Below are 286,375 nucleotides of genomic sequence, written 5' to 3' on the forward strand. Positions count from 1 at the left end.
CTGAGGATATGTTCACTGATGAGAAAAGAGGAGAGAGACATCGATGTGAGAAACATTGATTGGTAACCTCCCCTAGTCGCCCCTACAGGGGATTGAACCTAAAATCTAGGTATGTTCCCTGACTAGGAATTGAACCCATAACATTTTGGTGTACCAGATGGCGCTCCAACCAACTTAGCCACCCAGCCAGGGCAGAACTATTTTTTTTCTTTTTTTTTTTAAAGATTTTATTTATTTAGTAAAGATTTTATTTATTTATTTTTAGAGAGAGGGGAAAGGAGGGAGAAAGAGAGGGAGAGAAACATCAATGTGTGATGGGATGCCTCTCGCACCCCCTCAACTGGGGACTTGGCCTGTAACACGGGTATGTGCCCTTACCGGGAATCAAACCAGCAACCTTTTGGTTCTCAGGCTGGCACTCAATCCACTAAGCTGGATGGACCGTTTTGTTTTTTATTTCCTTTTTTTCAATTCATTCATCTGTCCATGGTCATCTGGGTTATTTCCACCTTTTGCTGATTGTGAATAGGGCTGCTATTAACATTTGTGTACAAGTTTTTGTTTAAGACCCTATTTTCAATTCCATTGGGTATATAGCCAGGAAACCCCTTGCTATTTTTACCTCTGAGACCCTGAGCACCTTCTTTGTGCCTTAGTTTTCTCACCTATAAAGAAGATTCATGACAGTTTATTTCACAGGGTTGTTGGGAGAAAATAAATGAGTTAATATAAAGCCTTTGGAACGTGTTTGGCACAAGGAAGCACTCAATAAACATTAGCAGTTACCATTGCTCTTACTGGTTGTGAAGATTTAAGTAAAATACCCACAATAGAGCATGTTATCTGGCTCTATGAGTAGTTACTTATTATTTGGCTACAATTCCTGCTGATAAAATTCTGTCAAGAATGTATGTGGCCCTGGCTGGTGTGGCTCAGTGGATTGAGCGCCGGCCTGCGAACCAAAGTGTCGCGTGTTCAGTTTCCAGTCAGGGCACATGCCTGGGTTGTGGGCCAGGTCCTCAGATGGGGGTGCGCGAGAAAAAACCACACATTGATGTTTCTCTCCCTCTCTTCCCCTCTCTCTAAAAATAAATAAATAAAATCTTAAAAAAAGAAAAAAGAATGTACGCGATTAGCAAATTTCTAGGCTAATATTGGCCAATTAAAAATACTGAGCAGATGCCTTTTAAGAAAAGGATAGTTCCTGAAGATGATTTTGCATGATTTGAGAGCAATGCTGCTGAAAGATGGCCTGTGTCTGTTTTCCAGCTAATGTAGATAGAAAAAGAGTGTAAAGACAGATGTGAAATTATGGGATTCCTGATTCATGCTTCTAATAGGGGAGAGGCATTTCACATTTGGGGTATAAAGCGGATATAAAGTCTCATTACTATACTATTGTGATATATGGACCCAGACTGCATGGATTCAAATTTGAGCCTCTTTTTTTACTACCTGTGTGATCTTGAGGTAGTTATTTAACCTGGAGACTGCCTCAGTGACCTCATCCATAAAATGGGGATAATAGCACTTACCTCATAGTGTTGTGAGAATTAAATGAGTTAATATGCAAATTGCTTCAAAAAGCCCCAGGCTCACCATCAGCTCTGTTTCACTGAGTAATACAATTTAAAAAAATCACATTAATTAAAAAGATCCCCACTGTTCCATATTCCTACCCTTTTAAGAATGTCTGACCAAGAGGAGTGGGTAATAGTTTGACTAATTTTCCTAAATGCCCCCCCCAAAAAGGTAAAGAAGGCACTGTTGTCTGCTCATGTTCTCAACACCTCTCATTACTGCATCTTTGTTTTTAAACTTCGAGTCAACCCACACACTACCAAAGCATTTTTTGTGAGATTTTAAAGTTTTTAAAAATTGACTTTGTAGAGAGAGGAAGGGAGGGAGAGACAGGGAAGGAGACAGAGAGAAAGAGAGAGACATGGACAGACAGAGGAAAACATCAATTTGTTGTTCCACTTATTTATGCATTCATTGGTTGATTCTTATATGTGCCCTGACCAGGGATTGAACCCTCAACGTTGATGTACCAGAACAACGCTCGAACCAACTGAACTATCAGGCCAAGGCTTTTTTGAGCTTTTTTAAATAAATAAGAACCCAGCATCTGCACACACACCTGGCCAACCATGAACATTCATTCACTCTAGCAAAAAGCTTGCATTAACATTTTGCTATCTCACCACAGAGAAGAATGTTGGTCATGATTTTAATTAGCCACCCTGTGCTCATTTTTGCCATTCATCTAACATCAGGCAGCCCAGTCCCTGACACATAGCTATTCCACCTATAAACAATTTTGACTGAAAAGATGGTGGGTCAGGAACTGGGGCCTGTGGTCTCATTTCTTTCTGCCCTTGCTCTTATAATAATCATTTTATAACCTCTGGATTGTCAAGTGTTTCAATAAAGTTTTAGTATTTCATATGATTTCCATAATAGTCCCTTTAGGTAGAAACTTTCCTCCCCATTTCCCTGATAGGAAAGTTAAGTTTGGTAAGAGGTTAAATCAACTTCCCAAGTTCAAGTTTGCAGAACCCCAACCTGGATCATCTGGTTCTGAATCCTGTGGCTGCTTACTCTCCTAAACTGCTTCTGGCTGCATGACCTTGGCAAATACCTTATCTCCTCTAAACCCAAATCCTTTTGACTAACCTTGTGGTTGGGGGTTTAGGTCATCTTTCCAGGTATGGATTACCTGATAACTTAAATATCCTCGGGGGGTGGGGGGAGCCTGCTAATTCCCATTTCTTCTCTGACGCTTCCATTTACTTATTTCAGACCCTGACTAATGTAACTTCCAGGTAGACAAATATTTTAGTTCTCAAGAAGAAAAACCAACCCTCTGTTTATGCCAAGTCATGGCATGGGCCCTGGGAGCAGCAAAATATGTTTTGCTCTGAGAGTAATGATAGGGTAGCCCCTCCCTACACTTGACTGACTCTATACTTAATGACAAGTCAGCTACTCCAGTGGTTCCTGTCTCCCTGGTTTTCCCTCTTGTTCGTAGGTCCTTGGTTTCTGAACCAGGGGAGTGGGTACAAAATTATAAAAACACTGGCAATGACCAGAAATGGTGCCCTCAGTCCTCTCCCCTTTTTGGAACTCTCCAGGTCCTTTGAGGCATCTTGGCATTAAGCCTCCCAGGAAGCCAGCATTACTCAGCTGATTCGAATCTCAATACACACCCCTTCTGCGTGCAAATGAGCTTTATGGCTAATGTGGACATAATTCCATCAGGGGAGGAGGAAAACAGGCCTACGCATCTCTCTAGAATAATTTGAGTCTAGGCTTTCTTGGTAGATCTTAAAGGGCACTTGTATTGGTTTTCTAGTAGCTGTGGTAGCCTGGAAATGAACTCTATGCTCAAGCCAAAAATCGGAGAGTGATGCTTGATTTTTTAAAAAAAGATTTTCTTTATTTTTAGAGAGAGGGGAAGAAGGGGAGAAAAAGAGGGAGAAAGACATCAATCAGTTGCCTCTCTTACACATCCTGACCAGGGGACCCAACCCACAACCCAGGCGTGTGCCCTGACCAAGAATTGAACTGGCAACTTTTCACTTTGCAGAACAATGCCAACCAGTTGAGCCACACTGATCAGGGCACGATGCTTGATTCTTCTTTTTCCCTTCCACCGAACTCCAGTGTATCTGTAAGTCCATCCAGATCGATCTTCCAATATACCTACACCTGTCCTCGTCATCTCTACCACCCTAGTCCAATCCACCTTCATCTCTTGTCTAGACTATAAACAGCCTCCATTCTCTTCTTCACTCATTCTTCTCCTTTGCAAGATATCCTTTTAAAAAGCTTTATTGCTATATGATTCACGTACCGTACAATTCATCCATTTAAAATGTACAATTCAATAGTTTTCAGTATAGTCACAGAGGTGTGCAACCATTACCAGAATTAAATTTCAGGAAATTTTCATTACCCACAAAAGAAATCCTATATCAAACTCTTAGCTCCCCAATCCTCAATCTACTTTCTTTCTCTATAGGTTGACTTACCTGCTCTGCACATTTTATATAATTGGAATCAAACACTACATGGTATTTTTGCTTCTAGCTTCTTTCATTCAGCATTGTTTTCAAGGCTCATCAGTTGTAGCCTCTGTCAGTGCCTCATTCTTTTTTTATTGCCAAATAGTATTTCTTTGTATTGGGTATACAACATGTAATTATCTACCATGCGAGGTATCCTTTTTACTTCTCGAAATTCCCTGGTTGGTTTTGAACCCAGTGATGAAGATCAGGTGGGCCAGCCTGGAACTCAATAGGCATGTATTCTTCTCCCTGCCACCACTTCCTCTGCCAAAGTCCTTTCTGCCCTCCACCAAGTCTCTAGAGAGCTAAAGAGAAGGATTTCTGTGAATCTGAGGAGTGTTTATTAGCATATGAGAGAATCTGTGTGAATAACAATACCTCTTCAGAATCTGGGGGTGACCCGGGGCCTAGGATTGAACCCCAGTGAAGTAACTGTTGCTTCCTTTTGTTAGCTCATGTCTTTCCTCCAGGATGAATTTCACTAGTGGGTAACCTTTAAGTGAAATACTCGAGTGTATCCAGTCACATTCCACAAACATTAACTGAGTATGCGCTGTGGCCCAGGCATTGGGATAACCCAGTATTCCAAACATCTTTTGTGGGTGGGGATATGGACAATAAATCGTCGTTGGCAGCCGTCCGTCTCGAGAGACGATGGTGTAGCTTCTTAAGAGTCTATCTGCACCGCCGAGAATGGCTGTGCAGTCCGACTCGGGAGTGACACGGTATCTGTCTCCTCCCGTGTTGGATCGACATCTTGCGATGACGCTGGAGCGTCCTCTCCAGTGAAGCTGAAGCTACAGAGCCTGGGCAGGGTGATATGGAGGGTCTGCTGTTGCCCATGCAGCAGACCCCCCCTCTCTTCGCAGCTGAAGGGTCCAAGGGAAAGACGGAGTCAATACAGCTTGGCTTCAGGTGCGCCGCAGGAGTTGCCGGTGTTGACTACAACGTCGAACCGCCTTAGGGACTCCGGCTCCGGATTTTCTGTCGGGGTTTACTCCCTTAGCCTTTCCCCTGAAGAGGTATGCCGCAAGGCAGCGGAGGTTTTTTGGAGTCAGAGTTTTCCTTCTCTGATGTGCCCTGACTGGAAGATCGAACCAGCGACACTTAGCTCGCAGGCCGACGCTCAATCCACTGAGCCAAACCAGCCAGGGCTTGGACAATAAATAAACTGAAGAAAAGTGCAGAAAAAAAGATACAAAGTTGGCAAGTGGGACAGGAATAATGACAATCTTCTGGCCTTTTAGTGTAAAATTACATCTTAACTTGAGACAGTCACTTAGACGTACAGGTGTGTAGAGATATATAGCCTTTTCCTGAATTCTCTTATTCACCCACACTGTCTTGGTTACCATGGAAAAGTTGAGACACTAATCACCAGTCTCTCCAGGATCGCAGGAGATAGCACGGAAGATGTTTGCCGAGTATCTCCAGAAAGGAGGGAGGTTCTAGATGAATCATAGCCAGACTGGGCTGATGGAAAGGGAATCAGCTAATGCCAAATAAAAAGCTATTTGAGCTGGTTCTGAGGGACTGAAGTTTCCTTGTTTGAACTATAGTGAAAAAAATAAGTTCTCGCAAGTTAGGTATTGGGTGAATAAATCACATATCAGTTTAGGGGTGCTAAATAATAACACTAACTGCTAGTAGGGCGTTGACTCCTCGCTCTGCTCAGAGCCCTCCTCTAAGCAGCGTAGGGCAATATTAGCTACTTGCCCAAGGTCACACGGCTGGGAGCAGGTTTTCGGCCCCTGCCTCTGACCGCCACTCTGGATCTTTCTTTCTGGGTGACCAAATCTCCGGGATGGGACAGATTCCGGGGCACTCGCCCTCCTAAGGTTGGGGGGGCTGGGTTACCCCGCCTCGGAGCGTTCCAGGGCCCAAACGGACTTCGGGGATCAGAAGCAAGCACCGAAGGCGGGGGCTGCGCGGGGGGCGTGACGCTGCACACCGCAGACCCAGGCGGCACTGTGGTGGTGGGCGGGCCACTCCGGGCTCCACCTCCCCTGCTCCGCCTCCCGCTCCCGCTCCGCCCCCAGCCGGCGTCCGCCCGCCCGCCCGTCCGCTCTTCTCGCTCGCTAGCTTGCTCTCGGCCCCCCATGCGGATGTGACATTTCAGGCCGCCGCCATTTTGAGAACGAGCCGAGCCGCCGGGCGCCGCGTCCCCTGCAGAAGCTCCGACGACGACGCCGAGGACGCTGAGGCCGCAGCGCCCCGAGCGCGTCCGGTCCGTCGCCCACTCGCGCCGCCGTCGCCGCCGCTCCCGCCGGCTCCAGGCCTCGCAGGCCCGCCGCGCCAGACCAGGCCTCCCGCCCGCCGCGCCCGGCCTGAGGCGGGGCTGACTCCTCGGCCCCCGCCCGGCCGCCCTCCGCCCCCGGCCGGCCCGCAGCCCCGTAGCCCCGGCCCCGGCGGCGGGAGGCGGGCCCCGCGGCTGCCGCGGGAGCGGCGGCGGCGGCGGCGGCGGCCGCAGCCAGCGACGAGGCCACCCAGCCCGGCCGGCCGGCCGTCCGCCCGCCTCGGCGCCGAGATTGGGCGAATCGCGAGCAAGTACGTGCGCGTCTCCCTGCCGCCGCCGCCCGCCGCCGGCCGCCCCGGGGCCACCGCCGACGACGCGCGGGAGGAGGAGGAGGAGGCCGCCCCGCCGCCGCCGCCGCCGCCGCCGCCGCCCCGGCTAGCCGCCTGCCACCCGCCGGGCCCGCTTCCCCGACCCCCGGCCGTAGGCGAGGCCCAGGCCGCGGCCGACATGAACCACCAGCAACAGCAGCAGCAACAGAAAGCGGGCGAGCAGCAGCTGAGCGAGCCCGAGGACATGGAGATGGAAGGTGAGACCCGCGGGCGGCGGCGGGGCCGGGAGCGCCTTCCATTGTGGCCGGGGGGAGCCGCGGGAGCCACGCGGGGGGCTCGCCATCTTTGAAGCAGGCCCAGGCGGCTGGCCCGACCGGCGCGGCTGCAGCGTCATGCCGGGCCCGCGGGCAGGGGCGGCCCCTGGTCCCCGGCTCCCGGTCCCCAGCCTCCAGCCCGGTTCATTGTCCGGACTCTGGGTGGCCTCCCAGGCACAAAGCGCTCGGAGTTGTAAATTAGGGCGCTCCGGCCGCGGAGGGACGCAGGCGCTTTCCCGCTGCTGGCGGCCGCCCGCCGCCCGGGTGGGGATCCAGGCTCCCCCAACCGTCTCGCTTGTCGGGCGTCTCTGGGGCTCGCTGGTCTGGTCTGGTTCTGTCCGGTACGCGCGGAAACTCGATCTCCGTGGACGCGGGGGCTCGCCGGCACCTGCTGTTCCGGAGAGCCCACCGGGCTTAGTGATGGCCCCCCAGATCGCCTTGTAGCACTTGCCATCGTCGGGCTTCATTTTGAAACAGCTGCCAGGGATGCAGATGTTCTGGGCCTTTGGACTGGCCCAGAGTTGTGAGCCAGGCGCTCGTGGTTTCTAAGTTAACTGCATTTCGGGGAGTTTGGTCCCAGATAGTGTACGGTGCCGTCAGCATCCGGCCAGGTGCGTGTTTGAAACTACGCGAAAGCCGCGCCACACATGGCTGCCTACATCCACATCAAACCTGACTCCGAAGGTAACTTAATTTTCTGCCCATGTGGCAGCAGTTTTCCAGGGTATGTACTTTGAGATGTAAGGTCTTGGTTAGAAGGTTTGTAAAGGCACCGGAGGGGAGAGGGTCTTTGACTTACACAGCTCAAGCAGAGTTGGTCATTGGAAGGCATTTTTCATTTCGTAGGGCGCCAAGTACTTAAGAGGGTAAAGTCAAAGTTGTCTCAAAAGATGATTTCTTTACACCTTTAAAAGTCAGACTGGCAGGAGTCAAAAGGGGGCACTTAAATGAGTCTGTCATGAAATGTTTCGTTATTGTTTTGCTTTTAGCAAGGGCTCTTCGGTTGCATAAATAAATGAAGGCACTAAGGAAGCTGGGGAAAGAAGCATTCGCCCAGTGGGGTGAACTGCACCTGTCGGGAGCTGTGCATTGGTTCGTGGGAATACTTACCTGATTGGTATTCGCCTGTGAATAACTTACAGTTACTGCCAATAATTGGATGTTGACCGAAAAACTGGCTTGCCAAATTGCAGGCGGCCAAGTGGCAGAGGTGCCTGCAGAAAGCATTTCCTAGTGCCACTTACAATGGCAATAAGGGGGGACAGGAGAGTGGAGCCCATGCCAAGGACTGGGCTATCTATTTCACTTGGCCCCAGCAAGGCATCACTTTGGAGAGCTTTTGGCAAGTGTGATTCAGCGAGCTAGCTGGAGGTATACATTGCTGAGAGAATTTTGTATATTTTTTTGATGCTACATAACAAAAAGGATTGCTTTTCAGTTTCTTGTTTGACTGTTACCCAGTCAGGACAAATCCAATAGTGCTAGCGTATCAATTTTCCACCTGTATTGCCTTACCTCTTTTTAGGTGTTTTTGAATACTAATGAGAATTAATAATAAGCACAGACATCACTGAAGAGTCTATTTGTGGTACAGAACTTTGTCTTTGGGGGAAATGTTTATGTCCACAAGTTTCAAGGACTTTTCTCTAACACTAGAGAGTGTTGAAGAGGAATGGAAGAACTTTCATAAGTTTGTGCATGCTTTCAAGACTACATTTTTTTCTTGTGGAGTTTTATTTTCATATCAGGGTTGGCATTAGAAAGGTCACCCCCTGAAATTCTGAAAATTTACTAGAATCTCAAATTGAATGGCAAAGTTCGCTGTTATTAATACTAAGTTCTTAAACGTAAGAAACTTGGTTCTTTTGAGTGGACCTCTGTTCCAGATTCATCACCCAGAAGGTACCTTGTCTTTGTCAGGCTGTGGTTTTTGACACTGGGAGCACACAGGTGTGTGGTTTAAAAACCTGCCTATGTATTAGGCAGTCTATTTCTGCCTTTCTTAGCCTTCCCACTCCTAAAATGTGGTGCAAGGTTTAGATACAGGGTGGGGCAAAAGTAGGTTTATTCTTGTGAATATGCAAAAGCACAATTTATTCTTATGTTGTTATTTATTATTATATTATTTTCCATAGAAACAACTGTAAACCTAATTTTGCCCCACCCTGTATTGTAGGTAAGGATCAGGAAGGTCCTATTAAAAAGCCAGCAGGGTGGGATTTAGTTCTTACCAAGTCTGGTTGGCTTCATATGCCAGCCAGGCTATGATAGTTACTTGCACCTGTTTAGTGTCTTTGCCTTGGTTCTAATAGAATCAGCAGCTGGAATCTCAGGGGTCTGATCAGCTTGAGGAAGGGAAGGCTTTGTAAATGATCATCCTCCTAGGCAGGGTGATTTCAAAGGAGTCTGGGAGACTGGTTTGGTTGGTGGTTTTTTCCTATCAATAGGTCAGTGTTAGTTTGCTCTCCTTCTGCTCCACTTTATTGGGGTTGCATTTGCTCTTGACTGAACCCTGCACAGTCCTTGCATATCTGCTGGAGAATAACTGCTCAGGATTAGTTATGTTAAAAATTCCTTGCTCTGAGCAGTAAAGAGAGTTGTGAAGGGTGAAAGGCACAGAGGGAAAAGATGGGGAACACAGCATTTAGTTGGGGTCAGGACCACATGCTTCCTGTAAGGCCTGAAGGAACCAATCTCACATTTCAAGTTGCAGGCCTTATGAAACTATGGAGGTGGTGGCATTATTAGGTCTGGCCAGGAATGAATGTGCTTAGCTGTTTATTATTCACTAACTCAGAGGCAGTGCAGGCTGTTGAAAGAATGACTTGCACAGGCCTCTGCCTTGTGAGGAATACTTTGGTGTGAGTACTTTGGGAAGGTGATAATCCTGTCTCTGTTATGCCCTGTCAACAGGAAGTTTTCCCAAGGCCTTCCTTCTGCTGCTTAGACTGGCTAGCACAGATGTAAATATCCTCATGTTTGTTCCCTGGTGTGTGTCTTCTGCCCTTGTGAGCAGTCTGTTTCTGAGTGTAATCTCTGAGACTAATAGGGACAGACAGTTTTGTCTTTTGTATAGCACTCAGACCAGGCTATCAGGGACACCAAGCTAGGAATGAATCAATGAGTCAGTCATCTGCAGTTTCTGAAAAGAAGTGACCACTTTTTTTTTTCTGTTTTTGTGGGGCAACAGTGGTAGGTTTCTTTTTCTTTCAAACTTGTGTGGGTAGATGGGGTTTTAAGGTACTTTTCTGTTAATGCAGGTTTGGGAGTGGAAAGTAGTTCTCTTGCACACATGTACCCAGATAAACCAAACTTGTGCATTTTATTATATCTAAAATATTTCCTTTTCAAATAACATCATAATAAGACAAATCAAATAATATTGGGTTGGCTAAAAAGTCCGTTTAGTTTTTTCCATAAAATAAAAGAGTTTATTTTCATCAATAACTTCATTGATTTGGACATTTTGAGTATGTCAGCTCTCTCCTGCTATTGGCTTCTAGTGGGTAGAGGCCAGAGATACTGCTGAACATCTTCCAATGCATAAGTACAGCCCCACAGCAAAGAATTATTTGGCCAAAATGTCAGTAGTGCAAGAAACTTTGCAAACAACTTTTTACATGTTCAATCAGTCACAGCACCTTTACCATACACTGCACAAGTCCTTTTTTTTCACTTCAGTTGTGTTTTTACTTTTCTTGAAATAATAAAGCATATGCCAAAAAGTTACGTATTTTACTTTATCTTCAATATTAAAATGGATGCACAAAAAATAAAAAATTTTGCTTTTTTTAAATGCATGCTGATATGACAGCTATCACAATACAGTCTTGTTTTGAATGAAGTTAAAGATAACTAAGCACTACTAGAGCCATCGTACAGAAAAAAACAAATGAACTTTTTGGCCAACGCAATATGAGAATATTGATTTTATTCTCACATTAGCTTGAATTGGTAAAAGAACTCTGTGAAGTTACAAAGTGAACTTCAACTCAGAGGACTCAGAAGAAATAGAGAAGAAATTAGGCCAAACCTAGAAACATAATCTGAAGTGAACCTGTCAGGTTTTAAACCAATTGGAAGCTACTCCCACAGACACCAACCTTCCTCATTTCAGGCTGCTGATTTTGATTATCTGTAAACAAATAAAAGATTGATATAGCAGCAAATATGGGAAGAAAGTATATACTTTCCTTCCTTGTTTTTTATTCTTTTGGAATTGGTTTGTGGGAAGAGGCCATTGAAAAATTATAGTGGGGGAGTGTGGTGACTGAGAGTATAGGTTTAGGGCCAGGCCTGAGTTTGAATGTGGACTTCATTATTTAATTGTTGTGTGACCTCATGTACATTGGTTAAGCTCTTGGTGACTCAATTTCTTCATCCATGAAAAGGAGGTCAATTCTATCTTGCAAGGTTGTGAGGGTGAAGACAGCATGTGTAAATACCAGGTACAGAGTTGGGAGCATGGGAGATGTGCAGTTAATAGTATTACTGTGATGGTCAAACCACTGCACCTGAGGAAGGATAAAGCTTACCAGGTAATTACATCCTAATATGGATTAGGAAGGAAACATAACCAGCTTTAAACTGATCAATACTATTTATGAAATTTTGGGCTTGATGTGCCTAAATAGGTATTTAAGGCCAGTGGTTTAAGTATTTTTAAAAAGATTAAGTGGATAATAGAGGAGATGAGTGGATTTGATGTGTTGTGACCTTGGTACTGAAGTTTGGTCAACTTCATAGCCTTCTAGAGTATTCTTGCTCTTGTACTAGTGTTAGATCATCTAATGATGAATTTGAGATTGAGCATCAGGTTGAAGCAGGGTAGCCAGGTCACCAAGCCTCTAGACTTTTGGAGTTGGCCTTGAATTCTTTCTGGATCCCACTATCCTATTACCAAGCCCTTTGGTTTTCCAGCTGCTACCCTAAAGCAAGGCCCCTGTTGCCTCATGCCAGAACTTTGCAGTAGCCTTCTTAATGGTCCCTCCTTCCACCCGACATGATTCCCACAGAGCTATGAAAACAGACTGGCCACAGGACTGCTTGGCCCTGTCACTGCCCTGCTTAAAGGGACTCCGATGTGCTGCTTGCTGCCTTCCCTGTAGAGGGGTAGTCGCACAACCTGATCTCGGCCCTCTGGGTCCTCAGAGGGGCTCGACCTCCTTTGTGCGTCAGGCACCCAGCAGGCACACACTGTGTTGCATAGGGTACAGCAGCTCCAGGTTCTGGGCCCCGTGATGGTGTAGGTGGGATGTGTTGGCTTCTCTTTCTGGAGTGCATAGGACAGATAACCCAGGAAGGAGGTTCAAAACCCATTCAGATGCCACCTTTTCCCTAAACCTTTCTGGTCACCTCAACTAGTTTCCTTGCTTAAGAGCCATGACTACCTTTTATCCCAGGTGCTACCTGTGAAGTTGCCACTTGTTTACCCATCTTACTCACTGTTGGATTGTTTGTGCTGAAGGTGACCATCTTATGTTTCTTTTTTGTTAAATGTACTTGTGGAAGATACTCTTCAGGAAGCAGTGAGTCTAAGGCTAAAGGGTGGTACAAGAGCTGGCTGGCTGGCTGGCTGGCTGGCAAGGTGGTGTGTGAAAGAGAGTGCCGAAGCCATAAACCAGTATTGCTCTGATAGCTGCTAATTCAGTTTTATTGCTTTTAACGAAATTTGCTTTAAATGACATTTTCGATAATTTTGGAAGAAAAAGCTTGTTTTCCAGATAAGGACATTGACAGACTTTCATAAGTTACTAAAGGTTTCTTTTGAGTATTTTCAATTTTTTAAATTCTTTTTTAATGTTTCTGGTTTTGGAGGAGCATTTACAGCCTGGGTTCTTCTGCTTGATTTCTGAGGCAAAGAAATTTTACTGGAGACCAAGAGTTGTAACAAGGTATTTCTTGATATGTATTGTGATATAGTTTAATCTTAAATGTCACTTGCTTCATAAACTTCTTGTTCTGAACTAATTTGGACTTGAGAAAGTTGGAGGAAGTGGGATTGTAAGTGTCATGTGTAGCAAAGAAAGTTATGCCATTTTTTCTAGTGAGTTAATACATGCCTTGACTAATGAGAAGTCACATGTGTTGAAATTCTCTTGAAGAGAAGCAGGCTTACTTCTGAGGGTTGGTGATTTAAGCTTGGAAATTGGGAATGGAGCTAATTAGAAAGTTTCTCATGTAGGGAAATATACTAACTTGGGCAAGAGCCGAATGCTTCCAGAATTGATGACAACATTGAGTGAGACTAGCAAGGAAGAGGGAGGGCCCTTTGGGAAAACACACTCTGAGAAATAGCATCATTGTCTACATTGTTGGGTAGACAAAGGTTAGGAGTAGAAGACCACAGTAGGGTTACAATGATGCTGGCTGGGCCGAGCCCTCAGTAGGCTGTGCAGATGCCACGTTGTAGCCAGTTTAGTTCTTGGCCAGTCATTGAAGTGTGGGGACCACTGTTGTGAGCTCACAGCTGTTAATATTCACAGACATGCCTAGGTGTCATTTCAGGGGTCCCAAGTTATTTGATTGACAGGAGTTTTATCTTACTAGATGTTTGAAATGTGAGTGAATAGTGTCTGAATCTCAAGGTGGTGGTTTTTTTTTTCTTTTTGGGTCATTGAGAATTTAAATGCTATGGAGAAGGAGGTTCCCTTAGGTGACCACAGCAGTTCTACCTGATTTTCCTGCCTGGCATAAAATATTCGAAACTGGCCCTCCCTCTGTTTTGATTTCATGCCAGTGACTAAATTGGTCTTCCTGACATCCTAATACTGGGAGAGCAGTGTCCTGTCTTATGTACCAGCCTCCAGAATATTGACCAGGGGAAGGTCTAGTTCTTGCAATAAGTTGTTCAACTGGCCTCTGGTTTGGAAAGCATTGTATGTGTTTGTTAGGGTGACCTGTATTGCAGAGTGAGCTCACACCTTAGGGTGTAGCCACAGGTGTCTGGGCAGTAATCCTACTTCTCTTGGCTGTTCCTCTTGCCACCCCACTAATGGGTCTTTCAGAAAGAGTTGGAGAGAGCACTGTGAAGGGAAACCACGTGCATTACTCTACTGTGGCAGCTGAGCAGACCCTACCACTCTACGGCTCCTTGTAAAAAGGCTATGGGCCAATTACCTATAGTTACAAGTACATTTCATAAATGTGAGTTTGGGGAATAAATTATATTTCAAGGCTCTTAACCCTGTGCAGTTGCTGTTTTATTTTTTAATTTATTTTTGAAATTTTATAAAAGTTTATTTGAGCTAAACTGATGACATTTTGGGGAAGCAAGATCTCAGATATTCCCTGTAATTGCTGTTTTAAAACAGGCACATGTTAATACTCCTTAACATGTTTACATGGTCCAGCTCCTTTTGAAATGGAGGGTAGGTAATTTTCAAATGTTTGTTTCTTACAATTATTCAATCAAGTAAACTGTGAAGTCATTGAAAACATTCCATAGCCCAGATCACTGTTTTATAAGCATTAGAGATAGTATTTCCTGGAATTCTTCCCAAGAATCTCAGCCTTTTTCTATTATGTCTTCAGCTTGTAAGGTCTAAGGGTGAACAGGTAATACCTGACTTGCAGAACGTCCTCAGATGTAGTTAGTGGAGTGAGGGTTCTGTGGCCTCTTTGTGAGCCCCCAGCCTTTGGGCTGTCCCTTCTATCAAGACTGGGAGCAGTGGCTTGTGGCTGCTTCTCCAGGGTGTGGTATCTTGTCTGCCCTAGCCAGGAGTCTTCATTTCTCTGGACTCCAGATCACCTGCTCCTGGTACTGATGGGCACAAACTGAGGTGGTTTTTCTACTTGAGACCCATCTTTCTCCAGAAAGCCACTTGTTTTCGTATGGGGCATGCGGAGATGACATGTAGGGGGAGGTAAGAAGACTCTTAAGGGTTTATTGTGCTGTGCAATATGGTAGCCACTGGCCATATGGTAGTGTTTTTAAGTTTAAAGTTTAAAATCCCATTCCTCAACCGACTGGCTGCATTTTAAGTGTTCAGTAATCACACATGCTGGTGGACAGTTGCAGGTGAAGCTGTTTATCAATGCAGAATGTGTTAATGGCCAGCGCTGGTCTGTTTGGATCTTGGGCTAGAAGGTGTTTCTGGTAGCATTAGTGTAACGTTGAATGTTGGAAAGTGTTCCAGTATGTCCTGGGAAAGTAAAATTAAGATGAGTAGAAACATTGAAACATAGACAAGTAGTTCTTGAGCAAATTTTTAGAGCTCAGCACTAGTTATATGTGGTATGGAACCAGGTTTTTTTCTTTTAATTTTCAGTCCATTGTGGACAGAACATTTTTCAACTGTTTTGTAGAAATGCATTCAGTGCAAATTATTTAAGAAATGAAATAAAATAGACATACAATACAAGCCCCAGGTTATTATTAAATTCAACAAAGGTAAAGTTCCATTTCAACAGTTATATTGAGAACCAACATACATAGGAAGAAAGTATTGCACGAACTGCACATATTTGTTGAAAGTATGTGTATAGGCCATTAATAGAAAGAAACGCTATTCCAATTCCCTATATTAGAAGCCTGCATGCAAACTTTGAAGAATGCAGCTTACATGAATAGTTTGATTGTATTCATTTTTCGAGAGAAACATCAATGTGAGAAACATCTATCAGCTGTCTCTCCAACATGAGGAACCTGCAAACCCAGGCATGTGCCCTGACCTGGAATTGAACTGGAGGCCCTTTGCCTTGCAGGATAACACCCAACCAATTGAGCCACACCAGTCAGGGCACACAAATAGGTTTCTTTATTTTCTTCTTTCCTTCCTTCCTTCCTTCCTTCCTTCCTTCCTTCCTTCCTTCCTTCCTTCCTTCCCTTTCCTTTCCTTCCTTTCCGTTCTTTCTCTTCCTTCCTTCCTTTCTCTTTTTCTTTCTTTTTTTAAGATTTTATTTAGTTTTAGAAAGAGGAGAAGGGAGGGAGACATGGATGTGCGAAATAATCTGCTTCATCTCTCGTGTCCCCACTGGGGACCTGGCCCACAACCCAGGCATGTGCCCTGACTGGAAATCAAACTAGCAACCTTTTGGTTCACAGGCCAGTGCTCAGTCCACTGATCCACACCAACCAGGGCCACAAATAGTTTTTGAAGTAACAAATGATCTTGCTTCCTTCTTGGATGGACAGCTTCCCTGCACCTCAGAGAGGATGATGTTTATGCGAACCACTTCTTTGTTTTGTTGATACGTACTCCTGTGAATCCTGTGAACCCAGTGCTTCAGAGGTAGCAGTGAGAATGAGAGAGAACTTTAAAGCGATTTTCCAAAATTTATCTGTGGACAGCTTCAGTTGTAGTTTATAAACTTACAGCTAAATGATCTTCCATTGAAAGAAATAGGTTTTGGGTTATATCTTCTTTTGGGTTGCAATTAACAAATTAACCCTAAAGTCTACCAACTGTAATGTCCTATGTGACATATGCTACAAAAGTTCTTTAACACCCCAACTAACCCCAACTGGGCCACACTTGGATGTTGCAGGAAAGTCAGATTGCTAAAGTGTTCTTCATTTTGGCAGGTCCACAGAGGGACACCTGTGCAGACTCCATCCAGAGTATCTTTGTTTTTAGCCTCACCCCTTTTGCATTCTGGTTTTCCTTGTGGAATGATGTAGAGGAGGTGGCTACGCCACAGGAGTGGCCTACACTGGGGAAAGGATGGGTCAGTTAAAGATTCACAGCTGAGTTTAAAAAGAGAGAGGGTCTGGAGAGGTCAGAGGCTGGAGGTATAGAATAGCAGAGTGGAATACGGATCTGCAAGTCTCTGACTAGAGGTTTATGATCTGTGGTCAGCTGAAAAATGTCCCCCAAAGGTGTCTGTGTCCTAATCCTCAGAAGCTGTAACTGTCACCTATATGGGAAAGGGACTTTGCAGATGTGATTAAGGACCCCTAGATAAGGAGATTGTTCAGCAGTATCCAGGTGAGCCCACTGTAATCATAAGGGTCCTTACACATGAAATAAGGAGGTTGGAGTGGCAGAGTGGTGTGGTGTGGTGTGTGAGAAAGCCATTGCTGGCTTTAAAGAAGAAAGGGGAGCCAAGGAGTGCAGATGGCCTCTAGAAGCTGGAAAAAGCGATGAAACAGATTCTCCCCTTGAGCCTGCAAAAGAGTCACAGCCTTTCTTTCACCTCAAATGTAGTCCAGTGAGCTTCATTTTCAGACGTCTGATCTCTAGAACTGTAAAGGAGTGTGTTATTTAAGCCACTAAATTTGTGGTAATTTGTTTCAGTAGTGATCGGAAACTAATAATAGGATTTAAGGAGGTGGGTAGGAAGCAGCAGGTGCCCAATAAATAGCAAGCCTTGAACTTGAGAGACTGCAGAGGCTAGGTGAGTATGAAGCAACTAACCCTCACTCCGCCAGAACATGTGATGTGCAGGTTGTACCTGTACTATTTTGCTCCTTACTACAACATTGAAATAGATGCAGCAGCATCCCTCTTTTGTAGCAGAGCAAACAAGGCATTGAGCAAGTTACATTTTTCGGGCAATGATGGGATTTGAACTCAGACACTCTGGCTTCACAGCCATTTGCAATTCATCACCACCAGTAGACACCATTGGTCAATAAAGGTTGTGGTCCCTGCTTTTTTTTCTTTCTTTTTTTCTCCTTTCCTTTCTTTTAAAGATTTTATTTTTAGGGAGAGAGGAAGAGGGAGAGAGAAACATCGAATGGTTGCCTCTTGCACATTCCTAACCCGGGACCTGGTTCACAATTTAGGCATGTGCCCTGACCAGGAATTAAACCCGGTGACCTTTTGGTTTGTGGGATGACGTTCAACCCACTGAGCCACATCAGTCAGGGCACTCCTTTTTAGCTTAAACACTGCTGCTGCCTTCTGTGTTTCTTCCCCCGTACTGGTAAGCTGTAGTTGGGCTTCCTAGTCTGAACATTTTTGTGTGGTTCACCACATGATTTGAATATAGAAGGTAGCTCACTGCCAAAACTGACTGGGGCCAGCCACCCCTACAGTTCAGGTAGTGAAATAAGGTGTCAGAAGACATAGAACAAAATATTGTATGAGTTTTTAAAGGTACATGACTCCTCCCTCCTTTAAGAACTGAAGTAACCAAATCAGATACTCGATAACACGTTATAAGATCCTGAGCTGAAATGAAGCATCCCTAAAGCAAACCAGCCAGGGTTCTACGTGTATGGAGGAGGACCAAGTCTTGTCAGCTGGGGCTCAGGGCATAAGAGGGCTGCATTTGAGAATACCCAATTCTGTGGATCTGCAGGGTTAGCCTAGTGAGGCTCCTTAATCCAAGGTGATACAGACCTTGTCTCCTCAGGTCCTCCTTTTCCCACAACAGCATCACGGGTGAGCAAGCCCACACAGATGGCATGAGCCTGGCTGCTCCCCTTTCTCCCTGGGTTTTGACCAGCTCGGTTTTCCTCCTCTCTTCTAAATCATCTAGTTTCTTCCTTAGGACAGCAACGTTCACAAGGTAGAAGGAATACTGGGTCAGAGATACCAGAGCTCTGGGATTCCTTAACTGGGCAGGGGTCGAAAGGAATGAGGTAACTTCAGAGGCCTAGTGTTCTTGCCTCTCTGACTTCCAGCTAACTGTGTGGTATTATTCTTTTAGTGGTATATATTTTAAAATATTTGTTTATTTATTATTATTTAGAGAGAGGGGAAGGGAGGGAGAAAGGGAGAGAAACATCAGTCGGCTGCCTCTCGTTGCCTCTTGCATGCCCCCAACTGGGGACTGGGCCCGCAACCTAGGCATGTGTCCTGACTGGGAATCGAACTGGTGACCTTTTGATTCACAAGCCAGTGCTCAATCTACTGAATGAACCACACCAGTGAGGGCTGTTTTTATGGTGTATTTTGAGTGTTTTCTTTTGGGGCTTCTTTTCCTGACAGGGAAATTAAAATAGGATCTTTATCTTCACAGGTAACTTTGGGAAGCACTTTTATTTTGTAAAGTGATTGCAGCAGTCAAAAACTGCAGCAGACCAGTTTAAAATATACAGAAAGCCTCACTTGACTTGATGTCAGTCTTTGCCTATTAGGTTACTGATTGAAGAAAGCTTAAATAAGTGTGGTTTTTTGCTCTTAGTTTTCTTGAATGTTCCTTCTTCTCTCACAGTGCAATGTAAGACCCATCTCCCATGCATATGTGAGCAGAGGGGTCTACGTTTCTGTGATTTCCTCTGAAAGCATACCTTTTCTGGACATTGCATCAGATCCGTGATTTTAGTCACTGAGCAGATAGTAGATTTAGGATATTTATTGGCCATCAGTTGTGTATGAGTTTCTGCAGGATAAAATAGGGAAATGGGAGACAAATTCTGTCCTGAAGGAACTTGATCAGGAGTGAAGATGTCCACAGAATGAACAATAACACCAAATGATAATTTCCATTGTATTGAGCAGTGAGTTGGCAAAGCCTAGACCTTCAAGTGAATTGGTTTTGGGGGGTGTCTGGAGAGGAGGCAAATAAGTGAGGTGACCCGTGTGCCTCCTAGTGGGGAATGGAATTGCAGATGATCCCTGGGGTGACTAGTTCAGCTTCAAGACACATAGCAGCCAGCTGAACAGCTTCTGTATGTTTACACAGCAGTACAAGTCAGTGACAGGTGGTTGTCGCTCCTTCACTACCCTTAGGTCACCAGGATTGTGATGTTAAAAGTGTGGTTCCTGCTGATTTTTTTTTTTAAGTTTGCAGGATTATTCTAAAATTGGTTATTAATTGCATTGGGGGATGGGGTTATGAGGAGACAAAGAGTTAACTACTGCAGATCTAAATGCTTTATTTGATACCAGTATTTAAAATCTAATTTCTCATGATGAAGTTTAGTCCTGATTTTTTTTTTTTAATAAACTTTATTTTTCTTAAAATACTGTTTTCATTTTGGGTCTGTTGCTATCAGAGGGCACTTGGTTGTATAATTTTGTTAGAGGGCAGAAAGTGTCTATTCTGCCCCCAACGCTACAGGTGAAGAAACTTAGGCTCAGAAGGATAAAGTAATTTCTAGTCCTGCACTGTCCAGTATTGTGGCCTCTAGCCACTCCTGGCTGATTAGGTTTATATTAATAAAAGTTAATTAAAATTAAACAGTTCCTCTGTCTCAGTAGTGATATTTCAGGGGCTTAGTAACCACACGTGACCCGTGGCTTCTACATTGGTGAGCACAGCTATAGAGCATCTGCATGGTCACACAAAGTTCTATGGCCAGCGCTGCTCTAGACCCAGCCTGTGAACTGGGTTTTAACTTTGCCCTTCTAGTGGGCTTTTTGCCTGGAGCAGGAATGTTTAGAATAACAGAAAACCAAGCATTTTCTTCTGTAATAAGCTAGAAAGAAGGTTTCCAAAACAGGCTCATCATAGTGCATACTTGCTGGTAATCTGGCCACCACGGAATCTCTCTGCTTCAGGCTCTGGGATGGGGTGGTTCAAAGATGAAGAAATGATGTCTCTGCTTAAGGAAAGTCAGGATATAGATGGATCATGTGCGTGCTTATTTAATGCAAAATGAGAAGTGAGTTTGTTGTCATTTAATGTTCATAGTTTTGATCCTCTTGTTTCTTAAATAAGCCCCTTTAACATTTCATATAATAAGGGCTTAGTGGTGATGAACTCCTTTAGCTTTACCTTGTCTGGGAAGCACTTTATCCGCCCTTCCATTCTAAATGATAGCTTTGCTGGATAGAGTAATCTTGGTTGTAGGTCTTTGCTTTTCATCACTTTGAGCACTTCTTGCCAGTCCCTGCAAAGTCTTTTGAGAAATCAGCTAGTAGTCTTATAGGAACCCCTTTGTAACTTTCTGCTTTTCTCTTCCTGCTTTTAAGATTCTCCCTTTATCTTGAACCTTTGGCATTTTAATTATGATGTGTCTTGGTGTGGTCCTCTTTGGGTCTAGCTTGTTTGGGGCTCTCTGTGCATCCTGGGCTTGTATTTCTTTTTACTCTACCAAATTCGGGAAGTTTTCCTTCATTATTTTTTCACATAAGTTTTCTATTTCTTGCTCTTCCTCTTCTCCTTTTATATCCCTGTGATTTGGATGTTGGCACATTTAAAGTTGTTCCAAAGAGCTTCATAAGCCTCTCTTTGTTTTTTAAAATTCTTGTTTCCTCATTCTGTAGTGGTTGACTGTTTATTTCTTCCTTATGTTCCAAATCGATTTGATTCCTTCCCTTCACCATTGGTTTTGTGTGGATTTTCCTTCGTTTCACTTAGCATAGCCTTCACTTCTTCCCTTATATGTTTGCTGTACTCAAGCATATCTGTCAAGTCTGTGAGCATCTTTATCACCAGTGTTTTGAACTCTTATGTCTGTTAGGTTGGCCATCTCTCCGTCGCTTAGTTCTCCCACCAGAACCTCGGTCTGTTCTCTCTTTTGGGCCGTACTTCTCTTGTCTCCTCAACTTGACAAGTTCCTGTGTTTGCCTCTGTGTGTTAGGTAGAGCTGTTGCTCCTGTTACGTTGGAAGGGATAGAGTCTTAGGTATTCATCAGTGTGGGGTGACCCATTTCACCACGTTGTGGCGCTGTATGGGAAGGAGGGGTCTGGGAGGGAACAATTCTACCTCCTTAGCATTTGTTCCTTTTCCAGGCACTTCTCCCACTTCCCGTATGGGACTGGTGCCCCTCTAGCTGTTGCCCTAGCAGTGGTTCCCAGGGTGGGTGGGTCTATGGATGTTCTAGGACCATGGGGACCCTTTATACAAGCAGACTCGGCTGAGAGACCGGCAGTTTCTTCTGCCCAGCCCCCTCTGTTTTTCACAGTCAGAAGCAATGAGGCTTCATTTTTCCTATCTCTAGAACCATGAGTTGGAACCACAAGCATCGTGGTCTTGTCTGGTGCTGGGAGTGCACCCCAGGTGTCTCTCCCTACTTTTTTTTTTTTTTTTTTTTTTAAATGTGTGACTCTTTTCTGCTGATTGGCCACCACGTCCTCTCTGCCCCTGCTCTTCCCCTCCTGCCTGTCTGGATGAGTATTTCTTGTTTGTATCTTTGTTTGTTGGACTTCCATGCAGCTGGATTTTCCTGTATTTTTGATTGTTGTTTTAGTTTTTACATAGGTATTCCTTCTTAGTTGTGGAGGGAGACATACGCCTCCATCTTGGCAGGAAGTTCCAGTAGCTGAATTTAGATGTTAGTTACAAAACAGCACACCTTGTTTATGTACTTGAATTTCCTGGAGCTAAACAATTGTTTCAGTTGATATTTTCTTTCAGTCCTATTTTGACCAGTTTTCTGTGTTCTTTTAACATTTACAACTCCTCCCCCAAAAGAAAATGAATTTTAAGGCAAACATCTGCACTCTTGTATAAGACTACCTCAAGTTCTTGAGACAGAAAGATTCAGACCCTGCATCTTTTATAATCTTTTAGTTTTCTTTTTTCCCAAAGAGTGAAAAGATCTGAAAGCATATACCAAGAAGGTATTTATTTAGAGTTAATATATCATTTCTTACTCTCCTTGCCCTTCAGGTGGTTTCTTTTTTCCATTTGTTTCTTAAATTACTGTGCAGTAGAGTAGACTTTGGAGAGAGAGGTATGGGTCTGTGAATTTTAACACATGTATAGATTTGTAACTACCACCACCATCAGGACACTGAACAGTTCCCTCATCCTCCAAACCTCCCTCACTCTGTTCTTGTGTAGGCACATCTTCCCTCCAACACTAATGCCTATCAACTGCTGATGTGTTCTTCATCCTTTACAGGTCTCTTATTTTGTAAATGTTATGTAAATGCACCCATACAACATGTAATCTTTTTAGAATGCCTTATTTCATTCAGAGCGTGCCTTTGAGAGTCATCCAAGTAAGGTGTATCAATAGTTTGTTCCTTTTTACTGTTGAGCAGTATTCCTTTGAATGAACATACCAGTTATTTATTCCTTCAGCCAATGAAGGACATCTGGGTTTTTCTAGTTTTTTTTCAGTTATATATAAAGCCACTATAAATATTCACATACAGGATTTTGTGTGTACATGAGTTTTCCTAGAGTAAGGTATGTTTAACTTTCTAAGAAACTCTCAAGCTATTTTCATGATTCCTGTACAATCTTGCATTTCTACCATCAGTGTACAAGCGATCCAGATGATCCACGTCCTTGCCAGCAATTGAAATTATCAGTATTTTTAATTTTAGATATCCTCATAGGTTTGGTATCTTAGTGTGGTTTTAATTTGCATGTATCTAATAGCTGATGGTTAAACGGGGCGGGGGGGTTGTGTTTTTTCTTCTTAATTTGCTAGCCCTCTTTGAAATATCTGTTCAAGTAGTGGGTTTTTTGTTTTTTGTTTTTTTTTTAATTACTAAGTTTTGAGACCTCTATATATTTGGGATACAAGTTATTTGTGAGATGGGTGAATGGCAATTATTTTCTCCAAATCTGTACTTTGTCTTTCTGTTCTCTTAACTGTGTCTTTCTGGAGCAAAACTTTTCATTTTTAATGAAGTTCATTGTATCAGTTTTTTTTATGGGTCTTGCTTTTATTGTTATGTCTAAGAATAATTTACCCCACCCTATTTATTTTCTTGTAAAGGTTTAGTTTTAAATTTTATATTTGCATCTGTGGTCCATTATGATTTAATATTTGTGTAAGGTATGAGAGTCTTTGTTTTGGTATGAATGTCCAATTTTCTTTTTCCACTGAATTGCTTATATCTTTGTCAAAAATCAAATAGTCACATTTATGTGGGTCTGTTTTTGGACTCTACTATTTCATTGGCTTTGTTATCTCTGCTAATGGAACACTGTCTTGATTACTGAAGCTTTATATAGTGCATTTTAAAATCAGGTAGTGAAATTCCTCAAACTGTCCTTAGTTTTCAAAGTTGTTAAACTTACTGCATTACCTTTACTTTTCCATATAAGTTTTTTTTTTTTTTTAATTTATTTATTTTTAGAGAGGGGAAAGGAGAAAGGGAGAGAAACATCACTGTATGGTTGCCTCTCTTGCGCCCCCAACTGGGGACCTGACGTGCAACCTAGTCATGTGCCCTGACTGGGAATCAAACCAACAACACTTGGTTCACAGGTCGACACTCAATCCACTGAGCCACAGCAGCCAGGTATATAAGTTTTAGATCAGCTTGTCTATAGGTATAAGGATTTCTGCTGGGATTTGATTGGGACTGTGTTCAGACATACAGGTTAACTTGAAGAGAATTGGCATCTTTCCTTTGAGTTTCCCAGTCCGTGAACATGGTATGTCTCCTGTACCAATGACTTTACCTCTTGATGTCCAGTTCTCACAGGGGACATTGCTAGTGCACCAAAGATGTTCAAGGTCTCTTACCGGTTTTTAGACTGAATGGTCCTCTCCTCCTCTAAAAAAAAAGAAAACTTTTTTTTTTTGCTACATCTGGGAAACTAGTCTTTCTCCCAGGAATTTTTAAATGATTTATTTGGCCACTAGTTTTTCATAATGTCTTGAATGGGGATGTTCCTTTAAAACCCAGGGTGAGTACCCTCAAAAGAAGGGTAAAACCTGAGCGGTAGTCTGCCTGCACCAACATGTTTAAAAAACAAACCAAAAACAACTTAGTTCTTTGTTCTAGGTTATTCTGTTTGCAGTTTTATTTAAATAAAGGAATTAATTTGAAATGGTTGTGTTTGACTAACTGTTAAAAGAGTTTTAATTAGCACAAGAGCTTGTTTAAAATCTTTCTACCTCTGACCTCACCTCCAGCCCCCAACTGCCTTGTTTTTAAAAATAGTTTTTAAGGAAAATCCAGGCATTTGAGAGAGGATGCTGTCTTTTGCCAAGGAGTAAACTGACCTTCCAGGTGATAAATTGTTTAGGTAATCCCTTTGTTCTGGGTTCTGTTCCAGCATTCCCATTCCCCTCCTAACTCCAAATAGACAGCTGGTGCACCCTCTTTTCCCTTCTCTGGTACAACTTCTAAGGGCTATTAAGGTGGTGTCATGCTTGGGTAATATTTTGGTTGCACCATGATTTGCTTTGCTTGTATGTGTGTATTTTTACTTTCAGACATTCACTGAAATATTCAAACAATATAACATGGAAGCTAGAAAGAAAGGCTCCATTCCTCAGAAGAGTAGACATCGTATCCTTAATGTATTATGGGTATTGCTCCAGTTCCATAACATGCAGGTTCATTCATTCTGTGAGGACATCCTTGTAATTTATTCAGTGGTTTCTTTATTGGTGGACATACCTCCTTATTACATATTTTTTGCTTTATTTAAAATACCTGAATTTAGAGTAAATAATTACACATAAGTCAGCATCATAGATGATTGAATTTTTAAAACACTAAATGTTCAATATTACTTTTAAAGAAATGCTGCAGAAAATGGACCATTTATAGATGACTGCTGCCTAATATGCACACCATTCACTATGTGGAGCTCTCAGAAATTTGTAATTCGTAGAACTATTTGTCCTCAGGAGAAATAGCCTGTTTCTGTTATGTTCTTGTGTCCTTTTTTTTTTTTTTTTCTTCCCCCAATAGGGCTTTATTGAGAGATAATTCATATACCTTGCAGTTCACTCATTTAAAGTGTATAGTTCAGTGGTTTTTAGTATTGTCCCAGAGTTGTGCAACCATCACCCCAATCAATTTTAGAAGATTTCTTATCACAGCAAAAAAGAAACTCCTGCACCACTTATCCGTCACCTCTCCAATCTCCCCATTCCCTGTCTACCTACTCCCCTTCAACTCTAGGCAACCACTGGTCAGCATTCCATCTCTTAAAGATTTGCTTCTTTTGGACATTTCCTATAAGTGGAATTATATGAGCCATAGATTGTGTGGCCCTTGGTATTAATGGGCACTTATGTTTTTAATTTTCCTCTGTAGAAAAGTACTTCAGTGTAAGAAATTTGCTTGTATCTTTGGGCATGTATGCTAATTTTCTTTGGAATAAATTTCTAGAAGTGACTTGTCTGAAGATACTTTTGGTTTTATTGAATACTGCCTTTGGGGGTGGGATAATTTGATTGTAAATTTACACTCTAACTAGCCATTTGACACCACCCATTTTGCAAGACCCTCAGTATCAATGGGCGTTTCCAGTATTTTTCACTGCTCATATGGTAGATGAAAAATGGTATCGTGTTAATTAGGGAAGTTGAGCTTATTATTAATCTTTTAGAATTTCTTATGAGTTTCTCTTCTTGTAGTTGGGTTGTTTCTCCTTAATTTTTAGGAACTCTGTATCTTCTGGGTTTTGATCTTTTGGCTATTATGTGTTACAAACATTTTCTACCTTCATCCTGTAGCTTCTGTGAAGATCTGTCTCTACCAGTTATACTGGGACTTCCTTTTCCACAGATGTCCTGCCCTCCACAGCTTAGCAGATAATGCTAGTTCTCTTTTTCTGTGGAACAAGGCCGGATGTGTTAAGAAAGCAATACAGGCATATTGTACTTAGAGTAAGCTCCACAGTTGTGCAGGATTGCACATCCCTCTCACTGCCCAGCCAGCATGATTGGCAGTTAGAGGATGACCCTTCAGGGAGCAGATGGTTTTTACATAATCAAGCCACACAGAAAGCCCCGAACAGTTTTATTTAAGGAACACAAATTTATACGTGGCATTCTTTGTGGCTTTATTTTCATACAACTAATTTAAATTGGGATTATTTTAGAATATAGAGCTGATGGTCAGGTTTCAATACGGAGGGTTTACTTTGGACCTTCAGGCTCTACTGCTTAGTATCTGGGCAGGCACTGACTTCAGGCCCTTTGGTGGTAGAACAGGACTGCCACCTGGAAGTGGGCTCCCAGCTAGTTTAATGGGAGATGCTACAAACCAAATCATGTAAAAATTATAAAAGTAACAAAGCCAGAACTTTAGTTGTGGCACTGAATAAGCCATAATTCATTGCTAATATGACCAAAGGAGTTCATAGAGCTACTGGAAGCTGCCTGACTACCTGGCAAGCTAGCTCTGAGGGACACCCACATCCTCTGCATAACAGCAAGGTTTTTTAATCATCCTGTGGTGATTAGGACAGGCTTGACCAGATAGGTGTATGGGGTTGACAGCCACAGTCCAAACACTGGGACCATCTTAGCCCTGACCAACCACAGAGCTGTTTTTTGAGCAGTGCTTTCAAGCCCATAGTGGTTTTCTTTTTCTTTTAAAATTTTTATGGAATTTAGTGGTTAATACAATTGTAAGAGTTTCAGGAGGTTCAATTCTATAACACATCATTTATATTTTATATTGTGTGTTCACCACCCAAAGTCAAGTCTCCTTTCGCCACATTTTATCACCCCGTTACCATTTTCTACCTCCTCAGTGGTGGCTTTCTGTTCATTTGGTGGGAGGCACACGCCCAGAAGGGACATTTGGAAATTATATTTAGAGTACTTAACATGGCCTTCAAGGCCCTTTGCAGCCTTGGTCCTGCCCACCTTTTGTGTAAACCTCATCTCCCATCTTCTCTCTTGCCACTCTATCTAGAATGTGCTTCTCTAGGATCTCTGCCTAGCTGGCTCCTTTTCATTTGTGGTTTAGACCTGGATGTTGCCTTCTTCTATCATGGCTGATGGTTTGCCTCCAAGCCCTGTCGCTCTGTCAGTACTGGTTTCCCCATTGCAATTGTCCCCTCTTGTCTTCTCCCATAAGAAAGTAAGCTCCAGGAAACCTGGGAGCTTATCTGTCTGTTCCCTCCTGGGCCCCAGGACCAACCCAGCTCTTGGCCCACACCAGGCGCTTTATAAGCAGGTTGACTAACTTCTGAGAGAAGAGTGTGGGCTTTGCTCAGCTCTGGCCAGAAATGAGTGACTTTACCTCCCAAGTTATTCCTGTCTGAGAAAGACATGTTAGAACTGATTAGAATACCTTCATTGTTGTTACTGTAATTGCAGGCAAGTCAGGCATGTCTACTATTTAGGGGGATGCTTGAAGTGCTGAAATGGAATGATAATGGATTAGAAATGATCTTTTTGAAGTTAGGACCACATTCAGATGTTGACTGCTTCTGGAACGTTTCGCTTTACTAGTCAGGCATGGAGGGAGTGAGGGCTGGAAAGCATTTTTGTTTCCTCAGGGCTACTGGACAGTGTGGTGTTTGTGATTGGGAGGGTGAGCTTGTTGGCCAACAGGGACCATGGTGCCTAATTGGCTCCTCCTCCTCCCCACTTGCCGTGAGGGTGGTAGACTTTGGGAGCCACTGAGTCTTGGAAGGGAGAAAAGACTGATTGTCAGACCTGGGGTGAGAACAGAGTAATTCAGACCTGTCAGTCATCAACCATGTTTGTATCCTTGTAAGAACTTCAGTCTCTGGTTACCTCCAGGTTCTGTCCAAGGACTGACTATTCCATGGTCTAGTCTGATGCCCAGCGTTGCTGTAGTTGACCCAACAGTTACTGAGTTTTCCCACAGAACTGTATGTTTTCTTTGAGTGTCAGGAAGTCATTTCTCTGTCCTCAGGAGGCTCTGGTTTCTTTGGGAGTGTGGCAGTTCCCAGCCTCATGTCTCTCATGACTGCCCATCTCCCTGGTTGCTCTGTCCCTGATGTGCCCTGTCTCTTTCAGATGCCCTCCCTTTATAACTGGCTCAAAGGCTGCACCCTGCTTCTCAGTGATACTGAGTACACACCTTCTGTCTCGGTGGTTTGTCAGCTGCCTTTTCACTCCTTGGTGAGTTTGGAACTAGGTACCATACATTGAGGATTCGTTCTGGGCCAAAAGTCAGGAAATTGATTGTATTTGAATGCCTTCAAATAATAGTAATGGAACTGTGCATCAGAGCTGGAAGCATTCTCTTGAATAATATGTGAACTTTGAAGGTGGCTTTTGTGATTTAGCTGTTCAGAGCCATTTGGTAGTGTTCTGGTTCTTAAGTGCATTGTTGATAAATGCTATTGGAAAGAGCACGGCAAACTACTTGTGAGGACCAGACCTGTTTGAGAAAGAAGGACCTGGTTACAAATGGTGCAGCATAGCAAAAATCGTAGTACCGAGCTGTTTGCTGTGCATCATGCAAGTGGCACCTCCCCCCATCCCCCCAAGACAAACAAACTGGAAATAGTCTTTCTGTAAGGGAATGGTTGAGTAAATCATGACAGTGTTATGGTGCTATTCAAAATTAAATCCATGTACAAATTTATGCATGTGTGTATGTAAACTCGTTCAAGATAGCTGTAATTTATCCATGTAGTGTGTGATTAGTGAAACCATTTTTCTGTTTCTGAAAAAAAATTGCAGGCACCTTGTGCATATATGTCTGTTTGTGAACATTGAGAAAGCCTGGCGCGGTTCAGTGGATTGAGCACCGGCCTGCGGGCCAAAAGGTTGCCAGTTCAATTCCCAGTCAGGGCACAAGCCTGGGTTTTGGGCCAGGTCCCCAGTTGGGGGCGTGTGAGAAGCAACCAATCGCTGTTTCTCTCACACATCATGTTTCTCTCCCTCTCTTTCTCCCTCCTTTCCTCTCTCTCTACAAATAAATAAATAAAATCTTAACAATAAAAAACTAAAAAAAAAAAAAAAAGAAAGCCTGGAAGGTGACACATCAAACAGTGTCTTCCTACACATTAGACTCAGAGTGGGGAAGGTCATTCCCTGATGCATCTCTGTACCTCTTGCCTTGCTACTATGAGCATTTCATTCTTTAAAATCCAAAGGTAAAACGTAAGTATGAAACCAGGACCTCTACAGAAATATTTATAGCAGCTTTACTCATACCATTCCCAAATTGGAAACAGCCCAGATGTTCGCAATGTAAGTCTCAAGGGAGTTATACTGAGTGTCAAAGACCTTTCAAAAGGTTACATACCTATGTTTTTTTCTGCAATTCATTGATGTGACAAATTATGGGTATGGAGATAAGTCATTGCCAGGGGTTATTGGGGGATATGGCGCACACAAGGGACATGGGTGTGACTATGACATTGCACTCTGAGTGTCCTTGTGTTGGGACTGTTGAGTATTGACTGTGATGGACACACAAACCTACACAAGTCATAAAATGAGAGCAAGTGAATAGGAAATAGGATTAGTATATTGATTGTGTCAACATCAATATCCTGGTTGTGATATATTGTACTATATTTTGCAAAATTGTGCTCTTGGGGAAAATTGGGTAAAGGAAAAGGGATCTCTCTCTCTCTCTTTTTTTTTTCACTAAGGCAGAAATGTTTTTTTAAAGATCTTATTTACTTTTTAGAGAAGGGAGGGAGAAAGAGAGGGAGAGAAACATTGATGTGCGATAAATACATCGATAGGTTGCCTCTTCTTACACATCACCAACTGGGGACCAGGCCCACAGCCCAGGCATGTGCCCTGACTGGGAATTGAACCAGCAACCTTTTGTTTCACAAGCCAGCACTCAATCCACTGATCCACACCAGTCAGGGCTCTGTTATTTTTCTATATTAATTGTGAATCTGCAGCTATCACAATGAGTGATAATCTCATTGTGGGGAGGATATAGTAGAACTTGTACAGGACTACAGGTTATACTGAGAGTAGACATTTATCCATAGAATTAAGAACCTCAGCCTTCTCACAGCATCATGCCTCTGTGCTTAGGACTTTTCTCATTTTTATTTTTTCTGATTCATGCCTCTGGAAACATTTGGCTGACCCATCTAACTTGTACTATATAAGGAGTGAGCATGCCTCCTTGAGGAAAGGGCTGAAAGGGCCAAATGGGTAGATAGTATCATAATGAGTTACGCAGAGAAAGAGCAGAAGCCCCATAGCCTTATAGTCCTGGGTTTCTTCTGTGGCATTGCCCTCATCCCAGCTGTGACCCTGATCTGGTGACATAATCTCTTTTAAGCCCAAGGGTCCATCTAGAAATGGGAAAGCATCCCACTCTGCCTCACCCCAGTGCTGCTCCTGCACAGGCACAGACACAGGCTCTCCTCCCCAGCAGCCCCCCTGAAGAGCTCTGCTCTGTGCCCCTGCCTAGGCATCTGTGTGGAAAGCTTTTCATGTCTCAGCTCTGATGCTTCCCTTTTTATTCATTTATTCATTCGAATTTATTGGGGTAACATTGGTTAATGAAACCATACAGGTTTCAAGTGTATAGTCCCATAAGACATCATCTGCATACTGCATCATGTGCTCACCATCCAAAGTCAAGTCTCTTTCTGTTTTTTTCCTCCTTTTAATTTTGAGAATTTCAGTCATGCTTATGTGGATGAGTCATGTTGAAGTTTTTCACATATAAATTTAATATTATGTTTCTTCTTGGGCTTGAGGGTTTGCTCTCTTGTCTTTTAAAAATAAACACTAGCTATGCCTGGGTAGTTCAGTTGGTTGGGGCATCTTGATGTGCCAGGGTTGCGGGTTGCATGCCTGGTCAGGGCACATGAAAGAATCAGCCAGTGAGCCCTGGCTGGTGGTGGCTCAGTGGGTTGGAGCATTGTCCTTTAGACTTAAGGGACATGGGTTCGATTCCCAGTCAGGACACATATCCAGTTTGCCAGTTCCATCCCCAGGCCAGGCATGGCCCAGGCACATAAAAGAAGGCAACCAATTGGAAACCCTTGGGTGAGGGGTTTTTTTTGTTTGTTTGTTTTTAAAGAAGCAATGAATGCATAAATAAGTGGAACAACAAATGGATGTTTTTCTGTCTCTCTCTAAATCAGTAAAAAAAATTTTTTTAAGTAAACTTTGACTTAATTGTGGATTCACTTTAGATTTATAGGAATGTTTGAAAGCTAGTGTGGCTTGTTCCCATGTGCCCCTTGCTAGGTTTCTCATTGTTAAAAACTTAAATCAGCTAAAGAACTAGTAACCAGGTTTCCCCCTGCCCCCTTAACATTCTCTTTCTGCTTTTGGACTATTTTTCCTCTTTAAAAAACTGTTATTGGACAATGATTTATTTAAAATATCCTAAATACTTAGAAAAATAAATCAGGTATCATTTCTGTTTTTCAAGTGTCAAACTCTTTGCCATAGAAAATAAAAAGAACTTTTATAAATAAATGTTACAGTTAAGCTACATCAAGTTTGATAACTGCACACCATTTTCTTTTGTGGTTGTGTTTTAGTGCTTTACATAAATTTCCAAGACTACTTCTTTGAAATGTACAGGTTCATAATAATATATGCATGAACCATATACACATTTTACATAGGAATGGTCTTGTTAAATACACATATAAAGAACCCAACATAGCGTTGTGCCCTAAAGGCCACCCCATAGAACCGGATACTTGGCCTTTTGAAGGTATTTAAATTATTGAAGTTGCTTGAATCTGTTTCTGATCCTAATTTTGTGGGAGCTTTAAAAAAGGAATGTTGAGGTATAGAGTTCTTAGAGATTCTATGCAGTCACTCTGATGTGGATGAGAGAACCTCCCCTCCCCCAATCCCAGCAGATTCTGCTGCAGAGCCATGCAGACATGGCCGGGTACCATAGGCTTGGACAAGAACGTGACTCAGGAGGTATATTGGGGTCTTTATGCTGCTTGATGGGTTTCCAGAACCAATACTATTTCTCAACTGTTTTCCTGAAATATATTTGGGATTGCCTGTTAAGACAGGAATATGCAGAAAAATACCAGTGTTCTATTTTACTTTGATAACCTGTTTTATGTGCTGGGAGAGAGATGAAAGGAGGAAGACCATGCAGAAGTGTGGAGGAGGGGAGCGACATGGGTGAGGTGTTTGACTTGGAATTCAGGGTGAACTGGTAGAGTTGAGATTAAGCTGTCCAGTTAAAGACTCGGCTTGACCAATTCAGGGACTATAAATTGGTAATCTGTATTTTGTCATGTTGGTTTTGCTCCCTGGGTTGTGTCAGTGGTTAGGAAATTTGAGGACTCTAGGGGGATGAGTGGAGAGTTAATCTGAGACATGGCCAGTTCTTTGTGTACCAGGATCTTTGTGGAGGGCTGTGAAGTTTTATTATGGTTTTTGGTTTCCGCAACCCAAGACTTTTTGAGAGAAGTTTGAGAAAGAAATCTTTATGAAGTGAAAGAAAATGTTAAAGCCACAAATTGGAATAATCTTTTATCTGTTAGCTCATGCAGGAGTGAGATTCAGGTGCTTGCTTAGTGTTGCATCATTTCCATATCAATTGGCCATGTTCTTTGGGTTAGTATTTCTGTTATGACATCACAAATGAGTCAGCGGGAAAGGAAAGCTGGACAGAAGCATAGGCATCTTAACTAAGAGAGGAGGTATAGAGGATTAGTAATTAGCCAACATAGTCTTTTGTGTGTTTCTAAAGTCACTCTTTATAAAAAGGTATTTGTACCTTTTTACATACATATTAAAATTATTATTCTGATACTTACCACAAGGTCTCTTGTCAAAAAGGCTTACCAGTCATGAATAATGGAAATGAACTTCTGTTGTTTTTCTGAGTGTCGTGTACATAGTTTATAGTTTGCATTGATAATTGCTTTTTTTTCACCCTGCAGATATTTGACCTATTGACATTTTGTCCTCTTTTTTTTTTTTTTTTTTTCTTTTGAGGCATTCCATATTGTCAGACATTTGCCAAATATGTCTTCAGTCTTATCTGAGATTATTTTGTATCAGAAAATTAGCATTGTTTATATTAGCCAAAGGAGAGTTGACACACCTGGGAAAATTCCAGCTAGATGGTACATAAAATTCAGGAACAGGATTACTGTATACTGCGACAATGTATGTACACACCAACTTTGTACTCTTCGATAATAAAGAAGGTGGTGGTCTGTTTTTGTTTTTTTGTTTGAGAGAGGGGAAGGGAGGAAGAAAGAGAGGGAGAGAAGAAACATCCGTATGCAAGAAATACATCAATCAGTTGCTTCTTGCACGCCCGGAACCAGGGACCTGGCCAGCAGCCCAGGCATGTGACTTGACTGGGAATTGAACCGGTGACCCTTCGGTTCTCAGGCCAGCATTCAATCCACTGAGCCACACCAAACAGGGCAGAAGGCACTGTTATTTATGCTTTACGATATTTCTGGAAGCCTAAGACAGACTTTTTGTAGGTATTGGGAACTTTCATCATTTAATTCTGGTCCAGGGATTTACTGTCTTAATTAAAATTTTAATCCTCTTGTTGAACTAACTCATTTATGAGGAGCTTTTTAAAACTGGATATTCAGTCCCTCAGGAGCTAGACTTAAGTTGCCAAATTTTCCTAAAGGTCCCATGGTACTTGTTCAGGAGCTTCATGGAGCCTGTTTTTGGCCTGGTTTTTCATGTAGTTAGTTGATGGTCCAACCAGGGACATTGTGCCATTTCACAGCCATTGGTCTTGACCACCCTCTCCATGCTTACGAAGGGTGGAAAAGAGCAAAGTGGACAATCCCAGTAGCAATGTGTACCTTGCTGTGTAAAAGATGGGGTTTTGCTCAGGAGAACCCTGTTCAGCCATAGAACTCTACCTGCATTGCCTTCTGGGGCCAATTGCAGAGAAATCTTCATTAACATTAGAACCGGATCTTTCATTTCATAAAATAATAGGTTTTCTTCATTCACCACATTTAAGTTAATTCTGCTGAAAACCTGTGGTCCAATTTATTCATTTTTCCATTCTACACAATAAGGTGTTGTGGGTGGTGATCCATAAGATCTCTTGAATTGATTTTGACGTTTATTACTACTGTAATTTGTGGTGAAAAAGTAGTCTGTACCTCAGATCACCAAAACAAACCTTTAAAGATTCTTGCAGCAATAGTCTGAGTTCACTTGGATCTCAGAATCTTTAGAATTATGGATCAGGCAAGTTATGACTTGACACAATTTAGACTGCTTACATTTACATAACATCCTAATTTTAGGAGCAGTGCTTTTGTTTTGTGCACAGAAAATTATTTATTTGTCATTTTTGCATTTGTGCATTATAAGCCCTATTTTAAAGGAATTACAGTATGACAGATTTAAACCAAGGAACTAAATTAAAGTACCAGGCATGCATCGAGCAAATTACTTTTAAGATTTAGAGTACATTCTCATGCTGTGAATGTGTATATATGGTGAATAGTCTTCTGCTTTTATAGAACCTCTTTAATAGGTCCTGTGTATCCTCTCAGTATTTGTTTATTCATATAATATAAAGGAAAATAACAATTTATATATTCTTATTTTAGCATACTTTATCTCTTATAACAAAGGTTGCATTTATTGCTTGGTGTCCTAATTTTTTCAACTTAACATGACTTAGAAATTATCCCATTTGGTGCATTAAAAAAAAAACTGCTGCATAATAGTCCATATGGACTGTTTGCCACTTATTTCATAGGCCTTCCCAGGGATTTTCTTTTATCATAATTTATGAGGGTAGATGTGGATGAAACAAATTTCAGTCAAGCATGGTACCTGGTTCTTCATTGCCTTTTAAACACATATAGTTTAGAGTTTGATCTATTTAAGCAATGGTAAAAAGAATTTCTCCTTGCCATATTTTCCTCCCCCAATTTATCTGTCAGGGTGTGGGGGTTGAGGGGCCAGTTTAGGAAATATATATGATTATTTTTAAAAATAACTTAACACATTGTTAAGTGTATATATTGATATTTAATAAAAGTAGTATTAAGATCAGAAATGGTCTGTCTAAACGTAGGTGGTAATAGTGGTTTTGTTTTGTGTTTTTGTTTTGGCTTCCAAGGATTTCTAAGGTGTCTGTGTGAAAGATGCTTAAAAAGGACAAAGTGCAGTTTATATTCACAAATTATGTGAGAGATGTAACCTGATGATTTGGGGTTTGGCGGTATGGAGGGTGCTATCCGTGGTGCTGAAACCGACTGAACACTGGAAAGGCTCTGAAATGTTGTAGGTCAGGGGCACACCTATGTAGCTATTTTTAAAACCACATCTACTGTTTGTAGCTGAGACTCTTTTAATTGCTACCGAAGAGTCTGATGCCCCAGGGAAAGCTGTGTAGTGCTCAGGCACCACAGGGGCCAGCATTAGCTACAGTGAGCTGTTCTGATACCTGGAAGAAGGAAAGGATCTAAGAATGTGAAGCATGGCTCTCTTGGCCAGTAGAGACTATTTAAATCCTGTCTTGCCAGTTTTTTTGTTTGTTTGTTTTTGTTTTTAAATCACGGACCTATGCCAGTGTAAGAAGATTGTTTTTAAATTAATGAGTGAAATAGTGATGAGAATGTTACAGTTGGAATTTACACCTTATGTTTGCCAGTCATTGCCTAAAAGTTTTCTTTGAAGATTTTATTTATTTATTTTTAGTAAATCCTCAATATTTTCTCTAGGATTGACTGAGTTTGAATGAGTAGGAAACCTACTTCAAAATAAATATCATTGCATGTGGAGCGGATTGTTGTGTTAAGTGTTCAAGTACACATAACATTTTGGTATCAGCCCAAGTTTATATTTAGTAAATATACTAGAAGTACCTTTTGGGTTAGAGTGCATTTGTTTTAGCACAGTTGGAACTTATTAATGCCTAGAAATAATCAAAAGTACTGAATATTTTTGTTTATTTACTCCAAGCCGTGAAGGTAAAAACCATGGAATTTCTTTGTTTTCTTTAAAGCTGGAGATACAGATGACCCACCAAGAATTATTCAAAATCCTGTTATCAATGGGAATGTAGCCATGAGTGATGGGCACAACAACACAGAAGAAGATATGGAGGATGGTAAGTATGTGTGGCTTACTTACTTTCATGGGGCAGAAAACTTTCAGAAATACAAAGTGATGTGATGAGTATTTCTTCCTCAAGTACTTCTGAGTTTCTTAAGAGCAGCTAGTTTTTTAGGAGGTTGTATTTGAAGAAAAATTAGCCTGTTTTGTTGTTGAATTTCAAGACTACTTAAAATTTCAAGGTAAGTTGATTCTCCCCAGCCTAGGTGAGAAGGTTTAAATACAGAAGTTTATAATAGATGGGTATTTACTCAGGTCTGCAATTTTCCAGCCACTTTTAGTATTCAGAATAAGTTACATGTTACTCTCCTTTTCTTCTTGTTTGCAGCAAGATACCTCTAGACATTGGAACTTGGCTTTCCATTGCATTCTTATCGTAGTGTGTATATCAGTTGTCTGTATCCCACTTCTGTTAGGTATGAAATCAGACCGAGCTTTGGGCTTCACTCTCCCACACTAATTTTTGGTCTTTACCTTCTATGCAAAAAACATATGCATATGTACATGCATGGCCATTTTGTGCCTAGGGAATCACTTTCTCTTGAGGCAGCTTCTTCCTTGTAATTTATTAGATTATGTGACCTGTACATTTGCAAGGTCAAAATCATGAGCAGGTAGCAGCCAGTAATCGCTTTATGCAGCCCCTGGAATCTTGCAGTATAATATGAAACCATGTTCTGTCAAAAGCATGTCCATCAATCCTCATGAGGGTTGTGTCCTTCCCAGGGGTGTAACGGGGCAGTTGAAAGAAACCTCATCAGCCACGGGCTGCACCACCAGAAGGACTGCTGTTCAGACCTCCTGCCAAAAGTTCAGCCTCCATGAGAAACTGCAGCCGTAGTTGAGAGTTCTCTCACAGTGCGGTTTACCCCCTGGCAGCTGGCTGAGGCAATATCTGAGGAAGGTAAAGAGGCGTGGTTTAAACCCCGCTGCTTTGTTACCTGTGGAGTGTGCTTTCCACTCTAGACCAAGGGCAACGGTGTGGGTGTGTGGTCTTTTTGGTTGTTGGGCTCTTGGTTTTATTTTAGACACCGAAGATGCCAAAAGTGATTCAGAGAATGTAGTGGGAAGGCACAGTCAGGTCTCGTGTGCCAGGTTTGAGTTAAGGATCAATTCTAACTACTTATGGAGCAGTAGCTGTCCCAACCCAGTTGCAGTCTTCTCAGTCTAGTTCCTACAGAGCAATTTCATACTGATATTTCCCTTTGTGTTTTTAGGGGGGAGGGCTTGGGAGAAGGCACAAGTGCAGATAAAAGGGCAGGCTGTCTCATCCTCGGCTGTTGCTTTTTCGGGTGGGTCATTCTTTGTTGTAGGGAGCTGTCCCATGCATTATAGGATGCCAGTGTTATCCCACCCTTATCCCCTCCCCGCCACCCCCCCAGTTGTGACAGCCAAATACCTAGACACTGCCTGATGTCTGTCTCTTGGGAGCCGGAATTGCCTCCTTTGTGAACCACTGTTATAAGATCATAATGCATATAAAATCCCTTTTCTCTCGAGGCAGTTCTGCTAAATTATTAGTAGTAAATAATGGTGCTGAACCACAGAACCTAAAAGTGGAAATGTTCCTGTTGTGAATCACCAAATGGAAAAAGCATCTTATAGGAGAAAGTAGAGTGGTGTTCAATAGCACTTTCTTCCTGGTTTGGATTTTAGGTGCCTTTTGAAAGGCCCAGGATTAAGAGAGTAAAAAGGTCATTTTCGTTTGCTGGCAGAGGGGGTGGGAGGGAGGTGGTTCTGGTTCTAGGAGTAGAAGTCTTCCTTACTTTAGGGCAGCATTATTGCAGCCGTGATGTGTATTTCAAAAACTCTTGCAGGACTTAAGTGTGTTTCGAATCTAGGAAATTTGAGGAGTGCTAGGTTAAACAAGTTTCTGTATTATAGTATTTCTCTGAGCCACCAGTTTCTGAACATCTTTCTCCAAAAGACTTTTTGTTAATGACCCCCCCAAGACTCTGAATTTTAGAACTCCCCTTTTCCTCAATCTCCTTTTAACATCTTATTCTGGAAAACACTGGATTATAATGATCAGTGCCCTAACTGCAGAGAGGCCTTAATAGGGTATGTTTCCTCTAGAACAATTAAATAGCTAAATAGCTAAATAGCTAATAGCACAGATTAGAAAGATGTTTGTGAGTTAGAGAGCATTACAAATTCTGTTAAAATAGAATTATGGGCAAGTATTCAAAATCATTTTCTAGTTGTGCCTACTTACTCTACTTTGATTTTAATTTCTTACTGTTTTTCTTGGGGTGACCATGAAAAGTTTTAGAGCAGATGCAGCCTCTGCAGATCTCTAGATGGATCTAGATTGAGATTGTTGGTACCCAAGAAACAAAAATAGTTTCTGGGAATTAACTAGGACTTGTGAAGACTTGTATTCAAATGAACAATTGAGGTTTGATAAAATTAATTGCAAGGGTGCCTTTTGGGAAAACTTCAGGCCAACCTTTCTGATTCAGAAAACCAAAGTATTATATCTTCCTATGCTTCATGCAGCTGAACCCCAATCTAGTACGTTGGCCTTTGCCATGTGAAGATAAGATTGTTGTAAGAATGGGCGCAGGTAGCTGTGGACTATTATTAGAAGCTGCTGCTTCTCTTTGGGTACAGGATGGGAAGGTAGTGGGTTGTCCAGGTTTCTGACTGAGAAGGTATGATGACAGCAATTAACACAGGCTCCGTCATCCTATTGTTTACAATAAAAAGATGCATGGAGTAATGAAATAGGTGCTCTGTGGTATCGTGGCAGGTTAGAGTTTCTGTTTGGTTGAAATGCTAATACTGAAGGATATGGAGTATCCTTCATAATCCCATGTACACTCCTTTTTAAGACATTTTTAATTTTGAAGTAATTACAGACACAGGAAGTTGCAAAAATAGTACATAGGATCCTGGGTATCTTTCACCTATTTTCTTGGACAAAGACTTATTATATTAGCCTCTTGTAATTCCTCATAGGGGGATATCGGGCCATCCTTATTTGCCATAGATGGGTTTCAAGTCAGCGTCTCTTTTTTTGTAGACTCTTCTATTTTGACCTTTTTGTATTTAATATAATTTTTAATTATTCAATTAATATAAAGAATTTCCAGCCATAGGGTGAGATTTCTATTTACATGAAATCTCATGGTAAATTGCCTGATAGCGTGTTTCATGCTATAAGTCTGTTATAGGATGTGCCTTCAATGTGAGGCAGAATCTCACATCTAGTGTATAATTCAACGAGTGTGAACTGAGTACTGTGGGCCAGAGTGACACCAGACTCAGGGCATTGAGCTTCTGCCTCTGCTTCTGCCTGCCATCTTGTGGACCCAGTGCCACACTGACTTCACCATTGTTTGGTCCTATTTAATATTTAAAGATTAATTTAGAAATTTGACTAAAGTTTGGCGTGGAAGAACAGCAAAGCATTTATAATATGTATCAAACATTTTTTTTAAAAGATTTTATTTATTTCTAGAGAGAGGGGCAAGGGAGGGAGAAAGAGAGGGAGAGGAATGTGGGCCAGTTGCCTCTCTTACACCCCCAACCAGCACCTGGCTCGCAACCCAGGCATATGCTGTGACTGGGAATCCTTCCGGTTTATAAGCTGGTGCTTCACGGAGCCACATCAGTTGGGCCTTTTTTCTTTTTTCTTTTTAGAGATTTTACTTATTTACTTTAAGAGGTGAAGGAAGGGGGAATTATCCATTTTTATCTATATAAAATTAATCCTGTGAAGAGCTGAATTGTATCTGAAAACAAAATAGAATTAGAAGAGAGGCAGGACCCTGCAACTCTGTATTCTTTAGATCCCAGGAGTTAGAGTCCTGGGGTGATTTTCACTTGGTTCCTTTCAGTTCTTCGATCACTGTGGAGCAAGCCAGTTTTATTGGGGACTGTGTTTGGCAGAGTGTTAAAATGGCATTCTCCAAATTAGAGGCAGAGTCATTGTGCTTAGTGTTCACAAATCTTGGGTATTGAAACCCCAGTGGTCACTTTGTAAAACACGTTAGATAAGATGAGCCACTTAACTTCAGTTTCCTCGTTTATAAATTGAGAATTAAGTAATAGCTTCCTTTGCCTACCTTGCAGGATTTAAATGCCACTCAGATGTGATCTGTGTGTCTATGAAAAAGTGGCATACTTTTCTCCTAAGCCTTTCTAGATATCATTCTCTTAAGTTTCTTGCCTTTTCGGTGGACTTTTATTTTCCCTTACCGGGATTAGGGTTGCCTGCCACCGGGATAGGCTAAAATATAGAATGCACATCTTAGATGTGACTCACCCCGGCTCAGTTAATCTCCTTTCAAATGGCTTCTCTGTAAACTGCCGAGCAGTGTTACATGTAGGGAAAAAAAATTAGGGATTTAAGAAAATGTTTAAAAGAAGGTATAAACACTGTCACACATACTTTGGGTTTTTCTTTCTTTGGTGAAGAATATTGCCCTCTCATGAGGACTGATGGACATGTTTTACTAAGAACAAATTCAGTTAGTCACAAATTAAGCAGTTTGTATATGCTGAGAAGTCGGCATCCTGAGCACTCTGCTGTCTCCACAGTTTGGAAACTGAAGGATGAAGGAAGGGAGTGTGCTCTTAACATGTTATTCTTCCCCTAAGCCTCCAGCCTCATTGGGTATCTCAGGAGCCTGGGGGACAGGATGTCAAAAAAGCACCTGATTCTTAAAAAACCTTCCAGGCTCCTTCTATTCTGTAGACCAAATTGTGGCTCTTCAAGGTGTGGCCCTTGGTCCCCTGCCTGTCTGTGAACTGTTCCCAGTCTGCAAAGAGATAGATACAGAAAGCAAGAGAAAGCATTTAGAAATGTGTACCTTGCTGTGGCAGTTTTATGATGTTTTATTATGAAGTCCTGGCAGTGACCAGTGGGTGGGGTGGCCTTGGGAGGACCACTTCATCTCATGAGGAGTCTGACAAGCATCAGTATGGACACTGCTGGGTTTGTAAAAGCTAATCCGGACCTGTGTCACTTGTAAATGAATACCCACCATCAGTAAAAGGTGGAATTCTGAAGTACGAGACATTAGTTGAAAGTCTTCTAAAAGGCATTATATCAGCAGGTTCCTTTTTATTGGAGAAAACCGTAATTCTTAAATTGGCCTTCAGTCTCATTGAGTAATAAAGAATACCAGTTTCTTTTTGTATTTTAAAAGTTTTTCTCCCTAAGGAGTCCAGTCTGGTGTTCCACAATAATTGTGAACTAATGAAGTTAACCTTTTTTTTTAGGCTAACTTCATAGCACTCTTTTTGTGTCTAAACAGTGCTGCGCTTCTTTGGGAATGGTCGTTTCCCACTCCTCACTGAAAGGCCTCCTGTGTTTTTGCAGTTTCGGTGACCCCTTCATTTTTTTTCTTCTCAGCTCAGCCCAAGTCTCAGACCTTTCTCTTTTCATCTACAAGTCCTGTCCTTGAACAAATGTTACATGTTTCATCCCTTTTCTCCAAAGCCCCGTCATGCACTAGGGATTATGTGGGAATTAAGATAGAGTAGAACAGATGTTCTTACCACACTAACTTCTTTTACATCTAGGAGGGAAGGCAGGTGTGTGTGTTCTGTGGGGTTTCATTCACACAGAAACTGTATATCATTGTGCAGCTTTAGGTACTTTAGTAACTTGGAACTGATACTGTCATTTTCCCAGAGAGCTGGGTTTTAGCAGCTAGGTGGCGGTTGTGTGGGATAGTCGATCCCTGTTTGTTGGTGCTTTCAGGGCTCTTTCATAGTGCACAGGCTCTGATCAACAACGTGTTTTCTTGCAGACACGAGTTGGCGCTCCGAGGCAACCTTTCAGTTCACTGTCGAGCGCTTCAGCAGACTGAGTGAGTCGGTCCTTAGCCCTCCGTGTTTTGTGCGAAATCTGCCATGGAAGATTATGGTGATGCCACGCTTTTATCCAGACAGACCACACCAAAAAAGCGTAGGATTCTTTCTCCAGTGCAATGCTGAATCTGATTCCACGTAAGACAGTTTAAATGATGCAATTACAAATCCATAGATAGTCTAATACATTGGAAGCCAAATTTGATTGGCCTCTTTTTGAATATTGAATTTTTTTTGGAAATTTCTTGCTGCGTGTACATAGCCCGTTGATTTTATATTAGACTAAGTACATTTCCCTCTTTAAAACTCATCGGTAGGTACTATATCCAAACTAGAAAAGGTAGATATTTTTTCTTGCAAATAAAAAACTAAAGTTCATATGAGCATGGAATCAGGGTCCGGTAGACGAGCGGACTACTGGTTTACCAGCTTAATTCTTATTCACCAGTAACTCTACAAGAAAATTATAGTTAAGGAAAATTATTTAGGCTGACGTCCTTCTCATTGTGTTAATCAGTTCCTATAGGTTATTCAGAAAATTCAAAATTAAACAGAGAGTTTTACAACATGGGCCTGACTTATTTTAGAAAAAAAACTTTTATTCATGTAAGTTATAAAAAGAGGTACATTATAAAATGTTCTTAAAGTTAAGAAGTTTCTTCATGAGCCTTCTATTCAGATGAAACCAGTAGTGTTTGACTCTCCTTCCCTTTAATTAAAAACTGTCACTGTTAAATGTTTATCAGAACCCCCAGTTGACATCGTTTGAAGGGATTCCAGACCACTTTTGCCCTCAAGCCACTTCCCTGGACACGTCTTCCCAGTCTTCCTGCCACCCCCAGATTGGCCCTTTGGTACTCTCAGGGAAGGTTGTTCCCAGAACAATGTGGCTGTAGCTATTCTGTCAAGCTCCAGGGAATACAACTCATTTTATTTTTCTTTTTAGTAGAGTTTTTAAGAAGTGCCAAACCCATTTTATGGTGCAGTCAGGGCTGTATGTAGGTTAAGATTTTTCTTCTATGTTCAAATTATGGTCTGATCTGATGAGTATTTGGGCTAGTTTGGAAACACAGGGAGTCGTCCACATCCAGCATAAGGATCCTGAGCACATGGAAGTGCCGACGTCACAGCACTGCTCTTCTAGGTGTTCCAGTGAGTTTGCAGCCCGTTCAAAGTTGATTTGTAACATTCCTTTATAAGCTCTGCTTTCATTGTAACCTTTTGTTGGACCTTTAAAGTGGCATATCTTTTGGTTTTTAAACATTGATCCAGAGGCCCTTTGTGGTCTGCCCCAAATGTGACAGACTGCATCTATGGTCACGTCTCTTGTGGTTGTGATTCAGTACCCATGCTCAGAGTTCCTCAGGAGCCTGCTGGTACAGCCCCTTCCAGAGTCCTACGTCACAGGTGCTCTTGAGAACTTGACAGCCACAGTACCTATAAGCTACCAGGGGCAGGAGTGACACTTAGAAGTGACACCTTTATTAGTAGGACCTAGAGCCTTAAGTCTCTTTGTCCAAAAACAGCATTATCATCCTTCTTTTTTTCCTGCTCTTTTAAAATAATATTCATAGAACTATAATTTGACCTAAAAGCTGTAGTCTCTTCTAAAATCTCAACATGGATTTTAAAGATAGCAATAAAAAAACTTGACTTAAACTTTTGAAAAATTAAAAAAATTAAGCCATGAGTTAAATTCATTCATAGGGGCACCCCCACAAACCTTTTTTAGCTTTTTTCTCCACTAAAGGTAAAAATGTCCTTCTCAACTAGCCCCCGACTCCGCAAAAAATGATTTTTAAAAATGTGAGAATTTCTGTGTGCTGTTTTTAAAAAAATGTATAAACACCAATGAAATATGTCATCTAAGGCTTAGATTATTTTCTTTAAACAGGTCGTGGTCTTGTCACGCACAAGCAGTGCTGAAGATAATAAATTACAGAGATGACGAGAAGTCATTCAGTCGTCGTATTAGTCATTTATTCTTCCATAAAGAAAATGATTGGGGATTTTCCAATTTTATGGCCTGGAGTGTAAGTAACAGTGGATTTAGACTGAATAATAATCTGAACATTCTGTGTCCCCCTAAATCTTTTATTGTTCATAGTCTTCAATTAATTAATTGATTGATTTTGGAGAGAACGGAAGGGGGAGAGAGAGAGAGCTCAACTTATTCCAGTTATTTATGCATTCATTGGTTGATTTTTATATGTGTCCTAACTAGATATTGAACTTGCAATCTTGGTATATTGAGATGACACTCTTAAGCAACTGAGCTACCCAGCCAGAGCGCCTTCTATTCATTTTAGAATCAAAGTGTTTGTTTTATAAGTTGGACAGGTATCTGTATGTTTCTTTATTTTTTTCCTAGCTAAGCTTTTGTCTCAAGTCTCAACATTTTGTAAAACATGTAAGCTAGTCAGTAGCACTCCTGATAGGTAAATTTTCTTTAAAAGAAATAATATCAATTGCGGTTCTTCCCTAAGTCAGACATAGCGTGGGGTGGTTTCATGAACCTTCATGAATTCTTGAGTCAGTCCATTTTGGCTTTTTTTTTTTGCAGAGGTGGAAACATGCTTAGGAGTGTTCTGCTCAGCCTTCTACCATGGGTTTTATGGAACCTCCCCATCCCTGTTATGATTGAGTAGACAGACACTCAACCCTCAATTTCCATGCTATGGCATTGTACCCGCCCAGCCCCCCCTCCCCCAAATGCCTCTGGGATGCCTCCTTTTGTTCAGAGATTACTGTTTAAAATAAACTAAAACACTGCAAAACTAGAAGCATTATTTCGGTGTTTGAAAAGTATTTTAATATATTACATACAGGACACTAGGATAATTGTCTCTTTGGAATGAAGAGCATTCGTGTGATCTTATGCAAGTTGGATATTTTTATTTTTTTATAGGAAGTGACTGATCCTGAGAAAGGATTTATAGATGATGACAAAGTGACTTTTGAAGTCCTTGTACAGGCGGATGCTCCCCATGGAGTTGCGTAAGTTTTTCCTTATTTGGGTGCTATTAAGAAATGTGTTTTGTGCTGTAGTAAGAGCAACATTTGCATATTATCAGAAATGCATGATTCCACAGATAAGCACCTTCTCTGTGCTTGCCCCTTGGCACACATGGAACATAGAGCTTCACATTCACTGCTTTGTTTAGTGGATTTATTGAACAGTTTCTGTATGCCAGACCCTGCTGTGCACTACTGTATAATTATATGATCAGTATGACAGCTTTGGGTTTCTGTTCTCAAAGAATGTATACAGGCTGGTCAGATAAAGGAGTAAGACCAGTACTTAAATAACTACAGCAGGCGGTGCTCTCTTTTTATTTTGAAGAGGTCAGGGATGTCATCGTGCTGAGTGGGTGAGGTATTGAGTGGGGCACCATAGAGCTTAGAGGAGGGCCTGTGAGGAGATGCTTCTGCTTCTGTCACTCGGTCCAGGAAGGTCTGTGTGCAAGAATAAGTTTTGGCCTTAAAGAATATATTGGGTTATTGGTTGATAAGGTGGGACAATGGAATTCAGGATAGGGAGAACAACATAAGTAAAGACGCCAATAAGAAAGTTTGGGATTGGTAAGAATATCAGGAAAGTTGAAGAGTGGAATTGAAGGCTGAGATGGTAAATTGGGAGCAGGTTATAGGAGACCAGACTTTTAAGGGCCAGAGTGAAACAATAACATTCTATCTGGGAAAGTGACAGGCACCAATCTCTTGGTTTTGGCCTTACTCTTGGACAAGAGTGCATTGGTTGACCCTGATAGGATGGGACCTGGAGCAGTGGGGTGGCCATGAAGGAGCTATCACTTAGTCCAGGTCCTGGCTAACATGGCCTGAGGGTGGCTCTGGGAACCTTTTTTTTTTTTTTAAAGCAAATAACATTTATTAGCTTCACGTTAATTGGGCTGATACATGAGGAATCGGGCTTCTCTTGAGTAGCCTTTTCAAAACATATACTTATGATGTTATATCAAATACCAGAAGTAGGAGGTGAACACAGAAGAGTTCTAATTGAAATTTTTGTGGGTTTCCCCCCTTCATTTTAAAAACTTTTTCCTTTATCTCTTGACTTAAAAATGTAGATTGGGTTTTTAGTGTTACCAATCAAAATAAATTAATTGGTTCAGCCACACTTGTTAAAACTTATTCAACAATTATCTTCTAAATCTTTATGATTATATTTTTAAAAATAACCATCTGTAATTCAGGATTCTTACATTTTCTTGACAATTAAATTTTTTAATTGTAATTTTTATTGTATTTTTTACATTTACCATTTATTAAAATTTTTTTACACACATTAATTTTACCTGGGGTCATTTGATGCACCTGAACATGTTTGCAAGGCCTAACCCCTGGAATCAGAGTACTGCTGACCCTGACCTCAAAATAAATGCCTCCTCTAGGATTGGTGACACTTCGTGGTGGTCACATTTGTTTATGCCTTTGCATTGTATATACACGGTGGGAGATGGGGATTTGGGGGTGGGGGGGGGGTGTCCTGCTTTCAAGTGGCATTCTCTTCAGCTTCCTGTTATTCCGTGGTGGGAGACACAGTGGGGACTAATAACTAAGAATATTTACCTTCTCTGAACCAGCTACTAAATAGAAGAGTAAAAAGAAAAAGCTGTAGATGTTTGAAAGTCTGCATTAAAACTTGTCAATATACATGTTTGTCTTTTCCTGTGTATATGACTACAAAAAGAGGTGTCTCACATATTTCATTTCTTGCTGACTACATGTGACCTAATACGAATGTAATAGAACTATGCTGGGAGTCAGTTTGATACAAGTATATATAATTTAATTCGTATCTGTGAGTGCTGACCTTGGTAAATGATGACGATGCTTCTCTCAGCAGATAGTGTTTTAAGCTGCTTCTTGAATGCTGGGGTTGAATAAGCACTAGTCCATCCACTGGGGTGGACAGAATCAATGACCATTAACGGGATCCCTGTGATAAGAACTCTTGGCCTTGGTATCCTTAGTGCCCTGGGCCTGATGATGAGTTATTAACTTGGAGAGGTGCTCTGCCTTCATTCCTGTGTCAGGATGGTGGGAAATAGCAGTGAAATGTCAGCCACCACGCTATCATCTAGTTGAATCACTCCACACACGTTGCAGAAGCAAGGAGGTGTCCTGTGCGGTTTTCCCTCAACCTCAAACTGATCTTGTAGGTGGGATTCAAAGAAGCACACGGGCTATGTCGGTTTAAAGAATCAGGGAGCGACTTGTTACATGAACAGCCTGCTGCAGACTTTATTTTTCACAAATCAACTACGAAAGGTAAATGGATGGCATTTCTCTACTCAACCTTCCACCCACCCTTTTCTGTCAAGTATTACGGGACAAGCAAAGCCCTCTTGCCAAACTTTTCCTTGTCTTCTCATACTACAGTGCTGTCTCCAGAGGGCCCCTGTTTTATGCTTGCACATATTTTTAGTCCTTTTAAGACTATTAAACCAGAATAGACTTCCCTAGAATCTAATGTAGGCGAGAGAATCATTAGTACTTCAGGAAAGTCATGTGAGCAGCAGGGAGCAGTGCAGGCAGCACAGACTCCTGGTTCTGGAGGTGCCACTGGCTGGTCTGCTGGCTTTCCTTTTATGTTTGCGCTATTCTTCAGGTTAATTACCATGGCAGGATCACATCCTGGGGGTAGCTGAATGTAGATAATTTCAGTAGCTATTGTTTCATTTAATCTTTTGTTTATAAGTAATGTTAAGTTTTAAAATGTTGCTCTGAAGTATGAAATAAAAATGGTTTTCTTTCGATGGTGAGCTACAGGTACTTTAAAAAAAATTTTTATTTTGTCTTATGCTTTCTAGATGGTCTCTAAAAACTTTCATGCTTTAAAATAAAAAACTTTCTGACCTATTTAGGGTATAATTAAAAGCCTTAATTAAACTGCCGTAGCCATTGTGATATTAGAAGTGATACTTTCACATCAAATTTCATTTTTATTTCTTAATTCTTTTAGGCCGTTTACATGATGCCAACAGAGGGTGATGATTCATCCAAAAGTGTCCCTTTAGCATTACAGAGAGTGTTCTACGAACTACAGCACAGCGATAAGCCCGTAGGAACAAAAAAGCTAACAAAATCATTTGGGTATGTATTGGAAATCTACCTTTCCATTCTGCTTTCTTTAAGAATGAATGAGTTGATAGAAGAATTGCAAGCACCATGTAGACATTTAATTATGTCACAGTATATTTATCGTTGTATTTTATTTGACCACTTTGGAAATAGCAGCTTGGTTTTAGAATTTTGCTTGAGAAATAATTTACCACTTAAAGCTTTACCTGTCAAGAAAAAGACATGTATAGTTTTTAAACAAATGTATGAGGGGGGGCCCCCCCCAAAAAAACCCCGGAATTATCTTCTGGAGGGTGGGTACCTTGTGATACAGGCTTCCTCTGTTAGGTGAGTGTTCTGGGTACCCATCTGTATTAGTATACCAGCTGGCGTTTTGAGAGGTTGTGTTAGGCCTCAGAAATTTTTTTTTCTTTTGGAAGACTTTCAGTGTGTTTGTCTGTTTCATGATGGGATGTACAAATGCACCTGCCCGCACCTCTTTGAAAGTTCAGCAGTTTTGGGCCAAAAATGTCCTAATGCTTGTACCCTATATTCCCCATTTACTCAATCTTTCCCCAAGCCACGTTTTTTTTTGTTTGTTTGTTTCCCTGGATGAACAAAGTCCTCAAAAAGAAAAGTTTTGCCAATGTGGAAGAGGTGAAACAAAAAACAGCAGAAAGCACTAAAAGGCATCAAAACAAACAGGTTCAAAAACTGCTCTGAGCAGTGGAAAAACCTCTCAATAGGTGTATTTCATCAAATGGACAACACTTTGAAGGTGACTGGAGAATAAATACACAATTTTTTATAAATAAATTCCGGTTTCGTTGGGTCCCCCCCCTCAACATGCCCTCCCCTTGCAGTAAGTTGTTTAGAACAAGATGAAGTTGTGAGCATTTGGGCGTCCTGATAAAATTCAATTTATCTTCAGATTATAACCCTCAAAATAATCTCAGAAAATGAATTTAAGAATAATGGCCGATTATACAGTGTAATTTTTTTAAGCTGCTTGTTAATTTACTCTTATTTGAAATTTGGGAAGTTTCGATATAAATGTTCATTTTTATCTTTCCAAGGTGGGAAACTTTAGATAGCTTCATGCAACATGATGTTCAAGAGCTATGCCGAGTGGTAAGTTTTCAGCTATAATTATATACTACTGACATTTAATATTTTGAAGCACTGTCAGAGAAGTTGTTACCAAGTAAAACCTCAGACCTACTTCACGTCACCATAATTTAGGTATGCCCATCTTTGTTCAGGGTCAGAACTAGGCTAGAAGTAAAAAAGCAGCATTTATATAGTTTAAAAGCCAGAAAGAATGGAAAAAAATTATTTGAGACGGTAGTTTAAGGGGAAACTTGAATTTAAATAGGAGTAGGCAATATACATTTAATGTATTAAATTGGAATATCTACTTGAGTTGTTACTGGCTTAAGTTGCTGCCCTTACTTCAGTTTGCAAGAGTGACTTCTGTTATTACTCTGCAGCACCCAGACCCCCTTCTTCACACAGAAGTTCTGGTTGAGGCAGACCTCTGTGTGAGTGATTCTCCCCAAAACCAGCTTTAGTCACTAGCAGATTCCCGTTCTTTTAAGTTGTGATGAAAGCAACACAAACACAAATACACACACAACATGAAATGGCTATTCAAGGTGATTGGCTGGGCAAGGTGTGTTTTCTTTTTTGCAGCACTAGCTGGATTGAATCCAGTTCATTAAATATCCATGGACAAACCAGTCAATCCTGTTGACAGGCTCAACCTCATTAATCTCTTGGTGTGGACCAATACGAGTTAAGTTTAGTGCTCAATTTACATGCTTTTCCACAGAGGTAAAATGAATATAAAAAAAATGCTTCTAAAGGCACTACAGATTACTAATTCATTCCGAAGGCTGTATAGAGGGTTAATCTCAACTGTTGCATGTAGATATTTCTGTAAATATCCAACCAAGAAAGAAGATTTTGTATGTTTTTGATAATTGCATGCCAAAGGCCATAATATTTATAGTCTTAGAGTTTCTTTGACCGTTGAAATTTCCTAGTCACATTGCAAATTACTGTATAATAATTAAGCATAACATTTTCTTAAGCAAAAACTTTCTCTTCCAGTTGCTTGATAATGTGGAAAATAAGATGAAAGGCACATGTGTAGAAGGCACCATACCTAAATTATTCAGAGGCAAAATGGTGGTATGTGATTATCACTTTTAGAGAATGATTTTAAAAGATTGTAAAATGCAAACATTTTGCTGATTAATAATACTTGTGCCATCTTTCCCTTGTTTGCAGTCCTATATCCAGTGTAAAGAGGTGGACTATCGATCTGATAGAAGAGAAGATTATTATGATATCCAGCTGAGCATAAAAGGAAAGAAAAACAGTGAGTTCTGTGCACACAGTGGCCTGCTGACCTAATAACTTCTGTCATGCTTTCCTGCTTTACTCAACACAAGTGCTTTCTGTTAAACTTCAGCATAGACAGGAAACTGCCGAGTGATGAGTGTATGGCTGATGGAGTGAAGAGCCAGATCAAGAAACAGAATGTTGCTGGCACCCCCCACCCCGCTTCTGTCCTTACCAGTCACTGCCTCCTCCTCAGAGGAAACCACTATTTGGGTTTCTAACATCCTATTATAGGTTATATTTGCATGTTGAAAATATTTACATAGGATGTAGTATCTTTCTCATTTATTTTGCTCAGCATTATGTGCTGTTCACCTATATTTTGAGTAACAATAATTTGGTCAATTTCATTAACTTACAGAACTCCACTTTGGGGATATACTGAAAGAGTTTTGGAATCAGCTTTTCTTGAGAGATACCTGAATTGTTTTTAGTGTGAGGCTATTAGGCATAAGCTCCTTTTGACCATGGTTATTTCTGTTTCTGTTGCACATATATTTGCATTTATGGTGAGTAGGATTGCTGGCTCAAAGGTACACATATGTTCAACTTAATAAAGTCAGCAAGTTTCCCAAAGTGGTTTATCAATTTCACACACCCCTTCTCCCCCAGCAGTGTCAATTATCAGACTGAACGTTTTGGTGGGAGTAATGGCACTATCTTGGTTTTAGTTTATGTTTTCCTGATCACGAGGTGGTCACATTTTCATATGGTTATTGGCAGTTTGGGTATCTTTCCAACATAATGGAATATAGTTAATAATAACTTAACGTCCATGTCTACAGATTCTGTCACCTTTGTGATTTCTGGGTCTGTTTCTGTTGAGTCACCGTTTTCTTTGTCATGGGCTGTATTTTCCAGCTTTGTTATATGTCTGGTAATGTTTTATTGGATACCAGCCATTGTGATTTTGATCTTGTTGGGTGTTGAATATTATTAACCTTTGTTCTGGGGCATGGTTAAGTTACTTGGCAATAGTTTGGTTTTTGTTCAAGGTTTGCTTTGTAAGTTTTGTCAGGTGGGAGCATAACAGTTTTTAGTTCAGGGCTAATTTGTCCCCATATTTGAGGCAACACCTTTCTGAGTTTGCAGCCTGAAGTCGCATGACTTATGAGGCTTTTCCATTATGTCAGGAGGGAACACAGACTAGTCCCAGGCTGGTGTGAGTTCTGGGGACCATCCGTGCTGTTGTCGCCACCCCGCACCCCGCCCTTGTGGTTCTTTCACCAGCCCCAGAGAATTTCCTCACTCAACTGAATATAGGGATTAACACTCACTGAAAATTCCAGGAGAATCCTCTGCAAGTCACTGTAGCTGTCTTCCTGTGCAGCTTTCCTTACTTGGGCACTCTGTCCTACAGATTCCAGCTGTCTTGGGCCCCTTGGTCTCTCTGGTACACTGGGCTGTGTTTGGTTTCTCTTTGCTGCGCTGTGGCCTGGAAAATATGCAGTAGCTGCGATACTTGACAGGCTTTCTCTGGGATCACTGCTTTCACTGCCTGTTGTCCAGAGCTTGAACCCTGTTGTTTTCTGTAGAGTACAGTGTTTCACTTGTTCAGTGCGGGAGAATAAGGCCTGTTCCTGTTTCTCTATCACCACTACAGCAGGAGTTCTTCCTGTAGTCTGGACGCTAGTGCTGGGTGCAGTGGCTGCAATCATTACCCCAGAGTGGGGCTTGCCTTTTCGCTCTTGTTATGTTGCCATTTGTTTAACAGAATTTCATAATTTTAGTTACCTCCAGTGTATCAGTCTTTGCTTTTTGTGTCCTAAGAACACCTGCCCTAGGATCATGGTACTCTCTTACCTGTTATTTTTTTTTACCTATTCCATTTGGAATAGTTTGGTTTGGTTTTTTTGTTTTTCTTGTTTTGCATAGGGTGTCAAGGTTGATTTCTACCCCAAACCCTGATATCAAGTGGACCCATCACATTTTCCTCATTGCTCTGCAGTACAGTTTAATGGACAATTATAAGATATTTAAAGTGCTCACTGTGATTATTTGATATATGAACACCTTGTGAAAGGAAGGATTACTTTAATCTAATTAATGAACACACTCATCACCTCACATATCTTTTTGTTGTTGTTTTTTTTTTAATAGCAGAGAGCAATATGGTGTTAACAGCTATACGCACCATTTTTTACATATGCTCCTCAGACCTTATTCATGTTATAGCTGGAAGTCTGTGCCCTTTTACTACCCTCTCCCTACTTCTGTCACCACCAGCCCTCGTGTTCCTTCTCACGTTTTACACTGTCTTAATAATTATAGTTTTATAATAAGTGTTTTGGTCACAATTTGTTACTTGATTTTGTTAAAGTTCTTAGAATATTTACTTCCTGTTATCATTTGTAAGACCGTTAGGAAACCATATCAATGTCCTTAGAGTTCATGCCTTCACCATGTTAATGAAGGTGGTAATGGCACATTTAACTGATCTCTGTTGGAGGTTGAGAGTTTCCGTCCTTGGCCAGCTATTTACATTTCCTTCCCTGGCATTCCTAAATGTACTTGAGTTGGCTTTATTATAATCAAAGCTTTATGGATAACTTCAGCTGACTTTTCTCTTTCTCTCTTTAAGTATTTGAATCATTTGTGGATTATGTGGCAGTAGAACAACTAGACGGTGACAACAAATATGACGCCGGGGAGCATGGCTTACAGGTAATTTGGAAATACTGTGCCAGTGTCCTGGGGTAGCTTTTTACTTTCACCCCCAATTTTTTGCTTTATTGTGAACTAACAATGTACTCATATCTTTTCATATTCTGCTGGTATTTAAAACTCAAAAGGATTTTATTTCTTAGTCGACATTCTATTTTAGAGAGCTTTAAGTGTGTCACTGGTATGATTGACTGGGAAGGGAGTAAGGAAATTGAAGTAGAGCTTGTTTATCAGAGGTAGAACTGTCACCTAGCACATCTGAGTCTCTGTCCCTGTGTTTGAAGACTTTTTTCCATTTCACTCATTCTGCTTCTCCCCTTACTATGGTCAGTGCACGGGGTTCTCCTCAGTTCCTGCTAGTCATAAAGAGAATTTGTTAGTCACGTGGAATCTGGTTTTGGCTGTGATAGTGTTTTTGCTTTTCTGTGTGATGGAGTTAACAGTTTTCTGAAGATCATGACTTCTAGAATGCGCAGTGTATTTTCTGTTATTTGTTCCATGATAATTGGTATCCCTGCTTGTTTCCGTGTTGCCCTTTAGGAACTCTGGGCTTTTGGCAGAGCAGCGAGCTGGTCCATGGTCAGATAGAGAGGCCCAGGCTATGTCTGGGTCCTGACTGTTGGTTGGGCTGTTGGTTGTGTCAGCAGCACCCTCACTGGGCTAGCCCTCTAGGGTCTGTGTTGCAGCCTCATAACCTTGACTCACTGGCTCAACTGACTTACAGATTTTCAGATCATCCCGTGTTTACCAAGCCTGCTAATTTATAATTCATGGTACCATTTTACAGTGGGCTATAGCTCTGCTTTTCTGCTTGGTCAGGCCACTAAGGGCACCAAGTTGCATGTCAGAAAGTCACTTCGTGAACATGCATTTGGGTGTGCCAGAAGACACTTTTGTTTACTGAGAAGAATTGCCTTTATCCACACTGGATATTTGGGGCCTGGGCAAGCAATACCTATTTCAGAATCATAGTCTCTGTGGACAGTGGTGGAGAAAGAGAATTCTTCTATTATTCTTTCAGGTTGTATTGAAACCATGCCATTCCTTTGTGTAGTAGTAGGTTCCAGGGATTTGTGCTTTTCCTGCCAGAGACCCCGTCCTCTTAAATGTGCCAGTGTACATTGTAGGACATTGCCAAGTAGGTTTGCTTTGCCACAGCCACCAGTTTCTCTAGGTGGACATTCTCTAGCAGGTGTTGGAAAAAGGTTTATGGTGCAGAGGGAAGGTCTGGATTGGAAATATACCTGATCAGGGTCACTGATGGCCTGGTAGTGGTTGGATTTGGCAGAGGCTTATTTTAGTGAGGAAGAAAGAGTAGGCTGAGGTGGAGCAGAGATGGAGAGAGGTGTGAGAGCTATAGAGTCACAGGTCACTCCAGAGAAGCCAAGTTTGGAAGTTGGGGGTGTCCTGTTACACAGAGTCTGGCAATAACTGGGGAAAGGCCGTGTTGGGGGTATAAAAGAGTCTTGTTGATGCTGACTCAGGACAGTCTTTAGAAGTGGGTGTGAATGCTAAGCACTGAGTGTGTACTCCACAATGTGTATTCTTAAGTAAACATAAACGTCCAGAGAAAGGAAGCTGGCTACTTAAGAGTCCTCCCGATCATGACTGTTCATCTGTACTTGATTCTGTCTAGGTGTTCCACAGCACACCTAAGTTTACATAATTGTAATCAGTCTTCTGTTTTTCCATTTAGTGTTTTTTTTCTGTGTTCCTCATATTTTCCCCTCTTTAATGACAATATAATACGTCAGAAAGTGACTAAGCTTTAATTTACTTAACTATTCCCCTATTGCTGAATAGCAAAATAGAATATAATCCAAAAGGGCAGTCTTTTACAAGCTGTTACAGCATTATTTTAATAGCAAATAAATATAGATTAAACAACATTTTATTTTACTTTATTTTATTTTTAAATTGTGTTTATTTAAAGAGAGGGGAAGGGAGGGAGAGAGAGAGAAACATTAAATGTTTGGTTGCCTCTCACACACCCCCAACTGGGGACCTGGCTTGCAACCCAATTGAACCAGTGGCCCTTTGGTTTGCAGGCTGGCACTCAGTCCACCGAGTCACACCAGCCAGAGCTAAACGACATTTTAAAGCACCTTAGATGGATACCTAAATACTGCCTCTTCCCACTAGAAATCCCCAACATGCTCCAGTCTTACTGAAACACTGTTGTTTTCATTGCTTCAGGAAATAAGCAGTGGTGAACTAAATTTGCATTTCTTTTTCAATGTTCAGGAAGCAGAGAAAGGTGTGAAATTCCTAACATTGCCACCAGTGTTACATCTACAACTGATGAGATTTATGTATGACCCTCAGACGGACCAAAATATCAAGATCAATGATAGGTAATCTGGAGTGGGGCATAGACGTTAAGATTTAATCATCACTTGCATTTTTAGGGGGTTAATGTTAGTGCTTCGTTTAGTCTTTACACACACACACACACACACACTCTCATATCTGATTTATTTAGGTTTTCCTTTTACCTTGGTGTCCAAGAACTATAATTTTAAAGGGATAATTTTACTCTAATTTTGGGGCTGCTCCTTTTTAATCTTTTTCTCAAGGAACCCCAGCCCCTCTATACCGTGGCACACTGAAATCTGTGAGGAGAGGCTTTCAGTTTTTGCAGTCATCAGAATGTAGATGCTACTTTAGAATTGCAAATTGATTTTATTGTCATTGTTTAAAAAAGATTCTCCAATATTTTGTAATGTCTCAGTGGTATTGACTTGTAGAACATAATAGAGTTTAGGAGTGCTGAAGGTGTATGTGTGCCCCATTCCAAGTGTTTTCTAGATTCTTAAAATACAAAATACAAGGATGGTACTATATACTGCTTTATCTGGTTTAGGATACAGAGTTTTTATCATGATTAGTTTGAACACCAACTTTATACAGGATAGAGGTTGGTCAATCACCCTTCAGACTCGAAGGGGAATATAACCTAATCAAAATACTTGTCACCAGCTGGGTTTTTGCTCAACCCTTGTTGCCCTTTACTGTGGACTGTAAGAAGTCATCTCCACCAGACCCCACAGACCCGTCCTGCAGACTAATTCCAGCCTGCTGGTGTGTTTAGTTGGGTCCTTACCCTGGTTTTGTTTGTATTTTTATCGCAACTAGTTGTCAACATTTAAAAATTACACCATTTCACATAAAAATCCAACTATCTGACATCCTTTAGGAATTCAGAACATTTGGTGACACTGAGCCAGAAGTCCCGTAGTAGAGGGGCTGGCATGCTCAGAGGCTACCCCTTCAGGGTCAGTGCACATGCTCTCCTTTGGTCCCCACCTGCCCACCTTACTTCCTGCCTTCCTCTGACAGCGCTCCTGGTTACCATGTAATTAAAATGTTTATGGAGCCAATAATTTAAAAATAAGTGGAGTCCAGGCTATCTTTAGAAATCACAGGGTAAGGGTTCATTTTTTAGATGTCCTCCTTCTCCAAATTTGTTTTTTGTTTTTTCCACATTTCTCAAACCTCAGGATATCCTTGGTGGTCTCAGTCCTGCACTATGAGAATCATTCATTAACACGTGTGGAATTATTTACATCCTAGGAAAGTTGCAGTGTACATTTGTCACAAGACTGATTGTTGTGTCAGATCTTTGAATTTAAAATTCTATTTGGTATTTCAGTGCTTTATAGGCATTTTTCTCATGTCTAGCTTCAAATTTTGTACTGGCATATGAACAATTTATTCTAATGGGGAGGAGTTGCCCCAGAAGTTGTTCATAGGGCCTTCCAAGTCAAATTCATACTTCCCTTTCCGAATAAAGATAAACTAGTAAATTAGAAGGTCTAGCAATAAATAAAGCCTAAAGATGAGATATTTTATGTGTAAATGAAACCTGGATTTCTTTAAAAATTTTTTTAATAGGTTTGAGTTTCCTGAACAGTTACCACTTGATGAATTTTTGCAAAAAACAGATCCTAAGGACCCTGCAAATTATATTCTTCACGCAGTCCTGGTTCATAGTGGAGATAATCACGGTGGACATTATGTGGTTTATCTAAACCCCAAAGGGGATGGCAAAGTAAGTACTGGGCAGGGGGCGGAGTAGGGTGTCATGCTCTCGGGGATTTACACTGATACTCAGCCTCAGCTTTTTTCCTGATTCTGCCTAATGGCCTTGTTAGCAAAGGGTTCCTTCTTGGCCTCTGATTTATCTGTATGTTCTGATATTTATTAAGTGCTGATACTTTAAAGGTGAACAGTAAATTAGTGACTATCTCTCTGTTAGCATTAAATGTTGGACCCCACAGAATCCCTTCACATCTAATATGAGGCACTTATTTTCCACTTAACGAATAACAGCAGAATAATAATTCATGGTCCAGGCAAGAGAGACAGCATTGGTTGCCTGATATTTCCCATGTCCCATTGTGCACATAGTAATGCTCCATCTTTTCCTGGTTCATGTGGATCTCATCACATAATCTTCACCAAGGAGGAGCAGATGGGGTTGTCCGGGTCTGCGCCTGGCAACATAGGGCCAGTGAGGAGCACAGCAAAGGTGGTGCCTGCCTAGCTCATGCTAAGAGAACCCCATAGCAGCAGACCTGAGTGAACCTTTTACTGCTAGGTTGAGTACCTAAAGGACTGCATCCACAACAAAGAGATTAGAGAATTACTACATGAAACTTCTGAGTTTTTTCCCTTTTTTTAGTCAGGCTCTTACTTGCTGTGATAATGTCATGAGATAGGATAAAGTGTCCCATTTGATTTTATTAACCACACCATAAAAATTTCAGTCTCACTTGCTGAGTTAGGTGCATTCTGTATGGCTTTCTCAGTTCTGTAAAGGGTTTGTAGTGTCAGTAGATTGAACCTAGGTATCAGATGGACTGAGTAAATTATAAAATTACCAGTGACTTCAGTGTTAGCAGTTCCCCAGACTATGGAACAGGAATGGCAGAGGGACTGTTGAGTTTTCTCAGAGGGAAGCCTGAGGCACAGTCGGGTTCATGGCAGCTTTAGACATGTTCTAGGAAAACACTGCCTGAGTGTTTGTGTGCTTCTCAAAGTGCTTCCTCTCTGCTGACGTCTGGTTGCTTTCCTGTACAGTGGTGTAAATTTGACGACGATGTTGTGTCAAGGTGTACGAAAGAAGAAGCAATCGAGCACAATTACGGGGGCCACGATGACGACCTCTCTGTCCGGCACTGCACGAACGCGTACATGTTGGTTTATATCAGGGAGTCCAAGCTGAGTGAGTAGAGGTGTCTGTTGTACTCTGCACTATGGTGCACTCTGTAGTCGTACCATGAATCACTGCTATGGTGTTTAAGCCACGTTACAGTGGACCTATGGTGTTTGCTGTCCAAACACATTTTCTACTATTTTGCCTTACTTACAACATGTAGAAGCAGGACGGGTTGGGCTTTTGTGAACTTTGATGTGGACTCATGGCACCAACTAATTTCACTTTACTAGATTGCTATAGTAGTGATGATGTAAAATTGGGACCTAAAGAAGGGGAAAGTAGAACCTGATAGAAGTGAATGAAGATGCATTTGTCCTGCAGGTGAGGTGTTACAAGCAGTCACCGACCACGATATTCCTCAGCAGCTGGTGGAACGATTACAAGAGGAGAAAAGGATCGAGGCTCAGAAGCGGAAGGAACGGCAGGAAGCCCATCTCTACATGCAAGTGCAGGTCAGCCTCCGTCTCCTGTGACCCTGTGGTGGTTGGGGCTCTGAGGGCTGGCATGAACTTAGATTACTGCTGAGGGGTCAGGGATTGCTCTGGTCGGCTGCTTGAGCATTTTTAACTGAGTGACTACACAGCCAGTTCCCTGACCATTTGGAATATACACTCCGGTTCAGGGTGAGAACTTAGATATGAGAAGTACTCAGGCCACCCCAGAGCAACACTACATTAGAGTATTTATAAAAAGTACAGAGAGGTTTAGAGGGGTGAAAGCCTCAATGAAGGTGTGCACAAGAAGGAAGAGCTCCCTTTGGGAGGCGAAGCACAGCACAACCCAGCCGGGGCGTGTGCAGGTGGCACACCGGGCTGTGGAGAAGCCTGACACACAGGATGAACAGGGCAGGAGAACTCCAGCAGGAAGGTGAATTTCCAGATGGTCTTGGGTCATGATCCACTTGGGATATTAGGAAACAGGAACACCGTTTTAACAAATTAATTACCTAGGAAAAGGTACATTGTGTATGCATCCTATCTTTATAGGATTTGCTGATCACCATACAGATGGATTTCTAGCTAATGCTTATAGATGAGTTAAGAACAGCTACATGAAAATGGAGGTTTGTCTTCTTTAAATACATGCCTTCATTTAGTTAGTTCTTAAGTCATTTTGAAACTTCTCTCCTTGGGTCTCCTGAGGAAGGTTCATGGAAGCACGACATGTTTTTAGTATTTTATTTTTTGAACTTTTTTCTTGATTAGCGCAGTCTTATTTTATTTTGTATATCAGTTCTGTATTTGTGCATATTTTCAGATAGTTGCAGAGGACCAGTTTTGTGGCCACCAAGGCAATGATATGTACGATGAAGAAAAAGTGAAGTACACTGTGTTCAAAGTTTTGAAAAACTCTTCGCTTGCTGAATTTGTCCAGAACCTCTCTCAGACCATGGTGAGTGCTAGTTGCTCTGCTCATGGTTTATTTTGACTTCCAAGTTCCATCCTCCTCCTTTATAACTGAACTATATAGTACCTTTTGGGGTAGGTGCTATTCCTAGTCAGTCACTGCCTGAGAAGTGAGGTAAGTGATCTGAGCTCAATTCTTTGTGGGTCATGCCTGTGTCTGCCCTTTGATCTAATTGTTCAACTGAATATGCAGTGAAGGAAATTGAATGTGAAGGCGAATCTTCTCTTTAGCACCCTCTCCCTTTTTCTTTCTTTTTTTTCTTTTTTCTTTTTAATATAAAATGGACACTTGAGTCCTGAAATATTAGTGATCCTGAAGACAGGCAACTGTTGCCCAAATCAGCAGGCAGAGCTGTAATAAGATTTTTTTCTTATAATCATAGAATGATTACATTGATACAGAATTAAAATATGAACTGATTTTGTTTTAATTAATGTTTTCTCCCCAGGGATTTCCACAAGATCAGATTCGGTTATGGCCAATGCAAGCCAGGAGCAATGGAACCAAACGACCAGCAATGCTAGATAACGAGGCAGATGGCAATAAAACAGTGAGTGTTCTAGACAGCGCACATCTCAGTGTGCTCTGCGGCTGGCACGGCAGCGGGTCTCCCCTTTGGTCCCCTTAGATACGTTTTCTTCATACACGAGTATAGTTTTTCACTCTTCACTTCACCATTAAAATTTTTCTAAAATTGACATCTCTTTTGGAACTAGATGATTGAACTCAGTGATAATGAAAACCCTTGGACAATATTCCTGGAAACAGTTGATCCAGAGCTGGCTGCTAGTGGAGCAACATTACCCAAGTTTGATAAAGATCGTAAGTGCTCACCAAACACTTAACCACCTTCCTAACACTAGAGTTGGATTCCTGGGCCATCATTTTTAACACAGAGGCCTAAGCGTTATTCCCTTGAAGAAACATCTTGTTAATCCCAAAAATGCTCATTAAACCCCTGCTGTGGTCAAGGCTTCTTCATGAAGTGAAGCATGACTGACCATGGGTTGTAGTGTCCTGGGAAAAGAGAAGGTAGCAGTGTTGAGTTTGTCACATTCCATCTTTAGCCTTGACTCTCGTATTTTGCTGATCATATTGGTTATTTATATATTGGACAGCTTATATAGAGCAAGGGTTCCAAATGTTTTCTGTCAAGGGCCAGATAGTAAATACAGTTGACTTTTAAATAACATGCTCTTGAACTGCAGGGGCCTGCTTACACATGGAGTTGTTAAAATAAGTACTGCATTTTTTCTTCTTATGATTTCCTTAATAATCTTTTCTCTGGCTTTATTGGAAGAATATAGTATACAGTATATATAACATAGAAAATATGTACCAACAAATTACGTTATCTGTCAAGCTTCTGGTCAGTGGTAGACTATTAAGTTTTGGGGGAGTCAAAAATTAACACAGATTTTTGACTGCTTGGGGGTGTTCCCCAAATCCCCGAGTTGTTAAGGATGGAATGTATTTCATTTATTATGGGTTATATGGTTTCTGCCTGCCATTGTAGCATGAAAGAAGGTGTGTAAATGAACAGTCTGGCTGTATTCCAGCAGTACTTTACATACAAAACAGATGGGTTAGCCCTGGCTGGTGTGGCTCAGTGGTTGAGCGCTGCCTGCTGCCTGGACTGCAAACTGAAAGGTCACTGGTTCAATTCTGGTCAGGGTTGTGGGCCACGTCCCCACTTGGGGGCGTGCGAGAGGAACCTGATCAATGTTTCTCGTCTCCCCTCCCTTCCCCTCTCCAAAAATAAATAAAATCCTTAAAAAAAAACAAACCACAGTTGGGTCAGAGTTTGCTATAAGATTCCGTTTTTGTTAATCTAAGTGGTCACTTCTCTGGCAAAAAATACGATCATTAACATACATTCCTATGACAACATTCAGCCACTTAGTTAGAACCAGGTCTTAAAACTAGGATTCCTAAATTCACTGCCCTGATCTCATCCTCACTGCATCCGTTACATGGAGTGTTTTCCAGGGGTTTGATGTTTGGAGTGATGCTGCAGTCACAGGCCTCGTGTGACACAGTAACTTTTAGGTGCAGTTAAGCTGTCATTTCAGTGGTTTACTAAGTTTACTATTACTGTTTCTTTAACAGTGTACTCAGTGTTAAGATCCTAACAAAACCTGTTTATGAACCTTATAGATGATGTGATGTTATTTTTGAAGATGTATGATCCCAAAACACGGAGCTTGAATTACTGCGGGCACATCTACACACCAATATCCTGTAAAATACGTAAGTTTTACTATACTCACCTTCTGTGTTGATTTTGCTAAAATCTTGGTGTGTTACAGCTTTGGATTCTTTACTTTTCTTTCTCCTAGGTGACTTGCTCCCAGTTATGTGTGACAGAGCAGGATTTGCCCAAGATACTAGCCTTATCCTCTATGAGGTTTGGATGTTTTATTTTTCCATAATCAGCGTATTGTTAGTGGTTAGGAGAGGGTTTTTGTTGCTTGTTTTGCTAGCCCTGAATTTGTTATGTGTCATGTCTACAGCTAAGCTGACCTCGAGTTGAGTATAACAATTGTAGATTTGTGATTTTCACCAGTTAAGGATCAATCAGTGATTATTACATCTTTATGGGTATTAATACATGTGGCCGTATTAAACATTAGACAAATGTTGCATTGTAACTATTTCATTTCTTTCCTTTAGGAAGTTAAACCGAATTTAACAGAGAGAATTCAGGACTATGATGTATCTCTTGATAAAGCCCTTGATGAACTAATGGATGGTGATATTATAGTGTTTCAGAAGTACGTACTTTTTGAAGGATATAATCACTTTATAGTAATATCAGAACTTTTTTCCTGAGTCCTATAACAGGAAACAAAATTGTGTCTAGACCCTAAGTCATGTTTTGTTTGAAGTGCCTCACAGTGCTGACAGAAGTTGGCTGTTTCTGGGTTTTGGAGTTAGGGGTAGTGAGCATTTTCTTCATTTAATGCTCTGATACCCTAGAAATGTCTACAGTGAGCATGATAACTGTTAGCAGAGTGGCAAAAGTCTTTATGAAATAGCAAGATTGTATTCCTTCCCTTAAAATGTAGGACATTTCTTAGCATGCACCTACTTAGGTAATTGATTTAAACTTGCATGTAGAACCAGCAGGTCTGCGGCCTTAGTCTAAAGCAGCTTGGTGTCCCTTTTTCCTTGCTCTCGAAGCGTCTGACCAGGGTGGTCCTGGCATAGGTTGTGGGCACTCTGAGGAATGCAGTGGCCCAGCGCAGGGCCTGGCACGCTTTGGGGGCCAGGCAATTAGTATTTTAGGCTTAGCAACTACTCGATCCTGCTGCGTTGGCCTAAAAGTGCCACCTGCCCACTCCTGGTCAAACAGCAGGTTGTGCCACGAGCCAGCTCTGTGGGCCCACATTTTACCCGAGTCCTTCCCCTTGTCTGTGGGGGAGAGGGCATTGGATTTTGTATTGAGACCCAGAACAGGAAGCAGTTAGCACTGTGTGTGGCTCTGAGCACACCTTCTGTACGTGATTGCCTCTCTTCATTGTCCCTGGCTTACAAAGGTGGCTGGGAGTACACCTAGCATCCTAAAAGATGACCCTGCGCTTATATCCACACCTGTTGGTGTCAGTGTTGCTTGAGAGATGAAGACCCTTAGCCTGGGCTTTCATTCAGTCTACAAATTGTTTTTTTTTCCCCCAGGGATGACCCTGAAAATGATAACAGTGAATTACCCACTGCAAAGGAATATTTCAGAGACCTCTACCACCGTGTTGATGTCATTTTCTGTGATAAGACAATCCCTAATGATCCTGGATTTGTGGTCACATTATCAAATAGAATGAATTACTTTCAGGTATTTAATAAGTGCTCTTTTCCCTCTAGATTCCACACCAGAAAGACCAAGTTCTTTTTAAAAATGCTTGCTGATGAGGTTGATGGATTTGGTTCAGGAGAAGGGGTAGTCCCATTATCTGAGGAAATTCCTGACTGAAGTGGGTTGGTGCTGAAATCACCACGGGGACCAAAGCTGTTCTTTTCTCATCTTCCTCTTCCTCATCCACTACCATGTCCATCTGCCCTCTTGTCCTTCAAAATCTTCTCCACTCTGGCATAGTTTGGTTTCAGAGAGAACAGTGGTAACTAACAGCTCCTTTGCTTCAGTTATACCAAGTATAAAGCTTTAAACAAGTCAGAAAATTTAAAAATCTTGTAGACTTCACCAATAAAGTAAAAAATCCTTTATAAGTTATCTTCCTTAGATATGCTACTCCCATGGTGCTACTTTCTTCCTGTTAGACAGTAAATTTCTAGGGCATTTAAATTCAGGCTGCTGGTACTACATTTCTTTAAGAACACGAGGCAGCTAATTAATGATGAGGTTTATAAGCGCATTTCAGTTCATTCCTCCAGATGTGAACCTTTCTGATTTCTGGCCCAACCCTTGTCTCAGGTTGCAAAGACAGTCGCACAGAGGCTCAACACCGACCCCATGTTGCTCCAATTTTTCAAGTCTCAAGGGTAAGCCACGGTCACGGGCGCTCAGTGTTCGGCTGTCACCGCATGCAGACGTCTTGGAACTAATTGTAATAAGTAGTGGCCACATCCCCTGACATGCCATTTCTTGCTTAGTTTCAGATATAGTATTGTCACCACTCATATCTTGACCACACTACTCCAAGATGTCAAACTAACTGGCAGCCTCATGTAAAGTCAGGCTTACTTTAGATAATGTCATCAATAAATACATCCCCCATGTGCCCACCTGGGGTTGGGATGGGCAGAGGGATGTCGGACTTGGGAACTAGGAGCATTAGAGTGGGACCCTGTGCCAGGTCCCAATTTCAAGTATAGGTGCGAGGCCAGTGGTTTGCTTTTCTGCTCACTCACCAGGTATTTGTTTTAGGCAAATAAACAAGTCATTTATTTATATGCTGTTTTCTTGTGTAGTTATAGGGATGGCCCAGGTAATCCTCTTAGACATAATTATGAAGGTACTTTAAGAGATCTTCTACAATTCTTCAAGCCTAGACAACCTAAGAAACTTTACTATCAGCAGGTATGAGTCCAAATTAATGTAACCATGGGTAATAAAGAGAAGCCTCGGGTCTTTGTGGAAGCATATCTAAAATAAGTCTCTTTTCTTAATAGCTTAAGATGAAAATCACAGACTTTGAAAACAGGCGAAGTTTCAAGTGTATATGGTTAAACAACCAGTTTAGGGAAGAGGTAAGGTTTTTGTTTGTTTGTTTGTTTTTTTAAATGCCTATGGTTCCTGCCTCCCTAGGCCTTGAAAACTAAAATGGCAAATAAAAGCACAATGGGTGTCAGCATGTTACAGGGCCCCAGGCTGCAGATTCGAGGCCCCTCCGGCCACTGCCTCTGAGCCCTGGGGGACAAATAACAATGTCATCTGCCTGAACCCTCCGGGACTCTTTCTTACCGGTTTGGACGTCTTAAGTTAGTGGACTGCTGCTTGGCCCAGGGCAGCATTTTTCTCAAACCATTTCAGGCCTCTGAGTGCAGCCGGCCTTCAAATGGAGGGGACAGACTGCTGGGCGCTCACTTCAGAAGTTACTACTGCAGGCCGTTCCCGTGGCTCATGCTTATGGCACACACGTGACATGCCCAGCCACATGTTAGGTGGTTCTTCTAGAAAGTCTGTACTGCTGGGATCCTGAGTTTTTTCACCTTTCTTGCTCTGCCAGTTTTGAGGGATAATTTGAGCCAGGCGCCATAGACGTTCACACCTGTGTGGAGTTGATCAGACTGACGTAAAGCCCACCTCTGGTTATGGTCTGGATCAATTAGCCTTCTTTCTCAGTGTGCTGAGAACTGGGAAGACTTGAAGATGATCTCTCATGGAGATTGTTTTCTGAGAAGCTGTCCTGGAAATGGCAAACTTTTTGCATTAAAGTGGCATTTCTTTCTTGTTTGTTTTTTATTGAATTTATTGGGGTGGCATTGGTTAATAACATTATATAGGTTTCAGATATACAGAAAGTGGCATTTCTTAAAAATCCCCTCAGTACTTTGTTGGTCCTAGGTTGGGCAGTTAGTCTGAGTGAGCTCAGGCATCAGGGTCCATCCTCACAGAAATATAAATGAGGAAGCGCTGGGGAGCTACAGACAGTTGAGGATGTCTTATTGCCATTTCTTTTTCTCTTTAAACAAAATTGATTTGCTATATAGCAGACCCTTTGTGTTTTCTTAAAGCATCTATTTCGTCTTGTCATTCCTTAGGAAATAACACTATATCCAGACAAGCATGGGTGTGTCCGGGACCTGTTAGAAGAATGTAAAAAGGCTGTAGAGCTTGGAGAGAAGACATCAGGGAAACTTAGGCAAGTATTTCCTGGAGCCCAGGAGGGAGGAGCGGTGGTACCAGCCCCAAACATGCAGTTGTGTTAGTGAAAATTGAACACAGCCAGAACCCTTGTGCATTGTGGCCAGACTCATCTTTTAGCCTGTCTCTGGCAGCAGTTTTTTAATATTTTACTCCTTCTCTTCCAGTCTTTTTTCTCTCTTTTTTTTAAAAGATTTTATTTATTTCAGAGAGAGGGGAAGGGAAGGAGAAAGGGGGGAGGGAGAAACATCAGTGTGCAGTTGCCTCTCATGCACCCCCAGCTGGGGATGGGACCTGGCCCCGCAACCCAGGCATGTGCCCTGACTGGGAATAGGACCAGCAACCTTTTGGTTCACAGGCCAGCACTCAATCCACTGAGCCACACCAGCCAGGGCTCTCCCAGTCTCTTGATATTAATTACCTATTGTAAAAATGTGCGATTCAGGCACAAAAGCCAAGCAGAGGAAGGATATGATTCCAGTAGAATGATAAATGAAACTGGAAAAAGCTGCTGTGGTGGCATTTGAGAAATGGGGCTATGACTGATCCGTGTAGCCAGTAGACAGGCTGTAGGAAGAAGCCACAGGTGATGCACAGTTTTTGTTTCTGAGAGGTGGGGGCTTTCCTTAGCATGCTGTCACCTTATAGTCAGCTTTGGGACAAAACAGCCTAGAATGTTTTCTCTTTCATATTATTAAAAGAAAGAGACTTTTTATTCCCTAAAGGGTAAGTGAGGAAAATAACACAAGTCCCACCTAGTGTGGGACTATTGGAGGGAAGATTCACAGTTTCAGGAGACTTGGCTTAACTGAGTCCTGCTGGTCTGGATGGGAGGGTCCCCTTTACTCCCTTTGAATCACATGCTTTGAGGGGGTCACCTGACCAGTGTTGTGTCTGCTCCCCTGGATGCCTGCTTTTGACGTTTCAGATCTTTAAATGGAAAGAACACAAGCATATCTTGATAGCTTTATAATAAAACTGTCTTTTATTCACATGAATTTATATCTTTCATACCCACCCTGTTTGGTACAGGCTGCTAGAAATTGTAAGCTACAAAATTATTGGTGTGCACCAAGAAGATGAACTATTAGAATGTTTATCCCCTGCGACAAGTAGAACGTTTCGAATAGAGGTGAGTGCCCCTTTCTTGGCACTGGGAAGAGTTCTGAGCCCTTGGTGGGTGGTGCAGCTGTCAGCCACTTGTTCAGTTGTCGTACTAAGTTAAAATGTACATAACGTAAGATTTACTAGTTCAGGTGTACAGTTCGGTGGCATTAAGGGCATTCACATTGTTGAGCACTCGTCACCTCCATCCATTGCCACAGTCTTCATCTTTCCCATACCTGTTAACACCCCAGCCCCTGGCAGCCACCATTCTGCTTCTCTGAATTTGACTACACTGCCTACCTCATATAAATAGAATCGAATCATACAATATTTGTAGTTAGAAAATAATTGTAAATGTGAGCCACTGGACAGATCTATTCAGAAACTGGGTCTCTGTTTCTAGAGTTGCTTAGATTTCCACAGTAATTGGAAAAATCCATTATTTTGTGTCTTAAAATTTAGATATGTTCTTAAGAACTTATATATATTTTGGCTCTGAACTCTTATCATTTTAACAAGAGCCAAACATGGCATTTTGGCAAAAATATGACCTAATCTCCTCATTGGAGGAACAAGACAGTTAAAACATGGCCTTTTGTCTGCATCGAGTGCTTTACTCACCTGTATTTAAAATGTTTCTCCAGGAAATACCTTTGGACCAGGTAGACATAGATAAGGAAAATGAGATGCTGATCACAGTGGCACATTTCCATAAAGAAGTGTTTGGAACGTTTGGCATCCCATTTTTGCTGAGGATACACCAGGTGAGGTTTTCTGGGGAACAGGTTGAGCATCCATGTCAAATGTGAAGCCTTGTACCCCTTTTGGATTAGCGTTGCTAAATCTGGTTTCCTGCCTTGGTGGGCAGACAATGGGCTTTGTTGGTGGGCCGTGGGCCGTGAGAGCCTGTCACAGTGCAGCACAGGTGCGTGAGCACTCCTGTCCTCTCCTGTTCATAGGGCGAGCATTTCAGAGAAGTCATGAAGCGGATTCAGAGTCTACTAGACATCCAGGAGAAGGAGTTTGAAAAGGTACGCACTTCCTGGACACTTGAGGCATTCAGCGAGCAGCATTCTGGAATCTTAACTAGAAAAGAGGCCTAGGCTTTGCCAGAGGTGAGTTCTGCTGACATCCAGAATTGATGGAGAAGTTTTCATTTATATTTTTTAGTTTAAATTTGCCATTGTGATGATGGGCCGGCACCAGTACATAAACGAAGATGAGTACGAAGTAAACTTGAAAGACTTTGAACCTCAGCCTGGTAAGACCCCTTTCACAGTTTTGCTTCCGTGTGGGGTTGGATCTAAGAAGCAAGTGGTAAGTGGCTGGAGGTGGAGAGCCCTGGGTCTAGTGCTACCTCTTCCATTTCCACAATGGGGCGACCTGGGCTGCCTTACCTCATCTGTAAAGGAGGAATAGCAGTAACCCATGAATTCTAAGGATCAGAGCATTGTGTAGTGGCTAAAAGAACTGAGGTCCAAGGCCAAGGTGTGGATGGCTCTGTGAGACTGGCAGGCTGACAGTGCTGCTCATAGAAGCCACCGAGATATGCGGTCAGGGCGTGGGTGCCCTTGGCTATATGCACATCAGGAGCTCCAGCCTCACTGAACCCATACCTGGGCATCAGCTCTGCATGTGTGGTCTCCTTGGCTGCTCCTGGCATGGAGGTCCCAGTATTTGCTCTGTGGTCTCATTGCCCCTCTCTCCCCACCAGGTAACATGTCTCACCCTCGGCCGTGGCTAGGGCTCGACCACTTCAACAAAGCCCCAAAGAGAAGTCGCTACACTTACCTTGAAAAGGCCATTAAAATACATAACTGACTTCCTCACCCCATGTGTGCAAGGCAAGGACTGCACGTGGGTGTGTGCCCCTTTTTAACAGCGAGAACTTTGGTACACGTGCTCTGGCCGAAGTCTTCAGCAAGAGGATTTGCTGCTGGTGTTAATTTTATTTTGTTGAGGCTGTTCAGTTTGGCTTCTCTGTATCTATTGACTGCCCTTTTTGAGCAAAATGAAGGTGTTTTTATAAAGCTTGGATGCCAATGAGAGTTATTTTATGGTAACCACAATGCAAAGCAACTGCCAGCCTAATGGGGGAAGAGGTTAGTGGAACATGTGGCACTGGCGGAAGGTCTCTAGTCTGTGTCTAGTTGGCATAAGCTGCCTGGCTGCCTCTGGGGGTCCCGGGCACCACCCTGCCCGCAGCTAGTAGGTCTTATGTTTAGGCCTGTCCGACGTTACTTCCTCCAGTTATACTTTCGGTGACCTTTTGTGCATCTGTAAAGGCAAAACAGAGAAACTCACAAGCTAATAAATAGCGCTCTTTCCTTCACTGCGTGTCCTGTCGCCCCTTCCTCGGTTCTCTCCCCAGCTGCCTGGGTCTTTTTAATAAACTTGTCTCACTTCCGTCAGCCACTACTGTTCTGCAACCCATCTGCAAAGTGGATGCACTGAATCCAGTCTTGACAGACATTCTGGGGTGTTTTTATTAAATAGAAAGCACTGTTAAATACAATTAAAGTGTACTATGCTGCCTGTTGGCAAACTTAATGATCTCAAGAGTTCATACAAGCAGGTGAAAAAGATTATAAATAGAACTTTCTTAAAATGGAACAGATGGAATAAAAAAGAAGCCTTTTAGCAAAGAGGGCATGCTCACTAGTGGCTAGTAAGCTGTTGACTTTGTAAAAAAGTTAAAATTAAAAAAAACAGCAGGAAAAATGAAATTGTATATTTAATGAATGGACATGTACAATTTACCGCTGGGAGGAGGTGACTTTTTGTTGGGTGAATCTACAAGTGACTCACTGATGTTGATATTCATTGTGTGTAGTTTTATTTCAGTCCCGACCTTTTATTTCAGAGCTAATGCCAGCTGCGTGTCTAGTTTTTGAGTGCAGTAAAATAGAATCAGCAAATCACACTTATTTTTCATCCTTTTCCAGTATTTTTGTTTGTTTCTGTAGCAGCAGTGTACACCGACTCTTCCTGTATATTGCCTTTTTGCTGGAAAATGTTGTATGTTGAATAAAATTTTCTATAAAAAAATTATAACTCAGTGAATGACGTGGAAGTTGAGGAAGATGTTGCCTCCCCCAGAGAGAGGCTTGGGAAACCTTTTCATTTATAACAAAATTTTATTGAGATATTTTCCCCCTAACTTCACTATCGCTGATGTATAATTCTGGCTTCTTTCTTTCGCCTTTTTTTGGTTGCTTCTGACTAGTCTCATTTAAGCTTAAGAAATAAAAAGTTTTCCAGGTGGGAACCATGTACAAATAAGATGACTGGAAGTAATTACTAAAATGGTGGAAGGCATAGGGAACAGACCTTGGCGTTTGAGTGGCCATGGCCCTTCACATGACTCACCCCAGTGGCCTTGTGCACTGTTTCTGGTGTCTGGGCTGGTCTGTGCCCTGTGGTGACTCCTTCCAGATTTCCACTGTGACGTGTGTGCTTTACTCCCCTAGAGCTGCCCTTGGCCAGTGCATGGATGGCACCGTCCCTCTGTCTTTCAGTGAACGTGTTGATTTTGTTTGACAGTTTTAGGTTTTCGTTGAAGATAGGATATAGTCTTGGTAACGGAGACAGAATTCTCCCTGAAGTTATTAAATGACTTTTTACAAAAACTTTTTTACAGTGTGGATGATATGTACTGCATTTTCTTTTCCATCCACTCCCAGTTATGATATTAGGAGTTGGAGTTCACAAAACTGATTTGGGGGGACAGGGATGGAGACAAACTGCCTTTTAAACAGCTCACTCTGAACTCCCGAGGATGCTCCATCCTCTCCCTCTTAAGATGTCAGTGTCTGAGTCCTGGAATGATGGGTCCCTGTCAACCATAGTGTAGCAGGAAGGAAAGGAGCCCATCCCATGTGTACCTTGAAGCAGTATACTGGAAGACATGGTCATATGTTAAAATTGAAAGAGCATACTAGGTAGGGAACAGGGCTTGCCATTGTCATCTTGTAAACAGCAGTTCGCAGAGCTACCTTTCCAAACATCCCTGCTAGTCCAATGTGGAGACCACCTTTGAAGTGAATTGCTAGCCTTTCTTTAAGAGCTTCAAGTCAGCTGCGTTGGGACTTCCACATTCAGCAAGAAGTGAGGCACATGTCTCCAGTAGTGTTTGTGAATATTACCATATTATGTTTCAAAAGCCAGAGTCTGTGTACCACACTGGAAGGTGTGGCTTTGGCCTATGACGAAGCATGAGGGAGAAAGAAGCATTAGCAGTGGAGGCCCCTGTTGAGGCAGACCCCTCAGGGTGACCCCTGGCCTGAGTTCCATTACTAGTGAGAATAAGCTGTGTCCAGAAACCATCTCTTCCTAACAAGGCCTTAACCGGGGCTTTCCTCATGCAGACCTGTGTGCACCTTGTTTTGAGGCACATGTTTGTGGTGTGGGTGGTGTGTGGGAATGAGATTTCCAGCAGCTCACCAAAGGCCCCGGTGTGAAACTGCCTGTGCAGTTGAGTGTACGACGAGCTTTTGGCTTTGGGGGCCTTACTGTGGTCTTCGTGGGACTACAGCTTTGTTGCTGGAGCCTGAATGCAGCTGCAGGCCACAAGTGGATGGGTGAGGCCGAGCTTGGTAGCACTTCATTTATAAAAACAGGCAGAAGTCACAAAGTTCGTGACCCCTGGACTAGAGGGAACAGGAGCACCTTTGGGGGATTCCTGGTTAGCTGGTACTGTCTGATTAGGATGGCCCACCAGGGAGAATGTGCATTAGAATGGTTGTGGACCTCGGCCTTGCCCCTCACTAAAAGCATTTACAAGTACTGTCAAGTTAGACCCATATATCCCATGTCTGTTTTGTGGATAATTATGCAGCATTTCTGTCCAGTGTTGATGATTTTGTTTTGACCTGGCACGCTCCATTATAATCTGCCATGCTGATTTTCCATTTGCGCTGCTCCATGCAGTAGCCACAAGCCACCTGTGGTTAACATAACCATACTGGATAAAGCCATTCTAACCAGATTTTTCTCACTTTGTGGTTTGTTTTATAAAACACTAGAGCATAGGGGCTCTAGTTTTCCTGACCTTTTTATTAGTGAGGCCACAAAGGTGTTCATGTACTGGAAGGGAACAAAATTAGATTAAGGGCCACATCCCCCAAGTCTCTGTACCTTGCCACTCACTGGGGGCTTGTGTTGACTCAGCCTTCCCACCTCAAGAGTGTGGCCTTGGAGCTGGGTCCAGAGGGACCTTTAGGGGAGAAGTCAGAGCCAAGCTGTGCCTGTGTGGGCTCCAGAGGAAGGGTGCATGCATGTCAGAGCTCCAAGGGGCCAGTGACCCACATGTGAGGCCAAGAACCATCAGCGATGGATCCAGAGTGAGCACATGGGTGCTGACCCCAAAGGTTCTGCCAAAATGGATGTCAACAATGTAATGTTGGGGGAGAAAAACCTACACCCTGAGCCCCTGTGAAGCCTAACTCAGTGGGAGTAATGTTGGCCTGCCCCCTTCCCCATTAGTGAAAAGTGACACCCTCAGCCCCCAGTTCCCTTCTGCAAAGTTGGCATTGCGGTGGGGGTGGCAGTTCAGTATCAGCACTGGAAACTGGCAGGAGGTATCCCAGGCTGACAGGCTCACCAGCTACTGTTTGCAGCATTGAGTTGGGAGACCAGTGCCACACCCTCCTGTGTGCTCTTGTGATAAGGAGGTAGGGACATGTCCTGTTTTGGGTCTGGCCACAAGTCAGCAGTCCTCAACTCATCACTGAGCATTCTGCATCTCGGTTTCCAGTGAGGCATCTAGGCAGTCCAGCGTGACCAGGACACAGACTTGGAGGCTGAGCTTGCTAAGTGCAAGAGCCGACCTTGAAACAACATCCCCACCATCACTGCAGGCACTCCAGCCAGCCCTCACTGAGAGGAAGGAGGGGTTGTCCCCCTTCTAGATGGGAGCTGCAGGAGCTCAGGCTAGGGCAATGTCTCCCTCAGCCCTGGGCCCTCCTGGACGCACCATCCTGGCATCTCCTAGTTGATAACAGAGACAAACCTTGGGCAGCAGAAGCCAAGTCAACCTATAGGGAAAATGTGCAAGGACTGGCTGCAACCTCCATGTGTCCGGGCTGGTTCTACAGTGAGATCCTGAGACCAGGCCTCAGACATTAAAAGGCTAAGAAATAGAAATGATGGTTTTAAGTCTAATGTCCAAGGGAGAGGGTAAGTTGCCCATGGATGGTGGGGACTAACAATGGGACTGGTGGGGCTGTGCCAAGGGGACAGATATTGTTCAGTCTGATGGCTGCTGAACAAGTGTCCTGTACATACGGACCTTCAGAACTTTTAGCTGAAAATCTGGATTCTCAATGTGACTCCCAGTTTTTAAAAGTTGAGAAATGACATGCTCTTAACACTAGGCAGTCTACATCAGAAAGGCCTGGGGATTGGTTCATGGCTCACAGAGGGGTCCTGCCCAGAGGTGGGCAGGACCTTGAAGGTGCAGTGGTGGCTGAGCCAGGCCAGTGAAGGAAGACCTGGGACATCACCCACACAGCTGACAGAGCACTGATGGGATGTGATGATGGCCCTGCAAGTGCCATGAGGTTGCTGTCATGGGACTGGAGATCCTAGTCAAAACCAGCAAGTTGCCTGGTGGGCGTGGGATCAGAACATCAGACTTGAGGCAAGCTTTTTGGATGGATCGGTTCCAGCCATAGGCTGGCCTTGGCCTCTCTAGCAGAGCCAAGCTTGCCCTGTGACTGTCACCACAAATCCTGGGTACCTCTGTAGAGGTGTGGACTTCTTCCCAATCAACAGTTGGCCAAGTCCCAAGTCAAGACTTCTAACTCTGGTTAGTGGTAGCCCGTGGGCCCATCCTGGCCTCTGGTTCTCCCTTCCGGTAATAACCCTTGCCCTGTTTGAGATAGTGTGGTCTCGCCTTTAATAAACACGGAACCAGATGGTGGCCAGCCACCTGTCTCACTGACCTGAGGCTTTTCTGTCTCTGGGTTCCTTTGGCACTACTCTCTCCTGGTATATTATCAATGAGAGATTGGTTCCCAGGACCTGGGGGCCTAGTTTTTCAGACTCTCGCCTTCTGTAATTCTAAAATCTTGTTAAAATGGGTCTCTGTTTGGATGTGGAAATCGGGACTCAGTCCCACAGCTAATGCTTGCTTGGAAGTTGGTTCTCCAGGGCACCTGGGAGTGCAGGAGATGGCAGAGGAGCAGCTGCTTGGGCATCTCTGCGGGCCTGACATTCAGATACGGAGAAATCTGTCATTCTCCCCCCGGCTGGTGCAACACAGGACTTGCCAGCTCTGTTAGCGCCATCCCAGCAGGTGTGGGCAGAGGAGCTCTCCCCTGACCTGGTCAGGCTTCCAGGAACCCGTCTGCTGATGTCGACTTGATAAAGGGCCAGCATGATGCTTCAGTGCCTGCAGGACTTCAGCTCTACACGCACTGACACACACACACGCCTTCCTGCCACTGGACCTTTTCTCGTTGCTCATTCATCTTGGGTAGACAGGCTGAGTTTCCAGTTACTGGACCTGGACAAGATGTCTCTGGGCCCCAGCATCCCCGTATGTGCAGGGTCGGGGAGCGCTGCTCTCCCGGGACAGTGGTCAGCATTGCAGCCAACCACCTGCCACACTTGAATGAATGAAATGACTGTCACAGGCCCTTCCTATTACTCTTTTGCCCCTTAATTCTCTCACTTCCCCTCTCCCTTCTCTATGAAAATTCATTTTAATTGAAAAAATGGGTGAGATATTTTTTATATTTTGCCAAATAAAAAGGCCCGTAGTTGTGTTCTGGGTTTTCCTTTAGCCCATACCCGCACCTTACCTCATCCCCATGCAGACCCCATTTTACCCACAGGGTATCCTGCTCCAAAGTCAACTTGGGGCCTTTTAACATTCTAAGCTTCTGCCAAGTTCCTGCGTGGCCATGAAGGAATTTTCAGGATTAAAACCCATTCTTGGGGGGTGGGGCAGAGATTTGGAAGATTTGTTTCCCTCTCCACTTCCATAAACCCACCTGTCTTCTGGGGGCACAAGGGTCTGGGAAGTGACAGAGACTGGGGAGTGAGTGATGGCACTGCTGGGCCAGACTAGAAGGACTAGGTGGAAGGAAGGCAGGAGAGCACTTGCGGTGGCAAAGGGAGGGCGTGGGGTTGGGAGAGGCAGTCACCAGCCAGCTCACAGTGACCTCAGGGGACCCATGTGGAAAGTCTGGACTTTGTTCCAAGGGTGGCAAGTTCTAGGCAGGTGCCTGGCATAATCAGACTTGAAGTTACTAATTCTCGCCCTTGTTCATTGAGCTTACTGTGCCTGTCACCATTTGCTGGTGGCAAGACTTGGGACTGGGAAGCCTGTCAGGAGCTGTTGTCTCCTTCAAGGAAGACCAGGGTGGAGTATCAGGGAGGGAAAGAAACTATGGTGGGGCAAAAAGGACAGGACCAGTGCTGAGGGTCTGGAAGGGTCTGGAATCGGAGGAGGGGCTGCAAGGAGGTGGCCATGCCACTCCCAGCCACCAGGGCCACATGAGTTGGGAAGAGGGAATCATCTTGAGGCCTGCTGGGTTTGCAGGATCCCTCAGAGACCCAAGGGAAGGACTGTGGGAGGCAGGTGAGGGTGAAAGCCTCAGGAGTGGTGTGAGAAGAGACCTAACGCAGGACCATGGGGTCATCGACAGGCCAGGGCATCCTGAGAGGGTGGCCGGGAACTGCTGCGGTACAGGTAGGCGGCAGAGTGATGGTCAGGTGCTGCAGAGAGGCCAGGTAGGTAGGCAAGAGAGAAGTGTCCAGTGGATGTTGGGTTTAGCAATAGAAAGTCACTGCAGGTGTGGGCCTGGATGTGGGTCCCAGAGTGGGTGGCAGGGGAGGTGGTATCAATAGATGCTGGGAAGTGCAGGTCCCCCCTGGCTGGAGTTGCAGACATTGACAAGAGGATGTAGAAGCCCGAGGTGATAGCAAGCAGGGGGGAAAGATGGGAGCTGATCAATGGATTGTGGTTCTTAAGGGGTCAGAAGAGCATGGACCCTGAGAAGAAAGGGCGAGACACAATTCATTCACACAGCACTAACTGAGCACCTACTACGTGCAGGTGCCAGTCTGAGCGCCAGCCTGACCTTGCATGGGGACAGGAGGGCAGGGGAAGGGCAGGTGGCTACTGCCTCAGTCCCTTCACACCCTTCTGGACAGGGGTTGGGGCCGGGGAGCCCCAGCAGGACAGACTATGGGCAGGTAAAGGTCCCTTAATCGACATTTATTTAATGGAGGTTCACAGGCGACGGTAGCGGAAGAGTTCGTGCAGGCACACAGGGCACGTGTGCTTCACGTCCATGAAGCTGTCCATGCAGAAGGGGAAGAGACAGCAACCCAGGAAACATCTGCAGCTCGGGAGAAGTGGGTCATGGGCTGGGGTCAAGGCCAGAGGGCTCTGGACTCGCCCCAGGGCCAAGTCAAGGCTCCACAACCCCCATCCTTTGTCCTGCCCTGCCCCCTCTGTTGGGAGTCCTCCCCACCCAGAAAGCCCTCCCCTACCATTGGTTGGGCCCCACTCACCCAAACACAAAGAGGCTCGTACACAGCATCCAGGTGAGGACCCCTGGGACTGGGGTGGTCACCGTGAGGATGTAGTTCCCACAGTAGGGACAAGGGTACTGCATGGGCATGGCAGACGCCATTGTAGGCACACCGCTGAACATAGCTTGGGGGACGGGAAGAAGAAAGCTCAGACCTCGCACCCACTCCTCCCTCTCCCCAGTGCCCACCACTGGGCAGACCTGGCATGGCCTGCACCCCTCTGCAGGGGCTCTGCTCCCCTGAGCAGCCCAGGCTCTCCACATGGCCTCCCTCATCCCCTTGCAGTCCCTTTCCTACCAACTACCAGCTGTCAGGGCTCAGGGGTCTTCCTCAGTTGACACTTCGGCTTTCCTGACCAAGGGACCCAGGGAATTGGGAAGTGGCTCTGGGTCTGAACTCAGACTTCAATTCGGTGTGTTCCCCAGGACATCCTGTCCGTACATTCCCTTTTGGGTTTTTGTTTAAGTCAGCCAGAGCTGGTTTCTAACCCTGCAGTTAAAAGGCTTCAGCTGACACCCTTGGTAAAGCAGTTGCATTAAAAAAAAAATCCACCACCACCAACAAAAACCCAGAAACCTTCCTGGTGCCATTCTTGTCTCTTTCTCTTGCATTTGTACAAGGAGACCACAAAAAAGTGTGTTTAGCTCTTCTAAACATTGCAGCCGTGTCTACAATCTTGGGTGTGCAGAGAAGGATGGGCTTTGAATTTACTGGCTGAACTTATTGTCAGGAAAACCCAGTTCCAGGGAGCTCTGATGTTCTGAACTGAAGGCTCAGGACCTCGTCTGGGTGGACTGTTCAGAGTCCTGAGGAGAGCTTATGACCACGACAAGACTGGTTTCCTCTGGGGTCCTGGGTGAGGGGGTGCTGGATTGGCAGAGCTGAAGCCTCGTGTGTTGGGGTGTAGACTCCTCAGTTTGTCAGAGAACTCAGGAGAGAACTCCCTATGGCTAGAAGGGGGTGACCGCGGGCTCTAATGGCCTTTCCAACAGCGAGGATGCCATCCTCACTCTGCCCACGTGAATTTATAGCCCAGCCCAGCAGCTCTCAGCCTTCAGAGTGTTCCCAAGTTGCTTGAAAAGTGTGTTTAACAATCCAAAAGCCCAGGCCCCCACCCTGGGGGTCTGCATTCCCCTCATCTGTGGTTGGAGGTTAGTACCTTTGCAGAGTAGAGAACAGGATTTTACTCCACGCATATTTCCTGAGCACCTACTCTGTACCAGCCCACTGCACAAGTGATTTCACATTGGAGGGAAGTGCTCATGGCCTTGGGCAAAGTGGACACTGGTGGCTGTGGGGGCTGGGAAGGAGGGCTTCCCAGAGGAGGTGCTGTTGGGCAGAGTCTTGCTGAGTGGTCAGGGAAAGAAGAGGAGGCAAGCAGGATCACTCACCTGCGTGAACAACTCGGGGTCCTTGGGAGTACATTGGAGGAGGTGACTGACTTCCTGGAGGTGGAAGAGGAGGTGGTGGAGGAGGAAGAGGAGGTGCAGGAAATGGAGGAGGTGGTGGTGGTGGTGATGTCTCTTTGGGAGAGAGAAAGGAAAAACACTCTCAGATATGAAGGCCCACTATGTGCCAGGCACTGAGCAGAAAACTTGGTCAGCCTGAGGGAAAAACTCATTTTACAGGAGAGGAAGCTGAGGCCTAGAGGAATGAGTCAAGTTGCCTGCAGGTGGAAGGCTGTTTGGACAAGAAGTTCTGGAATCCTGGATCCCCCGAGTGTGATCTGAGAGAGGGGAGGATGAGAGCTCCACGATTTTAATGACAGTTTGGGCCATGGATGAGGATCCCCTTGTGTTTCATTGGGAACACATGGGTGCTTTGCACAGAACCTGACCCAGGAAAGGAGCCTCATAACTTGAGGGGTACTCCTGGCTTCTCCCCACCCAATGCCTGTCCTGAGAGTAGGAGCAACTAGAAAACAGGAACCTTTGCCCCTGCTTTTCACCACAGTTTAGATCCTTGGGACAGGAAGAGGATTCATACCCACCCAATGCCCACAGCAGCCCCACCAGGGGATGGTTTTTATACCCATTTTACAGATGTCAAAACTGAAGTTCAGAAATTAAGTACTTAGCCTAGAGCTGCCAGGTAGAAAGTTGTTCTGACCTCTCACTGAGTTAGCAACTGCCCAGCCCTATGACAATCATCTCATTTCAGCCTCTCAACCATTTTTTCAGATGAGAAAACAGATTCAGAGGGATTTGGTGACTTATTCAAGCTCAGCTCAGCATGGCCAGAACCCCCACTGCAGCCCCTCCCCCACCCCATCAGTCTAAGTGTCTCTGGAGTTAGAGGAGGTCAAGTCATACCAGACATAGGGTAGTCATCAGCTTTGTTCCATGATTTTCTTGTGACACTTTAAGAAAGGGCATAGGATATTGAAGACCTCCCTTGGTCCCCATTGGGTCACATCGTCCCAGGTTTGTGGGGGACAGCAGGACTTGGGGGAGGTGAGGACTGGCATCAGCCCCCAGCTCAGCAAGGGGACACATAGTCTTCTCTCCTGCTTTCTGAGGACCCTACCTTCAGCCTGTCTCTGGCCTCCCCCTGCCCCTGCCCCCGAGGGGCACCCTCACCCTGGGGCCGATTCCATCTTGGTCCACTGGAGGTTCTTTGTTGCAGCAACGGTGTCCAAGCACCATCGGGTTCCAAGTTCTGAGTGGCTGAGCGCTTGTCTCCAGGAGTCCTCATTGCAGCCTGGTTGCCCACAGTCAGGAGCGAGGGCCCCCTCTAGCACCTCTTGCTGGTCCTGGCTCAGGCGGAACAGCCATTGTGATTATGAGTCCTCACAATGACAGAGGGCTGAGTGTCATTCCCATTCTCTGCAGAGGGGGCAGGGCCTCCCAGCAGCCCAGCTTGAGGAACCTCTGAAGATGGCCCTTCACTACTTGTCCACTGCCCCACACTCCGCACATAGTGGAAGCTGGCACCGTGGTCCACAGGGCAGGGTGGCAGAACCAATCCGGAGCCTTAAGGTTATGAATCTGATTAGAGCTAGTGATTCTACTTTGAGAAATGAGAAATTTTATCCTGCTCTATACAAAGATCTAGCTGTGAGGATGTTCATGTTTTCCTATTTGTAGGTAGTTGTTTATACATACATACATGTATATATGTATGAGGTCTGTCTGAAAGAAGTCCAGCCATTGTTAATATATCGAGAATGGTTTGCGTGACATCAGTGTAACCTGGTAGCCAGGGAGAGTGGACCACAATGCATGTGCGTGAACAGTGACTTCACTGCACTAGTCAGTGGGGGGCAGTAGACGCTGTTGCCTGAGCATGTGTACTGTGTGGCCATTTCATTCGAAATGAGTGAGCGAGTAGAGCAATGAATCTGCATCAAATTTTGCATTACACTTGAACTTACCTCCGCGGAAACTACTTGGGTGATTCAGAAGGCTTTGGAGAACGATGCAATGAGTGCAATGTAAATAAAAGTGTGGCATCAATGCTTTGAAGGTGTTCAAGATCTGTTGAAAGTGATCCAAGTTCTGGAAGGCCCACAACAAGCAGAACAACTGAGAATGTTGAATGTGTATGGACTGCAATCAACAAAGATCTAGTTCTAGTGCAAGAACTAGAAAATGATCTGGGGATTCCAAAAACTACTGTGTCTGAGATTTATGTAGGGTCTTAGCATGAAATGTGTTGTTGCAAAATTTGTTTCATGGCTTCTGCTACCAGAGCAGAAGGAACATTGTGCTTCAGTTGCTAATGACTTGATTCAAATTGCTACCAGTGACCTTCGTCAAGAAGGTCATAACCTGAGATGAACTGTGGATCTACAGCTCTGACCCAGAAACGAGGGCCCAGTTGTCCCAATGGAAATCGCATGTTCTCCACGCCTGAAGAAGTTGCGGCAAAGTCACAGCGGGATCCATACCATGTTAACTGTTTTTTTGATTGGGAAAGTATTGTCCATCATGGGTATGCCCCTCCAGGCCAAACAGTTAATAAGCAGCACTACCTCAATGTTCTTTGTTGGTTGAGAGATGCAATACAATGAAAGTGGCCACAGCTCTGGGCAACCAGTGATTGGCAGCTTTATCACAACAACACAGCTGCTCGTGCATCACATGCAGAATTTTTTGATGAAACACTAAATCACCCAGGTGACTCAGCCCCCCTACAACCCAGATTTGGCCCCCTGCGACTTCTGGCTTTTCCCAAAACTAAAACCACCTTGGAAAGGGAAGAGATTTCAGACCATTGATGAGATTCAGGAAAATATGATGGGGCAGTTGACGGATATTCTCACAGGATTTTGCAGAGTGTTTTGAATAGTGGAGAAGACGCTGGGAGAACTATATGAGGTCCCAAGGTACCTACTTTGAAGGGGATGCCTACTTTGACGCGTCATTGTCCTGTGTACAATGTTTCTTGTATCTTCTTCAGTAAATGTTTCTATTTTTCATATTACATGGCTGGATACTTTATGGACAGATCGTATATGCATACATTATATATGTACACACATGTCTATGTAGATATTGCAAACATGGATATATGCAAACACATAAGTATATACACACATATGTACACATGTGCTACAGGTACATACACATTTTTGTGTGTGTGTATCACAAGTTCAATTGCCTCTCCTGCTTATTTAGCTGTGTGAGTTTGGGCAAGATCCTCGCTTTCTCTAATCCTCCATCCTCTCGCTTACTCACCTGTAAAATGGGGATAATAACGGCTACCTTATAGGGTTGTTATGAGGTCAAATGACATAATCCAGGTAATGGGTTCAGTCAAGTACAGCAAATGAAGCCAGCATTGTCACTGTGAAGTGATTAGTGACCTAAATAGCCCAGAGTAGATGCTCCCAATTGCAAAAGGCAGCCTCTGTGCACGGGCTGGTTCAGTGCCTTAGCTGGGTCATAGCCAGGAAAGGCACAGCCAGGATCTGTGCATACAAAGCACACACCTGGCCAGTATACTATATGGCTTCTCATGATGACACAAAATTGAGGCTAACATCTATCAATCCGGCAACAACCAGAAGTTTTGGAGAGTCTGGGGAGAAATGGGATTTTGTGGTATCTAGCCAAGTTACAGATGTGGGACCCATGGACCCAGCACTACTCTTTCTAGAAATCCATCGCCAAGATAGACTAGCAAAAATATCAAATGATGTAGGCACAAGGCTATTCAATGCAGCAGCAAAAACTAGACATAACCCTAAAGTCTATCCACCTAGCTACTCTTCAGCTACCAAAAACACAGGGAGGCAGGGGAGTGAGGAAGGGAGAAAGAGATGGGGATTAGGGAGAAGAAGAAGGAAAAAGAAAAAGAGATAAAAGACAAAAGAGGAAAATCTTGGACTTCTGGCCAAGATAGAGACCTAGACAGACATGCTGCATCTCCCTCCACAACTAAGAAGGAATACAACTACCTCAAAACTAGAGACAACCAGAAGTTCCAGAAAATCAGGCAGCATGAAAGTCCAACAAACAAAGATATGAAGAAGAAATACTCATCCAGACAGGTAGGAGGGGAGGAGCCGGGGTGGAGAAGACGCGGTGTGGTGGTGGCGGCAGTGGCGACAGCAGCAGGACAGCGGAAAGCAGAGTGACACATTTTAAAAAGTAAGAAGGGACAACTGGGGAGCGCCCCTAGCACCAGACCAGATAGCACAGCTCATGATTCCAGTGACAGGGAAAATAAAGCCCCATTCTTTCTGACTGTGAAAACCAGTGGGGGTTGGGGCAGAGGAAGAAACTGTCAGTCTCTCCCCAGAGTCTGCTTGTTTAAAGGGCCCCCATGGTCCTAGAACATCCTCAGACCCTCCCACTCTGGGAATGATGACCAGGGCAACAGCTAGAGGGGCGCCAGTTACATATGGAAGTGGGAGAGGTGCCTGGAAAAGGGGCGAGTGTTGAGCAAGCGGCATTGTTCCCTCTCAGACCCCTCCCCCACATACAGCATTACAACGTGGTGAAACAGGTTGCTCTGTACTGATGAATACCTAAAGCTCCCCCCTTATAATGAAACAGGTGTGACAGCTCTACCTAAGACACAGAGGCAAACAAACACAGGAGCCTGTCAAGATGAGCAGACAGAGAAGTATAGTCCAAAGAGGGAATAGATCAAGGTTCCAGTGGGAGAACTAAGTGACCAGGAGATAGCCAACCTCACAGACATATAGTTTAAAACACTGGTGATAAAAATGCTCACAGGCAAATGCATAAGGGAAGAAGTGGAAACTATGCTAAATGAAACAAAGGAAAATCCACACAAAACCAATGGTGAAGGGAAGGAAACCAGGGTTCAAATCAATGATTTGGAACATAAGGAAGAAAAAAGCAGTCAACCAGTACAGAATGAGGAAACAAGAATTGAAAAAAAAAATGAGGAAAGGCTTAGGGACCTCTTGGACAACTTTAAATGAGCCAACATCCAAATCATAGGGGTGCCAGAAGGACAAAAGGAAGGGCAAGAAATGGAAAGCTTATGTGAAAAAATAATGATGGAAAACTTCCCAAATTTGGTGAAGGAAATAGACATATAAGTCCACGAAGCACAGAAAATCCCAAACAAGCTAGACCCAAAGAGGACCACACCAAGGCACATCATAATTAAAATGACAAAGGTTCAAGTTAAAGAGAGAATCTTAAAAGCAGCAAGAGAAAAGCAGAGAGTTACCTACAAAGGGATGCCTCTAAGACTATCAACTGATTTCTCAAAAGAAACTTTGCAGGCAAGAAGTATTCAATGTGATGAAAGGAAGGACCTACAACCAAGATTACTCTATCCAGCAAAGCTATCATTTAGAATGGGAGGGCAGATGAAGTGCTTCCCAGACAAGCTAAAGCTAAAGAAGTTCATCATCACCAAGCCCTTATTACATGAAATGTTAAAGGGACTTATTTAAGAAAAATAAGATCAAAACTATGACTAAAAATGACAGTACCTAGGAATAAACTTAACCAAGGAGGTAAAAGACCTGTACTCAGAAAACTACATAACACTGAAGAAAGAAATTAAGGAAGATACAAATAAATGGGAGCATATACCATGTTCATGGATGGGAAGAATCAACATCATTAAAATGTCCATACTACCCAAAGCAACTTATATATTCAATGCAATCCCTATTAAAATACCAATGACATTTTTCACAGACCTAGAACCCGAATAGCCACAGCAATTTTGAGGAAGAAGAACACAGTAGGAGGAATCACAATACCTGATATCAGACTATACTACAAGGCCACGGTAATTAAAACAGTCTGGTACTGGCATAAGAACAGACACATAGATCAGTGGAACAGAATAGAGAGCCCAGAAATAAACCCAGGTCTATATGGTCAAGTAATATTTGACAAAGGGGGAAGGAACATCAAATGAAGTGAAAAGAGCCTCTTCAACAAATGGTGTTGGGGGAACTGAACAGGGACATGCAAAAAAATGAAAATAGACCACCAACTTACACCATACACCAGAATAAACTCAAGATGGATCAAAGACTTAAATGTAAGCCATGGCACCATAAAAGTCTTAGAGGAAAACATAGGCAGGAAAATTTCAGATATCCCACATAGCAATATTTTCATGGATACATCGCCTAAGACAAGGGAAATAAAGGAAAGAATAAACAAGTGGGACTACATCAAACTAAAGAGTTTCTGCTCAGCAAAAGAAAACATCAGCAATATGAAAAGGGAACCAACCATATGGGATAATATATTTGTCAATGATATCTCAGACAAGGGATTGATCTCCAAAATATATGAAGAACTTATATGACTCAACACCAAGAAGACAGACAACCCAATAAAAAATGGGCAAAGGACCTGAACAAACACTTCTCCAAAGAGGGCATACAGAGGGTCCATAGACATATGAAAGTATGCTCAACATCACTAGCCATCAGAGAGATGCAAATAAAAACCACAATGAGATACCATTTCACACCAGTCAGAATGGCCATCATCAACAAATCAGCAAACAACTTTTGCTGGCGAGGATGCAGAGAAATGGGAACCCTGGTGCATTGCTGGTGGGAATGCAGACTGGTGCAGACACTATGGAAAACAGTTTGGAATTTCCTCAAAAAACTAAAAATGGAACTGTCTTTTGAACCAGCAATACCATTGCTAGGATTATATCCAAAAAATCCTGAAACACCAATTCAAAAGAACCTATGCACTCCAATGTCCATAGCATCACTATTTACAATAGCCAAGTGCTGGGAACAACCTAAATGCCCATCTGTAGATGAGTGGATCAAAAAACTGTGGTACATTTACACAATGGAGTACTATGTAGCAGAAAGAAAGAATGAACTTCTACCATCATCAACAACATGGATGGCACTAGAGAGAATTATGCTTAGCGAAATAAGCCAGGCAACAAAAGAAAAATACCTTATGCTATCACCTATTACAGGAAACTAATGAACAACACAAAAAAATGAGCAAAATTAAACCAGAGGTATGTAAACAAGAAATAAACTAACAGTAACAAGGGGGGAGGCGGGAGGGAGAAAAGGAGGTAAGAGGGGGAAGGGTCTAGTCAAAGAACATGTATAAATGACCCATGGACATGGACAACTGGGTGGGGACTGAATGTGAGAGAAGGGGGGGTGGTGCAGGGTGCAGGGAAGCAAAAGGGGGAAAAACGTGGGACAACTGTAATGGAAAAACGAACAAAAAAATTTTTAATGGAAAAAAAATGACAACAAACTTACAACTATCAACAACTGAATCTAAAAAATAAAAACAAAAACAACTAAGCAAACCAGAACAGGAACAGAATCATAGGTATGGGGATCATTTGGAAGGTTATCAGCTGGAAGAGGGCAGGGGGGAGAGATGGGGAAATGGTGCAGGGATTAAGAAGCATAATTGGTTGGTACAAAATAGACAGGGGGAATTTAAGAGTCATATAGGAAAGGGTGAAGCCAAAGAACTTGTATGCAGGACCCATGGACATGAACTAAGGGTTTGTGGGATTGCTGGAGGGAAAGTGGGTACTGGGAAGAGGGGAGCAAAGGGGAAAGAAATGGGACTACTGTAACAACATAATCCATAAAATATACTGAAAAAAAAAAACCCTAAATAAATAAAAAAAAGAAAAACCTCCATATGTTACTATAACATAGTTTCTCTAGGATATACATATGTACACAGTTTAGAAAAACAAATTTTATACACATACACACACACTTACATATCACTGTTTTCTGTATGGAGCTATATAATTTCCAAGAAGAAATAATGGAAGGATTAATTTAAAGAACTATAGTGGGTGATATTGAGGGATACAAGGGTGAAAGCAGACCCTCTCTGAACATACTTTGCTTTATTGCTTTGACTTTGGAACCATATCATTATTTTTTTCTAATTACAAAGAAAGTAAAAACCAAAAAAAAGCAATGCTGGAAAATGGAAAGCAGCCTAAAACAAACAAATGTGATTATATATATCAAAGTTTCTTACAGGAGACACAAAGCACAAGCCATAAAAGAAGAACTTGAAAAATGACTTTATCAGAGCTGAGAGTGCCAGCTCTTTAAAAGACACCATGGATTAAACAAAAGGCAAGCCATGGCTGAAGGAACATATTTGCAGTCCATATGTGTGACAAAGCATTGGTATACAGAATATAAAAGAACTCCTTCCACTCAATAAGTTATTTTAAAAATACAATATTAAAGTGGGTAAAAGAACAGATAATTCACAAAAGAAAACATAAGAATGACCAATTACAAAAACAAACAAAAAGCCACAGGTACCACTGGTTAAAATCCAGAAAACAGACCATCCCAAGTATTGACAAGCATATGGAGCAACTACCACCTCATTCACTGCTGGTGTGAGAGTACATGGCATATTACCTTGGAAAACCAGCAGTTTCTTATAATGGCAAACATATACTCCCCTGTGACCACAAATTTCACTCCCAGGTTTTTACCCAGGAGAAATAAAAACATATGTTCAAAAACAGACTCATATGAAAAAATTTGTAATAGCCAAAATTTAGCAACAACCCCCAAATTTGTCAACAGGTGAGTGAATAAACAGATTGTATATGTTTATACCAGAGAGTACTGTGCAGAAATAAAAAGAATGAATTATTGAGATAGCAAGATGAATAGATCTCAAAAAGTGATTTTGACCAGAAGAAACCTGGCTTAAAAGACTACATTTTCTATGCTTCTATTTATTTGAAGTTCTAACACAGGCTAAGCTGTGCGGTGTAATGTAAGTGAAGGGGCCACTTGCGAAGGAAGAGAATCAGCTTGCAGGCAGGTGTGTCTGATGCAGCAAGTGCCACTTATGTCACGGCTGCTGTGGATCTGTGCACTGTTACAACTGTTTTTCAGCTGAAGGGGACAAAAGTGTCTTGAGGAAGCTCTTTCCTAATTCCCACGAAGGCGTCGTCTCCCTGGAAGGATGAAGTACCTGGCTCTAGCTGCACCCTTCTCTCAGCTGACATTCAAACCTCCTCTCCAACTCCTTACCAATACCCACGGTGTCCACACCCTACATGTATCGGTGTCTGGGATTTAGTGCCTACTACATCCTCCAGCACCGGCACGGAAGCGGTGCTCAATAAATATAGGTTCAATGTGTGAATGAATGAATGAGCTGTATGACTCACACTCATCACAGCACACCCCATTTAGCTTAAAATCCCCTGGGTATCACACCCCAGCACCCAAGGTTCTTCTGTAGACTTGAGGTTACGCACATTGGGATGGGGTTGGAGACTGCCTTCTTTGGGGATTTCGAGGACGGCGATCCTTCTAACCGAGGATTGGGATCCTGGCTAACATGTCTGAATGAGACACTCAGAGGGAGAGTAAATAAAGGGACTGTTGAGCGATGCGCTCGGGCGCCGACCATACCGCACATGGCCACCAGGGGGCAGCACCATGCCGTGCGAGTCAGCTTTGCCTCATCCCTTTGGGCTGTGCTGGGTTGAGATGTCCTCATCTTGGGTAGGGACCCAGGAAGCAGGGCAGCCCCTGCCATCCTCTCTTTAAGGTGTCCCCCACTCTGTCCTGAGGCGAAGAACTTCTGTCCTGCCCTGTTTCCTTTAGGCCAGACTGGAAGGAGCTAGGAGTCATAAGAGAGGGCTTGAGGCCAGCACAATGCCACACAGCAGAGCTGTAGGGGAGCCAGATAAAACCCAGTCTCCCTGCACCCAGACACAGGGCGCTTCGGGGAGCCGTGAGACCTGACTGGGCTCTTCCTGGGCCTCTTCTGTGAGGATGAGTTCTCTGGGAAGCTCAAGGCTCCTGGAGGACTGTTTTGCTGTTGTTTGTTTTAAACCTTTGCATCGCCAAAATAAGGTCTGGCATAGAGGAGAAAGAAGATTGTCAAAGCATGGGCTTTGTCACTCCAACTGTGTGACCCCAGACAGACCTCAGTTTCCTCCTCTGTAAAGTGGATTTAATAATATTAATAATCCTTTCTGCTGAGAATGTTATGAAAATTCAATGAGACAGTTTTACCTTGCTGGCTGATCCTTCACACATGTCTCTTCTCTCTTCATTCCATCCTGCCCCTGGGCATTTGCACTTGCTGTTTCTGTACCAGAAATTCTCTTTCCCAAGATATCTCATTTCATTTTCATCGTCAAACTCTCAGCTCATGTGCCACTCCTCGTGGAGGGCTGCTGTCGGTCCCTTGGCAAGAGGAGCCAGCCACACTCTACCTGGTTCAATTTTGAGAACAGTTACCTCTGTCTGGAATCAACTGGTTCATGTATTAGCTTACTTTGTCATTATCCATTGCCCTTAAAATGTCAGCACCTTGAGGACAGAATCCTTATCAGTTTTGTTCACAGCTCTCTCCTCAGTACCTAGCACAGTGCCTGGGCCAGAGTAGATGCACAATAAATATTTGCTGAGTGAATGATGAATGAAAGAAACCCATGTGAAGCACTTAGCCCTGTGCCTGGCATGTAGAAAGCTTGCAATGAGTTAGCAATTAGTAATAGTAATAACCATGACAATAATAAATTAAATAAGCAGAGTCATGAAACCAGGGCAGGGGGCAGGCTATCCTGGGAATGGAATGAACCTAGAGTTTGGCAGGTCCCCCTGGTTCTTTCCTGCTGTTTGGCCCTGGGCATTTCACTCACCCTTTCTGGGCTATGCTTTTTTCCTTGAGAAATAAGAAAGACTCTGAAGCCGGGGCTGCTTAAGGGAAAAATGAGAGGGGACATTTTTTTCCTTCCTGCACAACCTCTCTTCCCAGAAGGACCCAGCTCCCAGGGAGGCAATATGATAAGGAGGAAGGAATCCAGAGAAATGAATTGTAACAGAAATTTTTTGGCAAGTGTGTGGGGAGGGAGGCTGGGTTGCTGAGGGTCCTGGGCTTTCCCAAGAGCCATCCCTTCCTTCTCCCCTGCCCATCAATGAGGTTCCATCTGCTCCAGGTGTGCGGTGAGCCTGGATCCCTGTGTGGGGAACTGCTGGGTCATAATGGGACGTCCCTTAACCTCTCTGGGTGGTTTCCAGCTCTGCCAACCACCCTGTCTGCTTTCTCTTCTCCCTTTGTGGTGAACTGGGGGTGGGAGGTGTCTGAGGCATGTGGGCTGCTGTAGGACCTCCCACCCAAACCCCACTGCTTACTTAGGGAGAGTGAGTAAAGGGAGCAGTTCTGATTTCCTGGCACCAGTGGAGGCCCTCTTCCTGAAGAGCAGGCACCCCGGATGGGAGACATTGACAGAGTTACCTCTTCCCTGCCATCACTGTCCATCTCCTGCCCTCAGAACTCTCGGACAGTGCCCCTGAGGCCTGCCTGGAGGAAAAGGGGGGACTGTTTCTAGACTGAGAAAGCTCTTGGGGTTTGGGGGTAACCCAGGACAAGTGTGATGGGAGGGTATATGGTTATGCATGTTGCCATGTGTGGTGTTTGTACGGGGTGGGTACTTGTGTGGGGAGATGCTGTGTATATGTCTTGTCTGTTCAGGGGTGTGTGTGTCCATGAACATTCTCTGCATGGGGTGTTCATGTGCAACACAGATATGTATGTGGAGGGGTGTGTGTGTGTGTGTGTGCAACTTGGTGGGCTGTGTGTCTGTCTGTGTCCATGGGGGAGGGATGTGCAGATGGGGTATCTGGGTGTGGGGTGAGTCCACACAGAGGGCTCCTGGGTCCATCTTTCCCCCACTTTATCCAGCTGCCCTTGGACTTCACCCTGAGCAGGTTCCAGCTTCAAGAGCTTCCCAGAGCAGGTCAGCCAGGTAGAACAGGGCAGAGGGCAGGACCCCCCCTCCCCTAGCCTCCCCACAGGGCCTGGGGTGAAGTTTCCAGCTCCCTCTCAACTGTAGGCTCTTCCAGCACCATTTTACAGAAGGGGAAACTGAGTCACTCACCTGGTCCCTCATTGATGATAGACACTTGTTTCTTCAACATGTATTTATTGAGCACCTACTATGTGTCGGGCATAGAAAACCAAGGCAGATGAGTTGCCTGCCCTGGGGAGCTCACATTTTAGTTGGGGAGGGAGACACCAGACAAGATCATATGGGGAGAAGGGTATAATGACAATGACAGGGCATGGATGGGACAGACTGATTAGAGGGGCACCATCTTTGGTTCAGGGTCGGCAGAGGGTCTCCTAATTTGGTGTAATGACCAGAAACAGGCATCCTGGGAAGAGTTCCCCCAGATCTGGATGTCAGCAGAATCTAGTCACTCACCGTCTGTCCCCAGAGTCTGCATACCTAGCTCAACACAGCTGGATGGGGCCCCTCCTTACCCCACTCACCAAAATATGTTTCAGAAGTTATACGTTGGCTTCTCAAAAATGGTGAAAGAATTAGAAGGAAACAGGAAATGCCGCATAATATTTGTCTGACCTTAGCAGCAGGGCAAAAACCCCAGAAGCTGAACAGGAACAGATGGAGCAGGTGAGTTTGCCATGGGCACTGGGTGATCATGATGTGTCAGTGTGGGTTCATCCACCGTAACACATGTTCCTGTCTGGTGGTGATGTTTGATTGTGAGGGGGCCTGTGTTTGCACGGGGGCAAGGGGGCAATTCCAGGAAGTGTTCCACTGACAAGTGTAGGAAGGGGTACTGGAAGCTGTTTATATGTGGGGCATTCTTTGTTAAGTAAGACTGCCCTGAACTGCATCACCTGCATCACCTCCATAACCCTGGCCTCTTGTTCTCCATGCAAGGAGAATCCTTGAGTCATTTGGCTGGCTCTGGAGACCCTACCAAATTCCCAAAACACCTCCTTGGGGGTGGCTATAGGGAGGGAGGGAGGATGAGTGGCCTTCAGTGAGACTGATCCCCTGCCTGGAATGCTCTTCCCATCTGACAAGACTCCATTTGGCATTTCTGACAGGAAGTCCTTCTGAAAGGAGGACTAAGAAAGAGATTTCTTATATTCAGTTAAGCCAAATCTGAAGTGCTACAGGCAGGAGAGTTGGGATTGTATTTAAAGAGCAATAAGGAGTAAATAAAGGGTTTTGAGCAGGGGAGGGATGTGGTGACAAAGATTCTTTGCTTTTTGAGCAAACTTTAGGCAGCCTCATCTGAGTCCTCTGCTTGACCTTGGGCTCCTGTCTTTGTCCTTGTTGAGTACAGTTTTAGCAAGAATCCTGTCAATTTGGTTTGGTCAGAATTCCTCACCCTCAATATCTGATCACCCTCGATATTTGACCAAAGTCCTCATCTCCCACCAACCCCCAGGTGATGTCTGATCACTCTGGCCTGCCTTCTGCAAGAATCCTTCTAGGCCAATTTAGCCAGCATCTTCCCTGACCACTCATGTTTCCTCTTAGTAATCCTCCACCCTGCTCCTTGGGTATAAAGTCCCACTTTCCCTTGTATTTGGAGATGAATACAATCTCTTTCCCTTACTGCAAAACCCCATGGTAATAGACCCGAATAAAGTCTGCCTTATGTTTTAACAAGTATCGTGAGTAATTTCTTCTTTAAAAATGGTTGCATTTTGCCCTGGCTGGTGTGACTCAGTGGATTGAGCAAGGGCTTGCAAACTGAAGTGTTGCCTATTGGATTTCCAGTGAGGGCACTTGCCTGGGTTGCGGGCTAGGTCCCCAGTTGGGGGCGTGCGAGAGGCAACTGATCAGTGTTTCTCTCAATGTTTCTCTCGCACATCAATGTTTCTCCCCCCCACTTCCCCTCTCTCTAAAAATAAACAAATAAATAAAATCTTTTAAAAATGGTTGTACTTTGAAAGATCATTCTGGCTGCTGCATAGAAAATTGGAGCATGGGCATGAAATTAGGCAGAGGCAGAGGGGATGGGTGGAGGCTACTGTTCCTGGTGACAGCAGAGGCCCAAGTCCCGATGAGAAGAAATGGGGACAGGAAGTTGACAGGAGTTACACTTTGAAGGAAAGAGTCGCCATTTCATCCCTGCTTTAAGCCCTTACCTGGCTGCCATCACTTTTTTTTTTTTTTTTTACTCCTTACCCGAGGATATGTTTATATGGTTTTTATTGATTTTAGAGAGAGAGAACATCGATGTGAGAAACATCGATCAGTTGCCTCTTGTATGCTCCCTGACTGGAGATTGAACCTGAAACCTAACTATGTGCCCTAAATGGGAACTGAGCCTGCAAACTTTTAGTGTATGGGATGATGCCCTAACCAACTGATCCACCCCACTAGGGCCTGGCTGCCATCACTCTTAAAGATGAAACTCTCTAATTGAGACCCATACACTTAGCCCATTCTGGCAACTACCATCTCATCTCACATGCCCTCTCACCTCAGGGCCTTTGCACATGCTCTGTGTAACTTCTCTTGAGAATGTCCTTTCTTTTGTTTAGTTCCTGATCTTCTGGAAGATCTCAGGTCAATTAGCACTTTCCTGAGAAGTCTCTCCAGCAAGGTGATTGTCCCTGCTGTAGGTACCGTGGGATTTAATAACATTATGTGATTACTAACTTAACATCTGCCTCCCCTAAGTGTATAATTCTCTTAAGGCACAGGACCAATATGAGCTTTGTTTAGTCCAGGGCTTGGAACAGAGCTCATGGGCAATAAATATTTGTCAGGTGGCTCGCTGGCTGGCTGGCTGACTGGTCTTTATTGGGCCGAGAATTTAGGCCTGTTGGCTCAAAGTCTTGCCACTAGGTCAGTGCTATCAGATGGGGCCAACATGGTGAGCTGATGGTGCTGGCTGCAGGAGGCTTAAGCCTTGGTAATTTGGGAGAAAACTCCTCCCTGAGACCAGCCTTGTCTGATGGGCTTGAGGGTGTGACACTCACTGAGCCACGCAGGCTTATCCAGCCTACCACATGACATCCTGGTCATTGGTTATCGACCTCTTTGCAACTCCCCTAGGGTGGGGAGACTGGGCAGGCACTTTTTATTTCTGGGTGCTCAGTCCCTGCCCAACAAAAGCCTGGCATGGACAATACACCCAGCAAACCACAACTGCACCAAACTAGGGTGTGAAATTCTAAGAGGCTTCAATTAGTTGAGAAGTTGAAAGAGGATATGAGGGGAGAAGGAAGACAAAGGGACAGCCTTAGCCTCTTTTGACTTCCACGACAAACTACCAGACTGCAGCTTAAACAACAAACATGAATTGCTCTCAGTTCTGGAGGCTGCAAGTCCAAGATCAAGATGCTGGCCAACTTGGTTCCTGGTGGAGGGCCCTCTTCCTGGCTTGTAGACAGCTGTCTCCTCAGCTGTCTTCAAGGGTCTGTGTGCTCCTGAGGTGGCATGAGAGGGAGGAGGAGGGAGATGAGTGGCAGGCAGAGACCTCGCTGCGACCCCTACTCCTGGCCCTGGCGGTCCCGGGGCAGTTACAGGATACCGCCCCACTTCCCTGCCCTTCATTTACCAACCTGGGTCTAGGCCCAGGGCTGACTCGCGTGTGCCTGGGGGTAGGTCACCTCTCAGTTTCCACTCCCGTAAAATGAGAGTAACGTCATTTACCTCCAGAGACACAGGAGTCAAGGAGAGAATGGAAATTAAGAACAAAATGAAACAAAAACAACCATAAAAGAAAACAAAATCAACAGCTTTCCCTCGTTTCATTCGTTGCACTTTCTTTTTGTTTTCCTTTCCTCCTCTCCTTCACTTGCTTCGGTTATTTGCTTGCTTCCCTTCTGCTCTGTCTTCATTCCTCCGGGTCATGCCTTGATCTTTTTCCGAGAGCGTCCCAGGCCCATCCGGATTCTGGAGGGAAGGTCAGGTGGGGGCTGGACCGACCCGGTGGGTTAGGGGAGGGACCTGCACAGGCTCGAAGACCGGAATCTCCCACTTTTCAGGGGAGCTCTCTGACCGTGGGTGCAGCACAGGCGGCCACTGCCCCCGCGCCACAGCGCGGGGATAGGCGCCGTGCTCCCCTCTGGCCGAGCGTCCCGCGCTCCCGCCGGCTCTGCGCGCGCGGACACAAAGGTCCTCCGGCCCTGCCAGTCCCGTCCCACCCCCGCCGTCCGGGGCTCCTGCCCCGGCTCCATTGGCTGGAAGCTCCTGGGGGCAGGTCCTCGGCGGGCCCGCCCCGGGGGCCACGCCCCCTCCCCAGTTAAGCTTTAGCAGTCGGAGCCAAGCAGCTGGCGGAGCGGAGCAGAGCGGATCGCCGGGTAGGCACCTTCTCGGGGGACCCAAGGAGGGAATGTGGCGGGGTCCCCCTGATTGGAGGCGTGGAAGCTGCCGGGTTGGGCCATCGGCCTTCTCTGTGCCGCTGCCCCGGCTAACCCCCTGGTGCAGGGTCTTCCAGCTCGCCGGCAGGGGGCTCCGGGCTGGGACTCTCTAGGCCCCTAGGAAACGTCCCTGTCGCCGGGGCCTGTTTGGGGAGAGCGAGTTACTCATCCCCGGGGGAGGGTGGGTGTGGCAGCAGCTGTAGGGGTTGGGAGCGGTCGTCGGTAGCACTTCCCGCCAGGCCACCTGTTTTTCGCGTGCAGGGAAGCCTCCCCTTGCTTTAGTCCGTGAGCTGGAGCGTGGATGGAGTGACTCCTGGTGCGATGGGGCGAGACGCGGGGGCCGGGGGGGCGCGCTCCGGGAGGTGGAGCCGGCCTCTCCAGCTGTGGTTTCGGCGGCGGGACCGCGGCCAGGCCCGGCGGGCGAGGTGGGGGAGCCGGCCTGGCGCCGAGCGATTGGCTGCTTCTGGGGGAGGAGGAATCGTCGGGCGCTCGCCGAGTGTGTTTGTGCCGGGATGGGGGTGCCTCTAGGCGGAGCCGAAAACTTCACCCGCGTCCGTAGCCTCCCTCCCCACTGGCCCTGCAGGCAGTCCGTTTGCAGGCCGGAAATAAACTGTTCTTTTTCAATTTTTAAAAAGGAAGCTCCTGACCCCCACCGCCTCTCTGGGGTTGGACTGGATGTGTGTTTTGGGGTGCGAGGGAGCGCAGATCAGCCCGCTCCCGCACGGCCTCCGTTCCAATAGGCGGTGGTGTCTCTTTGCAAACTGAGAGAGAGGCCTCTCGGAGCCTCAGTTTCCATCTTCCGTAGACTGGGGATATAACTTTTTGTTTTTTGTTGTTACAGCTGTGATTAAGATTTTTTTTAAATTATATTTTACTGATTATGGTATTACAGTAGTCCCAAGTTTTTCCCCTTTGCTCCCCTCCACCCAGCCCCCCCCCCCCCACTTCCTCAGGCAATCCCCACACCATTGTTCGTGTCCGTAGGTCATGCGTAGGTTCTTTGGCTGCTCCCTTTCTTACACTGTCCATCCCCATGACTATTCTGTGACTACCTATTTGTACTTCGTATTGGGGATGTTTGTAACTTTTCCTAATGAGATGTGTGAGAATAAAAGGAGATGGTTAACCCAGTGCCAGGAGAAAGGTTAGCGACTGTTCCATTTTTTACTTGCCATTTTGAAACTTCTCGGTCTCTTAGCCCAGTCTTGCCCCTCTAATCGCTTCGCCAGGGGAAACTTGTAAAAACAGTCGTTTCAAATCGACCCCTGGCTTAAAACCGTCCACTGATGTCCCCTTTGTCGTATAAGTGCCAGACTTCTCAACAGAGCTCTCTGTTGTCTTCCTCTTGGATCTTCCCCACTTCTCTCTGTTGCCTGAACCCCTCCCCCTGGGCCTTTGCCCCTGCAGGCCCCTCTGCCAGGAATGACTTCTCACTCCTGAAGTAATCCTGCCCCCTTTTCCAGGCGGGAGGCCTCCCCACCTCTGCTGTTCCCCTACTGCCTGGGGCCCTTGATGACCTCCGGTTCTCAGTGCTGATCTGTCTGTCCTCTTCCCACCCCCAAATGGCCCAGACAGGGTCATGGAACCAGGGCAGCGTAAGTGCTGGGGGTCCCAGTGAGCTGACCTGGGTCCAGGTTGGGCGCTGGGGTGTGGGCATGGGGTTGAGAGTAGGTTCCCTTGGGAGGGGACCGGTTTTACTTTGTCCTGCTGAATGGCCAAGCCAGGGTATTTTGTTTGTGTCCCATCAGCAGCGACAGGAATGGGAGGAATCATCCTAGGTGGCCCCATGCCTGATAGCTCCACCGTGAGCGGCTGAACTGTTGTTGACCCAGCGCATTGTAGTTGGCACCATCAGGTCTGTGCAATGTCCCTGGGCCTGGGAGGCTGCCACTATTACTGTCCCATTTGACAGATGAGGAAGCTGAGGCGTGAAGCAGTGAGGTCACTTGCCAGGGGTCACAGAGGGAGTGAAGAGCAGGTCAGGCCTGAAACTCAGGTCTGTTACCAGGGCCAAGGAGGCAAGGATGGAATACCTGGGTGCATGCAGTGGCGGTGCTGGGGGTGCATAGTCTGCTTCTAGTTACCGGCAGGGGCTGGGGTTCTCCTAGCAGGGGCTGTCGGGGCTGCATGGGGTGACCATCTCTGGGAGGAGCTGGGCAGGAGTGCTGGAGGGCCCGCAGCTTGTTCCCTTGTTCCCGAACACAGGTTCTGGGGTCTTGGACTCTTCCAGCACTCGGGGCCCAGGGGGCAGGCAGGGGGCTGGCCAGCAGTTTTCAGCGGTTTCCGGCTGGGCTTGGCCTGGGCTGGGGCTCAGCTGCTGTCAGCCGCCCCCAGACGCTGTTGCCAGGGCTGCCCCCTCCTGTCAGGTTCCTCTATCTCCCTGTTGCCACACCCCTCACACTCCCGGCCCCTCCCCTTGACTCCCCCACCCTCCTTTACTCTTCGAGCTTGCCTTCTCCACCCACTCCTCCTTCTGGGGCTAAGCTCTTTCCGGAACAATGGAGGGGAGTGGGGTGCCTCGTGGGCCTCTCTGGCTTCCTTGGGCCCCTTCTGTCTTCCTCAGCCGACCCCCCCCCCCCCCCCAGGCTTGCAAGCCCTCGGTTCTGCCCGGCTGGGGCTCAGCTGTGCTGGAGGCAGGAGGAGAGGGGAGAGGGAGGGCGTCTCTGCCTTAATTTACAGACCAGGATCCCGGGTACAACAGGGTAAATTTGTGACTCATTTGGAGTCTCAACCCCTACCCCTAACTCCACTCCCAGTTCCTTCCACCCTCTTACACCGGCTGACAAGTGGGCAAGTCCCTTCTACACTCCCACTTTTCGGAATGGGAAGCTTAGAAATAAAAAGTTGACTTGGAGAGACTTGGCTCTGATGAGAACCACGCTGAGAACGAAGCTCCCAACTTGAACCCAGCTCTTGTTCCCCTATCTTTGTCCCCTCAAGGGTCTGAAAGCTCCCAAGAGTGGAGCCTTGTGAAATGAACTGCAGGCTTCCTCGCACTGAAGTGTAAATGGCTGACAGCACTACTGCCAAGGCTCTGCTCCCCAGAGGAAGCACTTGGCTCTTTGGCTCAAGATAGACTTTTCCTTGACAGGGCAGGTGGCTTCTGGGCTGGGGCAGGTGGGGGAGGGGGAGTTGGTTAACAAGAGATCTTCAGGATAGGATCTCCAGTCCCAGATATGTGGGTGGGCTGAGGAGGGGTCAGGAAAGCCCGGAGCCTGGTGCCTCGTGGAACTCTCAGAACCTTCCAGGAGGACTTGCAGGGCCTGTGGAAAATTCCCAGGCTATTTTGGGCTGAGGACCCCTTCTCCCCCATTTCCCAGGGTAAAGGCGCTGCTGAGACACCCTTCCCTTGGGACAGACCGGGTGGGAGTGGCTTCCTGGCTTCCCATCTCTAGGTCCAGGCTTCCCTGCCTTGCTGGGGGGTGCTGACTGGGGAAGGAGGAATATGGCCAGCTGCTCACCTGGGACCACTGCTGTAAAACTACAGCCCCTTACACTCTCCTCCCCTGCTTGCTTTTTCTCCATAGTTTTTCCATTATTGGACATACTGTGTATTTCACCAGGTTATTTATTAGATGTGGGACCCTGGCAAGTTACTTGACACTTTGTGCCTCAGTTTTCCCATCAGTGAGATGGGGATGAAATGAGCTGAGCTGTGTGCAGTGCTGAGAACACTGCCTAGCCCCAGGCTGCGCCTCTTGTCCTGGTGGTAGTGGGTCTCCCCCTCCCCAAACATAAGCTACTCGAGGGCAGGAATTTTACTGTCCTGCATTCCATTCTTGTATGTGGTGGGTGGCCCAGTAACTCTTTAGTTGAATTAGAGGCAACATTCTTCAAGGTCCTCTGGTGCCAGTGCAGGCACCCAGTGTGCTCGGGGGCAGGGTGCAGCCCCACCTAGCTCACTGCTGTGAACAGGCTGGCAGTGACAAGCCTGGGCCACAAGCCAATGCATGCACACTTGTACAGATGTGTTTACATGCACAGAGGGCTCCAGAGAGCCATGTGTGAGCACACATATCTGTGTACACCACACACATGCACAGGCACAAGCATGTGTGCACACAGCGCAGCAACTATGACATGCCTTGGGTATGATATTTGGTCTGAGTTTGTTGTAGGCCAGAGGGCCATCCCAGGTGTGGCCTAGAGCCTCTGGCCAGCCCCTGCTTCCTGCATCTGCAAACTCCTCCCAGCTTGTTTTTACTCCATAGCTTTTCCACTACCGGATACACTGCATATTTCACCAGTTTATTTATTAGATGTGGGACCCAGGCAAGTCACGAAGGACAGGACTGCAGGAATCCCACAGATTCCTCCAAGGCCACCCACCCCTGATGCTGCTGGGGGAACAGTTGCCCAGTGGGAAGCCTGGACTATGCCAGTGGGTGGGGCAGGGGCTGCTGCACGTACCCCCCATCTGTGTGTGTATTGTGGGAGCAGCAACAGGGCCCCAGAGCTGGCTCTTGGGTGACTGGCTAACCCCTCTCCCAGCTGTTTTTCCTATAGTTGGGACTTCAGCCTTGATGGAGTGCCCCTGCCCCACTCACACAGAGGCCATTCTCCCCTCTTCCTTCTCCCCACCAGGCCCATAAGGGCCAGGCCTGCTCCAGCTGCCCCAGCTGCTCTCCAGCTCACATGGGCCATGAGAGGCAGGCAGGGAGGTGGTTAAGGCTCCTGGGTCTCCCAGGCCAGCACCTTCTCCCCTGCCCTTCCAAGTCACCTGTGCCGAGTTTCAGTGCCTTGGTTTCTTCCATTACCAGGTGAACATGAATGAGCCACCTTCTGCATACTGTGCAAGGTGCTAAGCGCACCTCAAGTGCACAGTAAGCGCCAGCCTGGGCTTGGGAGTCTGATGTTGGTTAAGGAGTCTTTGGATCATTCCCTGGACTGTGTCTAAAACCCTGCTCTGTGGCAGCCCCAGTGCTGGGCCCTAGGGACCTAGAGGGACCTGGTGCTGCCCTCAGGTGGCTTACTGCCTGCCCCCTGAAGGTCATGGGTTTCTATTGGCAGCTCTGAGGGATTGAGTGTATTGGAGGAGTTGAGGGGCCTGGGTTGGAGAAAGAAGGGGGCCCTCAGTTTGGGCCTGCTTCATTAACCCATGGGGAGTTGGGCAGGGCAAGGGGAATGGAGACAGACAATTGTGGGAAGAAAGGAAGATGCACATGCTAATGATGCTGATGCTGATGCCCTGTTCTTCCTGGGCTGGCCCTGCTCTCCTTTCCCCCTCACCTGTCTCCTAACCCTCCACCCCCAGCACCACCACATGGTCTCTGGCTGGCCTCAGTCACACCTGACCCTTGTCAACCTCAGGGCCTTTGCACAGGCATTTCCCACCTACCCGGAAGAGGTTCCTTTTGTTTTTCAGGTGGTTGACTTTTTAAAAATTATTTTGTTTATTTATTTTTAGAGAGAGAGGAAAGGAAATAGAAAAACATCGATTTGTGAGAGAAACATTGATTGGTTGCCTCTCGCACGCCCCCAGCTGAGGACCTGGCCAGCAACCCAGGCAAGTGTCCTGACTGGGAATCGAACCAGCAACCTTTCAGTTCACAAGATGGTGCTCAATCCATTGAGCCACACCAGCCAAGACCAAATGGTTGACTCTTGTTATTCAGTGCCCATCTTGTACCCTACCCTCATTAGGGAAGCACCACCACCCTGTTATTTTTTATCTTCTGTGTATTTCTTACTAGTCCTTTGGGAAATCTGTAATGATCTTGTTCATATATTGATTTACCTGCCTATTTTCTGGCTCCAAATTTAACCCTGTGTTTCTAGTGCCATGACCAGGGCCTGGCACTGGGCATGCGTTTGTTGATTTCATGATGACAGTTATACAACAATTATACTGACACTTACTGCTCACTTGTTCTGGGTGGAAAGTGTGCCGAGTGCTCAGTGTCTTCTTGTTTCATTTCAACTTCATTATCATGGTGTGAAATCAGGACTATTATAATCTACATTTCTCAGATGTGGAAAGTGAGGTACAGAGAGGTTAAGTAACTTGCCCAAGATCACACAGCTGGCAAGTGGTGGGATCTGAAGTCAGATGTGCCTTACTCCAGAGGAAAGGAGGGAGATTATGGGTAGAAGTGGGGAGGGTAGTTTTCCACCTCACCTTGTTGTCACTGAGCCACTACCGTCCAGTCCTGGGAGACCTTGAGGGGGGCGGGGGGGCAGGGCCCTCCACCCCCTCCTCTGCCCTCCCCCTTCTCTGGGCTGGCCGCCTTCCCAGAACCCCATTCTTCAGAACATTCCAGGACTCTATGACCTGTACTGGTGGGTCATGCTGGAGCCCTGGACCCCAGCTGAGCAGCCAGGGCCTTTTCGAGGTCGGGGCTCCCCGGACTTGCGGTCCTCCTTGGCTGCAGTTGAGAGAAGGGTCAGGAGGAAGCTATGTCACTCCTTTCGTAGCCAGACAGAACTGAGACCTGACAGGACTGCTGGGTGGGGTAGGGGTGGGTAGAGGAGAGAGATTTTGTTTTCTAGGGTCAGGCCTGGTCCTTGGGTGGTTTGGGTTGGGGACTGAGGGGACATTGCTGGGTGATTTAGATGGAAAACATGGCACCCCAGTGCCACATAATTACTATAAATGAGGGAAGCAGGATGGCGAGCTGGGGGTTCAGGATTGTCAAGTGTTGCTAGTTTTTTTCATGAGGTGGAAACCTGGATTTTGAGGCAAACTCCTGGGGTGTTTAAAAGATAGCTCACATTTCGAATTTGAAAACCCTGTGTGCGACAGGTAAAGTCCATTGGTGCTGCTTTCTGTCCCACCTCACTGTAAACTTGGGTGAGGTCTGAGTTCCTGCTCCTCGTGTCCCTATCAGAAGCCCTGAGCAGGTGCTAAGTGATGCTACCCTGCTGCCCCCCGCAGATGGGGAAATTGATCCCAGAAGAGGGGAAAGGGCTTCCCCCAAGGCCCTCTGGCTCCTAGGCTTTGCTCCTTCCTCTTGACCTTGAGCCAAGGCCGAGCTTGAGAGGGTGCCTTTGTAGTCACAGTAATGTGTTCCTTGGGTACAACGGCCACATCCTGATCTTGGCAAAACTTCCAGAGCAAGGCAGCCACTGTGGAGTCCCCTCCCCTCAGCTCTCTGGCTGGCTCTGACACCCCACCCCCACCCCCCCATGCATGTTAGGGGATCACTGAGGTAATTTGATACCATAGTGGCCTGGTGATCCAGAATGGATGGAAATTCACTCCTGGGACTCTTTGTAAGGAGCCTGGTGGAGATGCTGCCTTGAAATGCCCCTTGATACAGACTTGTGACAGCCCCTGGGGATCAGACTTGGTGCCTGAGCCTGTCTTTGGTTTGTGTCCCAAGAGTTTCCTCCATGCCTCCCTCTTCCCCTACCCCTGGCGCTTAGCAGGGGTCAGGAAATGTTTCGTGAGTGGCTGGAGTCCTGATCTGGGTCGTTGGCATTAAAGCAGACACCTGCCTGCCCTGTCTGTCTCCCTCCCTCCCTCCCTGGCTCCCTCCCTCTCTTCCTCCCACAAGTAGTTACTAAGTGCCCCCAGGTCTGTGCTGGGCACTGGGGACATACAGGGGACCAATGGCATCCTTGTCACGGGTACAAGCTGGCATTTCTGAGCACAGGCGTGATAGAGGGAGGCCCACGGCTGCTGCAGGGCCTTGCGAGGTGCATGACCCAGCTGGGCAAGCTTGCGTGTTTGTGGAGACTGACTGTGGCCCCCACACTGAGTGAGGGCGGGAGGAATGAGTCTCGGGTGGCAGGCTGTCCGATGTGGGGGTGGGGATGCACCTGGGGGCCCGCCTTGCCAGGCGTGAGCCCCCTGAGGACCCCCTGTCTCTCTTCAGCGCAGCCATGTCATCTGAACCTCCTGCGCCCCCACAGCCTCCCACCCACCAGGCCTCAGTCAGGCTGCTGGACACCCAAAGGGCCCGCAATCGTTCACCATCCCCTCTCCGGGGCAACCTGGTCCCCAGCCCACTGCCCACTCGCCGGACGAGGACCTACTCTGCGTGAGTCTCAGGCTGGCTATGGTGGTGGTGGTGGTGGTGTGGCTTCCAGAGACTGGCCATCTCTGTGCCTCAGTGTCGCTGTCTGTCAAATGGGGAGACTTGGGGTTGGGGTAAGGCCGAGAAACTGGGAACGTGCCTTGTGCACTCTGGAGGGCACTGGCCAGGCCCACCAGAGCCTGTCACGAGTTGGGGGTGAGGGACAGAGGTCACAACAGGTGGGAAATCGCTGGGGTCTTAAATCATTGACTTTTAACTGCACACAAGTCATTTCTCTTGTGAGACCCCAATGTCCTCAGCTGCAAAATGGGGACAGTAGCAGGCTTGCACAGCACTGCAGAGGACCCACACGGTGCCTGGCGGATGCAGGCCTCAGGCCCAATGAGTGCAGGCTGCTGCTCTTATTAATAATTTGTCGTCAGAGAGATGCTCAGAGAGCTTTTAGTCTAGTACCCTCTTTTCAAGTGGGGAAATTGAGTCTTGAGAAAATTTGCCAAGGCCATCTTACTGGATTCTGTGTGAATGGCTCCCAGAGTTGGGCGTGCACACCCTGCTTGGCTGTACGTGGTACCCTGGCCAGGGGCCCGGCACAGCTGGGGACAGAGGCTTGGATGAGCTGGGCATGCCCCACCAGAGTGGGTGGCTATCCTGGAGGGCTGCTGGGGGCCTCTCACGCTTTCCCCGTCTGTCAGGACGGTGAGGGCCTCGCAGGGCCCCATCTACAAAGGAGTCTGCAAATGCTTCTGTCGATCCAAGGGCCACGGCTTCATCACCCCGGCTGATGGCGGCCCCGATATCTTCCTGCACATCTCTGAGTGAGTCAGTGGCTGGCCTGCGGGGTCTGGGGCTGGGGTGGGCACTGTCTTGGTTCCTCAGTGGCAGAGAGAGCCTTTGACTTTGATGTGTGCTGGTGTGACGGTGGGAGGCCAGGTGTGTGTGACCTGGCGTGCCTGTGTTCAGAGCGGGGGCTGTGAGACTGCCCTTGGTGGTGGTGCTGCTGTGTGTGATGCTGTAGCAGTGTGTGTGTGTGTGTGTGTGTGTGTGTGTGTGAAAGAGAGAGAGAGAGAGAGAGTTGGGAACCACTGGAGTGGGGCTGAGCACCCCGGTGGATGGGGAGGGAATGCCCCTCTGTGAGCTGGGGAATCTGTTTGCCCTCTGGGTGGTTTCCTGCCCCACCTCGGGGAAGTGGCCTGATGAGGCTGGGTGCTGCCCGTCTCCTCTGATCCAGGAAGTTTGGAGCTAGACCCTTTCTCTAGTCACTTGCTCACTGACGTCCTTCCTTCCTGAGTGTCTGGAAGCCCTTGGAGGCCCCGGGGTGGGGCCCACACATTGTAGGCTCTGGCGTCCTGCAGTCTGTGTTTCTCTTCCGGGCTTCTAGGTAGCATTCAGATATGTGGGGACCTGACATGGCACCCCTACCCCCTCCTCTGGCCTCAGCATCCCCTGATTTTTTATTTCCGTTTGTGGGACCATCCTGTTCTGCACCGCAGACCTGGAGCATAGAGTGGGGGAAAAGTAGGTTTACAATTATGAGTCTGTGGAACACAGTTTATCTTTGTATTATTACGTATTAATTACTGTACTGTTTTCCATGTGAACAACTATAAACCTACTTTTACCTCACCCTGTATGTATATAGGAACCATGTTTTGAAAATAGGGTCCTATTGCAAATGTCTGCCATGATGGGAGAATTATCCTTTTTTTAACCCTCCCTTCCACATTCTTACACATCAGATCTTAAGTAGGCCCCTGTACAGGGTAGACCTAAGAGGCTAGCTAAAGCAGTGCATTTTATATATGCCTGAGTGCATACGTAGATGTGCATTGCCTCTTTCCAGACAGGATTTGGAGTAGTTTACAAAGATATACACAGCGTAACATGAAAAGTAAGTCGGTAAGGAGACCTGGGGGTCGGGGGTGGCAAATAAGAAAGACGGAGATACTGTGATGCCTCGCGCTGCTGCTGGAAGTGGCTGAGCCTCTTGGAGGCCCAAGTCAAAGAGGAAAAGTCCGTTTCTTTGTGAGTCTTCAATCAAGGAAAACCAGTTCTGGGGGAGCTGGCTGGCCCTGGTGCTCAGGACCTGAAAGGGATTTTGGGGTCTCATCAAGGGGGTATGAAGAAGGGTACCTCACCATCACAGGTGGGATGGTGACTCACATCCCATAGAAAGTAAGGGAATTTTCCGGCAGGGTCCCAAGGGAGAGGGCCCTTCCTGGAACTAGCTTTAAGCACAAGTCTTTGTTGAAGGCTCACCAGGTTTCTGGGGAGTGAAGAGCAGGGGTGCATCCTGTTTCTGGGGTCCTGGACCAGGGTGGGGTGCTGCAGGTGCTCAGGAAACCCTCGCCCAGGTCATCTTTCAGCTCCCACATGACTGCAGCATTTTCTGTCTCTGGCTCAGACTGGCTCCCCCTGCTCCTCTGTCCACAAGACCTGCGGCATCCATGCTTGACGTGAAGTGTGAGCAGCCCCCAGGCCGACCTCTGACTGTCTCAGCAGCTGAGGTCCCGGGAAGCAGCTCATTGGGTTGGGGGGCTCCTCAGGCACGATCGGAAGTCGAGGCGCAGCGTCGCCCCATGAAGCACGGCTGCTCCCTGTGGTGGCGGGGCAGGAGGGCGCTTCCTCTGAAAGGGGTTGCCCTCTGATCAGGGCTCTTCAGAGTGCTGGGTACTGAGTGCTTTTCCCCCTCCCCCCCGCAGCGTGGAAGGGGAGTACGTCCCGGTGGAAGGTGACGAGGTCACCTATAAGATGTGCTCCATCCCGCCCAAGAACGAGAAGCTGCAGGCTGTGGAGGTGGTCATTACTCACTTGGCACCGGGCACCAAGCATGAGACCTGGTCCGGTCATGTCATCAGCTCCTAGGAGGGGCCAGAAGCACCCCTTCTCCTGGGCCTACGCGAGACTGGGGGGAGGAGAGGGCAGGACCAGACGGGACACGACATTCTACTGCCCAAGATGCGGCCTCAGAGTTGGGGAGCATGGTCCCCTTCAAGTACTCCTGGAGGAGGGTGTTGCGGCCGGCGCAGGGGTGTCTTGGCCACCAGCACAGTCTCTGATCATCACAACAACTTCACCATCTGAAAAGTATTAAAAGCATTGAACAAGGAGAGGCGCTGGCTGGTGGCTGAGTAGAGGGTCCAACCCTCGCCCAGGGGGTGGCTCAGTCGGTTGGTATTTCTCCAGCCCCCAGAGTCCCTCATCCCTGTCCCCTGGGGGTGGAGGCTCAGATTTCCACCTGGTGGTGATACGGATCCTGTGGGTTTCCCCAGCATGAATTCCTACACAAGTGCCCTCTTCTTGTGTCTCCTTGGTTGTGGGCAGAGCAGGCTGTTTTGATTCTGGGCTTGGTTGGTTCCAGGGGAGCTGGCTTCAGGGGGTGGGGCTGAGGTCTTAGGTGCCTTCGTAGCCTGAAGTGTCACAGCTGGGTGTCTGGAAAAGTTCTTCCAAGAGTCCTTTGCTCTCTGCCTGGGAATGCCATTCCGAGAGCTGAATTCTAACCCTTAGAAGCCTGTTTTTTTCCTTTGTCTCCAAGTTGAGTGATTATGGCTCAGCAGCATTTCACATCCCCTGTCATTTAGGTGGTGGGTGGGTGGGTGGGGGTGGGAGAAAGGAGTGGAAAGGGAGGGTGTTTGTTTAAAAACAGACCTTTTTCCCATCCAGAAGAGTAGGTAGTTGCTTTCTGACAGCCTGGTAAAGTCAAACGTTGGAGAACTACACCTTTAGTGAAGGGGTTTTCTTGAAGAAAGCTGTGAAGAAATGCTTAAGAGTTTTTGTTTGTAAAGAACGGAAGCTGTCACCCAGAGCCAGCTCTGTTTACGTTTTGCTGCTGACATTGCGAACTTTTGTAGATAGTTCCAGTAAACAAATCTCGATTTTATTTGGTGTGGTGTGGTTTGGCTTTAGTTGTGATTTAAAAATAGAAATAGCTGGATAACATGTTTTGAAATATGTGGCTTATATGTAGTCAAGAATCCATTTATGAACGCAGGGACATGCATCCTTCAAAGCTGGCTGTTGGGCAGATGAGGACGTTCCAGACAAAAGACAGGGCTTTGGATGCAGGAAGCAGTGCCAGCTTCATCAGGTGTCTCCGTTCTGGGGACGGCCTTGTCTTTCAGCCTGGGGATGGCTTCATTCGAAGGGGGTGGGAGGCTGGAATGGTTTTGCTGATGGCTGGTGCAGTTGTTTTAAAACAGACAAATACGTGTGTTGATGATGTGTGCAGTGAAACATCATAGCTAGGTAACTTGATCTGCCTTTCCCTGGCCCTCATGTCCCTTGGAGGGCCTTTTGCCTGCTGTCACTGCCTTCTGGGTCTAAGGTGGCCCTTCCCCACTGGCCTGTCGGCTGGGTACAGACCACACTTCCAGAGCTACTTCTGCCAAGAGCCTGCACCTTTTATGTGACTCCACCATTTTCGCCTGCCAGTGAGTTGGGGGTTGGACCTACTGTTCAGAGGTGACCTCTGCGTGGACAGGAGAATCCTTTGTAAACAGCTCTTGCAGTCCTTCCTGTCAGTTGCTAAGTTCTAACTGCAGGGTGTGAGAACTGAAAGGGCCGCCCTCCCCCCTCAGAGTCTCAATATACAGAAACTCCCCCAGGCTCTGGGAGGACTTGGGTATGGTGTTAGTGACCCAGCTGGGAGCAGCAGGCAGGATTCCTAAATCCAGATCTTTTCTCCCATCTGCCACCTTCCTCTCAATAAAGTCTGTTTTGTTCAAGGCTGTGTGTTGTTTGTTAAGTGGGGGTGCTGGGGGAGGGGGCGGGAGACTGGCTGTGAGGAAGCTTCTTGAAGCCAGCAGGTAAGGTAAGGGTATCTCCCCAAACCAGGCTACCTGTCATTCCACTTCCCAGTCTGGTGGTTTTGTAGGATGGGTAAGAAAAATGGGATCATCCCTTTTTTCTTAATCGTCATTCTCAATGTAGAAAAGCTCAGAGGTAGAATGTGGCTTTGTGACAACAGAAAATACCACTTGGTCACTTGTGGATAGATCCCCTGCTGATGCATTTATACTTGGATTGTGTGAGGATGAGCCGCGAGAACAAGGCAATCCATACAGGAGATTCAGAAGTGGCAGAAGTGGGGGGTGCGGAAGCCCAAGTTCTTGGTTTCCAGGAGGGCAGAGGGGGAGGAGGAGGCTGGGCTGGGATGACAGGCAGGGCTGCTCTGGGGGGGGGGGGGGCTTTGTGTGTGTCCCTGGCTGGGAAGTGGTCCTGGGCCAGTGTTTTCCAGAGGACGTAGATAATAATGAGTTTTGGCGGTGCAGAGGCGAACGTTTTTATTGTTAAGAATACATTGATTTTTCAAATTGTATTAGGAAAAACTGGAAATAGTGCATTGAACCTTTTTAAGGAGAAGCCAAAGTAGGCATTTGGTTCAAAACTATGAGGTGCATGGAGTTTTACACTTAAGTGAATGCCACACGGGTGAAAGTGTGAGAAACACTCACAATAAAACACCAGGACACAGGAATTCAGCAGCAAAGCGAGGTGTTTATTCACGAGTCTGCAGAGTTGGGCGCACAAACAGCCAGGGGCATGTGCAGGAAGTAGACAAAACTGGTTTTATACTAACGGGAATAGCTCCCCCTCCCCTCTCATTCTCCCCCATTTCTGGTTAATCCAGGTTCACAATCTAATGTGATTAACTACTTAACTCAGGGATTGAGCGTCGGCCTGCGAGCTAAGTGTCGCTGGTTCGATCTTCCAGTCAGGGCACATCAGAGAAGGAAACTCTGACTCCAAAAAACCTCCGCTGCCTTGCGGCATACCTCTTCAGGGGAAAGGCTAAGGGAGTAAACCCCGACAGAAAATCCGGAGCCGGAGTCCCTAAGGCGGTTTGACGTTGTAGTCAACACCGGCAACTCCTGCGGCGCACCTGAAGCCAAGCTGTATCGACTCCGTCTTTCCCTTGGACCCTTCAGCTGCGAAGAGAGGGGGGGTCTGCTGCATGGGCAACAGCAGACCCTCCATATCACCCTGCCCAGGCTCTGTAGCTTCAGCTTCACTGGAGAGGACGCTCCAGCGTCATCGCAAGATGTCGATCCAACACGGGAGGAGACAGATACCGTGTCACTCCCGAGTCGGACTGCACAGCCATTCTCGGCGGTGCAGATAGACTCTTAAGAAGCTACACCATCGTCTCTCCAGACGGACGGCTGCCGACGACGACGACGACTTAACTCAGGGTGTGATTAGCTAAGGGTAATCTAGTTATGGGTCTGTCTCCAGCTTCTGTGTTTGGTGATGACAATCTTCCTCCTTTTGATCCCAGAGATATGTGTGAGGAGCTGCAGAATGTCATTTCCTCACCCCTTTTCCATGATTCATCTGTTAATTATCTCCTGGTTTGAGAGTCGCTGACTTCTTTATCCCTTAAAAAAGGGAGGCCTTGGCAACAAAATGCAGGTGATGCTGGAAACCAGCTGCAAGTGAGGGGGGTGGAATGAGTTCCAGAACGTGATGGGGTGCTGTGGAGGGCATAGAGGTGCAAGGGGGTCAGAGGCCTGGCTGCCCTACCCAGGTGCCTGCCAGGGCTGAGACCAAGGATCACTTGGGGGAAGAGGAAGAGGAAACAGTTCTTGGAAAGGAATTGATTCAAGGCCATCTAGCCCCACACTTCCTGCTCCACTGCCCAGCCTTCACTCCCCACTCAGTTGTCATGCAGGTCTTGAGCCCCCAGTTCCTCCCTCAGGGTCAAGTTCAGGAGCCACACAGGTTCAGAAGGGCCTTCCTGGTGGCCTCTGCCTCCAGTAGCCACCTGGTGTGCCCTCTACACAGGCCTTTCCCGAGGCTGCTTAAGCCCAAGTGACCTCGAGTCCAGGGCTTCTGTACTGCTAGGATGGGACTTGCTTTCTTACCCACTCCAGGCTGCTCAGGGTGAAACCTCTATGCTTCCCTCCCGCTCAACACTTAGTGGCCACCTTTACAATTCTAATGATGGTGTCTTTATCTTGCCAACTCCCCAAGGCTGAGGGACATCCTCCTCTGAAAGTAGGCCTAAGGGTCCTGCTTGTAGGGTTCCTGGGGGGTTACTGAGTTAGTAGTTCAGAGAAGGAAAACTCTGACTCCAAAAAACCTCCGCTGCCTTGCGGCATACCTCTTCTGGGGAAAGGCTAAGGGAGTAAACCCCGACAGAAAATCCGGAGCCGGAGTCCCTAAGGCGGTTTGACGTTGTAGTCAACACCGGCAACTCCTGCGGCGCACCTGAACCCAAGCTGTATCGACTCCGTCTTTCCCTTGGACCCTTCAGCTGCGAAGAGAGGGGGGGTCTGCTGCATGGGCAACAGCAGACCCTCCATATCACCCTGCCCAGGCTCTGTAGCTTCAGCTCCACTGGAGAGGACACTCCAGCGTCATCGCAAGATGTCGATTCAACACGGGAGGAGATAGATGTCGTGTCACTCCCGAGTTGGACTGCACAGCCATTCTCGGCGGTGCAGATAGACACTTAAGAAGCTACACCATCGTCTCTCGAGACGGATGGCTGCCGACGACGACTGAGTTAGTAATAGCTCACACCATTCAAAGGGCTTTACTGAAATTATCTATGTGGTAGGGACTCTATCCCATATGACAGAAGAGCAAACAGGTTAACGTAAAAAATTAATCAGCACCCTAACTGCTGTGGCTCAGTGGATTGAGCACTGGCTTGCAAACCAAAGGGTTACCGGTTTGATTCCCAGTCAGGGCACATGCCTGGGTTGCAGGCCAGGTCCCCAGTTGGGGGCACGCAAGAAGCAACCACACATCAATGTTTCTTTCTCCCTTCCTTCCCCTCCTTCTAAAAATAAGTAAAAATCAAATCTTAAAAAAAAAGATAATAATCAGCATGAGAAATAGGAAACAATAAAATCATTTTAATTTGCTACTTTTCATTTTGAAAGGTCATTACAGTATCGTTTGCAAAACACTTCAACAAGAAAAGATGCCACCAGAGGGCATGGCCTGGAAACCGATGCGGGAACCACTGAGGAACATCACCCGTGTGTTACAGGGGACGGGCGGGTGGGCAGGCATACCGATCCAGAACTGACAAGCCAGGGCTGGGTTTGGGGGAAACCAGGTTCCTCTGCGCTGAAAGCACCTGGTGGGAGCACAGAAGTGGGGGTGCAAAACACATGGATTCGGGTTGTTGGGGCCCCCAGCAGAGGCCACGCTGTGGACTGAAGCTGGCCCCAGCATCACCCTGTGGAGGGCTTGTGGGTCCTGACATGTCCAGATGCTAAAGTGACATGTTAACCGTTGCCTTGGAAAGCTGTCTTCCACCCTATTCTGGACCAGGCCCTGCAGATGCCTTCCAGTTTCATGAGGAACTTGCAGAACCTGGAAGGGAGTGTCCTAGGCCCCACCACAGCTGCTCCCAGCCCTGACGTCAAAGTCTGGGTGAGGGCCGGCGTCAACACTTATTTTTTAAAAGATCTGCAAGGAAATAGTGCAGCTTCAGCTCTGTTAATGATCACAGCTTTTACTGGGTCCCTGAGAAACCTGAGATAAGTAAGGCCCAGGGAAGCCCAGCCAGGTTTGGTAAGAAGGTTCTTTTGGTGAAGTGTGATACCCCGGGTTAGTCTGTGAACCTGGGCTTAGAGCCGGCATCCAGGGAAGGGCCAGTTCTCCGCAGGCCTGTTGGTACCGGTCTCCTCCCATCTCGATGGTTAGAGAACCAGCTCCTCAGTGTGTAGTGAATACTGAGCTGAGCTAACCTGTGTACCAGGCCAGCTGAGGGGCATGCTCCTTCGGCGCGGCTGTCACTTGGCCAGCCAGCTAACCACAGGCCATGCTGAGGTCTGTGGCTCTCAAACAGGAAGTGAAGTGGGGAAACAGCGCACACGGTCACTTAGCTTACCACCACCTGATGACCATAATGCCCTTGGTTTCAAAACTGCCACCAAGCTGACACTCAGCAGGTGGTTCATTTCAGGAAGTGTTTTAAAATTTCTGTCCTGGGAATGGAAGGTTGTAAGTGTCCTGTGGGCATGTGAGGGAGGGATGGGGTTTGGCCACCAAATGACCCTTTCAGCTTGTCAGCTGGGCCTCCGTCCCCTCCCACAGGAAGGGATGCTAGGAAAAAATCTCTTCGCAGATCCTGCGTGTGTCCTCGGGTGCCGTTACCGTGTAGCCCATGGTCCTCGGGTCTGTGAAGATCTCGTGGTCGTTTCCACCCTGTAAAGACACGAAGCAGAACTTGCCATTTTACTGGCAGGAGGGGTTTATCACCTTCTCTTGAACTGCAGTTCAGCTGGGAACACATAATTATGCCGATAAAAGACCTCACGATGTTCTTGGGAAGATCTGTCTAAGGCTTATTTTTCTATAAAGCAAGCAAGTCAGAGCCACCCTTTGCTTGCACTGGGCCAGACTTCTAACGAGTCACAGGGAGCGGGCAGGCCAGGCGTTCCAGCGCAGCTCAGCTCTCCGAACTTCCTGAGCTGACAGAGGCCACTCCTCACACGTGACTGAGGGGCCCTTGCCATGCGGCTAGTGTCTGAGCCAGGTGGCCTGTGTTTAGATCCTGGTTCTACCACTGACTGGGGGGTGCTTTGGGCAACTGGCCACCTGTAAAACGGGGAGTGGTGGGACCTTGCCATGGCTCTGTGGGGATTAGTTGATGAGACCATGGGATCTGGGTGAGGCCCCTTGAAAGCAACCTGTGTCGGCAGTAGCAGCAATTCAGCTTTCTGGGTGTCTTTACACACTTATGTGCTGCGCCTCCAGGAGCGGGGCGAGGGCATGGATATGGAAGGACCTGCGCATACTGCTGGGCGGAGGGAGGTCCCATGACCATGGGTTCCTAGTCCCGCTGGTCTCAGGTGAGTGAATTGGGCCTCTTGCCAAGATCCGGGGGGTGGAGGGGAGCCCCTACTTTTCTTCTCATACAATTTCCTATATTTTTCTCATAAGACTGGATAAGCAGTCTAACTCATGGTCTTGAAAAAAATCAACTAGTTTATCATACAATGAAAATAACCACTGAGAAAACGGGTTTTTCTCAAAAGCTTCTGTAGGAAAACCTGACATCCTTTTAAAGGGTTGGCTGACACCTGAAATCCCTAATGCTCTCGTAACCCATCCCCAGCAGAAGGCTTTCTCAGGTGGAAGCAAAATCCAAGATTTCTGGATGGATTGCTGCTGGGGCCCAAGGTGTGCTGGGTGGAGGAGTCACATTAGGAAGCCATGACCTTGGAGCCATGAATGCCCTTTCTCAGTGCCGACTCGGGAGCCTGCTGTCCTCTGGTCACTCAGAGGCCCTCAGTTCCATGGCCAGTACCTGCTACTCAAGCAAGTAAACACGGAACCACATCTAGTTATTCCTATGATTAAAAAAAACAACCACCAGATTTCTCTTAGAAATGGCATGGTATAGGTAAACAGCTCTACAGAGAACTATGTTCAAAGGAAAAACTGTCGGGGACACGCTCACTCCCTGTCACTCACAGACTTAGGAGGGAGGAGTATCACCTATTAACCCAATAAACCTGGTGGAGCAGCTCCCTGCATGGCACGGTTTCTGGAACTGGTGTTGCAGCAGGGGCAAACAAAATGACAAAAGGGCTGCTTTCCAGCTTGGCTGGCCATGGGAAAGTACCGTAAAGAATAGAGGGGAAGGGAGGCCCTGGCCAGGTAGCTCAGTTGGTTGGAGCATCATCCCAATATGCCAAGTTTGAGGGTTTGATCTCTGGTCAGGGCACATAACAAGAATCAACCAATGAATGCATAAATAAGTGGAGCAACAAATTGATGTTCCTATCTCTAAACCAATTAAAAAAAAGAAGAAGAATGGAGCGGAAGGGAACCCAGAGACAAGGGAGGGGCCTTTGAGCACAGACCTGAAGGAAGTGAGGGGACAGCCATGCAACTGGCTCCATGGGAAAGGCAGCTCCGCTCTCAGAACCTGCTGATCGGGCTGGAAGGGCCAGGACTCAGAGGGTATGGAAGATCTTGGTAAGGATCTGGGACTTTCTGTGAAGCCACCAGAAGGCTGCAGCCCAAGACGCAATGAGATTCACCTACAGCAGGACCTCTCTGGAGAACGGGTAGGGGATGAGGTTGCAAAGGCAGAAGCAGAGCTGAGCGAGGAGGCTTCTGCAGCCAGCCAGGCTGAAATGCGAGGACAGAAGCCAGTCACTGGGGAGAGTGACCTCTGAAACAAGGAGGGTTCACTGCTGCTACACCTGCCTCTCCCTGGAGAGGATGTCACATTCGGGGACAGATGTGTACCTGACAGATGCCTAATTTGGCATGAGTCTCCCATGGTCCTGTTGTGGTGGGGCTGGGAGTTACTGTGGAACTCACCCATTCAAGGAAGCTGGTCCAGAGAACCCAAACACCCCCAACTGGGCTGCGCTGCCAGGTCCCTTTCCAGCTCCACTTGCTTTCACAGGGCAGCTACGCGTCTGCTTCACAAAGCCTGCCAACCTCTACTACCCCTTCCCTCCCGCTGTCGGCCTGGCCTTTTCCTCTGCTCCTCTGCTCTGGTGGATGCACAGAGCTTGCAAACCAATCAGAGGGAGGTCCGGAGAAGCAGAGCCAAGTGCCGCCCTCTAGAATAATGAGGCCTCAGACAACCAGAAACTTCAAACACTGGATTTGCAGTGAACCAAAGGTTACTTGCCTTGGGCTGGGGCAACTCAGCTTCCAAGATCAAAAAGAAAACCCGGTTCCCGAGAGAAATAAAGGGAGTGAAGGAGCAAAGGGATGAATAACTGATCATATTCTTGTTAGTGTATGTGATGGGCCCAAAGGAGGGGCCACAGCCCACAAATATTTAAATCCCACCAGGCCCAGGCCTGGCGATGACAACGGAGGGGGTTGCTGAGGGAAGTGCCCAATCCCCAGTTCTGCACACTGTCACAGAAGCGAACCCCGAGTATCCTGATGTTGGGAGACAAAGAGGAAGCAGACCGAGCTTGTTGGACTTCCAGGGGTCTCTGCTGACCCACCTGCAGCACAGGTTCCCTGTGGCCGGAGCTGAGACTTGTGCTGCCCTTGGATGCTGACCTCCGGTCAGTTCAACCAGCATTTATTAAATCTCTAGGTATGATGAAGAGCACGGAACAGGAGTTCTCCCCGGGCTGCAGGTGAGTCCCTGCGGGAGCATTACAAGTACCTCAATAAAGTTGGGGAAAGACTAAAAGGTACTGGGTCTAGAGGCCCTGGATGTCCTAAGAGCTCCTGAGAGATGGCAGCAAGCGCTGCAAGGTGCGCCATCTCGCCTGGGCCACTGCAGGGCGGTCCACTAGGGCACGTGGACAAAGTGGGGGATTCGGGGACATGCTGCTCGATGGCAGCATGTGGCTGCGTTCTCGATGAGGGACACTTAACTGTGGATGATATAGTCACAAACAACTTTAATGTATATTTACAAATGCATGGCTTTTATTTATTCTCATTCTCTAATAGAGCCATCAGTGAGATTTAACTTAACCAACCTGTGCTAGCAACAGTTTGAAATTCTTTCACAGGAGGCAGCCCTTTGGGAAATCTGGCTCTACCTAATCAACATTCCTTTTTCTTGGTGACATTTGTGATTTTCAGTCTGAGTTTCTGATGGCCTTTTAATTTTTTTTATCCTCACCTGAGGGCTTTTTAAAAAAATTAATTTATTTTTTTTTTTTATTTCATTGCTTTTAGAGAGAGTAAGGAAAAGAAAGAAACATTGATGCAAGAGAGAAGCATTGATTGGTTGCCTCCCATACTGCCCTGACTGGTGATCAAACTTGCAACCTTTTGGTGCAGAGAAAGATGCTCTAATCAACTGAGTCACCTGCCCAGGGCAAGGCTTTCTTTTTTTTCTTTTCTTTTTTACCCCTCCCCTGGGCAAGTCTTTCCTGATTTTATTTTTAGCACCTGGTTTATATTAATATGAGTGAGGATAACATACGAATATCCAGAGGCCCCTGACTTAATGAGGAGAGAGCCGCAGCTATAACTATAGCTTTGTCCTGCCCCTTCCTCACTATCTCCACTACACTTTCTCCCACTCTCTTGTCTTCCTACCACAATTTGCTAACATTTTAAAAATTCTTCTGTCCCCAAAATTTCATGTTCCATAGGATCCTCTGAGGATATTCTCAATTTTCAAAATGAAGAATGTTCAGCTGTGTAGTTAATTAAATTTAAGTTCTTGCAGAGTGACTACTCAAACTACTAGATATATTTATCTGAGAAGGTCTCTGAGAGCACCTTATACCTGATTCAGTTTATAAAAAGTCCCTGAGAATGATCTAGAGCTAGATCAAATTCATTTATAGTGGCTTCTATTAACAAATAAAAGTACCTATGATTTTTCCCCATTTTTTTTTTTGCGCAGGGATAATGAGTATTTTCTTTACCTTCTGAGACAGGATTTTTTTAAAAATGGGAGAATAGTACTTTAAAATATAGTCACAAGGGTCTGCAATGTAACTTATAACTCCTGCATATACTGCAAATATCTCTTTAAATTGTACAGGAAAATGAGCCAATTTCTTACTTCTTAACATCTTTTGAAAGAACGTTAACCAGTGAGCAACTTTATAATTCCATGAGATCATCAAAGCTACTGCCCTGATCCTTGATAAACAATAATTCTATGTTTTGCCCTGGGTGGTGTGGCTCAGTGGGCTGAGCCCCAGCCTGTGAACCAAAGGGTTACTGGTTCGATTCCTGGTCAGGACACATGCCTGGGTTGCGGGCCAGATCCCCAATTAGGGGCACATGAGAGGCAACCACACATTGATTGATGTTTCCCTCTCTTTCTCCCTCCTTTCCCCTCTCCCTAAAAATAATAAGTAAAATCTTTAAAAAATTCTGTGTCTTTATTTACAAGGCAAGGAGAAAAGTTTATTTTACTCCTGATAATTTACAAAATTATAATAGAAATTTTTCCATTTTGGACCCAAATCTGCCAATTGGTGTTTTGTACATGAAATATGAAGTTACTTTTTATAGTGAATAAATGCTTTTAATTCCCTAAAAGGCTTTCCTTGGGTAATGATGTTGGTAATAAAAGCCTTTCGGGGGCTGAAAAGCTAAGTAGTGGTACCACAGCACTTGCTGCTTCCATAGGAGTGGAGAGTGGCAGCTTCTTGAGAGTTGCATGCTGTAACCAAGTGGCAGCAGTGAAGTAAATACTTCTAGAATGTTAAAAAAAAAAAAAAAAAAAAAAGCATGCCCTTAGACAACTGTACTAAATTTTCCTTAAAAGAAAAAAATACTTATGCTTAAAAAAAAAATTTAAAAAGGCCTGGCTCCAGAGTCATACTGTTTTGAAGGCGATCAGGTGACTCTAATGGACTTCGGGGCTAAGGACCCGTGGCTTAGAATTTAGTGATGAAGAAGCTTGACAGGTGATGGGAAGTGAGCTGGTTGCTGGGCTCATGTCCCTGGGGTGACAGTCAGTATCTGCTGATGGCCTTAGCACTACCCCCTTATGCATAAACGGGGCTTAGAGCTTCGTGAGGGGTGGGGTGTGGGAGGGTCCTCAGGAAATGCTAATTCTGTGGGCACAGGGATTGTACCAGGGGACTCTGGAAGGCCAACCATACTCCAGGGGGCCTGAGGTCTGTATCTCCCTGAACAGAAGAGCGATGGCAGGGGAGGCTCCTTTCTCAGGACTTGTCCCCTCAGCCAGCGTCCTGGTCTCAGGACCAATGAGGCCATGGATTCTGTGTCAGAAGGCGTGCAGGCCAGCAGGGCCCCGGTGAACACCAGCAGCCTGTGGTCCCCTGCACACACGCTGCTTCCCAACCTCCCACAGGCAGCCAGCAGCGTCTCCTCGGCTGGGCTGCAAACCTCTGATCTGGTCCAACCCAAAGTGGAATCGCTGAGTCAAAGAGTCAACAGGTGGAGCACAAAGTGCTAAGAATGTTCTCATGCTGCCACTACCTTAAAGCCAAGATGTTTTTTACAAAAAGCATGGACAAGCAGAAGTTGTCTTGCCTGAGAATTCAGAAAGGCTGGCGGGTAACTGGGCTGGTGCAGCCGCTGGAAAACCAGGCAGAGCAGTTTGGGGCATGTCTTTGTAGGCCTTAACCATCTCCTTCCCTGCAGCAAACCAAGTCCCCCACCTTTAAGCTGAACTCCGAGCTGGGTTTTAACAGACCCTGATTCTTGTGTCTGATGGGAAGGATGGGGGGTGGGGGTGTTTCCAGGGCTGACTGGCATTTAGAAAAGCAAGGACCAAGCTCTCCTTTGTTCTGCTCTCTGGAAATGCTCACAGCCCGCGGCACCCTTTGTGTTAACATCAGATCCCATCAGATGGAGGCTGTGTGTCAAGGAGAGAGAAGGGGGTCAGGCAGGCCTCTGAGCCTGGAGTGCTTGGCAGGGAAATGGCTTCTGACTGACAGCTCTTAGCTCAGGTGCCATTTCGCTGGAAGCCAGCAAAAACATTTGCCTTGATACACGGAGTGGAAACAGCTTTCAAAAGGTCTATCCCCAGATATGAAAAAAAAGTTTAAAGATAGTATTGGAATAGCTCTGTGCCTAAAGTTTCAAGAACTGATATGTGGTTAAAAGGTTTAGAAGGCTGGACTGTTCACTCCCACTTTCAGGAAACCGCTGACAAAAAGGATCAGAGATGAGGGCAAAGAATGATTCAAGAATGTGTATCAGTGGTAGTTACAACAGCAAAAAACCACAATCCACAAGTGCCTCTACTAGGGAAATGGGTAAATGAACTATGCCTAAATGACAAGATGTATACAGCCATTAAAATCTTGTTTTCAAAGAAGACTCTCTAATGTGGGGGAAATAAAATATGTTATGAAAACAAAAGCAGAAAATAAGACAATGAACATGCAGGGGTCCCACATTTGGGATCATAGCTGTACAGAGAAAAGCCTGGGAGGCAAATCAGCTGTGATTACAAGTGACATACTTCCATCTTCATGCTTCTTCTGACTTCCTACGGTAAATGCATATTACTTAAGAATAGAGTGAGGGAACCTCCCCTGAATAGTATCCATTTTTTAAAAGCAGGTAAGATTTAGAAAAACAGAATTGATGTGTGGTAATGTAGTAAACAGAATAGAGAATAAATTCCCAAAAGGACTCATTTCCTGATTTTCTCAAGAACTATGCTCTGCCCAGAGCAGTATGGCTCAGAGGGTTCGGCGTTGTCCTGCAAAGCACAAGGTCACTTGTTTGGTTCTCAGTCAGGGCACATAGGAGAGGCAACTGATCGATGTTTCTCTCTCACATCAATGTTTCTCTCCCTCTCTTTCTCCCTCTCCCTAAAAATAATTAAATAAAATCTAAAAAGAAAAAGAACTACACTCCGCTGTGCAAAGTCCCACCTGAGGCTTCAGGTGGCTATTTACACACAGCAAGAACATAATCTTTATAGAAAATTTTATCCTGTCTGATAGCTCTCTTCTCAGCCTGTATGAAATGGCACCAATTTGGAAGGACTGAAGAAGCTTCTGTCTGTTCCTTTACATCTTGGGTGTAATTTCATTAGCTTACTTTTCCTAAAGACATCAAGTTTTTCAAAGCCTGCACTCCAGAGCACTGCAAAAGGATGTGATTATAAACCATTTCTCCCTGTCATTAAGAAAAAGGCCCACTAATACACCTGAAAAGCACCACATTTGTTTGGGAATTAGAATCTTTCCTACCCACTGGAGAGAGGGTTTATTGACTGGAAAGTGAGCTCATTTAAAGAGCAGGTAGTTTGTTCTGGTGCCACTGGCTCTTTCATTAGCCATGTGACCTTGGGCATGTCACCCTTTCAGCACTCCAGTTAAATAATTTTGAAGGGAGGACACTCGACTACATATCCAGAAGTCCCTTTCATGCAGAAAAAGCAAGTATTCTGGAGTGGACCAGAGTGAGGGGATAAACTCTCTACAGGCAGCATTTATGAGGCATCCGATGGGTACAGAACAGCCCAGGATGCCTGGTGGTGAAAAAAGGGAGACGCTGAGCTTGAGGCTAGGCGGTGGACACAGGACCCTGAGCCTGCTCTCGGGCCTCTGGGGGGGGCCCCCTGTCCTAAGGAGAGCCTCGTGCTGCTGCCCTGTTGGGTCTACGTCAACTCCTCCTAGGGATTCCTCCTGCTGGCGCTGGCCTTGAACACCAGGCTGTGCTCTCAGTTCCAGTTTAGATTCAGTCCTGGACTGACCCCTCACCTCCCAAGCGTCTCCTGTGCTGGCTCCTGAATTCCAGACTCCTTGTCCTATCATTTAGGACTTCCAGCGCCCAGCCTCAGTGAATGTCCCTGGGAAATAAAATACTACGGAAAAGGAAAATAATGGCAAAGACTCTGAAATGCAAAGAGGATTTGCCAGCAGCTCTGGGTTGCGTGTAGTGGAAGGCACTTGAGGAGGGCAATATTTAATTCAAAGGCCACACCCAAAGGCTCAGTTCCAGCCTCCACTGAGGTGTCAGGTGTCTGAGCACGGAGGGGAGGGGGCTTAATCACCTTGTAGGACAGAGGGGGTGGGTAAAGTGGGAGTAAGAGGAAAAAAGCCCATTTGTCCATTTCTTCCTTTCAAGCCCAAACCGAACAATGAAATTGCAAAAAACACTTCCACACTCACTGGCATGGTTTTGTCTCCAAAGAAGTAAATGGTCTTATAGCCGTCATTTTCCACATGTCCCAGGCAATACCTCTTGTCCCATCCTTCAGGAAAGACATCAATGCTGATCTGGCCTCCTGCCAAGTGGGGAGGGGAACACAGAAGGTAAAGGTGAAAAGGAGGCTAATGACATGTCACTGGGAAATGCGCAATTTACTCTCGTCAGCAACTGGATCGCCACGGCTGATTTTTAACACTCTAGTTTGTACTTGCACTACTTTAGGGTTAGGTTCAAGGAGTTCATGCCACCTCATGTGTTTTCCCAACATTACTTCATCTAAAACCTAAAAATGAGGCCCGGAGTATCAGCTCAGAAGGAGGAATGCATTTGCATTTAGGTGCTCCGTCAAGCGAGTGGGAGTAAGCGAAGCGGGGATTGGATAAGGTTCAGCTGTGCCCATCTCCAGCTTCAACGCACCCCCAGTGGAGGATGCCTGGAAGTGGGCTGCATCCAGCTCATCTTGCAGGAAAAATGAAAACCACATGAGAGGTGATTTACAGGCAGCTTTCACCGGCAAAAACCCTTTCACAGCTTTGTCAGAAAGATGTGCCTCTCACAGTTCAAGAACACTTAAAGACCCACCCATTCATCTATTATACATAATCCCTCCGCAATTCCCGTTTCCCCACACCCGCACATTTATTAGAGCTACTGAAGTGAAAGGGCTTTAAGGAGTGACTCACAGGAACTGACAGGAGACATCAGCTTGCTTAAAGCACTCGACAGGCGTGATCTACCAGAAAACAAGCCTGAGACATCAGTGTTGAGGGAAGAAGTCTGTATTGCCACCAGCAACGGGTGCTGGTCTATCATAGTTAATAAAAGTCTGGTGAGCCTAGACAAGTCCCTTGTTCCTTCCTGGGACTCAGTTTCTTGATTTGTGGAACCCACTGAGCTGACTTCTAAGATTCTTTGACTTTTCCAAACAGTATGTGATTCCAGAACATATTCAGTCTAATTTATCTAAGGAGGCTCTCATCCCGTCTCTCTGCTATCACTAATGTGCCTGTCTTCTGCCCAAAGGTGTGAGGAGGATAGGTTCTTACTCGGCATTAAGCAAGAGGCTCTTAATTTTGACCAGGAGGAGAAATGCAAGGAGGGAGACTCCTGCTGGTTAAGAGCTTAGAACCAAGTCCAGCAGTCCAGAGGTCATTTCCTAGTTGGGCAAGTCTCTGCCGTGGCCCATTACACAGGAGAGTGGTTTTCCCTACAGAATGACTTCTCAAATCTTCCTGCCTGCCTTAAAGGTGGGCACCATCCAATTTCAAGCACCCACCAGCCCACCACAAACCAATGGCAAAGCTTGAAACCCATTTGAATATACAATACCTATGGAAAAGGTGAGGCCTTTTCCTGCAAACTCTTTCCGCAGATCTGCTACAAATTTTTGTCTTATATTTTCTTTCTGAGAAAAACAAACAGATACTGATTGTCTATTGTGTTGCACACTTCCTATGGCCACGAAGTGGCCCCTTTCATATTCACAAACCCAGGATGTTTCAGAAAAACTCACTTTATCAAGTTCACAGAACTCAGTGCGTTCTTCTTGACTGCAGCTTCTTCCAATAGGGGACACGTTTAACATTCCATTTCGGAATTCAATGAAAGTACCCCTGGAGAGAAAAAGGGGACAAAGGTTCCAGAAGTACGTTATTTATTTGGGCAAAATTATCGATAGAAAAACAGGCTAAGAAGTTGGGCGATTCCAAAAGGCAGAGGCTGGTGTGATCCACATCTCAGAGCTGTGCTGGGCCACCCGGCAGCCCTGAGCCCCATGAGGCTACTGAGCCTTGAAATGCAGCTAATCTGCATTGAGATTAGATTTCAAAGACTTAGTAGGAAAAATGAATACAATCATCATTTTATGTTTTATATTGACTATTAAAATAATTATCTTTTGACTACATGGGGCTAAATGAAACACATTAAAATTAATTTTCCATTTTTAAAAATTTAATCTTTTTTGTATATTTTTTTCCCAATTAGAGTCCTTATACCTCCCTCCCCCAGCAATCACCATCTTTTCTTTTTTTAAACATGGCTACAGAAAACATAAAATTGCATTGTGACCCTGACTGGTGTGGCTCAGTGGGTTAGGTGTCGTCACGTAGACAAAAAAGGTCTCGGCTGGACTCCTGGTCGGGATACACGCCTGGGTTGCAGGCCAGGTCTCTGGCTGGGCGTGTGCGAGAGGCAACTGATTAGTGTTTCTCTCGCACATTGATGTTTCTCCCCTTTCTAAAAATAAATAAAATCTTTTAAAAATGGCATGTGTGGCTCACATTATATCTCTGTTGGACTCTGCTGTCACTGGGCAGAGAATTTTATAGTTAATACAAAGTTATGAAAATGATGACCAGATCTTCAAGTTCCCTGAGGAGTTTGAAAATATGTCTCAGACAACTTTGATAGTGACCTCTTGAAGACATTGATTTTACCAAGCAACCTGACACAGGAAAAGGTCCTTAGAATCACCCTATAAGTCTCTCTAATAACTGAGGAAATGCAAGTTACCCATTGGCAGGCTCTTCTTAAAGGGTGGATTTGACCACAGAAAATGAGAACGGCCTGACACTTTTTTGGTTACCTTAAATATTTTTTTAAAAAACACTCTTCCCCACCATACTTTCAGTTTGAGCCTCAAAAAGTTTTTTAAAAACTCAGATAACTTGTACGCTATTTATTCTGACAAATGCAACTGAAGTGTTTTGTGACAATGTACTTAGAAGTGCCTTCCAGTTCAAAACACTGATGTCTATGAGGCTCTAAAACATTTTCCCTGGACTCTTTCTGCTATTTCTGTCACACCGCCCTGATGTCCAGCCACCAGTCATTTGTAAATACTGAGAGGGCACAGGCTGAGTGTGGAGCCAAGGACCCAATTCAAAGCCAACGCCGCCTCTTACTAGGCTGTGTGACTCTGGGGCCCTCTCTGAGCCTCAGAAAGGGGCTATGAGCACTCACTCTGGTTACCTCAAAAGGGTCTTGTGAAAATCAAAGGTACCAGTTTATGTAAGAGTAATTTGTGTACTGGGCAACAGTGAATACTCACCAAGTAAAGTAAAAACAGTAAAATTGCAATCACCAGATCCTTTCCCCTGCTATGCTTAACTTGCAGAGATGGAAGCAAGTGATATAACACGTGAACCTATGATACTTTCTCATCATCTGGGTGATCCCGGAGTTGGTACAGACCAGCCCTGTCCCCTACACCTCCTACATGTACACTGGGTGACGAGGGGACTGGAGATCATTACCAGGGTGATCCCAGGGCTGCAGGCCCTAAACAGTCAGTAAGAGTTCAATTATTTTTCTCCAACTCAAGAATACAGTATTACTCTCATTCACATAGTACTAAGGGAGGCAGATGCATCTTAAGACAGCCCTCTGTTCTGAAAATCAGAATTAAGGCAGCTTCCCAAGCAGTCAACTCCTCCCTGAAGTTTCACTGCACCTGCCTGGCATATAGCTAGTACTGCTGAGAAATGAGGGCAAATGCTGATCAAGGTGGGTCTCAGTTCTGCCTCCCGAATTCACCAGACATGTGCTAATTCGGAATCACAGCTCCACTCATGGGTCTCCCTCATTAGATGATACCTGTCTGAGGACAGCAGTCTCCCTTATCTGTTTAAATCCTTCCTTAACGTTTAGTCTAAAGTAGACTAAGCTGACCTGGGATATGATAGTTTCACTTTTTACCATGGAAAAGTTCTAATATATACAAAAGTAGACGAAGTAGGATAATGAACCCCCAGGTGCCCTCACCCAGCTGCAAGCTGGGTCCAGCCTGTCTCATCACATGGGGCCAATTCGAGGAGGAAAGCCCTTTGCCTTCTGATTGGAGGTGTTGAGCAGGGGCACTTGTTCCATTATTTTTGATAGTCTTGAGAGTACAGCATAGTCCTGAAGTTTGCCATTTAAAAAGTGTTTCTCCCTTTGACCATAGGTGTTACATATAAAAGGGCAGAACACTGACAAGAAAATGAAAAGTATTTCAAAGAAACCACCTGTACCGTCACCACCAAGAAACAGCTGCTATTAACATGTGCCTGTTTCTTGCCAACCCTTTTTCCTTTAGTCCTTGCCTGAGGATATGTTTATTGATTTTCAAGAAAGAGGGAGAGGGAAAGGGAGAAACATTGATTGGTTGCCTCCCATATGTGCCCCCAAAAGGGATCAAACCCACAGCCTCTGGTGCACGGGATGATGCTCCAAACAGCTGAGCCACCTGGCCAGGGCTCCTGCCAATCTTTTAATTGTGGGCATGTATGTACATTGTTATTATTTAAGAAAGGGAATTGAGATGACAGAATCCAAGAAGTAGGCTCCCAAATCAAATGCCTATAAACATCAGAAAAATGAGCGAAGTGGCCTGTGAGAGACTGGAGGTGGGGGTGGTGCTGCCAGTGGAAATGGGCATCCATTTGTCAGGTCTTCAGAGGCAACAGAAGCCAGAAATCCAGGTATTTCAAATGTGAAGTCAGACTTTTAAATGACAGCAGTTAATTCAGACATGATTTAATGCTGTGAGACAACTAAACTTGGCTTCGTGTGGGATTTGGTCTGTGGCCTCCAGTTCAAGATTTCCAGGTGTGGGCTTTATGTTGCTTTTTTCACATTGCTGATTCACAGGCATTTCCCTTAACCGGTAGCCTTTGAAAGCGTATAGTTTTCGATTTCCATCAAGTGGACACGCCATCCTTTATATAATCATTCTTTTACCACTGGCTTTTCCGGTGATTCTTTATTAAGCGCTGGGCTTTGGACTTAAATGAGCACCAACCCACCAAATGACATCACTCCATATTCCATTGGAGCTTCTTTGCTAAAAGCAAACCCACCTCTTCTTCGGGAGCTTAATTTTCGCAAGGTAGCTCAGACAGTAGTTGATTAAGTCTTGGATTAGGACCTCACCCAAGTGACCTTGAATATTCTAGGATAAAGAAAATACTTGAGTTACGTGATTCAGTGGGAGGCATTTAAAAAGTGGTCTTCAGCCACTATCAGTCAGGGTCACCAGGCGAAGGCAGCAGTGAGGGTTGCCCGCCCCATCGCCTTTTTCCTTCTTTCCCTTTGTTCTCTAGTTGAAAACATTAGACAAACCGGTAAGAGCTTATCAAAAGCATTTTCAGCTTCATTAGTCAAGATTTTTGTATTCATTATCTTTCAACTGCTTAATGGAAAGCATAAAGAGCTTATTGTTGCTGCTTTTATTCAATCAAAATCAACTGATTCTGACAGAAAATTTGTATGTTCCCCTTTGGCTTTCTAATTATGTGACAGAATGATCTTAATACTAATAAGAGCTACACAGTATTTCTTAATATGCTTGTAGTGAGGCAGCTTGCCCTGGTCTCTTATCATAATAGAAATATTAGATTATGTATCCTTAAAAAACAGTTATGAAATTATAGTTAGTAATTTGGAATATGTAACAGTCCTATGGTTCAACAATCAAAATGTAAAAAAAATACAGGGTAAACACTCATTCCCACCCCTGTTCTTCAGCTCCCAAATATAGTTCCCCAGAGGCAGTCAGTGTCAAATGTCTTTTTAGAAAACATTTTACTACTAGTAGACAGTAGTCTGAATAATTAAGACCTTACCTGTTTACACAAGAATTTCCCATCTTTGTATGCTACCAAGCCATTTTCTGGAAACACATAATCATATTTTTCAACCACTGCAACCAAAACAAAACCCAGAATGCAATGAATTGAAACTTGTTTCGATTTCTTGATTAATGCTTATCACCAATAAAACCGCTAAACTCCAGTAAGGGCTCTGAAAGAATACTTCATCTTCACAGACTCGGAGAGTTGCTAAAATACGTTTCCCAACCCCTGTAGACTTATTGAGTTAGAATCTGCAGTGAAAGGCCCATGAAAATCTCTGGCTTCCTGGGGTCCTGCGCTGGTGCTTGTGGTTCAGTAAGTGAGGGAGGAGCCTGCGTGACATGCCTAAGGGAACTCTGGAAAACACTGTTAGTGCAGGAGGCTGCTAGTCTCAGAGGGCTCTCAATGCCTGGGTGAGGACCGTCAGGAGACAGGGCCTGAGCTTAAGGCTAGGACAGTGGATGAAAACAAGAAGTGTTACAGGCAAGTATAAGACAACTCACCTTTCTAGGTGAATCTGCTCATGTATCAGCAACTCTAGAACTTTATTCATAAGATTAAAAACAGAAGAAAATAGCCCTGGCTGGTATGGCTCAGTGGATTGAGCACCAGCCTGCCAACCAAAGAGTCACCAGTTTGGTTCCTGGTCAGGGCACATGTCTGGGTTGGGGGCCTGTGAGAGGCAGTCAATTGATATTTATTGCCCTCTCTCCCTTCCTTCCCCTCTCTCTAAAAAAAAAAAAAAAAAAAAAAAACCAGAAGAAAATAAAGACAGTGAAAATGATTCCCCAAACAAGGAAGCAGGGATGAGGGTTCAGGGCTGCTTATGATACTTCAGGGCTACAGTTCTCAATATCCTCCTAAGAAGTTAATCTTTTACCAAAATGTAATTAGCAGTGTATAGTTTACCATCATTTCCCAGTTGCTCCTGCACTTTCTCAAAGTCCGAGCCACCTACTACTCCGATTTTGACCTTCTGCCTCAATTTTTGTAGAAAGTCATCCATTTCTTTGGTAATTTTCTACATTCCAAAATAGAAAATACAACAGTTATGAGCCATAAAGTAATCAGGAGTCCAAAACTGCAGAAATAGAACACTTACTTTCATATATACCAGTCCCATTTCTAGGTCCATAGATAACTCCAACTATTTTAGCCATAATTTTGGGACATCTACTTCTTATCAGAAAAACTTAAATTTTACTTATTTTTTACCTCATTTAAAACACATGCTGTATTAACAGTTGTGTACCATTCCAGCTATTTTTCTATGCATTTACATACTTGGCTATAAGCACATACGTGTATCAATTGTCTTATTTCTTAAAACACAAGTGGACTCAACCCATGACTTGTGCAGTGATTTGATTTTTCATGTGGTGATCATTCCATGCCACACACACACACACACACACACACACACACACACACACCTAGTGCTGCCTTTCAAATACTCCATTTTACTCCACTTATGGATTTAAGTTGTTGACTTTAAAACAAAATAACATAATCAAATTAAAAAGAAAGTTCAGAATTGATTTATTATAATTATATTTTTAAAAGCCTAAAAGATCACTAGACTTTTAGTATTTCCTAAAAGAAATGCTCTTTTCTATAAACAGTGGTTTCAGTGGTATAATTTTATGCTCATTAAATTCCAAACTGTGTGCTAATTCAAAAGAAATTATAAACTAAGATGAAAAGATATCCCTGTATTAACACAAATCACAATGAATTCTAAGTCTTATTTCATTACTTTTAGCAATCTTAATGTATACTTAACATGGAATATCTTTACAAATAAAGTTATCAGAAATTAAAAACAAAAGCAAAAAAGCAAAACAAAACCCATTTAGGTCAACTTGAATATAAAAACATCTAGAGTTCAATCCTCTCTTTTTCTTAAAAAATTTTTTATAGTAGTACATACATACAATTAATAAAATGAAACTGTACAGAAGGGCTTAAATAGAATGCAATCTTTTTATCAGCTTCAGTGGAATCTTGACCTAGTAGACAAAATCTGGAACTGCATTAGCAGCCTCTATGAGTCAATGACCATGAAAAGGAGTCCCTGAGTCCCCCAAGTGGTTTACTCAGTCTTGACATCAGAATGGGAGGAAGTAGGGAAGACTCCTTTGATTGCAAAATATTAAAAATGGAATACTAACAATAACAGCAGCATCAATACTTCCATCTTCAAAGAGAAGCCTAAGGGGAAAAATTTATCTTACCCTTGTGCATGCTGATAAGCCATCAGACCTGTTCTGCAATGTGAATGGGTTGTGTAGGTGTCTTTTCACTTCTAAGTGGCAGCAAATATATTTTAACAGGAAATATGACCCAGATGCTTGTGACCACAAGAGAACCTCTAAACTACATCCCACTGTAAGACAAATCTTTAGAGCAAAATTGTTGTGATGTTCCCAAATAATTCTTGTGTTAATGATTACAAGGAACTCTTTATCAATCACTCTCGACAAAATACAACAGAGCAAGATCCAAAAGCTTGAACTTCAGGTGAAAAAATGTTAAAATTCACCTTCTAGGAAAATAAAAATCAAAGAAGACTCTTGGGACAATTAAGGAAAACTGAATGGAACACGAGAAGAGTCAATCAAATAGGATCTGTGGGCCAGAATTGGCCGCTGCGTGCTCTTCTATAAAGTATGACTGGAACACAGCCACATCCACTTACGTCATGTCTATAGCAACAACAGAAGAGTAGTTGGGACAGAGATGACATGGCCTGCAAAGCCTTAACTATTTACTACCTGGCCTTTTAAAGAGAAAAAAATTGCCAACCCTTGGACTAGGGTACTTAATAATACTAGGGAACTGGTGAGTTTTCTTAGGTGTGATGATGACGCTGTGGTCATGATAATGTCCTGTCCTCAAGAGAAGCAGGCTCAAATTTTAGCAGTGAAGTACTTTGATGCCAGTGGCTTAGGAAACGGTACAGCAAAGATTAAAAAATAAAAAAGATAAGTTACTGTAAATCCTTTTTGAATTTAAGTGGAGGGGATATGACTGTTCTGTGTACTATTTTTTTAGTGGTTTGGTATGTTTTAAAGTTTTCATGACAGAAAATTGGAAAACAATTCACCCAGGTTTAAACCCCCTCCCCCTTCTTTTTGCAGGCTTTTGTTCTAAGTCTCCACTGTTTAGATGAAGTGGCATTTCTTAGGAAAGTACTCAGTACAACAAAATGCAACTAGAACAGTGAAATGCGCAAAGCCTGGTTAGGTCATATCCTGTTTCATTCGCTTCAAGAAAAGATAACCCACTGTACTTCCACATTGTATGGCACTTATCAATGTTTGAGAATACATTTATGAGGAAGGGAGAGGTTGGATAATGAATAGATTTGTTGCTAAAATCTTCATTTTTTACCTAGAGCACCCACCACATAGATACAATTCTAAGTTGCAGATTTCTTTGAGTGTTAAAATGATTTATGTTCATTGCAAAGGATATCATGCGTCCAATGTTTCAAGGGACTATATACATTGTGGGTTGCCTGGTTTCACTGTTATTTCATATTTGATGCTTATATAACCTAATTCCTTCTGGGAATCAGAAGCACTTTCCTGAATGGTATACCCAGCAACCAGCACAGCTTCCACCTTAGAACAATAACAAAAAATGGTAAACTTAGCAAATACAATGCCCTGAGGCCCAGAGACTGGTATCAGATCTGCTGTGTGAAATCAAGAGGATCTTGAGTCTCAGTTTTCTTATATTTAAAGGGATAGTAACAACTATACTACCTGAGATGAAAGGTTGCAAAGGTCAACCAATGATAGTGTGTAAAAAGGCTTGGAATGTAAGCCCTAGACCATTATGACTATTGGGCCAAATTGAGCAGCTGTGTGTTTTTGTATTAAAGTTTCTACTGGAACACAGCCATGCTGTGTCTACATATGGCCTATGGGTACTTTTGCATTAAAGTTGAGCAGTTGCTACAAACCATATGGTGAGGGAAGACAAGAGTATTTGCTATCTGACTCTTTACAAACAATGAATTGCTGGCCTTGGCTCTAGATCACCATGGGCTTTCAACAACCCACAAGTGTGTGCCAGTCACTGAATCTCAAGAGTCAAAGGGGCCTTTGGAGAACTTGCAGTTGAGTATCTTCACTAGACACATCAAACACATGGCTCAGAAAGGTAAAATAACATGTCTAAGGTCACACACATTTGATGTGGAATTCTGAAGCGCACCACTGCGACCACCGGGCCAAAATTAAGGTGGGTAGAGAATGAACTTGAAGATACTAAGGCCAACTGGGCCTCAAGTGTGATTGGCTGGTGGTTGGCGATCAGTTTGTACGAGGAGGAGGTCAGAGTGAGCTTCATCCCAAGTGCTGATCATAACTGAAACCGATCTGTGCCTGTAGCAGTAAAATCTGGGAGTGGGAAGGAAGTTTCCAGGAGTACAAGCAGGCTCTAACAAGCAGCCTGTAACAATCTAGGTCTCCTCGGTCATCCAAGACCCACTGCAGCGGCTGGAGAAGCAGGTGATAGTGGTGGCTAGTATTTATTGACTGTTACTGCACAGAGCCTACTGTAAGCCAAGATACTTCCATGAACTTGTTTGATTTCATTTTACCCTCACAAACCCCATATGGAACAGGTAAAAACATAAGATGCTGAGGCTCAGAGGTTCAGTGACTTGCCCCAAGTCACAAAGCTGAGATTCTCCTAGACCTGCTCGACCTGGAAGCCTATGTTTTTCATATCAGGGTACAAGGCACATCCCATAGGTGACAGAACTGAGGAGGGCACATGGCTGGAAAGCGGGCTGAGCAGCGGTTCAAACCCAGGGCTTGTGGTGAGAGTCCAGAACCGCATTTCACAACCCAATAGCAGTTTCCTACTTTCAAGGGTTTTTCGGCCCGTAGCAACTCCAAGCACCGTGAGGTCTTCCGGCTCATCTCTCCAGGACACCCAGGGGAGGCAGCCGCCCCTCGGTGCCCACCCTGAGTGATCGTTAGCCCCGTCTGGGGACAGCAAGAGATTCGGCACCCGCTGCCTCCAGCCCGCCAGGCACCGCCTACCTGCCGCGGGGCAGTCAGCGTCCCGTCCACGTCGAAGAGACAGAGCGCAGGGCCGGGCGCAGCCATGTCTCCAGATCCCATGCCGCACCTGACGTGACCCGTTGGCAGCTGGAATTCAGCCTGGGACTTCCGGGTTCAGCCCCCGTGCTGCATTGCACGTCGGGAGGAGGAGAATCCCCTCCCACAGGGCCTGGGACTAGGGTCTGCAGGTCTCTCTGGACCACAAATCCCAGAATGCAATGTGCCCCACGCAAGCCTATTACGGCTGAGCATGCGCTCTTAGAAATCCCGATTGCCGGTGAGTTCCGGTCGCTGATATCCCGGCTATGGTAAGAAGGTGTGTGGTGAGGACTGAGGGAGGTGACGCGCTTTTCGGGTCGGGGTCAGGCCTGGGGTTGTGATTCGGAGACTGCGCGGAGGTCCTCCAGGGTGGGTCACGATCTGTTATTCCCAGGCTTCCTGTGCATTCAGGTCACGTGCATAACAACAGCGATACAAAAAATTAACAGAGCACCCACCGTGCATCGGGTCCATTAAGTGCTCTTGAGGGCTTTAAAACCATCATCTCATTCAGTATATTCTGAACCCCCATTTGAAAGATGAAGAAACTGAGGCCTAGAGAGGGACTAACTTGCTCAGAGATCCACAGCTAGTGACTAGGAGTCGGGATTTGATCCCAGACGTGTTCCAAAGCCCAAGGCGACTTCTGCTGCACCACTCAAGGTGTGAAACTGTGCATCTAATAAAACCCTGTGCTTCCATTTAGCTCCTTCATCCCTCTCCTCCATTCCTGCTCCTCCCCCTAACTAGGCTAAGAAAACACCTGTTCCTTTCAGCACCCAGATGACACTCTAACCTGACAGATTCCGGAAAGTGTGCACTAAATACCTAACGGATTTGTTCTCCCCTGGGACAGTTTCCTGCTCGGGGAAGTGTTCACCCAGCCTTATGGATCCAGTGTCCAGCTCAGAGTTGGCTCTCCCTAGATATTTTTTAATGAATGAAGGTTGTGCCTCCTTCCTATACCTACTTGAACTGCCTGGAGGAAAAACCAGTTTGAGAGTCAGACGCTGTCCTGTTCACTGGCTGTGTGTCCCTGGGTAAATTTCTTACCTTTTCTGGGCTTAGATTTTTACTATTTCACACAGCTTTTGTGAAGATGATGTGAGGTAAAGCATCTGGGTTTCCCTTTCACTCTGTCTTTGGCGATAATGGTGACTCACAAGATTGTCAGGAGCCTCCATGTGAGATGCTTTGCGGATGTTCCTTGTGTGATGAGCATGGTTGAGTTCTTTGAGAGAAATGGTCTCTTGCCTCCCTTCCAGGCTGCTCTCCTCCGAGCTCTGCTGCGGTTGCCAGTGCCGGCTGTGCAGGGAAGGCCTCTCTACGGACTGCGGTGCTGCAATGGGCGGGATTTTAGGAGATGGGTGGGAAGTAGGTCACCCACCTTGAAGGAGAAACCACCAGGCGCAGAGACAGAGAAATTCCAGATGATCTACCGGTTTGATGCCATCAAAATCTTTGGATACTTGTCTCAGCTGAAGGTGGCACAGACGGCCCTGACGATGGTGGCCCTGCCGCCTGGCTTTTACTTGTACTCCCAGGGCCTTATGACTTTAAACTCCCTGTGCCTTGGGGGTGGGATAGCTGGCTTCGCCCTGGCCATGCTGTGCTGGATGAGCTATTTCTTCCGGAGGCTAGTGGGTATCCTATATGTGAATGAGTCAGGCACCGTGCTGCGGGTGGCCCACCTGACCTTCTGGGGCTGGCGGCAGGACACATACTGCCCAGTGACCGACGTGATCCCTATGACGGAAACCCAGGACCGGCCTCACGATGTTTTCATACGGATCCAGCAGTACAGTGGGAAGCAGACCTTCTACCTCACCCTGCGCTATGGACGCATCCTGGACAGAGAGCGCTTTACACAGGTGTTTGGAATGCTGAATGCACTCAAATGAACAGCTGGACACTGGGCTTCCAGATAGCCTTGAGCCACCTGGATTTCTGACAGAAAGCTGACGGTGTGGGTGAGGCTAAAAAGAAGGGGGTCTGTCAGCTGGAGACTTTGCCAGGGCTCTGGGAAACTCGTCTTTTGGGATGAAGAAAGTCATGAGGCAGACGCTAGTAACCGAGTTTAGGAGAGACCTTAGTGCAAATTCTTACTGCATTTGTATATAACATTCAATTAGGTAATGGCCAGAAGTGTCTAGTAAGAGCCAGCCCAGTTCACTCAAACAGGACAGTGCTATGAAGTAGGAAGACGGGTGTGGCTGGGGGAACGTAGGATTGGGAGTTGGAAGCCTTGGGTTTTGTTCGTCCTTAACCTCCTGTGCTGGGGCAGGTAACTGAGTCTCTCTGAACCTTCTTTTTCACATTTATAAAATGGAAAATCCTGCCTGTCTCATGGGATGGGTGTGAGAATAAATAAATGTCAAGTGCTTTTCAAACTCAACAGGCAAGAGCAAACATTAAGAGTTAGTTCAGAGATGATGGAGTGGTAGAGTCCCAGCAGCAGATGGGACAGGGATGAAACCTAGAAGTGGGTCGTTTCGTTCTGCCAGATGGTAACTATGCGATGGGCAGGAGCATCATCCAAGCAAGCACAGCACCCCTGCCACGACAGTGCTCATTACCCAGAGATCTAGGGGCTCTCCCATCTGATGTCTCTGTGGACTGCATGTTCCCGGGGCCAACTTTTTGCCTAAAGAGTATGTTCTCAAACCCTGGCTCCAGGTGCGGAATCACCTGGAGAGCTTTTTAAAAATATTGTTACCCAGGCCCATGACCATCCCCCCCCAGGTGGTTCTCATGTGTAGCCTGGGTCGACAATCATTGCATAGAAGTCACCACACTGGGAGGTGAGAGCCCGGATTCTCACCAGCCTTGGCATGAAAGAGCTTCCGCTCCGATGCGTGGTCTGTTCCATAGTACCAGCAGAGGGCACACAGAGCAAATGCATTATCCATCCCTTTAGTCCTGAGCTAAAAAATCACAGATCTCCATATGACAATGGGAATTGGGATAGGGCTTCTACAACGTGTGTAGGGCAGCACCTGTGAGCTATGCAAAAAAAAATCCCAAATCAACAAAGACAGCAAAACTCGCTTGTGTTCAATCCCTATAGACTCTGGTAGAAACTGGACATCTGTATTCTTAGGCTTCCCGGGTTATTCCAAGGGATCCCAAGTTTTGAAAATCACTGTGGGGTTTACCCTTCCCCAAAGCCAAGCAGCAGCTTCTCAGAAAAATGGAAGTGGTTTTTAGATTCAGGTGGTGGATGTACTGATGAGTACCTTTGACAACAGTTCTAAAATAGTAATCTAATAGAAATACGCAAGCATACATATGAGGATGTTCGTTGAACGTTTCTGATAGCAAAACAAACAATAGCACCAACAAAAGTGGAAGTAAACTAAGTCTCCATTAGTAGGAACACGGTTAAATAAATGTTGGTAAACTAATTGAAAAATAAAACGGTAGATCCATACTATGGGATATTACATGGCCCTTAACAAGTGTTAAATTGAACTGTATTTGCTGATCCGGAAAGGTAAGCATGGGTCAGTGTTATGTAGAAAAAACAAGCCACAGAACAATATAGTTTTGTGTGATCTTGTTTTTAAAAATGCACACCTTCCAAATTGTTAACAGTAATTAACCTCTGGGGAGAGGTCTGGGGGTGGAAGGGAGTTGACGAGATGAAGGGAAGACTTCCAGTTTCAACTTTGTAAACTAGTATATACAATTTTCATAATGAGTTCTTAACATGAAACAAAATGCTGTAATAAACAGTCTCTTCCATCCTTTCCCCCTCACGTTGGCTTTCTAGGTAAAGTTTCTCAACCATGAATTTTCACTTTGGACTTGGAAACCGTGCTAACAGTAGGAAACGTTCAGTCATTGAAAGTGTCAGTGGGACATAACTGTGTCCCTTGTAGACTGGTTTTCCTTCCTGTCTGCTGAGAACCGTGTCAGCTTTGCACCCCCCGTACCACCCCTTGGCTATGTATAATTTAGACGCAGGGAATGGTGGTCTGTAGCATGTCAGTTTTCATATGGTAGTTGCTATGGACTGAATTGTCCTCTCTAAAATCACATGTTGAAACCGTAACCCCTAATGTGATGGCGTTTGGAGGTGGGGCATTTGGGAGGTGATTAGTGTTAGATGAGGTCCTGAGGGTGGGGCCCTCATGCTGGGATTCATGTTCTTATATGAAGCAGACAAGACTGGATGCTCTAAGGAAGGCCATGTGAGCACAGCCAGGAAGAGGTCTTTAACAGGAATCTAACCATGGACTTCTACCCTTCAGAACTGTGAGCAGTAACTGTTTGCTGTTTAGGCCATCCAGTCTACTGTATTCTGTTAACAGCAGCCTGAGCTGACTAAGGCAGGGGCCTCCAGACCGGGGTGAGGTCAGCTCTCACTGGGGACATTCATATTGCGCACAGCTGAGAGCTGCTGTCCTTCCTATGTTGGTTACCAAGAATGAGACCTTGTCATAGGGCCAGAAACCCCACCCCAGCCCATTATTAAATGACCATGTTTAATGCACTCCCCAGAGCAGATCTGGTGTGCTTAGCTGCTCAGGGGGCCAGCCTGGGGTGAATTGTCCAAATAACTAGGGTTGGTGCTTTCTTTTTGCTGCTTTATGATTTCAGGACTTGTGAGTCTCCAGATGGAAAGCAAAGTCCCCTTTGACCCCCAGGAAAAGTCCAACTTTTATGGCCTTGTTTTGATCCTGCAGCATTCAACTATAAAATCTTGGCTGATTAGAATTAGTCAAGCAGGGCTGATACCATCTGGCCCTGTTTGTACCAACTCTGGTGACAAAACATCCGTTTTACTTATTAACAGTTGAAATATATTCCAGGATTTGGCTGAATTTACCTGTGTTGGGAAGTAGATTTAATATTTGCAAGTGGGAACTTAACTGATAGAAATATGTTGTTCAGAACCACACGTGCAACACTATTCAGAGATGAAGTGGCAAAAGGAAGTATCATGTATTATGCACCTACTATATGCCAGGTGATTATTACATGATTTTATTTAAACCTTCCAGCAACTGTTGAAGTTGGAGAGCCAGAGAGAGGCAGTTATATGTAGGGCGAAGCACATGGCTTTGAAGCAAGACTTCCTGTTTGATTCCCAGCCCTGGCACTTCCTAGCTGTGACCTTGGACATTATACAGCCTTTCTTCACCTGTGAAGCAATGATAATAAAAGTACCCACTTAGGGTTGTTGAGCGGACTGGCTTACTACATGAAAAGCACTTAAAATAGTTCTTGGTCCACGGGAGCACTCGATGTTAGCTAGCATTACTGTTACTAACCTCATTTTGCAGATGAAGCTCTGAGAGGTAAAATGACTTGCTCAGGGTCATCCAGTTAGAAAGTAGCTGAATATGGTCATTCTACTGCCTTGTCCTGCCTCCTCAGCAGAGAAGTACAGAAAACAGAAAACAGCAGAAGTTTTTAACAAATAGTATTTGACCATGAGGTTCTGGCACCTTCCACCCACCTGCCTTAGGCCTGTATATTTAGGATCTCGCACTAACACTGACCAGTTCAAGTCCATGTACCAAGGCCAGTGGCCAGGCTGGCTGTGAGAAAGGTCATTGGTAGCCTCTATCCTTAACCAATCCCACACTGACTGTATGTGCACATGCAAACACACATTTGGTTACACACATGCCATTTTTCATACATCTGTGTGTATCCTGGCTTCCAAGCTGTGTGATTTTGAGCTTTAGTTTCCTCATATTAAAAACAAGCATAAACACATAGCTCATAGGTTTGCTGTGAAAACTATAAAGCACCAGGAGAATGTGCTTGCACATTACAGATGCTCAGCAAATGAGAATTGCTACTATGTGTGATTTAAAAAATACATTAAAAAATATTTTATTTGTTTTTAGAGAGAGGGGAAGAGAGGGAGAAAAATAGGGAGAGAAACATCAATGTGGGAGAGAGAAAGTGACTGGCTGCCTCTCACGTGCCCCCAGCTGAGGACCTGGCCTGCAATCCAGGCATGTGCCCTGACTGGGAATTGAACCGGTGACCTTCTTTCTGGTTTGCAGGCCAGCACTCAATCCCCTGAGGCATACCAACCAGGGCCAAAAAGTACATTTAATGGTAGATATTGCCTTCCAAGTCAATTCTTTCATAGATGCGTCAGATGTCCAAGCTGGGAGATACCTTGGAAATCATGTGGTCCGAACCATAGATTTTATAGGTGAGAAAAATAAAGGAGATGGAAGGCCATGGAGACAGCTGGGAGCAGAAGTGAGAAAACCCACCATCCCTGCTTCCAGGTCACGACACCAGGAGGATGAAGATCCAACTCACTTCCACAGGTTCTTACTAAGCATCTGTTCTGAGCCTCCCTGTTGATTTCAATCAGTCATCAACTTATCACCTTAATAGGCCATGGAGAGAATCTGAATTAATTGGTTTGGGGTAGGGCCCTAGCATTAGAATTGTTTAAAAAGCTCTTTAGGATGACTCTAAAGTGCATCCAGTGTTGAAAATCACTGTCCTGTATGGTTTGGATTCTGTGTTTTTCTTTCCCTCTCCATCCCATTCCATTATTGTCCTAGTTAGGCTACCAGGTCATTTTTTTTGATAGTGGCAGTCTCCCCCACCTCCCTGTTTGTCACGGTGAACATGCAAGACAATATCTAAAATGCATGTTGGAATATCCCTCTGCTCCAAACCTTTAGTTGCTCCAGCACTGCATGGAAGGCCCATGTCCTTCAGCACAGCACAGAAGGCCCTCGGGATTGGAGCCCTGCCCATTTCTTTGGCCTCGTCTCCCGGCGGTTCTGGAATTGCTCTCGTTGTGACCTAGTAATGCCGAACAACGCAGAAATGCCTTCTGCCTCACCCTACCTTTGTACCTTCAGTTAGCTGTTCTCTTGGTCTGGATGCTTTCTCTCCCTCCTCTGAGTCCCTGGGGCAGTTCCTACTCAACCCTGAGGAGGAAACTCAGGGGCCCAACTTCCACCCCAACTTAGGGCCTGTTCTTAGTGCATGTACAGCATCCAGGGTCTTCCTGTATCCTGGTCCTTACACTGGGTTGATGTGACCTTTGTTCTACTAGGAGGTGAACTGAGAGTAAGGACCACACTTTGTCCATCCCTATCGCTTGGTATGTCTTTGATGAGCCCTGGAGAAATTAATGGCTCACACTCAATGCAGGTAGAATGTTCCCCAAAGACATCCCTAAGAGGTATGTATAATAGGTGCTTAATAAGTACTTGCCAAATAATTATTTAAAACCGTTTCCAACCAAAAAGGCCACATTCACTCTGATGTTTCCATTACAAATATATTTTTTTAAATTTAACAATACTGATTAACACAAGAAATATTTAATTCATGGAATTGTGCATATGGTCATCAGTTACATTGTCACATGTTAATTTATCATTTATTGGCACTGTCAACAGAATACTGTAAACAAGATCACTTTGTATGCATAAGTCAGCGATGATCCCTAGCTGTGGTTTTTCTACTATGAGCTAATATATATATATACACACTATATAGATAGGTATAGATATATTAATGTGCACAATTTTGCATGGTTACTGAGTGTCAGTAAAAATTATAAAAAAACACCCATTTATAATAAAAGGGAGGATGTGCTAAGACTTGCTATTACTGGACCTTATTTTCTGTAAAAGTGACGAGATTTGCTAGAGATGTTTACTAAACTCTATGGCACTGATGTATGATGGATCCATTTCTAGTCCCTCAGCCACAGAAGCGCTTCTCCCTGGGCTCTGCCTTACATGGTAACCAGTCCACTGCCCCACAGCCACCCCGAGTATTCACCAACCTCTTTCAAGTTCCTATGATCTTGAGCTCTGCTCAGAATTCTTTTCCTTGACATTTTCCCATACAGACCCCTACCCCAAAAGCAGATGTCTCAGGAACTCTTTATGCTTCAAGCCAGCAAGAACTTGATACATGGCTTAAAAAGTTTTACAAGAACATCTTCTCTTGGTAAGGAGTGAATAAGTCTGGAAATGATTTTCTAGATAAAGTGGTTTCATTTTTCTGTCAATGCTCTCTGGGGAGAGAACAAAATATTAGAGCCACTTTCCACCGAAGAGAGCCAAGCTTCTGGTTGTGCCTTAGTTTAAAAACCTTCTGGATGTCAGGAATCTTTATTGTATGTTTGCATCCAGTGCTAAAGTTCTCAGGAGATATCGTACTCACGCCAATAAATGAATTATGGTTTGGTTTGCATTTTGCTTGTTTGTTAAATAAGGCCCCTTGACTCCTGGGCTATTGCCTATGGAATGTGGACCCCAGTGAAAGGTGTGAGACCATGAACTGGTAGACCTTTGCACATGCTGTTTGTTCCTTTTCTGCAACACCCTTCCTTGCCTTGTCTGTTTGATGGCCTCTTTCTCATTCTGCAAAACCCTGCTCAAGTGTCACTTTCTTCTTGAAACCTCCTCTGGTCCTTAGGTGGATTGGGGCACTCCCCCTGATTTCCTCATGCTTCTGTGCATACCTTTGTTACAGCACTTGTCGCTCAGCTTTAATTACTGATTTAAGAATCTGTTGTCCACAATGGGATGTGAATCCCTTGAGAACAGGGACCATGTTTTATTTCAGGTTTGTAATCCTAGTGCTTAGCACTAGGTCTGGGACAGAGCAGGTATTCAATGCAAGTTTCATGAATGAATGATTTAATAAATGTAGAAACGAGTGAAATGTCACAGAAATGGGGAGGCATACATCTCCACTTGAGTAAATGGCCTTAAACACAGCAGAACTCCTTTACAGCAATGGCTTAGCACTGACTGCAAGAATGCAAAGTGCACTGGAACTCACAGGTCTATCCGTGTCTGTTAGACATGTTAGTTCCTTTCGTTCTCAACAAAAACAGGTCAAAGACCAAGTCTGCTGCAGAGTGCAAGATGAAAAAAAACACTTTGAGGTCTTTGGGTGATTATTAAAAGAGCAAAGTGCTGAATGGAGAATCTTGATATGTCCATCTTCCCAAATGGGCAACCAAAGCATTGGGAGATGAAGTGGCTTCCTTTTGGAGAGAGAGTACAACAGGCCAGACTTTCTTTTTCTCCCCACAAAACAGTCCTCAATGCTGTAGGACTACCAGCTGCTCCTTTTAGGAGCCTATGAACTTAAATCAGTTCCAAGAAAGTCTAGCTTTCAGCAGAGAACCCTTAGCCTCAGCCATCATGCAGTTAAGCCTTTAAGTACCATGTGCCTGGTAATCTCCACACCGGCTCAAGTTAGAAAAACCTCTAATATGGAGTGGCATGGACAAGGAAACCACCTTGAACCAACAGCCCCCCCCCTTTTTTTTTACCCTGCGTGGAGCTCTGGTGCCTTTAATTCATGATGCTTCCCTCAAGAAGAAATCTAGTTTAGAATTGACTGCCTTTGATGGAATAGCAAAGCTATTCCTCTGGCTGCTCATAAGTGGAGCAAAGAAGGGTGAGCCCAACTTAGAGAAAGCCTCCTGGGTGAGGAGTCCAAGAGGCAAAGCCCAGATGATTCGGAGACAGGAGGAAGTGACTATTGCCCCAGGCCCTGGGCTCATACTCCAGGGAGCCTGGCTTGTGCTTCTGACACTGCGGTTCACGTGTGTCCCTGTGTTTCCCCTGCTCAGGCTGCATTTTTGTTTCCAGAGGCCTCAGTTGATATTTAACAGTGGGAGAGAGCTTGGGGGAATGGAAGATGACAAGTGAGAACCATCCATGATGCCGCCTGGAGAGTCCACAAAGCCCCATAAAGAACAGAAGTCACAGTTCAGAGAAATCCCCAGATGCACTGGGAGGATGGCCCAATTCTTGAGAAGACCCTCTGGCTCAATCCTAATGCCCCTACAATCCTGCCTTCATGTGATCTGCCCTCCACTGAACTGTGCTTGGGACATGCTTGGAGTTCCAGGGACTGGGTGAGGGGCGAGCATATTTGTTTGCATAGGGCAAGGGAGCCAGCGTTCTTGATCACAGAATACGGCACTTGAGAGGGACCGGAACCCAGGAGTCCCAGTTACCAGTTCCATGAGCAGGGATCATTCCCTTGACTGGCTTCCAAAGAAATTGTTGGGGTTAAGGGTGGGCAGATATATGGCCAGGACCCTCATGGCCCATCCTAAGACTGTCCAGGGCTCAAGCAGAGTTTCTGAGCTTAGACCAATGGGCACTATTGGCTCTGCGGGGAGGAAAACCAAAACCAGTCCCCTCATCCTCTCCCCTCCCTGCAAGCCACCAAAAAACATCGCCTCCCCACACACCACCCGTCAGTTTTTGCATTCACCTCTGATACTTTAAGTGAAAACATGAACTAGGCAAACTAATCAATTTGACAACTGTTGAGATCAGGGCTTTTTCAGTGTAGTGGTAATGGCTTCTTTACTTGAAGTCAGCTAAGATGTCGCTGAAAATATTGAGGAACAGGTGTGCATGGTGATCTCTGAAGACCAGAGTGGGACGGAAACGAATGGATTTGTCTCCACAGCCCCCCAACACCACGCCTGAAAGAAATGGCAGGAGGTCGGTTAGGAGCTTGGGCTCAGAGTCACAGGCTGTGAGAGCCAGGAGGGCGGCTACATACAGGGCTACCCCCACCCACCCATGTCATGTTTTCCATCCGGGCTTCCAGATGTCCTTCCTTCCTTCCTTCCTTCCTTCCATCTGTATTCCCTTTCTCTCTTCCTTCATCCATCTCATCCATCATTCTTTTCCCTTCCTTTCTTTTTCCAACTTTGAATGCCTGCTCTGCTCCCCTGAACTAGGTCTGGTGATAAGAGAAATCCTGAAACAAAGTCCTTGCCTTTCAAAAACTCATGGTGTGGTAGAGAAAGAAAATGAGTAAACAAGTAAATTAGAAAAAGTAACGAAGGTCAGAAACATGCATGTGGGGCACAGCTGTCACTCAAGAGGGGCAGACCCCTTATTTTAAAGGGTGACTTTATCACTGACTTGCTGGGTGTCCTTGTCTTGGTTATTTAGCATCTCTGAAACTCAGTTTTCTCTTTTAAGGAGGAGGTGAATCATCCCTGCCCTTCAGGGCTAGTACACGGGTTCCATAAGATGGTACAAGTGAAAGGCACCATGCTTGACACATAGTAGGTGCTTTCACCTCATCACTATAAACTTTCACCTCACCCCACTTAAAACTCTCCCATGGCCTCCCATAGCTCTTAGGAAAAAGTCCAAGAATCTTGAATCTGATCCACAGACCCACACAATGTAGGCCTGAGAGACCCTCTCCCGCTTCATTCCCTCTAGCCCATTGGTTCCTAATCACACCCCATTCTTTGGGCTTCTCCAGCTCCATCCTGCTTCAGCTAATTGTACATGTCCCTACCTCTGCCTGGAATGCTCTTCCTGACCTTCTTCACTGAACCAACCCCTGTCTATCCATCAAAGCATAAGGTAAAATGCCACTTCCTCAAGGAAGCCTGCTCTGATTTCCTGGACATTTCCCCCAGCTATTCATTCTCTTAGGCCTTTTTCCTCTTTCCTAGGACTTATAATGCAACCAGTTGTTTATGAAATATTCTTTTTAATGTCTCTTCTTCTTGCTACACTGTAAGCCCCTTGAAGGAAGGAACCCTTATGGTTTTGTTCATCATTATGACTCCATTGTTGGTGGCAGTCATCTTGGTGAATATTTGGTGAATGAATAAACACATACGGAAATCCCCTAGTACCTTTCTTTTCTTTTGAGAGAGAACATCTAGAGTATCTTCAGTCCTGTGTACCATCTGCCCTGCCCCCCCCGCCCCCCCCGCCAGGGTAACATGGGGCACCGATTAGGCCCACCTTCCCCTTCTGGTCACCTTACCTTTGTTTCTGGCTATTAAAATGAGTTTATTCCGGATGGATTCATCTGGAGTGTCGAACGAGCAGAAGGTGCCTCGTCCTCTTACTCTGCTGATGAACTGTGGGTACCGGCTCTGCAACAGGGGAAACGGGTCTGGCATCAAAGCCTATTACCTGTGTACCAGCCAGCTCAGTGGCTGGGGTTCCTCAGATGCCCGCCAGGGTCCAGCCTTTGGGCCTCTGCATGGACTAGCAGGACCACTGTGGGGATTGGAGCTCTGTCTCTAGAGACATTCAGTCCTGGATTCAAAACCCTGGCCCCTCTCTCCATGCAACCTTGGGCAAATCATTTAAGTGGCCTGTGTCTCAGTCTCCTCTTCTGTAAACTGAAGGATATAAATGCAATTCATCCCAATGTGCTGTGGTAAGAATTTAGTGAGGTGAAGTCCTAAGCCCAAGGCCTGGCACTTGGCAGGCACTCAACAGCCATCTTTATTTATTAGCAATTCTAGAAAAGTGGTGATTGATTCTTCTAAGAAAAGAAAGTTCATACTCAATCAAGGCTTTAAGGTTGGGGGTTGTAATGGGATGAATAGTGGCCCCTCCCCAAATTTATGTTGACTTAGAACTTGTGAATGTGACCTTGTTTGGAAATAGGGTCTTTGCTGATGTAATTAGGTTAAGATGAGGTCACACTGGAGTAGGGTGGGCCCTAAATCCAACTACTGGCGTCCTTATAAGAAAAGGGAAATTTGATCACAGACACATACAGAGAGAGAACAGCCACGTGACAGCAGAAGCAGAGATGACAGCTATAAGCCAGAGAATAGCAGGGATTGCCAGCAATCGCGAGAAGCTAGCAGATTGGCCTGGGAAGGATTCTCCCTCAGAACCTCCAGAGAGAATCAACGCTGATGATGACTTCTTGCTTCCAGAATGATGAAAACAAATTCTTATTTTAAGCCATCCAGTTTGTAGTAATTTGTTATAGCAGCTCCAGGAAGCAAATACAGTCACCCAGAGAAAGGATCTTGGTTCCTCTGCACTCTCCATCGTCCGTGTGAAGGATAACAAACGGGCTTGGATAACCCAAAATAATTTCAGGCACTGGGGGCAGAGATGGGGACAAGTGTCATTTTGTTACAGCCCCTTAGTAGGAATTGAGGTGATGATAAAGGCCCCACATATATGCTAGGCACTCTGCTAGGCACTTATATACATGATCTTGAACCCCTACACCACTAGTGAAGGGCCCATTTTGGTCTCCACAGGTGAGGAAACGAAGCACAGAAGTCACTCCAGCACTCATGCTATTCATCCTTGCACTTGCTAATCGACTGGGAACCAGTGATATGAACACACTCCTGTCTCCCATCAGAGTGTGGAGGCCAGGAACAAGGCCTCATCCCTTTGGACACCCCTTTGAGGCCTTTGTGGCCTTTGTGACACACATACATGTGTACACACACAGTAACCGTTGGATTAGTTAATGGAAATTCCCATCTGCTCCTCACTGAATGGCTTTGATATTGCCTCTAGGCTTTTATATCTACAGGCATCCTTATATCTCACCCATCTGTCTAGTTCATTGTTTTAGGGCATTCCTGCAATCTTACCTCCTTATTCCTATAGCTTTGTAAGGCCCTGATAAGGATGCCTAACTGCTTCCATCCCTTTAAATGAGACATCTCAGGGCTTCTAAGAGCAAGATGTCAGTCTTGGCTCTAGGATGTTTCCATGGAAACCTTTTTTGTGGCATCGTCCTGCGTACGGAACCCACTGTGGACCCTGAGAAAGAAGACACCTACTAAGAAAGGCTCCTCGTGGCTAACTTGACTCAAATAAAACAAACAAACAAACAAAAAACCCGCAACAAAAAACAGAGCCTAGCAGCCTCTCATGCAAACCACTTCAGGGAGAAGCCTGCACTCAACTATCTGCCTGTGTGCTGAATTGCCTGCCTGCACTCCATTTCTGCCATCTGAGCCAGCCCTGATAAAGTTCCTGGAATCCTATTTCAACCAATGGGATTGAGGCTTTCTCCATCCAGTCAGAGCTGCATAGTTTCAATCAACCAGAGCAACTTGATTCTGACCAACTAGGACAGTGCCTTTGGACCAATCAAACTGTGAGGATTTGGAGTCCTTATTTGCATTAGGACAGACCAATTAGGGACCAGGGATGGGGTCTTCTGTCTATATAAGCCGGCTTCCCTCTGGTTCTGGGAGTGCACTTTTCCTTTCCACCTATGATTCTCCACTGAACAGAGCAAGTAGAACAGAGCTGTGTAGCTGGAGAGGGGCCTGGCCCCAGGGCTGATTCACAGCCATGCTGTATCACAATTGAGCTATTTTGCACTGAATGAAGTTTTCTTTTTCACCTTACCTCAAATTGAGGATTCTTCTTGGCAGCTGGATTGGCGCCAAGGACCATCAGTGGACACCACTTTGGGAAACACTGTCCTCAGATCAGGACAGGGAGCAGCCATGTTTGTGATGGCCCAGAACAACCAGATCCCCACCAAGCTGGGCCCTGGTTGCATCAACATCTGTAGGCAGGGCCCAGACATCAACCAGGGAAATAAAGGACACCTATCACTTCTGCCCCACTGGAGGACAGTGAAGGAGCACCGCAGCAGGAAGGAAGGGCCTGACCCATTGCAGAGGCTTTTTCTAGTGCCTGCTCCTGCCCAACCTCAATTTAAATGTAAAGCCAGCTACTTCCGGTCAAGATGGAGGCCTAGACTGACACACTCTGTCTGCCTCCACAACTAAGAAGGAATATAACTACCTCAAAACCAGAAAAAACCAGAAGTTCCAGAAAATAAAGCTACATGGAAGTCCAATGTATGAAGTTATAAACAAGTGGTGCTCATCCAGACGGGTAGGAGGGGCAAAGCCGGGGCGGAGAGGTCAAGCTATGCTAGTGGCGGCAGCTGCGGCGATGGCGGCAGGACAGCAGTAAGCACAGACACCCGTATTTAAGGGGAGGTGAGAAGTGCCTGGGGAGCACCCCCGGCTGCAGACCAAACCCGTCAGCTTGTGATTCCAAAGCCGGGGAAGACAGACCCCCATTGCCTCGGACTGTGAGGGCTGGAGGGAGTGAAGATGGAGAAGGAGGCTCCCGGTCTCTCAGCAGACAGTGCATGGCAGGAATCCATCTTGGACCCCCACCCCCGCAGAAAATGCCACAGTGTGGTGAGATGGGTCGCCCTGTTGTGATGAGTGCACAGGGCTCCGCCCCCTATAGCATAGGAGGTGTGACAGCCCTGCCCAGGAAGCAAAGGTAAACATAAAACTGTCAGGATGGCACAGATCATGATAGAGATCCCAGTGACGCAGCTGACCAGCCAGCAAATATTTAATCTAATGGACCAGCAGATAGGAAATCTTTCTGAGGCACAGTTCAGAGCTTTGGTTATACGAATGCTTACAGACCTAACAGCAGATCTTAAACAAGACAGGGAAGGAAAGAAGGCTAGTCCTGCTGAAATGAACAAAAACACATACGAAACTAGTGGTGAGGGAAAGAAAACCAGGGATCAAATCAACAAATCAGAACATAGGGAAGGAACAGTCAACCAGTGCAGAAAGAGAAAATGAAAAGTGAGGAAAATGAGGAGAGGATCAGAAACCTATGGGACAGCTTTAAGCGGGCCAACCTCCAAATCATAGGGTTCCCAGAAGGTGAAGAAGAACTAGAAATTGAAAAATTATGTGAAAAAATAATGAACCAGAACTTCCCTAACTTGGGGGAGAAAATAGAATTACAGGTCCAGAGAGTTCTATAAAAACTGAATCCAGGGAGAACCACACCAAGACACGTTATAATCAAAATATCAAAAATTAAGGATAAAGAGAGAATCTTAAAAGCAGCAAGAGAGAAGAGGAGACTTACATACAATGGGGTCCCAGTAAGACTCTCAGCTGATTTCTCAAAAGAAATTCTACAGGCAAGAAGGGACTGGCAAGAAATATTCAAAGTAATGAAAAGCAAAAACCTACAACCATGATTACTCTATCCAGCGAAGCTGTCATTCAGAATAGAAGGGCAGAGAAAGTGCTTCCAGGACAAAGTAAAACTGAAGGAGTTCATTAGATCCAAACCACAGTTATATGAGATGTTGAAGGGACTTGTTTAGGAGAAAGAGGATCAAAACTATGAACATTAAAATGAAAACTGCATCACAATAACCAACAACAGAAGCTAGGGAATCGAAACAAAAGCAAACTAAGTAGACAACGAGAGTGGGATAAGAATTATAGGTATGGGGAACATTTTTGGGGAAGGTCAGTGGGGACAGGGAAGGGGGAAAAGGGAGGGAGATGGTGCAGGAATTAAGAAGCATAGTAGGAGGGAGTAGAGTAGACAGGAAGATGTTGAGAAGAACTATATGCACAACCAATGGGCATGGACTGAGGGGTGGGGCAATTGGAGGGAGGGGGGTCACTGGGTGGAGGGGAGCAGAGGGAAAAGAAACTGGGACAACTGTAACAGCATAATCAATACAGCATATAAACAAAAAATGTAAATCCACCTCAAGAAAAGAAAAAGAAATTTTATCTAGGTCTAAATTGTCTTAACAGCCACATTTAGCCCCTTCATAGTCTTTGCAATCAGGCACATTTGGGTTTAAAGTCTATCTCCCTTGCTGCTGCTCACCTTACCAACCCTCCCTTTACTCATCTAGAAAATGAGAATAATTACATTTTCCTAAGTTCAAACTGTTCTGAGTTAGGGTTGCCATGTAAAATACAGGATGCCCAGTTAAATCTGAATTTCAGATAAACAACTTATAGCTTTATAGTATATGTCCCAAATGTTGCATGGGGTATACTTTTATACTAAAAAAAAAGCTGCTGTTTTTCAAATTAAACTGGCATCCCATGTTGTAATTTCCTAAATCTGGCATTCTGCCTAGGGGCAGGGAGCGGTCCCTGGAGCTCCTGCCTCTGCACCTGCTGCAGGGGTAGGTGCGCCACCATGCTGAAGGGGTCTGATGTTGCCCTGGGGACCGTGGGAGCTGTGGGTGGGGGACTGGGGGAGCTGAGGTGTGGCTGGGCGGGGTGGGTACCTGGAGGTCCAGCAGCCCCGTGAGCAGGGCCTTCCCAGCATGTGCTGCGTTATTCAGCAGGTCCTCCCGCTTGATGACATTGATGACCTCAGCCAGCAGCAGGTTCTTGGATGGGTCTCCCAGCCAGGTGTTAAAGATCCGGTATGGCTGGAACAAGGCATGGGGTGTTGGGAAGGCTTACACATGGGCACACCCTTCAGGGACCCACGCCCCCCAGGCACACTCTGTTCCGCATTTAACCCAGTGAGCATCTACTAAGGGTTGGGGAGGATTACACATACTATCTCATTAAATTCTTTCCATAACAACAACCCTATAGGGGGTATGATTATTAGCATGACTGTTAGGGAGACCAACTCCTCCCATGCTGGGAAATCCCTCAATCCTGGGGAAATTAAGATAGTTGACCCATAACTCTAATCATCATTTTATAAAGGAGGAAGTTGAGGTTCTGAGAGGTTAAGTGATTTTTCCAGAAAAAAATACAGCTCATAGGTGGTGGACTCAGGAGTGGATTGATGGCAGTCCGGCCCTCAAAGACAACCCAATTTATTCTTCCATGAATTATTCATGGTGTCAATGCAGCCAATGAAAATATAATTCCCAGCTTCTCTTGCAGTTAGGAGTGGCCATGTGACCAGATCTGAGTCAGTTTTCGAAATAGAAGAGTTGTGGGATTTCTGGGAAAGCCACTAAAGGTAAAGAGAGGGTCACTTTGTGCTTCCCTCCTTTTTCCTTCCTATTGTTTAGAGTGGGGATGTGATGGTTGGAGCTCCAGTAGCCATTTTGGACCACAAAGCATCCTCGAGGGTGGAACCTACATGTAGGAGTGGTGGAAGGAAGGATCCTAAGTCCCTGATAACTCTGTGTGTGTGTGTGTGTGTGTGTGTGTGTGTGTGTTTATGAGACTCCATATGTACACATGATAGTACAGTGTAATAGCTAAGGGCAGGGATCTGGGTTTGAATTCTAGCTTTATCATTTAATGGGCTATGTGATCTTGGACAACTTACTTAATCAATCTGAGATTGATTCCTCATTAGTAAAATGGGAGAGAAAAATAACACCTACTTGGTTAGATTGTTGTAAAGATTAAAAGTACACAAAGAGTACTTAGAACTGGGCCAGGCTCAGAGTAAATGCTCAGTTTACAGCAGCAGTTATTAACACACAGAAAAATTAGAAGACTGACAATGGACTGATATGAAGTCAGCCCTGCAGAGAGCAGGGGTGATTGTAATCATTGGCTAATTAAGATGATAAGAATCAGGCCTTAGAAAACTTCTGTGACACATTAAGTGTCCACTCAGTTCCTCGTCTGTGAGAAAGGCAAAGTTATGAGAAAGCAATGCTTCTTCACCCTTCTCCCTCCCTGTCCTGGAAAGGAAAGAAGGGTGGAGTTGGCACTCACGGCATTGGGCCTGAACTCCTCCTTGTGGAAGAAGCCTCCGGTCATCATCTTCTTGCTGAAGGACATCACATCTGCAGGATCATCCAAGCCCCAGTGCTCGTGGGCCCAGAACTTGCCAGTGCAGCCGCCTCCTGTCTGGACCTCATCCACCAAGAAGGCACAGCCATGCTGGAGAGAGAGGAGGGAGAAATACACACCCACCATAATCGACCAACCTCTGACCCAGTCACCCAGCCGGAGTCCTTGCTTTCTAAACTGCGAGCCAAGTCCATGTTTCTGGGCAAAACTAAACAAATGCTTAAGCAGGCGGTCCCACCAGAGCTGTGTCTGAACATTTTCTCCAGACACAGAATGTCGAGCTGAGCTGGAGCCAAACCAGAATGTTGAACACCCCCTGATCCAAAGCACAGCAGCATTCCTTGGCTTCAGTTCCTGAGCAAGCTGACCTGCTCAGGAGGAAACGTGGCCCTGCAGTGAGGCCTGGCACTGTTTCCCGAACATCTGCCATCAAGTTTGCCAGTCCTGCTCATCACCAGAACTGTTATTTACTTAGTATTTGTGTTTAAATCAAGTCATGTCATATAACCTTCATCTGTGAACTTGCTGGTTGGATGTGCCACTTGCACATGAAGGACATTAAAATAAACACGATATTAACATGAAGTCTGTTCATTTTGCCTCTGCTGAATGTGGGCCACACTGGACTAAAAGGTGAGGTGTGGTCTCTAGAAAGGAAAGGGTGGAGGCTGAGGCCTTCCCAGGAATGTCTTGATTATGAAAGCCTCTGACTAAGACGGCAGGCTGGATGGAGGCTGGTTTTGCAATAGGATTTCAGGAAAGAATTCTCTGTCCCTACCCCCAACTTCTCTTCCCATGAGGCCAATAGGCAGCCTCTGAACATCTGGAAGTTTTACAAGGATCCCAAAGCTAACCCTTTGTTCTGGGAAACCAGCTGGAAATGGCCTGTGGCCCTGTCCAGCCTTTGGCTGGTGCACTGACCTTCCTGGAGATGTCTCTCAGCTTCCGGAAGAAATCATCAGATGCGTGGTTGTCTCCACCCTCAGACTGGATGGGCTCCACAATGATCCCGGCCACTGTCTTCTTCTTCTTCCGATATTTCACAATCAGATCCTCCACCTGGGTTCCAAAGCGAGAAATGACAACGGCTTGTGGAGGTTCCTTGAGCAACACCCATGGATGGGCATGTGGAGTCCCATGACCCGCTGGAAGTTATGTTGCAAATGTGTTTGCGTGCACTTCCTGTGAAGACTGTGATTTCCACTCCAAGCCCCACGTGTGGATGGGAATGTGTCCTACTTAGGATTTGTGCTAGCCCCTGCGGGGATAGAGACTGCCTACTTGGAGCTAAGTATTTAACTTTTTGGAGCCTCACTTTCCTGATCTGTATAATGGGCATGCTGACAGACTCTGTGGTTGTTATTGTTATATTATTATTGGTAGGAGAGTCCTTTCTGTGCAGAATCCGGGATGAATATTTGTTTAAAAAGCGGAGGCCAAACTCATGTATAGTGAGAGAAATCCAAGTAGCGGTTACACAGAGTGGGGTCGGGGTTGGGGTCCTAGGTTGATTTCTCCGATGAATCCAAGGAAATATTCCAGGCTAATAAGATGCCCTTGATTGGAGCAATGGTTACATGAGTATATTTACTTGTCAAAACTTACTGAACTAGGCATTTAAATGACTATTTTATGGCATGTAAATTATGCTAATAAAATTGAAATTGATTAAAAAAAAATCTATTAACAGTGACAGGGTTGTAAGAAAAGCACCTGATTGTCTCTAAGTGGTTATTGTTCTTGAACTCTTGTTCCAATATGGGCATCATCTTATACATAATTAAAGAGCAGGAATTGTGATACTTTATTAATAATTTAATAATTATACATAATTAAAAAACCCCAAACCATACACTTAGATAGAATAACAAAGGGCAATCTTTCTGTTATGCAGAACTAAGGAAAAACCTTGTGTTTGGAGGATACGATTAGGCCTCAGTCTCCACCAGTCACCCCACGGGAGCTCTGAGGTGCTTTCCTTGGTTTTCAGAGAATCATTTGCAAGTTGTCACTCTGTGCTCATTTTCTCATTTGTTCAGTGCTGTTTCCCACTACTCTGCACTCTCTAAGGTGGCCATGAGCCACACACACTACTTAGCACTTGCAGTGTAGCTGGTCCACCTGGGACATGTTTGAGGGCAACACACACACAAGATTCCAAAGATTTAACACATGGAAAAAAGAATATAAAAATATCTTATCAATAATGTTTAAGTATTAATTACATGTTGACTTGATACTGTTTTGAATGTATTGGGTTCCATAAAATGTTATTAAAATTAATTTCACCCATTCCTTCTTGCTTTTAAAAGATGTGATTAATAGAAAAGCTATAGTGACATATGTGGCTTGCCTTATCTTTCTATTGGACAGGCTGTGCTAGTCTCCATTATCTTGTCTCTTTCCTTTACCACAAAATATCCAGCACCTAGTACCTGCTTCACACCTGGTAGCTATAAACTGTTACTTGAAATAAATGATGTGCCTAAGAGGCAAACCAGCCTCAAATTAGCCATATTTGAGCTCAAATCGCCTTATTTGAGCTCAAATCCCAACCTGAAGAGTGAAAGCCATTTCCCCCAGCAACAGAATCCTTCCAGTGTCTTACATGGAACCCCAATATATGGAACAGACTACAGGGGGGCTCTTCTGGTTGAAGTGGAGGCATGGTGACAGGGGCTACAACATCCTCAGTCCCTCTCCTGCCCCTTTTGCACCCCTAGGCTCCCAAAGCAGCCCCAGGATTCAGGAGAAGGTTGAAAACCAGTTGTCTAGAGGATTTTGTGCAACTTTTTCTATGAATTGCTCCATATTCTTCCCATAAATTCATTTTCTCTTATTCTAGAGTCACTGATGCTTGTCTCTGAAGAAACTTGAATGATAGTGCAATTGGTACCAGAAGTGGGTGATGGACACTGGGTAGCAAAATCAATGTGTCATTACCTTTCCTAGGATGGAACATAGGGATAGGGGGCCTCCCTGTCCCTGTGTCCCTCCCAGGGAGTGCCATGCAGGCCCGAGATAAACTCTTGGGTCGTCTTCTCCAGGATGAAGTCATGGAGTGGTGAGGGTAAGGGAATGGGGTTGTAGGAACGGTCTGGAAGGTCCAGTTGTTACCTCTTCTAGGCAGCGGGCCTCTTCTTGTTGGTTCTCCTTCACAAACTCCTCCAGAGGATATTTCAGCCGTGGGAACGGTGCAATGGGCCAGTCAAAGGAAGGAATGTCGATCTTGTGAATAGCTTTGGAGTGCGTGGTCGCTAGGCAACCTAGACCCCCCCCCCAAAAAAAAAAAAACAGAAGAGCAAATGGCTGGCTTAGGGGAACACAGTGAGCAGTCTTCAAAAAGGAAATGACAGGCATTTCAAGCCAAGACCTCAAATGTCCAAGGAGTTCCTATAACATCCTGAAGCTGAAGCAGAACCTGTGATCGTGTGTGTGCGCGCGCGCGCGCGCGCGTGTGTGTGTGTGTGTTTTGCTTTCTTATTCATCACGTGTGTGTGGGTGTGTGTGTGTGTGTGTGTGTGTTTTGCTTTCTTATTCATCACAGATTAATCACAGGCTTTGAAGGCAGGGAGACAAAGATTCAAATACTGGCTCTGCCACTGTATGGTCCTGGAATGTTTCCCTTTTTGATGAGCCTTGATTTCCCTAACTGCAAAGTGGCAATAATGACCCTGCTCTGCAGAGTGGTGTGGAGTCCATGAGGCAGGTGGGGAAAGTGAGATCAAAGGCAGCCTTCCAGGCTGTTGCTGCTATTGTCACTCTGTCACCTGGGGATCCCAGGGGCCCCTCCTTACCCATGGTCCTTCCGTGGAACGCCCCCATAAAGGAGAGGATGCTGTAGTCAGGACAGCCAGGGGCCTAGAAACAAGAAATAGCAGTCATCAGTCATGGTTGTGAGAAGTGGGGAACTCTGTGCTTCCCCAAAGAGTGTGAAGTCTATCAGAAGAACCAGGTATCCCTTCTCAGGCCGAAGTTACAAAGTGAACCCTGACTTCTATAGCCTGTCAACAGATGCTTTGACCACATGGACTGCCAAAATATTCCACCACCCACCCCAAAATATTTTTAATCAAGAGACTTCACATAAATGTCTGAAATATCTTCTCTCAAGTTCTGCACCATTTGGGTGCGTTTTTGTCACCCAAGCCCAAAGTCTGGGCAAGTGTGCAGCTCCATGGCTCACTGCCCACCTTTCTCCTTTACATCACCAGCCATCACCTGCTGGGCTGCTTGGGGCTTTTGAATTTTCAGCCACTGTCTGCTGGTTCTTCCAACTCCTACAGCTCTCCCCCACTGCTTCAGGCTGGTCTGGCTAACACAGCAACCAGGTGGGCCAGGTGGGCTGACCAGGACGCCTCACAGAGAATGAATGCCCCAGGCCTTTGGACCAGGGCTGCTGCCCCAGAGCGGGAGGCTGGGCAGGGAGGACCCCCATCTTTCTGTCTTCCCAGACAGAAGGGACACCTGAACTCCCAGTTCCCAGTGGATGGTATGGTTGCATTGTTTCTGGACCGTCCACCGGGCAAGGAATCAGACCTGTTTCAAGCTGACTCAGGGAAAACCACTGATGATGCCGCAGAGGCAGCCACGGGACCCCTCGTCTCTGGAAATTTGACACAGCATGCTCTTAGGCTGGCTGATCTCCACCGGGTGTCTGAGGCCCCTGGGAGAAGCTCTAATACCTCCCACGAACTCCAGTATAATATCTGTCATTTCCTTTTGTCAAGGAGAGGAAACATTTCCTTTATTCCCTTGTATAAATGTATTGCAATATACACACATCATTGCACATCTTTGGCTGCAGACATTAAACAGGAGGAATGAGATCTAAAAATATTGGACTAGGAGGTCCGCAGATATCCAATGAGAAAGAGATCGGGCATGATCCATTTATTTAAAAAAACATAGCCAGAAGAAAAAAGAAAAAGCTTAACTATATGTAGGTTTGTATGAATATGGAGAAAGGTATAGCTTTATTGATAGCAAGAGGCAAGATCAGGAATAAAAAGTTAAGAAAGCACCAAAGGAAAAAGTGAAATAAAACAATCTCACCACCCATTAGCATCCCATTATAAACATGTTAGCAGAATTTCTTGTAGTTATTTCCTGTTTGTTTATTTATAGTGTCCATACCTTGTAAATTATAATTTCACTAACTGATAGTACACGTGTCTCCAGGCAAAGAGTAACCCTTTCTAACTATTTTTGCTGCAGGATATTGTGGATATTCACAGTGCATAATTGAGTTCAGTGGCTCTTGATTCTTGTTTTTAAAATCAGCAGACGTTTCTGTCTAAATCATAATGGGACCCCATACATGAAAGGGGGAAGGGTAGGTGTGCTCTGGTTGAAGCTGGCTGCAGAGCTTAGATCTACCTACTTGGTTTTCCCTGTGGTCCCCACAACCGCTGTGCCCTCCACCACCACTGTGCCTCAACAGTGGCCTCCTTGGTGCCTCTGGAAACCCCTACACTTACTTCCTGTTTCCCTATTAGGTGGTTTCCAATCTTTCTGGTTATTGTTACTCTAAACACCAATGGGGTGAACACCCTTGTTGCAGACATTTGTGTTGACATTTTGGATTATTCTAGAGACTACATTAAAGGTCTCCTTAGATGGGTTAAATTCAGGCAGTTGTCCTGGGAAACTGTTGTCCTGAGTCAGGAAGAGCTCCACTTTGCCTAGATACTGAGGGAATGAAGTAGGGAGACAGAACGTGTGGGGACGCCTTTTATGGACTGAATGTTTATGTCCCCCCAAATTGATATGTTGAAGCCCTAACCTCAGTGTGATAGTATTTGGACATGGGGTCTTGGGAAGGTGATTAGGGTTGAATGAGCCCATGATGGGATTAGTGTCTTTAGAAAAAGAGGCACAAGAGAGCTTGCTAACTCTCTCCCTGACTTGGGAGGACTCAGTGAGAAAGCAGCTGTCTGCAAGCCAGAAAGAGAGCCTGCCTTGGGGAACCACATCGGCCAGTGCCTTGGACTTGCAGCCCTCATAACTGTGAGAAAATACACGGCTGTTGTTTAAGCCCCCCCAACCCCCACCCAGTCTATGGCATTTGTTATGGGAGTCTGTGCTGACTATTTGAGAAGGACAGGGTACATTAAGTAGCGTCAGCCTGAGGGGGGCTATGGCAGCTCCCTCTTGGAGGAGGAGAAAGGGCCCACTCCACTTACCTGGTTGACCATGCATGTCTCGAGCTCCTCTTTGGAGAAACCCGTTTGACCCCTTTCCTTGTTCTAACAAAAAAAGAACAGAACAGTCTCAGAGATGCTCTAGGGTAGGAGGGGCTCCCACTTTCCAATCAAACCCATAGTTAGTCCAGACAATTAAGAGAATGCTCTACTCTCTCAAGAATTGATCTTATGTGTTGATCAAGGAGTGAAGAAATAAAATGGAGTCACTGTGGTCAAGCTGCCACATTATTAACTTCAAGTGGGCTGAGGCATAAGGAAATGATTATTCTTATTTTAACTGACTCTGGGAACTTAAACTTTCGAATTCTCCAGTCCCGTGCAATACCTGGGTGTACATCAGCGCATTCATTGTGTGTCGATGCCTGGACATACATCAAACCTTCAGAATGACCTCAAGAAGAAAATGGTGCATTGTCTAGACTGCCCGACATCTAATAATTACCATCTTGGACCAATCCAGGGGCTAAGAATGCAGAACTCATTCTTCTCAAGAATATACTTTTTACTCTAAAAGTCCCAGACTTTTCTTTCGTCTTTAGAACACTCTGGGTATTGCTGAGTAGTGTTTCTGATTTGCAGAACTTAAGGCCCCTGAATAAATTTTTGTTATTTTATTTTTAGTCTGAGTCTCCTCTTTCTGTGTATGTTCAACACGATCATTACCCTTATGTACTGAAGCATGAGATTGTCAATTGTGCTTGTGGTGAAATAAATAGGTGACTACATAAGGTGCATTACTCTTCTATTAGCAACAACTAAGATCTCTGAGATAGTATATGTTATTCCAGTAAAGCAGTGTAATTAGATAGGGTAAGTCTGGTGCCAAAGCCTTGGCTCTTTGCACCGTTCTCCGCTGGGATGTTTGGAATGCCCTTTCAGGCAGTGGCTCCCTCTGAATTTTGAGCATGGTCACTGTGTCCAGTAGTCCAGCCAGTTGGGATAAACAGTAGGACTTGGGGGTGAGTGTGTGGCTGGGTGCTGGAGAGCCTATGTGTGGGTGTGTGTCTGTGGGTGTGTGTTTGTGCCTCAAACCTTACCCGATACCACATGAAGATGGTCTTGAAGGCATTTTCATTGGAGCAGGAGCCGCAGGCCATGGTAACAAGCTGGGACATCCCTTTGGGAGCCACCTGCAGGCAATAGAGACAGCTTTGGGCTCAGCTCCATCTCGCTTCCCCCTCCTCCAGCTGGAGCCGTGGGAGGCAGAGGGAGGCTAGGAGGGAACTGGGGACATCTCAGAAGCAGTCAGCCTAGCAGAGTGAACCTGGGCTCTTCTGGGATGGGGGAGCAGCCTAGTCTGGAGGGCAGAGTGGAAAAAGGGGCAAAGCAAAGCCCAGTCTACCCCTCCTGGTGCAACTGCCACCCCTTGAGATGCCCACATTTTGTAGATGAAAAGTTGAGGTTCTGAATGGTTTTAATCATTGTAACAACTGAAACAGAAACATTGAAGCAGGCTGAATAACACACAAACCTCCTGTCATGGAACAAATTATTAATTTTTCCTGAGTTCCATATTTCCTGCACACAAGGTATTCTTTCTTTTCTTCAAAAGGAAAAGTAAACATACTTTTTGTGAAAGAAGCAGCACAAAGAGCAAGACTAAAGGAGAAATACCCCATCCAAATTGTTCCAGATCTCAGTCCTTTCCTTCTCCTGCGGTGCCACCTCTGAGAAGTCAGAACTGCCTTTCCGGCGTGGCTGGGCAGGGGGTGGACGGGGGGCCTGGGGCAGAAGGCGGAGGTGAGTCCTAGCAGCAGAGGGTCGTTCCCACGGACTCACCACTCACCGAGAGCAAGGACTCCCGCAGCTTCTCCACAAAGTTCTCCGGAGGCAGGATTCCCAGGGCAGGTCTGTTGATGAACGTGCTCTGCAAAGAGATCGAGAGACAGACAGTGACTTCTCAGGCCTGACCCAGCTCCCTGACCACCAACCACGCTGATCACAGGGACGGGGTCCAACAGGTTGATGGTGTAGGGTCCCTGTTGAAATGATGGATTTCCCCACACTCTTATAGAAATCCACTAGATTTGCTCTGGGTTTTAAGAAGAAACACCAATTTCTTGTTTGTGATATACCAGTATAATCAGAAATCCACTAGAATTGCTCTGGGTTTTAAGAAGTGCCAGTTTCTTGGCTGTGATAGACCACTGTAATTATACGAGATGCTGCCTTTAGGAGAATCTGGGTGAAGGTACATGGGACCTCTTTGTACTGTTCTTTGCAGTTTCCTGTAAATCTGTAATTTAGAAAGGGACAATAGGAAGTGCTGATGAGAATGCAGAGCAACCAGAGCTCTCATCACAGCTGGTGGGAAGGTAACAGGTACAGCCACTCTGGGAGGCGGTCTGGCAGTTTCTTATAATGTTAAACATACATGCACCCTATGACCCAGCAATGCCACACCTAGGAGTTTACCTAAGTGAAATGAAAGCGTTTGTCCACACAAAGACATGAATAGACATGAATGTTTACAGAGGCTTTTAAAAAAATTTGCCCAAACCTGCAAACAACCCAAACGTCCCTCTGCTGGGGAAAGGATAAATAAACTGTGGTGCACGCACACCATGGGATGCTACCCAGCAGTCAAAAGGAACAGTGTACTGACACACGTGAGGACAGGAAGAACACGGTAGAATCTCAGGGTCTCGGTGCTGAGTGACAGAAGCCGGAATCAACAGGTTACACACAGCATGGTTCCTTTATGTGACATGCTGGAAAAGGAGAAACTACAGGGACAGAAAACAGCTCACGGTTGCCAGGGGATGGGGTGGGACTGACCACAGATAGGCTCAGGAGAATGTATGGGGTGAATTGTACCATGTCTTGATATTTAAAAAAACATGATAAAAAACACATAAGATTTACCATCTTAACCATTTCTAAACATACAGTTCAGTGGTGTTAAGTATATTCACGCTGTAGGTAGCCAACACTATCACCCATCTCCAGAACTGTTTTCTCTTGCAAAACTGAAACCCTGTATCCATAAGACACTAACTCCCCATCATCCCGCCCCCAGCCCCCAGCACCCACCATTCTACTTTCTGTCTCTGTGAATTTTGCTACTCTAGGGACCTCACAGAAGTAGAGTTATACAGTATTTATACTTTTGTGACTGGCTTATTTCCTTAGCATCACGTCCTCCAGGTTCATCCATGTTGTACATGTGATAGAATTTCCTTCCTTTTAAAGGCTGCACAGATTGCATTGTATGGATAAGCCACTTTCTGTTTATTCATTCATCTGTCAGTGGACACTAGGCTGATTCCACTCTTTGGATCTTGTAAGTAGTGCTGCTATGAATGTGGGTGTGCAAATGTGTCTGGATTTTGGCAGTGGGCGTATGACTACGCATTTGGCAAAACTCACACAACTGTCCACTACAAAGAATGGGTTTTACTGCATGTAAATTATACTTTAATTAAATAAACATGGAAAACACACACAGGCAGCCACAGTTCTACAATTTCTAAGTGGAGCAGGGCTTAGGAGAGCAATCTGATGAGGGAGCTGGCTGAAGAAACAGGACAGGCTGAGCATGAGGAAAGCAATGTTAGAAAAATTGCTTGACTCTTTTTGTTGATTTCCCCTCCTAATTTTGCTAGATGTGGGTCCAGAGGAGTATCTCCCTCTGCAAGGAAACTAACAGTGTAGCCTTCTGCTGAACAGACTCGCTTCTCATACTCAGGAGGGGGCACGGTGCTTACTAAGAACAACTTGTTTGTCCAAGGGTCAGTCAGCTTGCCCGGTGGCTACAGAGCAGGCACACAGGCCGAGGGAACCAGAGCCTCCAACTTTCAAAGGAAAAGGGAAATGCAGATTTTAATGGGAAATCACCCCATTTTAAAATGCTGGCCAAACTTCTTCTAAACCAACCTCTGGCCGAGGGACAGCCCCACACTCATGTAGCCGCATTCTTGAACAAAAGCAGTCCCTGCCTCCCTGGCTTCAAAACACAGGCATCGTTTCTAGCTGTTCATGGGACAGGGTGAGCTACACACACAGGGCCAATGGTCTGAAATCTCCACACCAGTCAGGCCTCAAATACTTCCCTAAAGCGAAGAAAAAGATAACGTCCAATTCTGGAAGGACACCAATCAGTGCTGAAGTTTCAACCACGAGACACGTTAATGTGTGTTAAGAGCCTTACAATATTTTACACTGACCTGGTAATCTCATTTCTAGCCCTCCTCTAAAGATACAATTTCAAATGTGGACAGAGGCTATATATTTAATTAGCCATGTAGCATTATTTTTTAACAACAAAAAGGAGAAACTCTAAATGCCAACAATAGGTTATATAGATTGAGTCACTTTAACTCGCGGTGTTTCGTGGCTAGTAAAATAGTGTTTACAAAGGTTACAGTTTTACATCAGGGTTCACACTTGGTGCTGTACATTTTATGGGTTGTGACAAATGTATAATGACACATGTCCACCATTATAGAGAAGAAACAGATGGAATGCAGATGGAATAAGAGCAGAGCCATCTCTTCCCTTGAGGTCCAGCCAGTGCCCCGGCAGGACTGGGAGGAGTCTGGGAGGGGCTGCACCAGGATGAAGTGAGATCACCTGGAACTGGGTCTGGGTTATAAAAAGGGATTGTAGTAAATGCAATGTGGCGTCCTGGACTGGAACAAAACAAAACAAAACAAAAAGGCATTAGTGGGAAAACTGGGGAAATCTGAATAAAGTCTGTGGTATGCCATATACCAAGGTTAATTTCTTAGTTTTGATAAGGGTACCATGGAGAGGTGAGGCGTTAACACTGGGGGGAACTGGGTGAGAGGTACATAGAAACTGTCTTCACAACTTGTCTATAAATTAGAAATTAGTCTAAAATAAAAATATTTAATTAAAAAGGGGGAAGGAATGACTGAAGCTGGGATCCGGAGACTTCTCGGGTACCTCTCTCTCAGGCACAGTTGGTGCAATTAACTCAATGTAAATCCAAATAGTGGCACCACTGCATAAGAGGAGAGGGCCCCAGGACTCAGCCTCCTGGCTGTTGGGGAATTTGGCTCTGAACGCTAGACACTGTGGGAGGTTCACCCTCCAGACTAGGATAGGTAGTGGGGGAAGTTAAGGCTTCTCATTATAGAGCTGGGGAAACTGAGGAGCAACTTGCCCCAAGTCACGCAGCCCGGAAGGGGCAGAACCACGACTTTAATCCAGGTTTGCTGACTTCAGATTCCATCCCTTGCCAGATTGCAGGCAGCCTCTGCCTGATAATGTTAATGATGGATACAAGTTTGCGTGGTGCAACCAGGGACCTTGGCTGGCCTGTAGGGGCTTCAGAGGGCATTTCTTTTGGCTCTGATCTGAGAAATCAAGCCCATCATGAGAGAAGGGTAGAGACGAATTGCCATCATTGGCAGAAGTGGCAGCGGCTCACTTGGGGATGGCCAGGATGGCTGGCAGCTTGACTGCTTGTGTGGGCTGAGGGAAGATGTGTTGGTGATGTTCTTGTTTAGCAAAGCATGACATTAAGAACAGGAGCTATCTGGGATATTGGGTAACAGAATCAAATGAGGACAGGTTTCTAGAACCCTTGCCATCACACTCAGCAGCCCTAAAGTGCAGTGTGAGGAGAACGGAATTTGGTTTAAGTGGCTGTACTGAACCTCTCTGGACTGCAGGGTCTTCATCTGCCAGAATAGGGATCCCTCCCTGGGTGCTTGTGAGGAGCCAGTGAGATGACACAGCACCCAGATGAGGCAGGAGCCCAGTCTTGAAGGACAGAGCCACACAGATGGAAAGGCCTGGAGGCCACTGTGATGGCACATGTCCTACTTGACTCGGCCGGCTGTCCTATGTGCGTGCCAGGTGCCACGGATGTCAGATTGCACTCATCATTGCATTACTTGTGGACATTGTCATGAGGTGGCCTGGGCGATGTAATAAATGGTAACTGGAACCCAGATATTGGATCCAGAAGACATGGCTTCATTTTCCCCACCTACCTGAAGTAATGATGTGGGATTTTCAGGGTGCTGTGATTGGGATCAAAGGATTGATAAGCCGTTCCTCAGGACTTGAGTGGCTTGGCAGGGATCTGCCTAGGAGAGGTAAAATACCAAAACCACCACCTGAGCACATGTCCAGCCAAGAATCTGGGTGGAAGACCACAGAGGTCAATCAGTGATGCTCAGCTTATGGAAGTCGGCTGCCAGTCACCCCACCCAAACCCAGTGCTCTGCAGAGCAAGGTCAACACTGTGATCCAGTCTGTAAGCTAGACCGTTCTAGACTGTAAGCTAGACTATGACCCTACCATCCAAACCAGAACAGTGTCCAGCACATAGCAGGTATTCAATCAATAGTTGGCAAATACACAAACGTCCAGAAATGAGGCTAAAGGAGCAGGAGGCAGATGACGAAGGGCTTTGTACTTAAAGTAGAATGTGTCCAAAGGCGGTGGGTACCCAGAAAGGGCTCCACGCACAGGGCAGTTTGGAGGATATGAGAACGGATATGGGGAAAAGGGCAGCTGGAGAGGAGAAAAAGCCATAAGTGGAAGATGCAGAGCTACGACGGGTTCTGACTGGCTGAGAGGTAACAGGTGAGAGGTGAAAGGGTAAGGGAGGATGAAGTGTGGCCTCCAGGTTCTAGGCAGGGGCAGGTGGAGGTGGGGCATCCCCCCAAATCAGAATCCCTGGCCCTTGAAGTCACGTGTTGTTGGGGATGATTCTGCCTCCTGAGGCAGCTGACACTGCAAATGTGTGTGACATGTTTGTTGACACATTTTTTCCAGCACCAACTGCTGAGGCATCTGGGATCTGCACAACGTTTCAAAACAAAGTCGGGCTTTGAATGTAAACACCCGCTGAGCCTGCACACCCGATACGCCCCCCAGGAGTGCTCTGCTGCAGCCCCTGAACTTGTCAACTATAATCGGAGAGAAGAAGTGTCCTCAAGTCCCTCCCAGGCAGGGTACAGCCATTAGTAAGGAGGTAAGTGTCCTTGTTTTCTCTTATCTCCCACTGTGCCGGTTAAAAGGGGATAAAGGTTAAGGCCCGGAGTCGGTTCCTAATGAGGTTGGGCTCTCAGTCCTCCCCTGCCTTCCTTAGGTTTTTGAAGGGATTTCATGCTCCTCGTCATGTATGGATACGTGTGGCACTCTCTGAGCCAAATGAAAGCCCCCCCACCAAATGACACTTGATGTTGGTGAGGATGTGGAGGGACCACAACTCACACCACTGCTGGGGGGAGTGGAAATTCACAAGCAGTTTGGAAAACTGTCTGCCACTGTGAGGCCTCGCCTCGTACCCACTGAAGACCATGGCTGTGGGCACTGGAAGACACGTACTCAGATGTAGGAATGACCCAAATGCCCGTCAGCAGTGGGAGGGACACATTAATTGCAGTGTGCTCACACACTGGGAGGCTCTGCAGCCAGGGGAATAGATGGTGTGTGGCTCTGCGCAACCAGGGTGAACCACGCAGACGGATTTTGAGTGAATGAGCAAGACATGATGAAGAGTCCATACTGTGTGTGATTCCATTTATGTGCCAAGAAAGAATGGAAGAAACACACCTGTGCTGTCAGAATAATGGAAATGGTCTGGGGGAACAGTAACGAGGTGGGGGCATGTTGTGGGGACTGCCTATAACTCATGAATTCTCACTGGGGGTGAAAAGCATCCTACTCTGTGACCCAGAGAGCATAGACAGCTCTATGGTATTACCATAGCACATGCCATACCTGATATACCATATCGTATATACGTATACCATATCCTATAGGTGTGTTGTCAACACAATATGGTCACCAAGAAGATGCCAAACCCTGGGACCATGAATATGTTATAGGGTAAAAAGGACTATGCAGAGGTAACGAAGGTTCCCAATTGGTAGGGAGATTACTCTGGATTTTCCGGGTGGGCCTAGGGCAACCACATGAGCCCTTTGCTAGGAGCAGAAACAGTGGTGGAAGACAGAGCAGAGGACTGGATGGGGGTTGCTGGCGTGAACATGGTGGGGTCACATGGAAACCGTGAAAATGAAATGAATTCTGCTAACAGCCTGAATGAGCCCCTAAGTAGATTCTCCCCCATAGCCTCCAGTTAAGAGATGATTTCAGCTTTCCAAGACCCTAAGCAGAGCGCTTGGCTGAGCCCACCAGGCCCCTGATCACAAAATCAATGAGACCGTCAATGGGTATTGTTTTAAACCATGAGGCTGGTGGTAATTTGTGATGACACCAATAGGAAACTGACACATGGAGGTATTACAATTTCATAAAGAGGGGAACAATTAGGAAAATATTGATAAAGAAACACTGGGTTACATGGGAAGATTCATTGAGTGGTGCACGTGGGATGTACCCATGAGTCCACGTGTGTGCTATACCCAGTGTAACCGTTCAAGGCTTTCCACTACTCTCAGGATAGACGGAGGTCTTTGGCCGCAGGAGCCCTCTGCTGGGGGTGTGGGGCTCTGTTCCCAGGGGACATTTGGCAATGTCAAAGACAATTGCAGTTTTCACAGTTTGGGGGGATGGGTGCTAGTGGCATCGAGTGGGCAGAGATGAGGGAGGCTGCTAACCATCCTGCAGCTCCCACCACAGGGAGTGATCTGGCTCCCACTGTCACAAGTGTCGAGGCCAAGAAACCCTGGTCTATCCTGTTCCCCAAACCATGCACACTTGGGCCAGCTTGGATCCCTCCTGGCTCACTCTGCTCCGGCCGTTCGGCCACGCTGTCCCCTTTGGTTTCTCAGTCTCGCTGCTACTCTGCATTCCCTCTCTCCTCCTTGCTCCCTCTTCCCTTAGCGCCTCCTCCTCCTTCAGAACTCAGCTCAGACGTCACCCCCTTGGGCTCTCCCCTGACCCCCAGCCCCTCCATCCCAGATAGCGCAGCTCCTGTGGGTTTTATTCCTAGCTTCCTCTTACTGTGCGGCCTTGGACAAATACTTAACCTCTCTGTGCCTCAGTTTCCTCATCTGTAAAATGGGCATTACAGCAGCACCTCTCATAGACTTGTCAGTATTAGAGCTGTGAAGTGCCAAAACACAGTGTTTACACAGCAATGCCCTCTTATCTGCAGGGTATACGGTCCAAGATCCCCAGTGATGCCTGAGACCAACACAGCATAGAACCCTATCCATGTTTTTCCCTATACACACATACCTATTATAAAATTTAATCTGCAAATTAGACACAGTAAGAGACTGACAACAGCCAATAATAAAATAGAACAATTACAACAACATACTGTAATAAGAGTCATGCTCACGTGACATTATTAAATAAAATAAAGGTTACTTGAACATGCACTGGATACCTAGACAGTTGATCTGATAACCAAGGCGGCTAAGTGATTAACAGGCAGCTAGCGTCTACACCGGGGACATGGTGGACAAAGGGATGATTCACGTCCTGGTACAAGATTTCATTACACTACACTGAACAGTGCACATTTTAAAACTTAGGAATTGTTTATTTCTGGAATTTTCCATTTAGTATATTTGGACCATGGATGACCATGGGTAACTGAAACTGTAAAAAGTGAAACTGTGGCTAAGGGGGGGGGGTTACTATACTAATTACACTCTTCGTTATTGTTCCTCATTCTTAGCATCATCATTGTTTTATGCCCACACAGCACTGCTTATCTCACTCCGAGCACTTAACATGGCTGCGAGCGGGTGCTGTGCTTTTGCTCACCGAGTTATTCCAAGTGCCTAGAGCACAGTATGTGCTCAATAGATATTTATGAATGAATGAATGGACTATTTCCAATCATCCTCTGAATTGTTACAAACACATTTGGGCTTCACTCTGTACAACCCCGGGACCTACCGCATTTTGAGGCTGTTGGACGAGTTTCATGAGCGCAGGATGGCTGTAACCTGCAGAGGGGGGATATGGTTAGAGACCAACATCACAGCTGAGGGTCCCCATGCCCCACCCCCATTGCCTGCCTCACCCCTCCTTTCCAGCCTTTTCTTACGCCAAGGAGTCTTTTTAGTCTTTGCAGACAAAGAACCCTTTCCTGGGCCCACCCATATCCCCTGACTCAGAATCTCTCAGGGTGCGGCTCAGAAATCTTCAACAAGTTTTCTAGGTAATTCTGGGGTTCAGGTTTGAGACCTAAAGAACTAGACAGACACAAGAGGAGGTGAGTGCAAGTGAAAGCATTCTTTAAGGGCTGGGGGTGGTTCCCTAGGCCCATGTGATGGATCACAAATGTGGTCCTTGTTTTCTCCCCCAGTACCTATAGATGGATTCAAATTGCAAAAATGCTTGCTCAGGAACCAGGTGAGTAAGTGGTACGGCCTGCAGTCTGTGACCAGCATATCTGGTTCTGCCTTCACACATTCGATTATTCTCAGAGTCCCCCTGTATTTCTGTCCAGCTTGGGCCTGACATTCTATGACAAGTTTTAAGACACCCTTTCATTCAGCAATTACTCTTCTATGAATTTATCCTACACGTGTGTATATAAAGACCAATGTACACATATCTTAATTGTGCCACTCCAATATCTCTAGGCTTGAAAGCAACCTAAAGTTGCCAGAGTTAGCAATAATGAAGAAAAAGCCCCCTGCACATAGTAGATGCTAAATAAGTGGGAGCTTTTATTGAAAAGGAGGAAGGTGTAAGATAGGACTGCACAGCACCGGAGCCAGATACCCTGAGTTCGAAGACTTTACTTCCATTAATCGAGTATCTTTCTATGTTCAAGGGGCTTTCTGTTCATTATTGTGAATCCCAGCAACAACTCCCATGGGATGGTCAAGTTTGTAAGAGACTCCAAAGTCAGGAGATCAGATTGTAAGACTCTTAAAGGCAGGGGCGAGTGTGCCACTCAATAGACATTAGTTGAATTAATGAATAATGCAGAGATCCAGTGATATGGCAAGATCCCACAACTGTCACATATGAGAAAAGACGGACTCATCTATGAATCTTGGAGCAGGAAGTAGAACTTAGAAAAACGCAGTACTGTATCACAATTTTTATCACACATACCTTGTACTTATTTTCTTTTAATCAATTCACTATTTAAATAAATTTATTTTGAAAGGAGACTTTACAGCACTATGGGGAGAGGCCGGCCCATGGCTCTGAGCTTGGGGTCGGGTGCCCCCAGAATAAGAGATTAGCAAGTTTGGAAGTTAGAAGTCCTCCACGAAACCAAAGGGTGAACAGACATGAACAGCATGTTGTTTCACTCTGCCTGCTGCAGGCAGCATGGACTAGGGGAGTAATGGTGGGGACTGAGGGGAGAAGGTTGTTGACAGTCTTTCTCTCCTCTCCCCGCCCCTCCCCCCACCAATCCAAGGTGAGCTGGGCCCAAGGCTGGAAAGCATTTATTGCTCAAGGCAGGAACACTGTGGGTTTTTGCCAACTGTTTTCTGGCTAGAGGTCTTTCAGCTCTGGCTCTTTATCATGCTGCCTGGGTGTTTATGACTCTTCTGCCTCAGTAGATAAGCAGGTTCAGGGAAATCTCATTAAGCCACAGATTCAGCTTGTCTGTTGGCTTCAGAAGGACAGATGAAGGCAGGGCCCGTCCCTCTGATCAGGGAAGCCATACCTCTGGGCTTTCAAAGCTGTGGACTGGCCCCCACAGCAGGGCAGGGCAGGGCAGGGCAGGGCGGGGGGTGGGGGCTGTCCGGGAGGCTGCAATCACAGGAGTAAGCTTAGGAGGCAGAGAGTCACTGGTTCAAATCCTTTGACTTCCTGGACACTCTGGCAAACCCTGTACCTTCTCAAAAGCTGACTCCCTATCCGTAAGCTGGGGGTAATGTTAAAAGACTTGATGCTATAGGACTGTTTAGGGATTTAATAAGATAACATGTAAGGCACTTAGCAATATCCCAGGCATATAGCAATTTCTCAGTAATTATTAGTTAAAAAAATATCATCTCAAAGGACACAGATATGGGAGACAAAGTGGCCAGAGAGAGAAACTTCTCGTCTTTTAACAACTGCTGCCGGCCTGATCCCCACACCCCCACACAGACACAGGCTGCCTGGGGATTGCAACTGAGGGAGCCCTGGTGGGGGGGAGAGGGGGGCTGGAGGAGTCATCTGGGAAGACACTGGCCCACAGTCCCATGGCTGATGTTTGGTGGAGCCAGGACTCAAATCCATGGCAACTCGAGAGCTAATCCCTTTCACCCAAACAAAGAAGGAGATAGGGGCTTGTAAATTTTGGCATTCAAAACGGCCTCAACGGCCAAGGCATCTCTGAACCATGGGACTTTCCAAAAAGAATGAGTCACCCACTTACTGTCTAATTGCATCTTAATGGGAAATAAACAGGTCTGAGGGACTGTGATAGGAGGAGGAGAGGAGACCTAATTCAGGGTCTCAGGGGAACAGCCCCAGGCTGCTGGGCGTGGGGAGCTGTTGATGCAGAGCTAGGATAGTCCAGCATCATCCACGAAGGAACAGGCTTTACTGGACACAGCCTACAGACCAGTGAATCCAAGAGGAATCCACACACCAAAGAAACATCAACCATCCAGGCTGCCAACAGCAGTTACTGCATGTCCAAATCCGCCCTGTCCATCCTGTCATCTGTGTGCCTTCCTACAGCAGCAAGTCAGGCTCTGTGTGACCAGAAGGGGAGCCTGGTGAGGCAGATGCTGCTGGTGCCCCACCAGGGCACCTTTGCGGCTCAGGTCTCCCCTCTCCCAGCTGCTGTGCATGCGGCTGATAATGGCTCCAGCTGCCTCCTCCTCTGGAAAATTGCCCTTGGTGAGTGGAAGCCACTCTACCCCAGAGATGATGTGTCCTCCCCCCTGCAGCTGACGGCAATGACTGACTGGCACAGAGGAACAAAAAGGCAAGTCTCTTTGCCTCAGGCTGGGACCAACTCTGAGGCACAATGCATGCTCAAGAGCCCCCTGGGGACCAGGCAGTGGCTGATCTCTAGCTGATAGCTCCTCCCTCTTAGCTTTGCTCCTGCCCTGTGCCATTTCCTTCCTTCCCCTTTTGCCCAGAGCTCTCCCGCAATAAACTATGAGCATAGAATACCTGTTGTGGGCTCTTCTAGGAAACCCAATCAAAGTCACTGCACATCAAACGCTGTGGTCACACAGTCCTGGGTTTGCATCCCTACTGAGCTTCCCCGGTAAGCTGCTAAACTTTACCTTCTCTGTCTATAAAACTGAATGCTAATGCATACTTACCTGGTGAGATGGAGGTGCCTCCAAAGCCCTAGGCTCAGTTGGAAACTACTCTGTCCAGCAGAGGTTTCATGACCACTGCGTAACGAATCCATCCAGGACACTATATTATGTCTTGGGGGTAGGAAGGTGGCTACTCTCTCTAATGGAGAATAGCAGCCAGAACTCCGTTCCTCATGCTTTTTATTGAGAAGGATACACACGGGAGATACAAGGTCAAAATTCATAAATCATCAATAGCTTTTAGGCGCCTGGATTACAGTTGACAATAACAGATTACAAGTACCAATACAAGAGGGCACAGTGGCCAGTCTGCGTCAGGGTCTATCAAACATCTTTTTTTTTTTTTTTTTTTTTCAGATTTAATGTGTTTTATTGATTAAAATATTGTATCAAACATCTTGATGCCACACTGGCATTAGGTGCAAGGTTTCATACATTCCTTGCTAGAGATTGTTTATGTTACATTAATGATAAAGAAAGCAGAGCAAGTTCTAAAGCATAATAAGCATTCTTTAAATCCAATTCCCATGGAAACCCTCTGAATGGTTTTCGGTTATGTCTCCCGTGCAGCCTTCTGTTGAGACTTAAAGACAAGGCAGGGGAGGGCGGGGGGGGATGCACAAGTCAGGCTCAAGGCCGGGGTTACACTTCTCTAAACCAGAAGGAGTGGTTCCCCACAACCCGGTAGGTTTCTGGGGAGGAGTAAATGAGAGAGAAGACATGTAAAGTCCCTAGTAAAACTGTCTCTGTGGAGTACATTTTCCTTTTCTCTGCCCTTGAGAGAAGTGTCTGGTAACAGGCAGGGATGTGCCTGCTGGAAGGGACTGAAGTCAGGATGGCCACAACTGAGAGACAGAGGAAGTTGCATTCACGGACTGACTTTCCAGCTCTTACCTATGGGCACAGAGGAGATCTGGGAATAAAGATCCAGCATCCGGTTGCCATCCACGTCGACTAAGTAGTTGCCTCGGCTCTCTTCATAATTGCAGAAGAAATGCACAGCCTCTGCATTCTTTGGGGAAAAAGCAGACCGAATCAGGCTCACTGCAACTCCCTAGATTCTCAGTCTTTAGGATTAAGCTTGAATTAGTGAAAAAACCCATGAGCTGACCATTCTATGGACACACGGGAGGCGTCTGCGGGTGCTGGCAGTGCCACATTTCTTGCCCTGGGCGTAATTATACAGCTGATTTGCTTTGTAACAGTTTATTAAGCTGCAAATTTGTATTGTTTGAAGTTTTCTGTATGTGTTTTATATATCACAATGAAAAGGTTGATGCATAACTCTGAAGGCAATTCTGATAAGATGTATATGGTAAGCCTTAGAGTATCTAAGAAAACTATAGTAGTTATGAAAGAAATAAAAATGTTACACTAGAAGTTACTTAATGCAAAAAATAAAAATAAAAAATAAAAAGAGGAACAGAGGAACAAAAAGGATACGACAAGGAAAAATATGTAAAATGAAAGATGTAAATACAACTATCTTAATGATAACATTAACTGTGAATGAATTAAACAATTTAATCAAAAGTCAGAAACTGTCAGACTGCATTAAAAAGATTCAACTATAAGCTATTGACATGTGACATTACTTTAGTTTCGAGAATACAAAGAGTTTGAAAGGATGAAAAAATACATGATTCTCACAGTAGTCATAAGAAAACTGGAATGTTTTATACTAATATCAGACAAAATTGAATGTAAAACAAACAAAAAAACAGTTACTAGAAGAGACATTTTATGAAGATGAAAGGTCAGTCCACTAAGAAAATATAACAATTACAAACATAGAAACACTTCCTAACAGAGCCCCAAAATATAAGCAGCAAAAACTGACAGAATTGAAGGGAAAAATAGTTCTATAAGAAAATTCTCTGTGTATTGGAGACTTCAATATATGGCTTTCAATAATGGATAGGATAACTAGGCAGAACATTAACAGGGAAATAGAATTGAACAATGCTCTAACCCAATAAATCTCACAAACATCTACAGAACACCCCACCCAACCCCAGGAGTACACATTCTTCACAAGTACATGTAGAACATTTTCCAGGATAGGCCATGTGCTAGGCCATAAAAAGGCTCAATACATTTAAGAGGTTTGAAGCCACACAAAATGTATTTTCTAGCCATGATGCAATAAAATTAGAAATCAATAACAGAAAAAAGGTTGAGAAGTTCACTAAAATGTGAGAAATAAACAACACACAAATAACCAATGAGTCAAAGAAGAAATCACAAGGAAAATTAGAAAAAAAGGTTCAGAGGAAAAGCCAGCTGCATTTCTATTTTTTTTTAAAAAAGAGCCAACACAGAGTAAGCATGAGTGTCCCTCAGCTAAGTTGTAATAGAGAAGCAAAGGAAGAAATGCTACCTCATCCCCACTTACCTGAATGATATTCAGCTGTTTCATTAACTCCTATGGGCAAGAAAAGCAAGAGCATTAAGGCAAGGACACCACAGTCTTCCAAAGTAGCTTACAGTCTTTCATGTCTTCCCAAGTTTGGGGGCTTCTTTCCTCTTCATGCTAATAACTTAATAGTTAATTAGTCAACAATATTATCAATATTTAAAAATTGCTTAATATAAAAAGTTTGTGGGAAACTACTCTTGACAGTTAAATTACCAGTACAACAGAGAGACTGGAGATTTAGACGCTTGGAAGATAATCAAGCTAAAATATTTAACAAAAAAGTTTAAGCTGAAGGCGTTTACCTAGTGTCTATAAAAGCACGGGTTCCTTTTTTATTTAGAAAAACAAAAAGGCTTTTACACCGTGTTAGGAAAGTAAAATCAACTGAAAATATAAATTTGCACACAAAGACCCATTTATAATTATAATCTGAACAGTTTCTAAACCTCTGTGCAATTATATATAGAAACTGGGAATTATACACCAGTTGCTTTAATATTATAAAGATTTAATCTCTAAAAAAGAATTTAATATAAAATTTGGCAATTAGTGTTATAAAATTATATATTTCCACATCAAAAAAGAAAATATTAATGGCAAAATATCAAAAATTATTCCAAAAGTATTTCACTATTATTAAATTAAAATCCCTGCATCCCAATACATTAAAAAGTTTCTCCTTTTGTTAGCAGACACTCTCCATAAAATTATAAGCACTTATTAGTACAAAAACTTCTGAATTTATAAATAGTTGCAGTGACGAAAGGGGTATATTTTGACACTAAAGTGACACTGGATAAAATCTGTAAAATATGCAAAGAAAAAATTTTAATTTATATTAAAAATGTTTGCACTGTTTTTTTTTAATGTGCAAACCTTAGAAACAGTATTGCATGTCACTTCACAGAATCAAGGTCAGTCAGCCTTCAAAAATGTGCTGTATGCAGATTTTGTAGCACCTCTGAGTAGAATCTCCAGTCTCCCTCATCACTCAACTTGTGTCTCTTCCATCTCACACATTGACATTTACTCCAGGATTCAGAGCTATCCAATGCCTCTCCTATGCCACGTACTGTCACCATACACTGAAAGTGACCAAGTCAAGCCTAACCTAGACCAACCGATGGCCAGTCATTCCCCAGGCATGTAGATGGGCCCGACAGAGCTGCCTGCCAACTCCCAGTTAACCCTAGACGCATGAGCAATCTGTCTGCTACTGAGATTTTGTGATCGTTACGCAGCATTATTGTGGCAGTAAGTACTGACACAGCTCCACTGAGAAGCCTTCTCTGACTTCTTATGGTAGAATGCCCTTCTTAATGCCCCAGATCTCTGGTGGCCAAATCTCTGAGAGCCGCTATGAATTCAGCTCCGAAGCTCAGCTGTGTTCTGGCTTCATTGACCATGTCTGTTCTTCTCCAAAACTCCCACTCAGGTGTGCTCCACTCACCCGAGATCTAGGTCCTGGGACTTCAGTCTTCATCAGAGGCCGGTCATAATCAAATTCGACGTCGACTTTGGCTGCAGCCTGACTGATACGTCTGGATCCTGCAGTACATAAAGATAATGAGAACCCCTGGTGACAGCAGACATAGTGAGAATTCTGCCCTAACAGACACCCAGTGTTTCTAACAGAGGCGGTCCCAGGACCTAACCCCATTCCAGCCACACTACCTGAGAACACTGAGTCTGGCGAGACCTGGGCACCACAAAAACACTGAGGATTTTTTAAAAGTTGGAAAGCCCAGTGCCAACGATGTTGTAGGCAAACAGGCATGCTTGAGTGCTACTGGTGTGAGTCTAAGCTGATGCCAGCTTCCTATTCCTTTTGACTGAACAATCTCATATATATGATTCATCCTAAGGAAATAATGGGACCAGTGCACAAAGATGTAGCTTAAAATATTCATAATTGCATTGTCTCAAACAACAAAGAGAAAATGACCTAAATGCCTAACAATGAAGGGTAGCTCAATAGAATACATATAACATATTCCACTATTTATGGACAATGGAATACTGTGCATACATTAATAGGTTCAAGATAGACATATTGAATATTTATGGATACGAAAAGGTGGCCATGATGTTAGCACGTGAAAGACCAGATTATAAAATCATCCAAATTTTGTAAAAATTTAATCTATGTCCAAATGTATTAATGTTACAGACCAGAATTTCTCAGTCTTGGCACTATTGACATTTTGGGCTTGGAATTCTATGTTGTGGGGGTTGTTCTGTGCACTGCAGATGTTGGGCAGCATCCTGGCCTCTACCCACTAGATGCCATAGCACTCCCACCCCGAGTTGTGTCCCTAATTGTGACAATCAAAAACCACGTGGGAGAAAACAATCAAATGTCTAAATCCAGGTGGCCTCCACTTACAGATTTTGTTTGTTGTTGTTAAAAAAATGTTTTGGGCACAAGTCATTTGCTTGAAACTCATTTCACCTTTTTTGTATAGTGATAAAATTATAGAAGGTGTCTGAGTTCCCCAGTTAACCCCACGAAGCTTTTCAGCTCAGTGTTCTGCTGAGGCACAGAGGACAGCCTCAACCCCCAGTCTCGTCGACCCCTGAGTGAAAGGCAGCATGGTGAGTCCAGGAGAAGTGGAAAATGACTTACAATTTATAATCAGTAACCCCTAGAAATCCCTATAATGTCTCTGGTCATCTTTTATCTTCCTGGTACATTTTTGGAGGTTGGGAAGTGTTAGTTCCTCTTACTTGGGTTGCCATAATTGCATCAAATTAGGGAATCTCTAGTGACTTTATGCAACTCAGATACATGATCTCATTTCATCTGTAGACAACCCTGAGGGGAGCTGTTACTGCTTCCATTACATAGGAGAGAAAACTAAAAGTCAGAGGTGAAGAAACATGCTAGTAACTTCCTCTCCCTCCTCTCTCTCTCTCTCTCTCTCTCTCTCTCTCTCTCTCACACACACACACACACACAGCTGGCCAAACCATACAAAGCCATGATATTAGAAAACACATTTAAATTCATTCTTAATTTTTCACAATTGCTTTGGATATCTGAATTAATTATGTAATGTAATTAATTATGTTGCCCTTTGAATGTAAAGTCCAGTTAAAATACAACACTACCCTTATTTTAAACCACAAAGAAACCAGCTTTTATTTGCTTCTGTTTGATCTTAAAATGAAAAGGGAATTCCTAAAGAGTTGATTCTATTAGCAGAGAGTTAAAGGTCCTAGGACATATTGATACATTTTTTTGTATATACTCAACTGTTTATCTCTTCCTTGGCCAGAACTCTGCATTATTGGTCAAGGCTGATTTCAACTAGACCTGCAGAAAACAAAGATGCACAACTAGATAAAAATAACCCTTAACAGGTACTGATCTTGCTTTGTTTCAGTGAAGGAGTAGCCAGCCATCCTCCAAATGAGAATGTGCAAGTCCTCCCTTTCTTTCTCCAGAAAAATATCTTGATAGCACATTGTTGCAGATTTCTTGGGAATTGGAAAGTGGGAATACTGGGAATGGAGGCAGTTAGCAGTGGGAGCTGCGGCTATGGTGAGGCCAAGACCCTGAGTGAAACCCTGGGTTGGGAGGGGCAGTGGGGAGAGGGCAAGAACCTGTTCATTGAGAGCAGGGATTGATGGGGCACAGGACGGGGATGCCGAGGGCCAGGTGCAAGGCAGATGGGTCTGTTTCAAGAACTTCATCAGTTCCTACCATGTGCCAAGTCTTAGTGGGTGTGGATGGAAAAGGGCCAGATACACTGGCAGAGATCCTGAAAATGAGAGCCTAGTAAGTTTGTTGGCAACAGTGGTATCAGAAAAGGAGAGATGGGGAAGCTAACATGTGAGCTAGGCAGGTCTTACCTAGTCAAACTCTCAGCTATTGTTTTAAGTAATATACAACACATTTGTGAGATGATATTGTTGTTCCCATTTTTTGGATGAGAATCAGAGAGGGTAAGTGTCTTTCCCAAGGGCACATAGCTAGTGAGTTGCAAAGGCAGGATTTGAACCCAGATCTAATACTTCTGCTTTTCCTACTATATCTCAGTTTTCAATCCTATAAAGAAAAATAATCAAATACCAATACAATCAAATACCAAATACCAATACAATACCAATGATAATATGTAACATCTTCTTACTTCTCCTAATGATGGTATATAATGTCATAAGCCACAAGAGAAAAGAACAAGATTTGAATGGTCAAGGACGGAAGCCTTTTCTGGGCTCTATTATATCAAGTCCACTCAAGCAGATATCCATTTATCAGGCATTTATGGTGAACGTACCAAGCATTATCCTGAGCACTCTACAGTGATTACCTCACTTAATCCTCACAAACCTCTAGGAGGTTAATGTCAGTCACATGTTACAGAAGAGGACACTAAAGCTCAGAAAGGTCAATTAATTTGCCCAAAGTCAGAGAGCTGGTAAGTGTCTAAACTAGAAATTTGTCCACCTGATCTCTCCTTTCCTAGATAATTTGAATGTAACTGATGCAATCTTTGATCTCATCTAGTGTAAATCTTTGAAGTAAAATACTTGCAGCAAAACAACTTGCTTACCCCAGAGGCAAATTACTAGCAGAAACACAAGGAAGTAAAAAAAAAAAAAAAAAAAACGTATGACTTAATATTGAATAATCCAGCACTTCCATTATAAATAAAGCAGAAACCAGAAGGCAGGGGCTTGACTTGACACATAAGACCAGGCACAGCGGGTAAATCCAGCCTAGCCCTCGGGGTCCAACAGTGATGCTTACCACCCTCAGTTTCCACGCCAATCACAGTAATTTTTTTTTAATTCTCACCCGAGGACATGCTAATTGATTTTAAAGAGAGAGGAAGGCAGAGAGATTGATGTGAGCGAGAATCATTGATAGGTTGTCTCTTACACATGCCCAACTGGGGACTGAACCCATAACCTGGATATATGCTCTGACTGAGAATCCAACCCACAGCCTTTTGGTTTATAAGACGATCCCTCAACCAGCTGAACCACAGTGGCCAGGGCCACAGAGTCAATTTTTAACTTCAAACTATAAAAACAGCCTTCAAACGCTTTAAAAGTCCTCTTGATCTCTATACTAAGAGTAATAAATGAATGTCATTTTCCGAAACAGTTAAGGGTGTGAGCCTGATCAAACTCAAGGTCAAGTTCACCTGGGATTGTTTGCTCTGCTTCTCTTTTAAATAAACTTATCTCCCTCCCCACAACTGTCCATCCCACTAATTTTTTGATAACATGTTCATGGAGGAAATATCAATGAGCAACAATGAAAAAAATCCGCATCTAATTTCACCACCCAGGGATAATCATTTTGTAGTCAAGTCTCCCAGTCTCTGTATTCTATTTGTCAATATAATATTATAAACTTTTGGGGAGGTGGCATGAAATGATGCCATTGAGAACACTGTCTCAGGCTATGAACTAGCCTCACGTTTAATGGCTTTCTTTTTCTTTTCTTTTTTTGTAAGTTTTATTGATTACGCTGTTACAGTTGTCCCCAATTTTTTCCCCTTTGCTCCCCTCCACCAAGCAACCCCCCTCCCTCCAGCAGTTCCCCCCATCTTAGTCCATGTCCATGGGTCATGCATATAAGCTCTTCTCAACATCCCCCTGTCCATTCTGCACCCTTCTACTATGCTTCTTAATTTCTGTACCATTTCCCTCATTCCCCCTCCCAGATGACCTCCCCAACATGCTCCCCATACCTATGATTCTGTTCCCACTCTGGTTGTCAGCTTAGTTTGCCTTTGTTTCCATTCCCTAGCTTCTGTTGTTGATAGTTGTGATACTGTTTCCATTTTAATGTTCATAATTTTGACCTTTTTCTTAAGTCGCTTTAATATTTCATATAATAATGGCTTGGTGATGATGAACTCCTTCAGCTTTACCTTGTCTGGAAAGCACTTTCTCTGCCCTTCCATTCTAAATGATAGCTTTGCTGGATAGAGTAATCTTGGTTGTAGGTCCTTGCTTTCCATCACTTTGAATATTTCCTGCCAGTCCCTTCTTGCCTGCTAAGTTTCTTTTGAGAAATCAGCTGATAGTCTTATAGGTACCCCTTTGTAGGTCATTCTCCTCTTCTCCTTTGCTGCTTTTAAGATTCTCTTTATCCTTAACCTTTAGCATTTTGATTATGATGTATCTTGGTGTGGTTCTCCCTGGGTCTAGTTTGTTTGGGACTCTCTGTGCTTCCTGGACCCGTATGTCCATTTCCTTTCCCAAATTAGAAAAGTTTTCCTTCATTATTTTTTCAAAGAAGTTTTCAATTTCTTGCTCTTCCTCATCTCCTTCTGGCACCGCTGTGTTTCAGATGTTGGCATGTTTAACGCTATCCCAGATGTTTCTAAGCCTCTTCTCATTTTTCTCAATTCTCATTTCCTCCTTCTGTACTGGTGGACTTTCATTTCTTCCTTATGTTCCAAATGGTTGATTTGAACCCTGTTTCCCTTTCCTTCACCACTTGTTTTGTGTGGATTTTCCTTCATTTCACCCAGGGCAGCCTTCATTCTTTCCCCATCCTGTTTAACCTTTCCTGTCAAGTCTGTGAGCATCTTCATCACCAATGCCTTAAACTGTGCATCTGTGAAGTTTGCTATCTCCTCATCTGTTAGGTTCACTATCTGCTCATTGCTTAGTTGTGTCACTGAAACCTTGATCTGCCCTGCACCCCCTTCTGGGCTGTACTTCTCTATCTCCTCATCTTGACAGCTTTCTGTGTTTGCCTCTGTCGCACCTTTTACATTATAGGGGGCAGACTTGTTTTATCGTGTTTTGGCGCTGTATGTGGGGGAGGGGTCTGAGAGGGAAAAGTGCTGGTTGCTACAGCTTTTCCAGGCACTTCTCCCCCTTCCTGTACTAAGCAGGTTGCCTCCTTTTCGAGACTGGTAGCTTCTTCCTCCGTCCCAACCTTCACTGGCTTTCACAGTCAGAAGCAACGCAGCTCTATTTTTCCTGGCGCTGGGACCACAAACTACACAGTCTGGTCTGGGGCTGGGATCCATCTGATTTGGGGCTCGGATCGCTTCTCGGATTTAAGCTGTATGACTGTTTTTTTTTTGCCATGGTTACTACAGTGCTGCTAGCCCCGCCCGCCAGCTGCTCACCCACCAGCCAGGTGCCCACCAAGCACCACCCCTGCAGCTGCTGCTCCACTCCTTTTTCTCTCCATCCCAGCTCTGCCCCTCCTACTTTTCTGGCTGATCATTTCTTCTTTATTTCTTTGCTGAACTTCCCTGCAGTTCCTATTTTCTGTTTTTTTTTTGTTTGTTTGTTTGTTTTTTAGTTTTGAAGTAATTGTAAATTCCTTCTTAGTTGTGAGGAGACACAGTGTGAGTACTTACTCCTCCATCTTGGCCAGAAGTTCACATTTAATGACTTTATGGAGATCAGAGGGTAGAGACACATGCAGAAGCATCTGCACACAGTGGGTATGGCACCAGGCTGTGGCTTCGGACTTAGGTGCTCTCCTGCGCTCTCTCACTCAAGAGGAAGCAGCCGCCATGCGGTGAGCTGCTCTAGGAAGAAGCCCACTGGGTCCTGAATCCAGCACAATCACATGAGTGAGCTTGGAAGGGGCCCCACAGCTCTGATGGTGAGCCTCAGCTAACAGCTCAGCTGCACCCTTGTGAGACACCTGGAGCCAGAAGATTCAGACAAACTAGCCCTGGATGCCCAATCCACACACAGTATGAGATAATAAACATGTATGATTTTAATTAGCCAAGTTTTGGGGTATTTGTTACAAGGCAATAGATAACTAATACATTGGTTAAGGGTCCTGGGGCCACACCGGTTCAGGTTAAAGCCTGGTTCAGTCCCGTGCTAGCCCCGGGCAAGTTACTTAATTTATCTGAGTCTCAGTTTCCTCTGTTTTATGGAGTTGTGGCAAGGACTAAGTGGGTTAAGGATAACTATTATTCCTATAATTTTAAAACTATTTTCCTATTATTACTTGCCCATAAGCAGTGTATGAGAGTGCACACATTCTGCTAAATTTGTCAACACTGTATTTTAATTTAAAAAACTCTATCTATCCATCCATCCATCATCTATCAATCCTACTAGATATGCCAAATTAATAGGCCAAAAGAGAAGAAAAAATCTCAAGGTATGATTTTCTAAATCTTGCACAAGTGTGCCAAAGATTCAACTCCAGCCAAGAAAATGCAGAGCTGAGTGACTCTAATTTAGCCACTTCTGTTTTTTTCTTGTTTGTTTGTTTGCATCGTGTCTCCGTATCCATGCTTGTAAAATGGGAATTAGGATGCTTCTTGTCTTTTCGTAAACATAAATGAAGTGCTTGCACAGGAACTACTTCTCTTCATACAACTTGCGAAGCAGGGAGGATATCATCATTATCGCCATTTTCCTGATGGGAAAATGGAAGCTTTGGAGTTCTGCCTGTTGGTTAGGCTCACTGGGCTGAAAGGTGGTGGATGAAGCCAGTAGCCCAGTCTTATGAGTCTTAACCCATTGCTCTTTCCTTGATGTCTCCTTGGGAAGGCTCAGATGTCCTTGAGAATAACATTCAAAGGCTGAGCCACATGTGCCACGAGGCTGGAGCTCCTCAGGGGCCGTGCTCTCCTTTTTCTGTTGTACCTGCAGCCCCCAGTACAGGCCTCCATACCCAGTAGGTGGCTCAACAACATAGTTATGGAATGAATGCTTTTCATGCCCACAACCCTCCCTCTTACCTGGTGCACACTAGCCTAGATTATTCTGGTTGCAGTTTATTTGTAACATAATAATGAGTAAGCATTTATATGCTTCTCTTATACTTAAAACAAAACAAAACAAAACCTCAAAATCTACTAATAACCCTTCAAGGCAATCAAGGTTGAGAACAAGAAAAGACTGAGAAATTGTCACAGAGCAAGGAGACGGGGGAGATGTGACAACATGCAATGTGGAAACTTGGACTGGATTCTGAGACAAAAAGGCATTCAGGGAAAAACTCGTGAAATCCAAAGAGAAGCCTGGAGTCTGGTTAGTAGTGATGTACCGAGGTTGGTTTCTCAGTTTGGACAAGAGTATCCTTGTGATGCTGATGTTAACAAGGCGGGAAAGTGGGTGAAGGGCATATGAGATCTCTCTGTGCTCTCTCTGTAACTTCTCTATATATCTAAAATCATCCCCAAATAAAACATTTATTTTAAAATTAAGCCAGCTAATACTCTCGGGAGAGGAGCGAACATTCCTGCTTTTTATCTCTCCCAGGATGCAAACATGCAAACCACGGATGCGGCCAGCAATTTGTCTTCAGAATGCAGACATGACTGACAACAATAAGAGGACACCATGATGACAAGCACAGGGCTCTTAAGAGAACTGCGGACAGACCAGAGACACAAGGTGTCCCAAGGGAGGTTAGTGCTGGCCTGTCCCTCTCCCAGTGCCTCTGGAGGCTCACAGAGAAGGGGTGATAACTAACATTCATGTGGCTGTGTGACCTTAGGCAAATGGCTGTGCTTCTCTGCGCCACAGTTTTCTCACTTGTAAAATGGGATTCACTCCTGTCTTCCTCATAGGACCATGGGGAGTGAGGTCTCAGGGGATCCTACAAGCTGGGTGCTAACTGATGAAGCTCACTTGGCTAAGCTGCCTGCACTCAGTGAGGTAGAGAGAAAACAGAGCATCTGAGAGAGACTGAGGGGCAGAAGAGCTGGAGGTGCTGCTGGCAGGTTGGGTGTCGGGTGTGAGGAGGTGAGGGAGAGGGTAGTGGGTATGGGACATTCTAGGGAGGCCACCTCCTGTCCAGGGCCCAGGAAGCACAGCTAGCCTTTACATCAATTCCAAGGACTTTTGTTGCTTTCCTTGTTTCTTAAGAGCAGCTTGTACTGTGTGTGTTGCCTGATGGTCCCTGTGGGGACAGCCTGGACCCTTCTAGCTGTTGGGGCCACCACCTCCGTGCAAGCAGCTAGTGGATCAGCTCCCTGCCCAGTGCAGAGCTGTCTGCCGGGGGACAGAAGCATGTGGCAGAAATGGGGAAATGGGAGGGGTGGTGCTGGAGACTGTTTCATGAGGGATGGGGCAGTCCCAGAAGCACTGGCTGACCAGTGCCTTTGTCCCCAAGGACTCTTCCAGCCCAGAATCCCTAGTCTTGATAGTGTCTTCTGCAAAGACCAGTTAGTTTTTGCCAAGACACCAGGGCTTACCGGACACAAGCAGGTGGCAGTTGTGCTGGAAGCTGCAGGCCAGTCGCCGGGTGAGCAACATGGAGGCCATGATCCCCTCTTTCGGGAACAGAGACCCCCTTCACACGGTCCCACCCTAAAAGAAGGGGAAACACAAAATTAGGCCAGTGAAGATTACTCCCACTCCGGCCAAATATTCCACCCCCTACATTTCCCCACATAGTGGAGAAGGTTCTTCTGACATCAGATTGTTTGCTTTTATACTGAATATACACTTTTAATCAAAAAGTGTATATTTTAAATCACATGCATTTTCATTTGACCTTGACCATACCCCAGTGTCAAAAATATAGTAAATGGAGCCACTTTAAAAATGGAGCTGGGGAGGCCATGCCAGAGAAACTGCCTTGCATGCCTTATGCCTCAAATCCTGAAATGGTAAAACAAGGCAAAATAACTTTTAAACTGAGACTGAAGAGGCCATGTTTCCCAAAAAACTGCTTGCAAGAAAGCAGACATAAGTATGGGACTGATGACTACTGAACTGAGAATTAAAAACATTCTTTAGAATAAACATCACAATGTTATGTTATCTGCGCCACTAGAAACGCCTCCCTTCTGTTGATGTAGCTGTTCCCCTTGCCCTCTCACAGAGGTCCGTTGCCTTTGTCTCCTAACTGGAACAGTATTTGGACTTCTTCCTGAATCGGTATGTGTGTTGCGAAGAGGTATTCTTACTGATTTTAAATACGTGCTTGTTTGCCTCTCACTTGGGAAGGCCTTTTCATTTTTAAGTTCACATCAGGTAGATGATTACACCCATTTTTTAGATGGAAAACCAGAGGGAGGAGATAGAGTTGGCTTGAGATGCCCCTGTCGACAAGCTCAATGCATTATCCACCTGAGACAAGCTAAGCAAGAAGGAAGGACCAAGATGGAATAAACTTCAGAGCAGGTGCCAATGTGGGGAGCTGAGAGCTCCTTCTGCCTTGTTCTCACACAGGCGTATTGGTCGTTGGGCTGTTTGGGAATCCTGCAGACCCTGGGAAGTATCTGGTGGCCCACTTGGGTGGGGGAGGTGTACACATCTCTAGCATGAGCAACCATCCTGAGTCTGCTTGAGACTGACAGGGTTCCTGGGGTGGGGGATTTTCCTATTTGAAACTGGAACAGCCTTGGCAAACTGGATAGTTACCCTACACAGCACCAGGAAGCCAGGGTTCTCAGCTCCTGCTTCACAGGAGTGTTGGTTGATTCTCTCCAGACTGCTCCTGGATCCTGTCTCCACATCACTGAGCTTAGCTTTGCTGGATGACTTTTGCACCATGGCCAGGAGCAACACCCCCTCCCCCACCTCCACTGTCTGTTTCCTTTCTTCACCTCTTCCCACTCCCCTCCCCCTTTCTCCAACTTGCCATTCAAACTTGCTCTCTGTGCACCTTTTTGTTTGCCGGTCTTCTTGCTAAATATCTGCTTTGTTGTTTGGCACGTGTACTTTCAGTTGTATTGTGTTGTGTCTCAGAACAATGATGGAAGCGTTCATTTCTCACTATCACCGCTGGGCCCTGCTTCCTGAGTCCTTTCTGTGTGCCGCATATTGTGCTAAGTACATTACATGCAGTGCTATTAATATTTGTCATCATTATTTACACCCACAACAATGCTAAGTGTCCCCTTTTTACAGCTGAGGAAACTGAGGCACAGAAAAGGTAAGTGGTGGATTTGAAAACAGAACTCAGGTCCGTCTGACCCCCAAGTCAACAAACTTTATCATTAAGCAATAGAGTCCACCCACTCATTCTGCAACACAGTATTCCATTCAGTGCTAACTTGATGACAGCATGAAGGAAGCGTCAGCTAGAGGTGATGGACAGAGATCCAGAGAGATCCCACAGTGCAGAATGGAACAAGGATTATGGGTTGGTTTCAGAAAGCCAAGTGTACATGGGCTTAGCAGCACAGGTGAGGAAATGTGTGGGTGTCTGGCACTGAGCTCTGGAAATAAGGTTTGCAGGACCTCCAACTCAGTGCCCTCACAGCTCATGGGATGTCGGGCTGTATTATTAGTAGCAAAGAGTGAAGGAGGGAAGTGGCTGGCATCGATTTGAAGATTTACTTATTCTGTGAATGTTCATGCTGCACCTACCATGTGCTGGTCCATCTCTGGCATTGGGTACAGGGATCAATCAGATGCCGTCCTTGTGCTCTGACCATTACTATGTACTGAGCACTTCCTGTGTGTAGGCTGGTGCTACAGCTACCAGCCCATTTCATCCTCAGAGCCTTAGGAAGGAGCTGCCGTCATTAACCTGTCTTCACAGATGAGGCAGCTGAGGGTTCCCGGGGGAGTAGGTGCAGGAGACACCTTTTGGGGTGTCAGCTCAGCATGCCACACCTCCCCACTCTCACAAACTTACCCTGGCAGCCATCTCTGTTCTGTGTGACCCGCTTGCCCAGGTGGACTGGATGGGGCTGGGCCATAGTCCTGGGAGCTGAGGGTCAGCTATGCTCTACCCAATGAGAGGAGCCAGCTTCCAAACAGGGTCTTTGGATAGAGAAGAATGCGGCCTATGCAGAGAGAAGCGGCCCAAGAGAAAGAGAGTGGGTCCTGGATACGGAGGCTGTTTGGTTTCATCTCAAGCCTGTAGCCCACCTTGGCATTGGATGCAACACTCACTCCTGAACCTAGTGGGATGAACCTGAGTCCCCCTCCCCCTGGGGGTGAGTGGGTGAGAGTCGGGGGGAGCCAGGAGTATTAGGCTCACAGATGCGCCTCCACATGGAAGGAAACATCAGGAGCCAGGGAAAAGAGTTCCCATCCTAATAGTGCCTTGGTAAGAAAGTTCCAAAAGCATCCCCCCTCCCTTTTTGGCTTGCTTGTATTACCTCAAGTGGATTTCTGCTGCTTACAAACAGTCTCAGCTAATAGCATGGTTAGAGTATCAGAGTGACTGATAAGCTCCAAATCTTGGGAATGCACAGGTAGTAATAACGTCTCTTCCACTCAGCGCTGCAGGTGGAGTAAGGTCCTGCAGGGTAGTTAAGGACAAAGGCTTCAGGGCCAGCAAATCTTCCTCTCTCCTGCTGGGGGATCCAGGATTTCTCCTGGGTGCAAGGAACTGTGGTGTGCAGTCGCTGGGTGAGAGTGGGGTATCTCCCCATTTCCAATATGAGGATATGGAAGTTTGGAGGGGTTATGGTATTGGCCTTGGTCAGAAGATTGCGTGGGACTGTGTGACCCCAAAGCCCTTTCATTATAATGTATCAATTAATTCAGCAAATAATAAAACATCTAATGGTAATAGATATAGGGCTTGATGAATACTAATGATCTAGTTCAGAGAGAAGATTATATTGCTCTTCACCAGAGGGAATATTATTGAGAAAAGCACAGGCTTGGAAAGTATGACCATAAATTAACAGAAAAACCATATTCTTTCCTTGATAACTCAATACATTAAAAAAAAAAATCTCTTCCAGAATATTCAACTCAAGGCAAGCCTGTTAATTTAGCAGCCTGGTAACTATATAGAAAGAGCAGTTGATGGCTCTCATATAGAACCATTTGTCTCAAGCGGGAGCACTTAAGACTCCACACAAATCTGTTTCCATTAACACTGTTTTAAAAAATTTGAGAGTCTCAGAGAACTCAAATATTCACATGTGAATGCTCTGCAAAAGGGGGAGTCACACCTGCATACTTTCAATTACAAAATGACATTTTGGTGGCCCACACTTGAAACTGACCTTGTAACAAAACCTGATCTCTATCAGACACCAATTCTTGGCACAATACACTTCCAATAATCAGAAGAGTTAACGTCTCTTGTTCTCTAGCCCATTAATTCAATCAACAAAATTAATTAGCTGCTGTTACAGGCAAGACACTGCATTATATAGGCATGGGAGAAACTAAGATGAATAAAATGTTTCTCTCTCTCTCTGAAGCTCATAATTTAGTGGCAGAGGAGTGGGGGGGGGAATGGGAGAATTTAATGTACTAGGTTGCTTTACCCATCATGTCAATAAATTCTTAAAACAACCTGGCAGGATATGTACAGTATATAAAAAATTTTCAGTTCACTGTTAACAACTAATTCTGCTTAAGACAGACTAGAATAATGGGATCATGACTGTTTGCTGGTATGAGCAAGGTGCCACGGGAACACAGAGAGATTAATTCTGGCCGGAGTTATGATGCCAATAAGGTGTCACCTGAGCTGCACCTTGAAAGGGTGGGGAATTTCAGAAGCCACAGAAGCAGGCCGGGGGTGGGGGGTAAGGCCTGCACAAATGCTGGGAGGTGTGAGAGGAGGTGGAGTGGTCAGGGATTCGGGCATGAAATCATAGTGTGGTGGAAGGAAGGGAAGGGACAGGTTGGGGGGTTGCTGAGGAAAGGGGCCCAGCACACAGGCAATCTCTCCCTGCAGACATGCTCTGCAGCCCCTCAGACACACACCAGCCACAAGGGGAGGCTTCCTTTCCCAGGCAGAGCAGCCAGAGGCATAAGAGGTGGATGCTCAGGGTTCCCGGGGCCCCGTGCGTGGGGGCAAGTCCCTAACGGGGCTGGTGCAGGTGCCACCTGTCTCTTGCCTGGGTGAGGGCAATGAAATGCACAGTGGCCCCTCGGCTTCCTCTCTTGTCCTTTTTCTATCCATTTTTTACTGGGTTCCCAACCTTTTTAAGGATAATTCATCTCACATCACTCTCTTGCCTAAAAATGCTCTAATCGCTCTTAGAAAAATATAAACCCTGAGAGATTGGGGGTCAAGTTTTTCTGAGCTCGGCAGAGTTCCTGGAGTCAATTTATGTGGTGCATGAACTCAACACGTCTGAGCTGTGAAATGGGGACAGTAGATCTGAGGATTCATATTAAAATGTGTGAGCAGATCTGATATTTGTGCAACTTAACAATATTCCCCTCCCCCAACCTGAAGTCACTGGGTGCCACAGGCACACTCCTTCTATCCCCAAAGCCACATGAGATCACCCTCCATGCCCTTCACAATCTGCTGGACCTTGGATTGCACATCTAGAAAAAGAAGCGGGTGGGTTGAGGGATCCTGGGTTGAGGGGGTGCTTTTGGGTGGCACTCCAAGAATCATAATGGGAACAGGCTGGTTCCTGGTGCCCCTGGTCTCTGAAACCCCAAGTCTCCCCATGTTCTCCAAACCTCGGTTCATTATACAGCACATGATTTCTCAAGTTCTTAATTCTCACACAACATGTATTTGCTTAACATATTTCTTCAAAATAAATTTGCTTTTAAAATTTAAATAAAGTGTACTTCCTAGAATCTCTTCTAATTACTACCCAACACCCCTCCCTCAATGTTTCATTTGCTACAAACAAAGGTGATTAGGAAAAGAATGTAATAAAATCAAAGCAGGTTATTAAATTAAAAGCTGGGCGCAGCTGACCACCCAAGGCTTCGGGCCGCAGCCTGGCCGTGTCTTTTTGCTGGAATGGGAGGCTGGCGGATATTAGACAGCTGTGAAAGGCAGGCTAGCATCACACAGAGACTTTTTTCTTTGACATGATCAGAACTGAAAGAAATTTAAATCAATCAATGACGAAATAGAATAGGAACCATCAGAGTGCATGGTAAGTGAGGGCAATTTCTGTTTCAGGCATGAAGTGGACCAGTGATAAATACTGTTTCCTATGGCAGGTCTCGGTGAAAACAAGCTGAACACCCTGGTCCAACCAGATAACGAGTCCTCCAGTGGACCCACCTCTCCACATCTCTCTCCTTTTAATTAAAATGCTAATTAGTCCTCTCAACTACCTCTTATCTATCTCATGCATTTGGAATGTTTAAGTCTATAGGGTGAGAGGATTCAGGTAAAAGGGCAAAACATAAATACATAAATAAATCATTCCAGTTTGCTCTGGCGGGAGAATAAAAGTTGGAAAAGGACTGGCTGCTGTTTATTGCTCACTTACTACGTGCCATGTACCTTCCCCATGTAATTTCTGTCATTGCAGTGTTTGCCCTGTCTGATAGGCTCAAAAGGTCTGTGGGCTTCTCCAAGGTTTCAGAGCTCACGAGTCAGTGACCTGGCGGGGAGCTCTGCATTCATGGCAGGGCCCCACCCAGAATAACGAAACCTGAGGCTTACAGGTCTGATCTGGACACAGGGGAACCTCCTGAGGCAAGATTGACAACTGCTGTCATAAGGGATGGATGGCGGACCCTGTACTTGACCCAGATCTGCACAGCCCCCCCCGGTTCTGGAAATGGAAGGGGTCTCACTATGAAAGTTAAACATCTGAAAGATACAGGAAGAAAGAAGGCACGGTAGCCACGTGAGGAGGTGATGTGCAGGGTGTTGAATGTGAAACCACCCTTCTTTATCTGCTGTGCGACCTTGGACATGTTAAGTAATAACCTCTCTGTGCCTCAGCTTCCTCACCTGTAAAATGGGGATAATGCCAACTGAACCTACCTTGTGGGCTAGCAGAGGGTGAACTGAGACCAGGGACTTGGGTCCCTGCTGTATCCCCAGCCCCAGAGCAGTGTCTGGCTGCAAACAATCACTGAATAAATAGTAAACCCTCCACAAGTGTCCTGTGAAGATGGCATCTGACTCATCTTCCCTATATGCTGCCCTGTGAACATGAAATCTTTGCATGCATCACTGGCTAGATATGGCCCCCCACAGGCGCTTCTGGGGCTCTCTCATTCTCCTTTCTGCTCTCAGGGAAGAGACAAAAGCGCTGGCAGGGTTTGGGGACATTCCTTTCCAGTCTGCAGTTCCAGCCGCTGGCTTTTCTGCACATTCAATAGTATACAATAACACAAGTGAGCCTTGGTTGTCAAGGCCAGGGGTCGTCATGGCAACCAATAAAGCTGGAATCCTGGGCCTTCGCAGATGGTTAACAGGGCCCTATTCATGGGGCTGTGACAGATGGTGGATGGTGCTGGGACAGAGGCTTTATCTCAGGCTCAGTTTTCCTCCTCCTACCCCGGCTTCCTCAGCCTGCCCTGGCTATCTCTGCAGCTCAGCCCTGACCCTTCCTTCTTGCATTCCTAATTTCTTTCCTATAATCTGCCTCTTGGGGCATCATACAATCATCAGTGACTTGTTAAGGGGAGAGGAAAACTGTTCTTGGAAACAGGCAACTGTTGACGCCTAATAAAGAGGATGCGGTTTAGAAAGTCACCAGAGCCAGAAATTGGGCCCTAATGTGCCATATGTTAGCTTCATGACTCTGGGACAGTTTCAACTCATCAGGGCCTCAGTTTTCTCATCTGTCAAATGGGAAGAAGGCACTTGGTTTGGTTAGGGCCAACTGAAGAAGGTACACAAGACAGACACGTGATGGTTCATCGCAGGCCATGGTCTCAGTTTCCAGAGAACCCTTTACCTTGTGAGGAAGGCATTTCTTCTACAGCCTTAAGGACTGGGAAGAGCTATTTGCATGTGTGGTAGCCCTGTGATGAGGCTGAATTTCCAGGTTCCTCAAGAGAGGAGCTGCTCAGCCCCAACCTGGGCCACCCTCGGGCATCTGGGTCTCAGTTCATTCCACCTCCCCTGCCCCTGCCTACCAGACTCTGTCAGGAAGAATGAGCTGAACTTAAATCATGTGTGCAGGGAACATGAACACAGTGTCCCCAGAAGATGGGTAGCTCCCCAACCTGTGGGGAAAGGGAAAGGGAAAAAGAGTGTACAAAGCTTCCAATATCTGACACCTTCAGGGGAACATTCAGAAAGAAGCATTGCGAGTGGATGAGCAGTTCTGGATTTCCGACCCTACAAGAGAGGAGGAGTGAAAGAACAGTCTGGTTTGAGAAGGATGCCTGTGTCACCGTGGAAGAAGCTACCCTAGGCCAAAGCCACGGGAGATTCTTCAAGGTCTGCACAGTGGGCAACTTGGAAACATGATGTTGCCGATCAGAGTTAGTTAGGGTATGTGCCTGACAGACCCTTGGAAATATCTTAACTTATCAGTAATTCAAAGCATCTTTCATTTATGAGTGTACATAGGAAACTGCTACGATTTAATGAATGAATGCCTACTGCATCAGGCCTTAACACACTCTCACCTAATCCTGGAAAGCAAATACTTCTATCCCCATTTTTCAGGTGAAGGGATAGGATCAGAGAGGTTTTGTCACTTGAACAAGCTGGAGACTAAGTTAGCGCTAAGTTAGAACTAGGGCTGTCTGGTCCTGAAGAGCAAGATCTGGGTATATTCCCAATTTGGTGGGTTTGGTCCTTACCCAGAAACCTCAGCAGACAACTCAGACCCGCACATACCTCTTTTCTGGGAACAAGGTACTTCAAACAAACAGCTATCACTGTCTGCACTCTTCCTGAGGATGCTCATCTTTTGGCCACACACTCATTCATGGCGGCCTATGACTGCCCTAACTGAGCAATTCCAACCTCAGCCCACACTTGGCACTTTCCCTATACCTGAATACTGTCCCTGCTGTCCCTTCCGGAGGGGACACCCTAATTCCATGAGGAGCCCTGTCCCACCCAATGGAATGTAAGGTTTTTTGGGTGGAAGAATCAGCATCTTTATAACTCCACCATACTTAGGACAGTTCCCAGTAATGGAGAATACTTGCTGGGTGTTTTAAACATTAATCTGTGAAAAAGAGTTTGCCTACCTGTTCTTGTAACCTAATTCTGCTAGCCAACTCTTTAAACATTCTGGTGCAGGACAGCCAGCAAAGGGGAGGTCCAAAGATATAGCAACGAAAAAGCACCCTGATTCATTCAACCAATCTCACCCTTGCTTTGGATGTGGCCATAATGGCTGTCAATCACATGACCCTGGCCACACAGTCTGGCCTTCCAGATGGATGGCACTTGTGTGTCGATTTCAAAGATCCTCATGCCCAGCCCCGCCTCCCCATCTGGCGACTTGTTGTTCCTGAAACATAAAATGTAACCTGTTCACTAGAGATTGCTTGGCGGCGTCTTCCCACAGGTCACCAGAGGGCAGATGGCTGGAGCCATTAACGGTGCAACTGACAGTGCCTTGTTTAGCCTGTTTAGTGAAGGGAGGACAAAATATGGTACCAAGGACAAGAGCTGGGATATGAACCTGGGGAGGAGAGCCCATCATAGAATGTTCGTAATTATTGCATGTCAAACAATTGCTTTCTTAATGGTTTGTCCTCCCAAAGACAAATGTCTGGAGTAAATAAAATTGTGATAAAATGTATCCTGGTTGGCATCCAAACCTTCCTGGTGCCTCTCCTCTCACCACCAGGCGTTCTCTACCTTCTTGCCCTTTGAGAAAAGGACTCCACTTCATGACTTTTTGATCCTTTTAGGGGAAAACAAACTTGCTAAGTAAAAGGAGTGAATATCTAAAATGATACTGCCTGAGACATGGACCAAAAATCCTGCCATTCTCCAGGCAAAAAAATATAAAGGTCATAGGAACAGTCGAGGGCTTTAAAGTTAAACAATTTTGTTCTTTCACATAACAAAGCTGACCCAATCACTCTTGCTCGAACATTCCCTAGCTCCCCACTATTTGCAGGATAAATCCCAGCTGCTTGGCTGGGCACACAGCCCACCCCTCCATCCCCCCACATGTATCTCCTGCCCTTCCCTGCCCTCTTGACCCTGACCTGCACACACTCTTCCGTTTCCTCCCTCCATATTGTAATGTCTACTGGAATGTCCTTTTCTGCCCCCACCTCCTGTTCATATTCCCTTAACTGTTGTGTACCTTTTCATAGTGCCCTTCTGGCCACCTCCTCTAGGAAGCTGCTCTGACTCTCAGTTCAGGGTTAGATGCCACTCATCTGTATTTCTCCAGTAATCTACTTTTTTTAATGAACATTTTTAAACACACAGGAAGAATTTGACAATACCTATCACCTAGTTTCACCTATCAATATTTGTCATGTTTAGATTATCCATAAATTTATATACATATTCTTTTCCAGTTCACTTGTAATGTGACAATCTGTTCACATCTGTCTCTCCCTTTAGCCTGTGAAATTCATCCATCCTTCCATCCATCCATCCATCCATGGATTTGTACTCAGGCACTGCTATTTCCTGATGGCTTGCTGCCTGAAGACACAATACTGAATCCTAAGGACTAGGGTCGGGGTGGTGGAACCAGACAGCAGAGGTTTTTGCATTCTGTACCAGTGGAAGAAACAGACAACAAATAAGTAAACAAAGAAAATCTTTTCATATTGTGATGAGGGTCATCAGCATAACCTGATAGCAACCAATGTGTTTCTGCACTCTCCGCATCTAGTACCCTGTGCCATGCAGAGGGCCGAACGCCTGTGCTGCGCTCTGTGACCTGAATGCTCTGATCACGGGGTCCCACTGAGGCAGCTTAGGTTCTGCAGTGACTATGGCACCAGTCCTTTCCCTGCCACCCCCGTGCCGCAGTCAGCAATCAGGATAGCTTTTCAAGTGTGTGAACATCTGGCTGGCAGAACCAGAGCCATGAATGAATTTATAAACACTCCCTGTCTGGTTCTTTCTTGATCACTCAGAGGAGTTATAAAGTATGTCATGTATAAGGGGCGAAAGCAATGCAAAACAAACAAAATACAAGAGATTGGTTCCAGCCCTGTGAGGTGGATCTCAAAGGTTCTGGTGAGCCCCTGTGGTTGTAGGCTCCCACTAACAGCTGTGTGTTGCCTAGGAGGCCTTTACAGCACACCTGAGTGATTCGGAGTGACTGGTTCACAGAGGAGTTAGGGAGGGTGGTCCTCTGGGGGGCGGAAGAGGTGGCATGAAGAGTCCTCTGACCTCTCCCACCCCGGTTCCCTGCCCCTCCCTGCACCCATTTAGGTGCCGCCTGCCAGAGGCATGGACTGGCCCAGGGGCCAGGTCTAGAAAGCAAGCCAACCCTGGGTGCAGAAGAGAAAGGTCTTCTAGGTTTATCAGTGGAGAGGGTGCTGGGATTACAGCAAGTGACGACAAACATTTACTGATCGTTTTGGGCCAAACCCTATTATAAGCTTTTTACATTAACAGTGCCTTTAATTTTCAGAACAAGCCTCTAAAGTAGTTACTATTATCATCCTCCCTTACAGAAACAAAAGGTAAATGGAAGCACAGAGAGGTTAAGTGACTTTCCCAACAGCACACAGCCATCAAGTAGCTGAGCCAGGACACAAACTCAGGCTGGCACTGGATTCAGTGCTTTTAACCTCTACACCACAGTAAAGAGCTAAAGTCACTCAAGAGTCAAACCAGAAATGTTTATTCTAGAGGTACACTGTTGAGCTATCCTTGGTAATTTCACAATAATGGTGGACAGTGCGGAAGTGGAATTAGTGTTGGTTTTGGCTTGGGCTGGAATCTGGCTTTGTCTCTGTTTTCTCAACTAGAAAATGGATATGATAGAACTCCTGCATTCCCAGGCTGCACTGAGGATTAAAAGAAGCGATCCACGTATAAAACTAGGCAGATGCCCAGCACATAGTGAACATTCAAAAAAATTAAAAGCTACAGAACATTTGCAAGCATAGCTCAATGACCACCTGTAATTCTAGAACCATCAATTGTCAATACTCTGTCACATTTGTTCTCTATCTACCTATCTGTCTTCTGAATTATTTGAGAGTTAGTTGCAGACATTGTGAAATTTCATCCCCACACCCTTTAGCCTGTATCTTCAAAGACCAGGGACATCCTTCTATATAACTTCTATACAAATTATCTGAGATACAAGGTGTTTCATGCTCAGGAAATTTATGATTGATACAATTCCATTATCTTATATATGGTCTTTGTTCAAATTCCCCCACTTGTCCCCAGAATGTCTTTTGTGGCTGTTTTTATTTCCCTGGATCCAGGCTCCACCCCAGGATCCCATTGCATTGGGCTGTGTGGCTCTTTAGTGTCTTTTTGACCCGGACCCTTTCGCAACCGCTTTGCCTTTTATGGCATTGACTTTTAAGATTTTAGGCCAGTCGTTCTGCATGCATTTCATTTAACCAATATTTTTCTTTAAGTCCTTGTAAAATAAACTGCAGCTCATGGGTAAATGGAGTCTGCAGGGTACCTGATGCCAGAGGTACAAGGTATTTGGTTGGGGCAGGAAGAGGAATGCATATGGCATCTGATCTCCTTGGGTGGAAGTTACGGATTTCCTAGAAGCAGTGACAGAGGACATTTAAAGGTGATTAGAGCTTTAGCAAGTGAACCAAGGTGGTGGGGCCACTGTACACAGTGGCCCTGGTGGAAGGGAATGAGAGTGGCATCCTGGAGGCACTGCAGGTGGCAGCAATGACTGGGAGTGAGGGCACCACACCGGTGATCAGCATCTGTTCCTGCGTGGACTGGAACCTACCCAACCTCATCTCTGAACCTGTCCTCTCCCCCGGGTGCCCAGGGTATGCCCTGCACAGTCAGCCTTCACCCAGACTGACTGGCTGACAACCCCCCCCAAATACTCAGGGACAGGTGATTCCCTCCAGGATCGATGTGGCTGCCAGCTCTCACACACCAACTGCAGGACCTTAAACAGCAAGGCATCAGGATTTCCACAGCTTGCTCCGCAAATGAAATTTTGCTTCCTAAACCTGCTCATTTTCTTGCTGCCTCTTGGGACATGGACTGCTTCTGTGAAAAAATTCAAAATGAACTTCTCATTGACTGGAGAAGTAGAAGGTGCAAGGGAGTCGCTGTCCTAAGTTCCCACAAACCGGCCCTAGGCATCAGCCGTGCGGGTTGTCAAGCAAAAGATTCTCACTGCAGACCTCCGCCCCCTGCACCGTGCACCCCTGTCTGAGCCTCCCGTTCCCCTGAGTTTCAAGAGAGAAAGGGGTGTGTGTGTGTGTTGTTTCGGCCCTGAGAATGAAAAGGAAGGGTTTGTTTGGGGGCTTGAGCAAAAATGCCTTTTCAAGGTGACCCTTACTTCACTTCCTGGGGCCTGAAGGCAGATGTCTGACAAAAGCAATTCCTTACCTAACATTTCATGCCCATCTTTGTTTATTTTGCTCCCACTTTAAAGGGGCTCATCCCGCTGTGTTCTCTTCACAAAGCATCCTTGAAAAATCTGTCATGTACAATTGTGTCCTTCAGACTGAAAGTCACACACAGGCTCCCTTGCACACACACATGTGCACACCCAACAACACAGATAATAGTCACTGACACACACTGAAACACGCCCCCACATGCCTGCAGATATATGCAAATACACGAAGATACACACATACACAAGCACCCCTGCACTCACAGAGCCTGGTCCTCAGGGTCCGCAGCAAGCCCAGCGCCGCCTGCTTAAAATGCGTCCTCTATGCCATTCTGCAGAGTCCTGGGGGCACGGCTGGCTGGTCCATCCTAAGAGGTGCCGCCGGGTCCCAGCTCCCCCTCTGGAGGATGCCCCGGACTTCCAGGCAGTCCCCAGAACATGGGCTCAGATACAGGAGGGAGGAAAGGACTCCTTGGAAGCAAAGCAGATTTGGGAAGGGATGTGCCCAGCTGGTTCCCAGCAAGTGCCAGAGGCAGAGGGATCCAGGGGAGGTGAAGGAGGAGGGCAAGAGAGGGAGTGACTGAAAAATGGGGGGTCGAGGGTGGGGAGGAGATGGGGGGGAGAGAGAGAGAGAGAGAGAGATCGGATAGACGCAGAAAGGTAAAATCCATTACAGAAACAAAGAGAAAGACAGAAAAATAGTACGTGGATTTCAAAAAGATATGTTTTAAGCTCAGCTCGGTTTAAGCCAGAGGAGAGATGATCTGGGACCTTTTGAAACAGACTGTTTCCCCTTTCTTCTTCCAGAGGCCGCTTCCTAGATTTTCCTCTAAGAGCCTCAGGAACTCCTGAAGCTACAAAGCAGACATCCAAGGCTTCAGAGTCCTAAATGGCTTCCCCAGGATGGTGGTGGTGGTGGTGGGGGCTGCAGTAGACCCAGCCTGTGACAGCCACAGCCACGAAGGGGCTCTGAGGGTGCCAACTCATCCCCAAGACCTCCGGGGGCAGCGGGGCAGCTCTGCCTCTGACAATCTACCTGACCTCCACGGGGTGGGGGTCATTAGGGAATCATTCCTCTAGCCTCCCCAATTTGAGCCCCCCCCCCCATTATAACCCAAGCTGGGGTCAATGCCTGTCCACAGGGGTCCCAGAAGAGAAATGGGAATGGTCACAAGATGGGGAAGATGAACGGGGGTGGGGTGGGGAACACAGAGCTTTCAGTCACGTGCAGCTCATCAGTTGCCATGACGACGCCAGGGGGGTGGGGGTACCCAGACCGGAGGCTGCAGAGAGACACATTGGTTCTAAATCTCCACGACAGCGCTTCAGTTGAGCTATTACACCGTTGCTGTGGCAACCAATGGGATCAAATCGCAGAGAAAATCTATAATTATTACAAGCCAGCTACTGGCAAACTCCGCGCAGTAATCAGCACGTTAGGGCAATTCAACCTGAACTCTGGGAGCGAGAAACGCCGATCCACAGCCCCAAGTCTGGGAAGAAAAAGGCCAAAGGAGACTCTGCAGATCTGTTGATGCTACAAAATGGGAACCTGGCCAAATGAGGAGTAAATATTAGGTAAAAGAGACATGAATTTGCCTACATTTAACCGTTAAGGAACATTCCCCGTGATTTTATTATGGAGAATTTCCAACATACAGCAAAGTCGAATGTGACAGTGAATACCTGCATATCCACCGCCTGGCTTCTGCTCTTAACTTTCTTACCGTGCTTGCTTTATCACAAGTCTACCCCATCTATTAATTTTGATGCATTTCAAATTAAATTACAGACATCAGTACCCTTCCCCCTCAAATACTGAAGCCTGTGTAAAATATTTGATAATTTTTGAACAAAAATCAGCAATTTCATATGGTTCAATCTAAATAGAGTAAAACCTAGATTTATGTCTGTTGTTTGTCCATCCAACTAGCCATCCAGTCTCTCACCCATCCACCCATCCAAGCATCACTGGGAGATCTCATACACACAGTTTCATCTCTGAATCTTCCTTCTATGTCTAGTAGATAACCTCCAACAGGATGTCCAGCATATTAAGCTCAATACATTCTCTGCTAAAACCATCATGTTTCCTTCACCACACCTATTCCCTCTTTTGTGTCCAGCATTTCCGTAAACAGAACCACTGTCTCCCCATTTGTTCAAGACAGAAACCCAAGACCCTTCCTTGATTCCTTCTTCCCATTACCTTCCCTCACCACCACCACACCCTGGGATTTTACTTTCACACGAGCTCTGGTCTCCTTCCTCTCCTCTCTCTCTCTTGTCCTAGTTCAGGTATCCTTTCTTTCTTAGCTGGACAGCGGCCCCAGCCTCTTGGCTGGTCTCCCAGCTGCCATCTTGCCCTCTCTGTGCTTTCCCCACACTGACTTATGAAATATCTGGCCATGTTGATGGTGTGGGGGAATTGTCACCTCATACATTGCTAGTGGGAGCATCAATTTATACAAATATCTTGGAAAACGATGTATCAAAGTCTACAAAACTTTAAATGTACTGGCTGTTTTTTCTCAGCATAATTCTACTTGAAGAAGTTTGTCTCATTGATACAAACTGAAGGCAATCTAAATGCCCATCAGCAGGATGTGGCTAAATACATTTTGGTCCATCCATAATATAGAATAATATTCATCCAATAAAAAAATTGAGGTAGTGCTTTATGTACTGATAGGAGAAAGTGTTTAATATATTAAATAAAGGAAGTTGCAAAGGAGCTTGTATGGCGCAATGTCTCCAGTGTCCCCAGCAGCTCCTCACTTGGTTATCAAGTTGGGTTGAGAAATATGTGGGTACCAAGGTATTCAGGGAACATGGCTCTATGAGTTGCCTCTTCTCTGTCACAAGTGTTAACACTAGCTCTCCACCAGGCTGGGGGACAGAAGAGGCCCCGGGATGCTTTTCTTGCCTTCCAAGTCTCCCTAGATAATATACAGCACAGCACTATCAGGCGAAGTCAGCCCTGCTGAGGCTTCTGGGTTGTACTGGGTGCTGGTCTTCTCTCTCGTGCAGGGCACACCGCAGAAGCTATTTAACTAGAGGGTGGGGCAAAAACTGAAACACACCTTGGGGGCAGACAGGTTTTAAGGGAACACAACAGGGCTGGTTCCAGTTCCTGCTCAGACCCTGAAGGTCCTCTGTGCTTCAGTCTCCCCAGCTCTATAAGGGGCTGACAATACCTCCCAGAGTCATTTTGAAGGTCAAATGTGGTGATAGAGATGATAACAGCAAGCCAAAGTCACCTTGCTAAACCAATGAGTTATTATTATTAATTCGTCTTCAGGTTCTCTCGGTGCACTTCTGAATACTAAACACTCCCAGTGCATGTGACGAAAGCTAGAACCTTCTTTTTCATCTGAGCACCTATTTTGTGCCTAGGACTGAGCTAAGTACTTCCCGTATATGATCTCATTTAGGCCTCAAAACAATCCTTTTGTGGTAGGAAATCTTGCTCCCATTTTATAGATGAGAAAGCTGAGGCACAGTTGCCAAAACTTCCCTAGTGCCATAAGAGAGAGATGCTACCCAGATAACCCCCAAAACTTTCTGATTGCTAAGTCCCTGCTTTTCTCATTTCTTATTCATTCCTACTTCTTAAATCATACCTGTCGACCAGTGCTGTCAAAAGAAATATAAAGGTGAGTTACATATGCAACTAAAATTTTTCTAGTGACCACATTAATAAAAGGGAACAGATGAAATTAATGTTAGTTGTATGTTTGATTTAGCCTGGTATATCTAAAATATTTCAACATGTAATCCATATAAAAACTAGTTAATGAAAAGAAAGTTTAATTTTTTGGTCATACTACATCTTCAAAATTTGATATGATATGTATTTTATGTTTAAAGCACATTTCCTTTCAGACGAGCCACATTTCAGTGCTCAGTAGCCACGTGTAGCTTATCAGAGAATGCAGCGTATCGGAGAATGCAGCTTAGGTTCTACTGATACATACCTGGAATGGGTCTAAACCTTAAATAATGATGTGGGCCCCCATTTAGTGAGCACTTGCTATATTCCTGGTCCTGTTCTAACTGTTTCACATAAATTAACTCCATCTATTTGCATGACCCTGGGAAGTAGGTACTCTCAGGAGCTACAGACAAGAAAAATGAAGCTCAGGTAGTTTTGCCAACATGCCCATGATCATAGAGCTAATTAACAGAGGAGCTGGAGTTCCTCCAGGAGCCACACTAAAGCCAGGTATCCTATTACAACATGCTGGTCTCATGGGTCTGTAAAAATTAAGCTCCTGAGAAAAGAATTTGACTAGTGGCACTTAATTTTAAACAATCTGATTAATCAATACATAAGATCAAATAAGCATTAGTTAAAAAGTATGCAACACACATTGAACTTTGTAACAGTGTGTGACCTCGAGAATCCATAATAAACCTGATGATGCATGAACTCCCCCTCTGGCATGCCTCCTCTTGTCTGGGTGGGATGTGAATTAGAGGAACACAGTGGCCTTATGGGATCCAGGTGGGAAGGCCAAACTGGTTCCAGCTCTCTCCCCCTACTCAGGCCAAACGCCATGGCTGATTTTAATTATGACGTGTGTATGGCTCTGTTCTACTGAAGATGGAGATACTGATGATTTTATGACTGGTTCTGAGATGATCCTGTTCAAAGCAAGAAAGATACATGATCTGGGGTTGCCAGCATCCCTAACTCCTGGCAAGGGTGCATCAGAGGTCAGTCCAGCCAGCTTTTTACTTCTATAATTGTGGCTGCTGTTTCAGAAATGCAGGCTACTTTCTTGCCTCTTGCAAACTGGCATAAAAGTCAACCACATGTTAGCACTGACTTTTTAAACATGACCAGAATTTCCTGGTAATCAGCTTGAGGATAAAACCAGAGAAGGGAGGTACAAAGGGAACTGTAATCTGCCTCTAAAATATGTCTCTAATTCGTCTGCTTCTCTCCCTCATTTCCATTAGCTACTCCAGACAAACGTGGTCATCTTCTTGCTTCTATATCCTTAGTTTGTCACTCTTCAGGTGAAAGTTGGTTTCCAGTCTTCCATTCGGCCTCTGAGATGCTGCCCAAGCCACATCTAACTCACATTATGCCACTCCGCCTCTTGCTCACTCTCTCTGGCCATTCTGGCCTCTGATTCCTGGAAAGTACAGAGTTCTGTGCCCTCAGGGCCTTTGCACTGGCCATTCTTGCTACCTGGACTATTTCCTTCATTCCTCCTTGGCCAACTTCTATTTGTCCCTCACATCTCAAACATTATCTCTTTAGGGAAGCTTTTTAGAACCTCATGAAAATACATTTGTTCTGCTATAATTTCGAATAGCTTCCTGGTTGTTTCTTTCCATGTATCACAGTTTGCACTTATGTATTTACTTGTGTGCACATCTTCTTAATGCTTTCCCTCCATGCTGTTCCTCATTCCCCAGAGATGGAGTGTCCCAGCACACAGCATAGTGCCTCGCATACACGATGGGCACACTCAATATTTGGGGAGTGAATTCCTACTCTTCCTATTTTACAAATGAGAGAACTGAGGGCTTGGCAGAGAAGACACTTCCACAAATGACACAGCTATAAAAAAACTACTGATACTTCTGGCCGAGATGGAGGCCTAGATAGACACGCTGCATCTGCTTCCACAACTAAGAAGGAATACAACTACCTCAAAACTAGAGACAACCAGAAATTCCAGAAAATTGAGCTGCATGGAAGTCCAACAAAGATATAAAAAAGAAACACTCATCCAGACAGGTAGGAGAGGTGGAGCTGGGGTGGAGAGGATGCGGTGTGGTGGTGGCAGTGGCGGCAACAACAGCAGCAGCAGCAGGCCCGCAGAAAGTGCAGTCAAACATTTAAAAAGTCAGGAGGGACACCTGGGGAGCACTCCCAGCACCAGACCAGACCCCACAGCTCATAGTTCCAGCGCAGGGGAAATAAAGTCTCATTGTTTCTGACTGTGAAAACCATTGGGGTTTGAGGCGGAGGCAGAAACTGGCTGTTTCTCAGAAGAGTTGGCTTGTTTAAAGGGCCTCCACAGTCCTAGAACATCCACAGACCCACCACTCTGGGAATGATATCCAGGGCAACAGCTAGAAAGGCACTAATCCCATACAGAAGCAGGAGAAGTACCTGGAAAAGGGCTGAGTGCTGAGCAAGTGGCATTGTTTCCTCTCATACGCCCCCCCCCACAGTGCCATATGGTGAAACGGTCGCCCTGTACTGACGAATACCTAAGGCTCCGCCCCTTACAATGTAACAGTTCTACCTAAGACACAGAGGCAAACAAACACAGGAACCTGTCAAGATGAGGAGACAGAGAAGTATGGCCCAAAAGAGGGAATGGATCAAGATTCCAGTGGGAGAACTAAGCGATGAGGAAATAGCCAACCTAACAAACGAGGAGAAAGCCAACCTAACAGATGAGGAGTTCAAAACACTGGTGATAAAGATGATCCCAGACTTCACAGATGTGCTTAAGTATGGCAAATGCATAAGTGAAGAAGTGAAGGCTATGCTAAATGAAACGAAGGAAAATCCTCACAAAACCAATGGTGAAGAGGAGACCAGGGTTCAAATCAACGACTTGGAATATAAGGAAGAAAAAAACAGTCGACCAGCACAAAATGAGGACATAAGAATTGAAAAACATGAGGAGAGGCTTAGGAACATCTGGGACAACTTTAAATGTGCCAACATCTGAATCATAGGGGTGCCAGAAGGAGAAAAGGAAAAGCAAGAAATCGAAAGCTCTTGTGAAAAAATAATGAAGAAAAACTCCCCAAATTTGGTGAAGGAAATAGACATTTAAGTCCAGGAAGCGCAGAAAATCCCAAACAAGCTAGACCCAAAGAGGACCACACCAAGACACATCATAATTAAAATGACAAAGGTTCAAGATAAAGAGAGAATCTTAAAAGCAGTAAGAGAAAAGCAGAGAGTTTTCTAGAAAGGGGTGCCCATGAGACTATCAGCTGGTTTCTCCAAAGAAACTTTGCAGGCAAGAAGGGACTGGCAAGCAGTATTCAATGTGATGAAAACTGAGGACCTACAGCCAAGACTACTCTGTCCAGCAAAGTTATCATTTAGAATGGAAGAGCAGATAAAGTGCTTTCCAAACAAGCTAAAGCTAAAGGAATTCATCATCACTGAGCCTTTATTCTATGAAATGTTAAAGGGACTTATTTAAGAAAAACAAGATTAACACTATGAACATTAAAATGACAACAAACTCACAACTATCAACAACAGAATATAATAAAAATGAAAACAGACTAAGCAAACAACCAGAACAGGAACAGAATCATAGGTTTGGGGGTCATTTGCAGGATTATCAGCTGTGAGTGGGAAGGGGGAGAAATGGGGAAATGGTGCAGGGATGAAGAAGCATAATCGGTAGGTACAAAATAGACAGGGGGAAGTTAAGAATAATATAGTAAAGGGTGAAGCCAAAGAACTTATATGCATGACCCATGGACATGAACTAAGTGGGGTGGGATTGCTGGAGGGAGGAGGGTACGGGGAAGAGGGGAGCAAAGGGAAAATAAATTGGGACAACTGTAACATAATGAAATATACTTAAAACAAAACAAAACACTACTGACATCCTGTTGTGTGCAAAGTCCTAACCTGAAAGATCTAGAGGCTTTACTGTTTGGCCAATTCACTAGCAGTTATTTGTTGTTTCATGGGATCCATGTGGGAAGGCCAAACTGGCTCCAGCTCTCTTCTCGCACGCAGGCCTAACGCCACAGCTGATTTTAATTATGACGTGTGTGTACTGGCTCTGTTCTACTGGGGATGGAGATACTGGTGATTTTATAGCTGGTTCTGAGATGATCCTGTTCAAAGCTGGAAAGATGCATGATCTGGGGTTGCCAACATCCCTAACTCCTGGGGAGCGTTCATTAGAGTTTAGTCCAACCAGCTTTTACTTCTATAATTGTGGCTGCTGCATCATTTGCCACAGAAACTATGAAGTCTGCCTTCTCTCTCATAAAGAGCTTTGTGAAACCAACTGTGTGTGTTAGGTGTGAAGTCAATTTCCTCTCTTTGAAATGAAACCAGAAGGAAAAACCACCAACCAGCCAACCAGGAGTCATGCTACTTGCATTTCTGATCTCAGATCTAAGAGTTCGAACATCACCACTGGCTCGCTCTCCAAACAGACACTACTGGAGACTATCTGGGGCCATCCCTTTTGGAAAACAAGGTAGCCACAAAGAGTCAAGAGATATTAAACATCTGAACTCCAAATAACTCCACCTCCAGAAATTTAGCTAATGCCAGTAATCCTAAATAAGGAATAGTTGTGTGCTCAGAGATGTTCAGAGCAGTGTCATTTAGAAGAGTGGGTGGCTGGGAACAACATGAACAATGATCAGCTGAAGATTGCTCACATAAGTTATGAAAGAACAACTTAATCATTTATCAAAAATAATGTAAAAAGGCAAGAAAATGATTTTTGAAGCCATGTAAGAGAGAAAAAAGACCATAAAATGTTATAGGCAGTCTCACTATAATTTCACAGAAGCACAGAAATAAAACCGTAAACCAATACATGAGAAAGGAAGATGGGAAAGAAATGTATTTTCTGTCCAACACTGTTTTATCTTGGATATGGTGCTATGGAATGGAAGTCTACTTTTTTCTAACTTTTTGTATTTTGTGAATCATCGCTAATGACCTGTGTTATTAATTTATTAAAATGTTTGGAGGAAAGAAGTGTCTCTAGTTTTCTCAAACAATATGCAGTTGGCTCATGAACAACATTGGTTTGAACTACATGGGTTCACGTACATGGAGATTTTTTTTCAATAAATATTGTAAATGTTTTCTTTCTCTTCCTTATGATTTTCATAATACCATTCTTTTCTCTAGCTTATTTTAAGTTATGCAATACATATAACATAGAAAATATGTGTTAATTGACTATTTATGTTACAAGTAAGGCTCTGGTCAAAAGTATGCTATTGGTAGTTAAGTTTTTGGGTAGTCAAAAGTTAAACTCCAATTTTTGGCTGTGAGGGGGTTGGGGCTTCTAACCCCTGTGTTGTTCAAGGGTCAATTGTACAGAGAGGAACTGGCAGGGAGTGAGTGTAACCTCAGTTGATGGCAGCAGAATGCATCTAGACATTTAATTATAGGGAAACAATTATTGAATAACTTGACATGGCATTAGCAGAGAGCCCAGAGGCACTTGAAAATTGATCTGTGTTCGATTTGGTTTCTGAAGATGTGCAAAGAAGAGATTAGCTTCCAAATGGACTATAAAAAAAGGACATTTGTGTTCTGGCATGGAACCAGGTCAAATTGGATTCTAGTCCCCCGCAGGAAATGCTTAAAAGTTGCAAGTAGGTCAAACAAGGAGTTTAGTGCATTTGTAGTCGACACAAAGCGAAACTTCTAGACTCATCCTGAGCCAGTGAAGGAAAGGGAAGCTGAGATTTCTGGAAGGCCAGGAAAGAGGACATTCTGAGGCTTTGCTGCTCTGGGAATTCAAATTCTAGGCCAGGGGTCTGCGAACTGCCTTCTTTTGCGAATGAAGCTGTATTGGGACACATGCCCTTGCTCATTTATGGCCGCTATGACTGCTTTTAGGTGCTGCAATGGACTGACTAGTAGAGCAGCTGTGACAGAAACTGTGTGGACCGCAATGCCGACAATGTCAAACTTCTAGCCCTTTACAGAAAACGTATGCTGAACTTTGATCTAGGCGTCCCAAGCCTTGAAAACACAGGTCTGTCCTCTCTTCCTTATAATAAGCTGGTAACCCATGTCGCTCCATTTGCAGAGGAGTTTGGGTTCTTGAGAAAGCATGCATACCCTGGTTTGGAAGAGCCACGTTCAGTATCAGACACTGTCTCCCTTCCCTGCGGAGATGGGCAGCACTTGAAGATGAGTGTTTCTCCAGGGTCAGCAATTACAGACTACCTAGTTTTTCTGTATCTATCAATATTTATAAGACTTTCACCTTGGAATTATATTGCTTTTTAACAGAAAAGTTTTACATCACTATTCTGTCTAGACAGTATTATTTGCTATAATTAGAGGTCCCTCCAAAATAACACAATGACAACAGGGCTGTGTTGGTCAGCTCTACCCGAATTCTGGTGTCTGCCCAAGGCTCTGAGCCACTCCCTGCTCCCAGGTGCCCTCTTGTGCATCCCATCTAATCCATCAGTAAATCCTGTTGGCTCCTTCTTTTTTTAAAATCCTCACCTGAGGATATGTTTTCATTGATTTGAGAGAGAAAGAGAGAGACATCGATGTGAGAAACATCGATCAGTTGCCTCCTGTACATGACCTGACTGGAGTTTGAAACCACAATCTGGGTATGTGTCTTGACCAGGGATTGAACCTGCAACCTTTTGGTACAGAGGACAATGCTCCAATCAACTGACCCACTCAGTCAGGGCCTGTTGTCTCTTCTTTCGAAACAGATTCAGAATCTGCCCACTTATCCCACCTCCACTACTGCTGTTCCTACCCAAATCCACAGGGCTCTCAACATGGTCTTCTAGCCATCCCTGCCCTCCTCATTTTACTGAAGTCTGCATGTAATCAGCACAGGAGTCAAAGTGGGTCCCTGGAAGTCAGATCACATCAGTCCTTCCCCTGCTCAAACCCTCCTGTGGTTCCCATTCCAGGGAAAAAGCCAAAGCCATCGCAATGGCCTCCAGGAGGCTTTGGACAATCCTACCTCTGTCCTTGTTCCCTTCTCTTCTCTGCCCACCCCCTACCCCTTCTGCTCTGCTGCAGCGACACTGGCCCTTTGCTGCTCCTAAAACGTGCCAGGTGCGCCTGCCTCAAAAGCTTTGCTCTTGACCTTTCCACTGCCCCAAAATCTCTTTTCCAGAGACCCATTTGTGTCTCCCTTTCTGTCTTCCTTGAAGTGCAATTTTAAATTGCACCCTGCCCTTTCTGTCTCCTTCTTCTTTGCTTAACGTGTGTCACCTGTTTTGCTTACCTTAAAAAGTTGTCTGTCTTCCCCACATCCCCAGAAGAGTGTGACCTCCATGAGTATGGAGCTTTGTGACTGTTTTGGTCACTGAGATAGGTGAAATGACACAGCAACAGTTATTCTGATTTTACAAAGGGGAAACTGAGGCACAGGCAAACTGAGAAATGACCAGATCAGGCAACTTTTGGCTCAATAACTAAGAAAGCTCCTTGAGCTGGAGTGGGCTCAACTCCAGAGTTTGGGAATCTTCTTGCCTGGGACACAGGAGAGAAGCTGAAAGCATCAGAGAAGGTGCGTGGTTGGACCAGATCAGATTGGGCGCTCCTCCTGGCCCAGGCGCTGAGGTCTTGTGCACTGATTGTCCACTCCCCTGGCCCACTGCCCTGCCCAAGGGACGGCAGGCACTTGAGCTGCTGTCTCAGGGGCAGGCTGCTCCATTTAGTTAGCACTGATAACCTCTCTGTTCTCTCTGCTCAACAAGAGCACTATACTTTATTTTTTAAATTGATTTTAGAGTTTTAGAGTGAGAAGATGGGGGTGGGGGAGAGATAACTGATTTTTTGTTTTTCCACTTACTTGTATTAGTTGATTCTTGTATGTTTCTTGTATGTGCCGTGATGGAGGATTGAACCTGCACCTTGATGTATTTGGGACGACACTCTAACCAAATGAACTACCTGGCCAGGGCAAGAGTACTATTCTTTTTGAGATTTAGCATTGTGCCATCATAGGGAAGACTTCTTCCCATTTTGCAGATAAGAAAACCAAGGCAAAGAAAGCTGAAGGGCCCTTTGGAGGGTCAGGCTTTATCTACACTTGTTCTGTGCTGATTTACAGATATCACTGATACTCTTAAATATCTTGTGATGCCATCGTGGTGCCCTTTTGCAGATGGGGAAACTGAGGCCAGGGAAGGTTACAAAAAATTCACCTGCACTCTTGTACCAAGTAAGCATCTGTCTGGCTGCCTAGCTTTTCTGCAGAATCATGAGCATGGTGTTATGGGGTGATTCTACAGAGGTGGAGAAATTCTATCTTTATAATCATTTGGCTCCTGCAGAAAATGAGGACTACAGCAAGGCACCAGCCTCTTATCACAGCCAGTATGAACTATCTGCCTCTCATTTCAGTCTCTGAACAGAACTCTCTCAGGAGTTCTTCCCTCCCACAATGCCAACTCAAGTGGGGAGATGATCTTGTAGACTCAGCAACTTCCCCCTAAAACCAGGTGGCATCGACATGCCACTCTTCTTTCCAAAGTACATCCCCAAGCAAAGCTGGGACTCTTCACTTCACAGACTTGGAACAAAAAGCTGAGCTGATGAAGACACAGGCGCTGATCAGACAAGGATGGATCCAGTGTCCCCCACACCAGCCGCTCAAGTTCAGTGCCTGGGGTCTCTGGCCCAGCGGCTCCCATAGATCATGGCTTGTTGGGCATTGTGTTCACGTGACACATTGTGAATGGGGAGGAGGTTGGGGAAGGGCAAGCGATGTGTGGGTGGGGAAGGAGCACAGAATGTGTTCCCCAAACCGAAACTCAGTTGTTGGGATATGGTGGCCTGCCGGAGTCTGTTTCTCCTTCTGCTTCCTTCGCTGCCTGTGAGCTCCTGCCTGGACACAGCCCAAAGCCAGATTTCTACCATTCCACCAGAACACAAGCCCCTCTTAGCAAAATGGCAGGGGCAAGCAGGAGTCTCAAGTTTAAAACTTTCAGAGCTGGATAAAAAACTCAGTGATCTTGACCAACGTCCCCATGCAACAGAGTAGAAAATCAGGGCTCAGAGAAAACAAGCAAAGTGTCTGATTCCTCACCGGAGGCTCTTGGCAAGAAACAGGACTCCCTTTCTTTTTTCTTTTTGAAGGGGCTCCATTTCTTGAGGGTCTACTATGAGCTCTGGAAACCAAAATCTCACCACAAATTCTGCGAGGCAGATTCTATTATCATGCCCATTCTCCACATGGTGCACAATACATTTTTGTTGACTTGTTAATACAAGTGTTAGTTAGTGCAGTCTCTTTAGAGTTCAGTCTGACACGTTCTATCATTTCTAAGGCTAAGTGGTTATGATAATGTGGTGTGGGGGCAAAGATAAACACACTGATGAAACAGAACAGAGACTAGAAAAACAGACCTACACTTACACGCGCACTTGATTTCTAACAAAGTGGCAGTGATATTGAGTCAACTGAATCATCTACCTAGAGAGAAAAATTAGTCATGATCCTACCTAATTCAATACATAAAAATCAACCCCAGGTGGGTTATAGAGATAAATCTGAAAGCAAAACATGAAAGATTCTAGGAGATAATGGGGGGGTGGGGGTGGGGACGCGCGGCGACAATGTGAATGACCTTGGGTTTCTGAAATTGGACACAAAGAACATTAACCATAAAAGATAAAAAAAAAAAAAAAACTATATAAAAATTCCAATAATCAAAACACTGAAAATAAAAATCACATATAGAGTAGAAGATAATTGCAAAACATATAACTGGTAAAGGATTCATTATCTAGCATGATAAAACTCCCACTAGGCAATACAAAAAAATAGACAACTCAAAAGAAAAATGGATAAGAGATGGAAACAGGCACTTTATAAAATAGGAAATCCATACAACCAATAAACATATAGAAAAGATGATCAAAATCAGTAAGTAGAGATATTTTAAAAACTACGACACTGCCGCCACCACTCCCAAATGGCTAGAATTATAAAATACAATAACATTAGTCAAGGTGCTGGAGCTGGAGAGGATGTAGAGCACCTGGAACTCTCCTATACACTGCTGGTGGAATCTAAATTGAGCAGCTACTTTATTCTAGAATGTTCATGGCAACACTCCAGGCAGACCTCAGAGATATTAAGGGCTCAGTTCCAGACCACCACCAAAGGGCAAATATCAAAATTAAGCAAGCCACACAAATTTTGGGGTTTCCCAGTGCTTATAAAAGTTATGTTTACACTATACTATAGTTTATTAAGTGTATTATCATATGCTTTAGCATTAAATCTAAAAAAACAGTGTACATGTCCTAATTAACCAATTCTTCATTGCTAAAAATGCTAACTATCATCAGAGCCTTCAGCGAGTCATAATCTTTTTGCTGGTGGAGGGTTTTGCCTTGATATTGGTGGCTGCTGACTTATTAGGATGGTGGCTGCTGAAGGCTGGGGTGCTGTGGGAATTTCTTAAAATAAGACAACAATGAAGTTTACTGCATCGACTGACTCTTCCTTTCACAATTTCTTTGTAGCATGTGAGCATGTGGTGCTGTTTCATAGCATTTTACCCACAGTAGAACTTTCAAAGTTGGAGTCAGTCCTACTGCTGCTTTATTAACTAAGCTTATGTCATATTCTGAATCCTTTGCCTCCTCACCTTGCATGTTTATGTTTCAGAGACAGTTTCCTTCCTTTAACCTTGTGAACCAACCTCTGCTACGCTTTAAACTTCTCTTCTGCAGCCTCCTCGCCTCTTTCAGCTTTCGTAGAATTGAAGAGAGTTAGCGCCTTGCTGTGGATTAGGATTTGGTTTAATGGAGTGTGTGGCTGGTCTGATCCTCTATCTGGACCACTGAAACTTTCTCCATCTCAGCAATATCTGCTTCCTTATCATTCATGTGTTCACTGGAGTGGCACCTTTAATTTCCTTGAAGACTTTTCCTTTGCATTCACAACTTGGCTAATCAGCTCAGGAGGCATAGCTTTTGGCCTCTCTCAGCTTTCAACACGTCTTCCTCAGTAAGCATAAACATTTCTAGCTTTGACTTAAAGTGAGAGTTATTCAACTCTTCTTCTTACTTGAACACCATGAGGCCATTGTAGGGTTAACTGGCCGAATTCCAGTATTGTTGTGTCTCAGGGAATAGAGAGGCCAGTGGGGCGAGAGGGAGAGAGATGGCGAATGGCCAGTCAGTGGAGCAATCAGAACACACACATTTATCAATTAAGTTTGCTGTCTAGATGGGTGCAGTTTGTGGCACCCCAAAATGATTACAGTAGTAACACTAAAGATCACTAATCACAGATCACCATAACGAGTGTATCAGTAATGAAAAAGTTGGAAGTATTGTGATGTAGAGGCACATAGTGAGCAAATGCTGTTGGAAAATGGCGACAAGAGACTTGTTCAATGCAGGGTTACCACAGACCTTCAATTTAAGAAAACAGCAGTATCTGTGAGGCCTCATAAAGCAAAGTGCAATAAAACGAGGTACACCTGTATTTATAATAACCTTGCTGCAGACTTAACCTTCTCCTCCAAATGCATGTTGAAGCCCTAACCACCAATGTGATGGTTTTTAGAGATGGGGCCATGGGAGGCAATTAGGTTTCAAAGAGGTCAAGAGGGTGGAGCCCTCATGACAGGATTAGTGCCCTTATAGGAAGTGGAAGGGACTCCAGAGCACTTTCTCTGCCATGTGAGGACACAACAAGAAGACAGCCACATGCAAGCCAGGAAGACAGCCCTCACCCAACCTTAACTGTGCTGGCATCCTGATCTCAGACTTCCAGCTGCTGGGAGAGTGAGAAATAAATTTATGTTATTTAAGCCACCCAGTCTCCAGTATTTTGTGATGGAAGCAAGCATGAGCAGACTGACACAAATGAAAACTGCCAACAACATAGTCTATTCATGATATGGACTACTAGGCAACAATGAAAACAAATGGAGCAAGCTACAGGGAACAACATGGATAAACTGCACAGATGTTACAGTCTGCAGAGGAAGGTAGATACAAAGAATACAGTGGGGTAAACACAGGTGAAGTGAATTGGTTATGAAGAATGCATCCTTAGGTAGTACACTTGTAACTATAAGTAAGAGCAAGCAAGGATCTCTGTGAGAGATGATGGGTGACGTGGGGATGGGGTAACAATTAAGAAGGGTATATGCTCTGGCTGCTGTGGCTCAGTGGATTGAGTGCTGACCTGCGAACCAAAGGGTTGCTGGTTCGATTCCCACTCAGGGCACATGCCTGGGTTGTGGGCCAGGTCCCCAGTTGGGGGTGCCGAAGAGGCAACTACACATAGATGTTTCTCTTCCTCTTTCTCCCTCCCTTCCCCTCTCTCTAAAAATAAATAAATAAAATATTTAAAAAAAGAGAAGGGTACGAGGTGCCTGCTATTTCTGGCTCACCTTCTTGAACTTGTTGGCAGTTATATGACTATTAGCTTTGCAAAAACCACTGAGCTGTTCTTGTTTGTTTTGTGTGTACTTCTTCTGTATGTGTGCTATATCTTAAGAGAAAATGGTTTACAGAAAGTATTTGGAAAAATACTCATACATCTTTCGATGAAGCCATTCCTCTTCTAGGAATTTATGCTACAGGAATATTTGGACACGTGTGAAATGACTATGTACATGGTTGTCCATTCATGCTTCCTTGGTGAGAGCAAAGCATTGGAGACAACCTAGAGATTCATCAAGAGGGACTGTTGGATGCATTATGGATAAATTAAGTGTCCTACACAATGGAATACTCTACAGCTATGAAAAGGGATAAGAAAAGATGTTTGTGATATATTTAAAAAAACAACAGAGTACCAAACCATAACCATTTTTAAAATACAGAGCTGCTTGTAGGGAGCAGAGGAATCCAGGAGCTAGCTAGGGATAAGGAAGGAGAATTAATTTGGTTTTTGTAAACCTAGTTGTACTGTTTGTTTTACTATGCACTGCACCACCTACTTGGGAAGTAATTATCGTTAAAAGCAGAATAAATATGTACATACAGACTGGGTGAAAGGCATGGAAGGGAAGGAGGAGGAATTCCAATGCTCTGGTGCTTGGAGATCCCCAGTAAAACCTGTGTTCAAAGAATTGGGTTCAGACCTGGGCAGTCCTTGGGTCAAGTCCAGCTTCTGGCTCTTCCTATCTCTGTGATGTTGGCCAAGAAACTTAAAAAGCTCTGATTCTGTGTCCCCATCTACAAAAGAGGACCTTCCCACCTTAATTATTAACAGAATTAAATGAGATAATCCTCACAGAGCCCAGTGGTCAGCAGGTAGAAAGCATTCAACTACATTCTGTCTTATCATCCAATCTAACAACCACCAATGTGATGTTGCCATTTTACAAATGAGAAAACTGCTTAAGACTTTCTCCACCTACCACTGGTTTTATTCAGCATTTTTGATTTTTTAACCTTGCTTTCTCATCTGCTGTGGCGGCTGTTCCCCCTCAAACTCCCTTGTTATAGTAAAAGGATAAGACAATAGTATTCCCAGTGATTGATGCATAAACTGAGCCCAAGCAAGGTAGTTATCCTTTTTGAGTCTCCATTTCTCACCTCTGCAATCTGATCAGTCTTATCTCGAGAGTTGTGAGCAAAGGTTGAGCAAATATACAAAACCCCCTCAGAACAGCCCTATTACCTACCAAATGCTCAGCCAACAGAAGTTGCATTTTTGTGTGGGTCACAGTCGTTAGGGTAGGCAGAGCCTGAGTTGAGACTCCACCCAGAATCTTTTGAATGTTTCCTATAGCTTATCAATTACCCTGACAGCCCAGCTCTGGATCCCTCCTGAACCCTGTCCCCAGGTCAGAATGCCCATGGTCTTCTGTGTGTGGTTCTTCTGAGCCCTGCTCTCAGCCCCTGGGAAGACTGTGCACTTGGGCTGGGGCAGGGTGCCAGGCACACAAATCTGCATGCAGGCAGTAATTTTCACAAATGCTCCATGTTGTGCTCATTTCCAGCCTGTCTCCAGAACAGCGCTCAGCCTGAAAAGCCAGCAGAGAGCTATTTACAGCTCTGGGCAAGAAGAGGGGAGGCAGGCTCTATTTCCCTAACTCCAGCCTGGGTGGTGGCTTGCTCTTTTGGCTACTATAAGAGGCTGTTTGGTCAACCTTGCCCCAAAGGAGCTTAGAGGTCCTAAAAGCTTTCATGTAAAGGCCAGTGATCCACCCCAGGGATTGTCTGGTTCCCTCATGAAACCCACTCAGAGGCAAGAGGAAGAAGGTGTCCCTGGGCTCCCACCAATAGCTGCCAATGGATTCTAAACATTTAGAAGGAGGAAAAGGCGTGCCAAAACTAGGGACAGCTCTAGCCTCTCTGACATTACTCTAGGTCAGGGTTAGCAAAGTATGGTGGTGATGGTGGGGAAATATCTGGCCCCAGCCCTACTTTTGTAAATTAAGTTTTATTAGAACACAGATGTGCCCATTCATTCACATGGTCCATGGCTGCTGTCATGGTACAGACAGTTGAATAGTTGCAACAGTAACTGTATGGCCTGTAAGGCCACAGATATTTACTATCTGATCCTTTATAGAAAAAATTTGCCGAGCCTTACTCTAGGTGAAGCCCCCACCATCTCATTTTTTAACAGGCTAGTATGTCTGATCCTCCTATAGTCAGTCCATTCTCCACCCAGCTTCCAGAAGGATATTTCTCCAGTGCTAATCAAATCAGGTCATCTCTTTTCTTGAGTCCCTCCCATGATTCCCCATTGGTCTCTGAATCAAGTCCAAATGCATTATCACAGGTCACCTGGCTGTCCATGATCTGGCCCTCTCGCAGCTTCCTTTCTCCTCATTCAGCCCCTGTGCTCCAGCTAACATCTCCCCCATTCTCTGAATGCTGGTTTTATAGACAAAAAAGGGAGTCTCAATGAAAAATTATGCATTTGTCTACATACAGTGCAAATGTGCACATTATGTGATTCTAGCTCTGTTGATTATCTTTCCAGCTCTTTGTAATTTGTAGCACACTCAAGGACAAGCGAATTCTGTCTTTGTCCAATCACTGTTTGCCTCCATTTGCCACTCAGTTCAACATTCTTACTCCATAGACAATAACACTTTACTTGACTTTTCCTTTGAATCAGTTATAACATCTGTCCAGTTTCTTCACTGAATGAGCTTAAACTAAATTGTTAACAAGTGTTCAGTTTTATAATTGTATGGGAGTCATGATTTTATCCATTTTTTTCTGAAGATTTTCTTTTAACAGTTTCCCAGGAAATCTCTGAGCCTCTGTTCATATTTTCTCTGTTGTCATCTTCCCTGTCTTTTTCTTCTAAAGGTTCTTCCCCAGCAACCCCAGGGACAGGAACATGTAACCTCTTTCTTCTCTCAGTTGGGACCTCTATCCCCCATCCTCCCCTGAGGACTCATCTCACTGAATGGCAGTTGTTAATGGGCCTGACCCCTACTCCATAGTTAGCCTAGAGTCCTCTGATGTAATAGCTAGGTCTCTCTCTCTCTCTCTCTCTCTAACACACACACACACACACACACACACACACACACACACACACCTCTAGTACTGTATAGGACAAACGGAAGTTGTGCAATAAATGGACATACGCATTAAAGAATGAATGAATGAATGCCAGATAATTAGACTGTACACCTAGACAGAAGCCACTAAGAATGAGACCTTGCATTCCTTGTTCACACCATTTACATGATGTCAGTGCCCAGCGTCTACTAAGTACCAAATTAACACTTGTTGAAAAAGAAAAATAATAAGAGAATTACCACTTAAGTTCTTGTTCTTGGTCAACTTTTAGGTCATCTCCCCTTCCTCCACTTAAAAAGAAAATCCTCACCCAAGGATATGTTTATTAATTTTAGAAAGAGAGGAAGGGAGAGGAAGGAGAGAGAAACATCAATCAGTTGCCTCACATATGTGCCCCAACTGGGGACCTGGGGATTGAACCCCCAACCTAGGTATGTGCCCTGACTGGAGATTGAACCCTGCAACCTTTTGGTGTATAGGACGCTGCTCCAATCACCTGAGCCACCTGGCCAGGGCCTTCCTTCACTTTTGAAGAGCAAACCTAGGAGCTTCAGAATGCTACCCTGCCACTCCATATTTTCATGTGTCATCACTGTGGCATTTCAACCCCGCTGATACTGCTTGAAATTGGGGAATGGATGACAATCTCCATTCTGCTTCATGGTCATCAAACGACCTTGAGCAAGGCACTGCTCCAACAGGCCTCTATTTTCCCATGGGTCAAACAAGGTCAGTTCAGACATTCCAAGAGATAAAATATTATCAGGCAAAGATATGAATTGCCAATAATGTCCTAATGATGTTCCAGCCCAGACACCATTCACATTGTAATAGATGCTGTCAATCTAACTGCAAAGTTACACAGGGTTAGCTCTTAGTAGTGAGGTTACAGAGATGTCCTAGTAGAGGTTTCTCAAACTTGATCGTGCACACTAATTCTCTCCGGGATATTAATAAAATGCAGATTTATATTCTTTAGACCTAAGGGTGGGGTGGGAGTCTGCATTTCTTTTTCTTAAAGTATATTTTATTGATTATGCTGTTCAGTTGTCCCAATTTCTTTTCCCATTTCTCCCCTCCACCCAGTACCCCTATTCCCTCCAGCAAACCTGCCCTCCCTTAGTTTATGTCCACAGGTAATGCATATAATTGTTTTGGCTTCACCCTTTCCTATATTATTCTTAACTTCCTCCTGTGTGTTTTGTATCCACCGATTATGTTTCTTAATCCCTGCACCATTTCCCCATTTCTCCCCCTTCCCCCTCCCAGCTGATAACCCTCCAAATGATCTCCATACCTATGATTCTATTCCTTTTCTGGTTGTTTGCTTAGTCTGTTTTTGTTTTTATTTTTTAGATTCACTTCTTGATAGTTGTGAGTTTGTTGTCATTTTAATATTCATAGTGTTGATCTTCTTTTTCTTACATAATTCCCTTTAACATTTGATATAATAATGGCTTGGTGACGATGAACTCTTTTAGCTTTACCTTGTCTGGCAAGCACTTTATCTGCCCTTGCATTCTAAATGATAGCTTTGCTGGATAGAGCAGTCTTGGTTGTAGGTCCTTGCTTTTCATCACATTGAATACTTGTTGCCAGTCCCTTCTTGCCTACAAAGTTTCTTTTGAGAAATCAGTTGATAGTCTTACAGGAACCCCTTTGTAGGTAACTCTGCTTTTCTCTTGCTGCTTTTAAGATTCTGTCCTAATCTTTATCCTTTGGCATTTTAATTATGATGTGTCCTGGTGTGGTCCTCCTTGTGTCTAGCTTGTTTGGGACTCTCTGTGCTTCCTGGACTTGTATGTCCATTTCCTTCGCCAAATTTGGGAAGTTTTCCTTCATTACTTTTTCACATAAGCTTTCAATTTCTTGCGCTTCCTCTTCTCCTTCTGGCACCCCTATGATTTGGATGTTGGCACATTTAAAGTTGTCCCAGAGGTTCCTAATCCTCTCCTCATTTTTTTTCAATTCTTGTTTATTCATTCTGTACTGGCTGACTGTTTATTTCTTCCTTATGTTTCAAAACATTGATTTGAACCCCAGTTTCCTTTCCTTCACCATTGGTTTTGTGTGGATTTTCCTTTGTTTCACTTAGCATAGCCTTCACTTCTTCCCTTCTGTGTTTGCCATACTCACGCATATCTGTCAAGTCTGGGAGCAGCATCTTTATCATCAGTGTTTTGAACTCTGTGTCTGTTAGATTGGCTATCTCTTCATCTGTTAGGTTGGCTACCTCCTTGTTGTTCCGTTCTCCCACTGAAACCTTGATCTGTTCCCTCTTTTGGGCCATGCTTCTCTCTCCTCAAATTGACAGGTTCCTGTGTTTGCCTCTGTGTCTTAGATAGAGCTGTTGCACCTGTTACATTGTAAGGGGTGGAGCCTTAGGTATTTGTCAATATGGGTGACCTGTTTCACCACATTGTGATATTTTATGTTGGGAAGGGGTCTGAGAGGAAACAATGCCACTTGCTCAGCACTCGTCCCTTTTCCAGGCACTTCTGTCACTTTCCATATGGGACTGGCGTCTCTCTAGCTGTTGCCCCGGCCATGGTTCCCAGAATGGGTGGGTCTATAAATATTCTAGGACCATGGGGGCCCTCTAAACTAACTGACTGGTTTTCACAGTCAGAGGCAATGAGCATTTATTTTCCTGGGCACTGGAAACGTGAGCTGTGCAGTCTGATCTGGTGCTGGGAACCCTCACCAGGTGTCCCTCCCTACTTTTTTTAATGTGTGACTGTGCTTTCTGCTGGCGGGCCACTGCCACTGTCACCTCTGCCACCTCCACATCTTGTCCTCTCTGCCCCCACTCCACCCCTCCTACCTGTCTAGATGAGTATTTCTTCTTTATATCTTTGTTTGTTGGACTTCCATGTAGCTTGATTTTCTGGAACTTCTGGTTGTCTCTAGTTTTGAGGTAGTTGTATTTCTTCTTAGCTGTGGAGGGAGATGCAATATGTCTACCTGTGCCTCCATCTTGACTTGAAGTCCTCTAGAGTCTGCATTTCTAATCAGCTCCCAGATAATGGGATACTGCTGGTCACTGGACCACACTTCCAGCATCAAGGTGCTAGGACACTTTAAAAAAATTATCAGTGTGGCCAAGGGACAGATTTCCAGTATGCTGCCAATAGTTCAAGGCCATAAATGTTAATGTTGGCAGTTAAGGGTATGGGACATCTGAGAAAGAACACCTGAGGTTGGCAAGGTGGGGGAAGTCTGGTGCAGGTTCTCAAAGGATATGGAAACTGGGTAGGAGCATTCTGCCAGGCTGGTGATACTACTAAAGCACAAATTCTGGTGGTAGGGCCATCAGTCTGTGTTTTAACACTGCCCCCCAACCCAAGGCAATTTTGATACTAAAGCTTGTGAACAATTTCGCTAGGGGGAGGAAGGGCGTAGACCATTCTAGTTGGAAGACTAGTGTTTTGTTTTCCCATAGTAGAGTTTTAGGCACATGTCTAGACTCTGTAAATTACATTCATTTATTCATCCATTCATTCACACACTCATCCTTCGATTTACCCAAACAACAAAGGAGCTGTGCCCATCTTACAATTCATCCATCCATCCATCCAGTATTCAACAAATATATCCTCAATGCCCACTGTGCACTCTCTCAGGCACAAGAGATATGACTGAAATTGTAGATATACACATCTATTTCAGCCTCTAAACCAGCAGTTCTCAACTAGGAGCAATTTTGCTCTCCAGGGGAATTTGGCAATGTCTGAAAACAATTTTGGTTGTCCCAACTTGAGGGGAAGTGTACTACTGGCATCTGGCGGGTAGAGGTCAGGGATGCTGCTAAACATCCTGTGGTGCACAGGACAGTCCCCACAGCAATGTCAATAGTGTTGAGGTTGAGAAACTTTGCTCTAGACTGTAAGCCCACAGAAGCTGAGCAAATATCTCAATACAAGAGGAAATGGCAACACAAAAATACAGTTAAGTATATATAAATTCTTACAGCTCAACAAAATGACAAATAATCCAATTCAAAAGGACAAAGGTCTTGAAAGGACATTTGTCAAAGAATGCATACAAATGGCCAACAAGTACATGAAAAGATGATCACTGTCATTATTCATCAGGGAAATGCAAATCCAGACTACAATGAGATACCATTTCACACCTACTAGAATGGAAATAATAGTAGTAATAATAATAATACAGAAAATAATTTGTTAGCAAAGATGTAAAAAAATTGGGACCTTCACACATTGCTGGTGAGAATGTAAAATGGTGTAGTTTGGCAGTTTCTCAAAAAAGTTAAACCAAGAATTACCATATGGCCCAGCAGTTCCACTACTGGGTATTTACCCCCAAAAGTTGAAAACATCCAAGTGTCGCTGGTTCGATTCCCAGTCAGGGCACATTACTAGGTTGCACACCAAGTCCCCAGTTGGGGGCGCGAGTGAGAGGCAACCACACAGTGAAAAAAAAAAAAAAAAAAGTTGAAAACAAATCTTCAATCCCAGACTTGTACATATATGTTTATAGCAGCCTTATTCACAATAGCTAAAAATTGGAAACAACCCAAATGTCCATCAACTGACGAATGGATAACCAAATTGGTCTATCCATACAATAGGATATTATTTAGACATAAAAAGGAACAAAGTACTGACATATGCTACATGGAGAAGCTAGACACAAGAGGCCATACACATATGATTCCTTTTATGTGGAATATTCAGAATAGGTAAATCTCTCTAGTCAGAAAGCAGATCAATTGTTGCTAGCGGCAAGGGGAAGGGTAAGTGACTGCTCAATGGGTATAAGTTTTCCCTTCGGGGTGATAAAGAAGTTCTGGATCTAGATGGGGTGATGATTGTATAATATTGTGAATGTAAAAAACATATTGTGAATGTACTAAATGTCACTGAATTGTACACTTTAAAATTATTAAAAATGGTTAGTTTATATGTATTTTACCATCATAAAAACATATTTATGCACATATTAAATGCCCATTGAGTCTCTACTGTGTGCCAGGAACTGTGTTATGTGTTTGGGACCCAGCAGTAAATGAGACCAGTTAGATCTCTACCCTCCAGGAATTACAGAAAGGGAGAAAAAGCAGCACACAGTCCTGGACCCAAGGAAGCCTTGGGTGTGGGTGATGGGAGTCCAGAGGAGGACAAAGGAGTCTCCAGGCTGTGGGTGAGGAGGATGAGGGAGATGTATTATAAAAGATAGAATGGGAGACCGCTCTTGAAGGAGGAGGAAAACTTGCCCTTGGCGAGTTGATCTTCTAATTGAAGGAATGATGGGTAAGACAGTTGAATGCATGGAGTTTCTAGAAAAGCAAGAAGAGCTGTATACAGCGGAGAAAGGAAGAGAGCAGTTACTCTCAGAATCTCATCCCTGGACTCTCTGCTGGGCAACAGTGGGGAGTGGGGGTTGTTGATTCAGCCAGCTGTCACTTATGAGGATTTTATTTTCTACCTCCTGGCTAGGCGGCAGGCAGGCAGAAAGAAGGGAAGAGCCAGGGCTCACATTACCTAAGCAGGACTATGTACCGGATGTTTGAACAGTTTAATTAATCTTCATAATAACCCAATGAAATAGGTTTTACCATTGCCCCTCCTTTTCCTCCTTTCTAAAAACAAAATTTACTAGTATTCTTTTCTTAAAGATGGGGAAATGAGACACTGAGAGGGAAAGTGGCCATGGCCCAAGGCCCCCATGCTGGGGGAGGCCCAGGTCAGGTCCAGTCAGTCTGACCTGAAGATCCACGGGCATGCTGGTGGGAGGAATTCCCCATGGCCAGGGCAGAGGCTTGGCTAGTGGAGATAAGGCCTCAGATTCCTGTCTCCTGGCCCCAGAACTCACAGGAACCTCACAGGCCTGAGTTTTAGCCATTGACAACTTCCAGCATGACCACATCCCTGGAGAGAGGGACTGGTGTATGCAGGTCTTCCGACCATATCCATCACCAGACACTGGGGGCAGAGGCAGCTGAGAGAGCCCCAACCTTGGGCTTGAGACTTGGGCTGGAGTTCCAGTGCCATACTTCCTGGCTGAGGGACCCTGAGCAAGTCTCTCAACCTCTGTGGGCTCTGCTTTGCTCATTTTTAATGCATGGGAAGCTAGCCAGGGTATACCTTCTCTTCTTTCCCATGACTATTTTCTTATATGTATAGGTCCTTTCATGCTCCTCACTTCCCTAACTACCCATTTTCATATTATTTACATTTTCTTTTTCAGAAAATGGGATTACACTTTATATCATATATCGATCCTGTGACTGTTGTATTCATGAGATAATAAAGTTTCGGACTTCTGCCCAAGATGGAGGCCTAGACAGACACACTGCGTCTCCCTCCATAACTAATAAAGAATACAACTACCTCAAAACTAGAGGCAACCAGAAGTTCCAGAAAACTGAGCTGTATGGAAGTCCAACAAGCAAAGATATAAAGAAGAAATACTCATCCAGACAGGTAGGAGGGGTGGAGCTGGGGTGGAAAGAATGCGGTGTGGTGGCGGCAGCAGCAGGCTGGTGGAAAGCGCAGTCACACATTTTAAAAAGTAGGGAGGGACACCTGGGAAGTGCTCCCAGCACCAAACAATATCACACAGCTCATGGTTCCAGAGCTGGGAAAAATAAAGCCTCATTGCTTCTGACTGTGCAAACCAGTGGGGGTTGGCGTGGAGGAAGAAATTTCCAGTCTCTCAGCAGAGTCTGCTTGTTTAAAGGGCCCCCACAGTCCTAGAACGTCCACAGACCCACCCACTCTGGGAAAAACGACCAGGGCAACAGCTAGAGAGGTGCCAGTCACATACAGAAGTGGGATAAGTGCCTGGAAAATGGGTGAGTGCTGAGCAATCAGCATTGTCCCCTCTCAGACCCCTCCCTCATGCATAGCACCACAATGTGGTGAAACAGGTCGCCCTGTACTAATGAGTACCTAAGGCCCCGCCCCTTACAATGTAACAAGTGCGACAGCTCTACCTAAGACACAGAGGTAAACAAATACAGGAGGCTATCAAGATGAGGAGACAGAGAAGTATGGCTCAAAAGAGGGAATGGATCAAGGTTCCAGCAGGAGAACTAAGCGATGAGGAGATAGCCAACCTAACAAATGAGGAGCTAGCCAGCCTAACAGACTCAGAGTTTGAAACACTGGTGATAAAGATGCTCACAGGCTTGACAGATATGCTTGAGTATGGCAAATGCATAAGGGAAGAAGTGAAGGCTATGCTAAATGAAACAAAGAAAAATCCACACAAAACCAATGCTTAACAGAAGGAAACCAGGGTTCAAATCAACGATTTGGACTATACGGAAGAAAAAAGGAGTCAACCAATACAAAATGAGGAAACAAGAATTGAAAAAAAATGAGGAGAGGATTAGGAACCTCTGGGACAACTTTAAATGTGCCAACATCCAAATCATAGGGGTGCCAGAAGGAGAAGAGGAAGCGCAAGAAATTGAAAGCTTATGTGAAAAAGTAATGAAGGAAAACTTCCCAAATTTGGCGAAGGAAATGGACATACAAGTCCAGGAAGCACAGAGAGTCCCAAACAAGCTAGACACAAGGAGGACCACACCAGGACACATCATAATTAAAATGCCAAAGGATAAAGATTAGGACAGAATCTTAAAAGCAGCAAGAGAAAAGCAGAGTTACCTACAAAGGGGTTCCTGTAAGACTATCAACTGATTTCTCAAAAGAAACTTTGTAGACAAGAAGGGACTGGCAACAAGTATTCAATGTGATGAAAAGCAAGGGCCTACAACCAAGACTGCTCTATCCAGCAAAGCTATCATTTAGAATGCAAGGGCAGATAAAGTGCTTGCCAGACAAGGTAAAGCTAAAAGAGTTCATCGTCACCAAGCCATTATTATATCAAATGTTAAAGGGAATTATGTAAGAAAAAGAAGATCAACACTATGAACATTAAAATGACAACAAACTCACAACTATCAAGAAGTGAATCTAAAAAATAAAAACAAAAACAGACTAAGCAAACAACCAGAATAGGAACAGAATCATAGGTATGCGGATCGTTTGGAGGGTTATCAGCTGGGAGGGGGAAGGGGGAGAAATGGGGAAATGGTGCAGGGATTAAGAAGCATAATTGGTTGGTACAAAACACACAGGGGGGTGTTAAGAATAATATAGGAAAGGGTGAAGCCAAAGGACTTATATGCATGACCCATGGACGTGAGCTAAGTGGGGTGGGATTGCTGGAGGGAAGAGGGGTACAGGGCAAAGGGGAGCTAAGGAAAAAGAAATTGGGACTACTGTAACAATATAATTAATAAAATATACTTTAAAAAATAAAAATACAGTTTTGGAGAGCTTTGTAGGTCAGGAATGTAGAACTACATCATTCTTGTTAAAAAGGTGCTCATTTTCACATGTGACTGTACCATAATGTAGTCCCCTCCCATGTTGTATTTAAAAAGCCCTGTGGTCTTGCATTTGTCTCTCTGTGTGCACGCGTGAGCACTTCTACAGAAGATTCCTAAAAATGAGGTGACTGGACCAAAGGGCATGGATTTTAAATTTTGAAAGAGACGGCCAAATGATTTTCTGAAGAAGGCTCCAGAACTAGGTTACTTCTAACACTTTTAAAACTGGCATGACTGTTCCTTTGATCTCTAGCAGTATAGGAAGTAACATCCTTAGGAAGTCCTTTAACCTCTGTGAGCTTTAGTTTGCTTATCTGTGACATGAGAAACCTAGAGTAAAACACATGAAGGTAATCTGGAGATGGTAGAGTCCTGTTTAAAATGTGAGAGATTAAAATTGTCACTAGCATTGGAAGGCTCGGGGGCTGAGCACCACCCCGTTCATCATGCAGGAAGCAGAACGGGGGAACCTGAGCAGGGAGGACGCTGTCCTATAACAAGCATCAACTCTGTGCAAGGCACATATATTAGACCAGTGGTCCTCAGTGGGTGTAGGGGAGATGATACCCCCCTCCCCCGGGGACATCGAACTGTCCTTGGAGACAATTTTGTTGTCATAACTAGAGGGGTTTGCAACTGGCACCTAATAAGTAGAGGGCAGGAATGGTGCTGAGAGGCCTGCAGCGCACAGGAAGGCTCCACCACACAGGACTATCCAGCCCCACATGGCTGCAGTGCCAAGGATGAGAAACACTGCTCTAGACCTGTCCCTAATCTGATGCCTGCCTTACCTACAACGAACCTCATTCAAAGATAAGCCCGTGGTACCCCAGGCAGCCGTAGCCAGGAGTTGACTTTTGGCCCCATCTGACTTCAGGGTCTGCGGGCTATTCCATAAACTGCACTGTCTCTTAGGGCAGATGTCATTCTTGGCCACTGGCAGATTATCTACAGGGCAGGTTTAGGTTTCACCCAAAAAGCCCAAACTCCCTACCATTTTAGAGGTTGTATGACTTTGGCCTTGTAGTTATAATCATTGTTTTAATTTACTGTATGCTATTCACTTTATGGAGATTAACTCATTTTACTCTGATAAGGACACTGAGGGAACCGGGTCACAGAGAGGTTACTAATTTCCCCAAGATTACATAGTAAATAGCAGGTTTGGGCTCTCGACCCAGATAAGAGGGGTCAGAGACCAGTCTTTCAACCCCTATGCACTATGGTTCCTCTTCATACTGCAAACATTCACCTTGGCACCTTGCACTTGGGTCCTGTTCTAAACTGGAGTGTGACAGGCCAGAATCCCAGCTCTTGTCCCATCTGATGCCTCAGGAAAAGAAGCCATGCTCTGCAGGGACCTTAGGGCTGAAGGGAATGTCCAGGGACCAAGAGGGAAGAGGCCCCGAAGGAAGGGGACATGACTTCCTTGGACCCTGTCTATATAGTTCCCGGAGCAAACCTAGCTATGCAACCGAGGGTCCTACAGGAGTCTTGGCTCCAGCATATTGCAACCAATCTTATTTGCTGTCCTGGGTCAATTTGGATCTTGGCAAGCCTAAATTTGGCAGTGGGCTCAATAAAAGTAGTACATGGGGTGAGTGGTGAAGTGAAAACTGCCAGGAATGGATTCTACAAGGTGGTCTGCTGGGGGGTGGAGGGGTAGCACTGAGTTCCAGCTCTGCCCTTTTCTATCTGCGTGACATTGGCAGTGCCTCAGCACCTCCTCTGACAAGTGCAGACAGCAGCATCCAGCAGTCTGCATTGTAAATGTGAGAACTGGAGATAGTGTCCGGGACCCTGGAACCCCACAAGCCCTGGAGAGGCTGTGATCAGCTTTGCCACCCACTGGCTAGGTGACCTTGAACAAGTCTCTACCCCTTTTGGTGCGTCTGCTTAACTGTCAAAGGAATGGGCAGGTTCTTGATCTATAAGCCCTTTGAGGTCTTAGAGCCCCAGAACTAAGCCATTTTTCTCTCCCCAGGGCTGACCTCTTTGGGCACCCAGGACACATTTCTCCATGCTCCAGGTTGCAGGGGCAGCTCCAAAGCGCAAGGCAAAGCTCCTTGCCATTCTCTTCTCAGTCCCCACAATCTGGCCCACTGGAGAAGAGCTGCTCCAGCCTCCCTCAAGTCCCCAACATCCTGTCCCTTAGACAAGTGAAGCCAACACGGTCTCCAGCCCCGCGGATGGTTCCTGCAGCCTCCATTTCCCCTGGTCAAGCACCTAGGGAATTCCTTAGGCACAGCCCCAGGGAGCAAACAGGGGCCCTTCTCTCTGTGTGGACACCCCCTTCTCCAGGAGAGGAGGTGGACTGTCTCAGGGGAGGATATTCTGAACACAGCCCTTCGTGTGTATGTGTGTGGGGGTGGGTAGGTGATGAGGTGAGGGGGCGGGGGCTGGAGTCCCTGCTAGTTCTGCTGTCTCAGAGGTCATCTCTGCTGTCAGAGTTTGGAGGCTCCTAGAAGGGTGTCTAGGCTCAGGACCCCAGTTTTAAGAGCTTCAGTCACTAGGCCTTCTTATTAAACCTCTTCTAGTCTTATCTCTGGCTAGGGTGAGGAAAGGTGAGCAGGAATTAAGTGGAGCAGTGAGATGTGGCATTACATCCGGGGAAGGACGGGATTAAGTGAGGTGGGGAGGGGTGGGTGTGGGGTGTTAACGGGATGAAGTTTGTGTAAAAAGGTTTGATAGGGGTGAGTGGTAGGGTGACTTGGTAGGTTTGATAGGGGTGAGTGGTAGGGTATTCAGACCCTTGCCCTGTTTCTGAGTAGAAAAGCCCCTCATTGTACATCTTTACTGGAGGAAGAGGGGAAATCCCCCCAATGCCTTTAGTGGTGGTGTCTGAGGCAACCATGTCTTTCTTACGAGTTAGGAGGGGGTCTTGAAAGGTAGGGGCAGGAAATCACCCCTAAAGGCAAATACCAGAGGCTAGTTTCCAAGGAGAGGGGTGCAGAGAGGTCCATGTTGGGTTTGAAGGTGACATGCAGAGTCTCTGCCCTGGGAGCTCCTTCGCTTAAGAAGAAGGTTTATTTCTCAGGATATCTGGGAGCCTCCATTTTCCATAGGAGGACACAGTTACCTATGCGCTTAGAAGACCCCATTACTCAGAAGGGTGGGTGGAGAGAAATTCAAACTTAGTTTTTAGGCGGGGGGAAGAAACATGCAAAGAGATGAGAGGGCCCTACATACCTGGGGAAGCTGGACCCCACTTTTTGGGGACACATTTCATTCCAAGGGGTAAATTAGGGAGAACTTACCCCTAGAACCTAGGGTCAAGAGGAAGAGCTCATATCTGAAGAAAAAGGGAAACTATTTGCTCTCTGAAAGGTGGGAGGCCTCTTTTCGGGGGAGGGGACCAGCGTCTCGGGGGGATGAGGGCCGTGTTTCAGAGAGATGCCGGGGTTTTGCTCCCTGGGGGCAGGGCCGAAGGACTCCATCTCGACTCACCGCGGAAGGGCCCGCCTCGCACAACCCAGCGCCTCGCTCTTACCTCTAGGCCCCGGCGCTGATGTGCGGACTCCGATTGAGGGGTCCCGATTTGCTGGATCTGCTCCCTGAGCTCCGGCTGCGCCGGGTCTCTGCCCCGCTTCCCCCAGCGACTCGCGGGGCTCCCTCGCTTCGCCGAGTCGCGCGAGCCAATCAGCGCTACCTGCCGGGCCCTCGCTCGCGCCGCAGCCAATGACTGTGCCCGCCACGGGCCACCGCCCCCGGGGGGAGGGGGAAGGTGGGGCGGGGGTAGAGTCCGATCTCCGGGGGCGCCAGAGCCGGGGGGCCTGGAGGAGGGACCTCGAGGGCCGGGAGCAAGGCTTGGAGCTGTGGGAGAGGCGGCCGAGGGCACCATCAGGCCGGAGGCCAGCCTATCTGATGGGGGGTTGGGAACCCGTCTTTAAAAGGGGGGCAGATCTATTGGTTGACTTGACCTCGACCTTAATTACCTCTTGTCTCTTTTCTGGACCCTTGGGGCTGCGGGTGAGTGTAGGTAACCGAACTGCACCCGGCCACCCAGAGCCCAGGCTCTGGAACCCCATTCAGAATCAGACAATGTCTCCTATGAAAAGGAAGGAAAGAGCATCATTCCTCGACCCTCTCTACCCCCTCCCCAATGCGGGAGCTCATGGCTCTCTCTGCTCAGCTCTCTGAGCCGCAATTCACTTAATACCTCTTGGCCCACCAGCTCCATAAGGCAGACAGCTTGTGCACTGTGGGTGCAAAGCAAAGAGCACTGGGGAGTCTATGGCTCCTTCTGCAAGATCTAGGGCAGGTCACTCCACCTCTCTGATTCTCAATTTTCTAAATAGCAAACAGAGACAACAGTGATAGTACCTCCTTCATGGGTGTGTGATCAGAGATGTGATGAAGGTGCTTTAAAAAAAGTTAAAATGCTGTATGAAAACTAGTTAATACTGTGAGAAACACTCACAATACAACACTGGGACACAGGATTTGAGCAGCAAAGCGAGGCGTTTATTCAGGAGTCTGCAGAGTCGGGCGCACAGTCAGCCAGGGGCACACGCGTGTGAGTAGATAAAGAAAACTGGTTTTATACTAATGTGAATAGCTATCCCCCCCACAACGTGATTAGCTCCCCCTCCCCTCTCCTTCTCCCCCATTTCTCCATTACTGGTTAATCCGGGTGGGTTCGCAATCTAATGAGATTAACTACTTAACTCAGGGTGTGATCAACTAAGGGTAATCTAGTTATAGGTCTATCTTCAACTTATTTGCAAAGTTATCTAGCTACATCTTCCTATTTCTCTGTGTTTGGGGATGACAGTCTTCCTCCTTTTGATCCCAGAGATATGTGTGAGGAGCTGCGGAATGTCATTTCGTTGCCCCTTTTCCATGATTCATCTGTTAATTATCTCCTACTGGTTTGAGAGTCACTGGCTTCTTTATCCCTTACAATACTAAAGTGTGAATGACTGATAGCCCCATAGCTTTCTAAAGGTATCTGGAAAAAAATGATACATTTGTTCAGTGGTACAATCAAATACATAATAACTGTCCATCAGAACAACACGAGATCACCAAGTGCTCACAATAAATGGTTGAATGGAGATTCCAGACCTTAAAAGGCCAGGAAAGCACCACTTGGTTTTCTCCACTCAGTTTTATCAGATATTTAGTCTACTTGAATCTTGCAAAACCCTGAGGCCTCTCCTTTCTGACTTCCAGGAACCCAGGCTGCCTTATCTCTGATTAGACAAGGAGAACTGTAGTCCTAGGAATTAAGGATTTAAGATAAATATAATGCAGTCAAGTAAATAAAAACTGTGACTGTAGAGACTAAACAGAAACAAGAACAAAAAGTAAATCAAAGAAACAGGCAGAAAATATAGTTAATATGCAGTTCTGCTGAAACTGAGAGTTTTGACAATTTATTTGGCTTGTTAATTTTGTCATCTTGCAAAACTTTATGAGGCCAGGGCTATAAATCTAGCAACTTTTTCTTAATACCTAAGCCATGAAGACAATCCCCTCTACTGCCCAAGACCCATCCAAAGAAGTCAAACGGTCAATAAACATGGAAGGAAATAAAATTGTCAAAGAAGGCTAAGTGAAAGTGATGAAAAAATTTCATTTGCCAAAATGATCTCTTTTTTATTATTATAATTACTATTATTTGTGGGCATTTTAAAGAACTGGACAATTTCATAAACTGCTGATGGGAGTACAAATGATCAAAGATTTTCTGGAGAGAAACTAGGTATTCTGTTAAAATTTCTTTTTAAAGAAGCTTACCCTTTGACCTAGCAATTAAACCTCTATGAATTTATCCTAAAACAATAAATGGAACAAAAGTTTAGTAATAAAGTGGTTTACTGTCATTGTGTTTATGGTAGCAAAAAACTGGAAACAAACGTACAACGGAGACTCTGAAGGGACATCTGTTGCATGAAACAGGAGGCCTCCAATAAAACATAGGTGTTGAATATTGAATGATATAAAAATGTCATCTCAAAAAATTAAGTGAACAAAGATATTTACCAAAAAGTTTTATTTGGTATTGTCCTATTTTTGTTAAATTCCTATAAATACAGCTAGATCAGCGATGTCCAATAGAACTTTCTGTGATAGTAGAAATGTTCTCTATTTGTGCTGTCCAATATGGTAGCCACTAACCATATGTCACTACTTGAGAAACTGAACTTTCAAATTTTATCAGATTTTAGTTTTAAGTTGAATAGTCACATGTGGCTAGTGGCTATCACATTGGACAGTACTGATAGATAAAAATAAATATCTATTAGTAGAAGTAGTTATCTCTGTATGTTGAAATTATGGATGATTCTAATTTTATTTTATTTACATACCACTAATTTCTAATTATTTTATAATATATATTGCTCTAATACTAAATATGTATATATATATATATATATATTTAAAATGAAAAACAAATATGGGTGGAGGTCCTGAATAGACATTTCTCCAAAGAGGACATACAGATGGCCTTTAGACATATGAAAAGATGTTCAATGTTACTCATCGTCAGAGAAATGCAAACTAAAACCAAAATGAGATATCACCTCACACCTGTTAGAATGGTTAGCATCAATATACATCAAGAAATAACAGTCCTCTCAGTTGGTTGGAGAGTTGTCCCATAAACCAAAATATTGCAGGTTCAATTACTGGTCAAGGCACATAAGCTAGGTAGCAGCTTCGATCTCCCATCAGGGTGTGTATGGAAGGTAATTGATCGATGTTTCTCTGTTTCTCTCTCACATTAATGGCTCTCTCTCCTCTTCTCTCTCTAAAATTAATGAACATATCCTTCGGTGAAGATTAAAAAAAATAAAGTGTTGGTGAGGGAACCCTTGTGCAATCTTGGTGGGATTGCAAGTTGGTGCAGCCATTATAGAAAAACAGTATGAAGATTCCTCAAAAAATTAAAAATAGAGCTGCCATACAATCCAGCAATTCTACTTCTGGGTATTTATCTGCAGAAAACAAAAACACTAATTTGAAAAGATGTACGTATGCATGCCAGTGTTCATTGCAACAGTAATTGTAGCCAAGATATGAAAGCAACCTAGATGTCCATCAACAGATAAATGGATAAAGAAGATGTGGTGTACATATACAATGTAATACTATTCAGCTATAAAAAGGAAGTCTTGCCATTTGCAACAATATGGATGGACCTAGAGCAGTGGTTCTCAACCTTCCTAATGCCGTGACCCTTTAATACAGTTCCTCATGTTGTGGTGACCCCCAACCATAAAGTTATTTTTGTTGCTACTTCATAACTGTAATTTTGCTACTGTTATGAATCGTAATGTAAATATCTGATATGCATGATGTATTTTCATTGTTACAAATTGAACATAATTAAAGCATAGTGATTAATCACAAAAACAATATGTAATTATATATGTGTTTTCTGATGGTCTTAGGCGACTCCTGTTGTTACAGAACCCCTGGGCTGCTCCAGTTGAAAACAAACCCACGGGCTCTTTAGTTAGGGGCCCGATTGCCCGCCGCCAAAATTATAACTCTCAATACCAGAGTTTGGTGAAAAGAAAAAGAATTGTTTATTTAACAGTTATATAGATTTAGATTATTTGCAGATTTCTGTTGTTAAGTCTTATGCTCTTTAAAATACCCACAAACACATATCCTTGCCTCCCCCCTTCCAAACCAGGCTAGTTTTGGGGAAGTCAGAAAAACCGTTTCCCTACTTTCCCAACACAGTTCAGCTTTACCAGCAGCTGCCAATCATTCAATCTGATTGGGGAGGTCCTTTCTGTGCTGTGGTGCCCTCCAGCTCTCAATGCAGAACCACCTGGATTCTCAGCCTCCTTGCAAACTGCCTTCTTCCTGCAAACCGCGTGGATCTTCTCTCCTTCTCAGAACTGCATCATGGCGAGAGCCTCTTAAAGCAGCCTGGAGACTCCTTCTCCAAGCCACATGGAGCAGGCCCCTTCACCAAGCCACGTGGAGGGAGCACACGGGAGAGCGAGAGAGCGAGAGCGAGCGCGAGCGCGAGCGCGCGAGTGAGAGTCAGAGAGCGAGAGTCTCAGAGAGCACGAGTGAGAGCCAGAGAGAGTCCCAGAGTGCCAGAGCGAGAGCCAGAGCCCGAACGAGAGCTTGAGAGACCAGAGAGTCTCAGAGAGCACGAGCTAAAATGTCTGCAGCTGCTTATATATCCCTGACTGCGTCATCTGACGCAGTGGGCGTTGCAAACAGTTCTGACCATTCACAGAACCTTACGTAGGCTCTGTGTGCTTTCCATACCGTCCCCTGGTTCAAGACTCCTCCCATCTGCCTGAGGCTTTGGATGCATTAAAGCCATTTGCATAATAAAGACAGTAGCCACCAGCCTCAGGCATGTGGAAGCATTTGAAAAGCTGCTTACTTCTCCCCATCCCCCAGCAGCAAACTCTGGGGATTTTTGGACTCCCCTGTTTCTGTAACACTGTGAAAAGGTCGTTCGACCCCCAAAGGGGTCGCGACCCACAGGTTGAGAACCGTTGACCTAGAGGGTATTATGCTAAATGAAATGTCAGAGAAAGACAAATACCTTATGATTTCACTTATATGTGGAATCTAAAAAGACAAAACAAGTTAATAAACAAGACCCATACATATAGAGAAGAAGCTGATGGTTGCCAAAGGGGCAGTGTGGTGGGGGCATGAGAATAAAAAAATAAAATAGGACATTATGAGACTTCCGTCCAAAATGGAGGCGTAGACAGACACGCTGCGTCTCCCTCCACTACTAAGAAGGAATAAAACTACCTCAAAACTATAAACAACCAGAAGTTCCAGAATATCAAACTGCATGGAAGTCCAGCAAACAAAGATATAAAGAAGAAATACTCATTCAGACAGATATTTCATATAAATAGAATAATACAGTTCAAGAGAGGACCCCCCAAAAACCCAGAATTATCTTCTGGAGGGTGGGCCTGTAGTAGTACAGGCTTCCCCTGCTAGATCAACAGCCCTTAAAACTGAGATAAAGAAAACTCAAGGCTTCAGAATACCACTTATATTAAAGTATAAATAGGCAGGCTCCATCCTGTGTGGCTGTCTTTGACATGCCCATTCCTGTGCGTTGACTCTCACCCCTTAAACTGCTCCTGAGCTGACACCCACCTGCTTTAGCGGAAGGTACACTGCCTCTGGCTAAGTTATTTTGGCAAGGAAGGAGATGGAGAAAAGTGCCAAACCAAGCCAGGCCCTCCGGCATGAAAGACAAAAGCAAGAACAGATAAAGCCTATCAGTGCCTTTTCTTAATATTCAGTTTGCTGAGATTACATGTAGTGTGGTTTTAAAAATTCTTTCCCTACATTCTCTCCATTAAAATACATATTTTTAAATTTAAAATAATAATGATAATAATAAAATAAAATAAAATAAAGCAAAAAGCAAAAGTCTAAACCAAATACAGCCCACCTTCTGTTTTGTATGGCCTTAAAGCTAAGCTATAAAATAGATTTTACATTTTAAATGGTAGAATATAGTCTGAAGAAGAAGAATATATTGTATCACATGAAAATTATGTAAAGTTCAAATTTCAGTGTGCACAAAAAAAGTTTATTTTGGAACATAGCCATAACCACTCACTTATGCATCATCTATTGCTGTCTTTGTGCTACAAGGGCAGAACTGAATAGTTCAGGCAGAGACTATATAGCTTGCAAAGCCAAAAATATTTACCATCTGGCCTTTAAAAGAAAAACGTTTGCTAAGCCCTGGTCTAAAGCAATCTGGGGAAACAAAATGTGTGGAGTCATTATTCATCTGTTCATTCACTCATTCGTTCACTCATTCAACTATGTACTGAGCCCCCACTGTGGGTGAGGCTCTGGCCCTGAGCATTTGGGAGGAGCTGCACTGTTTCTGTTAAGGAGTGTAAGAGGGCTATTTAGAGCCAGGTGCCTTGCAAGCTGATTCTCAAATAGCTTCATTATGACACTTGTGAGGAAAACTGTCAGCAGGTGGAGAAAGCCCTTCACACATTAACTCCTCTTGCATTTTCCACAGTTCCATGCTTTTCCTATGGGGCTGCTCAGGGCAGCAGGTGCCTTCCAAGGGATGCTGAGAATGTTTTCCAGAGGCTGGCTGAGGTCTAGGATGGGAGCTCCTTTTAAAAGAGCAGTTCTTTTTTGGAGGGCTCCCCATGCACTTCCTAGGAAGAGAAATGAGGACAATGGAGTATGAGGTTCACCAGCAGTGTGAGCAGGAAAGACCCTTAGAGATCAGCAACCCATTGTAGAGAAGAGGAACAGGCCAGAGATGAGAATTACCTAGCATAGAGCCAGATTAGAATGTGTGCCTTATTTCCTAGGTCTGTGGTTTCCATACTCTCTACTCACAAAAATAAAAAGAGATATCATAGAGGGCATTTGGGTGTGATGGACAGAGGACTAGCTTAGCACCTGATATTGGATTCCAGTATCACTCCCCAATGGCCATGTGACATTGAATAGATCATTTACCCCCTCTCAAGCTCTGTGTTCTCATCTGTAAACTTTGGATAATTAAAGTATCTAACACAATATTCAGATGTATAAGACCCTTGTCTCTCATCATATACAGAAATTTACTCATAATGGATCAAAGGCCTAAATAGAAGACTCAAAACTATAACACCTTTAGAAGGAAAAACCAGGTATAAATCTTCATGACCATGGATTTGGCAATGCTTTCTTAAAGATGACACCAAAGCATAAGAAACAAAAGAAAAATTAGTAAATTGGAATTAATCAAAATTAAAAACTTTTGTATATCAAAGGACACACTGTCAAGAGTGAATAGACTACTCACAGAGTGGGAGAAAATATTTGGAAATTACATATTAGGAAAGAGTCTAGCATTCAGGATCTCTTATAATTCAACAACAAAAAGACAAACAATCCAATTCAAAAATGGGCAAAAATTTGAATGGACATTTCTGCAAAGAATAAATACAAATGGTCAACAAACACATGAAAGGATGTTCAACATCATTAGTCATCAGGAAAATGCAATCAAAACTACAATGAGATACCATTTCACAATAGGATGGCCATAATTAAAAAAACGGAAAGTAATAATTATTGACAAGGATGTGGAGGTATTAGAACCCTCATATACTTCTGATGGGAATATAAAATGGTGCAGCCACTATGGAAAACAGTTTTGTAGTCCTTCAACAAGTTACACATAAAATTACCATATGACCCAGCAATTCCACTCCTAGATAGATATCAAAAAGAATTGAAAATAGGTGTTCAAAAATAAAATTGAATATGAATATTATAGCAACACTACAATAGGTCAAAAGTGTAAACAACTCAAATGGCCCTCCACTGATGGATGGGTAAATAAATTGTGGAATGTCCATACAGTAGAATAGTATTCAGTCATTCAAAGGAAAGAAGTACTGTTACATGCTGCAAAATGGATGAATCTTTAAAACAAAAGCCACATATCAGATGGTTCTATTTGCATGAAATATCCAGAATAGGAAAATCCATAAAGACCGAAAGCAGATTCATGGTTTCCAGGGCTGGACATGGGGGTAATGGGGAGAGACTTCTTAATTTTGGGATTTTCGTTTGGTATGATGAAAACTATATAATGGTGATGGTTATGCAACATTGTGAGTGTACTTAAAGCCCCTGAATTGCACACTTTAAAATGGTGAAAATGGTAAATGTTGTGTTATGTGTCTTTTACCACAATTAGAAGAAAGTATCTACCAGTGTGCCACTATTTGAGATAAATGAGAGGAGTTCATCCCTGGTCCCTGGTGGGTATCCATCCATACGTTGGTAGCTGTTGTTATTACTAGTTTCACCAAGTTATCTAGCTGATTGTGAGACATTGACCAGAGCTCATTCATTCACTCACCAGATTAGTAATTTATCTGTCCATTCATTCACTCAACAAATATGCATTTAGCACCTACTGTGTGCAGGTGCTGACCTGTTTTCAGCACTCGGGACTTGTGGTCCCAGCTCCAAGGAGCTTCCATTCTGGTGTTGGGAGAAAGAATGTAGCAAAAGGTAAACATTTATGACAATAAGTGCTGTGAGAAAAAAGAAAAATAAGATGATATGACCAGTGTGAGAATGGGTACATCAGCCATGATGGCCAAGCAGTCATCTGGGAGGCCGTGACATTGAAGCAGGGCCTGAATGCAAAGACAGAGGCCAGGTGAGATTTCTTCATGCTCATACCTATGCGCTTGTCCCTTGTGCTGGGCTCCTTGAAGATCCTAGGGTTGCCTCCTACTTTCATTACTTAAATGACCCTGGTAAGACAGGTACATGTGCCATGCCCAACAGAAGCAACTGTTGCAACTGACATGTCACAGACTCATCAAAGCTCTGTTCTACTGTCATTATGATGACTGGGTTCTTCAGAGCTGCCAGTCCAAAAGAGACATGACAGTGCAACTCCCCTTCCAGCTGAGGATGCATTGAAACAACGGGGAGCTGTGTCATTCCCCAGTGCCCCCCCATGCCCTGCAGAGTTTCCCAGTGGCAGGAAATGCGTAAGGTAGCCCCGGATAACAATTACCTTGCTCAAAATGTCAGTAGGGCTGAGGTGGATAAACCCTGCATTAGATAATATGTATGTAGTTCCAAGAATATGGAAGGAGCTTAATAACACTTGGTCCTTTCTCCCTGTGGCTAGAGAAGCCCTCGTATTCACCCAATTCTTGTGAATACATGCAAGAGCATCTCAGGGGGTCAGATGAAGGAATGTAGCTCCTGCTCTCATCTCTACTGTTGGAGAAAACAGCTAAGCCTTTCTGTCTTTTCTGAGATCTGGGGGCTTTGTTGGCATGTCTCAGATCTGTGAGGACAGTACTTGGCATGCAGTAGGTGCTCTATTAATACTGATCAATTTCACCGCAGGCAAAGAGCAGTGTCAAGTAGGAAACCGAAGGAGGGCGCTGACTCTTCCCGCCCCTCCCTGGGGGAGTGCTTGGCCCTGGAGCTGTCCAGCAGTTCCCTGCTGAAACTTCACAGAGGAGCCACAAACCCAAACTGAGATCAAACTCTTCCCCCAGGGCCAGCAAATCCACAGCTCTTTCTCCTCCTCCTCCTCCTCCTCTCTCCTTCCAGACAATGGAGGATCAAAACCAGGAGACAGTGTGACAGAGAGGGGACATCCTCACACTCTGGGGTTACAGAGATCTGGGTTTATATCCTGGCTGTGACAATGAAGAATTGTAGATTTTATACAGATGACTTAAGCTTCCCATGCCTCCGTTTCTCATCTGTAGGATGGGGCTGGTGGTAACAGCGCCTGCGTGGTTGGGCTCTCAGGAGTGTTAAATGGGAAAAGTGTCTGTGAAGCATATAGAAGCACTGCACGAGTGTTAACTATTTATTTCCATAAACATGATCATAATCATCACTCTCGTAGTGTGGGCTCCTCCAGAAACAGACCCTGAGACAGGGACTTGAGTGCTTTCTCTGGGAAGTGATTCCAAGAGACATCCGTAGGGGAGTGGGGTCGTGACACAGGGAAGGAAAGGTAGATAGCAAAGTGAACGCTCTGGGGAACTGGAGCTGCACTCCAGTGGGGAATGCTGGGAGCCAGCTGGGAACATTCATTTCGGAGGCATCCCACCCAGGGCCCAGGGAGCTGGGGTACTTGTACAGCATCTACTACCAGCCATTGGTCACGGGCTGCCTGCCCAGGACCTTCCAGCTTTTGCCTGGAAGGTACCAGACCCTTTGTGTAGTTCCTGGGATAAGCTCCTGAGATGGATTCACCAGGCTCACAGACCAGCCGTCATCCCCCAGGTGTGTGACTTCAGGCCCATCACTGTCTCTGAGCCTCAGCTTTCTAAGTGAAGACGGTAGCTTATCCTTGCTGGTTGCTGAGAGGATTAAATGTGGTAGGTGGCTTGTGCATGTAGTTTGGGAAATTGTGCTCGCTCCATGTAAGGACAACCCACCAAATCAAAACTTCTGTTGTTGAAATACCCTCCACTCTCCTCTGTGATCCCAGGAAGATGACAACCCTCCCAATATGCCACTTTCCTGTGTGTCACTGAGGACCTGACACCTGCCACGTGGGGTCCTGAGAAAGGGTGCCCGTGACTCTAGGCTGCTTTGACCCCTCCTCATGTCCATGACACAGCGCAGCAAGCTGAGCTGAGTGGTTGTGTGTGAACAAATAGACGATGTCGAGATCAGGAGCCCTTAGAGGCTGCAGTGCAAGCCATTGGCCTCAGGTCAGACCCACCTGAGTTCCCACGCAGCCCTGTTACTCACGGGCTGCAGGACCCATCAGGAGTCCCTCCTCCTTTCTGATCCTGGCTTGCCCTGCCCATAAAACAAAGTGATACTATGAGATGCATCTACTCAACAAGGTGAGGTGATTGGGTTTTACTCTGATCTCCCAAGCACCTCCCCTCCCTGAATCTCACGCAACGGGTCCTCCCTAGGGTTCCAGGCTCATCTCCATTAAGGACGCCAAAGTCACACGATGCATGTGGATCCCATGAGACAGGTCCTGTGAAAGAGCTTTACAAATGTAGAGTGCTGTACATGTGTAGGAAATAATTATTACCTAGTCTGGTGGTGATTAACTGGGCACATCTAACCATATCTGGGTTGCCACGACTGGGAAGAGGCGGAAGATGCCACTGGCATCTAGTGTAGAGGTCAGGGATGTTGCTAAGCATCTAAGTGCACAGGACAGCCCCACAGCAAAGAATTATCTGACCTCAAATGTCAATAGTGCTGAGGTCGAGAAACCCTCTTCTAGTATAACTCTTCTGGTTTGACAAGACGGACCTTGGGCAGGTTTTAACCTTTCTGGGCCTCAGTTTCTTCATCTGTAAAATGGGGGTAAGAAAAATAGTCCTTCTCCCATAGGGCTGTGGTGAGGTTTGGAAGAGATGACCTATGTAAAGCCTCCTGTCCAGGGCTGTACAAACAGCCAGAAAAACAGGAGGAATGGGAGGACCCCCTTCCCATCTCTTCATTTCAGTTCTGACTCTTCCCTGAGTGACTGCCCTCCCTCCCCTGAAACATCCAGTTGTGTGTTGTCATGGAAACATTTCAAGGATGGTGCACTCAAGAGTTTGATATTTTTCTCCCCAAAATAACCCATCCTGTCAATCAAATAACACTTAGAGAAGTGGTTAGGCAAATGAGATTATTTTACTATTATTAACCGTTGTGGAAGGCACCTGCCTGAAGAGTTTCCATTTCCCCCAGAAAGGCAGCTAATGGAAATGCAACAGCAAGTAATTAATAATAGTGATGATGATGATGGTGGTGGTGGTGGTGATGGCTGCCACCTCTTGTACCTCGCCCCTGAGTCAGGTTATGGGATAGGAGGCTTACATGCAGCATTAAGTACAACCTTGAGAGCTAATTACTAGCAGTGTGCCCATTTTACAGACATGGATGTTGAGGCTCAGAGAGTGAGTGCTGGTGCTGTTTTGAGTCCGGTTCAGACACTAGGCACCATGGTCTAACCATCAAGCCTTACTGCCTCTCAGTAACCTTCAGTGGAAGAAGATGTGGCAGAAGGCTCTGTTCCTTTTGTCCCTGGCTGGCCCCAGCACCTGAACCATCAGCCCCAGGCTCTCTTCTTGGTGAGACCTGAAGCTAGAAACTCCATCGCCTGCCCAGGGAGTCCATTTCTGAGCTTGGCTTCTTCCTCGTCCAGACACTCTTGCCCCAGAGAAATGCTCCTGCAGGACCCCAGTGTCCAGTTGCTTCCTAAAACCTAAGGCAGAATCATGGCTCAGCGCTGGCATGCCAAACCCTTTGATCTGTCCGAGGACAATGGCACAGCATAGTCTCCAATCCACACAGCTCCTCTTGCCTTTAGACAAACAGTCCCTACTGTGGGCAGGGGGTAATGGAAAGAACACTGGCTACAGAGTCAGACTGACCTGGGTGTAGACCCTGTCCTTATTACTTCCACATCCTGTGATCTCGGACATCCTACCTATGCTTCTTGAGCCTCGGCTTACCCCCCTCTAAATAAATGGTAGGTACTTAACAAATGCGGGTTTGACCTGGATTAGGCTGTGGGGCTAGATGGATGCCTTTCAGTACTAGTGTACCACTGCAGGTCAGTTAAGGTTCCCCAAGAGCCACTGGGGACCCACACTTTGGAGCAGGGGCCAGTGGCGAAGGGGACTGAAGACTGCCCTGGATTCCTCTTTGAATTTCGGCTGTCGATTCATGAGGATGGCGCGCCACCTAGTGGCCAGAGTCCTCCAGTAAGCCAGCCCAAAGATGAGGTGCACCGCCTCCCTCAAGCCTCGGAACCTGGAGCAGGAGGAAATAACCTCCAGGTTGCTTGGGAGAGAGAATGCCAAGAACAAGCTCCATGTCATCGGTTGACTGGACCTGAGTAAGTTCCATTTGTTAATTCATTCACTCATCCATTCATTCCCTTGGCCCAGCTGGCCCCTTCTCATTGTTTGGGACCTGCCCCTGTCTCCATCCACCCCCGACCCCCATCACCTCTCCTTCATCAATGCTCGCCTAGCACCCCAGACAGCATTATTTTTCCCTCATAGTGCTTATCTACCTCATCAAAGTTATAGTTCTCAAACCATTACAACACAACTGTCTTAAAATTGATCAGGAGTACATGTCTGTCTTTTTTTTTTTTTTTAATACTTTGCTGTTTTATTTTATTTTATTATTTTGTTTTTAAGAGAGGGAGAGAAACGATGTGTGGTTGCCCCTCGCATGCCCCCAACCAGGGACGTGGCCTGTAACCTAGACATATGCCCTGACTGGGAATCAAACCAGGGACTCTTTGGTTCTCAGGACGGCACTCAAATCCACTGAGCCACACCAGTTAGGGCCATGTCAGTCTTATTTAATCCATGAATGAAGGACTATGCAGGATGACAGAGCTGGTTCAAAAGAGAATACCCAAAAACGGATTTTCATAGTAAGTGGGAATACAATGAGATGAAATCACCACATTAGACACAAATTTCATTAATGACCCACAGGGGAAAAACACTATACCCCCTTGGGGTTATCTTCCTCCTGGACAGAGCAGACAACCATGGCACTGCTCGAGTTTTACATTATTGTAAAATGCTTGCACCTGCTCAATTGTGCACACAGGTGCACCCTCGCAGGTGCTTGAGTGTGCAGTCAGCTCTCTGCCTTACTTCTGGTTTTGGGGTCAATGTTCTTTGCATGACATATGTATGTATTTATTTATGTTTATTGCCTGTTGTCTTGTCTGGTATGTGTACTCTCTGAGGGCAGGGATGTGAGATGTCTTGCTCCCTGCTGCCTCCCCAGGCACCTAGTCAAAGTGCTCGATACATACTTGCTGAGTGACTGGGCATGTCAGGCTGAGCAAGGAATATGACGCCATTCCTTCCACTCTGGAGCTCACCACCTGGTGAGCAAGACACTTGGAAACAATTATTGCACTGAGTCTTAAAAGGGCTGTATCACAGAGGGAAAGGCTTTCTTGGAAGAAGGGACAAAGAAGAAGGGCTGGATGAGTGTGGTTTAAGGGCTGGGCGTGAATCAATGGGAGCAGGAGGGAATTCAATATGCTGGACAGGATGGGTTAGAAAGTTGGCGGAGGTCAGATCTTGAGGGCCTTGTGGGCCTTGCAAGGGGGGTTGGGTTTTATGCACTGATCTTTCACGGAAGGTGTCTACAGAGGCTTGACAATCATGACTGCTATCCAGCCTGAAAAGCAAGTCCCCAAATTCATAAGAATATTCAGAGAAGGAAGATCTTTCAATTTTCCATCAACTTACATGTGGAAGAAACCATATTTTTGAAGCTCTTGCACATCTGCTTATGGTAGCCTCCTAGCCAGCACCAAATGTAGACTTGGGGAAATGAGGCATTTTTGAAGCCGAGGAGTAGGGTGTTGGGGTGGGGTAGAAGCTAGCTCTTGGAGGCTGGCCTTCAGGTTTCCTCCTCTACTTCCTCCTGTCTCCTGTGGCTTCTTAACAAGCAGAGTTTGTCTGCAAGTCAGTTCACATTGCTGAGAGCATGTCCTTTGGGTTCTGTATTCGTTTCCTGAGGCTGATCTAAGAAATTACCACAAACTGGGTGGCTTAAAACAACAAATTTATTCTCTTAGTTTTGGAGGTCAGAGGTCCAAAATCAAGGTGTTGGCAGGGCCACACTCCTTCTGGAGGCTCTGAGGGATGTTTCTTTCTGCCTCTTCCAGTTTATGGTAGCTTCAAGCACCCCTTGACTTGTGGCAGCATCACCCCAATATGCCTCTGTCATCACAGTGCCATCTTCTCTGTGTCTCAAATCCCTCCCTCCTTTCTCTTGTAAGGATACCTGTTTTTGGATTTAGGGCCCCACCCTAAACCTAGGCTGATTTCATGTCAAGACCCTTAACTTAATTACATCTGCAATGACCCACAAGGTCCCATTGTAGATTCTGGGTGTTAGGATGTAGACATATATTTTTGGGAGGGCACTATTCAACCCAGTGCAGTTTCAGGAAGTTTTGGAAAAATTTGTTTTCTGTTTCTCAGAAATTGTTGAATTTGTCTTGAATTCCAAATAGTATTATAGAAGTCAAGAAACCCTGGTTTCACTGGGGATACGTCTTCCCAGATCAAGGTGTCAGTAGATTTGGTGTCTGGTGAGAGCCCACTCCTTGGTTCATAGACAGCAGTCTTCTCATTGTGTCCTCACATGACAGAAGGGGTGAGGGAGCTCTTTGTGGCCTCCTTTAGCAGGGCACTAATCCCATTCATGATTCACCCTTATGACCTGATCACCTCCCAAAGGCCCTACCTCCAAATACCATTACATTGGGGAGTAGGCTTCAACATAAGAACTGGTGGGGGGGATACAACATTCAGTCTACAGCAGAGGATGACATCAAACAGATTTTGTGGGTCTTATAATGACATCAATCCATCCCCCCTGGGGTGAAGCCCTCCTCCCTAGCCTACACTGTGGAAGGTCTGCCCCTGGGTTGTCAGAGGGGCCTTACAGCTATGGATGAGAATGGGCAAGGGGCTGCCTCAGGGCCCAGAGGAACAGCACTCACAGCAGATGAAGGGGAGGGACAGGGAGTGGCTGCTTCTCCCACGGGCATTTCTGGGGTCTCATCTCCCATCTCTTCTGCCCACAGAGCTATTTTTTTTCTGAAGCAGAGGATCTCATTCTACAAGTTCACTTGCGAATCCCACTGTCTCCTCTCAGTGGCTGTGCTGGAGCCTATGTTTTGCAGTTTCCGTGGCTGGTTCTGTAGTTGATACCCGAGGTCTACCTGTACAGGCCTGGCGGGAGGAAGAAACGGCCCTCGGGGTACAAATAAAAGAATTTAGGGAGCTGGGGTGGAGGAGAGTATCATTCAGATTGATCCCTGAAAAGAGCATCCTGCTACATACATATCCAGAGGTTAGTTTTACTTATAAGCTCCCAGGTACCACTGGTGCCAAAACCTGCCACGTTTAGGGAAACACATTAAAGCAAAGATGAGGTCATTAGGAGAACGCTCCTGGGCAGGGGGCTGGGGGTGGCTCTTCATAGCTATGTCTTGACAGAAGACACTGTCACCCAAGCCAGAGAGCTGGATGTGACCCTCCGTCCCCTCCTCCTCCTGTGCCCCCACCCCCAATGACCCCAGAACAAACCTCAGTCCTCACATTTAGGTGGGCAAGGAAGTGGACAGGTTGGGGTAAACCGGAACCTGGACGGCAGCTGGCGCTTAGAGAATGTCAGCTGGACTCTTAAACCACCACCTGGCTACATATCCCCATTAGTGGGCTTGTCCCCGTCCTTCCATATCGGACAGCCTCTGATAACCCTACCTTTGGGGATTCCCACCCCTGTGTGATCCTCTCCCCTCGAGTGTGGGCTGGATTTTGTTACTCACTTCTGAAGGAATGAATATGGCAAAAGTGATGGATGTCATTTCTGAGTTCTGGTTACACGAAGACTGACTCTGACCTGCTGGTAGGTACTCTCTCTGCTCCTCTCCTGTGCTTGCTGTCATGTCACCAGCTGCTCTCTGGAGACCCCCACATAGCAGGTGTATTAGTTTGCTAGGGTTGCTATAGGAAGGTACCATAGGCTGAGCAGCTTATACAACAGAGATTTATTTTCTCACAGTTTTGGAGGTTGGGAATTTTATGATCAAGGTGCCAGCAGGGTTGGTGTCTGTTTTGTTTTTATTATTAAAAAATTATTTTTTTTCTTTTCATATTAAACTTGTAGTTTTATTCAGATTTGATTTTAACAATCTGTTGGGGAGAGAGACTGAAGAAAAGGGTGAAGTCCATTCGGGCAGGGCCCCACTAGATGCCTGAGGACGGGGCAGGCAGGTCCCCTGTCCTCTCCTCTTCCCTCCCCATCTGAAGGGACTTAGGGAGACACACGCAGCGGAGGGGGCTGTGTCTAATCCTTTTGGATCAGGGTCCCACCCTTATGACCTCATTTATCCTTTTTCCTTAGAAACTTTATCTCCAAATACAGCTGCACTGGGGTTAGGGCTTCAAGATATGACTTTCTGGGGACACACACGTTCAGCTGATAACAGGAAAATGAGAGATGTCCCTGGCCAATATCCAGTGGAGAGCTGAGGCCCTCAGAGCAGTAGCCAGTGAGGAGTTGAAGCCTGCTCACAGTCACGTGGGAGCTTAGAAGTGGACCCTCCCACAGTTGAACTTTTCAGATGGGACCACAGCCCCTGCTGACACCCTAACTGCAGCCCGTGAGAAAGCCTGAGAGGCACCCACTCAGGTTAGGTCCGGATTCCTGACCCATAGAAACTGTGAGAAAATCAATGTTGTTTTCAGCCTCTTAAGTTTGGGGATACAGTAGTCCATCCTTATCCATGGTTTCACTTTCCATAGTGTCAGTTACCTGTGGACAAGGCAGTCTGAAGATATTAAACAGAAAATTCCAGAAATAAACAATTCCTGGAAAATCTCACACCAGCCCGCTCTGTCCCACCCAGAAGGTGAATCATCCTTTTGCCAGTGTTTCCACACTGTAGATGCTCCCCATCTGTTAGTTATTTAGGAGTCATCTAGGGGATCAGATCGACAGTTGCCTGTCATGTCACAGTGCTTGTGCTCAAATCTCCCTTATTTTACTTAATGGTGCCCAAGTGCAAGAGCAGTGATGCCAACATTTCAAATATGCCAAAGAGAAGCTGTAAAAGTGCTTCTTCCCTGAAGTGAAAAGGTGAGTGTAGTCCAAAAAGATATTTTGAGAGACCACATAAACATAACTTTTATTAGAGTATATATTTATAATTGTTCTATGTTACTATTGGCTATTCTTGTTAATCTCCTACTGTGCCTAATTTATTAAAGTTTATCATAGATATGTATGCACAGGAAAAACAGTGTATGTAGGGTTTGGTACTATTTGCTGTAGGAGGCATCCACTAGGGGTCTTGGAACGTGTCCCCACAGGTAAGGGGGGGAACTACTTTATTTTGTTATGTGACAGAGAGATAACTAATACAATCTCTTTCCCTAGTGCCCTACACAGAGCCTTACTTATATGAGAATTCTCTAGCCACTGGGAAGAGACTCAGCAGTCATCCCCTCCCCTCACTTTTTTTTTTTTTATGTTTTTTATTGATTATATTGTTACAACAGTTCCAATTTTCTCCCCCTTGCTCCCCTCCCTCCCCTCCCTCTTGGTGGCTGGATTTCTGCACACTTTCATCTTGCTGCTACGCCCATCAGCCTTCTCTGTACAAAAGGTAATGGGCTAGAAACATCTTAACATTTCTGGTGAAACTTCAGCCTTCAGTATACACTGTGGCTACGTTCTCCTCCAGGGCTCGGACATGGCCAAGTCTCTACCAGGAAAACTAGACAATGTGGAGCTTTAATGGGTCTGGAGTTCTCTTGCTCTGCCCCATTTAGGTCTCCCTGGAGGAGCACTGAGCACAGGGTCTTGCAGCCCAGCCTCACCTGGGGGATGATCTGCTCTCCACACAGGGAGACTAGTTTGCTTCTCTGAGTCTTTTTAGAGCCTTTGGGTCAAAATTGATGTCATTTTCCCATATTGGCTATTAAGCCACATTCTAAATGCTTGGTTTGACCCAGTTGCATTCAAATGTGTCTCTTGATAGACATAACATTTGAGGAGGGTATGTGTATGTGTGTGAATCTAATATTCTTTTCTCTTTATTTTCAGTAAAAATGAAAAACATAAAAATAACCTACACTAGATGCCACCTTCAGCTGGTTGTAAAAACAAAATATGTGTATACGGTACAAAGGGCAAAAGTCTCTTACCACTTCCCTTTTCCCAGTCGAATGCCCCCAGATTAATCTGAACTTAGCAGTACTGGGGATCTTTCTATGTATACACATGTACCTTAGAGCTGCCATTTATAAGCTGCGCCATGTGGAGGAACTACCTGGAGTGGTGGACAGCCTGCTGGGTGAGTGTGTGGACTTCAGAGCCAGACTGCTGGGGTTCAAATCCTGTCTGCATCCCTTACCACCTATATGACCTGGGAAGAGTTATCTATGCCCGAGTTTACCCAGCCATAAAATGAGCTCAACACATGTAAAGTATCTGGAAGAGTTGGCTGTTGCCATCTTGATTTTCCAGGATCTCCCACAGAGCATTCTACTGGAGCCTGGTTCCAAATTTCTCCCTTGAGGTCATCTCTAAGGTTGCTACTCACTGCCCAGGTATTAGGTTTAGGAGCTGGTGCTGATGTGCTATGATCCTGTATCCAAATCCCTGTCCTACTCTTACCCACCAGTGGCTTGAGCCTTGGGATTGACAGGGAAGCAGGATCAGTTAACTCTGTTTGCATTAATTAAGGCTTCACTACATAGGGCAGCTCAAAAATAAAGTTAGGTTTTAATCAATATAAGTCTTCCACTTAAAATCATCAAGTCGTACCCATTCTAGACCCACTTCGACCAGGCATCTGTCTATCAACAGAGAGAGATTCTTCTATTAATTTATTTGTACACTGCACTTAAGCTAGCTTTGTTTATTTCCTGTAGCCTTCAATCGCTAATGGTGGTGTTGTCTCTTCCTTCACTTCTCCTACCCTTTCTATTCATCCCATCAATGTTTAGCTATAAACACAGAAATCTTAGTCACTAAATGTAGATGGTCTGACAGGGAGTGCCCATGAGAGAACAGGTATCGAGGCTGTCCCCAAGAGTCCACGTACTTTTCATCACTCAAGCCCATGGTCTGGTCCTGGCCCTGCCCACTAACTTTTGGTGTAGTACAGCCCTTGGCGGCTTTAATAGGGCTAAAATTCACAAAACAATCAGGTTGATTTCCAGTCTGTTGTTAGAGAGACCGTAATATCACTTAATAGTTACGGATTTGAAGATCCTCAGTTGGCCCCCCATTGTGGCTGGGTAGAATCACTAACCGAGGCTGAAAACAAGCAAACCCTGTGACTCCCCTTCGGAGTGCTGTGCTGAGTTGCTGTGCGAGAAACAGTATAATCTGGAAAGTCTCTCAGGTTCAAATTGGGATCCAGGGTTGAAACCCCTGCCTACTGCCAACATTGGAGGCGTTACTCTTTGCCTGGCACAGAAGTGCATTTGAACTGGCAATCTCACTCCCGAGATGCAGTAGGCTTCAATCTAATATCATGCTTACCTGGCTTTCTAGAAGGAAACACCGCACGTAACATATCGCCATCCCACTGGGAGGACCAGCACCCTGCACACGGCTACATTGCCCTTGAATCCATTGGGGACACGTATGGTTGCTGAAGCTGAGGACTAAGGTATGCGTGGGTCAGCTTGATGCACAGATGGGACAAGCTGGGTCTCTTACCAATATTTTACATTAGTCATGTAGGGCCGGGGTCTGCCACCAGCTTATGGCTCTCGGTCAAGGTCAGCCCACACACGAGGGGCTCACCACAAATGGGGCAGATACAGCAGCCCACACCTATCCTCAGTCTGTATGAAGAACTTGGGACTCACAGGTTGAGCCCAGGCAGCCCGTTTCCCCCTCCCAACAGCCCCCAGAGTCTTGTTGGCATGGGGTCAGTGGTGTGGAGGATGCCTTGCCTATTCCTCTGAGGGGCTCCCATATCCCTCAAAGCGACCCTGGTGTATAGCATGGAGCCTGGAATTCAAGGCAGGCTGTTCAACATGACTTTACCCATCTGTTCTTCACCCAGCTATTTCACAGGATTGGGCACAAAGAGAATCTATTTTATTGATAGAGGTAGATGGTATTTGCTCACATGATTTCTCTAGCAAGTGACAATCAAGCCTCATGAATCATGCAGGCCATAGCGTACAAGCAGAAAATGCTTCCAAACCAAAAGGTTCTATTAGGACAATATCTGCAATCTATTGCAAATGTCCCTGTGCATCTTACATGACTTAGCTAGTATAATCTTCACAATAACTCTGTGAAGAGGAGTCTCCCCATTTCACAGACGAGGAAGCCGAGGCTCAGAGAGGCTGGGTCATGTGTCCAAAGTCATCTGGCTGATCTGTGGCAGAGTCAGAATTTGAACCCAGGTCTCCCCACCCCGAGTTTATGCTCTTAACCAGGAATCACAGCCTCATTCTTAACATTGTGGTTGCTGGGCCAGTAGCACCAGTGCCACATGGGAGCATTGAGCCCTACCCAGGAATGAGTCAGAATCTCCAGTTTGGCGAGAACCCAGTTGATTGGTGTGCAGTCATTTGAGAAGGGCTGGGGGTATTGCTATTTGTTGGTTTTGCCATATTTTTCCTGTGCAGGCTTGAACCTCCCCCCACCCCGTCCCCCATTTCTGGGCCATATACTTCCTAAAAATGTTAGAATGTGTCAAAAAAAGAAATGAGTCCAATGGCTTGGGTTAATTCCCCAGAAGGACATCTTGCTGGTTTGATGATTTTGAGATATCACAGCTAAACAAGCACTTACAGAGGCTTGAGCAAAGCCATAAAACACCGTGAGAAAGGCACATTTCCACTCTGAGAAGTAAAAATCTGACGATACTGTGAACTACAGTGGGTCAAGATTACTTCCAGCCTCCACTTAGAGGAAGCTTTCAGGCCGAGTGGTTTAGATATAAAAGCATTCGCCTTAATGCTCCAGGTGAAAGGCGTGACAACTCTGTCGCTTGGTGCCAATTACATTTATGGGCTCATCCCCAGGAGTGCTAGGAAAATGTCACTGTTAGTGCTGATATATCACCGGCTGTGAGTTCTTCAGTGGAGTCCTCTTTTGAAGACTCATTATTAATATATCCCATCATATTCTGTGACTCTGTCCATTATGGCAAGTCTATCAGGAATGGTTTTTATGCAGAAACCTTGGAAAAAGGGAGTAGCTCAAAGGCTACACTTCTCAAAGCACTGTGCGTACAAACCACCTGGGGTTCTGTCAAAACACGGATTCAGCTCAGGTCTGTCCTAACAAGCTCCCAGGTGCTGCCACCGCCACTACAGCCAGTGGGAATGTGGGGGGAAGAGCATGGGCCTCAGGACCAGATGGGTGCGGGCTCTGAGCTTGATTCTGCCAGTTGGCAGCTATGTGATGCTGAGCAAGCTGCTTAACCTCTCTCAACTTCAGATTTCTGGTTATGGGGATCACTTCTGCCTTTTAGGGTCTTTATAAGATTTAGAGCTAATAATATGTGAAGATTTTCTTCCCAATCCCAGAAGAAAAGGGTGAGATTCATTCTCCTGTATCGCCTTCACTGCAGGTTCAGCTGAGACGCATCCCCCCCGCCCCCCAAAGTAGCTAATTCTCTTCTTCCAGGTCAGGGCTTCTCTGTCTCAGCACCATTAACATTTGGGGCTGGGTCACTCTTAGTTGTGGGGGGAGCTGTCCTGTGCACTGTAGGATGCTTAGCAGCATGGCTAGTCAGTAGCACCCATCTCTTTGACTTGTTAACAACCCAAAATGTTTGCACACATGGCCAAATGCCTCTGGAACCTGCAACTGGGAAACACCGTTCTAGCAGTAATTCATATTAATGCTTCATTCAACATGTGCCGAATAGCTAGTCTGGGCCAGACCAGATGCCAGGAATATATTGCTATTAAAACAAACAAGGGCCTTGACCTTATGGAGATTTTTTTCCTTTTGGAGCCTCAGTCTTCTCAATTGTTAAATGGGTATAGCCAGGCTGCTGACCTAGACTTGCTGGGAAGATGAAATAAGACTTGCAAATGCCTGGCCTCTGGTGGCAGATAAGCCAGTGACTGCAGGTATGATGGGCCTGGGAAATGAACATGGGTGCTTGGGGAGAGGGTGAGTGTGGGCAGGGACAGCTGGAGCTGGAGGGATGGAGAGAAGCCAGGAGGTCTGGGCTATGAGGGGCAGGTGGGGAGGGGCTGTGCCGGGCCCTGGAGGAAAGTGCACAGGAGAAGCCAGCCAGGGGAAAGGGTGCTGCAGGGAGAGCCAAGGGCAGCGGGGAGATGGGACCCACTCTGGGAAGGAGGGAAGGAGGGCGAGGCAGTGGGAGAAAGCTGTAGCGTGACAGGGGGTGGGTGGAAATAGGCACAAACAGAAAGAAAGACCAGACAGACACATAAATTTTGGTTAAAAAGGGTTAAAACAGAAAACAAAGGCCACTTGCCAGGAGAGTACAGTGCTACCCAGCTCCTGCCTCCTCCTCCTCCTCCTCCCAATGGACCCTCAGCTGAGGGACAGGGAGGGAGCACAGCAGCCATGAAGGAAACGAGGCCTCTGTGTCTCAGTTTGCATGTTATTACAGTAATTGTGGCGACAATATTAAACACATCTGTAAGCAGCTAGCAACGGGGACCATAAAAGACTACAGGCGCAGCCCTGGGTCCCCTGCCCCCAAGCGAAATGCAAGTGGAAGCAAGTTGAGAACATTTGCCTAACTTGACTGAGCAGCTCTCTGAAATGCCCTGCAACACATTCCAAGTCAGCAGCATGAAAACACAACCGAAGGAACCTCCAGCCCCCAGCAATGCTCTCTGGCTGCCACTGAGAGGCAGCACCTGCGGTCTTGGGTCATACAAGGTCATAATTGCTACATTTAAAAAATGATAACATCTCAAGCATATCATGCTGTGAGCCTTTGATTTTATTAGAACCCATCAGAAGAAGAGTCAAGGAGCTGTGCTTGCAGAGCGTCACGTCACTGGTTCCACAAAGATCTTCCACAGCTCCTGCAGCACAGAGAAAGGAGAAGTGCCCCAGATGCACAGATGAGGCTCCATAATTTCATAAAGGGATGTAATTAGCAAAGAAGAAACATGTAAGCCTGGGGAAGCATGCAAACTACTGCAGGAATGGGCACTCTGGGCTGTTCTTTCTGCTTCACTGGGGAGGAGAGGCTGGATGGGTAAATCCTGGCATGAATCCAGGAGGCATCAGGATGCCGCATGGTCAAAATGGACCAGAGAACGGCAGCAAGTCGCCACAATTTCTCCATTTAGGGAGGTCTTTGGTGTCATGTACCATGGCTGCCGAATTCAGAAGCAGCTGATTTTCTTGGCCGCAGGTGAGAATGTACAACTACATGCCAGGTTCTTGGTGGAGGCCTCACATCCTCTGTTAGCCGTCTACTGGGAGGCTGACAAGCAGCGGGGCTAATGGGCAGGGAGGCTGCCCAGAGGCAGGGGAGCAATAAACGGAAGGAGAAAGTTAGGGAAGAAGACTGACAAGATTCACTTGAAATAAGGTGTTGGAGAAAAGCTCTGCGAACAGTCTGGACCTCCAGGAAGATGAACAAGTGGGGCCTAGAGCAAATTAAGGCTGAAGCATCGCTGGAGGCAAAAATGACACAACTGAGCTGTCTTACTTTGGGCAATCTTGACAGGCAGGGTTCTTTGGAAAAGACAGTAACGCTGAGAAAAATAGAAGGCAACAGGAAAAGATGGAGAAAAATATGAGATGGGCCGACTCCATAAAAGAAGCCACAGGCCTGAGTCTACAGGAGCTGAGCAGGGCTGCTGAGGACAGGACAGTGTGGCACCACTCATTCACAGGGTTGCCAGGAGCCAGAGCCGACTCCACAGCACGTGCACACAACACCTCCTTGCAAGCGGCAGCCGCACAAATGCAATGCTTTGCTGGCTTCGGGAATAGGACAGGAGCATGAGAGTGAGGATCCTGTGCCAGCCTCCTCTTCTTCCTCCTTCGAACCAGGCCCATGTTGCCACAGACCCAGAGAAAGGGAGGCCACAGCCAAGAGGTAAAGAGTACAAAAGACATGAATTCTGGAGCTTTACATTTCAGTGAATCTAGCTCCTGGTAATAATATTACAGAATTTTCAAGGGTAATTTTGACTTTTCAAATTTTCTCCAAGTGCTGGGTTTAAAAACAGTGCCCGGAAGTCACGTGGCTCTGCTGTCCCCTGGCTGAGTGCCTTACGGTGGTGGTAACCGAGACAGCAATGAGAAGAGCTCAGCATGACACCTGGCCCAGGTGTTGTCATTAGGATGATAACTTAAGAGGCCTAATATGACGGAATCCTACTGTGCAGGGTCAGAAGGGTCATCAGTCATCAGACAAGCCTGCCTAGTCCGAAAGGCCAGCGCATTTCCTCTGTGAGGATGTGACCATCAGCCCTGGAAGTCCCAGCATCAAGGTCTTCAACCCAACCAAGGGCCCCCCACTGACTTCCTGCTTCCCCAACAACCTTCCGCCCTCAGTCCTGCTTCCTCTGGAGTCTCAACTGCCCACAGGGAGAGCACATGCTATAAAGTTGATAATTCCCCTGGCAGGCGCACCCCTGGGCACGATGAGTGTTAGGAGCAGGGTGAGATCCCGCCACAGGCTTCACTAGAGAGAGCACTTTGCTGGACCCCACAGCGTCCTGCCAGAGCAAAGGCGGCCCTGAGGCAGGCGGCTGCACCTACCAGCTGCCGGATGCGCTCATACACGAGGTGCTGCGGGAAGGAGGCTTCCACTGGCTCCACCGTAAAGCGCAGCTGGCCGTCCCTGAGCTTCTCCAGCTGGTGCAGGGAGGAGTGGAAGTGGTCATAGGCCTCACACGTGACGTCCAGGTGGCTCAGAGTGAAGTTCAGCCTGCAAACAAGCAGCTGACACTGTGCCCGTCACCACTGGGAAGGTCTGGTTGTTTCCTCACAGCCTTCCCGCTGCCTCTGATCGCACGCCGCTGAGTTCTCACTGAGTGCTTCGGTGAGTGCTGAGCATCTATGCGCACTGCCTTCCTGAGCCTGTAGGGCAGCCTGGGAAGTGGACGTGGCCACCACCTACGTTTCACAGATGTAGAAACCGAGCCTCAGAGAGGTTAGTCATGTGCTCAAGGCAACAGCACTGCCCCACGGAAGTATAATTGGTGCAAGAGGTGGACACAGACCAATCCTGAGGCTGGGACTCTGAGTGCGTCTGCTCACTCCCCTACCTGCACCCAGCACAGACCTGGGATGGCTTGTTCGTAACTCTTTACGTGATGAACGGACACAGGGCAGTGGCATGGGGAGGTGCAGAGGCCCGTGAGAACCTGGTGGGTGGGAGGGCGTGCTGGGAAGCTGGCAGCGGTGGGGAGGCTTCGGAGGGGTGACGCCAGAATGGAGTCCTCACAGAGCACCTCTGGCTGGGCCCCTCACACCTTTCTACCCCTTCGTGTGCAGCAGGATTCATGTGAAATTCAGACTCTTTGCCTCTTTCCCTTTTGGTACATATTCCAAGCTGCCTTCAGAAAAGCTGTGGATTGTCATAAGAATCAGAGAAAACTGTGCACAGAGTGTCTAGCACTGCATCTATTACAAGATGAACATCAGCAGGAGCCCGAACATCTAGGCTATTCAAGTGGAAACGTCCTGGAGGGGCTGTGTCTACATCAGGGAGAGGACAGAGACCTGGGGACCCCGAGGAGACAGAGGGCGGATGTCCCAGAGGAAATGTTCAGTATGGTGGCCACGCGGCTCGGCTCTGGTGCACGGCCTGCATTCAAGTCTGTGACCCCTCACTGACTAGCTGTGGGCCAGAAGGCTCCCTGACGTCCCTTGGACGTCTTCTCTTCATTTGAAAAATGGCAATGGCAGCATCTACACACAGGTGGGGTCGGTATGTGGGTTAAATGAAAAGTAAAGGACATACAACAGGTGCCGACTGAGTGACAATGACAACACCGATGAGGACGCGTTTAGAAGGTGAGTGGCTCTCGGGGCCACCAGCCTGGGCCCCCAGAGAGGAGCTCACCTCTTCTCCACGGAGAGGATGGCTGTGCAGGCATTTTTCAACTTGTGAGCCAGTCGGGAGAGAGTTTTAAACAGAGCATCAGTTAGGTCATCATCGTAAAACACTGTGGGGAGAAAAAAGGTCTTAAGGGAAAACATACAAATAGCAGAGAAACCTACTCCTCAGAGGACCCCATGGACACTATGGACTGAATCCTTACAAACATGGCAGTAACAGTTCTCAGAATGAACACTGCACGTACATGTGGCAGGGTGTCTGGGAAAGATGCTTCCACCATGCAGAGAACTTGGGAGCAGCGGAGATGCTGTGCTTGGCCACATGTGACGAGGACACTGGCTAGGAGGGGACGTTCTCACCTTCGGCTGCGAGCAGTATGGTGGTGTGGTTGTACAGGTCAGAGATGTCTTCTTCTGACCAGCTGAAGGGGACTTCAGGGTCTGTGAAAAAAGAGAAAAGGATGTTCCGTGCTCCTGCCTTTCCCTGTGGGCTACCAATTCTCACTGACTGACTGAAAAGAGGCCTCAGGAGAAGAAATGGGGCTGGGGGCTGCTCGGGGCGGTGGGCACTGCCAGGCAGCCCCGAATCCCGGGGCCCCAGCATCAGGGACAGGGCTGCCCATGCAGAGACCCACAGTGAAAAAGGTGCCCTTTCTGCTAGGGGGCAGCTGCAGTCAGTGAGGGGCAGGCGGATTTTGGCCTCGCCAGTACCCTCTGCAGAACTTCATCTGTACCTGCGTCCATGGCTCCTGACCCCTGATCTCTGGGTTTCAGATTCCGCACTAGAATGGTTTCCTCAGAGGATGGCTGGGGAAGTGACAGGTCCTAAGGTATGCTACATGCCTGGTTGATAGGTACTCAACAAGCAATGATCTTCCCCACCTGATGCTTTACAGGGAAAAGAAGTTTTCATACAAAGAAAGAGAAGGAGTGCAGGTGAGAAATCATTTGTATAATAAATTTAGGAAATCCCTCCCTAGGGCCCTGAAGCCATTCGGCTGACGCCCTGCTGTGGGCAGAGGGTAGGGCACTGAGTGGAGGCAGTGGCCTGGCCCCACTGCTTGCAGAGAAGTGGTCTGAGCCCTGGAGTCCGAGGCTTGAGTTCACACCCTGACCCTGCCAAGTACCAGCTGTGCAACCCTGGGTAGGCATTTACCCTGAACATCGGTCTGCACTCATTATTCAAGGATTATTGTACCCACTGTACAGTGATACTCTGAGGTCTGAATAATATGAATGCAAGGTGTCCAAGAATGAATGTCATCTGTCACTTTTCAGAGAGAACTTGCTGTGAACTGTGGACTATGACATCAGCCAGGGCTCTGCTGTCAGTCAAGGCCACAGGGCCGATGGCCTTGAGCTATTACTAGGAACCACTGAATGAAATGGGGCATGAGAGGAAACACGCACCTGTGCAGAGGTCGTCTTTCAGCCAGTCCAGTTCTCTGACCTTAACTACACTGCCTGTAAAAACAGAAACAAACAGAACTTCCCAAACTCTATCAGCCATTAGGACGAAAGAGAAACTTTACACTGTAGACCAAAATCCATCCACCCACCCACCCTCCCACTCTCCACCCCTCCCTTCCTCCCATCCATCCATCCTCTCACCCTTCTGTTACCCTTCCTCCCTCCTTCCTACCCATCCATCTTCCTACTCATTCATATATATCCTCTCTGTCTTCTATTCAACCAACCATCCATCCAACCATCCAGCATTTTTTGAGTTAAGTATTAGGACCTATGCCAGACACAAGGAATACAAAGATTTATGAGACATGTGCCCGTCCTTGGGGACTGCAGCTGAGGAGGGACTGGCAGAGTGGTCATGGCAATGGTAAAAGGGTGCAGTGCCAGGTGCGCAGGGAAAGAGGCGCTCGTGTCAGATGGGGGTGTCAGAAAAGGCTCCGAGAAGGCGAATCACGCCTGCTTCTTCTTTCTGGTCCTTTCTGACTGATTCCTGTACACCAAGCATTCAACAAAGAGCACCGCAGTGGGGATCACAGGCAGGGTCCCTGCTCCCATGGGCATGTGGTCCAACGGGATGGCAGACACCAATCAACCAGTCACGTAAACAAATGTCAAACGCAATGGTTCAAGAAGTCATGAGTGTCTGTTAGAGGGCTGTGACCTCATCTGGAATTCTGGAGACCTGAGCATAATTAGGAACCAACAGGAAGAAGAGGGAGATAGACAGGGAACAGCAAGTGCACAGGATCCAAGGGAAGGGGAACCTCCAACAAGGCCAGGATGGTTGGAGTGGAGGAACCACTGTGTGGGAGGGACCACAGGCAGGCAGAGACCCTGCAGGATCTCAGACAAGCAAAGGAATTCAGTATGTACTCAAGAGAGCAATGGGAAATCTCTAAAAAATCTGGTAGCTGGAATGACCTGATCTGAATCTGGAAAAGTGCCCCAGGCTGCTCAGAGGAGGAAGGTCTGGGCAGGCAGTCCAGTGAGGAGCTGGCTGCCAGCATATATCACATAAGCTTATTTCTGCAGGTGGTGCAGAACCTGAAGATCAAGCAGATGGCGGGGCAGGGGAGACACTCTAGAGGGAAGAGCACGTGAAATGAGACCTTGGCTCACTGGATGCAGGGCTGGCGCACGACTGTCAGGAGAGGAGGCAGGAAAAGCAGGCAGGGGCTGGACCAGGAGGTCTGGGAGCCAGAGGAAGAGCTCAGACTCTACCACTTGAAGGGGTCAGGCTTGCATCTAGGAGGGTCACTCTGGATGCTACGTGGAGGACAGCTCGGTCAGACAGGGACCTGGGGTGATGAGGTAGGGGACCACTGCGATGTCCAGGAGGGAGAGGGCTCAAATAGGATGTGGCGGTGGGCATGGGAAGGGGAGAGGATGCAAGGACAGAATCATGTAGGATCTGAAGCTACGAGAAGCTAAGACTATGTCTGCTCCCGGCATTCCCCATTGCCCAGGGTCATGATCCTGGGTATTCGTCCCACTTGCCAGAAAGAGACACCCCTCCCAGGCAGAAGACCCACTGGGCCTCACCTCCAGAGGCAGTCAGGTGGCTGTTGAGGGCAATGTTTCGCTGGCACATGGCCAAGAGATCTGCACCGACATCTGGAATGACAGAAGGGTGCGCCATAAAGCATCAGCCGTTACACTTCTATCTCAGAGTTTTTGCTTGGAGAGAGCTGGTACCAACAGCATGACGACTACAGAAACATGTGAAGCTCAAACTAGAGTAGTGTCTCCTGTGTGTTTTACTGCCGAAGTTAAACATGTTCACCGTAGGCTCTTTTTAATGAACTTTTCTTTAAAAGATGATCATTCTGGTGGAGACACTCTACGTATGCCAGAGGGAGGGGTGAGAGCTCCCCTTTTCTGCATTTTGTGAGCTTAGGAAACCTGCATGGCACTTCCCACAGTCCACCCCAAGTGCTTCTAACAACCTCCTCACCTGGTATCATGGTTCCCATCTCACAGATGAAGTGACTGGCGCAAAGTCATATAACTATTAAGAGCAATGGCTGAGATTTGAACCCAGGTATCTTTGACTCCAAATCTAGGCCTGCTCTTTGACACCACAGAAAACAGACCAGAATTAGAAGGCTGTTAAGATGTGATTAATGGATATGCAGAGCAGATGCAAACAGGCTGGAGGCACGCTCTTCTGTGAATGATTCACTGCCATTGCCGTCTGCATCTTCCCCCAGCCACCTGCTACTCTGGCCAGGTGAGGACTCCTACTGTTCCAGCAGAACTGAGCGGCAGTACAGTGAAGCCTTGCTGTAGGTGGTGAGGGGGCGGGGGTTGAGGGTCGAGGGGACAGCACTTTGCCAAAAAATTAATTTTCAATTAAGAAAACTTATGTGTGGAAGATACAGAAAGTCTTGTTAATGACACCTGCCTGTCCACCATGGCTGTGACATCCCACGTGCTGTCTCCATCCCAGGGACTGTGTAGAGCTTGGTAAAGGGGGAGAGCTCCCTGCTCACGAGGGGACTCACCTGTGCCTTCCTCTGGCCACTGGGTGAAGAGAATATTGATGGTGTGTGCCTGACAGCACATGATTGATTCAGAAGTTTCTAAGCCTCTATGATAGCTTTGTCAAAACAGATCTTGTGTGGGATTCTAACATATGAAACAGTTAAGAGAGTGGCAGCTCTGACTGGGTGGGGGTGGGAGCCCTGGAGCCCTGGGGCTGTTCTCCCACCCCTTATCACATATGACCTCGGCCAGCCATTTGATCTTAGCCTCAGTCTAACCCATTTGGGCAAAGGATGGTAACACGCTCCCTGGCGACTGCCCAGGGTCACTGTGAAGTTACGAGCAGGTACTGATGTACATGAAAGGCTTTACTAACTGTGACGTGCCATCCAAGTGCAAGCTCTCTTCTTATGTTGGTAAATCGCTCTCAAGGATAAGACAACTTGATTCCATCTTGCTGTCGGGCACAAGGCACAGAACATGGCTCTTGGTTCCACTGAGAAGGGCTCGTGGGCAATCTACATGAAATTGTCAAGGAGCATCAAACAGGGTAGCTGCCTAAGGACCCCTGAACGTGGTTAACCCAGGATATCTGAAAAGTATGCCCAAAGCACAGGCAATCCTAGCTTCTTCCCCTTTCCTGTCTCTGGCGCAAGAGACGCAGCCCACGAAAACAACTAGGAGTCAATGAGATGCAAACCACCTCAGCAGATACCATTTTCAACTAGTGTATATTAAAGGTTTAAAACATAATAACAATAATACTTCCCTGATGAGATAATACTCTCATAAACTGTTAACACTGTTCCTAGAAAAGCATGTTGGCAAGTCTAGAGCTTAGGTGACAGCACCATGCTCATGTCAATTTGCTGGTTTTCATTAAGCATGGTTATGTAAGATGCTACTGTTGAAGGGAGCTAGTGAAGGGTGCACTGTATGACACTTTCTGCACTATTTTAGCAACTTCTGTGTGTCTAATGTTATTTCAAAATTCAAAATTAAAAAGGAAATAAGTTGGCAATATGTATTAATAGCTTAAGAAAGGTCACACTGACTCCTAGGAATCTTGTCTAACAATGAACAAAGGTGCTCGTTGTGGTGCAAATGACAAATGCAGAACAAACAAAAATATCACAGGAACAACCAAAAATGCCCAGCAAAAGAAAAATGGAAAAAAAAGAAGAAATATTTACCTGGTCATTAAAATCCCATTTATAAATAATTTTTAATGACATGGGAAAATACTCTTAAAAATGTTTTTCAATTATTTTTGGAGGATACAGTACTGAATATATATAGAGTTTGATAGCAGCTATTGTCTGGGAGTATGTACATAAAGAGGAAAAAAACTGTAAAAGAAATACAGTCAAAATATAGATTCTAAAACGTATGCGTCCAAGGACAGCAGCTTGATCTGCTTTATTCACTCCTGGATCTCCTGCATCTAGAGCCACAAGTAGGTGCTCAATAAACTGCACAGGCTTGGCTGAATCTGGGGATTCTAAAATTATGAGTAATTTTTATTTGCTGTTCTCCACAAGTTTTCCACTAAGAGTAAGCAAGGTTTCTATAACTGGGAAAAAAATAACAAGCTTGTTTTTAAGCCTTATAAAAGGCACATTGTTTGTGGTTTCCCACATGTTTGTTCTTTTATGGGGGTGTGATCAAAGTTATGAACAGAGCCTCCGGCACCGTCTGAAGTGGGCTCTGCGCAGCAGCCAAGGACAGGGTGTGGCTAGGTCATTCTGACATTATTGAGAAAACAATGGAGAACGGAGGGTGGAGAAAACCATGCAACAGGATGGCAAAATCACTAGCAGCCAACGTCCCATTTCCACTTCAAACTCACTTTTTTACACTATCAGTCCACTACACTTCATGAAGAGACACTTCCCCTGAGGCGGAGATGGTGGGTGTTACCTGTGCAATACACGGTCTGCGCCACGGTGGCTGTGACGATGCTGGCGAGCCCTGTGCCTGCCCCGAGCTCCAGCACGGTGCGCCCCTGGAAGAGGTCCCACTCGAACAGAATGTAGTCAGCCAGGAACAGGGCGCCCCGCCACACCTGGAGGGAGATGGGCAAGGATGGATAGGTGACGTGAGGCTCCGGGGAGACCCTTCAGGGCCATGGGAGGTGGACAGGACCTACCCACCTGCTTGCCAACATCATCCAGGGGCGTGGCCATGGTGTGTTCTGGTCAGGATGAAAATCAAGAGAGAAAGGGCCGCTGTGAAAATGGGGATGGACACAATACAGACAGAGGAGGAGACAGCAATCTCCACACATGGTGGGATGCGCACTGGGATTGACTATCTAAGGAGCAGCAGAAACTCAGGCTGTGCTACCAGCTGGGAGGGGACATCTGAGTGTCACTCACAGACCAGCCACCAGGGCTCACTCTCAGACAGCTGGATCTCGCTGTCCGCCAGTCTGAAGACCAGGGTCACAATAGCTCAACCTAATCAAACATGCACATCCACATTCTGCTTTTAATGTTTAATAACAGCTTACTAAAATTGTCAATTTATGTTGTTGTGATCCACTGTATGCTTCTAATAATCACAACTCATCCCAAAATACTTCCTTACACTTAGAACCACATGCGAAGTTAACAAAATAAGCTTTGAGCTGTGTACGTATATCCTTTTTCAGGTGAAGAGAAGTATGTTAAGAAATATTCTCAAGCACAAAATATGGTAGGATGAAATCTGGTGGTGGCTGTTGGAGGAAGAGAATAGAAATATGAGACCAAGGAGAAAAGAAATGATGGCAAAGATTTTTGCTGTTAAATAAGAACCGGCTCTTATATTTTTAAGTGAGATGGTGATGGCTGTCAAATATAAGCACCCAACACAAGCACAGCAGGGCAGCTTCGCATGCTTACTGGACTTGCAAGAATCAAACCACAAGTTCCCAACAAACAGGAGACGGGACTGAGGGACCTAAGGAGAGGAGGAGACAGCAAGGAGGTAGTGTGGGTGACGCTCCCCTCCAGGAGGGTCTGCCCCTCCCTTGGTTGCTTTTGGTCCCCTTAAGCACTCAAGGTATGAGCATCTCTCTCTCTGTGGCAAGGGTTCTGCCATGTTTAGAGATGAGGGCTATTCATACAGCTTAAACTAACTGCTTTGTCTGGTGCTCACCTGAAGCAGCGGCTGTCTGTCCCCAAGCCAGGTGAGAAACTGGCTGCATGTGGTCCTCCTGGGGCCCAGGCCACTGCTCTGCGGGTTTCGCTGGAACAAACCTGACCAGAGATTTCTGCCCTTCAGGCAGACTTAAAACCTGATCCCTGAATAAAAGATGATTAATGCCTTGCCCACAGCATCTTGGCTGGACTTGACACTGGGCTTTGGAAGAAGCCACTTTTAGTAAAATACGCTTTCAGAAGGACTTCAGATTGCTAATGCCCAACATGTGCCCACTTGGTTTCAAATTGGAGCAAAAGTATGTCCACCCAAACACCGACACTGAGTCCCTCACAGACCACTTACGGATGGACACCTCGCCTGAGCCAGGCCTGGGGCTATGGGGATTTTGCTTTCCCTGATCTTCACAATGGCCCTGGGGAGTAGTGACCACCACCGGTTTAACAGAAAAAGACACCGAGACTGACTAGGGCTTGGCACCGCTTGTGAAAGTTATAGGGAAAGCACACCTTCTCCCAGCCAGGCACTGCACTAAATGCTTTGCGAGTAAGATTTCATTTAACCCTCCAAACCACCCAATGGAAGTTCAAGTGTTAGCTTAAAGGTGAGGAAACGACACTGGGGGAGGGGGGCGGGCTGCCCCAGGCCACAGAGCTGGCAAGTGGCAGACGTGGGAGTCCAAGTCAGGTTGCCTGCTGTTTGCCTGCCTCTCCCTCCAGAAGGGAGATGTTCCTCTTCAAGTGGAGGAGGACCTGAATGGGTGCCCAGGGACACAGTTTAAAACACAGGGACTCACTGGGCAGGCTGAAGGCTTGTGTGCGTGTTGGGGGTTGAGGGTAAGTAAAGTGGCCTCATGGGGCCTTGCTTTTACAGCCCTGCTCCAGAGACCCTCAGTGTCGGCGGCCCCACCTCTGCCCCATCCATCTTCTCCAGACTTGCAGCCCCTACGTGCCTCCCCTCATGAGGGCGTCCTGCTGTCTTCCGTTCTTTCCCTCCAGTCTGCCTGGCCCAGCCTCCTTGGGTCTTCTGCTCCCAGCCCCAGGGGCATCCTACCACCAGGATCTTGCTCTAATTTGGTCATTTTCTCTACGGAGTTTTGTGTGGATATAAGTTACGTATTCAAGCAGTTGACTGGCTTCCCTTTATAGAGAATGTGGACTGAGCTCAGGCAGACCTGAGTGGGAACAGGTTTTGTCCCGTTCTAGCTGGGTGGCTGAAATCCTTAGAGCCAGAGCTACAGTCTGCTCTTTTACAAAATGCAGAAATAACATCACCACCTCATTCATGGGCTTAATGGCCTCCTTAACCAGGGTCAAGGTGGGGGAGACACTCCTGCTCCAGTGGAAAGTCACAGTTGATATTTAAGTAATTCCAGTAGCAACATAAGGTCAGAAAAGCCCAGCCTGATGAACACACCCATGACAAACTCAGGGGTTAGCAAATGGGGTCAGACAAATTGTTTTAGAATCTGACCTGGATCCTGCCCTTATGAGTGAGGGTGGTCTCCAGACCTGTAGGAAACCAGACTCTTCCTCAGCCAGTCTCTGTTCTCTCCACTCAAATCAGCTCCCAGGAATTAAAGCTGACAGTGTCATACATTTATTGAACACCTACTATGTGCCAGGCAGTAAAATAAGAGCTTTACACATGCCATCTCTCTTACTTAATTCCTCATGACCAGAGGAGATTATACCCATTTTACAAAGAAACTGAGCTCTGAGAGGTTAAGGGACTTGCCCAATTCACACAGCCAGTGGAGGAGGCACTCGGAATTCGATAGCCTGAGTTCCAGCCCTACCTCTTCAGAGTTCTTTTTGGGTGTCAGTTCCTTTATCTATAAAATGAGGAAAATTGATCATAATTTACTTTGAATCTTGGGTCTGTGGCTTCCTAGCAAGTCCATGAATACACTTTTTAGGTTTTTGATAATCTCCTGGAAAACACATTCTCCACCCCCAGAGAAGTTTTTAAAAATCAGTTTCTCAAAGAGGCCCCATAACCTGAAAAAAAAAAAAAGGCTTGGTTCATGGATCACAGGAAAAGGATAGCTAGGAGAGTGACATCTGTTTAGGACCTACTGTGTCAGGCCCCATAGGAGGCATTTTCTGGGCATTATTTATTAAATTATCACCTAAGCTAGGAAGGCCATTTCACAGGTACAAAAACTGAGGTTCTGGGTGGACAAAACACTTGACCAAGGTCACCTGGCTTGTGAGGGGAAGAAGCCAGTTCAAAACCAGCTCTGTAGGAAACCACAGCACAAGACTCTGTCTCCTACATCACAGTGCTATGGCAGCAGGTGAAATAATTAAGAATTGTGGCTTTAGCTCAAGCACTTGACTACATTTCCACTCTCCGTCCTCAGGACAGGTAGGGACCGATTGACAGTGAGCTGAAATCGGGCACTGGGAGACAGGGAAATGGGCAGGTGGGGAGCAGGCCACGCATCTGCCCTTTCCTGTGGGACTTTATTCTCAGCTTGCACGATGATAAATTCCCAGAATATTAATCACACACACACCAGAGGCCAAGCACTCCTGAAATAACCAAGTCTGCCCCTCCCCTCCTCGGGGAGGCCAAGTGAGGACTGAGCATGAAAGGAGCCATCATTGACCCCTGACCCTGCTCTGAGAACAGAGATTTGCAATGTTCTGATCACATGCTGTGGGTGAGAACACGGGCCATGACCTGGGTATGAACTGTGGCTTGGACAGATTTCTCAGCACCTCTGAGCCTCAGTTCCCTCCTCTGTAAGAAGGGAACATTCACCACGGGAAAGGCTGTGAGGACCAGAGGTAATCCACAGAACACGTGGAGCACGGTTCTGACGTGAATTCCATGTCTGGTACTTGTTGGTACCAGCAGGACAAGGACACCAAGGGTCCCACTGGAGTGGTCTAGAACACAGCCTGCCTGGTGCCAGCAGGCACTCAACAGCTGTCAGCTGAACAGATGGGCGGATGGAGATCAGAGCTGCTATGCTGTCTGCTTTTGAGAGTGCCTCAATGGACTCCATGCCCCCAACTCAGGTCAGTGCCCAGGTTTGCAATGAACAGACTCAAACCAGAGCTCCTTGCCCCAAAATGAACAGTGTTGGGGGTGGCAAGAGTCGTGGCCGTGGAGGCAGATCACGTGGATTCAGAACCTTCCTCACTACCAAGTGGCATGGCCTTGGGCTTTTCACTTCCTCATCTGTACTCCCCATCAGAGGGGGCTGTAAAGAACATGTGAGGTGACATAGGTAACATATCAGGACACTCCTGGAATTTCCAGGGACCTGAAATCCTGGTGTCACCAAACCCCTCTGCTCCACCCCTATGCCTGGGTGGTGGATGCTCTTGATCTTGCCTGCTGAAGCCTCTTTCCCAGCCTACTTCTCCTGCTTCTTTGTCACCTCTCCTTCCCCATCTGGCTCCTAGCTCCCAGCTCCTGGTCAATATGACTGACCCACAAGACTCCTCCAGACTAATTCAGCATCTACCTCCCTGTCCCTCTGCCACACTCTAGCTCCAGACACTCTCATGGCTCCCTGTTGCTGGCCAGGCTGGCTGGTGTTCCACGCCCTGTACCCCTGACCCACACCAGCACTCCAAGCTGGGTCAGGACATCAGTGTGGGAGGCAGCAGCAGCAGCAAGGCTTCCTGGAGGAGGTGATGACGAATGGCTACGATACTCTGGCCTGTGCCTGAACACAGAGCCAACACTTGAACACACTGTGACCTAATCAACATTGTGGTGCTGTCTTAGTGGCAGATGAGCAAGACCTTTATTTACCTATTTTGATGATATCGTGGGTGCTGTTCTCCTGTTCTTCATCTCCCAGGATGTCATCTTCTTCCTGCGTTAGAATCATGGGATGTACCTTGTCTCTCGGAAACCATGCATGCTCAGAGTCAGAGGCAGCTCGCGGTCTTCTCACGACATCCAAGTCCCCGTCTTCATCCAGCTGAGCTCCCACCCCTTCCTGGCCAGTGGCGTCAGTGCTGGCCTGGAGGGAAAAACCCTCACTGCTGCAGCTACTCCCAGGAGGGGACCCGGTGCTGCCTGTCCCAGCAGGAGTGTCCTCTGTGCGAACATTTCCATAATCACCACCCTCAGTCCCTGAGTCTATCTGAGAATCTTGGCTCCACACAAGCTTGAAATGGGACAGAAAAACTGAAAGACAAAACACAAAAGGAGAATATTTCCAGCTGTCTTCTTTTTCTCTTCCTCTCCTTTCAGAAAACTTGGTTTCTCAAAGAGTTTTAAAGGCTAGGTGGAGACATACTAATGCCAGCAGAAGAGGCCCATTTGATTCAGCCATGACACTGGGGCCACCAAAGCGGCCACAACCACCACTGAGAGCAGCTACCATTTGATGAGCATCTACAATGTAGGCCCTCAGCCCACATGATCTTATTTAGTCCTCACAGTTGCTATGAAGATAGTAGTAATGGCTCCATCTAAGAGATGTTACAAGTCTCTACACCAAGGCTTAGAAATTAAGTGAGCTGACAAAGCTACACAACTTTGAAGGTGGCTGAGGCTGCGGTAAGACTCAAACCTAATTTGCTCAACCCCTAAGCTAATGCCCGTCTCACGAGACTTCTGTGTCTTAAGGTGTGGAGGACAGGACAAGGATGCCAAGTATCCTTCACCATCTGTTGGCCAGGAAAGTTTCAGTAAGAGTGTGTGTGTCAAGGGAGGAGGGCTGGTGGCGGGAGGCGCAAGGACTTGAGCAGACAGTCCTAGGCTGGAGTCCTCCATCTTCCCAGGCTGTCTGACCCTGGGCAAGTCACTTATCTGTTCTGAGCCTGCTTCTGGAATGTAGGAGTCTAAACTGAGGCACAAGGGAAGGGGAGTTATTAGTCATAACAGAATAACAAGCTAATAGGCGGTGACCGGAGCTAGGGCAGGTGGCCAGGGAGGGCCTGTCTTGACATGACATCTCAGGAGCCAGGGCTCAGAGGAAAGACCTGCTGGGCAGTGAACAGCAACAGGAAAGGCAGTGAGGGAAGAAGATGGGAGCAGTGTGTAGAAGGCAGAAAGGAGCAGGAAGCAGCCACTGAGCAGTAAGGAAGAGGAAAACAACTGTGGACACAGAGACAGGGGATGGTTTGAGCTGGGCCTTACAAGCCAAGATAGGCGCCCGATTCATTCTAAGAGCAAGGGGAAGCCACTGGAGGGTCTAAATCAGGGCAGTCATGTGATTGATGTATTTTACACTTTCAAGAGATCCCCTTGGCTTCCGGGGAGAGGAGTGGGGGAGACTGGAGGTGAAAAGCCCGGGAGCCCTGGTGGAAGGAACTAGAGGTAGCCAGCCAGGGATGAAGGGCGCTGGACTAGGGTGGTGGGCATGGACGGCTGTGGGCAGGTGGAGCCCCCGTCCGGATTCCCTGTGGGACTGCAGGCTCCCTGGGGCAGAGCTCCGCCCACTCACTTCTGCTTTTCCGGCATCAAGTCTTGGGCCTGTCACAAAGCAGGGACTCAGTAAAGCAGATTACTCAATGAAAGAAAGGCACTTACGAAGTGGTGCGGCACTAACCGTTAATCCAGTCTTCCCAAGCTTTCCCCCCCAAATGAGTAAGAAAACAAAATGGGATCCGCGGGGTGCTGGGTCCCTCCACACACACCGGGACCTTACCAGGCTGCCCTGAGCTGTTCAGCCGCACCATGAGGTGTCGCTGGTTGGGGGTGTAGAGGTGGACGTCGGAGAGCACGGTGTCGCTTCTGAAGGTGACCTCGTCCATGGGTGGGGCGGGAGCCAGCCACCATGGCCCGGGCTCCGCGTTAATGACAGAACAGCTGCACCTGAGAGGTGACGACAGGTCCTCAGGACAGCAGGTCCCAAAGGGGGCCGTGTACAGTCAACCTACCCCAGTCAGGTGGTGAACGGCTTTGTGTCACCTGGGGCAAGTGCTTTCCTCCTCAATTCCTTTAATTTTTCCTAACGGAGACAGTGTCCAAGCCTGGGCAAGGGAAAATAATCCAGCTAGAATTGTATTATTTTGTTTACACTGTGTTCATTTTCATAGTAGTCTCTTATTTATGGCATAGTTTTCTTTCCCTTTTAATTTCCTCCAACTTTATTATGAAGATTTTCAAACACACAAGAAATGGGAGGGTATAGCATATAAACAACCATATACTCACTGGTTAGAGCGACTCAATGCCGATAAACATTTTGTCACATGTACTGGCTGTATCTGAGACTGAGAGTGAGGAGCGGGCTTCAGCACTTCAAGACACGGCCTGGTGCCAGGAGAACGTCCCCGCCCCCACCCCCTAATCCGTCCCACCGCCTCTCCCAGGGGCTTACCCACTACAGACCGCAACCTGGACTCCCACCCCACTCTCTCGCCGCCGGGCTCAGACGGCCGCCATGGTAAGGAGGCCTGCGCAGGCGTGGTCCCGCCCCCTCTGCGTGCGTCCGCCCGCTGGCCCCCTGACCACGCCCACCTGCTCTCTCCGCCCGTGCGTGCCGGGACCGCCGGCAGACGCGTGCAGGTCTAGCCCCGTAGAGTGGTCAGATGGACTCTTAGCGAGAAAGGCCGTTTTAGCACTACAAGCAGGTGCCTGCCTCTGAGAATCTCCTCCAAGGATTGGAGGTGCAAGGGTTATGGTGCTAACTCACGTGTGCTGGAGTGTACATTACCACGGCATCCTGGGCTAATGACATCATGTATGCAGCTAAGGGAAGGTGGACAAGCTGCCAGATGTGTGGCAAGAAGCCAGCTTGCAGGAAATTGCTATCAGGTGGTTATTATTAGCATGGGTATACAAAACAGCCCCTTTTCCAAATGTTGTAGGTTTACCAAAGACTTGATGTATTTTGCCGATTAGCCCTAGAAGATTTTATCCTGGAGAGAGAGCTCTTATTCTAGGACTGCTGAAAGCAGGCAATTATAATCTGTCCCTTGCTTCACACCAGCTTCTGACAGCAGTTGCTACAAACGCAGAGGGATTGCCTCCCTGGTTCTGTGTGAACAGACCCCAAACTGACCTTCAGGTGGTTCAAATCCTCACTGTGGCCACTGATTAATCATATTCACTCATTCAATACATAATTGTGGAGAGCTTTTCACGTGCTAGGTCCTCGGGCAAGTTACTTTACTTCTCTGAAATTTAATTTTCTAATTTTTCAAGTACTAATAGTAATACGTACCTTGAAGTGTTGTACAAATGAGTGAGATATAACATGTGGTAAGTTCCAGGCTCAACTCCCCTCTCCACTTCTTGGTGTGATCTGACAGTATGCGGTGTATTTTAAAGAACTCACCAATTTAATTAATTTTACTAAATCATGTAGATGTAGTGTTGTATGTAATCAAGTGACACTGAGGTAATTCCAGCAGACAGAATTCTTGGACAAATGGGGGGCTGCCGCACGCTCAGGAAAGTCAGCGGAGAGCATGAGACTCCACCGTCCTTTTATTAGGATTTCAAAAGTTACAAAAAATAGAACGGGGGGTGGGGTGGGGTGGGGGTGGCTCTACAGCCAATAGTGAAAGAGTTCTTACAATGTATCATTAACGTGTAAAATACAGCTAGGACTCATGGCTTAGATAGCACCTATAAAGGATACAAAGCAGACTGGCTAGTCCTCAAGGCCAGCTCCAATTAAGACTTTATTTACAAGGAGGCAGATGGAGTACTTAACAGACCTCTTTGTTCTCAGGATTCCGTGACTCAGTGGCCTGTACAGCCTAAAGCTGCAGGCGGAGACAAGGCCAGCTTATCTCCTGAGCCACAGGACACCTGGACGGAGGAGCATGTAAACATGCCCCTACCCAGAGATCTGAGTTCCTGCAACAAAATCATATTGTTTGATTTTTTAAAAAAGCAAGTTACAGTGTCATAATATGCTACATAAGAGAAAAAACTCACCAAATACTACATTTTCTCAGGACATGTATGTTATGTAAACGCACAGAGAAAAGTCTGGAAAGATGCCTTCAAACTGACATAACTGTAGTTTCTTCTTGGGAGGGACTTGGGATGGGGGTAGGCCCAAGAAGACTTAGTTTTAATTTTTAAAGAGATGCATCATTTTACTTGTATAGTTACAAATTTATTTAAAAATGAAATTACAAAGGGGCTTTCACTAGTAAAGTGTGAGGCAATATCAGAATTGAAATTAATAATGGCAAGAATAAAATAATAAAAATTATCTATGTAAATGGCCCTCAAACAAATGGACCTTTATTGTTTTGGACTGCTCTAACAACATATCATAGACTGTGTGGTTTATAAACAATAGAAATTTATTTCTCACAGTTCTAGAGACTGTAAGTCCGAGATCAGGATGCGAGCATGGTCAGTTCCAGTGAGGCCCTCTTGGGTTGACACTAACATTCAGACATAGTACACAAATGTGTATAAGAACACTGTAACAGAAAAAAAAGATGAAACAACCCAAATACCCATCAACTGAAAAATGTTTAACTAGTATGTGGTGATCCATGTAATGGAATGTTTTCTAGCTGTAAAAGGGAACAAAGTTCTGATACATGTTACAGTGTGGATAAACGATGCTAAGTTAAATAATCCCCCTAAAGGCCACATCTTGTATGATTCCACTCATGAAATATCCACAAAAGGTAAATCCATGGAGACAATAAGCAGATGAGTGGTTACTGGGGTTGGGGGTGGGGTGGGGATGGGAAGTGACTGCTCAGTGGGTATGAAGTCTTTTTCTTCTTTTTCTTTTTTATTTTTAAAGATTTTATTTTATATTTTAGAGAGAGAGGAAGGGAATGAGATAGAGAGGAGAGAAACATCGATAGGTTGCCTCTCATGCACCCCCAACTGGGGACCTAGCCTGAAACCCAGGCATGTGCCCTGACAGTGAATTGAACTTGGCGACCTTCCAGTTTGCAAGAATGTGTTCAGTTCACTGAGCCACACAAGTCAGGGTTGAAGTCTTCTTTTGGGTGATGAAAATGTCTGGGAACGAGATAGAGGTGGTGGTTGTACAACATTGTGGAAATATGAAATGCCATGAAATTGTACAATTTAAAATGGTGAATCTTATGTGAATATTACTTCAATAAAAAAAATTCATGAGTTCATAATAATACTAAAATAAAAATTTTAAAGAAAGGGAGGCAGATGGAAAGCTGCAATGAATGACTGAAGAAGGATGGATAGAAATAGAAAAGTGCTCTTTAAACCACCATACAATGAGTGGTCCAGACAAAAATCTTTAATGGATGTTAAAAACTTTGGAAGGAAGACTGCTGTGGGACACCTGACCACGCTGGCACCCTGATCTCAGAACTGTGAGCAGTATATTTCTGCTGTTTATAAGCAGTCTGAGTGGACTGAGATAAGATATAACTTACATACCATAAAATTAATCACTTAAAGTGTACAAATCAGTGGATTTAGTAAATTCACGGGTTGTACAGCTATCACTACTAATTCCAGAACATGTTCATCACCCCCAAATAAAACCCTGTACCCATTAGCGTTCACTCCCCGTTGCCCTCTTCCCTGGCAACCACTTATCAGCTTTCTATCCCTATGGACTTGCCTCTTTTGATATTTCGCATAAATGGAATCTTATAATATGTACTATTTTGTATTTGGCTTCTTTCACACAGCTTAACTTGTTTCCAAGTTTTACCCATGTCGTAGCATGTATCAGCACTCAATTCCTTTTTAATAGTCAAATATATTCCACTCTATAAATAGATCTCATTTATTTATCCATTCATTAGTGGGTGGACATTTGGGTTATTTCTGCTTTCTGGCTATTAAGAATAATAGTGCTATGAACATCCATATCAGGTTTTGGGTGGACGTAAGTTTTCATTTCTCTTGGCTACATACCTAAGAGTGAAATTGATGGGTCCTGTGATAACTATGCTTAACCTTTTGAGGAACTACCAGACTGTTTTCCAAAATGGCTGCACAGTTTGACATTCCCTCTAGCTGAGTATGAAAGTCCTAATTGCCTGAAGTTTAATCTTCTCGGGAAACTCTTGGAACCAGTGTTAAACATGTGTCACCCAAGGGGCAAGGGCGCTGGAGTGTTTATACACCAAATCCCACAGTCATTGGTTAGGGCTGCTAATTATTGCAACATTTTACTTTTCTGCTTGGCTGTGTGTGAGCAGAGTGACTCCAGAGAAAGCCTTCTGGTGCCACCAATTAGAAGCCAGGCCTGTTATGCATGGAATGGTAGGAGGAGGGGATATGGTGAGGGATTCTTACCACCTGCTACTGTTGTTCTTGTGAACTGTTCTAGGATTACCCAGCCCAGCTTCATATCCTACAAAGAGCTGCCGATGGCCCACAGCAGTGTTAAAACTGCACAATTTAGGGTCTGTAGTGGGCTGCAAAGTCCTACTGGAATCTCCGAATGTAACCTTATTTGGAAGTACAATCCTACCTCGGTACTCGTCAGCTTCAGAACTCACCAAGCCCTGTACTCACAGCATTTTGACAAGAAAAAAATGTTTCAGCCCTCGGAGCTGGCTCAGGACTCGTTGCACTTGCTAGAACTTGTATGAGTCATGACACCGCCCACAAGAGAAAATGCTTTCATGTTCCAGACTCTTCGGTTTCGGCACCCCTCATGATTCCGGAACGAATTAACAGCAAGTACCCAGGTACCATTGCAGGGCCTTTGCAGATGTAATTAATTAAGGATTTTTAGACAAAATCATCCTGGATTTAGGGTGGGCCCTAAACCCAATGACAAGTGTCCTCATACAAAGGGGAGGGAATGCAGAGAGAAGGAGGTGATGCGAAGACAGAAATAGAAATTGGAGTGATGCATCTACAAGCCAGGTAACATTAAAGATTGTGGGGAATGCCAGAGGCAGGAGAGAGGCAGGGAACAGATCCTCCCTCAGAGCCTCCTGCAGAGATCAACCCTGCTGCACCTGGGTTTCAGACTTCTGCCTCTAGAACTGTGAGAGAATAAATTCCTGTCATTTCAAGCGACCCAGTGTGAAGTACTCAGTTGGAACACGAGTAGAGTCTCAGCTGCTTCGTGCCTCTAGGCTTTGCTGTCTGCCTGACTCAGAATGCCAGTGTCCAGTCCAGTTTTCATGTCCACAACCAGCCCTTCTCATCCTACAGTTCATAGCAAAAATTCCCTGCTCAGGTAGCATCCCAGGCCATCCTATCACACGTCGCACCGTACCATCTGTCCAAGTAGCTTCCTATCACACCCGTGTTTTATTTTCTGCATAGGCTTATCGCTCTCTGGATTGACCTATTATTTATTTTTTACTTGTTTACTATCAGTCTCCTGTGCTAGAATGTAGGCTGCAGGAGAGCAGGGCCTTGCCTGTCTAGATCAGGTTACAATGTGAGCACTGGCCTGCCTGGTGTGGCTCAGTGGATTGAGCTCTGGCCTGCGAACCAAAGGGTAGCTGGTTCGATTCCCAGTCAGGGCACTTGGCTGGGTTGTGGGCCAGGTCCCCAGTTGGGAGCATGTAAGAGGCAACCACGCATTGATGTCTCTCCCCCTCTCTGTCTCCCTCCCTTCTCCTCTCTCTAGCTCAGGGACTATTTGCAGAATGAACAACACAGGAGACTTTTGGAATGCTGATGGAAGCGCTGTTGCCCTGCATGACCTCTGGAGACATAACTTCAGAGAAGCTGGCTTTTGACATCCTACCCACTCCCCCTGTGTGGTGGAGAGAAGAGGATTTAGTGATTCACTTAAATCTGGGTCAAAATGTTCTCTTTGGAGATGAGCTTAAGGAGTCGCCCTGTTCTTTCCTGTGTCTGACTTTGGGAGAATAATGAGTGTTTCCAGTTGTCACAATCCTACTCTGTTTTTCTTCTTTTTAGTAGGTTATCCCAGGACCCAGGATGCTGGTGGAGGGCTGTGAGCAGCGACTATCTTCTCAGCCAGTCTCCCTCCCTCCTTTGTTTATGGCTGTCTCCTAGCACAGTGTATCCTGGCATTTATTGTAGGCCCCAGTGCAGCTGTGGGGCATCTAGATAGTGGGGTACATCCCCTCTGATACCCACGGCAGCAAGCGTATGATAGGGGTGGGAGAGGGGGAGGCTGGCTCATGCAGCATCTGCCCAGGAGAGGATTAACCACTTTCCTACTGTCACCGCCCAACAGCCGCTTCGGGTCACCTGATTTTTATTTTAAATATATTTGTTTCCTTCACGCTTGGGCATGGATTGATCTTTTCTAGTAGAGTAAGGGGCAGTGACTCTGGAATATGAAGCAACATCTTGGTTATTCATTCCTAGATGAATGAATGGAAGATGTGCCAGGCATCTTGCATGTTTTATCACTGTTAGTGCTTACAGCTATTCTGTGAGTGAAGTATTATTGTTCCCATTTCATAGGTGAGGCCAGAGAGGTTAAATCATGGGCCCAATGTCCTTCCCTTCCCTTTCCTTTTCTCTGCTCCCCTTCATTTCTTAAAACATATTTTAAAAATTAATAAACTATTTTTCAGAGCAGTTTTAGGTTCACAGCAAAATTGAATGGGAAGTACAGAGATTTCCCATATACTCTCTGCTCCTACACATTTACAGACTAGCCCACTATCAATACTCCCTCCCCTACTCCCCACGGAATGGTCCGTGTTACAATAGATGAATCTGGGATTGACCCCTACATGTGAGACTTTTGGTGACCTCTGTGAGCAGCTTACTTCTGGGTGATCTGGGACAAGATTATTCAGTGCCTTCTCCCCTGCAATGCCTCCCCCAGCATCAGCACCACCCCCTGGACCAGGAGTGGAGGCTATTGTTTAGAGAGTCAGAATGCAGACAGCTCCTTTCATTGTCTTACAGGCCTTTGTGATCTTGTTTTTTCTCCTTCCAGTTTGCATTTTTCTTTCTTAGCGGATGATATTCCATGAGCCTTCAGATCTCACAAATATACTTTGATTATATGGCTCACCTTCAGCTCCTTTTATCTTGGGAACATTGTGCAAAGCAAATCTAGTTAATACAGAGCAGCCAAGGGCTCATGGGGGGGAGGTGTCCACATCTTCTAGGGTCTGCTTCAAGAGCACTGCTGAGGAGGGGTGGGGGTTGAGGACCTTTTGCCTGAGCACTCACACCCACCTGGACATACCCCCCACCCAGCAGTGCAGAACACAGTGCCCTCAGCTCATGTGCCTGCTGCATGGTTGCATAAATCATGTCTAATTTTCCAGGCTATCTACCTTGAGAGGGAGGTACCATTTTGCAAATCAGCAAACAGAAGCTCAGAGATGTAAAGTCATTTGCCTGCAGTCACTCAGCTCCTAGCGGGCTGACCCAGGTGGGTCTGGCTCTGAAAAGTGGTTCAGAAAAGTGAAGCGGGTTTTCTAAAACGTGCTCCCTACTATCTGGAGTTGGGCAGCCTCAGTGCCAGTCTTGGCCCTGCCCCTATTCCCTGTCTTAGCTCAGGTTCTCCCAGAAACAGACTCAGAGATGGGAGTTCCTGGGCAGGTGGCTTATTGAGGAAGGGCTTTCAGGAGAAATGGAAAGGAGAGTGAGGGAGGCAGGAAGGGAGGGTGAGAAGCCCAGCACAAGAGAGCAGACTTGCGTGAAATTCCAGCTTCGGCCTGATCCTGTGGGGCGCTCTGGAGCATAAAAGTGCATCCTAGCCTTTGTCTTGCCTTGAGGCAAGTGTAGTAGTTTTCTAGAATTGTGAGAAAGGACCAAATTGGGTGGCTTAAGACTGCAGAAATTTATTCTCTCATAGTCCAGGAGTCCAGATGCCTGAAATCCAGGTGTGGCAAGGTCACGCTCCCTCTGAAGGATCTGGCAAAGGATCTGTCCCAGGCCTCTCTCCTAACTTCTGGTGGCCGCCAGCTGTCCCGGGTGTTCCTTCGCTTGTAGATGCATCACTCACTCTCTCCCTCTGTCTTCACACGGCCATCTCCCCTGTGTGTCTGTGTCTTCTCTTCTTCCAAGGACATGTCATTGGCTTGAGGGCCCTTACAGATAATCCAAGATGACCTTCTGATGCCAGACTCACTCCTCGAATGTCTAATCCATTATTCACTCTTTCCCCATGACTGTCTGACCCTGCACAGCTCTGTGTCTGTTTGGATGGCTTGACTGAAGCCCCTGAAATCAGCAATGACTAATTTATGCTAAAAGATGTAATGATGTGCATGGGGAATCTCACAACAAATGAAAGGAAAAGCTGGAAAAGCCAAGCCTTGAAAGGAACAGAGTCCAGAGAAGCTCAGAATATTTAGGATGGAAGCAAGGGGACTTCAAGACATTACCATAGAAATGAGTCAACTCCATACCCAGGCACTTTCTTTCCTTAAATTCTCTACTCATGAAGCAAATTCCAGAAGGGGAGGCATCTGATTGACCAGTGGGTGGGTCACTGGTCCATAGTCACATACAGTCCCTTCTCACTCCTGGTGTGCCAGCCACACCAGGCTGCTGGTGGTTTTGCAGAGAGCATGCTCTCCCTCTGGGTCTTTGTCCTGAGAATGTCTTTTCTCCTGACTTGTCTGTTGATCAGTCCCTACACATCCTCCAAAGCTTTCCAACCTCTGGAGTTTTCCCCATTTCTTTACCAGGCTTAATTAAGGGAAGTTTGCTCCCACAGGGGAGCGTGTGCTTCTGTCAGCTCCTTGAGGTGGCTGTGTGTTCTTCCTCCTTGTTTCTCTATTCCCTAGCCAGCCCCTAGCCAGCTACTGGCCTACGGTGCCGGCTCAATAAATAACGACTTTCTGTAGGACTTTGGATATTTTTCCTATTCTGTGGGGGAATTGTAGCTGCAGGTGAAAAGGGCAGCTTGTGCAAAAACAAAACTTTCGATTTCTTCTTTCCCAGCTGGGAAAATATGTTGCAGTCAGTCCAAGCTCTTTGGAGAAGGAAGGAGCAAGATAACTTGGGGTGGGAGGGGGCTGTTCGGGGAAGGTGTGCTGGTGGAAAGGAGTGACAGGCAAACCAGAGGCATTTTGCATGCTATGGGATAAAGGGGGCTGAGTAGGGGGAGGCTGGAATACTAGGGGAGGGGAGCACATAGGAGCTGAGGGACCAGGAATGGGATACCAGAACCAACAGCCATCCCCAGGCAGGCAGTGTGATGTGGGCACAAAGGACTGAACTTGGGAGTCTTGGCTTCAAGTGCAGACTCTTTTGCTAATGAGCCATGTGAATTTGGGCAAGTTATTAATGTCTCAGAGTCTCAGTTTCTTTCATCTGTGAAAGGGAGATGCCCACCTGACAATTATGTTTAGGCATTAAAGGGAACAGCCTAGCTTGGTACCTGGTGTATAATAGTTGCTCAATAAACACAGATCCCTCTCTTCACTTCCTGAAGAGTTCACATATAACTGGGGTCAGAGAATTACGATTCTAGGCTAAATATAGCCCAGCTGCCTGATTTTGTAAGTGAAATTTCATTGGCACACAGGCTCACTCATTACAATTGTTTATTGCTGCTTCTGTATTACGAAGGCAGAGGTGATAGTTGTGATAGAGATCATATGGTAAGGAATGTCTTAGATACTTAATATTGTAGTCTCTTTAGAAAAAAATGGCTGGCCCTTTATGTACATATAAGATATATACCTCATGTATATAGCCTCATCTCTCTCTAGATTGTCACTGATAGGAGGCTGTAGACTAGGGGACCCAAACCCAAACATGTCCTGGCCAGTCCTGCCAATACATGGTTTGTTTTTATAAACATTTCTGTAGATAAATATGCTATTGTCCATTTTTCTTAAAACACAAGCTCTTCTGTGTCTTCTTGGTTGTGTCTGTTTTCCATGTTTGATAGAGATTTGGTACTAAGAAATGTATTTATTTATTCAACAGGTTTTTATTGAATGCATGCTATGTGTCAGGCAGTCTTCCATAAGCCTGGAATAAAGCAATGAACAAAAGAAACAACCATTCCTGCCCTCACAGAGCTTACTTTCCAGTGGGAGGGAGAGACAATGTACCAGGTGACTTATAGCGATGGGCGCTGGTAACTGCTGCTATCCAAGGTGAGGCATGGGAACAGGATGGAGAGAGATGGAGGCTATAAAGGATGCAGTGGTCAGGAAAAGTCATTTTGAATGGATGGCCCCTCTCCTTGAGCTCAGACAAAAATTTCTGTACTCAGAGAGTAAGCACTGTGAGAGAGGGATGATAAAACTCCATTCAGTGTTTGATATAAAATAGAAACATTCGAAGACCTGGTCCTTGTTTCTCATGGAGTTCACATTCAAGGCAGAAGACAGATAATAACAATAACAATAATAATAGCCAGTCTTTACTTAGCCCTTTCTGCAGACTGACATTGTTCTAATTGCTTTATCTGTGTGAGCCTCTCTAATCCAGTGGCTCTAAGCAAAGCAAAGGAGAATTGTATGGTGTCCTGGGAACTCACAATGGCCATAGTTCCATGGCTGAGATGTCCTTTCTATGTCTTGCTTAGACTTGCCTTGAATAACAGGTCTATACGGCAGCGCTGTCTGATATGGTAATTGCTGGTTCCATGTGACTGTTGAGTAGGTACTTAAATTGTGGCCATGCCACCGAGCAGCTATATTTTACATTTTTAAAATTTTCATTAATTTACAATTAAATAGCCACATGTGACTAGTGGTTATGATTTTGGATGACATAGCTCTAATACATATAATATATAAAATATGTTTTAAACCTACTATTTTAGTCATGCTTCTTTTGCCAAAACCTAGCTACCCAGTTACTTAATATTTTTCTTTAAATCTACTCACTATGTTAAAACAATCTTTAGAATAACTCTGCATACTTCTACTGGAATGGAAAATGTCCATTTCTTTTCATGAAGAGAGGTAGCTATGAAAGTGAACACCGTGGATACGAGACAGAGGTGCTAGTTTAGCACCTGGAACTGTCCAAGTGTGAGCCTGGAGCTTGCTCTGTGTTAGTTAAAGAGGGAAACCAACAAGTATTAGGTATGAAGGCATTTGTTCTAGCACCACATTGAGGTTTTTCTCCTAGGGACAATCAAGAGCTGGAGCTGGAGAGTAATTGGCTGTCTCTCCATATCATCAGATATTACTCAGTTCTTGACACCATCTGAAAACACTTTTCAGTCCCACCCACCTGAGAATGCTGCCCTGCCTGGGGCACCCATCCACATGCAAGGTTATGAAGGGCAGCTGTGGCTGCCCTGCTCACCGTTTTCTCCCCAGGGTTTGGCACATGACCTGGCACATAGTAGATGATCAATAAACAACTGTTGCATACTCTACATCCTGCTTTACCCTGGGGCCTCTTTTACATCCCCTGCCACACCTGTCACTTTCACCGTTGTGGCCCTGGGCATGGGGTGTGGGGATGAAGAAGCTGTGCACAGTGACAGTGTCCCATTGTCTTCTCCCCTATCTAGATCTCCAAAAGGAAATGCTCAGTACGCCTCAGTAGTTTTTTTGTCAGGAATGGTCTTGGCAAGCAGATAAGAGGGAGATTAAGTTAGTACAGAATTGGGGATGGGCTCAATCAGCATCCTCATTACCTATAATAATGTGTTAGGACAAAGCACATGTCTAGGGGCAGACAGGGAGATCCTAACACGCACTAAACTAGGCAGGAGAGAGCATCACTGGCAAAACCTAAAAAAATATTTCTGACCTTAAAAGAGAGGCTTTCTGGGGGACATGGCTCTCCTTCGGGTAGGCTCAGAGCATCTTGTTCCTCTTTGCAGTAGGAATTGGAGAGGTTAGGAACCTTGACTCTGGGCAAGTTACTTTACCTGGCTGTGTGCCTCAGTTTTCCTATCTGTAGAATGGGGTAATGCAAACTCCCCATGTGAGAAATGCTCACAATAAAATACTGGGACACAGGACTTGAGCAGTAACTGAGGCAGTTGTTTATTCACAGATCTGCAACTCTGGGAGCAGCCTAAAAGCCAAATCAAGGTGTGTGCCGAAAAGATGGAACTGACTGCTTTTATCCTAATGCAAGTAAAGCCCCCCTTCCCCTCTCCCCTCCTGCTCCTTCTCCGTTTTTCAATGCTGGATACTCCGGAGTTACAATCTAACATGATAAACTAAATTAACTGAGGGGAATCTGGTTATAGGTCTGTCTCCAGCTCTTCTTTGAAATTTCTCTACCTTGTTTGCTGGCTGTCTAGCTACATTTTCCCATTTCCTGGAGTTTGGTGATTGGTGATAACTATACACCCGCGCCCCCCCCCCCCGCCCTCACCCCCGCCTTCCCAATCTCAGATATCCTTTGTCCTCAGAAGCATTTGTGCTGAGCTGCGGAATGCCCCTTTTCTGATTTGTAAATATGCTAATACTGTAACTCTGGCTCAGAGACCCTTTCATAACATTTGCCCTTTGCTGCTAATTATTTTCTACTGGTTTGGGAGTCACCAATTTTCTTGTTTCCAACACCCACAGGGGTCTTGTGAAGATGAAGTGAGTCAATGTGGGTAAAGTATTTATAACAGAGCCTGGCACACGGTGAGTACTTAATAGACATTAGCCATTTTTATCATTGTTTTCCTCATGGGTGGGGCCATGGAGAAGCTGCCAGCCATCTCAAGAGCCTCTCCTGGACTTGTTGTGTCACTGACGATGTTCGCAGCACTCAGGCCCTTGTGTGCGAGAATCAGAGGGCACGTCAGCTCTGCTGGGCTCTGACCTTTGCATCCAGCTGGCTTTTGCTCACCGAGGCTCTTTTACGAGTCACTTTTCGCCGCGCACTGTTGGGCAGAGGACTTGTTTTCCAGGCCTACTGACAGCAGCCTTCAGTTCTCATGTCCTGAGCTGTTGTGAAGGCTGAAAAGGTTAGAGTGGGGAGGTGGAGGATGAGGCACATGTAATGGAAAAATGCGAGCTCCAGAGCTGGACCGTGGTGGTCTGGCTGAGGGCGTCCCCTCTCAATATCCATGCTGGAGTAATAATTGCTACTTCAGGGTGGCTATACCGATTCTGTCTACAGCATTTCTTCATTGCAGAAACCACTTTGCCCCACCCTTGGGTTCTGGGAGGGACTGTCAATCACGACATTCATTCCCCTGGAAGAAGAAGGTCATGTGATCCAAGATAGCCAATTATAGAACCCTAACCTTCTGGTGACATAATTCTAGAAAGGAGCGTGTGACCCAAACAGGACCATGCAGATTCTTCTCTGGGGCTAGCCTGTGGATTTTGGGAGAGGGATACCCTTGTTCTTACAGGCTTGCTTGACCAGGAGGAAGTAAGCCTGTCTTGTGGATGAAGCCTGAAAAGCAGAAGCAAGCGAAGTTAATAAGTGGGTAGAAACAAGAGTTCTGATGATAGGTATAGGTATATTTTCAGCTCCTGGATACGGCCATGCCTGAAGCCAGCCAGAATCCCTCCTTTTGAACTCTCCAATTCTGGGAGCCCTTTTTAGCTTAGACTATTTTGGGTTACATTTCTGTAACTTGAAACTGAATTAGTCTGAACACTCTAAGATTTATTGAGCGCTTGCCTCGTGCCAGACACTGAGCTAAGGATTTAATAAGCATTGACTGACTCATCCTGGATGAATTGCTTTATCTCTTGGAGACTCAATTTCCTGGTATATAAAATGAGTTTAATATATAAAAATAGGATCGTTGAGAGGCTTAAGTGAAGTAAAGCATACAAAGTGTCTGGCACATAGTAGGTCCTTGCTAAATGTTAGATATTTTTCTTGGACTAGGGAACTCTGTGATAGAGATCTTTGTACATACTTTTTGGAGCAATTGCCTCACTACTTCCCAAAGGGGAGATTCAGAGTCAAAGGATATGCACACATAGCACATATATGCATGTTCTCCAGAAACATGCCAGTTGTATTAGTAATCTATTGCTGTGTAACAAGGCACCACAAATTTAGTGTCCTTAAAAGAACGCATCCTCTGCGAGCCAAGTGTCATTGGTTCGATTCCCAGTCAGGGCACATGACTAGGTTGCACGTCAGGTTCCCAGTTGGGGGCGCGAGTGAGAGGCAACCACACAGTGATGTTTCTCTCTCTCTCTTTCTCCTTTCCCCTCTCTCTAAAAATAAAATAAATAAAACAAAAAAATAAATAAATTAAAAAAAAAAAAAAAGAACACACATCCTATTACTTCACCATTTCTGAAGGTCAGGAAAATGGGCATGGGTTGGTGGGTTCTCTGCTTCACTGTCCTTCACAGGCTGCCATGAGTTGTCAGCTGAATCTTGGGTCTCCCTTGAAAGCTTGACTGTGGAAGGATCTGATCTAGAGCTCACATTGTTGTCAGAATTTCCTGGGCAGTTTACTGAGGGCCTCACTTCCTCACTGGTGTTGGCTAGAGGGCCATGCACAGTTTCTGACCACGTTGGCCTTCCCAGCAGGAGGCGTGTTAGCTGAGGAGGCAAAGAGAGAAAGTCTGCCAGCGAGATGGAAATTGCATTCTCATATAATCACATAAATGACATTTCATCACCTTTGCTGTGTTCTCTCGGTTAGAAGAAGTCACAGGTCCCATCCACACTCACAAAGAAGGTTATTATACAAGGATGTGATTACCAGGAGGTGGGATCAGGGAGGACCATCACCTTTTTTCTTTTTAATAAATTGTTCTCTTTGTATCCTGCCTAAGAAATCTTGCTTAACCCAATGCCATGAGGATTTCCTCTGATGTTCATGTCTAGTTTTATAGCTTTAATTTTTACATGTAGGTCTGTGATTCATTTAGAGATAATTTTTATATGTGGTGCAAGGTAAGGATCGAGGTTTATTTTTATTTTTGCATATGATATTTAATTGAGTGATATAATTATAGTTGAAAACCCTACATGCGATATGATTATAATTCTAATACTACCTTATGTATTGTGAGTGCTTACTATGTGTAAGGCTCTCACTAAGTGTTTTACCTGTATTAAAAAAAAAATTTATTTATTTGTTTGTTTTTTATTTTTAGAGAGAGGGGAAAGGAGAAAGAGAGGAAGAGAAACATCATTGTGTGGTTGCCTCTCACTCACGCCCCTAACTGGGGACCTGTCGTGCAACCTAGTCATGTGCCCTGACTGGGAATCAAACCAGCGACACTTGGCTCACAGGCCAACGCTCAATCCACTGCGCCACAGCAGCCAGGTTTTACTTGTATTGTTTTATATGCTTTTCATAATTGGATGAAGGAGGAACTAGTTTAAGCCTTCTCAGTTTTATGCATCTGACAAGTTAGAACCCACACCTGACTGACATGTAGTGACCCATGAGATCTTTTGTTAAGTTAGCCAAGAAGATGTAGAGTATACTGCCGTTTGTGTAAAAAAACAAACAAAAAAAACACACGTATGCACAGACCCACATGTGTACAAAATCATATTTGCTTGCATAAAATATCTTTGGAAAGATAAAGAAACTGCTGAGTGTGTGTGGTTGTGTCTGGGGAAGAGGACCTGGTGAGACTGGGATCAGTAGAGCAAGGGAGATGTCTCACAGTATGGCATTTTGTACCTTTTGAATGTTAAAACTTGTGAACTTCACAATTTGTGTCAACATTACCTACATAAGGAATAGATAAAGTTAGAGAGAGAGAGAAAAAAAAAAAAGAAATCCTGGTGGTCTATATTCAAAGCCTGTACTCGTATCCACCATCGCGGCTCTATTTATTCTTTCACTGCCTCACTTCTCTTTGCCTCCATATTCCCACTTGTTAACTGGGGCTGATATTAGCACCTGTCTCTTAGAACTGCTGTGAGGACTGACACAGTGCTTGCAAAACACTTGGAACAGAGCCCTGTACCCAGAGAGAGCTTAATAAACATTACTGTCATTATTTTATTTGCAGGAAAAAAGATTAGAAAGAGATGCTTCTATATTATATTATATTATATTATATTATATTATATTATATTATACTGTATTATATTATTATATCATATAATTTTAGTAGAGGTTTCCCTGGATGTGAGATAATAGGCAACTTACATTTTCTTCCTTTTTTCCAAGATTAAAAAAAAAGTTTTCGTACTATTTTTATACTAAACATTTCAATGGCTTCCCAGCCCAGACCATCCCAGGAATCTCTGGATTGCACATTCTCTGGAGGTTCTATTGAGACTTTAGGTAATGGCTGAGGTTGGATAAGGCCAGGGTTGTCTGGTCTGTGTCTAGGTGCCTTATTTTCCTTGGCTCTTGTTGAAACAAGATACTTCTTAACACTGGAAAAACGTTTCTAAACTAAACCCAGAGCTCAGGAGACAGGAAGGAGGTAGGGAGGGTGGTTAATGTGCTTATGTGATTAGGCATTAATTATGCCCACTCTTCAGATGGGAGACGGATGCTCAAAGAGGTTTTAGGCAGGCAAATGAGTTGGGCCTTGGAAGTAATTGGCTAAATTGTTGAAGCTTCCAGTTAAGCTGCTATTTTTGGCTCTATGATCTGGAAAGGCAGGGGAAGCTGGCCTGGTGTGTTTTGGGAACATCACGTATCCATGCAGACACTGTGTCCCCACATAGCATGCATGGCTGTTCCTCTGGGTAGAGTGGTGAAAAGTGCAGCCGAGAGTCCTGCAATTTATGCCCCAATTGCAAATGCACTTTGGTTTGGGGTTCCCACTTTGGGGAAGCCTTCTATTACTGGCTTGCTCTGGACTTCTTCCTACTGCCTTTTGTAGTAGAGTGGTGACCAGACCCTATTCTTAGGGGTCGGGTAAACCCAGGTTCAAATCCTTGCTTCTTTTGTGATTTTGGATAAGTTATTTTACTTTTCTAAGCCTCAGCTTCTGCATCTCTAACACGAGTGTGATAGTGAGTCCCTACTTTATTAGGATTTGTGGTGGGCAGAATCATGCCTCCCCCCGCACCCCCAAAGTCCACATCCTTATCCTTAAACTGTGTGACTATGTTCACATGGCAAAAGGGACTTTGCAGAAGCGATTAAGGATCTTAAGATGGGGAGACTTTCCTGGGTGTGCTCAATGTGATCACAGGATCCTTATAAGAGGGAGGCAAGAGGGTCAGAGGGAGAAGGTAAAAGGACAGAAGCAAAGGTCAGAGAGGAGAGAAGATGCTGCACTGGTGGCTTCAGGGAAGGAAGAAGGGGCCATGAGCCAAGGGACACAGACGGCCTCTGGAAACCGGAAAAGGCCAGGAAACGGATTGTCTCCTGGAGCCTCCAGAATGAACACAGCCCTGCCCACACCTAACCACAGCCCAGGGAAACTGATTTCAGAATTCTGACATCCAGGACTAACAGAGAAAAAAATGTGTGTTGTTTTTAAGCCACTCAATTTGTGATAATGTGGCCTAATGGCCACAGGAAACTCACGCAGGGTTGCTGTGTAGATGAAATCTCATCATCAGGACAAGGGTATGAGGAACAGGGATTAGGGTGGAGGCCAGAGTTAGGGACTATCTGAATACATTAGTTTGGGGAGGGCTCTTTAAATCTGTAAATGGTAGTTTTCATTAAATAATGTGATTTCAGCCTACTTCCATGACTGCACTGCTACACTGTCTTGCATATATTCCTTTCCTTTTCTGTGTTCCCCAGGACACTGTGAAGTCCTCAGAGGAGGAGGGGACTTTGTCCTATTCCTATTGTATCCTTAGTGTCTGGTCCACAGTAGCTGCTCAAAAAATTAGATCTCATCAGGCTGAACAGACATGTCCCCCTCTTCTAGTCTTCTGAGAAGCCTTGAGTAACAGAACTCCGTCTTTTCTGGGTCTCACTTTTCTTCTCTATAAGATGACTGGGCTGATGCTATGGTTTCTGCCTGCTTTATGGGCCTCAGGCCCTCCCACAGTCCCTGCTGAGCCACGGTAGGAAGAAGGACCAAATCTGCCTCTCATGGTCTCCCGTTACAGGTCCTGGCTGGGGAAGGGGATAGCAGTGTTCTTAGCAGCGAGCAGTTTCATGGGAACATGACCTCTTAAGATCTGGCTGGCTCTGGATCTACCCCTTGCGATGTTCAGAATGTCAATCAGTGAATATCCAGCGTGGCCTTTTCCTGCTCCAGCCTCAGAGGGCTGTGGGGAGCTGGCTGGAGGCTGGCACTGGGCACTGGTGTGCCAATTCTGACATTATTAAGCTGGAGAGACACTGTCTCCTTGGAAGCTGCAGACGCTTTCAGGGGGAGGACTGGGGCAGGTGGGCTCTGTCTGCAGCACTGGGACAGACGTCAGACCTAATTGTTCAGACTCATACCGGGGTAGTGGCAGTAGCCTGGACCTGGGAATTGGGCCTGTGTTTGTCCATGCCTTATTAGCTGTGTGATCTTGCTGGTTGAGACTCTGAGCTGCTCTGTCACGTTTCTCAACGTGACCCACGCTAATAGCCAGAGCTAATGTTTACTGGCTGTTTTGATGGCCTACCTGGACTTCACTCAGAGCTTCACAGGTGTGATTCCAGATCACGCTCTCACAATCCCAAGGTTGAGATCATTTTATTCCTTCTCTGCAGGTGGAGAAACTGAGGCTTGCTGAGGCTTTGGACTTTGCCCACGGTCCCAGGCTAGGAATGGCTGCAGGTGAGATTTGAACTCAGCTAGCCTGCCTCAAGAGCCCCTGTGCTGAGCGGACTCTAACGACAACCACGCCCCAGGATTGCCATGTTAATGAGGAGAGATGATGTATGCCACAGGGGCTGGCCCAGCAGGTGTCTGCTTTTACTAAGTAGTGCTGTTGTGATTACTACCATCCCTGACACCTGTACCATCACCATGTCACCATTTTCGTGATTCATTCATGAGCTCTTCCCTTCCTGTTTCAGACCAGGCAAGTCCGAGATGGGTTTTTACAAATTTGCATATGTACATTTGCATTTGTAGCAATTCAATGGTTTTTAGCATATCTGTAGAGTTGTGCAGCCATCCTCCCAACCTAATTTTAGAACACTGATTTTACCCCGAAAAGCAACCTTGTGCCCATTTATAGTCACTCCTCACACCACCTGTGATGGTTAATTTTATGGGTCATGGCTTGCCCAGATTGAACATTATTTCTGGGTGTGTCTATGAGGGTTCTCCCGAATGAGACTAGCATTTGTTAAGAGGGTAGCTCTCAGGTTAAATGTTGTTACCACAAAACACCACCACCACCACCACCACCAACAAAAGGATACAAGGAAGCTTTTGAAGGTGATGAATATGTTTATTACCTTGATTGTGGTGATGGGGACACAAGTGTACACATACGTCCAGACTCACCAAATTATGTACATTAATTTAGTGCAGTGTTTTTTTTTGTGTGTGTCTATCAACTGTACCAATTTTAAGGCTTGGGGGAAAAAGTATATTTTTCTCATAGAATTGATGTGAAGATTAAAAAAGAAAATACATCTGATGTGCCTGCCCCATTATAACAACTCAGCAGGTAAACTGTCCTTGGGATAGATTCCTAGAAGAGAACTTTTACTAGCCCCTTTTATAGACAAATAGACTGAGGCTCAGAATGCAGAGGCAACCAGTTCTGGATTTTTCAGCAGGCTAGTGCTGCTGGAACCCTGGTGTGCTGGCTCCTGGTCCTAGCTCTTTCCCTTTCACATTGCTTGTGGAAGTAGCTTCTCTCTGGCCAGGAGATTTTTATTCCAATTTTGGAAGAAGTTTCCTGAAAAAAAGAGAGGGCAGCTCAGTTTTCATCTCTTGATATCATGCCAGGCATGTAATAGGAAAATTAAACCAGTAGGTTACTGATCCTTTTTCATTCTAAGAAAATTATGTTGTATAGGATATGAAGAGTGACAGTCAGCTCCTCTAGATGTCTCTGATGTACAGATGGAGACTTTGCACTGAAATGGTCATGCACAGGTCAGGTCTGCAGAGCTCAATTGGCTTGTAGAACACCATGACCTCATGAGACTTAATAAAGAGACCATTTCTCTCTAGTGCAGCAAACTTAATAACTGTACAGATACCCTGGCTATATGTCTAAATCCCAGAGTTGGTTCCTTATGAGTTTGCCACACAAAATGAGTTCTGTGCTTGCAAAAGAGAGGCTTTGGGGCAGGATTCATTTATTAAATCAACAAATCTTCATTGCACACCTACTGTGTATCATGCACTAATATGAAAGCCAATGATATACATTGGCAAGGACCAACATTATCTCTGTTTGCATCAGTTCACAATGCATTCCGTTGCAATACAGACAACCCAAAGATGGTGGCTTAAACAGAAGGGGTTTATTTTTATCTTCTGATGAGAATTCTGGAAGTAGGCAATTCAAGGACAAGGCAATTGTTCAATAATGCTATAAGAGACTCAAACTCTGTATCTTTTTGCTTTTGCCCCTCAGGAGGAGGTTTACTCTCACGGTTGCAATATGCTTCTGTACTTCCAGATATCAAACTTATATTCCAAGTGGACCCAAAACTTTCTTCTCCGAAGCTTCGTTCTTTTTTCTTGGGAGAGCCCTTCCCAACAGAATCTGGTTACTACCTCACTGGTCAGAATTATGTCACCTGGCCACCAGTGGCTAAAAGGTGCCTAGAAATGTGAAGGGGGAGATGGCTCAAAATGGTGTCGAATGAGCCATCCTATAATCTCTACTGTACTGCCTGAATGTGCAAAGGGGCAGACAGACAGGTAGCAAATAACTTCATTATTAAACAATCATTAATTAGTATTGAGAGTCTCAGTGCTAAGAGAGCAGATGACTTAGGCTGAGTTTCTTTTGAAGTAGACCCTGAGGTAAGGATTTGAGGACAACAATTTTATTTGGGGGTGAGCCTAGAATACACTTGCATAGGAGTGGGGACTTGAGATGGACAAGGGAAGAAAAGCAAGGGAGACAATATGATATGTGCCATCCAGCACATCACTCGGTGGGCAACTGGGTTCAATCCCACTGGGGACTTCTGGGGTGCAGAACTTTTACTTTCTCCAAGGAGTGAGTTAGCCAATGCTATTTATGCTCTAACTCCATTCATCCTTGGCTGTCGCTGGGTGCATTAATTCTCCAATAATTCCAGCCTTCTCCTTTCAGGAGAAAAGTCCCTATGTGGGGAGTCATGGGTATGCATAGAAGGATAATGTAGCTATGAGTTGCAAAGTTGAGTGCCTGAGTGTTGATGGTAGGGCTTTAACCACACCTGAATCAGCATTGCATAAGAGCCTTTAGCGTAAGTTGGGGTGTTAGCTAAGCCCTTTCAAAAGAAGTAATTTTAAAGTTGTGGCCAAAAAAAAAAAAACAAGAGTAGGGATAAGAGTGTTCCAGTTAAAGGGAACAGTATGTGTGGGGACCCAGAGGCAGGAAAGAACTTCACCCATTCAAGGCCTGGTTATGTGAGGCTGGGAAGGCATGCAGAGCTTCGGGGATGCAAAATTGTACAAATCCAGGTTTTACTGATTTAAAAAATGTTTTTTTTTCCCATGATGCTGTATGGTTCATATTGAAAGGTAACATTTCTTCCTGGTATCTTGACATCTTCTCTCCCTTCTGCCCTCCTCTTTCTTTAAAATATTTTCTCTTTACATTCTTCAAATGCACTCCCCACCTGCACTTCTGAAAACATTTCCTAATATTTTGATAATAACATTGGTAGGACTCTGTATAAAGTTGCAAAGTCCTTTTATACTCATCATCTCATCCAATCCTCATAGTGCCCTTCTATGATTAGTAGGTATGAACACCCCCATTTCATAGTCATGAAAACTGAGGCTCAGAGAGGGGAGGCAACTTCTCTGGCTCACACAGCCTGTAAGATGCTGATTTAAGATTCAAAAGCAGCCTGTACAATCCCCATCGAA

General features: G+C 45.4%; 7 protein-coding genes across 16 annotated transcripts; 3 read left to right on the plus strand and 4 right to left on the minus strand.

The window, feature by feature from the left end:
* The first annotated feature begins 6,724 nt into the window (after window positions 1–6,724).
* On the plus strand, window positions 6,725–69,822 carry USP7 (ubiquitin specific peptidase 7). 3 transcript variants are annotated; one of them, XM_090277025.1, is made up of 31 exons: window positions 6,725–6,892; window positions 36,347–36,451; window positions 42,219–42,417; window positions 44,174–44,312; window positions 45,188–45,276; window positions 47,463–47,571; window positions 48,266–48,396; window positions 49,440–49,494; window positions 50,476–50,556; window positions 50,656–50,746; window positions 53,351–53,433; window positions 55,678–55,787; window positions 57,328–57,484; window positions 58,516–58,660; window positions 58,976–59,106; window positions 59,912–60,046; window positions 60,510–60,611; window positions 60,778–60,883; window positions 62,219–62,311; window positions 62,401–62,468; window positions 62,735–62,835; window positions 63,740–63,893; window positions 64,491–64,558; window positions 64,988–65,096; window positions 65,189–65,266; window positions 66,281–66,381; window positions 67,416–67,515; window positions 68,135–68,254; window positions 68,450–68,521; window positions 68,661–68,751; window positions 69,205–69,822. In XM_090277025.1, the coding sequence occupies exons 1-31, from the start codon at window positions 6,814–6,816 to the stop codon at window positions 69,309–69,311; spliced, it is 3,309 nt and encodes a 1,102-aa protein (XP_090133151.1). In that variant the 5' UTR covers window positions 6,725–6,813; the 3' UTR covers window positions 69,312–69,822. The 3 variants fall into 3 exon arrangements, with proteins under 3 accessions (XP_090133151.1, XP_090133152.1, XP_090133153.1); XM_090277026.1 differs by lacking the exons at window positions 6,725–6,892; window positions 36,347–36,451 and adding an exon at window positions 37,342–37,360; XM_090277027.1 differs by lacking the exons at window positions 6,725–6,892; window positions 36,347–36,451 and having other exon boundaries at window positions 42,263–42,278.
* Window positions 69,823–76,731: 6,909 nt separating this feature from the next.
* LITAFD (LITAF domain containing) lies at window positions 76,732–77,125 on the minus strand. Its single transcript, XM_090279154.1, has 2 exons — window positions 77,016–77,125; window positions 76,732–76,840 (listed from the first exon to the last, which is right to left on the minus strand). Exons 1-2 carry the CDS (start codon window positions 77,123–77,125, stop codon window positions 76,732–76,734), a joined length of 219 nt encoding a protein of 72 aa, XP_090135280.1.
* A 17,389-nt stretch (window positions 77,126–94,514) lies between these two features.
* On the plus strand, window positions 94,515–105,857 carry CARHSP1 (calcium regulated heat stable protein 1). Of its 4 annotated transcripts, none has more exons than XM_090277029.1 (4): window positions 94,515–94,576; window positions 102,454–102,618; window positions 103,308–103,430; window positions 105,315–105,857. In XM_090277029.1, the coding sequence occupies exons 2-4, from the start codon at window positions 102,461–102,463 to the stop codon at window positions 105,475–105,477; spliced, it is 444 nt and encodes a 147-aa protein (XP_090133155.1). In that variant the 5' UTR covers window positions 94,515–94,576; window positions 102,454–102,460; the 3' UTR covers window positions 105,478–105,857. The 4 variants fall into 4 exon arrangements, with proteins under 4 accessions (XP_090133155.1, XP_090133156.1, XP_090133158.1 ...); XM_090277030.1 differs by having other exon boundaries at window positions 94,538–94,576; window positions 102,459–102,618; XM_090277032.1 differs by lacking the exon at window positions 94,515–94,576 and adding an exon at window positions 94,935–94,952.
* A 5,367-nt stretch (window positions 105,858–111,224) lies between these two features.
* PMM2 (phosphomannomutase 2) lies at window positions 111,225–131,063 on the minus strand. Of its 3 annotated transcripts, none has more exons than XM_090277034.1 (8): window positions 130,850–131,060; window positions 126,699–126,810; window positions 125,781–125,857; window positions 125,016–125,107; window positions 121,688–121,787; window positions 121,504–121,579; window positions 120,135–120,250; window positions 111,225–111,777 (listed from the first exon to the last, which is right to left on the minus strand). In XM_090277034.1, the coding sequence occupies exons 1-8, from the start codon at window positions 130,928–130,930 to the stop codon at window positions 111,676–111,678; spliced, it is 756 nt and encodes a 251-aa protein (XP_090133160.1). In that variant the 5' UTR covers window positions 130,931–131,060; the 3' UTR covers window positions 111,225–111,675. The 3 variants fall into 3 exon arrangements, with proteins under 3 accessions (XP_090133160.1, XP_090133159.1, XP_090133161.1); XM_090277033.1 differs by lacking the exon at window positions 111,225–111,777 and adding an exon at window positions 116,504–116,729 and having other exon boundaries at window positions 130,850–131,063; XM_090277035.1 differs by lacking the exon at window positions 111,225–111,777 and adding an exon at window positions 118,311–118,498 and having other exon boundaries at window positions 130,850–131,062.
* Window positions 131,021–133,304, plus strand: TMEM186 (transmembrane protein 186). Its single transcript, XM_090277036.1, has 2 exons — window positions 131,021–131,178; window positions 132,175–133,304. Exons 1-2 carry the CDS (start codon window positions 131,176–131,178, stop codon window positions 132,808–132,810), a joined length of 639 nt encoding a protein of 212 aa, XP_090133162.1. The 5' UTR covers window positions 131,021–131,175; the 3' UTR covers window positions 132,811–133,304.
* A 4,864-nt stretch (window positions 133,305–138,168) lies between these two features.
* Window positions 138,169–225,262, minus strand: ABAT (4-aminobutyrate aminotransferase). Its single transcript, XM_090277038.1, has 16 exons — window positions 225,133–225,262; window positions 181,156–181,270; window positions 172,449–172,546; window positions 170,975–171,004; window positions 169,474–169,591; window positions 165,239–165,288; window positions 157,224–157,304; window positions 156,475–156,567; window positions 155,417–155,479; window positions 153,029–153,092; window positions 152,349–152,497; window positions 150,153–150,290; window positions 149,154–149,321; window positions 147,743–147,889; window positions 142,691–142,802; window positions 138,169–141,374 (listed from the first exon to the last, which is right to left on the minus strand). The coding sequence occupies exons 2-16, from the start codon at window positions 181,223–181,225 to the stop codon at window positions 141,253–141,255; spliced, it is 1,503 nt and encodes a 500-aa protein (XP_090133164.1). The 5' UTR covers window positions 181,226–181,270; window positions 225,133–225,262; the 3' UTR covers window positions 138,169–141,252.
* A 23,321-nt stretch (window positions 225,263–248,583) lies between these two features.
* Window positions 248,584–265,172, minus strand: METTL22 (methyltransferase 22, Kin17 lysine). 3 transcript variants are annotated; one of them, XM_090277039.1, is made up of 11 exons: window positions 265,087–265,172; window positions 264,412–264,578; window positions 262,563–262,943; window positions 257,798–257,838; window positions 257,565–257,709; window positions 254,703–254,774; window positions 253,101–253,154; window positions 252,051–252,131; window positions 251,695–251,797; window positions 250,386–250,554; window positions 248,584–248,689 (listed from the first exon to the last, which is right to left on the minus strand). In XM_090277039.1, exons 2-11 carry the CDS (start codon window positions 264,515–264,517, stop codon window positions 248,654–248,656), a joined length of 1,188 nt encoding a protein of 395 aa, XP_090133165.1. In that variant the 5' UTR covers window positions 264,518–264,578; window positions 265,087–265,172; the 3' UTR covers window positions 248,584–248,653. The 3 variants fall into 3 exon arrangements, with proteins under 3 accessions (XP_090133165.1, XP_090133167.1, XP_090133166.1); XM_090277041.1 differs by lacking the exon at window positions 265,087–265,172 and adding an exon at window positions 264,921–264,964; XM_090277040.1 differs by lacking the exon at window positions 248,584–248,689 and having other exon boundaries at window positions 250,505–250,568.
* Window positions 265,173–286,375: the final 21,203 nt, after the last annotated feature.

Source organism: Furipterus horrens, unplaced genomic scaffold, assembly GCF_987537825.1.
Source record: "Furipterus horrens unplaced genomic scaffold, mFurHor1.1.pri manual_scaffold_5, whole genome shotgun sequence".
Taxonomy (NCBI): Eukaryota; Metazoa; Chordata; class Mammalia; order Chiroptera; family Furipteridae; genus Furipterus; species Furipterus horrens.

Excerpts from the sequence above, each read along its gene's own strand:
- LITAFD (XM_090279154.1), bottom strand. The coding sequence starts at position 77,125 with ATGCCCATGCAGTACCCTTGTCCCTACTGTGGGAACTACATCCTCACG. Across the intron at positions 76,841-77,015 it reads ACGAGCCTCTTTGTGTTTGG|ATGTTTCCTGGGTTGCTGTC; the intron begins GTGAGTGGGGCC and ends CCCGAGCTGCAG.
- CARHSP1 (XM_090277029.1), top strand. The coding sequence starts at position 102,461 with ATGTCATCTGAACCTCCTGCGCCCCCACAGCCTCCCACCCACCAGGCC. Across the intron at positions 102,619-103,307 it reads CGGACGAGGACCTACTCTGC|GACGGTGAGGGCCTCGCAGG; the intron begins GTGAGTCTCAGG and ends CCCGTCTGTCAG. Across the intron at positions 103,431-105,314 it reads ATCTTCCTGCACATCTCTGA|CGTGGAAGGGGAGTACGTCC; the intron begins GTGAGTCAGTGG and ends TCCCCCCCGCAG.
- ABAT (XM_090277038.1), bottom strand. The coding sequence starts at position 181,225 with ATGGCCTCCATGTTGCTCACCCGGCGACTGGCCTGCAGCTTCCAGCAC. Across the intron at positions 172,547-181,155 it reads CTGCCACCTGCTTGTGTCCG|GATCCAGACGTATCAGTCAG; the intron begins GTAAGCCCTGGT and ends TATGTACTGCAG. Across the intron at positions 147,890-149,153 it reads AGGAGTTCAGGCCCAATGCC|CCATACCGGATCTTTAACAC; the intron begins GTGAGTGCCAAC and ends GCCTTGTTCCAG.
- PMM2 (XM_090277033.1), bottom strand. The coding sequence starts at position 130,930 with ATGGGATCTGGAGACATGGCTGCGCCCGGCCCTGCGCTCTGTCTCTTC. Across the intron at positions 126,811-130,849 it reads CGCTGACTGCCCCGCGGCAG|AAAATTACCAAAGAAATGGA; the intron begins GTAGGCGGTGCC and ends TTTGGAATGTAG. Across the intron at positions 121,788-125,015 it reads ATTAAGCTCCCGAAGAAGAG|GGGTACTTTCATTGAATTCC; the intron begins GTGGGTTTGCTT and ends TTTTCTCTCCAG.
- METTL22 (XM_090277039.1), bottom strand. The coding sequence starts at position 264,517 with ATGGACGAGGTCACCTTCAGAAGCGACACCGTGCTCTCCGACGTCCAC. Across the intron at positions 262,944-264,411 it reads GAACAGCTCAGGGCAGCCTG|TTTTTCTGTCCCATTTCAAG; the intron begins GTAAGGTCCCGG and ends TTTGTCTTTCAG. Across the intron at positions 252,132-253,100 it reads GAAAGACGACCTCTGCACAG|ACCCTGAAGTCCCCTTCAGC; the intron begins GTGCGTGTTTCC and ends CTTTTTTCACAG.
- USP7 (XM_090277025.1), top strand. The coding sequence starts at position 6,814 with ATGAACCACCAGCAACAGCAGCAGCAACAGAAAGCGGGCGAGCAGCAG. Across the intron at positions 60,884-62,218 it reads ACCCAAGTTTGATAAAGATC|ATGATGTGATGTTATTTTTG; the intron begins GTAAGTGCTCAC and ends TGAACCTTATAG. Across the intron at positions 65,097-65,188 it reads AGAAACTTTACTATCAGCAG|CTTAAGATGAAAATCACAGA; the intron begins GTATGAGTCCAA and ends TTTTCTTAATAG.